The sequence below is a fragment of the Larus michahellis genome, chromosome 5, assembly GCF_964199755.1.
Source record: "Larus michahellis chromosome 5, bLarMic1.1, whole genome shotgun sequence".
NCBI lineage: Eukaryota > Metazoa > Chordata > Aves > Charadriiformes > Laridae > Larus > Larus michahellis.
Window position 1 is genome coordinate 32,492,290 of NC_133900.1, and position 279,110 is coordinate 32,771,399.

The window sequence follows — 279,110 nt, forward strand, 5'->3', positions numbered from 1 at the left end:
AAACATGTTAACTACCTGCTCGTTCATTCCTGTCAGTAGCAGCCCCTGCCTGCTAGGGACCAGTCTGACCAACACAGCATAACATACTCTTTCCATAGATCATGAGTAATTATGCTGAGGGAGCTTTTGTCTTAGACTTAAACAGTACATCAGTTAATGCCTTCCCTTACTGCTAAGATCAGTACAAAGTCACTATCATGACTCCAGAAGCCATTTCTCTGACTGACACACGCCAAAATCTACAAGGGGTACAAATGCACGGCAGCCTCTCGTAAGAAGCCCATAAGCAGTGGGCAGCCCAGATGTGCTGGCCCAGTGGGCATGACGTGGCCAGCCAAGAAGGTACACCAGCATGGGAAAACATCTTTTGGTTCATAGCTTTATCTCATGTTTTTTTTTCCAGCTGCTGCGGTGCTGGCTGAAGCTGCTGTTCTTCACACCTCAAGACTGCCACCTACCACCTGCCAGAGCAGGGGATCAGGTAGGTCTTCTTGAACCCCCTTCCATCCAAAGAAGCCAAAGTAGCAACAGCTGCTTGGCAGTGGTCAGCTGGTTGTAACTGAGGTACGGTGAGAGGCTGCTGCTCTGGGAGGGCCATAATCTCTGGCAGGGGTCAGTGAGGAGCACAGCTGCTTGTAGGAGATCCCAAGCTATGTGGATGCACCAGATAAAACTCTGGTGTGTGTGTGACTGTGATTTTCGGCTGATAAATGAGCCAGGCCCAAGGTAGCTCTTTATACTCTGCTTCAGTGTTGGTAAAAGACTCTTGGGTCAAGTAGGGCTTGGGTGTAAAGAAACCCGGTTTTGGCAAACCGTAGCTACTTTTTAATGTTCTCCTCATCATGACTTTCTAGAGATTTTTGTCTTTTATTTTATGGTAGGGTGACAACATTACCGTGCAGGTGGTGCACCTACCTCTGAATTTAATTTGTTCTCATCTCATAATTGCATCCCAGAGGAAACGCTGAGCGTACTGCAGACAAACACAAGAGTACAGTTACTCTTCCAGGTCTGCTGTATGCTCTGGTGGAAAGAGGCCTCTGAGGGTGCTCAGTCACTCCCAGAGCCCAGATTGTCCCTCTGATCTGATTACAGTTCCAAGCCCTTCTGCTTGAAGACACCTGATGGTATTCTTGGCACATGGAACAAGCCCAAGGGGAGGCAGGTGCTTTAGATTGAGACTAGGTAGTTACACTACGCAGAGATACGAGCTTCTCAAATGCTGCTAGAGGTTTCCTGTGGACTTTTTGTTGAATTCTGCCCCACTGCCTGGATTCAGCCAGGAGGAAGTGTTTGCAGATGTGGGTGGTGGTTGCCGATTCAGGCCTCCTTGGATTTAGATGATGAATGAAGATGTTCAGCTCTTCTAGCGGTTCTATGCCCAGATATCCTTCTGAAGTAGAGAACCATTAATTGCTCAACTAGGGAGGTGTTAATTGCTGTGTTGTTACAGCTGCAGCTGACTATTTCAGGCTGTAGGCAAACCGTCCCACAGTACTTTCTGCTCCCAAGATAGTTTCCAGGCCCTATGCAGATTGCAACCTTTGCCGTGGCAAAAAAATCTATTGAAGGTACCAGTGGGATAGAGGGGAGGGCATGTCCCTTCAAGTTTGCTGGACTTGCTTTGTCAAGAGGTGGTTAGCCAGCCAGAAGGTATGTGAGCTGCGTGGGAGCGAGCTGCACAGGTACCTGCCGAGGCTGCGTGCTGCAGCCTGAAGGATGCATCTCTCATCTTTCTCAGTTATTTTTTAGCCTTGTTGTTTAAAGACGTGATGCTTCTACTAATGAGCTTTGTGGGCCTCTGTGCTGCTAGGAGGCTGTGTTTTCTTCTGGAGGTATCAGTTTTGCTCGGGGGGACGGGACTACAGCAGCATAGGTGCACAGGGCTTGCTGCTGCCGCAGCCCCAGCCATCCTCTGGCTGCAAAGTGACCTGCAAGTGCCGTTTTCTGCGTGTTTTCCTTTCCCCTCTGCTGCAACCGCAAAGCTGTAACAAGCGCTGCATATCTGAAGCGTTCATTTTGGCCTAATGGTTTCTTAATCCTCAGCAGACGGGGCTGGGGGAGCAGGGGGTGGGGGCGACACACTGACATTATATGAGCAGCAGACAGCTCTGTCCTCAATACCTCAAGGTACTCTAAATTAATGCTGATAAAGCTGGCAGCCTATGCTAATCCTCAACTAAATGCATGAAAAATGATTAATAAAACAAAGCTTCAAGCTCCAGCAGCTCCTGCATTCAGGTCACTGACCGTATTTTAAGGAACAGCTTTTGTGCTTGTACATGGGTCTTGCTCCTGGGGTGGGGAGGCAGAAGTGACAACCAGGGCCACACACTGGTGTCTTGTATGGCATGGCTTTTCCCAAGTTCTTCTCCGTCGGACAGAAAAAAAATTGCTGTTACATATTCTTCTTACTAAATCCTCCACTTACGCCCTATTAAATGTTTCCTGATGTTTTGTACTAATGTTCTCATTATTTAGTAGTGACAAAAGAATATATTTTGTTTCCAGGAGAGCAAAAGCCTTATTTTCTGACTGTGTTTATCTCACTTGGGAGTTTATTCTAAATGCAGTGCTATTAAGACCGCATAAATTTAAGCGAGGAGTGGTTTATGACATGCTTAAAGTGTATCTCTAATTTGTTTATACTGGTGAATGGGGCAGGAGGTAAAATGCATATTATTTCTTCTGGACACAATCTGAGGGCTTAGCTATACCTAATTCAGTTGCAGTTAATGAAATATTTCAGTCCAAGAGAGAGACCTCTGCCCTAAGGATCTGCCCTCAATGGGAGGGCAATGAGAGTCTTTCCACTAATGCTTTCAACGTGACTTCTTGCCACCACCATGGTCTTGCACCCACCTAAAAGCCAGGAAACAATAAATAGCTGTAGGTTTGCTGTATTGCAAGCCCAGCACGTTTGTCACACATCCTTTAAGAGCTACCCTCATGGTTGACTGCTTTGCTGTGATTAAGCCGCAAAGAATTCAGAGATCCTACCAGCCTCGGCGCTGGGATTTGCCTTTATCCTTTTAAAAGGGCAGTTATTATTATCATGCTTCTTGCCAGGACAATTTTGGTCAAAAGATTGCGGGCTGCTTTCCCATCCCAAACAATTCAAGTTTGTAACCCATCAATGTGGGCTCCCTCTGTTCCCCCCCTTGTCTCTCACCCATGCCTGTCTCCCTCAGGGTCAACTGAAGCTTACAAGCAGACGTGGCACGGGGGACTCTAAGGGTTAAATGCAGAAATTTGCTGGCCAGAGCTTATCCCAGCTGAAGGCCGAGCCTGCCTTCATGAGCTGTTGTGTCACCAGAGATGCCCTAACCTCTCAAAACATTTGAAGGCGTGCATTATTCCTGATCCGCTCAAGCATGAGGGAGAAGTGTCCCTGAGGGGTTTGTATTGGGACTAGTACTGTTTAACATCTTCATCAATGACATAGACAGTGGGATCGAGTGCATCCCCAGCAAGTTTGTGGATGACACCAAGCTTAGTGGTGTGGTTGACAGGCCTGAGGGACGGGATGCCATCCAGAGGCACCTGGACAAGCTCAAGAAGTGGGCCTGTGTGAACCTCATGAGGTTCAACAAAGCCAAATGCAGGGTCCTGCATCTGGGTTGAGGCAACCCCTGGTATCAATACAGGCTGGGGGATGACGGGATTCACAGCAGGAGAAGGACTTGGGGCTACTGGTGGATGAAAAGCTGGACATGAGCCAATAATGTGTGCTCGCAGCCCAGAAAGCCAACTGTATCCTGAACTGTATCAGAAGAAGCATGGCCAGTAGATCGAGGGAGGTGATTCTGCCCCTCCACTCCACACTGGTAATACCCCACCTGGGGTACTGTGTCCAGCTCTGGAGCCCTCAGCACAGGAAAGGCATAGATCTGTTGGAGTGGGTCCAGAGGAGGGCCACACAAACGATCAGACGGCTGGAGCACCTCTCCTATGGAGACAGGGTTGTGGTTGTTCAGCCTGGAGAAGAGAAGGCTCCAGGGAAACCTTATAGCAGCCTTTCAGTACTTAAAGGGGGCCTACAGGAAAGATGGGGACAAACTTTTTACGAGAGCCTGTTGCGATAGGACGAGGGTAATGGTTTTAAACTAAAAGAGGGTAGATTTAGACTAGATACAAGGAAGAAATTTTTTACGATGAGGGTGATGAAACACTGGCACAGGCTGCCCGGAGAGGTGGTAGATGCCCCATCCCCAGAAACATTCCAGGTCAGGTTGGACAGGGCTCTGAGTAACCTGATCCAGTCGAAGATGTCCCTGCTTATTGCAGGGGGCTGGACTTAGGTGACCTTTAAAGGCCTCTTCCAACCCAAACTTTTCCACGAGTCTATGATTCTGTGAATTCACAGCCATTTTCTTCAGCCTTCGAAGGGAACTCTAAGCTGCAATTTGGATTCTATGCAAAGCCCTCTGAGCACAAAGCCTTGCACCAATGGCTGATGCTTGCTCCTGCTACAGACCATAGGGTACGTTTGCAAGCAGCAAAGGCGCAGAAAGCATTCATCTCCTATGCAGCTCAGAGATGCCGCTTAGCATCCTGGGCTCTGACTTCCAAGCGCATTCTTTCTTCAGAGCGAAACCTGTGACAGAAAATTGGATTTCACTGAAGTATGAGGTGTTCAAAACACTCATTGCTTCTGTCTCATTTGAAAAACAGCTCCCCCTCAGCCCCAAGATATATTAATATCCTTCCCCTGTCACTTCCCCCAAGTTCAGCTACAATAGCAATGAAATTCAGCGGAAGTTGCAAGTACCAGATCATCTTTGTCAAGAGATGGCAACAAATCATTATGGAGGAAGTTATATTTAATCAGCGTTTTTCAAAGACTCACAGGCTGTTCCCCCCCCCCACTTCCCCCCCCCCCTTTTCTCTCTCTAAAGTAAAATTAAGTTCGTTTCAAAACTGGATGAGCCTTCTGTGTTTGCTTAGTCTAGTTTTGACAGGACAGCCTGAGCTAAAATAAGCCTGTGCTGGTCCTGATCTCAAGCAAAAAAAATTGAGAGACCTAAGGGGTCTGTATGAGGGAGGGAGCGCATCTCTCTCCGATGCTGTGTAGAGCTCGTCCCGCGCTCTCGAGATTTCACTCTGTGCTGCTGTTCGTGGAGAACAGCATGCAGCCCCTTGAGGAAGCCTTGGTGCATCTCGTGTTGCTCTGTCAGAAGTAAAATCTAAATTAAGATGGAGGAGGTGGTGGGTTTCTAGCCGAAGAGAGGAACGGAAAGACTTGCCTCCAAGAGAAATATAACCAGCAGGGCTCTGTAGAAGGATTGTAGGACTTGCTAGACATTTCTTTTTTAAACCTACAAAATCTGAAAAGCAAATTAATAGCCTCTTTGAGTCATTCTGTGAAACCCATAGCAAGCTGTGAAATTTTACTCAGCGGCTAAACTTCTGTGTAAGTTGTTTGGGCTATTTTTCCCCCACAGAGAGGGGAAAAAGAGAGAGCGGGAAGCTACAAACTGGGAAAGGACTAATGCTGAAAGGCAGAGTCTCTCTGCCAGAGTTGAATTTCATTCCTCCCCAGTGTTTCAGTGGAAAACCCACGAATAGCTTCAGTCGCAGAAGGTTTAAATGGGGGGCTGTAGGTGATGCAGCAGTTTTGCACCGAGCAGCTATGCTGGGTGGTGAAGGTCAACTCACAAAGCTGACATCTGGCACAAGGGGTACAGTGACAAGGACATACATGTGTGCACGCGTGCTGCATCCGCTGAGACAAACCAGGGTAGTGAAAAAAGGACAGCCCCTTTTTTCTGCGCAAAGAAAAATTAAGTGATTCAGGAGTGGGTCGTCTCTGTTTTATGCTACTTTAGATCACGTCGACACTGTACTATTTGGTCTATTTTATCAGATCAAAATTTTGAGTGTCATATACCACGAATCATTTTTCTGACATGATAAAACTTTTGCTAGAATGAGAAACAATGAGGCATGATACTGAGTCCCAGTGTAAGATCTCCTTGTGTTTTCGTGGGATACCGAAACAGGGACAGGGATCAGCCCCTGTTCCTCTGTCAGTTCCTTACATCCTCTCTGTCTTCATGCCTTTCTTCGACTTCAGGAAATCAGGCTTATCTAAGGGTCCCTCAAGCATCCTCAGGTAGAGGTCTCACAACTGACAAGCTGCCCCCATTTTGTCATTTCTTTCCTCTCCCCAGGCCCTTCTTCCACTTCAAATTCACTGCAGGACCAAAGAAACCTCATGTTTTTCAGCAACGCTTTGTGTGGTTGTTTTTGGGCTAGCCCTGACAGCAAGCCTGTGGTTTTCAAAACCTCCCAAGGGGCCTGGAAGCTATTGCAGGGGGAACCTGTGTCACTCAGGCTTGGAAATACCCTAGCCCAAGCCCTCCACATAATTTTTTTTTTCTCGGAAATGGAACTATTTTCAGGAAGAAAAAAAAAAGTAATAATTTATCTTCTACTGAAGAGATAAAGTAACATTTTCTGTGCTTGGGGCAAATTTCTGCTCCCAGATCAGCATGACAGATTGCATGTCAGGCTGGGAGCAGCTCAGACATACGGGGAGCAGAGTGGGGACCTGTTTTCCATGCAAGACGCGTGTAACCCTCCAACACTGGTGTTAGGGTGGCAAACCAGTACTCACCCCCCCACTTTAAGTTTAAACTGATTAAGAATTTGTAACTCTAGTGATTATTTGACATGCTTGAACTGCCAAGATTAACCTGATATTGCAACCTCCAGAACACCAAGTTCTGTGCGTGGGATTTCTAGTACTTGTTATGTCCAGTGCTGACTGAATGCAGCAAATAGGCAAAGCCCAGCCATTCTGCTGTGGCAAGGTCACAGAAATCCAAGACAAAACAAGATCTGTTCCACACTTTTATGTAAGTAAAATTCAAATTCAGTTTAAAAAAAGAGAGCAAGTTGGAGTTGGAGAATGCCTCTGTTCTTTTTCTCTCTCTTGTTTGTCCCATTATACTCATTATTCTGCTTTCCTACATGACATTCGTAGGAGTCCAGCTCCTATCCCAGGGGCACAGCAAATCTTTCCTGGCATGATACAGAAACGTAGTATTGAAGAACTCTTTAAGCCAGATGGAACTGGTTCAGTTTTAAATAAGTCTGAAGAATAATATTGTTCATTTAACACAAAAAAACCTTTGTCCTTTGCTATCAGTAGCTTTGTTCCTTTCTTATATATCATTATAGCATTTCTGTGCTGTATGTAAGGCTCACCCTTACACGTGAAAAAAAAAGAATTCTTCTAGTAAAAAATGTATTTTATTCCACTTGTACCCTTCAACTTACTCTAATGAGAAGTATTAATGTCATGAATATTCTATACCGTGGAGTTCAGGCAGTCAGTATGAAATGCCACTGGTGGCTTCTGAGAGCCTGAAGGTTAAAGGATGCTTTGTCTCCAATGCTCTCTTCTTCTGGAGGTCCCCTTGTGTCGCAGAGGGGCTAGAAATGAGAAGGGTCTCCCTGTTCAGTTTAACGAGAACATGCAGTTCAGGGCTAGTGCTTTCCAACAAAGGTTTTACTGGAATCTATGGCAGATTTGTCTTCAGCACCTCCTGGCTGCCTGCCCCTCTCACAGGGGTGGAGGAAGAAAATGTACCTACGTTTCAGGCACCGCCAACGTAGTATAAAACCACTGGATGGCATTAGGATTGTGCACCAGGGCGGCTAAGGCATGATCACACAGCTTGGTCTGCTGCCTTTTCTGCAAGAAAAATAATGTTTGCTAGGATGGCAGCTGGGGGAGGGAATACCTTTAAGCCTTGCATCTAAATTGCTCAGACTTCGGCTTTAATCACTCCTCCAAGGGGATGAGTAGGAAGTTAAAACAGCTGGAGCCACAATTTCAGCGGTATTCCTGAAGGTGATTAGTATCTCATTTCCAGGATTTTTTTTTAAAGTGCATAACTATATCCTGTGATAATTCAAAAATTTAGCCATGATGTCCTTTATAGATGAGGGAAAACGCATATTTTTTTCCAAAACTCCAGCTGAGCCTTAAATCAGAACAACCAACACAACATGTTAACATTTGGGGGGGGGGAAGCATAATTATTGCAAGAAATTACTGTCTTGGCACCATTCTCTTCTGCTGGGAAACTCAGCACCTGAAGGGCCCTGGAGCTACTCTTGTGCAGGGGAGATGCTGCCGTGCTGATGCGCTACGGCTTGTAGAGGAACAAGTCCAAGACACAAGTCTTCAAATTGCCCTGGGTCTCGTGTTAAGAAAAACAAAAGCAGGCTCAGGTATTTCTGCAACAAGAGGATGGAAATATAGTTGTAGGGAAGGTGGGAGTTGGGGAGATCACGGCTATGAAATGCATTTATTTCAATCTTGTGAAGTACCATAGCGTATTGAAGCACTTCAGTGAAAATCAGGAGAGATGGATTTTGACACAAATGTGTCTTCTGAATCAGCTAGATGCGCATCTCCCTGCCGACATTATTCATAGGTGAACTTTGAGAAGTGCTAGCCTCATCAAAATGAAAAACCAGATCACTTTTTCCCATCTCCAGACAAGCTAAGGTCTGAAGGAAATATATCGTTAGGTGCAGGAATATGAACTTTGATGAGCATAAAGGACTACATGGACCTCCAGAGATCAGCTACTGATTATTTTTTTCTGAGAGTTTGTGTAGCTCTACAAGGAAAATGTAATTTTCTGTTACTGAAATATAATAAATTTCTAATTTCTTCCTATTTCCTACAGGCCCTAATTTTACCAGCTACTATTGCAAAGACAACTAGAGCGTTCATAACTGAGAATTTAAATGGAATACGAGGTGTACCCATCAGCACACTCACCTTTTCTTGCATGCAGTGCAGGAGGCTTATCTGGAGGAGAGCCAGAACCTCTCTTCTAACACCACCGGGATCCACCCTGGTGTTGTAAAGCAAAGTTATCTCAAACATACAAACTATGTGGTTCCTAGCCGTGTCAGGCAAAACTTTCAGCTCGTTATTTTTTCTCCTCCGGTTTTCCAAATGGGTGTTTTCTGAGGAGTTACTACCAAGCGGAACCTACAGCCATGCTGGTTGAAATGCTGTTGTGCTGCTCGAGCGGCACGGAGAGCTGTGTTAGCAGTGTGAAAGAAGATGAGGGGGGAAATGATGGAGATCAAATCATCAGGAGCTTGAACACCATCTAGAGTGACTCTGGCCTGAGGACATTGCCACCTAGATGAAAGGAAAGTATGCTCTATCTTCACCTTTCTGTATTAAGTTGTGATGTTGGCAAGATTTGTGTCTGTCTGTTTGTCTGCACTGACAATGCTCTCTTTTATTTTTTGAAACTTCCTGTGGAAGGATTGTAATAGAAAGAAAAATGAGGAAATATAGGATTATCTTTTGAACTCAGTCCTCAGACCAACAAAGGAATATATTTGAAAATGGTTTAGGTAGATTTTCAGTCTGCAAAATAACCTATTTTGCCACAAAAATGCCATGTAGCATTCCCTGAATACTTAAATTTGAGTCAAACCACACCAAATCGTGCCCTGATGTGGAGCAGAGGAAGGATTTTAAGATTCTCTTCCCTGATGCTCACATCCAGAGTGGACCTGTAAGTAGCTAACATTTAGACAAACAACCCGGCTTCTTGGCTAGCTGTTGCCCAGCAGGCACGCTCTTACCTCCGGCGAGGCTCTCCTGGCCCTGCAGCCCACACCCTCCCAGTCAAGCTTGGACCCTAAGTCTGAAATTTAGGAAACTTCAGGCTCTTTCACCAAACCTAAAGAAAAGCCATGTTAGTTGTCAGTATTGGCGAACCTCTGCTCCTTCAAAGCTCCATCGCCTCTGCCTCTGCTGACGCTCGTGGTAAAAAAGAAAAACATTTTTCTGTTGACATCAGTGAGGCAAGGAGTGGGCCCAGCTTCATTCACACCCACACGGTATGTTTAATTAGAAACTATTTTCCTCTAAGAGCAGGCATTTGAATTTCTTGAGATGTTGCAAAGAGCTTCAAGAGGGAGTTGCCGAGGGGTTGGGGGTGTTTCAGGTAGGAGGAGGCAAATAACGGTTGGAGGAAAAAAAAAAAAAGAGGCTCGGATCAGGGTAGTTTTGTAATGATGCATAATCAAAGGCTGTTTGCATGTTCTTCAGATTTTTCAGAAGTGTTTTCCACCCCTTTCAGGATAAATTTGACCGTAATCTAGATAAAACTATTTTCTAACCAGTTAACACAGTCCATGATTGCCCTGCGAATGAGAAGATACTGCAGCCACAAGGAACAGCTGCCTTGCGCCAAAACTTGCTTTTCTTTAGATGTCGTCTTCCAGCCTGCCATGAACTTTTTCCATCATGTGCTTTCAGTCCTGTGCCCAGGGAAATAGTTATTTATTAGTGTCGTAAAGAGAAGGTTTGTGCTCGATTTAATCAGAAGAGTCTCTGTCCGTAGCCTTCTTACTGCTTGAGCGTTGGGATTTACGAAGGAGCCATTGGCTGTTTGCCTTGTATGTACAGTTAGATGACATGATTGCAGATTACAGCTCATGTGTGACAGTTTAACAGCAGTGGTAAAACGCAGTCAAAGTCAGAGATTTGACGAGAGCTGTCCCAATTCATGCCCTAATGACATGCTTGGAAGTTTGCATCTGTAAGTACCCTCATGGCTTACACGATGTGCAAAACGCAGAATTTGGGTCTGAAAGTTGATCTCTGACCGGAGGGAGGTCCTAAATATTAATAAAAAGCCCCTCCTTATTGCAACCAACAATATCCAATCCCTCCATATGTGAAGGCTGCAACTAAGGTGACCTCTGAGACCAAAGTCCTTTGAAAGCAGCTACTAATTTTTTGAGAAGTGCAGGCACAGAGTTAAGTGTTCCTGAAGCTGCTCCTTTCCTCTGGGACATATAAAGAAGAAATCGCCTTTGGCCTTCCAAAGAAACCGTACATCCCACCGTGTCTGTCATAGCTGATGTAGCATGGGAGGGATCAGGAGCACAGACCAAGTGCAAGCTCCACTTTCAGTTGAAGGTGTGAGAGGGACTTGCTGGGAGTTATTAATGATTTCAAGCCTTCTTATTAGGCTCTTCAAAGCAGATAAAGACAGGCAGGCATGCATGCATAACTGTCCAGTGGAGACAAGCTGGACTGACAGTTGTTTCTGAAACCTGGTGATAGGTGTGGCTGGAGAAGCTGATTTCCTGGTGGACGGGAGCTGCCTGATGGCAGCGGTGGGGAACCCACGGTGGTAATGTGAAGAGGGAGATGTGCAGTGACTCCCTGAAGTGCCCCAGTGCCTACTACTTTATTGGATCCGGGTGCAGTCCTTCCTTCTGCTGCTTAATTCATTCCAAGTACTCGGTAGCTGACTAAAATTGAGTAAAGCTGTCACTACCGGTGGCTAAGATTAAGATGTGCTCTGCTACTCTTGTTTATTTTCCCTTCAATTTGGGGGATAATGCAGTGCCGAGGTGCTATGCTGACACTGCAGCACCCCATTTCACCGTGGCTGTTGCTTGGTTCTACTCAGCCAAGAGGGGAGGAGGAGGAGGAGGAAGGGGTGGGGTGGCACAAGGAGCTACCCTGTGAGCATCTCCAACCCAGGGGACGGAATGTTCAAATGAGCTGCTGTAGGCAATGTGCTGCGTGCAGCTCATCAAGTGGAAAAATACTGCTTCAGACTCCAGGGTGGAGGCTTCCTTTTGTCGGTTAGAAAAGATGAAGGTCTTATTTAGCATCAGCACGCTGACTGCAAGGTCTTCTGTAAGAGTGATGCAGCGCTGGGGGAGAGGGATGTCACTGGGGATGTCTGGGAGAGCCAAGGAGGGTCTTAAGGTGTGAATATTGCCAGAAGGCAAAAAAAATCTTTATTTTTGCAAAGAGGAGCTGTGTAAGGGACTGTGATTTGGTACCACCTTGTTCTGCTGTCTGCCATCAGTTTGGCCCCCTTGTACTTGATATTATGGTTCCAATTATGAAAAATTGCTAACCTGTTACTGGATAGTTTAACAGCTGAGTAGCAGCTGTTGGGCTCACGAAGACCCATCATTTGCTTGTAAACACTGTTTGTTAGCATTGTGGTTTAACCCCAGCCAGCAACTAAGCACCACACAGCTGCTTGCTCCTGACGGTGGGATGGGGGAGAGAATCGGAAGGGTAAAAGTGAGAAAACTTGTGGATTGAGATAAGATAAATAGGTAAAGCAAAAGCTGCATGCAGAAGCAAAGCAAAACAAGGAATTCATTCACTACTTCCCATCAGCAGGCAGGTATTCAGCCATCTCCAGGAAAGCAGGGCTCCATCACGCCTAACAATTACTTGGGAAGACAAAACACCGTAACTGCGAAGGTTCTTCTTCTTCCTTCTTCTTCCCCCAGCTTTATATGCTGAGGATGATGTCACATGGTATGGAATATCCCTTTGGTCAGTTGGGGTCAGCTGTTCTGGCTGTGTCCCCTCCCAGCTTCTTGTGCACCCCCAGCATCCTCGTTGGTGGGGCGGTGTGAGGAGCAGAAGAGGCATTGACAGTGTGCAAGCCCTGCTCAGCAACAGCTAACACACCCCTGTGTTATCAACATTGTTTCCAGCGCAAATCCAAAACATAGCCCCATAATAGCTACGATGAAGAAAATTAACTCTAGCCCAGCCAAAACCAGCACAGTTAGGAATTTCATGTTGAAATGTAGTTCTTCCACAATCAGACTTTTACAAAGGAAAATGCAAAGGAAATCTTTCATTGGCTGTGGGGTTAGTACAGACTGAAATCTTCGTGTTTGTAGCACAGCAACAAAATACTGTATTTTCAGTGAGTTCAGCACTGATCTTTACCACCCCCAAAATGCTCTTTGGGCGATGCATGTTGTGTGCCCAGTTTCTCCCTACTGCAGATACTGGGCTGTATCTGTCCATCTTGGAAGAAGATGGTGCACGTAGCACACTGGCTTAGCTGTGTCCTGCAGTCCCACGAGTGCCCTCAATTTTGGGGGGACTGGGCAGCCTCTTGGTGAGAACTAACCTACCATAAATTTCTTTATCTGAGACCTAAACTGCAACAAAGGAAATACATTTTGCATGGGAAGGTCAACTGTGGGATAGGATGCAGGGAACATGGAAACCACAACTCATGGAGGCACTGTTAGGCCATGCAGAAATACTGTTTCACTTTGAAGAGAGCCAAAGTAACATATTTTGATTTGCCTCAACATACACAACTGAAACATTTTGTTTCAGTCAAAATTAACATGTTGAAAAAATGTCAACTTTGCTTTAGAATTTGTATTTTAAAGTCATTTTAATCAAACATACTGAAATTCCTTTCTGTGTAGGAATTCAGATTTTTGCTCAGGTGTGACTAATAATTGATGATTAGTTTGAGGTACAGAAAAATAGTGATTGTCGTAATGTAGTATCAGTGGCTAATTACAGCTCTATTTTTTTCAGGGAATGCTATTTTACCATTAGAAATTTGATGTTCTTATAGTATAATTTTTTCCCCCAATGGGTCTAAAATTTTTTTCAATAGAAAAAAAAATACATTCAGAACCATAACACTTTCTAATTCTACTGAGCCCTTAGTTGTTATACCTCAGCATATTGAAGGATACAGTATCTTTGAAATAATTTGTTACTATTGGTGGAAGGAAGCCTGAAGTAATGCCCATAACATTTTTAGCTATTCAGCTTCATAAATATCAATTCTTTGGATATATACTAAGCGCAGTGTGTAGCTACAGACTCCTCTAGTTGCTCACAAACAACAGGAATTTATTGTTTGGAGTACGGAGAATGTATGCCTGTCTTGTAAGGCAAGTTACGGTATGTTTTACAAACTCACTTTCAGGGAGATAACTTTTAAATAAGGAGAGATTGTTTTGTGTTATCTTCTGGCTGAAAACAGTGACCAGCATACAAGCTAACTGCGGATTTCTGGCCTGCTTTAATGTTTTCTTCTGGCTTGACCCAGAATTGTTCCTTTCCTCCTGGTGACTTACTAGACTGTACTTTTTTATTATGTTTTTGTATAACTACTACTTGAGAAAGGGCACTATCCCTCTATTATAGGGCTTCTGGCACAAAGGGAAGCTGAGCATGATTGCAGCTTTCATATGTGCTCATATTATAATAAGGGTTTTGTAATCAGGAGCCCATTATAGATTGATTTTTTTCTTTCAAGATACAGTTCAAAATGTCCTGGTTTCAAAGAAGCTTAAAAAGCAGTGTTAAGGTGATCTGCTAGAATTGTATTTTGGATAATATTCATTTCCTAATAGCATATTTTGGCTTTTGCCTCTCTGAAAACTATCAAACCATCAGACCTATTGCAAGAGTCTGGAAAACCGGGCTGCCTTCTCTTCAGGGACACGCATCCCCTTCCAGGCCATCCCACAGCCAAGATCTACAGACTCTTTTAATTTTGGGGAACCATATAATAAAAGCTGTAGTAGCTCATGTGCCATAGGAGTGAGTTATGGGTCCTCCGCTGTGGGAGCCTGTGATTAGGGGGAGCTGGGTTTCCTCCTTGTGCAACTGAGAGACCAGAAACAAGCAGTGCTCCTCACACGGACCGATCGGGTTACTTGCTGCATAGCACGTTCGTGACTAAGTAACCACTCCTGCTGATGCTGCAGTCCCAAGGGCAACCCAAAAATGAAACCCCAGGCAGCAATCAATGTGTGAATCAATGTAGCTAATTTTCTTTTACTCTTTTTTTTTTTTCCTTTTCTTTTGTGCAATGAAAACAAATAATTGGATGCCACAGGCAGCTGCTTGATCCGAGAGCTATACTTTCTCCCTCCTGATAAAGATAACAATGAATCCCCCTCTTTTTTTTTTTTTTTTTTTTTTTTTTTTTTTTAAACAGTTATTGAGCAGCTCAGTGGGAAGCTCTGAATCCTTCATGCAGTAGTAGGGAATTTATTCTACTGGAAAATTTACCATTCCTAAGGAGTCGAAGTGTAGCATTAAAAATCACTAAAGCAGCACTGTTTACCCAAGACAATGAGAATAGTCAAATTTTACCCTCTTGCTGAGGAGGTTTACTTGACTTTGTTACTGATACTTATAATAAAAACCTCAATTCAAAGGTTTACTGGTATTCTAGACAAGAGAAAAAATAATGAATGCTTCTAAACTGACTCAATGTTTGGTTAAGGCCAACCTGTCAGTTTGATAGGTCGTTATCAACTGGTTCTTAAACTGATTTATAGTCTTGGGTCCTCTGGGGCGTCAAGAACTGGAAAATTTAGAAGTTGAAGCTTACTGCTAAAGTTGGCCTGCTGAGGTACTGAACTTTGAGGAAAATGGCAATGGGAGAGCATACTGTTTATCTTCTTACTTGAGTAGTTGTGAAGGGGGTTTTATAACAGAAGACAAAATTGCAAGTAGGAGTTTTAAATTAGGCATGAAAATGCAGTCATCCTCAAATAGATGATAAAAATGCAAAATCTAGAGATGATAACCTAAATGTAGGTTGGACAAATTCTTGCCTTTAAAAAAATATGAACATTTTCAGACTGATAAGGGTCCTTCAAAGTAAAATGTCTGAAAAAAAAAAAAGAAGTGGAAAGACAAGGATTAAAGAAGACAAGGGTTAAAAAAGGACAAAGTTTAAAATATGAGGATGGGCAGTAAAGCTCAGAGAAAGGGGGCATTTAAGTAGCATTTATGTTTGTATATCAGATGAGGTATAGAAGATTCGTGAGACCAAAATCATTCCTTTTATATAATTTTCCCAAATTCAGAAAACACAGATGAACATAATAATTGTTCCATGCGAGCAGCAGAGAACAGATGTCAGCCAACTGTCCCAGCCGAGGAACCCAACAGTGCTGCTTCCAGACAAGAAGGAAATGAGAACGTAAGTCTGAGGCATTACGGGAAAGTTATATCTGATCGTTAATTCTTTCAAATAGTGCTCAAACGTTGAGTTTTCCATAGGACAATATCCCAGATATGAGAATTTCCGATCTCTTTTGATTTAAGTGGCAGTGAGTTAGTCTGTTGTGGGGGTTTTGAAAATCTTCTGTCTGTCAGAAGGTAGGTCTCATGATCATTGTATTCATATAGGATGTGGATAATTGTAAGTGCAAATGGGAGTATTTGGTGTCGTGGGTGAGTGTCCTTCCAACTGGCAATTGCCAGCTCTGTGGTGTGTCTCTCCACTTCTTGAATTTCATGTAATTTCTGTTCTAGACCTCAGCAATGCTGCCAGTGAGAATTTTACCAAAACCAGTATGTTACTGCAAAAAAGAGTCAGTTTTGACTCATCATACTTTTTGATGAAAAAGGTGGTTAGAAAATTCCCAATACAGCTCTTATTTCAAATGTCATTCTTTCTGTAGAGGAAGAGCTTTTTAGAAGAAGGATTAAATTTTTGTTTTATAATGTCCCCTGAATGTGCATTTCCAGAGTCAGGTCCCTTCAAATGAGAAGGCTTATTCTGAGCCACTGCGAGCTTTATCTTAGGTTTTTTGGGCTGCCTTGTTTCAGAAACATGTGGCAATTGCTGGTAGTGATACACTGAAATTCAGACTTTGGCGTAACTGGACTTTGAGTTTAAAGCCTTAAGATAACACACGTGAAACTGAGAAGTAGGAGGGCTTGAGGTCAAGTCTCAAATACCCCTCTAGACACAGAGAAGGCAAGGAAGTGAGCAACCCCATACCATATCCTAACTCATACCCTAACGTACTCTTTGTCTACAGCATCAGGTAAAGGGGATGCTTGCAGATGAGCCACAAATATTGGGGTCCCTGTGGGTAAACAGGAGAGATGTGAGCAGGGTTTCAAGACACAAACAATGCTGCCTGGTCATCCAGGCTTAGCAGGGTCCAACAGACAGTGTGCATTGTAAGACTTGGGCATGTGGAGGAGATAGGGAGGACAGCAGGGTGTCTTCACTGGCTCTCCAGCTTTCTCCTGTTCCCTGCTAGCTTGTTGTCAAACTTACTTGAGCCAAATGATCTTCGTTTAAAAGCTGATTTCTTGCAATCATTTTGACTTGTTAGGAATGGGGTTGGGTTTAAACCTACAGACCTCTAAAAATTAGTTGCTGTTATGAAATATCTTTTATTCTGGCAGAAAGCCCTTGAACTGATGATGAAAACCTGAGAGTGTTTGCTGTATGAACAAACACCCTACTTTAGAGAAAGCCTTGGTATGCAAGCACTCACTGTCGCTCAGATCTGTAATGATTGTGAACGACTGAGGAGAAAGGTGGGCAAAAAAAGACTGTATTAGAGACAGCAGTAAGGATTGTTCTATTCAGCTATCACAGGTAGAAACCCAAGTTACCTTCCTACGGGGTACTATAGCATCAGGTGGCTGACAGAGCAAAGGAAGTGGATGTCCACATGGTACTGACATGGAAAACCCACCATGACTTTTGGCAGATCTTGATGTTTTATTAAAACAAAATCCAAACCAAACCAAAACAAACAACACATGGACTTAGTATGTTGTAATTTAGCACATGTCTAGAACAGCGCTAACACTTTCCCAAATTCAAAGTACCAAGCTGTTCATTACAAGGAGTGTTGGCTGCATGGACACTGCCACAGGTGCAGTCTCAGATATGAAGGTGCTAGTTATATTTTAGGAATAGCCTGGGGAGAAATGGAAACCTCTGTTGTTGCAATCAGCACAGGTCTGTCAGTGGATGTTGAAATTCTGAATGAAAAAAACACAACGTTTTAGCCACATTTCCTCTTTCTGCTCCACCCTCAGCCTGAGTCTTTCTTTAAGAGTGGTGTCTCAGTTTAGCAGCCAGTGAATAGGGGTTGCTGAGGTGGGTTTTTTTTAGCATTGTAATGTGGAGAACAGAAATATAAACCTTGGTAAAAGGACATAGTGAATAATTTTTAATTGCTTTGAATTATGAACTGTATCTGTCACCAGGGGACACAACCAGTTGTTTAAACTTAATTTTTACAAGGAGGCAAAAGTACAGACTGGAAGGGGAGGGGAATAGATTAAAGAATATTTAGATAAGATGGATATACTCCAGTCAGCAGGACCTGATGGAATTCACCCCGGAGTACTTAAGGTGCTGTCTGAAGCAGTTGCTGAGCCATTAGTGATTATCTTTAAGAACTCACAGAGGAGAGAGGAGGTCCTTGAAGACAAGAGAGGGACAAACACAGTGTATTATATTGTAAGGACGGGGAAAAGGAGGACCCAGGGAATTACAGACCTGTCAGTCTAACTTAGGTCCTTAAAAGATTCAGGAACAAATCATTAAACAGTCAATTTGCAAATAGCCAGCTGATACAGTGATGAAAAAAAAAAAAAGGAAAAAAAAAAAGGAAAACACAGGCTTGTCAAGAACAGTTGATGTCAAATCAATCTAATTTCCTTCTTTGTCACAGTAGCATGTCTAGCGAATAAAGAGATAGAAGCAAATGCAATAGTGCTTGATTTTTAGTAACACTTTTTGACATATATGACAGGCTAAGGAATATGGTATAGATATAATTACAATGGGGTAGGTGCGTAGCCTGTTGAAAAATAACTCTGCAGCAACAGCTAGCGCTGGATCACTGTCAGGGAGGATATTTCAAGTAGGTCATTCAGCAGCTTGTCTTATACCCGGTCCTATTAAGTATTTTTATTAACAACTGAACAACAAGTAAACAAACACAACCTGCGGATGATGCAATTAGGAGATGTTGCAAGTCCTGCGAGGCCAGGATCTGAATTTGAAACGATCTTCACAACTTGGAGAAACAACGCCCAAATATTCAAAAGAAATTCCACCAGGAACAGTCCAAAGTGCTGTGCCTGGGAAGGAGAGTAGCACAGACTTTATATTGGGGGAAAAAATAATCAGGCAGCAGCATGTTTGTAAAAGACTTGAGGATCTGCATCCAGTTGTGGGTGCCACCTTTTCCTGCAGATGAAGAGAATGTGAAGAAAATCCAGGGAAAGCAGTCAGAACATAGGGTGGCAGGAAGCACAAACTGCGAGGGGATGCCGGCGGAATTGGGGTTTTTCCCCTCGGGAAAGAGAAGGCTGAGAGAATAACACAGCACCAGACGTCTAGTATAGAGGTGGTGGCTGTGAATGAGACAGTGAGCAATTGTTCTTTTTGGCCATGGAGAGGATAACGAGCAGAAATTATCTTGATTTACCACTTAATGTCAGGGTGAGAATAGCTGGCGCAGTCATGCAAAGATGCTCCTTGCTGGGTTTTTTTTCTTTTTCTTGAAGACAAGTCAGATGGTGCCTGTTGGGAACCCCTGGCTCCGTGTCAGCATAGGGAACTCATGCCATGAGGTTTCCTACAGCCGCACATTTCTACTCAGGAAAAAAAAATAAATGCAAAAATATTCTTATCGCTCGAGTTTCCATTTTAACATTGCTTTGACTATGTGCCAGAAATTGGTTGAAGTGATGGTCTTGCGTTGCTTACCACGAAAACGTCAACATTTCTTCTCCGTTACCATCCTCTATATTGAAGATACTGCAGTATTTTAGTTCATAGTAAGCCAGCTGGCCCATTACACGTACTCTCTTTGTGAACATCAATTACTGCCTGCTTTAGGCTATCCTTCTTTCTCCATGGCAGCATCACCCCAAACCTTATTTTGTGGAAGATAAGAGACAAAACAGGCTTATATAAATATTAATTGAGAATGTTGTGAAAAGAGATTATCTGAGAATCAGTCCCTTGGAGAGAGCAGCAGAGCAAACTGTTGCATTAAAAACATCTTAATGCAGCTCTCCAGCAGAACACAGACACCCCTAAATACCCTGAATAAATCAGATCCAGACACAGGCAAAAACCCGAGGCTTTTCTGTTGTGTTGCTGGCAAGGGAGCAGCTCCTCATTTCAGTAGCTGGGGTCCTGCTGACCCCCATATGAGTCTGAGGGGTCTGCGGGACTCTGAGCCGAAACCGCTCCAGCAGAGGCAGCTGGGGGAGCGCAGGGACAGCCCCGTCTCTGCCGCAGCCGTCCCACGCAGGATTTCATGGCGCCTGTGCAGTCTGTCCCATGTGTGAGCACTCTCCTCACTGCGAGGAAAGTACAGGCTGTGCAAATGTCACCTGTAGCGCCTGACATGTGGTCCCGCACACCGTCCCTCCCAGGTGGCATCAGGCTGCCGCCAAAGCTGCGCCGCTCTTAGAGAAGGTTGCACGAGCATCTCCCCAAAATCAATGGGGGCTTCTGGCCCCAGACCCTACAGCCGAGCCATGTTTGAACCAGCACTGTTCCCCGCCGCCTGCTTAGGGGCACCTGGCTCAACACACAAGTCGGTGACTATTTTTCCTAATGCCGCCACCTATTGCAACCCAGTTGGTCCCTTCTTTAAATGATACATGGGCTACCCTGCCGCTGCGAGAAGTCATTGATTACAGGGTATGCCAGCAATAACCCCACAGTTAACGTCTGCTGGTTTGTTAGAGCAGCGAACACCCTCAGCTTTGCTTTCAGCTATTAATTAACCAACCAGTCATTAACTGCTGCTAACAATTGATTTACAGGGAATTATTGCTTAAATAGCAGGAGGTATTTAAGAGGAAAATAAATTAAAACAAAGAACTGCTGGATCCTTGGGCACAAAAAGGACTCCTTGTAATATAGAGCAAGGCTGCTACAGCACTGTAATTATGGAGTGATAAACAGTCATTGGGAAGTACGTTCCTTTCTAGAGACAATGACATTATGTCTCCTGGAAAGAGCCCCTTTGTCTGCACTAATTGAATGATCTGAAATGAATGATGTTATCAGAAACCTAAGCGAGGCAACTAATGTTATATTTATGGGTTATCAAAAATGTTTAATCACAGCTGCGGTCTCTCCAAGATGTGTCATGGACACTGCAGCATCCAAAAATATGATTGAGGGCCGGTGCGTCACATTATCTTAATTATAAAGGAGAATTACAAGTTATTCCATTGGTTCTGCCTCCCTCCACACTGGCAGAACAAATGAGACCTATTAACCTAAGTGCAAGCGAACACCGCCTCCTAATGACATTTTTTCATCTCCATGGACAGAGAGCAAGCTAGCGGTTGCATAATTTTTTCCCTAGGAAATAGTGACAGAAATCAATTTATGGCACTTGCAACATGTGAAACCCCACTCACAACTCCTCCTGTTGGATCTGCCTGGGTTTGTGCCACCAAGGTCAACGCTTGGGTTGTCTAAGTGCGTGTTGCTGAGCAGGTCAAGGTGCATTTGCCCTTTCCTGGCAAAGTTGAGCCGCATTTCACTGCCCTCTTCTGGAGCGAGAGGCTGCCTGCTTGGCTGCCTTTTAGGCGCTTTTGGTACTCCAGCACTAGCAAAAATGTATTTAATATGGTGGCACAAGGAGAGGAGCGCTACTTTTTCAGACCTGAGGCTGTGACTTCTCTTACTGTGAGGATCTGCATGAGACTGACGGAGAAGAGATGGGACAGCATCACTGAAAAAGTAGATCTTGTGCTTCAACTTTTGAGATTGTTTGCTTTCACGGATATATGCTGATTTCCCCCCTCACCTGCATTTTCAGGAGCTGGTTTCTGTAAATAGGCTGGCAAAAATGTGACTGAGCCCAGGAGGCAAGCAGTGCCCCTGGAGGGACTCAGGAATAACTGTCCTGAGGGGTTTTGCTTGAGGGTGATAAGGATACTGAAGTAGACAGTACCTGAGGACAACACCTCACTTGCTACGGGAAGAAACAGCACATCTTTGGTCACTTTGAGAAAGCAAATTGGCAGAGCCTTGAGCAGAGTCCTGTTCTTCTGCCTCCTGCCAGCAGCTGCGTCTTAAACTATAGCCTTGCCTCTCTCCCTTCCATTTGCCTGGATAAATAGGTGTAAATTGTATACCCGAGCTGTGGTATACAATGGAAAACCACTAGCTTCAAATCTTCAATCAAAATCTCAAGTTTTGTGTCCAAGGTTCATAAATGCCTCAATCATTTCCTGTCTTGAATGAATGCAGATATTTCTGAGTAAAACTTTAAACTCCCAAGATTTCTCTTGTTCAGCTTCAGCTGGTTTGATGAGCATATATCTGGTTTGGGTTTAGCTTTGTTATGGATATTCTGGAAAGGAAACCTCTTGCCTTTGACATCTCCCCTGTCCTCTCATTCATTTATAGATACAAGAATATTTAACTTTTTCGATTATCTGTAAAATAAATAGCTGTTTTTAAAAGTCTGTAGAGAACAACAAAAATTGAGCAAGAAGTGAGGGTTGGGATATTTTGTGTTTCTTCATGCTACCATTCCTGCAGGGCTGGATCTCAGTACGTTTCGGGTACCAGGAGGTGGCACTGGTAGTCACAGGGATCTGCAGCAGACCTGGAAAACCGGTTGGTAAAACCTCTTAGTTGATATGAAGTATGGCCACAGCTGTGTGAGTCTTTGCAAAGGTCCGCATGTCTGGTTTGGCTTTATTTAGCAGCCTGCATAAGAATGGGAGACTGTCTCTCTTTAGCCAAAATTCTCAACTCAGTCCCAACAAGGCAGTGCAGGAGTTTTATGGGTTATTATAGGGTGTGAAAAGGTGAGCTGATGCTGGCAAGGAGGGCATCAGTAGCGTGGTTCCCTAATGCGTTAATAGTATTTCAGAATATCGTCAACCTGTTACCAGGAAAGATGTACTTAATCCTTCCAAAATATGCCTGAGAAAGTTCTGGCACTCCTGGGGGAGGCAGAAGTAAGCAATATTGGAATAGGTTTTGGACTGAAAATTCTTTTGTGGTGGCCACAGAGCTAGAGCAAAGAAATGGCCTAAATGTCTACAGGCTTTGCAGTGCTTGATTCCTAGGTCCCAGGGAAAGAAATCCAGATGCCTGGGACAGGGTAGGGGCTTTGCATCTTGGGGTGAATTAATAGCCATCAGAGTAGGAAATCGACTGTTTCTCAGACTTTGGTCCATGCATTGGTGGTAGTCCGTAAGATATCAGGAGATATCCTGTCTGAGAACTGTGAAATTATTTTTAAATACTCGTGCATACAAGCAAGGGAAGAAGCCAAATTGGAGAATAACAGTAAGTAGTGAACAATCAGGTGTCAGCCTGCCTGAGTTTTGGTTTGGATGCAAAATATTACAGTAACACTGCGCAGTGTAGTCCCTGGGGAAAAACAATTGTTTGGTTGTTGGTTTTTTGGGGTTTTTTTTGAAGATCTGGAATCACTCTTGTTTCCAGGGTGTCCTCTCAGCGCTGTGAGGAAGGACAGCAGCTGCACAGCTCTCCTGACGACAGGGCTTTTTTCCCCTTGGTCTTTTGCAGAGCAGACAGGGCTACAGACTTGTCTTGGAAAATGTGAAGGGTGCTTGTGGTAATTCTTGCTTGAAGGCATTTTGGAGATACTGGGAATATGTCGTTCAAATCTCCCGTGAGCCTAGGAAATTTTAAAGCCACATTTTTGATCTCCAAAGACAGTTTTGTAATTGCCAAGCCATAAGAGCTTGAAAAAGGGATGTCTTCCTCAAAGTTCACTCCAGAGCTTTGTGATTTTGTTTCCTAAGCCTGGTGGAAGCATAAGCACAAGATGCCAAAATACAGCAGCTGTGCACATGCCCAGATGTGGACCTTTCCTGCACAAAGCTGCTTCCAGTGCTTGGCTTAGCTCAGGCAGAGTTAGCTGGGAATCTCAAGCACAGCCCTATTTAGGCTTACCCTGGCATGCCTGAGGAGTAGACGTAGCAAGAAAACTAAATAAATTGTGGTCTGTTGGAGGACTCAGTATTTTTAGACAGCTGATGTGACCGGTTTTGGTGGAATATAAAGCTCAGTCCCTCTCATTACGCAAAGCCTATCTAACTCGAGGTGCAAACTGCTTCAGGCTGGGGAGCAAGCAGACTCTCGGTTTTCCTATTTTAGGTCTGTGTGTGAGTATGAAGGAGACAATAAAACTAATAAAACAATGATTGATTTAGTTTGTCTAGTGGCGGATGTCTCTGATTGTATCACTAGCTCCTCTCAAAACAGTTACCATAGTAATGAAAAATATCTGCAAGGATTTAGAGATTTTTAAGGACAACAAATGCACAATTTAGTCCAAGGAATATCCAAGAAAGAAGTGATTAGGAGGAGGTCATACTGGATTGCTTCTCTGGATGGTATCTCTCCATGCACATCAGGACTTAACAACAGGCCCTAATCATTTGCACACTTGATATATCCATTATACCCACATCTCCCAAGATAACAGGGATTACCTATTGAACAAATTTGCTTTCTTTTTTAACTCGGCTTTGACAAACTCAAAAGAAAATGAGTTGCCTAAACATTCATCACAGTCCACTTTTTATGCAGTAGGATGTCATTTATTTAATGCCATCTTTTTCTCACATTTAATCAATATAAATTGATTTGTGTTGTTCTTAATTCAACTTAATGAAGTATTGCATGTTTGAAACAATCATATAGCTGAATAGGTAGATATGACAATAACTTTGTTGTTTTTCTTTGTTGTTATCTAATTAATGCAGGTTTTTTTCTAATTTCAGCTTTACTTTGGACTTACAAATTCAAGGGACTTGATACAGGGAGAATGACTACATTGCTATGATGTTGAAGAAAAGCTGCTAAAATACATGCCAGAGCATGAGTGGCAGCATTTGAAGTAAGCTTATTTTATGTTCCCTCTGGTCAAATGAGGTTTTTTGGTAACTATTGGAGAATTTATGTCAAGCTATAATAAAAAGAGACTGAATAGAGCCTATCAGCAATTTTAAGACCCTGATTAGTTTGTGGGTTCCAGGTACCTGAATGAGCTTTGTGCGAGGTGTTGCCTGAAGTAATGGATAATTCACAGACTGGTCATTATATTATCCCTTCTCCTTTTTAATTATTCAAAATGCAAAAAGCACTTATATTCATGCTCTCAATTTCTCTTAGAGGCTGCATGTGTCATTAAATGCCTGTTTAAAAGTCCAAATAAATGTTTCAAGGGTTGAGTGCCCACAGTCAAGACCTGGAGCGGGAAAGGTCTGCGACGAGGGCTGTGAGCAGCTCCGAAAACGCCAGCAAAGATTTTCCTCTCTCCAAGCTATGTGAAATATTTGAGTGGAGGAGAGAGGAGAAAGCTGACATTTGGATTAAGAGTTGTTGAGCACTAAGTGTTTTTGAGACTGAAGATCTGGCAGCAAATAAGGTGAACCGAAGTGTAGCTTATCTGTTTGGCTGGATTTCCAGGGCTAACAAGTCCCTCGTCCAGGAAGCAGACTGATTGCTGAGGGAGGAGTGGGGCTGGAAAAATATTTTTTTACTGAGGATGCTTTCACAGGTGCTCTTCCCTTTCACTGATTATTCCCAAACAGCTTTTTTCCTTCATCTGCGTGCAAGGCTGGCTTACATCTGGGTGCCAGCAATTTGCTCTGGAAAGGTGACTTTTTGATGAAATATCAGGGCAGGGAGCTTCACAATAGCCTAGAGATTAGTCCATAGCTGTCTAGACTTCTTATCCAGCACCTCTCACCAAAAGTTAATTCTGTTTCACCTAGAGGATTTTGTTCAAGCTGATTTTATCCAATGGGACAGTTAAGGTATTCACAAATGGTAAAGAATAACAACAAAACCAATTGAAAGAGCAAATCTTTCCCTCAGCTGGTTCTATTTGAAACATCTGAAATTACTTCTGCGTAAATGGAACTCCTTGATGAAGAAAACATTTCTCAAAGAATAAGAAGCATCATGGGGTGTGAGAAAGAGCTTGCCTCTTGAATCTATGCTGGAAGAAGGGCATAGATGCAAAATACTGGTCTTTGTAAATTCTCTACATGAAAGTGTTCTGTAATTTCCTGGGGATGGAATGAAAGACAGAGAGAAATTCAGCTAATGAAGGTTTAATAGACTCCAAAATATTTTTTTCAACCACCTTATGGTGTTCAGTTACGATGCTATGATGTTTAACTTCTGTATGCAGAAGATACCACTCTTGGGAATGATGATTTGATTTCTATGGCTTATTTCCACAAGGGCTGGGCAGGTTCATTGTACGACCAATCCTGCCACACCAGGTGGATATTTCACCTTAAATGGCTCCAGGACCAGTGAAGGAATGTGGAGAAACAGCCCCCACACCTTGCTCTTTATCCAAAACCTGTTTGCCTAGAGAGGAATGATTCCCTGGAGAATTAACACTTGCTGTTAAATACATACAGGCGAGGGAAACCTTTTGAATACAATGTTCACATTTTTGCGTGCATTCTTTTCCCAAGATTAAGATCTTTTGGCCTTGAGTGCAGGAAGCTTCTCCTGTCACCTAATGAGCAAGCTTGAAGTACATATAAACGCAAACGTGCTCCTGGAATTAAAAAAAAAATAAAAATTGCAAGCTATGGCATCCTGCTTCAGGACAGGACCCAGCTACCTGCACTGGTGCTTGCCTGAAATTGCTTTTCTCTGCTATGAGACGCTACCCTGAGTATTTGGATGGCCCCAGAGAAACTTGCAAGGCATTGTTTTGAAGTGCTGCTGGCTTTTCTTACAGTTCATCGCAGATCTTGTTAGGAAATGAAGGAGAGGAAACTGTGCAACCGCATTGCTCAGGCACGAGGAAACGCACAATGAGCGTGATGAAGCCAGCAGCTGCAGGACAATGGGAACAGGCTGGGGCTATTTTTGTTAGATGTGAACAATCAATTGAACGTGTGAGACCTTATCATGTTCCCTCCCTGCCTTCCCCCCTCCTTTCTTCAGCACTGGAAATTTTCCCAAAGAGAAACAGCTTTCCTTTTCTCTTAGCAAAGTTGATTACCATAATAATTTTCTCTTTCATCTCAGAGCAGGTTTCTTTTGGAAGTCTTTGATGGCATCCTCTGAGCGCAGTTATTGTCTTGCTGTGGCTGAGTGACTTGCAGCTGGGTCATACTCGGCATCGTGAAACCTGGAGCAGCGTTTGCCGGTATTTACGAGTGGGCAGGTGTCCCCTCACCTCTCACTTGCTGGATATGGAGGCTGGAAGCATTTCTCCCAGAGTTATCCTCAGGGCAGGAATCAGAATTTGAACAGGGCATAGCTTTCACAGACAGAAAATAAACAGCAAGGATTCGCGTGCTATCAGATGTAATGAGAAGAAATATATAATTAAGATGGTAATCAGCGCTCCAATAGCTGAATTCCCCCTTATCTTTATGAGTCTCTTCTCAGAACAGTCTTTTTAAATGTCACAGCAATATTAGCTCCAACTTATGGAAAAATGGAGAGACATAAGCACATGAATTATGACGTTAAATAAGAAGGAAAGAAAAAACATATTTTGCTCTCTCTAAACGGAACTACATTCTTCCTTTGTATTCAGATACAAATGTATAACTCCCTGATATAGTTATGTCTAATTTATATTGTTTCAGTGTTCTGTGTACCAATAGCAGCTATACTACACTAGGTTCTCATACTTCCTAAATATGAAAGGAATATTAATTTGTAAATGAGCTTTTCTAACATCTTGTGATATTTCAAGCATGCACTGAAGCAGCACTTCAGGTTTGCTATTAATATTTTCTGTCTTCAGTTCTTCGTTGTGTAAGTCTTTCTCCCTTTATTAAGCAGCCTATTAGTCACATAAGATCGATACTTTCTGCACTTCTACCTATTATCTTAATGTCACTGAGATCTGGCTAGAACTTCATACCACAATTCTTGCTACTACTTTAATTTCATTATAATGATATGTTTACATTGGTAACAGTTCAATCAAAATTGGATGTGTTTATAACACTTACTGCAGTTTAGATTAACAGCTTACTTCTACTTCACTACAAGGAAACCACTAAATTGACTGTAATTCCTAATCAATATAGCTATAATTCTTAGAATTTAAATAGGTTTTTAAGTGGTCTTGCCTTGTGCTGCTAAAGGTGACATGGCTATCCTGTAATTTATCATCCAGCTACTGCAGAATCCATTTCCAAACAGTCGATTGTTTCATTCTACTTCCAGATACCAAAACCAGCAAGACTTAATTACAGGCTCTTTTTCCCATTTCCCACTGCCTTTCCCTCACCTGGACTTGGTTTAATGACCAGTGACATTGTATCATGAAAGCAAATCTCGAAACGTCTAATGACTGAGTCCATCATCACAACACGTCCATGCCTACTGCAGAGGAGGAGATGCTGGTGAGTACGCCTGGCTGACTCCTCCCTTAACTCCTGGCCTCTGAGGGTCACTAACTCTCTTATCATCCCATCTTATCATCCCATTTGGGTGAGTACAACTACTCATTCCATTCCACTGCCCAAATATGCTTCTCTGTTGCAGATTTGTCTTTACCAGTTCACCATCGTTTTTCCCAAAATCAAGCACAATTTCACTGGGAACAGCTGTGGTTCAAACTCAGATCAGCACTGAAAACAAAGATCACAGTTTTCTCAGAGTGGCAAAGTCGATGCTCTGACCTCACGGGTCGTATCTGAGAAGACTTAAACAGTGCTTGTAATCAGAGCTCACAGTTTAGGAATTTTTTCTCCATTTCAGGCTGGCGGTCAGTCTCTTCTCCCAAGGGACAGGCAATAGGACGAGAGGAAATGGCCTCAAGTTGTGCCAGGGGAGGTTTAGACTGGATATTAGGAAAAATTTTTACACGGAAAGGATTATTAAACATTGGAACAGGCTGCCCAGGGAAGTGGTTGAGGCACCATCCCCAGAGGGATTTAAAAGACGGGTGGACATAGGGCTTAGAGATATGGTTTAGTGGTGGTTTTTGTCAGAGTTAGGTTGATGGTTGGACTAGATGACCTGAGAGGTCCCTTCCAACTTAGGCAATTCTATGATTCTGTAAGGGCAATGAAGCTGGTGAGGGTCTGGAGAACTCACAAGCACTGCAGTGAGATGGTCTGCACCTTGAATAACTATTTTTGTCAGTGTTTTGTCTGTGTTTCAGCTGAGGACCCAAGTGCATTTCTAAGCCTGCCTCAGGCACACCCTGCTCCCGTCTCAGAGGGCACCGGTCCCCACACCATCCCTCCCTCTTGTGGGAAGGAAACTCAGCAGCAGGGGACCAGGACATTCTTTTGGACAGGTCACTCATATAAACAACCAGGTACTTTCTGGGCATACCTTTGGACTCAGGCACTGCTCAGCTCAAATGTACCCAAAAGAGTCTTGATCAACTTCTCTCCCTCTCACTAGCCCACCCGAGAGGGAATTTGGTCTTGCATGCTCAAGCAAAACTTTGGACAGACAAATACCGATCCCTTGATCAGATGTACTATGGCATTCTGATGCGGACTGGCACTTCGTAGGCTAGGCAAAAGCTCTCACTGAAAACAGATGCCTGAGTTCCCATTGACTTATTTCCGTGGCCGCTCGGCTCTGTATCAATGGAAGCTTTAAAGAAGGTGATGGGTCAGACCCCGCCAGAGATACTTTCTTTTTGGATGTAGCTCCAGTGGACCAAACTGCTAAAGACTGGGGAAAAAGAGTTTCCAGACAGGTAACCCACGTCTAAGTGTTACAGCACTACGCGTATTATTTGCTTGCTTTTTGTAATCCCATAATTGACTCTTTCTGAACCGAATAAAATGAGATTCAGGAAAGCCTTTTAACAGCCTACGTACTTCCATAACTTGGTTTCCCAGGTTTCCTAACAAAAAAGGAGCTTCAAAACCTCTTCCCTGAAACAGCTGGAACTAAGCTTATTTCTTGGCCCTGTGACCCTTCCCTGGAAAGACTGCTGCCCTCTGACTTTGGCTCTGAATCGCACAGTGAAATGCCTAGAAACTGGAGCCCTGTTTTGTTGGTGCTTCTGGGTATTTAGGAGCTCTTTCATCAAGGAGAGATGACAGCTTTCTTTTCAAATCAACTCACTTAGGAAAAAAAAAAGAACCCAAGAGGAAGGGGAAGGAAAAGCTCTCAGCTCACACAACAAAAAGCTCATTTTTCATGTCATTGGAGACAGATAATATTTTTAATCCGTTTCTCACAAGGGGTCTGAGTTCAGTAAACCTGGGATCCCTTTCCACTGTCTCAGCAGTAGCGAATTGAAAGCAGGTTGCCAGCAAATCCTGAATATACTGGGCTCCCTATCATACTGGCATAGGCAAGGCTGGTGGGACCCCAGCTACCCGACTTTAATTCACACTGAACCTCCTTTGGGAGCTCCAGCACGAGCAGACAGGTCCCTTAAGGCACCCATCTCTCCCCGCTGCTCACTGCTCTCTTAGGCACCCACTGTGTGGGTATAAATGGTGCCCAAGCTGGGCTGACCAGATCCTGTCCCGTCTTCTAAGCAGCTTTTCTGTCTGTAATGATGGAAATTCTTTTTTTTCCCATTTCCAGTGCCTGAGACTGTAAATGTGAGTCCTTTTCCCAGTGAAGAAGCTTGACAGGTTAGCAATGGCAGGTTGTTAATACTTGTGATGACTTCAAGTATAATATCAGATTTGTTGCCTGGCTTGGGGTTTGTCTAGACGGGTTGTTTTATTAGATAGCAGATGGTTTGGAAATTGTTTGCTGTGACAGGGCTGAGTGGAATTTGAATTCTCTGTTCCCAGACCAAAAAGGGGTGGGGTAGGGAAAGAGGAGAGCAAAACTCCCACGTTTCCCATTCAGATTGAAAAATGCATATATGTGTGTATATATATTATTGAGGGAAATGAGCTTCACTGCACTGATAACAGATCCTGAAGCGACTATGATCAATCGCAGGATGAATTTCCTTAGTACACCCTCAGTGCCAATATTGGGAAAGTGAATTTATGATCTTTGAGTGTTTAATTGTTGCGATTTTGAATGAGATAAATGAGCAACAGCTGGGCGTAATGGCTGGACCTAAAAAATTGCATTGATTCAGATCCTGGTATTGGGTAATTGGATCTACTCTGTTTATTTGGACCCGTGTGGGCAGAAGTTGAGGCTGCCTCCTTTGCAGAGAGGTCTGAGAGTCTTGCTGGCAATGATTTTGGATTTCTCTTTCATTCTAGGCCAATCTTCATGCACTCAAATGAATTCATTTGCAGGGGAGGCAGCAGCTCTCTCCCCTCGGAGATAGCACAAGGCTCTGCAGATGGGCTTTGTATGTCAATATGGACTTAAGTGTGAAGTTTTAAACAATTTCCCCTCTGTCTTTCCTGACATAAAGGTCCCCCAGGGAGGAACTGGTTACTGAGTTGAAAAACTGTAAATGTCGTGAAGCAATGCCTGTTCTCCAAAGAGATGCGAAGCTTTTGTTTCTGGCTGCACAGGAATGAAAAACCATGTTTCTGAGCAGAAGCTGGGCCATCTGCGCTTTGAAGTATTTCAGATTTTATCCCCGGAGCCAGAATATGTGCTGATTGAAAAAAATCAATGATGGGTTAAAATTGACAGCCCACAGCCTCGTTTAGTATAACTGGGGTAGTGTACAACTACATTTCGGGCTTATTACCCAGGGCTGAACGCTGCTTCTGGCTTCCTAAGTCCTCTGATAGTGTGTCTGTGGGGAAAAATAGCTGTTTCTGGGGCAGGGAACCGAGGGGGTGAAGGCTGGGTGCCTTAGTCTAGGGCAGCCAGCAAAACTCCCAGCCTTGCTTGGCAGGGCTTGGGGTAGGAAATCCCTCATACCGCTTCCCTCGCCACCTAGAGCAAGGGGAGAAGGAGCAGCTCTTTCTCGGGGCTCCCTCTTTCTCGGGGCATGGCATAATTGCACACCAGCCGGTATTTATATCTGTGTGGGCAATCACATTTTTAAAGAGGATTATGCACTGCTTTGGCTATTTCGAACCTTGTTTAACGGCAGCATCTGCTGAAATGTAACTGTAAAATGTCAGGGAACACTCAAAGGTCACATTTGGCTCAGGTAGGTAAAAACTATCAGAGTTTTTTGTGTCATCTTTTTATACTAGACCTCAACCAAAAAACCTCTGACACTTTTGTGGGTTGCACCCATCAGGAGGAAGAGGCACCTAACTGCAGGCCTGTACTTCTGTATTTGTGCATTTTGGATTACACTGTCATCACAGGATGATCCTGGAGTGAAAGATTTTGGACTGGATTTTGTGGCAATGAGCTATCTACTGTATTATCTTCATTCTGCAACCAGGTATTAGCAAACATTTTAATATAAAAGAATGTATATCATTAATCTAATTAGTGGTAATAATTCTTGTGCTTATTTTTCATGCAGAATTGTGCCAGTGGCAAGCTGCTTATTCAGGGAATAAGAGATGCCAAATTTTGCAGTGATGTGCCAAGCAAAGCATTTGCTGACACTGACTGATGTCTGCCCTGGTGCTGAGAGCATGCAAACAGTGTGTTACTTCAATCTCCAAACAGTTTAAAGGAGAATATAGGCCTTATGCTATTTTTTTTCTATAAAGGCATGTGTTCGTTTTGTCTGATGTTGTTTTACCACTCTATGGCTGCTACTCATCAAACAATTGACAAAAAGGTAACACCCAAATTTTGCGAATTCTCAAACATTGCATTTTTTGCATTTGCTGCATTTTTGACTGGTGTTAGTTCTGGCATGAATGTATGTACGTGATGAAGGGATTTAAGGTTTATCAGCCAATAATACAGTGGCATCAGGATGTCTGGAGTTACCACTGATAATTTATTTAGTGCAACTCCCCAGGATGAGTAAATGCATTTTTTTCTCCACGCTAGAAGCTAATGCTTGTTGATAGCTGCACATTGCCATAGAAACCAGAACAGGTTCAGCTGTAAGTCAAAGGTTAATTTATAATTATTTTTTAAATCATCTCGCTCAGATGCATTGGTTTAGACAGAACTTGTCCAAAACCTGATTCCTTACCAAAAAAAATCTATCATTCAATTCTAGCTTTTACAAAAATACATTAACATGGCTCCTGTTTTCTTAAGGCAGATTCTCCATAAGGTGTTATACAAGATAACTGTCTGGTTTTGAGTGTTTATAGCTATGTTTGCAAATGACAGAGTGACTGACAGCACAAGCTCTCTGTGGGATGGCTGTGGACCAGAGCACAGATGATTCATTGTGTATGATGTTGTTTCACACCAAAGTGTTTGCTCTATATACTGAACATGTGTGCGAGTCAATAGCAAAAAGTTCAAGAGCAAACACAGCTTAGGTGGAAATAAATTCACAGTGACTGAAATCATTATGCCCAAGTCAGAAAGCTAATTTCACTGAAGGGTAGATGACAAGCGAAACACCCTTTTAAATGCCTTTTTAAAGCAGGCAGGGTTTACTTGGAATGGTTCCCATGTCCTCCGCAAATGCCTGAGGGTTAGGCAGTGAGAAGAGAGGGTCTTGGCATTTCCTTGCAGCAAAAGCCTTTTCGTTCCAGGGATGGTCAGAAGTGAGTTCAGGTCCCTGCTGAGATCTCCCCCATACAACAGCAATACCCAATAATTGTGTACTATTTTTCTCTTGAAAGCACAGACTTTGGCCGAAGACTGGCTTTCTCCCCCACCCATCTCCCCAGCTGCCTTTTCAGAGTTCAACAGAGATCTGAATAATTGTTTTTGTATCGGGAGCTATTTATTTGCTTTGTTGCCAATTAACCCTTCCCTACAGCCCTTGCACGTCTATAAGGCATAATTGAAAAACAAATTCTTTTTGATTTGATGGTGCTGTTAACGTCCCCCCGGGAATAGCCCCAGTCTCAGGCTGGCTCAGTGGTGCGGCGGTGCCCCCCCTCAGCTGGCTCCCTCTCTCCGCAGCTGAAATAATAAGGATCTATGGGAACAACATGGCACTACCTCAGTCCCTCAGCGGCGCTCGACTGTACCTCTGGGACACCTCTTCTTTCATTAAGAAACTCCTCCACAACGTATGTTGGAAGATGCTCAATCCTGAGGGAAATTTTACTGAACATATAAAGGCAGTTTCACCTATTGTTGTGCCCCTTCTGTGAACATGCAGTAGAGGGACACAGAAATATTCGTCTTATCTGGCAAATAAAAAATCGCTTTTACACTAATGTGGGAGATTAAACTGTACAATTTATTTTTAAATCAGGTTTCTCATGGGGTGTGGGTATGAGCCCACACAGACTTCAGGACTCTTTACTGGGCTTTTAATTGTGTCCATAAGAACCTGTTGCAGGCGAGGGACTGGTTTAGACAGTGCTGTCCGACAGGGAGCACTAGGGTGAATCACTACCAGTGCTTGCATGGAGGCTCTTGTGCGTGGTAATGTGCACAAGGAGCTGGGGAGGCAAAGATCTTGTGCCTGGAGGACACCTTTGTTCAGAAAGCCTCAAACTCATTCCCCAAAGTCTCTGGCAACATCTCTTTGGCAAAGCCTATTTCCACAAAAGCCAGACCTTTTCTTGCAGCCCGTGTGTTTCTGGAAGCATGCAGCTGATGAAGCCGAGGCGTTCGTACCCTTGTGGAGTGACCCGAGACAGCACCAAGTTTTATCAGTTGCAAGGCTCCAAATGTGGTCAGGACTGGACAGACAGGGAATTCTCATTTCCTCATGCCACAGACAGGCCACAAGGCTGCAGTACCGTCCCTCCCTTTTCTGCGCTTGCAGAGGCTGAGCTGCAGCAGTGGCAGCTTCACCCCAGGCAGGTCACCTCCTGGGAAGCTGAGACCAGCCTGAGGGACAAATTCAACCTTGAAAAACAGCCAGCAGAATGGCATGCAGATCAAAGGGCTCAACTAAAAGACATCCCTTAGAGACTTTTTAAAGCATTTTAGCTCACCCTTAACTTCCTTAAAATGGAGCACAGGTTCTCTCTGGGAAGAGAGAAAAATAAAATAAAAGCAGAGGTTGCGACATGTCTTGAAAAACACGGGCACCTGAGGAGCATTGCCATCTTCTGCACCCCTGTCTGCTTAGTGACTCTGTGTTGCTTACAAGGGGTTTATTGTTGCTGTCGTACCTTTTGAAATACGACACTGCAAATCTCTGAGGCTGGAAAAACTGTTTTGTGATGACATTTAAACATTGCAAATGTGGTATGTATGTATCCAGTTTCCCACGAGATTTGGGCAATGTGTATGGGTGTGAAAGAGCCTTCTCAAGAGCAAGAGGCAGAGCAGTTATTTCAGCATTTCGTGTGCCTTGGTCAATTTGTTTTTAATGAGAGGGGGAGTGGGTTTGTGTTTGTTTTTTTTTTCCATCCTCTAGTTTGAATTATCAGTCTGCCAGTGGACACAGACACCATAAGTGTATGAAAATATTTGCATGTCAGTGAAGATTTCCAGAAGCGCACAAGCTACAGTGAGCTATCCTATTTTGCAGTTAAATTCCATGTCTCTGATGGATTTCCCCACACTGTTGCTAGGAGATGAAGGTACTGCCTAACAAAGGATATATTGACAAAAAAATTTCCAGAACAAATCTATCTTGTTATGGTAAATAGAACCTCACATAAAATGGATGTTGCAGGATTTATTTCCCTAGTGGTGGCACTGGCAAAATGACACACATCCAGTTAAGGTGAAATTTCCCCGTCACAAATGCGGTTTTGTTTTGTTGACATGAGGACTTTCAGTATGTTTAATGCCGAAAGCGCTGTTGCCTTCCAGTGTGTTTTGTTGCTAGGCTAATAGGATGAGCACATCCTACATTAGTATTTTTCCCTCTTCCCTTCTCTGCTACTTCTCCCTTTCAGGAAGAAATGTGGCTTACTATAGCGGTTTCCTTTTTTTCATGACTCTTCTGGGAAACATGGATTCTTTTGCTTATTTTAAAGGAGGGAAGAAGTGTGCATGACTCTGGACATGTTGGAACTTGGCACAGAAGCAGCCGAATGCAATGGAAAAGCAGATCAGCCTCTTGCGTTACAGCTCTAGGCACATCTACACTAAAAAGACCCAAAACACAAAGTTGAATGGAAATCTAATAAAGAGAACAACTTCAGGAATTCTCATGGAAAGATTAAATTTCTAGAGAATTAAAAGTTTTCTCCCTTTCTTGTGGTGCTGTAATGAACACACAACAAACGGATTTCAACAGCAAAAGCAACTGTGGCTTAAGTCGCATAGAATAAAACTCTTCCCTGCAGAATAAGTTTAGCTCTGGTGTGGTGGTTATATTCACTCATCTGCTGCTGTCCCAGCAGTGCCTGTGCCACCAAAGAAGTCTCTGGCTCTAAACACATGTGAGTAAACAGCTCACTGTCCAGAAAGACGTGAAGGCTGAAAATGAGATTGCCTTTTACCTTGCAGGGGAGAAAAGGAGGCAGGGAGAAACAGAGACCCCTTCATTTTCCTACACGCATCATTGCACAGAGGCAACAGATGATTCTAACTCTTTTGTGTTAAAGCTACCATGTCCCTTCCTCCACAGCTGTGCAAATGTTGGGCTGGTTTCATCTCAGGTGTGAATCAGCTCACCCAGGTGAGGTAGTCTGTGCAGGCCAGTGGCAGACATGGTCCTCTCCTTCTCTGAGGAAAAAGTGTCGTGGAAGGGAATTAGGGCAGAAATCGTCAGTTCTCTCCATCTCCCTCCCTTGACCTGTCCTCTCCTGGGACCCACCGTTACCTTCTGCCTCGCAGGGCACAGTGAAGGTGAGCCCACCAGCTCGGCAGAAAAATGCGGGTGGGGAAGGAGGTGTCACATCAAGCCTGGAGTCTCTTGGTTGCCATCCATGGCCATTCCTCATTTCATGGGAAGAGGGGGAAACGCTGTTTTTGTTGTGTTGATGTGAATGCCTTCAAGAAGCACTCTTTCCACTGCAGTCCTGGATGTCTGTGTCAACTTTTGCAGCACTGGTAATCACAAACAAAACTTGCCAGAAGCCAGAAATCTGCACTTTATTTGTATATAAACTTGCACAGGGTTTTAACTAGACACGCATGCATTCAGATGTTATCTCTACTTGTTTTGACGGGTGGGGGAGAGGGGACAACTGGGAAGGGCCTTGCAACTCCCACTGTTACTGCACTTATCCGGTTTTCTGCTGTAATATCCTGTTTTTAGATGCTTACAGTTTAGCCAAACATTAACCATTTAGGATGAGACTGACCATGCTGGGAAGGTGCAGACTAGCACCTGCGAAATATAAGCAAAAATAAAGTGATGTATTTTTTCCCAGATCAAAGCCAAGCAGGGGGAATATTTTAGTCTATATTAAAGGATGACTGCAATCTTTTTGCTTTGAATTTTGGCGTGGTGGTAGCAGTTAGGTCACAGTGCTGTTTGCTGAACATATGGCAAACCAAGCACATTTAGCCAAAATAAAAAAAATAGTAACAATAAGCCCTTAAAGTACAAGTGGGAGCATGCTTGCATTCAGCAGAGACCTTGGTTCTTATGACTGCCTTGCTTAAGGATTTGCTTTTGCCAGATGTGCCCTGAGGGTCTCCCCCTACTTGCAGCTCTGTAGGGTATAGATCCCATGGACCCATCCACCGAGCCTTCAGCGTGATGTAGGAGGCACCACTCAATGATACACAGACGTACAGCTAGAGGGTGGACAACAGAGCAGAGCTGGAAGCTCAGGCAACCTCCACTTGTGCTAAAATAAAATGCTGGTCTCTGCTAAGGAGCAATGGGGCTGGGCTCTGGGCTCTGGGCTGGGGGCCGCCTCCGGTGGGATGACATAATGCAAATAAAGTGACACAGCCAGTACATTACACCGGGCAACCTGGAGCGGAAGGTTTGGGAAACAATCTGTTTGATGGGAAGAGAAGGAGAGCCAAAGAAGGAGAAAAGATAGCCAAGGTGACAGAGGAGATTTTAGGAGGAGGGGAAATTTACTGGGTAAAATCTGAAGGCAGATTGTGAAAACCAGGACCTCTGAGGAGGGGTAAGGAGTTGCGTATTAAAAGACCGTGGCACAGAAGCAGTGACTGCCAGGGGACAGTGAAGTAACAACATCAAGAAATTAATAGAATGGGAAAGTAAAAACAGAGAAGTGAGAGTTTTTCCTTCTTCTTTTACGTTTATGCCAAGTGCTTATTTCCTTTATCCTGCACAGTGTAGTTTCTGTCCAAGGGTGATTCATGCGGGTGGTTGAAAATCAGTGTGAAGTTTTCTTCAGCTCTTTCCAGCTTTAGGCTGGGCACAAGAGTAACTCTCTTTCCCAGACTCACTGGTGTCTGCTGTCTTCGTGGCACTGGTGACTTCTTTTTTGGAAGCGTCAACAGGGAGATGGTTGTAAAGCTCCCTTTTTCTACTGCCTGTCGTAGACCAGCATCTTGCAGCTGCTCACTAGAGCCATACCCACACCATTGATCAGCTTCAGAGAGTTCACAGTGTTGTGAAGGGCAGCACTCCAGGCCCCTGTTCTCCACGGCTCTTGGGTGTCAGCCAAAGCTGAACGAAGACTTTCAAACCACTCAAGTCTCTATTAGTTTAAATGGAGCTTAGAGCACCAGGTGTGATGGCTACAAAGTATTGCAGAAATGTTGGTGGCTAGGGTGCATTCACAATGGAAAATTTTTGCTTACCAAAGAGTTCATCTGAAAGAGCCTCGCATATAGCAGTGACTCTGCGTTGCTGCCATTTGTCAGGTATTTACTGAACTTCAACAAATTTTCTTCGACAGGCTTGAATCAGCATGCAGTAAGTTGGTCAAATGGGGCTGAACTCTGTGGCCCCTTAACTGTGAGTTAAATATATTTTTTATTCCACTGAGTGTTTTTTGAACAAACGTATTTTCCAGCATGCTTCCTGTAGGATAGGGACTGCCATTGCCCACATATTTATTTAGCTCATGCATTGGCAACTTAAAATGGAAAAAGCCTTTTCACAGAAGCTGCAAATAGAATAAAATCCTAGCTATATGCAAAATCCTATTTCTTTTGTGATCCTGGCCTTACAAGGAGTAACCACAATCCTTTTCCTACCCATACCAAATTATATATTTTTCGGTACTGGAATATAGTATTCATCTGCCTTGAGTGGCTCCTAACTTTGTGAAGAACGGATGATCCATGGTAGCAGTGGGCTGCTCCACTGAGCGTCTCAAAGCTCACTACAGAGTGACTTCAGTCTGCTTTAGGTTCTCCTATGTTCCTAACACTGCTTTTCCGACATCTTAGATTATCAAGCATGCCCTGGGCTACAGTCTTTTCTCCTTCTCTTCTATTTCCCTCCCTCCTCGGCTCACCTGTAAGTGTTATTAATTCAAATATGTTTCAGATACATCTGTTCACTGAAACCAGTTTATAGTGTTCCTGACAGAAATGGTTGGAGGTGGCTTCAGTTTTCCACTCTGCTCTCAAAGGATCAGTATTTAGAAGATTTCTGTGATCTGTTCAGGTATGTTGACACAAACATTCCTTAAATTGTATATGATGGCAAAACTCCAGAAGCAGAAACTATGGTTTATAGTTGTCTGTAAACTATGGAATATCAGACCATTTCCTGATTCAAGTATGAGCACATACACACTGTATGATAGTTTTCACACAAACTATACTTAACTCTTAAAAAGCATTACAATGTCCTAAAAAGATTTTTTTAAAAAAAATCTCTATTAAAGTAACTTTTTTCCCCCTAACCAGACAGTAAGAGTTAATTGCATTGAAAGAAAAATCTTTTCTAGTTTTCCTGCTTCACTATGATTTTGGTTTTTTTCAGACTTTATTTAGAAGTAATTAGTCATTAATTCTTCATTGCAATCACCTCAGTCAATCTATTAGCATGAACTTCAGCATGTATGAAACCAGACTGTTCTGTTTTTCAAAGCCACACTGTAAAACTCTTAAAGCACATTTTGAAAGAAATACTAGATATGTTCAGTCACTAAAAAAGTTTTTTTATTGTTCCCTCTTCTGCATTCTGAATTACTTAGAAACTGCAATTGCACAATCTATATTTAATGTAAAAAGTAATTTCTAATAGCACGACCATTACGTAGATCTTCCAAGAGAAGTATGCAAAGTTAACCAGGGTGTGGGAACATGTATTCCAAGTAGACAGAATGGGATGTCAAGTGTAGTTCCAAAATTTCTTTGAGAAGTAAGGAAAAATATTCAAAAGATTTTGTTACATATTTCCATGATCAAAAGATGACTTATCTGTGACCAACTAAACATATCAACAGGTATGAACTGAGAATGAGCTGGCAGCAAACATTCATTCCTGTTTATCATTCATTTGGAGACATACTGGTGGTTACTAAAGTTGGCATTAACATTATCAGCTGCAAGTGACTGTACTTTTGTTGCATTGCACTTCAAAAATTTCCAGCATTCTAAATGTGATTTCACTTGCTCTTCATCAAAGTAACCAAGCTGCCAACGGATTTTTCCCCTTTCAGTTATATACTAACAAACTTAATATATGTAATACACTAAGAAAAAAAAATAATCCCGTGAATTCAGGCATTAATGGCATGGCATACTTTGCTGTTGCAAGCAAATCTTTACTGTAAGGGGGATCAAAGATATTACTGAGCTATACATTTCTTCTTCTACTAAGAGTATCTCTTTAGCTATAGATGAGCCCTTGGAAACTACCATTTAACTTGTTACAAATGTGACATAGGAGTAGGACTGGGAACATTTTATTAGTTCTGCAGCAGTTGCCTTGGTGTTTTCTGGGTTTTTTTCCACATTACGTAGAAAGAAAAATATTTCCAACAATATTTTGTTCTGAAACACTATATTTAAATCACTTCCTTGGTCCTCTCCATTTGCATTCTGTCTTATACCTGACAATCTGTTATCATGAGCAATAGAGAAATTTCTACGTTGACTACAGTAAACCTTTGGCAGTTGTTCCTGTTCTGACCGGGTCTGTGCAAAATCACCTCTCACTCCTTTCAGCAAAGACAAAATGTGATCTTCCTTAGCAGACTATCTTGAATTCTTAATGGCACATGACTGTGATAGCACTGTTGTGGTCTCGATTGAAAAGGGACATTACAATTAATTACAAATTCACAAAAACTGTAATATTTATTATTATTGGACTGTATTTCTCCTTGCATTTGTGTCCTGGTGATGCTGTTATCCACCCGTACAGCCGCTGTTTAACTCATAAAAATATACAGTATAAAATCATCTTTGGACACAAGTGTGGCATGCAGAGCAATCTAGCTGCAGTGCTTTTAATTAGACTACAGCTATTTTGCATATCAAATATATCTGTTTGAATTTCAGCAGGAGGTGATGTAATTTAGATACAAAGACTGTAAAGACATGTGGAGCCCTTTGTGTTTAAAGATACCACTTAAATGTAAACCACTGCTCTTTGTTGATCAAACCTTGTGTACTTGGTATCAAAGTGGCCTGGGGAACACCAGCAGATTTCAGCTGAGATGAAGCCACTTGGGTCCTCACTGAGGGGGAAGCATCTTCCTCTCCTTCCCTCCCCAGGTCCCTGCTCAGGGACCCTGGTTCAAGTTCCTCAGCTCCAGGAGCAGCCTGGCAGAAAGACCTAAGGGAGGGTCAAGTAATATTTTTTTAGATGAATTTTCTGCCTTTGTTCCTCTCTTTACTTCCCACATAGTCTTTGCTCTAATACAAAATGGCTTTCTAGCACACTTCCAAGTCCAGTGCTGGACGTAGCACTTACTGAGCCCTTGCACGAAAACCATCTGTGTGGTGAACACTTGCTGTTTATGTAAACATTAACAATGAGAAGTTTTTCTTTCTTGTTTGCCATTTCCTTGCCAGGTTTGCAAGTGCAAAGACAAAAGATCTGGGGAAATACTGTGTTTAAACCAGCAAAAGCTCAGCGGAGGAAGACCAACCTATGATTTCAGGTGCGCACTTCAGTAGAGCAAGACAAAGGGAGAAGTTTTCTCTCTCTCACTTGCTTTCAATTTCTTTAATTTTTCCAAATAGTTTAATTAGTTCAGGTGATTTAATTAACAATTACACTGTTTGGGTTTGTTCTGAAAAGAATTGAGTGAATCACATCTTCCCCTTCCTTTTGCAGCAAATTAATAACGTAATGACCACTCGTTAAGCAAGAGAGAGCTAATCAATTTAAGCAATAGATTAAGATCAGAGTCTGGTAGCTGCAGCTTGTTGCTGGTTTTGGCTCCCTGCACACTGCAAGGGAGAAGGCAGCATGCAGCATAAGAAACAGAGGGTTTTTTTCAAGTATTGACAAGGAAAGTACTTTTTATTTTTTAGGATACATTCACTTCAGCAAAAAGGCCTCACCGTTCAGCTTAGCATCCAGTACCTCCTGCCCACCACAAACAGAAAGAGCTACAGAAAGGCTGTAATCTTGACTAAATGTTGGTGCCATCTGCTGTGGGCTGGGGAGGTAGCAGGGATCTTCCCTCTGGCAGCACTTTTTCCTCTGCGATACTGTGAGGAACCAACAGTTGTTGGGTTTTTCTTATTTTTTTTCTGAGAAGTAACACCCTATAAATTGATAGTCATCATGTTTTATCCCCCGAGATGAGTAGCATCCTGACCTTTCCTCCTGTTCCCTTCCCCGGCAGCACGGGGCTGGGAGGAGCAGGCCCCAGCCAGGCCCAGGTTGACGAGGCCTAGGCCCATCTGGTTGGTCACAGTTTCCACCGCTGTTAAAGTGTGCTTCAACATTGTTGGTATTTATTAACAAGAGATGTATTCAATAATAATTTCATGGTGTTGTTCCGTGAGGAGAGCCCGAAGGCGATGGTGCCAGAGGTGGATGACTGCTTGCTCAGGGAGGGCCCCCAGCGGGGCCCATTGGTAAACCCTGCGCACAGTTTCCACTCGGGCATACGTAACCTTCACCTCTCCTCAGGAGAGAAAACCTCATGTGTGTATTTTTTTCCCCTCCAGCAGCCCCTGGGTTCATGGATTAACTTCACCTGGCAGCGAGGGCAAAGGCCTCAAAGAGATGAAGTCCTGAAGAATCGCATGAAAACTGGCAGATGGAACGAGGATGAAGACCCGTGAGTCGTGTGCCTCGTGAGGGAAATGGGCACTGCTGACCCCACGCTTTTCCTCCTCTGGTGCCCGGCCAGCACATGTGTTCTGCAGCCACAGCGAGGAGAGGTGCCCAGACAGGAGGTAGTACCAGTAAGAGGGGTCAGACATGGTGGGGGCACATGGTGAGGGATTGGAGTAGGGGAAATGAAAGCATTGCAAGGGTGGGGGAAGAGCATGGGATGTGGAAAGGGAGAGAGGGGAGCGACCCAAACCCATGGAAGACCAGGCTTCTCTAATGATCTGCTCATAGCATGGAGTGTTGGGTCCTCAGAGATACAGCACCCTCCCCTCTTGCTTTCCTAAACGGAGCATGGCTAAATAACTGCAGTTGCAAAGACATGGTTATTACAGAAGATCCTTTTCCTCTTGACCTCTGTTTCTCTCCTGTCTGAAAGTTTACTGGCATATCCACGTATTACAGATTTTGGTTTGTTTGTTCTTAGAACTTATTTTTACCATCCCGACAATTTGGGATGTACCAGGAAGGCAGGCAGCAGCATTCCTTTTATTGCGCCGACAGTTGTCATGATGGGTGGTGACAGCAGAATTTCCATCCACTGTATAGATAGGTTAGTTATTTGAGTGTGACATGACCTTCAGATTAGATAATTGTGGGCTGTTTTTATCAGATCTGCCAAGAAAAAAGATTACTTCCTTCAAAAACAAATTAGAATTCATGATTTTTCCCAAGGAAACTGCATACTTTAGGGTATAATAGGGAGATGTTTTTATGACTTAAATCCTGCTTCTCTTATGCATATGAAGGGAGTAGAGTAAAATATGGCCTTGACATTTCTTAATGATGCTGTGCACATGTGATGCTGTACAAGACAGTGGTTCCTGGGATCCTGGAGCTTTAGATAATGTAGACACAGGCTTGTACTTAATTTGCTTTTTAATCCACTGGGCAATGTTATACAAGGAAAATATTTATTTCACAAAATAGCCAAAAGCCTGTCTTTATTCCAGGATTATTGCAATTCATTCATATGCGAAGAAAATATTCCAATAGCTGCTCTCAGTGTTTTTGGAACAACAGCTTGCAATCTGCTTGAGTTTAGTGCCTAAGCTGTCTCTCTTTTGTATTGCACATTTTGGTGTAAGATTTGTCAAAAAATAAAAGCTCAGCCAGTGCATCTGAACATCGTAGACCTTTGCACACTGTGTTCAAACTGTGCCATGGTTTTCTTTGGGGAGTATGCGTTAACTGCCAAATATTATATTGACATCAGGAAGTGAGCTTTCTGCTACTGGAAACATGTTCTGCCAAGTATAGCATTCCTAAGTAAATATGGAAGCAGAGATCATTGTTTATGGTCCACCTATTCACCCATCTGAACCTCTGTACCCTGGTGTCCGAAAGCAAAAGGGAGTTTCAAAAGTACACAAGACCACTTTTCTCCTCATTTGACTTTGGGCCTGATCAGACTCCTCGTGAAATCAATGGGCAGAGACTCTACCCCTCTGTGGCAGGAACTCGTTCCAGAGATTTCATTCCTCATTGGGAAGTGTGATGCAATTTAGCAACCATCTTGGGCTGATTGACCTGAATGAGAGACAATTTTCATCATTATCCTAACTCTGATTCCACCTATTTGATGTAGGCCAGGTCTGACCACCTGAAAATCCCCACTCTCATATTTTTTGCAATAAGTCATCTGAATTTTTATGAAAGGTGTTGATTTCATGGAAACAGGGACTGATGCCGCAGCCCGCGCATTGCTTCAAGCAGTAGTAATGGCTGTCTTTCTGGCTTTCCTCCCAATGAACTGTGATCACAGAATCACAGAAACTTCAGAGTTGGAAGGGACCTCTAGAGATCATCTAGTCCAACTCCCCTGCTAGAGCAGGATTGCCTGGAGCACATTACTCAGGACTGCATCCAGGCAGGTCTTGAAAGTCTCCAGGGAAGGGGACTCCACAGCCTCCCTGGGCAGCCTGTTCCAGTGCTCTGTCACCCTCACCGTAAAGAAGTTTTTTCATGTATTTGAACGGAACTTCCTATGTTCTAACTTGTGCCCGTTGCCCCTCGTCCTGTCACTGGGAACCATTGAAAAGAGTCTGGCTCCATCCTCCTTCAACCCCCCCTTTAGATACTTGTATGTCATAATAAGGTCTCCCCTCAGCCTTCTCTTCTCCAGGCTAAAGAGTCACAGCTCTCAGCCTTTCCTCATAAGGGAGATGCTCCAATCCCTCAATCATCTTGGTTGCCCTTCGCTGGACCTGCTCCAGTAGTTCCCTGTCCCTTTTGAACTGGGGAGCCCAGAGCTGAACACAGTACTCCAGTTGTGGCCTCACCAGTGCAGAGTAGAGGGGGAGAATGATCTCCTTCGACCTACCGGCCACACTCTTCCCTATGCAGCCCAGGATGCCATTGGCCTTTTTGGCAACAAGGGCACATTGTTGGCTCATGGATAATTTACTGTCTACAGTGATGAAATGGCTTGCAATTTTTACATACCTCTGTGTGTGTATGTGTATGCAGTGTAGTACATTATTAATATAAAATTAATATGCATTTGATATAACATCTCTTAAAAGGAACACTACCTGAAACAAAGAAACGTTTAACTTAGCACTCAGCTCAGTTCTTGCCCCGGGAGAAACTCCCACTAGCTTTGCCTGAGTAAAGAATGAGAACGAAAAGAAGAAAAAGGTTGTGGAAGGTAATACAAATCTGTAGTTATACAAATAACAGCTTTGGTGTACATATGTCTAATCTGCGACTATGTATTCTAGATTTATTCAGGCCTTGGTCAACCTGCCTCAATTGCCATAAACACTTCCCTTTAAGTACGGAAGGAGGTTAGTATAGAAAAGCATACTGATTATATGCAGAGTAATGATTACACCCACGTGGATGCTGTGGGATGCATTTGGTTCATTGCTCCAAATGGACCCAATCCTGGCTGTAACAGCCAGGGAGTCCCGTGTTCGCATCTGGTGAAGAGAAAGAGGCTTTCTTATGTCCACATGGTTTCTCACTGCCGTTCTGGCCCAGGAGGGCAGTGAGCGTTCAGCATGGTACAGAGTAATGTCAGAAACACTCCAGCTACTACCAGCCAGCTCTGAGAGAAGGAAACTGGGTTACTGCCAGATTTGCTTGCTTTTCCTACTGTTATATGCACCCAGCACAGCTCAACTGGTCTAAACGATCTGGGACATTATTTCAGTTTCTATCAGTCTCTTACAATTGTTACCTAACATCGTTTGTTTATTTGAGGAAATAGAGCATTTCATTGTGGCTACTATGTTGTTTTTATCCTATTTGGTGATGTTGCAGAATGTTCTTTAAACAAAAAGCTTTGACCTTTTATTTTTTAAAGTCTTTGTGCAAAATTATCTGCTGTACATTTACATCTTGCATTCACCTGTGTTGCCCTTGCTTTCACATACTCATTTATGTTTCTGTAAAAAGTGTTTTTCGTTCTATGCTTATTTAATATGTTTATACAGCAATGTTTCTATTATATATTTAATAGATATATACACTTATATACATAAATACATAAAGCTATTAAAGCCCTTCTCCTTAGGGGGCTATTATGGCCTGCATTTCAATAGACATTTAGTATATTTTAAAGGTCCAATTAACCGGCTTTAAAAGTCCTGAAACTCCACAACTCAGTTATGCCACTTTCCACTTTCTCTACAGAGCTTTGTGAGGGTAGCTATTACTGCATTGTGTGACTTGTTAAGTGTAGTTGAGTGCAGTGGGAGCCAGGGCGGCTGCATTATGATCATTACATTTTAATAGTGTCTGCTATTTTTTTTATGGAACTCACGTATATGCAGTCCCTTCTGCTCTGCATCATGTACCACTGTAGTCTGAGCTTTGGCCTAACGTGTTTGAATCTCCAATCTGTGCTCAATGGGAGGATGAAGAATGATGTTTTTCTGTCTGTCCTAGGAAGAAAGCACATCAAAGGTATTACTTGTGGTGGCAGCATGCTTACTATAGACACTTATTATCTTAGAAATGACTTGAGAGAATCATTAATTATGATTTATACTTGTATGACTGGAAAGAAAGAAAATCAATTAGAGCTGGCCATTACATAGCCCTGAGCTAATAATATATAGGCAACAGATCCTATCAGTTCTTTTGGGATTGCCAATTATCCAGCTTGGACGATACTAATACTATTAGTATTTGCGACACAATTCTGCTAGGAGAAATCCTTCAGGACAAAGCTTGGCATCTCTGATTTTGGAATGGAAGGGTTGCAACAAGAAAAGAAAAAAGGAAAAAATGAAGCTTAACCACCATTTTAACTAAAAAAAAAGGCCTTTGAAACTGAAAAATGACGGTATTTTGTACTGAAACAATAGTTTACTTAAAAAGATATTACCATACACATTAACATAATAATAATGCACATCCTTTATACATGCGATATCATCTCCTCAGCCACTTGCAGTGAGAGGAGTCAGTGGGATTTGGAAATGAGTAAGAACTGAAGCGTGACTCAGGGCTTTCACCTGTAGGGATAGACAGTGTTGTTACTGGTACCTTTAACAAGTTTTTGGGAGGGTGATATCAAGCAGCCATCTTAAATAAGTGAGGAGCTCCTCTGTTTAGAAGAACAAGTAGCCAATTTTCTCCTCTCTACAAAATATTGAAGTGATGGAATTGGAGCAGACACAAATTTTACTAATTTAATTCAAGTTGTGTCAGTCTGAAATAAGAATAGAGCGAGGCATTCCTTCCCAGGAGTGAGGAGCTGCAAAATACGAAGATACACACAGTTACAGGGTGCAGTTGGGTCTATATGTCCCATTCAACAACTCCAGTGCTATTGTCTTAATCCCTGCTGCTCCACTGGACCTATGATGGACAAGTAGTCAGTTGTGAATCTTAGCAGTGGCTCCAATATCCTGTGACAGCTGTGTAAAACCCATGGGTATATGATTCTTCCTCGTGTCCTGCTCTCCTGTTCAGACCAGGGCTATAGCTACCCTTCACTTTCACAATCATAAAGAAAAAAATCTTGGGCATAGCTAATTCCAGTATCTCAGCTAGTGATTTGGAGGAAAATATGTGGAAATAATGACTGACAACTATGTGTGATCTGTAATCCACAGAATTACAGAGAACCAGAGGCACCGCTTGCCTATCCTGGCTTAGCAGTTCCTGTTATTCACAACATCAATCCTGAAACCTCTGTTTACAGAACATTATGCCAAATGTTTTTTTTCATTCACGGTTTGGTTGCTCTGTCTAAAGAACCTTGAAGAGCTGCAGAGAGAAAAATCATTTTATCAGTTTTGTTTTGAAAGCTCTGGAAGAAAAAGCAGAGAGAATTCCTGAGAAGCTGTGGGAATTCAAGGCTAAAGAGCAGAGGAACCACGGAGGAAGGCTCAGTTATGGATCTGTGTCGGGTCACATTGCTGGGATCTCAGTGTTTTACTGATTTTGCCGAGAGCTGAGCCATGTCCTTTTACTAGACAGGGTAGCATAATGCCACTGCAAACTGGGCGATAAGACTCTGAAATTGAATATACAGAACTTTGGATATGGGGAAAAGTCTGGACAAGAACAGGTGATGGGATCCTGTTTGAGTGAGGGAAAATGTAACAGGACAGTTGGATCATTCTTGCAATGCAAATAAAGGATGTAGGAACCTAAGGGCAGCTCTAGCTTCCATTAAACTCAGTAGCCGTTTTGCTATGGCTCTTAGCAAGTGCTACAGCCATCAGAGGCCGGGTTTTGCCCCTTTCCATATTATTGAGAAAATTCCAATTGACTTTAGACAGTGAGGAATTGTGCCACTCTTTTTGTAACGCAGAAATAATGTTTAGTCTGTTTGTTTTGTGTAAAAACTGCTACAAGAGAAGAGCCAAGATAAAAAAGGAACGAGTTGAAAAGGCAATTCAGGGAAACGGTGGAGCTGCTTTTAGTATTTATATGTTAAAATTTTCTTTTGAAATAGTCTCACTGAGCTTACATGGGTTGTTTGAAGATAAAAAGATGACTAAAGGTGGCATTTTCAGCAGAGATGTATCCCTGTTCCTTCTCAAGTCAATTGGATTTCCACACTGGACTGTCAGGGAAGTGCTGCACAGAGAGAGAGTAATCTAAACCAAAGCCCACTCACAACCCCCAGTCCAGTGGGAGCCCTTCCCCAGTGTCAATTGCTTCAGACAAAAATTTTAAAGAAGGTCACCATTTCTATAATTTTTCTATGGCTGACTGCAGTGATACATCTAATTAGTGATATTATTCTGACCAGTAATAAAAACACAGTGGTAGTTAGAGCTTAGTGTGCAAGGAGCTTGAAAAGGTTATTCCAGCCACCTTGAATGTTTCTTGATCTTGTTTGTTAAAATTATTGCATAAATAATCCAGGGCTTCCAAAGACATAGGTCAAAACACAATTAAATTCCAGACACACGGCTGGACTATCAGGCAACCCTTCATCTGGGACATGAAGATCCTCGTGTGTTTCATGGTCATGAAATACGTTGTGAACATCCCTTGCCTGAATTTTTTTTAAGCAGGCAGTTTTAAGGTACAGTTGGAGAATTCAGCTTATTGTAGGATCTTTCCAGGACAGTTCGGAATGCTGTTTCATTTATAGCCTTGCAGACATCATAAGATCATTTAAGCCACGTACACATTTGAGTTCCCCTAGACTGATTTATTTGAATATTTATTGGTGTTTTTAAAAAAGGAGAAATAAGGACTCAAGAGCTACTTGGAAGATGAGCTTTCACATAGTAACACCCTAACTGGAATAGGGGAAAACTCTTTGGAAGCCAGCGTTCGGTGGGAGGGTTTTACTGAGTTTATCTGAACTAGTGCAGCTAAGAGACACCTTGGAGAAATGCTGTATGACATCTCAGAGAAGAGAACAGGTCCAGGTGTATTGAAAACTTACCTTTTCTTTACAAGTTGCTTTTGTAGTAGGTATTCTGAGCTGGTAATCCATCACCTTGTTTTTCAGACACACAGAATAGAGAGGTCTGTCAGGCCATCAAAGCAAGACAAGGCTGGTGACGACACGGTTGTGGCATGCTTGTCTGCTGCAAGGTTCATTGGAGGGGAAAGCAGAGTACCACTTAAAATGAGAGGTATTCCTGAGAGCACCCTATGGTTTGCCAGGAGGCACTGGGAGTGTTTGTGGAGGACAGTGCTGTTGTTGCCACTGCTCTCCCATGGAAGATGAGTAATGGGCTGGTGGGTCTATCTTAAGCTGGGCATTACTTGACTGCAGTGCTACACGCAGTACTCGATGAGTGCAGACTCGTCCAGTAAAGCTCTAGCTAGGGATGGAAGGAAGGAAATCAATGAATCACCAAGAATCAGTGCACAGCCCTTCCTGCTTTCTTTTGACTAACGAAAGAACTGAAAATACACATAAGGCTCTGGTAATTACTGTGGGGCTCTGCTTTAAGCAAGAAGTGGTGTGTTTTCACAATTGTAATAACATTTGCTCATATAGCTTCCTTTGCTGCAATATTAAACTGCTCTTTAGTCTCCACCAAATCAGCCACATTAGTTCTTTTCAGTTTACTAACTTCATTTTACCAACAAGGATGGTGAAACTAAAGTGAGGATGTGGCCACCCCTGAATTGACGATCTGAGTGTTGCATACATGGCAGTGCTCCAAGGGGAAGCCCTTGAAAATTGATTTGCAAGGTTTCTTAACTTTGTACTTGGTCACAAGTGTCCACTAAAATCTGTGCATCAACTGTGTATGGGTGAGCTCTTGAAAATACTGCTTCAACGGCCCGCTGCATTTGTTCACATAATCTATGTTTTCTCACATTGACGTGGATTGCAGTGGATTTCAGAGGGTCAGCAGTTCTAGGAGATGAACTCAAAGCCATTCTAAAATGTAGGAGCACCACTATCCTGTGAAAACGTTTTCTCCTTTTATCTAAGGGATATTTAAGGGTTTAAACTCACATCAGTTGCCTTTTAATTTTTGTTTTGTAATCTTTCTAAGACCTTCCAGCCAAAGTGTTTGCCACCTTGCTCTACTCACTGAATAGGGTGGCTACAGCCCCAAAAAGCTTCTTCCTCATGCTATTTTTAGTGTCCCTTTGGATTAATTCCCTACCTCTCTATGACCAGTCACCACTATTATCCCACAGTCCACACTGCAATCCTGCAGAGGGTGACTTAGATGAATTTCTTTAAAAATACAAGTCTTACACTAAATTCAATTAAGGAATTCAGAAAGACTCTTACTCTTCATAAAATTATTCAAATGTAGTCACTAAAAAAAATCCAGGTAGTAAAATATATAGTGTATTCATTCTGAGGACTCCAGAGACAAAAGCTGTCCTGGACTGTTAGGAATGAATTAAGACAAATCAGTGCAAGGTGTTCTGAGGATGACCTAAAAAGACATAAAAAGGCTGCCCTAATTAAAATAAAAATAATCTTCTAAAATGGGTTAGTAAAATGGTTACAGCTTTTGTGTATAGGCAAGGCTTGAGAAAATAAGAGCGTAATTACATTTTTATTTGAAAAGAGGACTTTCTAGGAATAGAGTTACACATTTGGTTTTGATTTGTGCTTCTGGTTTGGCTTTGGCTTCAGCTTCTGCTTAAGATTTAGCCTAGGTTTTGGTTTCAAGCGTAGCCGTACCCTGGAGTTATGCTTTCTGTGTTCCAGAGGGTCTTGACAAGGAAAACAGAGCCTTTTTAAAAGTAACCAATTAAAATAGCTTATTTTTATCTTCCAATTCCCTGTAGGAATCCTGTTACCAGTTACACAGCAAAGACAAACCCACTTCTTCAGCAGACAAAAGGCAGGTAGTTTTGGCTGCTGGAGTGTACGAGATCCCTGGGGCCTCAGGGGTCCCTTGTCTTGCGGGAGGTGGGAATGGTACCACTGCATGGGCTGAAAGCTACATGAGAGCTTCTGGAGCTGTACTGGAGGCTAAGCAGCCAGATAGGCCACGAGTGGCTTTTACGTAGATAACGAGATGGAAGGAAGGAGACAACTGAGGGAAATGCAGCAAGACCTGAGACAACTTCACAAGCAGCTGGAGGGAGGAAAGGAAGCAAAGCCGCGGTCCTCGGGTTGTTCTGGTGCTTGGGGCCCCGCTGTGGGCCCTGCCATCCTTCCTCTCCACCACCTACAGAATAACTACAGCAATGGGGAGATTTGAGGTTGCATCTAAAATAGAACTAGAAAATTAGAGCCCTTCTGATTTTGTGTTTGACCTGGAAGTAGAACTCTAATAGTAACTGAAAATCCTGGTGCTCTTATTTGTCCTTGGCTGAGAATGCACAGCTGAGATTTCAGACTTGAGAGACTAAATTTGGCTCCTAAACCCCACATTTAGGTGCCTAAATAAGCTACTTTTCCAGAACCTTCTGGGTGATTACCAGTAGCAAAGATCAAGCTACTAATCTTGGTGGCTAAAAAGGATTTAGGAGCCTAACATTAGACACCCACTTTTGAAGCATGCTGATGTTGAGTTTCAGCCCATTTTTGATTTACATATTTTTATTTTTGTGAAGTTTTTTCCAAATGCAAGACTTAGACTCCTAGGTTCTCTTGATGTCTTGTGTAAATAGATAGTGTTTGTGAAACATTTGCCCTCACCCATGCCACAGCTCATCATTGAACATTACAGGAGTTCAGACCTATTAGCTGAAGGCTGTCAGGAGCTCTCCCTGCTTTTACTGACCAAGGAAATGCATTAAACCGAAGGACTTTAGCAGTAAAATAGCCCCAGCTTTCCCACATCTGAAGTAATTTTCCATAGTAACTTGAGAAGGAATATCTGCCAGCTACAGAAGTGTGAAAACTATCTTCATTTTTCTCTCCTGCCCAATCATTTCTCTTGTTTTTATGATCTCCAAGAGAATAATTTGGCTAGTGAGACCTTAGTTGTGTAGGTTTGCCAGATAGTCATATGGTCAGAACCCACTCCAGCTGAGTATATACTGCATTGCCTGTTGTATAAACAAGGAAAAATGTTACTTGTTATCAGTGCAGGTACAAAGGGGAGAAGTGAAATCTGACTGTATGAAGATGCAACACAGGGAGGAAAAAACCAAACAAAAGCAATGCTCATTGCAGGGAAATGGAAGGCATGTCAAAACTGTTAAGGACTGGGAAACAAAATGTTAAGTCTCGCAATACTGAAAACAAGACAAGAAGTGTTCAGCCGAGTCTTTAGCTCCATGGTGTTATGGGAGGTGTTAATTACAGTGACAAATCTAGATGCAATGGGGTACTCTCTTGTTACTCTTAACAGTTGGGCACTCAGGTGTCTGCAGGTCACATTAGCAAGGTCATGTGTGGTTATTGGTGACAGCTGCTTCCTGTATAAGGAGCAGATGAGTTGCAGAAGGGCAACTATTGGGTGCTTTGGTTGACATGTAGATCACATATGGCTCACCCTTTAAAGGAAAAGTGACGTGTGCTTCTTGTTCCATGACCTGCTACTTAGTATTGCCTATACTCGCTCATTTTCATGCACAGCGAATGTCACAGGCCAATGGTTCAGTGAATTCACAGCTAACTCAATCCCAGATTTGATGTGATGGAAAATTCCTGTTGGTGGTGGTATTGCTTCTAACTGGCAGGTTCCCTTCTGTCCCATAAATTGGGCTAACGCCCAATAGAAATAAGGATAATCCCTATTCCATGTAGTTCCCACTCTGAGTGAGGCCAACGTACTAATACAACGGGAATATAATATGAGGCTGGAGTAGGATGCAGTAGATTTGCAGAAAATAGAAATGAAGAACTTCTATTCACATACCAGAGTTCCTTCTCCAGGGCCTGATTCTATGAACTCTTCCATGTGTTACTTTGTATGTTAAGATGTCCAGATGAATTTAATAGGAATAATCATTACACAATCAAAGTACAGATTTGTTAACCTATCACTAAAATAAGTGCAGAATAGATGTGAGCAGAATTCTCCAAAATGATCAGCCCTAACGCTGCTCACTGAAATTGGTGAAAGGTTGGTTTTGGGCTTTTTAATTAACTTCACTGGGAGCACAGTTAGGCCAGTCTGGGAGGGTTTGAAGAATCTGCCCTGTAACTTTGGCTAGAGAGCAGATCTGGCCTGGCTTGAGTGCAGATCTGGTCTGGCTGAACACCAGAAAACTTTATTTTCAGTTAAATTCCTCAGCAAATATTGCTATTTAGTCTCCAAAATGTGTACTGAAAGGATATATATCTCGCCGGCTCTGAGAATGACCAAATGTTTAAAAAATTCTTTATCAAATAAATCTTTCAACAAAAAGTAGAAAAACTTACTAAATAGTCAGCTTGATAAATAGTATTCCATCAACTCTACTGTTTGCAAGATTTTGTGGAAAAAAAATCATTTTAGAAGAAGGAATAAAATAAAAATATGGCCTGAAAGAAGCATCTTTCCAATGCAATTGGAAATGTTGTCAGTAAACAGCAATCTAGCCTGGATGAAGACACCTCCCAGTCATTGTTATTCTTGAAGGATTTTGTGACTCTTCCTGTTGTTTTTCGGTGGGTGGCTCAGTGACTCGCCCCAGGGCCTCCCCACCAAGCAGGATCCTGGGGAAATGAAAGTCTTTCTAACACCAATTGCTACCAAAGGACTGAAGTGCAGGGCCCCTCCTTCACCCCCTCCAAAAGCAAGGAGTCATTGCTATAAACTGCTCGATCAAAGTAAGGAGACCACAGAGGAGGGGCTGGCTGTAGGTTGTCAGTCAGGTATTGCTCCTCTCGCCCCTTGCTCGTTGGTATTCTGCTGGAGCGGTACTAATGTCTAGATATTACCTCTTTAAACACGTGTACTTTCCAATGCTTTTTTTCTTTCAAGTAGTGAGCTGATGCAGTCTTAGTTGTACAACAGATCCAAGCATCAGGTTATATAGTGATCTCCAGCAGCTGTAAGTTATGTTGAAACAGTCTCCTCTTGTAAAGCTCTGTTATGCAATGAAGGTGACAGAAAAGGGTTACGCCAATTAAATTAAATAAAAATTTTAGGTTTCCTCAATGAGTACTTGAACAATTGCCAACACTACATTTCTCCTAATGCAGTTGAAGCTATTCTACAAAATTGAACTTTCTGTCATACAGCAATACCCCTGCAAAGGAGGAGTTTTGTGCTATCATTACACCTACTTCAGTAAATGTGATGATACAACATGTCACTTCACAGGTTTTGGCTATTTCTACCCATCTTTTATTAACACATGGATTTGATAGTGTGTGTATGAGGAACTGACACCTCAGCTAGCCCTTGAAAGACTTTGCATTTCATCTTGTTTCTCTAATAGATTAAACCCTATGCTCCCCAGCTGTGGTTCACACATGCAGGCTGAAAATAGGCCTGCATATCTGTGGTGATGGCAAAAGTTAGATAACCAGTGGATTAATAAATTGAGAAATGACACATTTTCCAGGCTGAAATTCCACCTCATAGACTCTCAGGATAGCAAGGGCCCTACAGAAATGGGAGTCAGATCTCTGCCCCAAACCATGGTGCATTATCTCTGACAGATATTTTACCTGTTTTTACATGCTCGTGTTGATGGCAATACTCCCTGTCTTCAGCCAAACTATTCAGACAGTAGAAAGTCAGGTGAGAACAATATGCTGTAGTTTTATTGAGAGCTTACTTCCTTCATGAACGTGATTAGGGTACTCAGTCTGAAACTATAGTTGTGTGGACTGCATTGTTCCAGCCTTGTCATTGTTCCTCCTTTCTTTTCCCATCCCTCAAGAAACAAAAATAACTAGTCTGTAGAAGTAATTGATGTCCACCTGCTATTCCCAGCACTGAACAAAAATGAAAGTAAAGTACTAACTTCAGTGTCTGAAGTGCTGAACTTCAGAGTGTAACTCCAGTTGATTCACCAGAGCTAACCAGGGTTTTGCTTTTCAGTTGAGCTGTGGGGATTAAGTGTCTCCTAACCTAGTCCAGCTGTAAAGGAAAATATGTTGTCTTAACTTGTTAGAGCATAATATGTATATTGTCCGTGGTCCTGTTCTTCATGGAGAGATGTAGGAGGCGAGCAATTTTTTAAAACTATTCTTTGCCTAGACATCTTCTCATGGTATGCCAAACTTATTTGTGTAGACTTTGACTCCAAATCAGCGTTTTTTAATGTTAAAATGAGATACAGTGTTGTTGCTGCAAACACCCATGGTTTTAAAATCCCTGAGCATAGTTTTATAACTCCAAAGATATAACAGCATATAAGCATATACTATAAAGTTAATTAAAAAAGGTGATTGGCATAATAAGTAATAGTTTATTAACAGCTTTTTGTTACTACAAGCATTTTCCATTGCTACTGAACAGTCCTAAGTACAGCACGTGGCAGCACAGAATGCTAGTAGTCCATTTTTGTCTCTTGTTTGGTGGAGTTTTTTTTCCCTCAAAAAAGTTTTATTATCCCAGCTGTCTGGAACAAAGATTTAAATGAGTGTAAGCAGAGATGAATGTGAATAGGTGCATTCCTGATGACAAACTCTCCAGCAATATAACAAATTACCAAAAGCAGGTATGTGTGAAAATTTTTGTGCATTTTCCAACTATCTGGATGATCTGAAATACCTGCTTTTAGTAGATGCCCAAGATGCTGTTATTTTCAGTTGGCTACTTACTGCTTAGCTATTACATGCTGTGGAAAGCATTTAGCCCATTCTGTATTGCTGAATAAATTGGAGAGCATAAATGCAGAGAACAGGAAAATCTTTACGATATCTTTAAAGGGACAGATACACAGTCTGCTAGGAAGCTGAAATGCTGGGGGTATATTTTGGCACAGAGATTTTACCCACTTTTCTTGGCGACGTTGTTTCCTTATCAGACCGGACATGCATTGTATTTTGCATGTGTCAAAAAGTGCTTGCCAGCAGGACTCATTCTGATAGCGACAACAGGAAGTCTGAAATACACCAAAGGAATGAAGGCTTGGGAAGCCAAATGCTGAGGAGCAGCAGTAATAGCAGCTCTGGATAAGGAGGTTAAGCCACAAAGAGTTCAGGCCTATCAATGCTGGAAGTTGGATTGGAGGAGACGATAGATAGCTGCAAAAAAAAAAATTTAAAAAAATCACAAGGACAAATGCCAAGCAGAGAGGAGCTGTCTTAAGTTCAAGAGCAGCTCTGTGCAACAAAATGTCACCTAAACATTGTCTTGGAGCATAACTTAGTCTCAAATTCATAATATGTGAATTCTGGCTTGTCGTAATGAGTTCCAGAAAAAGTTGTTCATTATGAATTGTCTCTTTACCTCACTTCTGTGACGGAGTAAGAGATGCAGGAAATGAGTGTGCTGGCCCGGCAGTTCCTGCATACTCTCTATCTGCCCAACATTAAATTCTGCGCAGCTGCCAAATCTTCTGTAACTCTCCCTTTTTCCAGCCCCACGTCCTGCAGCTCAGAAGCTCCCAGGGTCCTCTAAGAAGTAGCCCGAGCCCCTCAAATCTCACAACATCAACAAACAGAAATAAAACTGGGCAATGAGAAATCCGGACACGTTTTTTCAGTGACTCCTTTTATGAGTGGATGAAAACATACGTTTATAATAGATGCTGGGATGCTAGCATAAGCATAGTGTTGGTTGCTGAGAAAGCTATAATATTGTGTTGTACTTAGGTACAATAGCCTCTTTATAATCAGATATTTTATAGTGTTCTAAGATGTTCTCTTCTGGCACTAGTGGTCTGAAAAGAAAGCTGACACTTAAAAACTATAGCTTAGACAGGCCAACGCACAGAGTATCTGTCCCCTCATGGGACTGACGAGAAACGTGATACATTTTTCCACTGCTTGTACAGAGGAAACCAAATGGAAAAGAGAAGCCACAGAAACTCAGCTCGGCAGAAGCTTAATGTCCAACAACAACTTGCCCAGGAAAACTGACAAGTACGGTTGGAACAGAAAGTACATCTCGCTTCTCAGTATTGAGGTCCACTGGAGTCTCATCCTGATGCCTGTTTTTTAACTAGGCACAAGAAGAATGAGCTCACTGCAGTTTACCACAACAAAGATGAGATATAAGTCTGGATAGATAGTGGCTGGATTTATTCAGCCTTTTGGAAAATTAAGGCATGGTTCAAACACATACTTCTGTTTTGTTTCCTCTGAGACAGCCAACCGTATAATCATTCCATGCGTTTCAAATAACATGAGAAACTGAGACTGACTCACTGTTTCCCATTTCATTAGCTCAGGACAGGATGCAAAGCCTATAAACACATTCTGTGTGAGTCTTTACATGACATGAAGTTCCTTGCTCTAAGTTTGCAAGTCCATGTTTTTTTTTAAATCCCTAGAATGACCGTTTATGGTCTCTCTCTTACAGCTCTCCTGACTCCCCATATGTAAGCATGAAATATGACTTGGGGCAGCAGTACCTTTCCCTCCATAGCTTGCTTCTCTCTGCCACTGTAGTTATGCTTAAGCTTCTCTCTGGCCAGCAAGATCAAAATATCTATACATCAGTAACTCACCAAGAGAGAAAGAATGGACCTAGAATAGTGTCCTTAGAAGGACCTTGGCTGCTAAGTGGCACATTGCAACTCCAAGAGAGAAGCTCACAAAGTCAAGGGACATCCACAGGGTGACTACTCAACAAAAACAAGCAAGTACACAGCTTTTCAAGTACATAATCTAGATCTGAGTAACTCCTGAAGCCAGTGAACCAGGTCATCATCTATAGGGTAAATTGGTGTCCTTCTATTAAAGGATATTATCTACTGGATTAGGAAATAAGGACTGAGTACAAAAATGAGACAGACTGTCTTTATTGATACCCAAGACTCATGAGACAGTGGAATAAACTATGGCTTAGGATGGAAATAGAGTTTTGGAAACAGGAACATGAAATGTGTAAGTGCAGAGCTCTCTTTCTTTCTATCTATCTATCTATCTATCTATCTATCTCATGTTTTGCTAGCAGTAGTAATAGGAGCGTACAGTAGGAGAGAGGTGGACAGAGGTAGTTTGGGAGTGTAAATGTGCTGCACTCTTTTGACAGTGACATGGATCTACTGAATACCTCAAACATACAATATCCTTTGAAATCTGGCACTCTAGCAGAGTGGCAACTACACTTCTACAAACGTGGTCCTGACTTGTATCAATTGCAAGTGAATAAACATTGAGCCAGTTCCTTCAAACATATTCTCACTCCCTGTAGTGCATCAATAGAGTTCCAGGTATGAAAGAGGAGGAAAAACATGCTTTGCAGTAACAAGTATCCTTACAGAGTCTGTTGGTATTGCAAATAAACAATACTCAAGCCTGATAGCTAGAGTTGCAGTAATTCTATTAGGTCTGGCCTTGAAAGTATCTTTTATAAAAAGAGTACTGAATACAGACTAAATGCATTTTGGTCTTTAGTGCCTACATAAAGGCGTCTAGGCACTTAGAGATTTAGTGGAATTTTTTACATTAGCAGCTGGCTCTGAATCAAATCAATGACATTTAAGGATTTCTGTGCTACAAAGAAAAGGTGTCTATCTTGTTTTTTTAAGCATTTAAATACATTTGCGAGCCTGATCTTTCATATTTTCACTATTATTGTGTGCAGAGGAATTTGGGCACTGACATTTCTATTCCCTGAGATGTTCCAATGCTTCCATAAAAAATTCAGAACAAAATATCTACATTTTAAAATGTCCCTTAGCATGGATTTTCAGAATAACTTTAATACATGATTATCAAAATATCTTGGTTTCATACTGCTATATGCAAGTTCCTTGAAGTTCTACTTTACAGTAAAATTTTAATATATGTAATAGACTAAAACAAATACTTAAAAAAATTTTTAAAAAGAACAGAAAGTGTAACTAAACAATGTATTTCTACATTGTTACAATTGCATTTTTCAATGTAAATTTACCATGCTTATGGGAGTATAACCAAATATACAGGTAAGTTATAGGTAATTTCTGATAAAATATCACTTTAGATATATTTTCTGAAATACAGATGTAGCAAAACAGGAGTTGGAGATTAACTTGCTCTTTTTCTATCATTCTGCTATGAGAGTTAAAATAACCATCAGTGGAAGGGATAGCAAGCATCGATGGGAAAGGCCGGCAAATGTAGTCAGTGTGTTTGTTTCTTCACTTTAGTAAATCATCAAAGACTGTATTTTTGTATCTTTTTTTTTTCCTTTTGCAAAGTCTTTGACGAATTTACTCTTCGCACCCACAATGGAAATTGCCAGTAGCTCGCAGCAAGGCAGCATGGCTGTCCATATTATTTCCTGTTTTAAGCAGTGGTGCTTCAAGAATATTGAATGATATGTAAAATTTTTACATTCTCTAAATCTGAAGGGGATTATTTCAACCTCATAGGAGAACTGTGCATAAAAAGGCAATGTTTTGCTCCAAGCAATGTGAACTAAGAAAGAATATATAAATACAGCCTGAGACCAATAAATCTGTAACTGCAAATCTACTGTGGCAGTAAATGGTTTCCCTTTAATAATGAAATACCACACTGGCAAAAATAAATACATAACTCAGGCTACCCCAACCATTATTGGACAACAAAATAATGGTATTTTAAAACAGAGAGTCCTTTCATTCTCTAGAGTGCTCTTTGGTCATGTTTCAAGTTTTCTTCTGCAACCAGGAGGGCAAAAAGCTTACTTGAAAAAACGTGGAAAGTGAGACTGTCACACAGTCACTTGTTCTGTGGCTCAAAAGTGAAACTCCAGATATTCCAGCACTGGCAATAATACCACAGTTGGCAGCAGTACCAATGACCAAACTTCTCTTTATAAAACAAGCACAAGTTGGCACTGAAGCTAAGTTTCTTGGTTTGAGGAAAGAAAGAAAAACATTTATTCAATGAAGGAAAACTTAACTTGCTGGTAGGGAGAAAAACAGAAGATTTCTGTTCAGTGAACACATAGAGGAATAATTTTTTGCTAGAAAGATTGCTGGAAGTTTTTAAAATCTTAAATGATTTCTTTTTAAAGGAAAAAAAATGTTTCCATTGACAAGAGTTGTGAATCTCTCTTCTACAGCTCCGACACTGCACGCCAGAAGCTGCAATGCAGTTTTTCTTTCAGTGACTTATTTGAGCTGCTCCCCTTCTATTCCTATTATTCCTTACTGTGCATGCTGCTGCTAGCCATACCAAGTTTGATCTAGCAAAAGTTAACTGCCTTGGATGTTGACGTTAGCGAGTATCTTAGAGGGGCACAGTTCTCTTGATGCTTCAGGGAGGCAGTAAGTTGCCTTAGGACTCTCTGAGGTACAACTTGAGTTGCATGACACGGTGTAAGGCAAAGACATTTGGCCCTTTCTCTTTCTTTCCCTCCGAACCCCTTGCATGAGGTGAAGAGCCTTTTCCACACTTGTACCTGCGATATGGGTAGCTATGGCAGGGCTGCAACACTTTGTGCCCTTTCTGCCTTCAGTGAGTTGCTGGTATAACCACCACCGTCATCATCTTAAGCAGCAGCAGCACACTGAGGGCTCCTTGAGAAGCTACTACTCAGATGAACAGAACTGAACCGAATCAATATTCTCTTAGGCATTCAAATAGTTTCTCTGGGTCTCAAAACCCAAGGAAAGGATCCTGTCCTCAGGCCTCTTAGATTTTGCAGAGGTTTCATTTCAGTCAATAAAAGAATGTTCCTTTCTGTATCCTTCTTCAGAATTAACATTTCAGGTGGTGGTTTGGCAATGCAGTAGATAAAAGGTCTCTCTTATCACATCAGAAACAGCACTAACCTGGGATGAATTTGCTCTCCATGATCAGATTTATCTTTTTGCTTGAGGGCTTTCTGCTGCAGTAGTTACTGCTTTTTTAGCCCATTCTAACTTTAGGTCCTATGTCAGCACAAAACTAGCATAAAAACAGCACTGGCACTAACTCCCTGCCATATGCTCTGATCAATTTGACAAAAGTGTCATTGTTTGGCCAACCTCTACTTTGAGTCAAGTTTGTATTACTGTGTGATCCTTTCCAATGATAGTGAAAACACAGTCTCGCTAAGGAGAACTCACATGTTTGCATCTCACATGGATGCAAATACCTAAGTTTGCCAAAGTGCCAGAAATCCTTGTCTACCATCAGATTTCTATTGAGCACCAGCTTCTGTCACCTGCAATAGGCAGAGGATGAGTCATAGCCTTAAGATGTAAAAATGTAATTTCTTTAACTAAACAAAAGTTATTCCACACACGATGCTGAGCTGCTACCGTTTTCCTCATCCCATGAATAAAACAGTATTGTTGTTGGAAGCACTGTGGCTTAGCTCCTAGGAGTTCCTGCATGCAAAGCTGTTCCAACACTTCCCCTTATAGCGAGAAACAGTCATGAGGGAAAACAGTATCTTAATTACTGCAATAAGTAGGCTGTTTGTGAGGTCAATTTTTCCACCAAATTTTCCTGAGATTTGACAGAGAGGGAGATGAGCAAACATACTGCACCACATTCTTGTACTGGCTGAAGTTTTGTGATTAATTGCCATCAGCTGCTTTGAATCCTTAAGGCACAGAGCACAAAAGTGTTAATGAGATCATGTTTTGGTAGCCTTTAACTCTAAAGGTCTGCTCGGGTTTCTTCCACAGAAGTCAGAGAAATGGCTGTGAGAAGGAGGGATACCAAAGTTTCCCAGACCAGCAGGTCCTGAGGAGAAGAGAGCAATTCTGTACTAGCTTATTAGACAGCCCAGGTAAGAGACTCAGTCTGGGGACTGTATTCTCATCCCATGGCACAGCAAGTACCTACACACAAGAATAAAAATACCTTTCCATTACTAATTGAGCAAGCACAGTCAAGGCTAATTTCAACTTTTAAATTAAAAAACAAAACAAAACAAACAAGCCCAGTTTTCATTTAAAGAAAAAACCCACATCCTCCAGCTCTAACTCTGCAGAGCCCAGAGCTTCTCCGTGCTGGGACACCTTATGGGAGTCACTTCCTCACCCCGTGCTTGTGGCCCCTCACATCCTCTTGGTTGCAGGATGGTAGCTCTCTCAGGGAGGCACTCTCTCTGCCTTTAATGTAAAGCAGCTGTGATTTTCACCAAAGCCACTTTACACAACACAAAGCAGAGCCAGGTGAAGGCTCCTGTTGCTTGTTTTGCTCCTCTGTTCTTGGCTGCGTTATCCCCCACTACCTGGGCTCCCTCGCTGCTCATAAATGTTCCCTTTAAAAGTATCCCCAGCTACAGCATGTAAATTGGTGATATATAGCATATTCTAAAGAAAGATCTGCCTCTGTTCAAAAACCTTCCTGACCTCGCGGCCGAAGAAGAACAAAATAATGTATTAACAAAAACACAGTTCACTGCCAAAGAAAAGGAGTTCCTGTAAGGACTGAAACAATAAATCTCCTCCGTACTGAACTCCCAGAGGGAGTATGTTGTGTTTCCTCCTGTTCTTTATCAAAGTCCCCAAAATAAGCAGGAATGGGCAGTGACTAGGCACAGTCTCTACACACCTTTTTCCATGGAGTAATTAAGGCCTGCCTCAGAGTGAGAGAACACTCCCTGCCCAGCTGTGCAAGGGAGAGCTGGCAGCACCACCACCACCACCAAGCATGAAGTTCCTGGGGATTGCCTTCTTTTTCCTAACTGCGCTCTGTGTTTGCGTTGTGGGAGGTAAGTTCTTTGGCTTTTTTGGATAGACTTGTCACATTTGTGGGGTGTTTTGTGAGCAAAAGCTTAGCTGTCAGTAGCTGGATGTTTTTTTTTTTTAGTGCAGTGATTGAAAGACTGTGTGTTGGAGGAGAAGAAGGTACTAACTGGTAGTTGAGTTATATGTGTTCTGTGAAAAACTTTCCTGCCATTGTATTTTTGTGACAGCTCTCTTTCTAGGTGTCATGAAGCTCCTCAATCTGAGAGGAGGTAAAAGCAGAGGTATATTTACAAAGTTTTTCCGTTCTGTTTTTCTTCTTTGAAATAAAGCATCTTTTGTACAGATGGCTTTAAGGGGGAATTGAAATGTCTGTCAGTTTTTGCAAATAATGCTCTTACAAATCAAATCTATCCTGATGGATTTCCTTGGTGCTATGCCAGCAACAAGTTTGGCCAAGGGTACCTCTCGGAAATTATCTTAGTTTTGCCCTCAAAGATATAGGTGCTTACAGCATTTATCAAGTGTCAAATAATGAGGGATGCAATCCTAGGGGGGCAATATGAGTTACTGAGTGCAATATCTTTTAAAAGTGATTCTCAAATCAAACTTTGATTTTAATAAAACTTTGTGGTGTTCATATGGTCACTGAACTGCTGTTTTCATTATTCTTTAGTTTGAAAGATCATGCTTTTACAGTGAAATTAATTAGTAAAACCTGAAAGGGTGAGAGGGCTGTAACAAGGGCCAGAGCCTATCATCACCTTTGTAAAAAGATACATTTGAAGTCAAATCTGCTTTTTATCTGTACTTCCATTTGCTGGCCCGCTGCTGTGAACACTTATAACCAAAGCTTCCACAAATCCCCACAGATTGCCTGTAAGGGATTTTGTCAATCAGAAGTTAAAAAATTGATAATACTAGATTAACTGATCCAAAAAAAGTTAATCAACTTTTGCTCAGATCGTGTTAAAATCTAGAAATGTCTTTTGTGGTGTAGTTTATGCTATTGCTTGGGCTCGCTGCTGTTAGAAAAAAAAAATCAATAAAGGAGATTAAAAATAAGACTGTGCCACAGAAAGAACTGCTTTTAAAACTATGTTAAGTAAGTACAAGCCCCGAAAATCTGTGTTGAGGTACTATTTATTCTCTGTCTGCTACTTCTTGTAAAAATAGCCTTCCTGTCATTGTTAAACCTTTAATTTCACAACTTCTGAAAAGCAAAGTGGAGTTGGATCAAAAGGAGCCTATTTAACACAACAGTCCATAAAGCTTATCAGAAAGCAACATGCAAAGGTGGGAGGAATTCTGTCAATTTCATACAATCCTTTCTTTAAAAAGGATTTTCCCTCCTCTGCGTGATATGAAGAGGGCAGAACTGATGACAATGAATAAGCAAATTTCACATAGGATACATTTGCTCTGAACAATTTTGGTTCTGTAAAAGTATTTTTTTTTAAATGCTTTATTGCAAGGTAGACATAGTAATGAAATTCTGTTTGTAAATTCACATTAGAAAAGTAAGAATACGTGTGGGGAAATTGGAGCATGTCTCTACCTTGTGAAAGTAAAAGAACATAATCTGGTCAAGCTTCCGTCAGGGTAACCCGTGCATCACCTGTTAAGACAGAAGCAGTTTTATTGTCCGTTATATAAGGTTGAACCAAAGTCTTTGGATTTCCACTGTTTGCGATCACTAGAGTGTCCTGGACATCTGGGCTGTAACAGCAGGACCTTATAATCTGAAGAGAGGCATGGATGGTAAGGAGGCTGACGCCAGTCTCCCTCGTGCTCTGTCTCCCTTTTTTGAGCATTGGAGACAGCAGCAAGACATTTCTCCAGTTGCTTAGAAACACTTTTTGTATTTTAAAATTATGCTCAGTAAAATTTAGAGAAGGTCAAATCACACCCCGGCATTTTAATACTCCCTCCCACAGGTTTTGGGGTAGTTTATCTTCAAAACTTACCAAGACAAGTAATGTGTGGGCTTGCAGCCTCTTCACATAATACACACAAGCTGCTTGTCTTTGTATCTTTTGTAAATCAAGCAGAAGTGGACAAGGATGTTTCCATTGTGGTTAGTAAAGAACGTACCAATTCTCCTGTGGGGCTTCCAAATTTCATGCCTCGCCTTCAGCCTGTGTGCTGGCCGTGCTTTCTCATTAAATTTCTAATTCATCTTGGGATCTTGCATCCTCAGAAGTGCCTGATGTTTTGATGGCATCTACCTTCTGTCAGCAAATTACTAGAGGCTCAGTTATGTACGGATGTGGAGGCCGATAGCCTCCTGACAACTTGTCCATCCTCTCAAGGCTTTTCTCAAATCTTTGAGAGCTGAATAACATGCTTAAAGCAGGAGTTCCTTCATGCTCATCTCAAGGTGTTCAGTCCTTCTGGCACATTGCCCTTTATTCTTACCTGGTCCAAAACATATGTCGATGTTTTCTGGGTTGTTTCATAGCATTTCCAGCTTTAAACAACAGACAGTACTGGAAGTGGTCAAAGAATATATTACCAAAGGATAGTAATAAAATATAAATGCTCTTGAGTCTGTATTAAGATGTAATTACTTTTAAAATGTGTAAAGGTGAAGTTTAGTCCTCTAAATTATGAGATGAGAGGAACTGGTGTGTACTTATAATGTAAGTATTTAAAGGTTATGTCTTCCCATGCCTTGGCCTTGTAATACAACATGGCTATGGCTACACAGCATAGCAGATGTCCTCCACAAAGTGCTCGTGGCACACCACACCTTCCTTGTCACTCAGGCACCCAGGTCTCTTTCTTGCAGGAATGACAGCAGAGAAGAGTGGGGCTGTGCTCCTCTTAGCATCAGTCTGGATGCATTCAGGTTATCCACTCAAGTGAGGGAGCTGGAACTTACTGTCTTGTGTTGTAGTGGTACAGCGGGTGGGTTTATTAACATCTGATTAGTGACCCCTGTTGACAACTAGCAGTACCTTTCTCCAAGAGTGCTCTTGTCAAAATTAACAGTACTACAAAAAAACCAAGGGTGCTTTTTCATTTCAGAAAGGTCGGAGCAAATCTTGGCATTGAGAGCCTGGCCCAAAGGCCACTAAAGCAATTTGGAGCGGTTCCATTACACTGTGGATCAACCCTAAGTGACGTGCTTCCCAAACCCCTTCCCCATTAAAGGGATGCTGTGGAGTCTGGGACATCACCCCAACCCTACAACACAGTAGATTAATCCCGGCTCCCAGGCTGATAGCTTGAGAAAAGTTCCACTAAAACAGGGCTCCTGTAGCGATTACATACATCTGAATTCTGCTCTTGTCACTGTTAACTACGGGAGATAGTCTTTTCCTTTTCCATCTTCTCTGCTCTCAGCTCACAAGCCTTCAAGTCTTTTAAAAAATTCATTTTTCAAATTAAATACTAACTAAACTGTTTGAAGCAGTTAAAGCTTTTGAGGATGGTCTCCCCTCACGCTGGGTTATTATTCATGGCTGTGCTCTGGGAGAGAGCAGCAAGGCACAGACTGTCAGCTCTGAAAATTTGAGAAATGTGAATAGGCTTTAGATAACCAGCTGCTTTTTCACACCTTTAGCTTGCTTGAACACAAACTTTGAATGTCTTGAGAGTTTGCCTGTTGGGGAAAAAAAAAAAAATGTGTTTTGGGTGTTTCCACTGTTCCTAGCAGTTTGCAAGACTAGCTTACTCAAAAATCAAATTGTACTGCTGGAGCTTACTAGAGCCTTTAATTGAGTTTTTGTTTCTGTACAGATTTTTTCGTTCACTCTATCGTTTTTTTTTTTTTCCTTTTTTTTTTTCCCCTTGATGCTACATTCCTTTCATTCATTGGATCTTTCTCATCTAGGGCCAGTTTTGCCTAGTGGATTTTAAAGGTGTATTTATCACTGGACAGAAGAAGATTGCTTGTTCTAGCCCTAAACCTAAATGCAAGTTTACTGCATTTACTGAGGATAGAAGCAGATGGCTTGATACCTGCTTGATAAGGAGATTATGATTTGCAGCCAAAATAAATAGAAACTGAATTTGAAGGGCAAGTTGCCTGCAGCATTCATCTCCAAACCTGAGAATACATAATGCCATACAACGTGCCCAACAAATGGTTGTCTTTTCAGAAAATTTACCAGAATGTTTTCTCTTTTATTTAGCTGTCTCTTTTATCTGGATTAAAACGTAGAGTTCATATTAATCTTTAGTCCTTTATAAATTAGGAAAACATCTGCTGAGGCATATGTTTTGGTGTGGTTTTGTGGGTTTTTTTTTCTAAATAGGAAAGGACCTCTAATTTGGTCTCCAATTGTTTACGCATCTGAGTCCTGTGTGGAAAACCTGCAAAAATAGGAATTAAAAATAATCTTTAAGAAACTCTTAACCTAGGGAAAGGAGTGTTTTTAACTGGTGCCATTTGGTAGCCAGGTTAATGTAACAGTCTAAAGATGAGCAAGGCCCCACAGTAAAATTATATGGGAAAGACATCCTTATTACTTGCGCTCTTCACGAAGGGACAGGGGGTGGGGTGTCTGTTTGTATTGTTTGCTGAGACAACTCAAGGAAGACCCTTTGATGGTTTTCTTTTGCAATTCTGTAAACAGACAATGTTGGATTTGTGTGTGTAGCAGCTGTTATTTCCAAATACAAGTCAACAATTAAAGACCTGCCTCCCCTAGAAGACAAACATTTACTTTTGGTTTCAGCTAGCACTCTAAAAATAGGTGTCTCGGATTTAAACAGAAGAATCGAGACCCTGAGTCGCACCGTGTCCTGCCATGCAAGCCACTGTTATTGTCCCAGCACCTGAGCTATCAGGTAGTGATACAGGTTGATAGGCATTCATCTTCTGAAAGTGGATCCTTGGGTACCCTAACAGCAGCACACTGTATCAGCCAGACCTACCTGAAGTAGGAAAAGTGTTTTGACACAATTTAATATGATGCTATCTCTATGCTGTGCCTTCTGAAACTACCTTCCCATGTGAGAAAGCTGTGCTCTGATGATTACTTGCTGATATAATGGCTCTAAGGGAAAAAAATTCAGTAGGTGTGATCTGCTGGGGTATTGTCCCCTGTCAGGAAAGGTAGAAAGGGGGTAGGAAGCCCTCTGATGCCATCCACGCATGTAATAGAGGCTGGTCTGGAGAGGTCCAAATTAATTTCAAATAATTTCACTCTGACGGTGGTGAGACACTGGAACAGGTTGCCCAGGGAAGCTGTGGCTGCCCCATCCCTGGAAGTGTTCAAGGCCAGGTTGGATGAGGCTTTGAGCAGCCTGGTCTAGTGGGAGGTGTCCCTGCCCATGGCAGGGGGTTGGAACTAGATGATCTTTAAGGTCCCTTCCAACCCGAACCATTCTATGATTCTATGATTTTTCTTCTCAGCAGCCAGCCTAGACAGTGGCCCCTTTCAGACCAGACTAACTAGCTAATACTCCAAAAATTATGTTTCAAACTAGTAACAGGGCAAGGATTTTCTGACTGTTTTTATGTGGAAAGTGGATCCTTGCTTGACTTTGGTACAGGTGAAAATCCTAGCTGATTTACCAATAGAATATTTTTACAACAATTTTTAATCTCTCTTTTCCAATGGCACTAACATGCCCCTGGGTGTTAGCTGCATGTTGTAGATAGCAACGTATCTCAGGTTGCTGAAACCACAGAGCAAGTGGCACATAGTTTTGCATCACATTTATCTGCTGTAACCTTTCTGCCTTGTCTTATCACTCTAATGAAATTACGCGTTTTGCCAGGATGGGAGCACTACACCAGCCTTGCTGTCTGAAGAATTCTACAAGATATGTAATCGTTCTAAAAAGTGCATTCAGTTTGTCTTAATGTCATGATTTCTCAATGTGGTACTTGGTTTGAGGAGTGTCAGTGTAATCAAAACTTTAGGGTTAAATCAGTTAAATCCCTGATTATATTAATGAGATGCTTATGCTTCCTGAAGATTTCTTCTTTCATAATCTTTAGCAGGAGATTAGTATTATATTTGGGCTTGACAGGTTTGGCTATTGATGCAACAACTGATCAGAATGGCAAAAGCTTTGGATTTTAGTTAGTCTGAGGAAAACAGTGCCAGGAGATTAATTTACCATGCCTGGCCAAGGATTCACGTTATTTTCCTCTGTAAAATACCTTATTTGTTGGGGCATTATTCCATTGCCTGATAATTATTTGAAGTGATCGGAGTCCCATATATTCCTTCATTTTTACTAGTTTCCCACTTTGCATGTTCAACCTTGAGTCTAGGCTTTTATTTGAAATACAATAGAAGGTTGATAACCTTCTAAATGTTAATACCTGTGGTGCTATCTATCCCAGTGTATGGACAGTCTGAAATCATCTTTCTTTGACAGATGAATTATCCCTCCTTGTCTCAGCATGGGTTATATATCATGACGATATAGATAATGTAAATATCAGTGTTTGCAAACTCATTCAATGGCTATGGAAGCAAAAATATCACCAAATGCTGTTAGCTGAAATGGTGAAAAGCTTGAGTTTTGGTCTGGCAAGAAATGATCAATTCAAATGTTTTCACCTCCAAATTCCCTGTGTCACATCCAGGGTGTGGATGGTGATGCGTGACTAATGCTTCCACCACCATTTAAAGTCCCCAAAAGCCAAACTTTGGGCTTTTTTTTTTTTTCCCCACAGGAATTACAACTCTCTGAAACTCCTACTAAGTTCTCCTAACCTCATTTCCCGTTGACTCCTATGAATGGTCGTAAAGGCCAAAGTCTGTGGAACAGTGAAAGAAATGTTTGGGGCCAGCATGGAATTCAATTGTAGTTACTCATTTCTTCACAGGACTGTTAAAATCTCTTTCTGAAAACTAATGAATTCTTTGAATTATGGAGCTTTCTGGACATCCTATGGAATTTAAAGTCTGCTTTGCCACAAAACATACATATCCTGGAAATTATAGCCAGCACCAGAAGTTGGCTGCCCAGAAGGGCTATTACAGTCGAGCAGCTTTAGGTTATCTTTAGGAAGGCTCTTTCTTACAAGAGTAGTTTATTAATATATTTGCTGTGGTTCAGAAGGCAGCAAATGTATTTACCAAACTGTTGGGCTTCACTTGCAACAACTCGCTAGAGTAGTTTCTAATGTGTAACAAGAGGAAGAACTCACTAAAGATGTATGCCAAATAACCCAGACCCCGAGATGTGCTGATGATGGCAAGGGAAGGACACAGCGCAGGTGTGAGAGGCAAAATATCTCCCAGTGCAGGACTGATTTTTGGTTCTTTGCGCATTTTATCCCGTCCAGTTCAAATGGCTTCTGAGGAATCCATTATTTCCCTTTTCAAGCGATTCCCTGTGGTAATGGCGTCATGTGGCTAGCGCGTCTCAATGCTGTCGAATTTAGGTGAACTAGTGCACAACTTATCTTACTATGCTTTCTTGTAGTGCACTCACTGCTTCCTCCCTAATTACATTCACCTTGCATTTCCAAGAACTGGCAAAAATTGGAAAATGAGGATTGGTCATTTATGGACGAAATGTTCAAGGGAGAAGAAGAGCAGAAGGGTTTGAGTAGGAATGGAACAATTCATTCACAATAGTTGTAATTGTCACAGGGAATAAAATTCCACTAATTGCCAATAAAAATACAAGTGAAGTCTATAGCTGTTCACCAACATGAGATGATCAGCTCCTGGCTCACCATGCACTGACTGAGACCCAGGGTTTGGACAAGCCTGAGCATTTTGAGTATGGTCCACATTTTGCTCCACTAGGAAGCTGGTTATTGGCATGGATGTTCTTTGATAGTGTAGGTCCTCAGTGCTAACCCACTGCTTCAACTGCTCTCCTCTCTTCAACTGTTTTTTTAATTCCTACTTCGGAATATAAAGCGTGTGAGAAAAGCATTTCAGTCTCGCATCTGAGCTTAGCAGTTGCATCAGATTGGCAGAAATGCGAAGTAACATGAGTATTCAATCAACTTTGCAAGATACTCACAGACAAGGAGGTCTTCATCAGCTATACGTGCCAATTACAGAAATCAGATATTTTCAAAGTATATCCTTCATTCTTGCATATAACCTAACTCCAGTGAGACTGTACTCCAGTTTGGGCTTGCAAAGCTCATTTTGGGCTTTCCCTTTGGGATATTCTGTACCATTTAACCTTTGTTCTAGGCAATGTGGAAAAGATGAAGAAGGACTCAATTGAGCATGGAATTGCATTAATTATAGAAGCAGTTCACAGTGTTTCCACAGAAATTTTCTGATGGGGACAGGTTTTTGATGCTCCAGAGGCTTTCAGAGCTTTGTCAGGAACAGAGTGGCATGGGCGGGTGTGGCTGAAATGGGTGTCTAGGCTGATCCAGGATGTGCTAAAAATAAATAGATCATAGCAGACACTGAAGTGACCCTTTCCTGAATTATACAATTAGTCATGTTGCTGCAGATGCATTTGGATCACAAACATAGAGCAGAACTATGATTTTACTAACTGGTGCAGCACGTTGCAAAGAAGAACTACTGATTGACCTGGGCTCAGCTTCCCCTCTGGCTGTTTCATATCTGCCCTACCCAAACACACTCTTTCCTGGGAAATCAAAAATAGGCTTGCAAATAGCATGGTAAGGAAAAAGCATTGTAAGCACTACCCGGAGAAGGACATAGTTTTCTCTCTGCTTTCTGGGTGGGGGTGACTTACACCAACGCTCCTGTTCTTTCCTGTTGCAGGGGAAGGGGTTCTCCTTTCTTGTTATACTCAGCAATGCACAATATGTAAAAAGCTCTTTCTATACAAAATTGCACCCATTAAAGACATTTTCAAATTGATTTAGCATGACTAACGCAATGGGGGGGTGGCAGTTTAGTTTTCATACTATAAAATAACCCTTAGTAACTCCTACCTTTTATCTTACACATGGACAGACAAATATATCACCATCAAAGAGTGACAATCTGGTGGTTTAAATAGCTTTAAAGGGTTTAATTAAAACCTATTAAATAGATTTAACAGGTTTAAATAAAGAGAAGCACAGAGCTTGTATCCTTTGACCGAGGCAGGCTGCAGTGCTGATGAGCATGCTGAGCACATTTATTATTTTATGGAGTGAAAACAACGTGGTCATCCTGCTATAGTACACGGTAATAAAGATATCCACCAAGCTTCACATAAGAGCAGAAAGTACACTGAGAAAATTTGTGATTAAAAGCCCATGATAGGGAGTTTACATTTCTTCCGAGTCAATAAAAGAAACCATGAAACTTGCTGGTAAGTGCTCAGATTTCTTAAGTCCACGTGTGCAGAGAGGCAAAGCATGCCGTGCTTGGTTTGTTTCTAATGCTCAATAAAACATGGGGGCGCTCGTCCAACCCCTTCTCAATACTGTTTCCATTGAGGGGGAGCCCTTAACAACCTACAGCCATGTTAGCTGAGGCTGATCCTCGGCAGCTGCTTTTTCAGTATGTCTCTGCGTGGCGGCTCCCAGTGCAGAAGCTGTTTGCTGGGTGCTCTGAGCAGGCTTTGTGGAAACAGCGGTGTTTGCTTGGGGAATTAGTAGTTCGCAGCAGCTGTCTGCTAGTGCTTGGTGTTGGGTCATGCTACCCACACGCCTGGGCAAGCAGGAGGAGCACTGGGGCAGTGCTGGCACCAAAGCTCCGTTTCCTGCCTTCTCCCTGTTCCCTGATGGAGAAATTGCAGCAGCTCCCTCCCTTTCCTTCCTCTCCTCAGCTCTTGCTGATGGGTGCCTCCAGCTCAAGTTCCCTCTGCAGAGCCCAAGTCCCACATTGCCCCAGTTGCTGCTGTCTCTTCCCAGGCTATGCAGGAGCAGCCCTGTCCTGTCTCGCTTTCCAGCTATGGGGCTTTGCATTTATGCTCTCCCTCCCCTAACATCTTCCTCTCTCTCCTGTTTTCAGGTGCTTTTGCTTTCTGCAGGTAGGGTGCTGTGCCGTTCTGGCCCAGGAGCTTCTCCTTCCTGCCTCGGTGTCTTTCCCTGTGCTCCTGCCCATGTTTTTTCCCACTCTTTTGTAGCAAGTAATCTCTGTCCTGTGAGACCAGCCTGCTAACCAGGACCAGGAGCTACAGTGGAGAAGTAGGAAGTTGAACTTAAATGTAACATCTCAACATGTAGGATTTGTATAGTACATTTTCAGTTTGCCGATGAAGAGAGGCGTGACTGAAAGGAAGGTAACAGCTTGGCAAAGGGGAGCTGGTTTCCCCCCTCCCCAGGCAGCGGGAGTTACAGGCTTCCAGCTGGTTGGCATCAGTGGCAAAGAACACAGTCTCTCTCCCTGCCTTAGGGTTTTTAGCATTGCCTGTAGTATCTGACTACATCTCACAGGGGTTCACCTTAAACATGACTGGTGTGACTTTGTTCAGGGTCCATGTAGTCCTTCCAGTTGCTGTTGTAAGATATTCACGCAGAGAAAATCCTAAGGAGAAAAAATGGCTTATGTTGCAGAAGGCTGTGCTAGGAAGTGCAAAAGCATTGTGAGACCAGGCTGTAAAAACAGTTTTTAATTCTGATTTGTGATGATATTGCAGTGGCGGTGATCCTGCATGTGACTCTTGTTAGGGACGCAGCTTTCCTTATACCAAGTGCTATCACAGTGCGAATAGTTGTGTGCAGGTATTATTACAAACACATCTGAGTGTATATGTGAGGCATGACGTGCTTTGTGTACTGCTTTAGCATACTGAAGAAATATGAAGACATGAAGGTTGTGTATTTTTCTTTGAGTTTGCTTCAAATTCACAAAGTTTGCAAATGGCTTTGTTTAATTTAACATCCTCTACCACACGCTGTTATCAGCTCCAGCCATTCACTGGATTACATCAGAACCTTCGTTTCCCCTTAAAATCTAGCTGATATGACTATAGAGGAAAGATTTAAAGTTTGAGTCCTTAAGGATTAAATGTACTAGAAAGACTATTACTTCTATCAAATTAATTCTTTTAGAATACAATATCTGCAGGTTTTTAATATTTTGTTGTTTTGTTGTTTTTTTTTTTTAATTCTTGAATGTTAAACTCATAGGTTTTGTATTTGTGATCTTAGAGGTTTTGAATAGGAAGAAAGGATGGTTTTGAGCAACGCTGTTAAAATTGCACTTCAGGCTCTTCTAACAATACATCCCAAATGGAAGTTTTTGCAATCTGGAAGCATGTATGCTTCCTCTAAGAATTTTTGCAGCACTTGCTGGTTTTCTAAATAATTTGCGTAGTATGGGTTAGTCATTTTTAGCCAACCAGCGACTAACCTATGACCACAATTCAACACTGTTGTTTGATTTTGGGGAAGTTTGATGTCACGATTTCAGTCTGAACGTAATACTCCAGATGAAAGTACTACGGGGACAACTGTTCTTAAGATTTCTCAGAACACTGTAGAAACACCCCTCTGCTCTTAGGAACATGCCTGCCTTGAGCCTGGCAGATTTCCTGGCAATGCATTTCTCTTGGTATTAGGTAGCTCTTACTTGTGCAATTAGTATGTGAAGAAAAAAAGCTGTATCTAGTGGACATAAAATGAACTGCAGAAATGCAGAGGGAGGACTGAAATAACAACAGTTATCTAAAATTATTCCCATTCCTTGTTTTTCCTACATTACAGCTTTCTGCAGTATTTTCAGAGGGTTGATTCTGCACTGAACACATGCTCCAGACAAAGCAAAATATTGAGAAAGCTGAGATCGGTTGCAAATGCAAACGGTGCAGCTTGTATCCATATTATTATTATGGAAGACACAAATAAAAAAACCTGAAGATGCAGTTGAGATCTTTACCTGCAAATCTCTCTGTTTCTTGCATAACTCCATTAATGCTAGAGTGTGGTGCCATTCTGCATTGCAGTTTGTAGTCCCTAGAGAATAAGAACATACTGTTATTCCTCTTTTATCAATTGGAAAATGGGACACGGGGAGTGTCTATGTGGCAAAATACATAGAAATACCTAGGATGATCTGAATGAAGGAGATTAAGTTCCAGGAGCTCCATCTAAACTAATTAAACTGCATTGTCCTACATAGACATACCGGTGAGGATGGAGTAATCTCTACTCCACAGTCGTAGCCATTTATCTTCTTTGTGATGATATATCCAGGAGAGCTGTAAACTGGCAAGCTCACGAACTATTTATGGTAGCCCAGCGCTGCAGCACAGATGCCACAGGCATGGATGTGCAGGAAGTTGGATAGGAGAACTTGCCAGCGCTGTATTGTTACAAACCAGCCATAAGCACTGGTGGCATTTACTTTAAAGCTACTTTATATGTGTCTTGGCAAAATATTATCCTGAAGCTGTGCAGGAAACTGGACCTGGGTTTCCCAACCACTGCTTACAGCACTCTGCCTTCCTCCCTCTCAGCTGGAAATGCAGCCTGGGCCTCGGCAAAACATTAGTGAGGAGGAAAGCTAAAACGCACCTAAACGCTAAACCTCATCGGGTAGAAGGCCCATGTAGAAGGCTTATCTCTACATCAGGAATTAAACCTTAGGTTTGATCCCTAAATTAATGAATTCAGGTGCACTTGAGTTCTGTTTGGAGGGCTTGAGTAGGGTTTGAGCAGTGTCCAAAACTTGTTTTTGCTCTCCGCACATGGGAGCGGTGTTTGTGCAATGACTGGTTGACGGGAGATGAACTACTCATCTAGGCAAATTTTTTTTCTTTGGAGGATGCCAGACCCTTTACACAAAAATGCATTATAAGAGAATAAAGAAATTTATCTCAAGGTTTAGGGTAGAACATCATGAGCCAGGAAAGAAAGATAGGTGAGGAGTAAAAACAGAAATAAGAGAATGGCGAGAACTACACTGGGCCTGGGGAAAGGTCAGATAAGAGAATGAAGAGATGAAGCAGCAATAAATGAAAATGAAAGAGAAAACATAATAGACAACAGAGCTCCAAGGTAAGAGTAAACAGGTTGTGTACGTTGTCAGGCAGCAGCTATTTTTTGGGAACTCTGAGAATATCACTACCAGCTTTTCTCACAAGGACAGCTATAACTTTCTCCAGAAAGCACAAAATGTCACATGAAGCATACAGTCTTCCCACGGATACTGCTGGAGCAGCTGTTACAGGAGGCTTTATTATGGTCATGGGGGTTGGCAGAATTATCATTTGCTTCCTGGAAAAAGATCACTATTTATTTCTGATGGTGTGGAAAGACAGAAAGCAAGAAAGCAACTTTGACTTCTCCATGACTTGTATATAATTCCAAAGGCCCAGGGTCACACAAACAAACATAATATACAATAAAAAACCTTAACAATGCCATCTGTAGATTCTGCTTTATAGCTTTGAAGCAGGATATTAACACGTACAGGTTTCCTCAAGACACCTCTTTGGTAATTGCTCCCAGCTACAACCTTTTGGGTATTGGTCTGGTTTTTGAGTGGGAATATCTGACATCTTCATCAAGAAAATTGTTAAAACACTAGCTTCTGGCTATTGCGCCATCAGCTTGACGCAGGCATTGAAAAACCTGCAAAGTTTCTAGTCCAGATTTCCCTCGTCCATTACCTCTAGTTTCACCTTCAGCAGATGTAATGAGAAGTTTATTCCTTTGTCTTTGTTGCAGCTCCTCACCTACTTGAGTGCTGTTACCATGCCTTCTATTAATCTTTCCCTCTCTGGGCTAAACAAACGCAACTTTTGCAATCCTTCTTGAGAGGTCATTTTTTTCTAGACTCCTGATGATTTTTATGGTTCTCCATTGAGCCCCACTCCAGGCATCCACAACCTTCTCAACACCCTTCTGAAGCTGGACCAATTACTTCAGCTGTGGCCTCATTTGAATGGAGGGATTTTAATATGAACATATGCTCCTGTCTACCTAGTGCAAGGTCAAGTGAAAAAATGCCAAACAGGCCATTTCACTCAGTGTTTCTGTAGTGATAGTGACTTTTCCATAAAAATGATTGATTTTCAAAGCCAGATATTGATGACAAGACAGCATTTAAATTCAGTAATTCATGTAATGAATACAATCAATCTATATTTTGAACAATCTATTAATCTTCAAGAATGTTTTTGTTTTGACTTTTTGGCATTCACTTTTGTATGAGCCGTTTCATGTGGTGTTTTAAAACTTACTGGTTTGTGCCCTGTAGTATCCTGTAGTGTATACACAGAACTACTGATGTAGTGTCATGCAGTCATTTCTGCTTTTTTTCTGTCTTGATTATAGCAGTGACAGGCACCTAATTAACACAAGGTCAAAACCCGCTTATCTTAGTCTTTCCAGTGTAAAGGTAAAAATAATGAGTGAGACAGAGGGAAGAAATGATGAGAGCTCCAAGCTCAGACCTCGGAGACTGAAGCCTACATCAAAAGCTGCCGTTTGAGGACAACTGTGGCTGTTGGTCAGCCCTGGTTAAATTCAGGGACTCCTTCTGAATTTTAAAAAAGAAAGTTCAGTGTTTCAGTTCGTTCATTTCAGGATCATGTCTGAAGACCAGTTACAAATGATTTGACTGTTGCTTTAATTTTAGAACAAATGTATAATTTAAATCCAAGCCAGAAAGGACAACAAAGGGAAATTCTGTGAACCTGAAAGGAAAAAAAAAAACAACCAAAACCCACCAGTTTTCTGTTTTTTCATTTTGGCCTTGTGGCCATCGGTCAAATGTTTTTCGAGTTCTTAATTCCTTCTTATTTTTCCCTGCCGCCCTTATTGTCTTAACTGTCTCTGGGCCTTCCTGCCCTTCCCTTCTCATCTTCTTCCTGTCCTGTTATCTTTCTCCCAGTTGTGATTTTTTCTCGCCTTGTCTACTTTTAGACACTTGGTTTTTTTTCTTTTTGGATCTTACCACAACCACCATCATCCCTTGCTTCAGCTCTGTGTCACATCTGAGCACGTTTTAGCTCTGCGAGTGTTCTCCAGGCACAAGAGTGCTACATCACAGGTCACCTATGCTCTTTTGGCTGAGTTTATTGCCAGGGAGCACAGCAAATGGGAGAGGTTTGTGTGTGGGAGCAGTTGCCAAGTAGGTTTTGGCTACTTCCACGTCAGAGTACATCAAGGTGCTCTCATATCAAAGGGGTCATTTCATCTGAATTTGCTGAAAACCATGCAATTATAACTTAATTCATTGTCGGTCATCTGAGGCTGCCACCAACCTGACATGACCAGAAAAATTAATCTTTCTGTGTCTCTCTTTGTCTAGCAACAGTTTCTAATGTGCCAAAGTTCCTTTTTCAATCATTTTTGATCTCTTGCTTTTATCCCCCATAGGATTCTCCTTAGTCACAACTTAACATTGCAAATAAGAGCATAATAAGCCACAAGTTCTATCGCTTCTTTTAATCAACTAACTCCCCCTGAAATCCTGGCTAGTTTTAAGCATTTTTGCATGTTGCTTTCAACTTGTTTTTCAAGTATACTTAATTATCCACCATTTTAAGAAAACAATTAATTCATAAAACTCCACTTTATTCTACTCTGCTAATCAAATTTACCTTAGTTTATCTCTGGCCTGTGATAAAATCAGCAAATTGTGAATCATAACAAAACTGTGACTTAAATCCTCAATTTTTTAGTTTTGAGGAAATCTTGGCCTATCAACATGGTTATTAAATGGAATGTCTTTAAAGGATGAATGATCTAAGTATTGCAGTGGGCTTTAAACAAAGTCATGTTAAGTTAAAGGAAGAGTTAGGGAATGAGATAATTGGCCAGCTAGTGCATTTAGCTGGTATTACAGACACCGTAGTTACTGAGAGATGTTCTAACAAACCATACGAAATGTAGGCACTGTTGGAAAAACATTCTGTTTTAGTGCTGTGGCCTTGTGGCGTGAGGATTTACAGGAGCTTTGTCAGCAGCTCGTAATGAGAATGAAAAGATGGAAAAATGCTCGTTGTTTAGGGAAACAAGATTGCTTTTTGGTCTATTTGGATGGAATTTATTTTCAAAGTTTTTCAAGTGTGGGTTATGAAGCATTATTCTAACTGGGTAACTAAACGCCAGGAAAAACAGTATTCTAAATGCACTGGGCAAAGGGCTGCGCATAGCCTGGCTGTGTTCATGTGTCCTGGGGAGTAGGGCTGGGGCAGCAGCAGGCCCATAGGGAACTGATTTAACTGGATATGGGATATACCTGTATGAAGCTGGGCCAGCACGTGCTGTGAGGAGGCATTGCAAAGGCAGTAGTGTACCTAGAAGAGATGCCCAAGAGAGTGGCGCTCACCGGGAAGGGGCAACAACCCAGCTGAGGCCCATTAGAAGTGCGCAGGTGCCAAGAGGGCCAATAACACCTTACACTGCTTGAAGAGTAGTTGTAAGGGCTCATGATTAGGCCTTAATATGTGCCTGCAGATCTCCTGCAATTGTATTATGTTTGGTTTTTTTTTTTCCAGGTTAGATCTGTGACTCTGGCAGGCCTTGGGTAGTGCTCGTGAAATGTTAATCGGCACATAGCATGCTGAGCAAAGGGAACAAAGATGACTGTTCTGCCCTGTAGCCAAAAAAAGAGAGAATGCCAGCAGATATTACCATGAACGGAGTCACACAGGAATAGTGACATGCTGTCCTGACTCAGTTTTGTAATGTCTATATTACAGCATGCTAATGCAGCGTGACAGGATGTCATGCTCCAAACCTGAAAGCACTGGGGGATTAGTCCGTGCCATTTTGCTCTCCCATCCGGTCACAGAGCTGATCTCTTCCTCCCCAAATGTACCCATCCTTGCCTCACAGTGGAGTAAAATGGTTGTGAAATGCCACTGTTTCTGACTCAGTGTAGTTTTCCATCCTCTTCATCACCCCCTTAACTTTTTTTAGTAGAAAAATATGGACGCTCAAGAAATAAGACTGAAAATTTTATTTGAAGCCAAAACTCTAGTTGAGTTATACTGTTACTAATTTTCAGCACAGCCAAGAAGATACAGAAATTATTTTGCTTTTGGTTTTGTGGGGTTGGTTGGGGTTTTTTTTGGCTGGTTTGTTTGTTTTGTAATGTTGGAGACTTTCACCTAATAACTTGATCTAGGATTTTTAATACTGGCATCATTTACTGCAGTAAACTCCCAACAGCTGGAGCACTGCCTCGAGGGCAGTGAGGAAACTCAGTCATTACTCTATTTAGTGCTTCCCAAGCCATGGTCTGTGAATTCTCCTTTTCCCCTCAGATACAGGGATCAGGGTGATGCCAAAAACCCCTCCTGAAGTGCTTGCACACACTAGGGAGCTAGTACAATTTTATTCCTCCAGGGCAAGAGAATGGGTGCTTACTCCTGCAGCCAAGTACTTTAGTTAATCCTCCACCCTGAAGACCCAGCACAACTGTGGTTGTACTCAAGGAGAGAAGCAGCTAGCAAAAAAACCTTTAATTGCTCCAGGTTTTTTTCCAAACTAGTCTTAGAGACTTAGAGACTGTTTTCGTGTTGGAAAACAACCCACAGACCAAGGGGGGAGGCCATAGCAGATGGTCCCCATTACAGCAGTGAGGGCAAGGCTAAGAGATTTAGGATACAGCTTGAAAAGGTTCCTAGCAGAGTTGTATGATTTAGTTGCTTCTGCTAATAGGTTTCTGAACTTGATTTTTCCAGGAAGGTCGTTGCTGCTCTATAACTTATATGCCTATGTAGTGCTAAATAGATCTGGAAGGCAGCCGAAGTAATATGATTCTCTCTGTGTTTATTTCAGAAGATGGTATTACACACAGTACCGTCAGTACAACCGTTCCTGCATCAAAATCAAAATCTGGTAAGAGTTCATATTCACTGTTATCTGCTCTTCTGAAGCTCCCATTGCCTTTTTAGCTTTCAGCTTTTGCAAGTTCTGGGAGAAAATAGGTGAATTATTTCATGTCAGGTGATTGTAGAGCAATGTATTTCCCTGAGCCTCTTATAAAAGTCTGTTGAGAAGAAAGGATTGAGGGATCTTAGTAAGGAGAAGGTTAATTTGAGCAGGCTGGATTTTTTTTCATGTGAAAAAGGCTGAAATCCTTGTGAGTTCCTGTGCTCTCAAGGAGCAGTTCAAGTGGGATCAGATATTAAAATATTGGCTAAGACATAGTTCAAGAGGTCATCAGATTGAGAATAATTTGGGAAACAGCATCAGTTAAGGGATCGGGCAGCAGGGAGTATCTGATTTGATGGGTGTAGAGGGACAGAAGAGGACACGGACTTTCACAGTAACGTTGGGCCTCAGTTAATAGGAAAGAACACATGTGCATAAAGCTGTCATTTGCAAAAATGCTATTGGTAACTTCTTGAAATTATTGATGTCAAGATTCACTTTTGGGGGTAGGGGGATAGCACCAGGGCCTTCAGTTTCAAAAGCTGCATTCTCTTTCTCTTTTGTTTGTGATTGCTTTGACTAGATCAAACATAATGTCCTAAAACTATGAAGACTTAACACAGAAAGTATCTGCTTCACATGGTAAAAGTCTGTGTTTCTGGTTTACATCTCCAATTGACACATTCAGTTCTCTTTATTTTGTATCTTTGTAGTTATGAAAAATCAGTATTGACCATATTTCATTCATGTGAGTTGAATATCAACTCCTCTTTTAGTTTTAATATTGAAGACCGTTGCATTTAATAAGTGATGACAGAAGAAAACTTGGACACAGGATTATATTTTTTTTGATAACTAGAGATATTAATGAGTCTGTTTTGGAGCTGAAAGCACTGAAATGATAATGATGTATACACTTGAAATGCTAGTAATGGAGGTAAATAAGACACAGCTAGGTGAAGTATGCATGTATTATGTTTACTACAGCAGAAGGATTAGTCCCTTTTAAATTGTGTTGCAGTTCTTTTATGTTTCAAAACCCCTGATGTTCATGTTTGTTTCAAAGACATTTAATAAAGGCTCAACACCTCACAGTGAATGACCTCTTCAGATGTTTCACTGAATTTCTCTTGCAGCTTTTTGTTGCAGAAGGGAAAGCAGTATTGTTATTTACGCCTATGTGAAAAGCATCAGAAGCCCACTATGAGATTAAAGCATTTTGTGGGTGTGGAGCACACTCCTATCAGTGTCCATTCTTTGAGGCACTGCTATTCCAGGTGAAAAGCCAGCAACCTGAGAGCAGAGGAAGAAAGTATAAGCTATATTTTAAAAGTTCTGCTGTGAACATTGCATTTAGAAGTACTCAAGTCACATGAAGGAAAATGACATGTCATGTCATGATTTGTTCCTATTCTGTCATGTTTCCCATCCATGAAAAGTGCTAGAAGAGGTAGTAGGACACATGTTAGGTTGTTGTCAGGGATTGAAATGAGCCTCTGTAGTTGACAGTAGCACTTTCAGTTTGTATTGGATTACAGAATTGAAAACTGGGCTCTTAGAAAAAAACATAAGTAATCATTTTATCCCAGATCTGTTGGCAGCAATTTGGCCAGTCTGTTCCCTTGAGCATGTGCTGGGGGCACATAGGACCTGCAGTATGCTATCGCAGCACAGCAAGATACAATGATTTAAACCTTGCTATTGCCTTAGTGATGTTTGGGCAACTCTGCTCCTCTCTTTCTATATGAGCAGCAGCTGGAAGTGATCCCTGCTGACCAAGGGAGCTCCTTCCCCTCCCCTCAGTCTTCAAATCTCATCCCTCTGGAGCAGAGAACTACCAGGAGCCACCTTACAAAGGGCACCAAGTTGACCCTGGGGAATAGCACTTATTCGTCTCATCCAAGATGTCCTAAGCTTTGCTGCACACCTTGGAGGAAGGCCTGCCAGGTGCTGACCCAGAAATCTGGGTGCAGAGGAAGAGGGTCTGGGAAAGCTAGCCAGAGAAGATGACTCAACTGGGGCTCGAGGTGGTCAGCAGAGAGAAGAGAAAAAAATTGCACAAAGACTACTAGAGTCTCTTCCCCTTCAGTTCTTTACCTGTAATATATAAGCTGTGTTCCTGTGTGTCACTTGCGCTTCTTTCTGGGGAGTTTACATCCCTTCTCCTATGAAACAGGTATGCAGCAAAGTGCTAGTCAGCAGTCCAGTCTGACAGCAGAGTAAATCCATCCATCCACACCAGGCTCCTTTCCCCTCACCTATTCCATTGGCAGTCTTGCCAGGCACCTCTGGATAACTCCCAAAGAGCATACGCCTCTCCCTTGGGGGACAGCTTGAAGATACAGCTGCTAACTTTCAGTGGGCAACTTGTAGATTGTCCACAGGCCAACCCTTCCCTCTGATACCAAACATAAGCACTTGGAATCCTCTTTAAAAAAGTGTGGGTAATAAAGATCTGTAAGGGCCAGACTTTAAACAGAAATTCACTGTCTTTGAGAGAGAAGGCAGCTAAAGGTATGGGATGTTTATTTAGGCATGATAAAATAAACCAATACAGATATGAATGCCTTTCTTGCAGTAACGGAAGCTGTGAACGCACTAACTTCACAAGCAACAACATTGCAGGCATCAGTGCTGACAACAACTGCAACCAGAGCTCCAAATGAATCCATCACAAGCAGTAAGTGACAGTTTCTTTGAGCTAATCATTGATGCTGTTCCAGTGGTTGTTCAGGAAATTAAGCAGGAGTGCCTCTTGGCTTGGGAATTTGCTTTGGAATTTGCTTTACCGATAGAAAACACTTTGGAATCTTGAAGGTGTGTGCAGGAGCTTCCTCCTGGTCAGACTCAAGGCAGCTCCAAGCCAGGCCTTGTAACTGCATTCTCAGAGGCTCACTGTCAGTGGGGTGACCTGACCCACCTATGAGACAGGGAGTGGCTTTCTCTGCAGCAAAGGGAGCCCTCTCCCTGTTGGCCTTCAATTTAATTGAAGTATTCTTCTGATAATTTAAAACTAGGCTGCAAGCAAGGCAACAGGTGTGTTTTGTGTGTGTGCATATGTGTGTCTACAAAATTGAGGAAATAATTTGAATGTTGTTCCTTTATTAGACTCCATGTCTTCTTCACCTATAACTACGCAACAAATCACACAAGGTACAACAACACAACCACCAGTAAAAGTGACCACTACAGCAGCAGACAAAAGTGTCAGCACAACAAACGGTAAGCGATAATTTCATTGAGAGATTTCTGATTTATTGTATTTATTCTGTAAAACAGCGTGGAACAATAAAGAGAGGTCAAAAAGTGTACTTTGGGTTACGGACTTGGAGGTTTGGTGAAGCAGGGCTACTCATCCTACCATATTAAATACCTTTAATGAATCTTGCCCTAGAATCTTACACAAAGAATATTATTCTTTTAATTTGTAGCGGAGGTGATCTGAAGCCATTACACAGGATTTGAATCTCCCTGTAATTGGGAGAGATGTATTTGGAAGGGTTTTCATTTTTTATTTTCTTCTGTGTTTGGGTTTTTTTTAATAAGTATTTAATCAAAAATAAATGATTCTTGGTGATCAGAGTGGTGTCAGAACAGTCCCCCTTTGGTTTTTATTTTATATATGTTACAATGCTGTAGTTAATTATGTTCTATATTATTATGAGTCACAGTACCGAAAGCAGAGAGGTGGTACTAATTACCCTGCATCAATCTTAGGAGATACTTTTGTTCTCCATAAATCTTCAGAATAATGTGTGTTGGCCCAGTGCCTCAGATTGGAGTCTAGAAAAAGACAATTTTAAAAAAAATTCTATGTATCCACCAAGTAGTTGGATTAATTAAAAGTAGAATAACATCCAAAAGGAACTCAGTAAACTTAAGATGAAATTCAGTCTCCCTTTTTTGTCTATGAACTGCACTGTAAATGTTTGCTCAAGTCCTTTGCTGAACTGGAGCTTTGAAATACTCCATTTTTTATACTTAATTGATTCAAAAAATTAAAAATAAATACTCCAGATATTTAACTCAGCAGTCAGTGGTACACCAGTGTTCTCCGAGTTGATATTTAGAGCGTACTGAACTGTGACAAATGATTAGAACTTGACTTCTCTTCCCTTGGTTTCCTTGCCTAAAAAGGGACTCCTATGAAACGGTCTGCATGCTTTCTCTGTGCAAATTCTATTTTAAAGCTACCCTTCACGGACCTGAGCCTGCTAAGCTGCCTGGAGAGCAATTACCCTTTCACTTAGTGGTTACATCTTCTACTGATGCAGCTTTCCCGCTGTGCTTGGTGTAGGGAGTATTCTGATTGTCAGCCCAAAGTCTTTTGTGTTTTGGCTTGGCTTTTAAATGCCAGTATCGGTGAGTCACAGAATACAGTCTGGCCAATGCACAAGCTGCTGAAGTGATACTGAAGGCCACAAAGAATCTTTTAAAGCTTGCATTTCTGACCCTGTGGGCCTGTCCAAAGTGCACGGCATGGTGTGTCACATCATGGATATGATTCCTAGTCCTTTTGGTTTGGCGAAGGCTCCTGGCTTGCGGGTACCGGAGCAGCACAGGCACCTAAAACTAAACACTGGTGACAGGTAGAGCTCCCAGCAGGGACAGGAAAGCTAACAAGGAAAGGCATACCTGCCAGTGTAGCCTAGCTTCGGACACTGCTCCGCACTGATGCCCCAGAAAACTAAAACTAGTGCTGGACGTATGATCGTGCTGGAGGTACGATGGACCTGAGCGTGACGTTTTCACCAACGCGCCTTCATTCTGTTCCTCTTGTGTTCTCTTCCCACCAGCTAGAGTTCAGTCCCTAGTTGCTTGGGTTGTGATTTATTTTTAAAAATCCTCATTTAAGCTAAAAGAAATACCCAAAAACTTGTGATAAAAATGGTTGATAAATGAACCTTACAACCAGGACTTCCCTGCCTCTCACTCCGCTTTGTAAGCAGGAAAAGTAAAGAAGGCATTGGGAACTGCCCTGCATTAAAAGACTTTATATTTTCTTTCAATGCTTTTTGGAAAAACTGTGTATGTGAAAACCAATTTTAGTAGTTTTTATGACAAAATTCTGGTGTACCTTTCAAGAAAGTCACAGCCTGGGCTTCAGCGCAAAAGGGTGGGATGGGACACAAGGGTAGTGGCTTTGGGACAGGGCACAGGGGCTGTACAAATGCGTGGCCAGCCCTTGCAGGAAACCCACAGAGCCCTCAACCACCATCTGACTGCAGGCTACAGCCATGTCTCTGTTTCGACCCCACACATCGGCACGGTGAGGTGCCATTCTCTTCACTGCACCCTCCCAGCCCCTGTCAGCAGCCCCAGCAGGAGCACAGGGCTGGGGGAGTCGCGCTCCCTGAAGTGAGCACAGGCAAAGCAAGACTTCTACTCTCAACATAGACAGGAGGTGAAAGCTGTCTATTCTTTCTTTTTCTGTTCCACTAGCATTCACTTCTCCACCTTTTTGGGCTGTCTGTACGGGATGGAGGCAGTACCTTTATGACACTTCAAATTTTACCTTTACTACACCTGATTTTTAATAAAAAGCAGGCGCCTCTTTTGTTTTGTGGTGGAGGCCATTGCTTTCTCTGCTTCAATACCTGCTAAAAGCTTCAGTAGAATGATTGCATTCACACAGCAGAGATTTGACAGGGCTTCCTGTCTCCACTGCAATTTCTGTGGCTGCTGTCACCTTTTATTATAAATTCAGAAAAAGCGCCCAGTGCTCCACATGCTGTGAAATCATGCAAACAACTTTGTCTTTTTTTTTTTTTTTTTTTAACTATTCAGAATTCTTTTCCTCTGCAGGCCATAAGTACAATCTCTCCCTCTTTTCCCTCCTGCCCGGTTTATTGTACTGGAAGCCAGCAATTAGACTTGTCTCCTTGACCTTCATATTTATTAATATAAGGGGTCAAATCCAATAGCTCACATTTAGGCAAAAGAGTGACCTCACTTGTGCAGTGCTGGCCCCAAAGCCAGAATATATATGGTGCCACACTACAGCAAGTTGCATCTGCAATCCAGATTTCATATGCTGGGACACTTGCAGTCATCAAAGAGAATATGAAATAAAATGCAACAAAAGTCAGGAGGATGGCGCCAGGCTCTTTTCAGTGGTGCCCGGGGACAGGACAAGACGTAATGGGCACAAAATTGAGCATCGGAAGTTCCACCTAAACATGAGGAGGAACTTCTTTACTTTGAGGGTGGCAGAGCACTGGAACAGGCTGCCCAGAGAGGTGGTGGAGTCTCCGTCTCTGGGGACATTCAAAACCCACCTGGACGCGTTCCTGTGCAACCTGCTCTAGGTGACCCTGCTCTGGCAGGGGGGTTGCACTAGATGATCTCCAGAGGTCCCTTCCAACCCTATGGTTCTATGATTATGTTCTTCCTCCCTTGGATACAGAGCAAGCATTTTATGCAAGGTCAGTGGTCAAGGTATGAAATTACAAGTAAGAGGGGATTTTTGGCTGTTGTGTTTCTAATTTATCTCATGCCACTCTCCTGGATGATGATACATCATGATACAATAAAATATTAAGTATTAAAAAGTGAGAAAAGGAAAGAGTGGAGAAAATACTCTTTCTCTTTTTATCAAACTACTGGTAATTAAGAAGGAAGCTTTACTTCCCTAGAACTACCGGAAGAGAGTTGTGGCTACGTGGATTGCTCAATTGTCTTCAGGTCGTTACCACATGCTATAGGTAAACACTGAGTATAGTTGGCTGCTGAAACATATTAGGCAGAGAGATGTTTTAAAACATATATTTTGAAATACTTGGGGTTTTTTGCTTACCAGAAAATGTAAAGCTGGCAGACAGCAGATGCAATCAGCTATGAGTGTAAACATTAAAGCTGAGATCTGCTTGGTTACCTCCCCAGCCAATTTCCATTCCTCTGAACGGGCGTGAAGTTGCATTGGTTTTGCTACACTGGGATTTTTCAAAGCTTTCATGAATGCATTCATTAATGCGAACGGTTTCTCAGGCTATTGATTACAGGGGTGAGGCCTATATGTGTGTTTATGCTAAAGTATGAGCTCAAGGGTCGGGGTTTAGTCTTCCATCATAAAAAGCCCTTGTTCTGACATTTTAATATTGTTTGGGTGTAGTTCCTTCTGTCCTGTAAAGGTGTTCCCTTGATTCATTGATAGGCCAAGTAAGGTTTTAACACACGTAGGTAGAGATGCCTATATTTCTTGCATTGCACAGAGTATATGCAGAGTATTTGCCACTTACTTCAAGCATCTTATGATGTCTAAGCTAGTTAAGTAACTGCCTGCTGTAAAGAAAATTTAAAGTACTGTTAGGAAATGCCAAAATATGTGTGGATTATACGTAGGTTAAGTAGAAAATCATGCTAAGATCAAGTGAGGATATGTCTCTAATTTCAACTTGGTTAAAGAAAATGAAGGATTTTCAGAGCACAACGAGTAAGGAAATACCTGAGGCTCAGACAGCAGCTTTGCAGAGCAGCTTCAGGTTCCCTGTTGTTGATTATCCCTTTGACAAATACACGTTAACACACTGTCATTTATCTTATCAAAATATCAGCAGGCAGAGCTGCATCACCACCAGAGTTATGCTGCTGCAGCAATCAGCCCCATTCGGACAGCTATTTTACAATCTTTACTGCTTTACCATTTTTATTCATAATCAGCTGTTGACAATAAACCCACTAACCGATGATGTGAGTGCTATTGCAGCAATGGCAGCAGCCACCCTCCTCTGCTGTGCTGCTTTTCTGCGAGCCCGGGCCTCCCCCTGCCAGGCAGGCAGAAATCTTTGCTGCGGCTGGCTGAGCCGAAGCGTGATGAATTACTGCAGCGATGTGTCAGTGGGGACAGCAGAACTGAGTCACCGTGTGCCCGCGCAGAGTCCCCCGCCTGTTCCCGCACAGAGCATGGGCACCGCAGTAAGGACTTGCACTGTTTCCTCCTGTTGAGATCAAATTAAACCTTGCATAGATATGAGTTATGTGATTTACCAAAAAGGCAGATTTCTAGCAGGCGTACTGTGCTGTCAGTGCTGCCGTTGTGTTATGTGAGCAGTGGCTGGATAGGGATGCTTCTGTTCCCATAGGCTTTTGGCACAGAAGCTATTCGATCTGCTAAATGTGTTAATGGTACAGCCTATGCTGTGTATGAGGAGTAAGGCTTGGATGCTGCTTAAAAGCCACTTCAAATCCACAAGTCAGCAGAGAATTGGGTTGCTAGGATTTAATCTTACAGTCGAATTAAGGAAACCTTCCACACCAGGTTGCGTTTTTCGTCTTGGAAGTGGTAAAAAAGGGCACATGGACTTTTGCACCGTAGCATCTCTACTTCACCCCTTGACACCGGAGCGGGGAGCCTGTTTTGCAGTCTGATGAAATAAATGCAACAAGCTTCACACCAAGCTGTAGGTAAAGGCATGAGTCATACCTGGTGCTACCCCTGAGTCGCAGGAAGAATTTCATCCAGGCTGAATTAAAAAAAAATGAAATGGAAATGCTGTGATCCCCTGCCGAGGCATATCCAGCGCGCAGCCTGTGTTCCTGAGAACAATCTGTTCTCACAGCTCCCAAACACAAGAGGAGCACCCAGGGCTGGGCTGCTGCCAGGACTGATAGGATGCCTGGAACGTGTGATCCCCATGGGAAAACAGCTCTCCATGGGGTTACAAGGCAACTGGATGCCTCCCTCCTCGTCTCTCCCACACACCCAATTGTTTTGCAGCATTTGCAAAGCGTATTTATGTTCAAATGTCTCTGCACATGAAGGCCTACTGTTATTCTGCTGTACTTTTCATTCTTCCATGCAAGCTTTTACTAACTTATGATAAGGGAGACACAAGATGGTTGCTGTTACTGTCACAAGCCCGTGCGTCTTAAAGAGAGAAGCGGGTTCTTTGGGGTTTTTGCTTTTTCTTTTAAATTGCTCTCAGATTAAAATTCAACATTTAAAATTTGAGTCTGAAACAACCACAGTAAGAACCAAAAGTGGAAAAGATTAGCTTTTAAAACTTCATTCAAAGCTTCTATGATGAGAATGCAGGAATGATTAAAGTTCTGAGATCCTTGCATTATAACATAGTAAAAAATGATGTAGAGGGTCTTTTGCCATCATCTCTACTACAGATTGGGCTTGCATACTGAACGGGTACAATGCTGAGGTTTCTGGAGGGAGCTGACAGTGAAATTATGCTTCTCATTCACTAGAATTCCAGTGAAACTTTTAGGCATTTAAGCTTGTTTAGCATAATTTTCAGTTTGGTTTCCTTCCATGCCTTGATCTTCAAAGATACCATCCCTGGCTGCCCACCTCCTCTCAGTTCCCAAAGTCGTATGAATCCCTGGACTCCAGTGGCTTCTGCTCAGTCTTTCTTAGCTCACTGATTTTTGAAGGTTGTCTCTCCAAGGTATTGCACTTAAGAAACAAAAGGGGAAGGGAAGGTCCAAGTTAAGGGTGTGTGGTGGTACAATAGGGAGCACCCCCAAAGTGTTGGGGTTTTTTTCCTGAGAAAAGGGATCTTTGAGGGGTCAAACTGGTAATCGGAGTTTCTGAAAAAAGCATGTGATGAAGCATTCCTCAACATTCACATGTTGCATGCACATCATGTTGCTAAAGTTGTTTTAGTTCCGGTGTTTGAAATTCATATGAAGGGGCACTGAAAACAGTTTACAGCTCAGTCGCATCTCTGGTTTATATCAGAAAGGAAGTATAAGGTTACTCTTGGGCACCCCTATGTTTTATTCAGTAGGCACTGTCTCGCCTGTTGTTATGCTGAAGTTTGAGCGTAGGCGTAGGAATTATCAGCTGTGCTGGAACAGCTTAAATTCTTTCTTGTTGTCATTTGGTGACCTTCAGTTCCACAAGGTCAGGCGGTGCCCTGCACCACCACCTTGGACTCACCCTAAACTGCAAATCTTGTGACACAGGTGGCCTTGATCCTCTATTGACTCTGTGAGAGCAGAAATAAGACGCTTTAGTTTTTCATACATTAATTTGCAGGGATATATTATTTCCCAGGCCTTAACAGCACAGAATGAAAAAATTAATTCTGCTCTTAATTACAATCCCTAAAACTTTTTACAACATAGCATTATGTGACAGTTGTGGCTGAAGCTTGCTTTTTTTTTTTTCTCCATTTTTTGTTAAATGAAAGTTAAAGGTAGAGGGCAGTAAGCAAGTTTCTATCTTCTGCTTATGTTGTTCTTGGTGCAAGACTGTCTAGTTATTCTGGGCTCCCAAGTCAGAGCTCTAGGCTGTCTTCTGGCACAGATGTGAGGCTGTTTCTGATGCTAGGATGTGCTTTAAAGATGCCTTAACTATGCCAGTAGTAACAACTCTGTAGGGATGGTTCGTTGCTTGACAAGATGTTACCAGGAGCTCTAGTGCTTTCTGACCTTAAGTCTCTTCTCTGATGACAGGAATATTTGTCTGGGGGATGGTGCAGGATCTAAGACAATGCTTTTACAGGTGTATCTTACCTGAATGTCTGTCTCATTTCCAGCTACACAAGAAAGTGGAACACAATTGGCACAAAATGGGAGTTTGGATTCTTCGTCTACCACGGGATGGTCTTTTTCCTCTACAACCTCTCTACAAAAAACCACTTCTGCTCCTGGAACCTCAGGTAAGTCTTGAAAACATACACTCTATTTTCCTATACAAACAGTTAAAAAGATGCAAATAATTTCGAGTCTCTTCTTCACTTATGCGTTGTCCTGGAATGAGGGCCACCTCCTTATTCATGCAGGGTATGCTGTGTCCATGTCATCTAGCTATGAAGTTATGATGAGTGATAGGTGAACTTCAAAACATTCATTTGGGATACTCAATGTCATTACAGGAGGATATAAATTACAAAAGATAGCAATCTTTATATATGCTGTATGTGGTCATTGTGTAGCATTGACTGCCAGAGGAGGTTATTGAGATAAATTTTCTGGCTGCAAAGCAAAGGAGACAGAGGAGAAAACAGCTATAATTTTTCAATTGTTAATAAATCTGGAGGGCAAGTTAACACATATTACCAATTGAATGACATTGTTCAAAGCACAACATGGTCACATGCAGGGTCAAAAAGATATTAATCCTTCCCAATTCCAGTCTAGTTTTATTTGGTTTAGGGTGTGTTTGGATGTATTTATCCACTAAGCAATGCTGAGGTGAACATAGATGCCAGGTCATATGAGTGATCATTTATTATGCTTTGAGGTGGCTTAACTTTCCTAGATTTTTGAAGAACCACTTATTCAGGTTTTCTTAAGGTCTCTTGAGCCCTCACTTCACTCTGTACTTACTTTCATCTACATATGTGTAAATCCAATAAGGACATTGACTTTGTTTGCATATGCCAATTATTATTAATGTTTAACATCCCCCAGGGGATACAAGACTCATTTTAACAACCTCTGGATTGTGTTTGTGAGAGATAATCATGTGCATGTACTGTGATTTTTCTTCATAGAAGATAGGATTGGATATAAAAGTGGAGTACTATCATATGCTCAGTACACACTGAAATTCTTAGAAGCATGCAAAAAGATAACAATAAGCATTTTAAGGAAGTTAAGATTTTTTTCATTTTTAAGCCAAGGCCACTAATTTAGGGGGGATTCTTTGCAATTATTTCAACAAAGCTACGCCCCGTAATGCATATATTGTGAGCTGTAGTTACTTGATTATCCTGTTAGGTTTTGTGTCTTTTGGCAGATGTGTGCATGGTATGGAAACCTTACCATTGTTACACCGCAATAAAGCAGTAAATCACAATGTCTTTATTAAAGGTTCTCTCACACTAGTAAATTCTCCAGGTTAAAATATAATTGTAATACATACCTGGATGTGGATCACGTGTATTGAATTACCTACTGCATTATTTGTACAATTACGCTTTACGTTTAAAATTTGCCCAGAAAGTTTTACAACCTTCCTTGGGTCTGTTTGTGAAAGTCAACACCTTAGGTCACATTGCTGTAAAACCAATAAATCTTCTTGAGCTCTGGGATGACCCAAGACACCAGGACTATAATTGCCTGGCTGAGAAAGAAAGGGCCCAGGGGAGTCAGTGTAGGTGCTTGGCACAGCCAGTACTGTGAGTTCCCATAAAACTACCATTTCAAACTCGCTTCCTCCTGCAGCAGGATTTCCACACTTACACCTTTCCCGTCTCCTCGCAGCACCAGCTCCTCCCTTCTTTCTTGCAGCTTAGATATGCAAGAAATCCCATTACTCACCCTGATCAGTTAGGTAGCTTATCCCAAATGGGTGCACCTTTAAGCCACCTTTGCTCGCTTATTCTCTGTATACATTAAAGACTTTAAGAAAAAATGTTTTGGTTCCCTCTAAACAGATTTCTTCTCTTACGTGCAATCTTTCAGGGCCAAGGGAAGCCATGTGCTGCACCCTAATAGTCTTTAAAGCAATGCAAGTGTGAAGCCAGTTGTTTTATTCTGTGCTGAGACTAGAAGAAATGCTGACTCTCTCACTTCCATTAGATTATTTATTCCCGGCTCTTTGAAATGTCACATTCAGGGGCTTCTATAGGGGCTGGATATCTTTTGTTCACCAGAGTAGAGGCTGGTATGCGCAATGGGGCATCCCACGCTGCATCCCACAGGGAATAGCAGAGCTTGCGAGCTGAAGGCACCCAAGCCACAGCTTCTGCGTGGGAGCTCAGGGGAAGACAAATTCATGTGAAATTTATCCAAAACAGAACGTTTCTACTTGGTGTGCTCAACCAAAATAATTCAGCTGGCTAACCTCAATGCAAAAGAATATATTTAGGTTTGAGACCATTTTCCATTAGAAAAAAAATGCCATTTTGATGAAAATTTCCTTTCTTGCTGCAGAAAAAGAAAAAAGCACATCTTGAAGAGAAATTTCCAATCAGCCATATCAAAAGATCAGGTTGTGGGAGGAGTGCCACAGAGAGCTGGAGAGAGACTGAAATGAGTGGGGGAGCCTAGGAAAGAACTTGGAGAAACATCAGAGAACAGTATTGCTGTATTAAAGAAGATTGAAACCACCAGCCATGGAGGAAGGGCTGTGTAGTGCTCACCCAGGTTAGAGAAGGGACTGTTTGTAGCAAAGAGAGCAACCTGCATGTGTGCCATTGACACATACACTTCAAATTTAACTTTGGCTGTCAGGTGTAATATACCTCCTACTCATTCTCCACCTCCACAGATTGCTTGCTAATATTTAATTTTCTCCTTTTGTTTAATTAGTGAAAAAATGGGGATTTAATGGATCAGTCTAGAGTCCAAACACATTTGAGAATCTGCAAGCATTGTAGCTTTTTATTCTGTGACCTAAACAACAAAAAAAATCTATAAAGCAATATGAGCTTAAATTCACCCAGCAGGGTGGTAAGATCAAATGATCTATTATAATAAACTGTCAGATGAATCAACCTGCTGCATCTATTGATATCTTTATTGCACTCCTCCAATTATAAATCCTACTCACTTGATTCACAGGAGGCATCTCCCTAAGAAAAATTCTTGTGACTAAGACAAGGAGGGTTTGACTCTTTCTGTACGCAAACTGTGTAGGAATTCTGGATAGTGATATTAGGTAAAAATTACCCACCATGTCTTCAGCTTCTTCACAAAGAGAGAGAGAGTGAGAGACAAAAATCAAAGTGCCTGGGAGATAGAAAATATAGTAAAGCCTCAGTTAACGCATTTACAGATCTATAGCATGGTCAGGTCAAGGAAGGTGTTTTAAAGTTCTTAATGTTGCTTTGGTTTATATTGTGGTATCCCCTCTGAGTAATCAGCCAAATTTATTCATTTGTTTTGCCAGTGAACACAGTTTCTTGTGGCTGCCCTCCAAAAACAGAAGCAGCAAACTGCAGGGTATCCAGGCTGCTTAGGTAGCAGTTGTTGGAGAACAGAGTGGGGAGAGGTTAGTTATTGGTCTCTTTCTCCATCTGTCAAGCTTCTAACCAGCGCTGAACTGACTCAGACAGGTATTTTCAAGTCAAACCACTGTCATATGCCAAATTTTTTATCCTTGTCCTCCTTACTGCACAACGAGGACTCAGCACAGCCAGTGTTGCACAGCTCACTTTTCATGACGAATCTGGAAATCTTCCCAGATTATTTATGCAGAGCATCTGCCCCCTAACTCACCGCAGCAAAGGATGTGGTAAGCTCTGAATAGGCAGATAGAACAACTCTAGTAACTATGTTAGCAAGCAAAATGCTGCTTTTTCTTCTGTCCTTCTCTTTCTGTAGAACAGCAGTGTATGACCCCACCACCAAAAAGGTCACTAGATGGTTATTTAGAAAATGCAAACTGAAATCACCTGCTGAACTGCTCCACAAGCACAGCTTTGTTTGTGTGGCAGGGCTGAGCAATCTCTGAACAGAGGGTGAGCTGGCGCCTTGCTTGCAGACTGGTGACAGGGGTAGAGAGAGAAGGGCACAATATTTTTCCTATTTAATTTTTCATGCTCTAGCAGAATCTGGGTGAGATATCTTTGGGAAAGATGCTTGTAGTTTTATTGTGTGTAGATGAGTGCAGTTTTTAAAAAATAACAAAGGCTCAGGAGGCTCCTACAGTCCTTGAAGGAAGGGCAGGGGGCTGCTGTCATGTTTCCTACCTGGGATCATTTCTGCCGTCTGGGTTTACTGAAGTGATGAGGTCTGGCCAGGACAGCAGCATGGATTTTAGTTGTGTCTGTGAGTACTGAGCTGCAGGTTGCCTGACCCTTCTTGTTTGCAGAGCCTTATGTCACCTGCATACAGCTTTGACAAACCTTAAGTCTTTGGGCTGAACCTGGATATCAGTCTCGGGCTTGACATGCTTTTTTGATTTATTATTTGCTCTAATTTGAGCCAAGATGGTTCACATTTTTTGCATGAGTGAAGTTAAGGGAAAATGTGTAATTCTGTTGTAATCTTGGGGGATTTTCTTAGGAAAGCTCAACTCTCCTCAGGCGTGGGGGACAAGACTTGAAATTTCATAGAGAAGTGATCTGTTTGTAAGACTTTACAAGGTCTTCTGCCTTTCTACAAAAATATGCATGCACAGGGCTTTACTATTTGCCTGTTCAACCATTGCTGTGTGATCACATGGTATTTTTTCCATGGGATCCCACTGCTTATAGGCTGAAGAAAAGGCAGTATTTGGGTAGCAAGGAATCATATCATATTTGGATGTTTCCTTAATGCCAGGTATGTGTCCTGCTGCATTCTGTACTGTGTATCATTCCAAACCTCCTTTGACAGGCGAGTTATTAACTTCCCGAAAGCTTTTCCTTGGCTCTTGTCATTAATGTTGCCCAAACATGCTATAAACATCGCTTAATGAATCATCACAGAGATCCTCTCTGAGCAAGGTTGACACTGCTTTTTTCAGATGGATTGATGAGATGATAAAAAGGCTTAGGAAAAAAAGTCTCCTCTGGATCCTAGGAAGCCAGGGTGAGATACCTTCAGAGTACTTAGCATTACTAATATTTAGTATGCTCAAGAAGAGCTCTTATTGCTGACTTTTAAGTACTTGGTTTTTCAACCTGAATGTTCTTTTCATGTGTGTTTGTGCTTAAAACGTAGTTAAAGCTCTGTCACATATATCATTAGCAAAAGTGGTTATTTGCACCCCAGTGGCTCAAGTGATCCATGGTTTTAATTGGGTGCAGAGAGGAGGAAAAACATGAGCAGCCATTCTGGTTTTCAAAGTACATTCACAGCAGCAGAATAATGTGCTTCACTCCTGTTACAGCTCCAGTGGTAGGAGCTGTCTGTGCAAAGTATCTGTCCGCAGCACAGAAAGTACAGCGAGGGCATAAGAGTGGATTTGTACTCCCCGGGGACCCCGGTCAGAAGAGGAGTGCTGCAAGCCCAGGAACTCAATGGAGAGGCTCAATGCCTGCCTGGAATTATGGCTGCCTTCACGCTGCTCCTGGTGGATCGCATCCTCCCAGGGAGCTCTTGGGACAGGGTCAGATGCACCACATTCCCCACAGATGCTGTGGCAGCAGTGAACCCGGAGGAGACCCAACAAGGGGGCTTTAATGGTGCCCTCCAGCCTAGAGGAAGGTGACCAAATGCTGTGAGTTATACCTCAAAATAATAAGCGACTGCTAAGGATATATTGCCTGAGGGATTTTTTTTCCATGGTAGGTCCAGTAATGCAGTGTGAGAGGCCTCACCAGGCGGGCAAAGTGCCAGTCTACTAGCCCCTGGCAAGAGACAGTCTGTCTTGTACGAACAGACACATGTTTTGCTGCCAGTTCACACAGGTGGATATTCTCAAAAGATACAGACAAGTTAGGTGCCCAGCTCCCTTCGACTTTAAAGTGATTGCAAAAAGATTTAATGCGACATAGTAAAAATTACTGTGGGAGTGATGGTTGCCTGTGGCTAGCCTCCAAATGTGAAGCATTCACAGCCACCTTAATTTCCAAGCATGCTACAGTCTAGATACACAAAAGCAGCAGCATACTAACAAAAAGCTAACGAAAAATTACTGTTCTGCACCAAAAACTTGTGAAATGGCCGGGGGAAGCTGACAGTAGCAGGCCAGTAAGCACTGTTCACAGCGCTCTGCAAGGTCCATTTCTTCTTCATTACCAATGCCTCTTAACTCCTGCTGCTCGGCAGTCTGCTAGCCAAAAGCACCAAGATAATTAATGAAGATTCATTTTTAAAGGGGTTTGTGACACTTGAAGACGTGTCTCAATTAGGCATTTGAGGTTCTTTTATTAAAACGCTTATTTGTCAGTTAAATACCAGCTATTCACTCCCAGGCACTTATTTGGTTTTGGCAGGAGGAATTTTTTAGGAATGTATCAATTAATTCAGGATTTTCTCCTCTTAAGCAGAATAACAACCCAGCGTAGGCTGTGCTTTGGATTCTGCTCCCATCTATAAGGGATGTCTGTAGACTTTCACAGCTCAAACTTTCTGGGCTTGAGAAGAGTGTCATCATGTCAGTTCTGGGTCAGCATTTCTTGTGGGGTTGCTGAGCACGTTCCTAGAGTCTGCCAGTTTGTATGTGAAGACTCTGGACATCTAACCTTAAAACAGTTACTAATAAACCTGTTCCTTCTGTTTTATTGCAGGCCTTCACGTGAGCTCCCCAACAGACTCAACAAGTAAGAGCTCTGTGCACGCTGGTGAAAAGGGCTGGTGTGGGGTCGGAGGGGGCGCAGCCTGAGGAAAGGAAATATTCAGGGAACAAGGAGGCTCTGGGGGGAAGAATGAACCTGAAGCATAGTGCAGAGAAGCAGAGAACTGGTGCTCAAGTTGTAGCAGTGAGTAACTTTGCTGTGATTTCAGCGGAATGCCATGTTGGACTAGCAGACACTGAAAAGGCAACAGGGTGGGAGCACAAAAAAAAAATCAGGCCTGGCATGTTGCATGATGCAATAGGGAATTGATATAAATAGAGTGTTTACCAAGAAGCTTGTTCTTGTCAGTGGCTCCCATTCCTTGAACTGTGGTTAGAAGCAGCAGGTCCCAGAGTAAGGCAAGAGTTTCCTGTGCTAGTGAATTGTATTGTCCTATTTTCCTTTCTCTGGTCTTGTCAGGAAACAGTCTCTTCTGTACCGGTCCCTGCAGTCCTGCTTGTCCCTCCTGTTACCGTGATGGATTGTTATTCTGATCCCATATCATTCCATAGCTGGAAAATATCTTCCAGATTCGCTTTCCAGATACAGAGAAAGTAGACAGGATGGACTGACTTATGAGAAACTTCAATGAATGAAGTGGATAACTGAGTTAAAGTTTTCAATTGCTTAATCCATTTTATTCATTCAGTAGTGCTTCTTTTTAGCTATTGTACTTCTCATTTATGATCTCAGGTAGTTTGAATCATAGAATAGCTTGGGTTGGAAAGGACCTTTAAAGGTCATCTAGTCCAATCTCCCCTGCAATGAGCAGCGGCATCTTCAGCTAGATCAGGTTATTCAGAGCCCCGTCCAACCTGACCTAAAATGTTTCCAGGGATGGGGCGTCTACCGCCTCTCTGGGCAACCTGTTCCAGTGTTTCACCACACTCATTGTAAAAAATTTCCTCCTTGTATCTAGTCTAAATCTACCCTCTTCCAGTTTAAAACCATTAACCCTTGTGCTATTGTAACAGGCCCTGATAAAAAGTTTGTCCCCATCTTTCCTGTAGGCCCCTTTAAGTACTGATACAAGTACTTAAGCTACAATAATGTCTCCCCCGAGCCTTCTCTTCTCCAGGCTGAACAACCCCAACTCTCTCAATCTGTCCTCGCAGGAGAGGTGTCCCATCCCTCTGATCATTTGTGTGGCCTTCCTCTGGACCCACTCCAACAGGTCCATGTCCTTATGTTGGGGGCTCCAGAGCTGGACGCAGTACTCCAGGTGGGGTCTCACCAGTGTGGAGAAGAATGACCTCCCTCGACCTGCTGCCACGCTTCTTTTGATGCAGCCCAGGATACGGTTGGCTTTCTGGGCTGCGAGTGCACATTGCCAGGTCATGTCCAGCTTTTCATCCACCTGTACCCCCAAGTCCTTCTCGGCAGGGCTGCTCTCAATCCCTTCATCCCCCAGCCTGTATTGATAGCGGGGGTTGACCTGACCTATGGATTTGTCTTTCCGCATTACTCACATCTTGGTCATTTCATAGAGGACTAGAAAAATAACCAGAGAATTTGAATCTTCAGTTTTTCTCCCGAGGAGATGCTGCACAAATGCAGGCACACATGTTCCTGTTTTTCAGTGTAATTTGTTTCTGTTGACATTTTCAGTCAGTATCCAGGATAACTCATTGCTGTGATAATTGCCTGCTTGCCCTGTATATCATGCAGTATATCAGGTAAAGTAGGGAAAAGGGCAGTAGTATTTCCCTGGGAAATCTAAACCAATCACATGGAATTACGAAGTCATAAGAACTATTTCAGTCACTTGATGATGGCTCACAGTTTCCAGCCTTGCATTATCACTGCTCAGCAGAGAGGCACCACAGAGAGAGAACTTCTGCTTTAAAGAAACAGTGATTTTTCAGAGATAAGCGTCTCAGACAATGATTGTTTCCTACACTGTAGCATCAGAATGTCTCAGCTGTGGCTGTATTGTTTAGGCACCACACAAGCACATAGTAAATGATCACTTTTCCCCAGGAGGTTTCAGTCTCTGGCCAGACAAATGAAAGGGGGAAGGAGGGGGAGAAAGGAAACAGGGAAGCTAAACAATCTGCCCAAAATTCACACAGCTACACAACAGCAGAATAAAAATGAAAACACAGCTCTCTCAAATATTTCCCTTTGCACTACCAGTCAATCCACATAAATTTTTAAGTAGAACCATGTGGCTCCTAGTTACCTGGAAAATCCAGTATACTGGCATACCCAGCAAAGCTGTGGGGAAACTGCCCCCTGGCTGTTCTCTGCCTTCCTCCTCTTGCATCAGGCAGGAGAAAATGTATTCTTATATATCCAAACAGACCAATAAGTTGTGAGATTGGGAATATTGGCAAAAGGAGAATGGTGGGGAAAAAACACTCACCAAAAAATTTATCAATAGCGGGCCCCAGTTTTTGAAATCATTACAGCAAGGAACCCCTACAGGGTTCGGACAAACAAACCTTGTTTGTTACTCTAATTCAGCAAACTAGAATTACATGTACTGCCTATACAAAAAAGTAAAAAATCCATCTGTAAAAAAGGTGGACCTGTCATACAGAGACCAAGCAGAAAAAAATTGTATTCTAGCCCTCAAAATGGCCTTGGGAAATTGGTTTTAATGACCCGGCTAGTTTTGTAGTTTCTGCCCATGAAGTTGAGCCCTCTTCTGTGCATCCCTACAGGTGTATGGGGCATGAATGGGTACCTGAGCAATGCATGAGAGTCTCAGTGTCTGCTACCATGTTCTCACTACTTATATACAGAGCCACACTCTCTACTAGCCCCACTGCTTAACAGACCACCTTCCCCAGGCGCGTTTCAGAGCCATTTCTGATATTTAAATGAGCAATGGAAATGCACAACTTTGCATTACAACTGCAATGCTAGGCATCTAGCTGTCCATTTGTCCTGCTGATCAGCTTCTTCAGTGTTAGCAAGCACACGTCCACCCAAGCCTCCATCCAATATGGAATATACAATCATGTGTGCTGTATAATGTAACTAGGGAAGCACCGATGTTTGCTTTTTCTTTTTTCTCTTTTCAAATTCAGTGATTCTTTTTCCACAGACTGTATGCAACAAGGTAATTAATATCTTGGGTTGTTGATACCTGACTGAAATTCAGATTAGCACCTGAAGGTAGAAATGCATTCCTTTAAACCCTGCCATGAAAAAATGCCCAGAGGCTCCCAACAGTCATTGCTGTCCCCAAATGTGGCAGGGAGAGTGCACACATCCCTTTATAACACACTCAAGAAAATTGCTAGCTACTAATGTTGCATGTCCTTAGACTTCTTCATCTGCTATTAGCACTTTTTTATAATTAGCAGTGAAAAATTTTGGTCTGTCTTCTTTTGGAAGCAAGTCTAATTTTCACTCTCTTGCTTACTTATTTGCTTGTCAAGATATCTCTTCTAATGTTGAACAGTACCTTAACCTCTTAAAAGTGAAAAAGTTTGTAGCTCATAACCTGTAAGTGGACAAGCAGACGATCCTATGCACTGCACCCATGTGAAGTGTGTGTTTCTTCTAGTCCATACTAGATAAACTTTTCCACCCCTCTTGCCAAGTTATCCAGGTATTACTGAGAAGAACTATAGCTGTGGAGCACCAAATGGCTTCAGAACTAGGGACACAGAAGTTGTTTTGGGAGGGTAATTTTTCAGGGAGAGTTGTCTGGGGAGCACCAGCAATTACATGTTAACCTGAAAGGCAATATTTCTTTTGCAATTCTAGCTTTTGTTGGTCCTGGAAGCAGTTCTGGAAACAAGAAAGTGCCAGAGAGTGCTATCCACTATTCTAGTGAGTGTTCCTGCTTTATTGTCCAGCTTTTGAGTTTTCAGTTGATCAGTTTGACTTTTGATGAGCGATTGGAGTAGCACAGAAACGACACTGGCAGTTTTATTTCTAGCCTTACCAGATGTAGACCCTATTATAAACCCAATTTAACTGCCTGTTGTAAAACTCCTCTCAAGAGAATAAGAGCTTAATAAGTCGACACCACTCTCACTGGAGAGCCGCACAATTATTCCCAAGGACTAAAGTCAAAGTGATAAAACTGGAAAAAAATATGAACAGAGTCATCCCCTGTGGGAGAAGACACAAGAAAACGTATGAAAATGTTGTTCATATACCATTATGAGCACATATTATATGAATATGTTGTTATGAATGTATTACATGAATATATTGTTCATATTGTCATGGGAGAGGAGGACTAGGAGGGAGTCTTCTGGATATTCTTCAAGCCCTTGATATTTGCATGGTGCACGTTACTTAATCTTTTATTTTAATATTATGCATCTCTAGGGCAACAGTGTTGCTGCAGATCTGCTATTTCCTACCCAAAGTACTGGCTTAGCAAAATATGTTTGATGTTTTTGCACTGTAAACTTGTCTCTGGGTTCTCCCTCTAGTTCCACAGATACACACACACACACACGCATCTATATGAATATTAAATATTAATTGCATCAAGAGCCATCAAAGATGCTGTTTCTAAATATTGGGCAGGCATGACGGCTGATGCTGAGGAAAGCTGTGGGAATGCAGCGGCAGCTTCCCCTGATTTGAATGTGGCCAATCGCTGCCAAAAAAAAGATAAATGGGGAGAAACTGGGCTTATATATTTTCCCGGGAAAGCTTCTCTTCATTACATAATTCTTTCCTTTTCGCTTCTTGGCTGGGAAACACCTGTCAGGAAATGGCAGATGGTGGGAAATAATAAAAGGAAAGAAATGTCCTCATTTAAAAAGGAGATCTTGCATTTTCTATCCCTGGTTGTAAGTACTGTGGGGAATGTTACTGAATTATGTAACTCCTTGGTGTCTTTCTGGGCATACAATGTTAAAAGAGAAATAATCACTTCAGTTGCTGATTTTCAGATGAGTCTTGTTTTCAAAAAAGAGGAAAAAAAAAATTGCGTGTGTCAAAAATGTATTCCTGAAGCACGATTGTTTTGCAAAACCTTTGGGGACCATCCACACTGGGGGTCAATCATGAGTGTTTTGATCAAGATTACGGTGGTCTCAGTGGGGCGCTCTCCTACAGAAAAATGGGTGAAACTGGCTCCACAGGGCAGCACGCATGCCAGGGAAGGACTAAGGCTGGGGAAGGAAGGTGCCTAAATCCTACCTCCACAAAGGCTGCGAGCTTGAGGCTCATGGATGCGGGAGGAATAGGAGGAGTATCAGGTTACCCTGCTCCAGAGAAATTGGTGGTGTTTAGTGAAGTGGAGCTGGAGGTGCCTTTTGCTTTTGTGCACACGACTGCCTGTAGACGGAGCCAACGCAAGCCCGGGGCAGCAGGCAAAATGATGTTCTCCCTCTTTTGCAGGCGTTATCTTGCCAATTGTGATCACCTTGATAGTCATTACCCTTTCTGCCTTCTCACTGGTGGCTTTGTACAGAATGTGCCAGAAGAAAACTCCAGGTATTTGGTTTAATTTCTCGGGGGGGAAGGGGGGAGGGGCAGGAATCAATGTGCTTTTTTTAGTATTAAAAGATCTCCGGAGTCTTATTAGATTACCTTAACCATAGATGTTGCAGTAGTCTGATAGGGAACCTTCTTGTATTTTAAAGTATTTTGCTTAAAGTAGGAAAGTAACACTTCATTTTCAAAATCAGTAGGAAGAACAGAGGGAGCAAAAATGACTGCGATTTTTGGAGAATACATAATACCATAAAGCTTCTTGTTCGCGTTTTTGCAGCTACAAAGAGCTAAGAAGCAGCTGTGCTAACACAATCAATCAATAAGGTAGAAAAAAGCAGTGAAAACTAAGTTTGGGTATATTGTTTAACAAAATCACTATATTTATTTTATCTCTGTTCTAAATAGAGGCAAAGAAATATCAGTGTTTTCTTGTAGGAAATACCTGATATTTACATACATACACACAGTTACATACATTATATATAAGTAAAATTTTCCAGTTGCGGTATAATGTATATGGGAACAAAATACCTGAGCAAACAGTATTTTCAGAAACAGTCATTTTGACAGGTCAGCTAAAGCCAGTATCTGTTTTGATGCTGTCCATGAAATACTTCAGATAATGGGGTATAATTCCACTGAATTCCATTTGCCAAATGTTTCAAAGAGTTTTCTGAGTGGGCCACAAGCAAATGCAATTCTCCATTGAGTGAAAACACAGATTCGAATCCAGACTGTGGTTTTTCTCTCCCTGCGAGCTGGCATGAGTTAGGAGACCTGTGCAGAGCTTCAACTGTGAAATCACCAGGCCTTGGAAATATAAGCTCACAACAGGGCGTTGAAGCTGTAGACCAAGGCAAATAGTGTGTCGTAACCAATTTAGCCAATGACATGGAAAACCAGACCCAGATAAACAGAGGAAGTGTGATCCTTGCTTAGGAAATTACTGAGTATTTGGAGTCGAGTGGTAAAGACACAAGGTGAAGAACATTTCCTTGCCAGCCTCCCCCATGCACAAATGCCAGCAGGCACAGTACTAACAAATTCACTTGGAAGCTAGAGAGAGTAGATCAATAATTGTGGTGCTTCCCGCAGGATTTATTCAGTTCTATCCAGTGTGCTTCCCTTGTGGATGGAGAGCCCTGTGCCCAGTGCTATGGGGCTAGAATTGGCCCCGTGTCTCCGATGTAACCCCTTGGCCCCATCCATCTGCCCGCACTTGCACATAAGAGTAAAATATGATTCATTTGGGGGAGAAACACATTCCTCATCAGTGGGGATGACAGACTCTGTTCTCGGATGTCATGCCAGGTTAAACCCCCAAAGCATACAGTCTGGCAGCTTATTCTCTCACTCCGCTCACCCTGTATCTTCTAGCTCAGTTGTTCTTTACTCGAGAACCGTTGCATGCTCGCCTCCTCTGTGCCAGCTACCCGGGGATTTGGGAACTGCAGAGAAAAATGTGCTTCTGTTGTGCTCTTGCACAGGTCACGTTATTCTCCCTAGTTTTCAGAAGTATCGATTCAAGCAATATCAGTTCACTTTCACAGATGACATGGTTATCTTTTGGGAAGACAAATGAGAAAAATACCAATTGCCATTCAAGCTCGTTGACTGTGTTAATGTACTTAATGCCATACTGCAAAATCACAACTAAGCCTTGTGACAGCAACTGCAATAGCTATGTCTAAATGTTTACTTATCAGAGTTCCAGCAGTCAAAGTGATACTAACTTTGTTCCTTCTTCCAGAGAGACCAGAAAACGGCACTGAACAGTACGTTGAATCCTGTCTTTTCATTGCTTTGAGATCTATCATGGGGTACTTGTGAATGCAGCAGATTCTGCATGAGATTTTCTTTGATCTTTCTCTGTTTAAACATAATAAGTTGTTGCCGCCCCAAAGAGAAGTATCCTGATGAAAGTGATGCACTTGCAGTTATTGTACACCTGTATGCATGATAAGCAGCTGTTCCAGCATGGACAGAAATGTGATAGCTCTCAACTGTTTTGCAGTGGATCCTTTTGAAAGGGATAAATGGCTTATGCTGTGTCACAGGGCCAAATGGCCCAGTCTTTTTTCTCTTTTTTTCAATTTTTGCCCCGTTGATTGTGGCTTCCCCCCCGTCCCGCCCTGATCCTTTCCTATCTCCATTCTTTTGTTCATGTTTTCTGTTTTTAATGTTTTTTATTCTGGATTATTTTTCTCTTTCTTTTTCGTTGTCCCCCATTATTTAATTTCTCTCTGTCCCATCTTCTCTACTCTACTCCATTTGCAGAGGCTCAGTTAAAATAGTATCAGCATAAGGAGTTTCAGGAGCGCGAAACTGAGAAAGATCTATTAGAAGGTGTATACTAAAAGCCATTGGGTCTGGCTGTGGCCTGTTTTGCATGACCAAAAGCAATATTTGGGCTACTGATTTACTTGCTAGCCCTGACTCCCTGGATAGCTGAAGTGGTCTTTCTTGCAATTCAGCATGGCTAGACACCTTGTATTGACAGAGAAAAAAGATGACTCCCTCTTTTCTCCCAGATGTACTTCTGCGGAGCACTAGAATGAACCTGGAATCATGCAAATTGATTTATTACATATTTTAAGAGAAAGGCATTTTTTTCAGAGATATTGGTATATGGTGTTTTCCACCACCAAGACTTATGCATGATCCCATCCAAGCCCATTTCAAGCCCTCAAGTGTAGACTGGCATAGGTGCTGCCTTCTTCGGATCATAATCTTGGAGTTTTGTTTGGCTGACCGACATTCATGCTGAGCTGTATGCTGACTGTCTGCTTAAATGTTTTCTGGTTTCAACAGGGCCCAATCAGATAAAGAAGGAGTTAAACTTCTTTCTGTGAAGACAACTTCTCCTGAGACTGGTGAGTGTTTCCTCTGTGTGTATGTCTGTCTCTCTGAGCACAGAGAGGAACAGTTGTGGGATGTCATTTCCATTAGTAAAACCGTCTTCAGTTCCTGTCAGGCCAAAGTCACTGCAAACAGTTCCTCTGTGGTGCAAATCCCCACATCGGGAGCCTGTAGAGCTGCGGTGCAGCTGCACTGTGTGGGGTATCAGTATTTGGAAGTCAGAAGTATGATTGGTTTAGGGAAAATAATTTTTTAACATCATTGATGGTAAGTGATCTACAGCTGGGCATGTTCAGGAGTAACCATGATCGTGATATTTATCAGCTAGGTATCACTATACAAGGAAGTTTGAGGACTGGTAGTATCCCTGGGTCCAAAAGGTTTGGGAGTCAGTGCTGCATGTAAACAGGGCTCTGCTGGAGTTGGTGGCAGCAGCGTTCAGTCAGCCCTGTATCCAGCCAGCCTTTGCATACAAAATCCTACTCTCATTGCAAATTCCTCTGTCCTGTGCTTCACTGATCCAGTTTCTTGCAAAATATGTGTGTAATAAAACCCAAAGGAACAGAGGTTGTAGATAACATGCACAAAAGAAAGCAAAATCTCATCAATATAAGTGAAGAGATGGATGCAGTTATAGGTTCTGCAAGAAACAAAGTAGCAAAAATAAGATTTGAGGCAGAACAAAATTCTGACTAATCTTATTCCCAGCTATTCAACATTTAAAAAAAAAACAAACAAACAAAAAAAAAACAAACAAAGAAGAAACCTCCCATGGTAGTCTTAGTCGTGGTGAAACCTTCTCACTTCACCCATTGCAGTTCGCTTCCTCAGCCATGTAGGTTCCATCTTTGCTCCTGCGTCATCTGCACAAGTCGTCCAGGAAAAAGAGACTCTTACTTTATGCTTTTATAGGCTATTTTTTTAAGGTTTCTGGCCGTCTGTTTCCCCTAATGACATTCAGAGGTTGCCTGATAGCTGCCCTCCCTTTTCCTCTAAATTCTTGAGAAGTTCTCTGGAACACAGCGTTTGATCTGAACTGTCCTCTACTTCCTGGCGAAGCACAGTTTGCACTTTCCAGCCTTCTCTGCAATTCCCAGAAGATCTTGCACAATCCGAAAGACCCACAGGGCCACTCTGGCAGCCCTTGCAACAAACAGGAGATGTGTAAGGTCCCAGCAGCCGTGCAGGCACAGGGCAGCACACTAACAGGCTGGAGGAGGAGGAGGAGAAACATGCTCCATTGCAGGCTGCATCATTCTGTCCCACTGCTGCTGAGTAAATGCAAAGTATGCTTTGGCACTTCAATGACTGCACTTCAGAGCTTTGTGATCTGGGAACTTTAAATTTTTTTGTTTTGTTTTGTATATGTCTTTGGGAATAGACTTTTTGCTTTTCTTTAAGGGGTATTGAGTTCTGTGTATGTTTACATTTAAAACCCTAGTATTTTTTTTGAAAACTGAATGAAGTCAGAATCTGGACTCCATAGACATTTTTTTTGATTGATTCTGCCCTCATACTGCTCTCAACAATACAATAACTTCATTGGCAGCAGGAGAATTATTTGTGGTTTACAGCAGGGTAAATGAGAAAAGACACAGGCTCGCTGGTTTTTGGGGTTTTTTTCACAAGGTGAGGTCTGGTGCCTGTTAATCAGCTACTGGCTCACCAAGTATCTGAATTTCTTCCATCCAGAGGATGCTTGATATTCTTTTTTACTGAAGTATGATGTATGCATGCTATAATTGGAAGGTATGAGTCATAACCACTTAGAAGACAAGATTCTTGCCCTCTTCTCATTAATACAATTCATATTTGAACTAGCTACTGTTTTCACTTGAATTCTTACATCTTTATAAGTTTCAAAATTAAACATGCCTTCACAGAAATGGAAGTCCTGTTTTTTCCCCCAGTCTTTAGAGACACTTTACTTCTTCAATTAAAAGCACTCTGAAAGAAGGGCCTGTTTTCTTACAGAAATATTTGTCACTCATGCAGGTATTTTCGAATATGTTAGGATGCCTGCCCATTCGAATACGATTTACTTGCTTCATTAAAAGCTCAGGCATAAAGGAAAGTGTTTCTTGTAGTACAGATAGAAACTTGAGAAACGTCTGACTTGTGGTCCCTCTTAGAACTACCGAAAAACAATTGCACTGTGTAAAACTTCTTTACATGTGTTCTTGTTTTTCCTTTTTAGACACATAAAATCCAGCTCAATTAAAAAATGAATTCATTGTCCAACCATTTAGAAAGTGTGTATTATAGCTGCCTCTGATTGTATATACCAATAAAACTACAAAAAGTTTAGACTAAAACTAGGAAGTTCTTAAGAGCAGCCTTAACTTTACAGATAGACCTACATCATCTTCTCATTATCACCAGCCTGCTCAGCTGCCTAAGATCAAGCATACGTATAACAACATACAAGGATACATACAACATGCTTTGACATTTATTCAATTGAAGCTTAATTATAAGTATACCTTTTTAAAATTTTTACTTTTATTATTCCAAACAGAAGACCTTGAGATTGTATAATTGTTTCAAAAATGTGTAAAAACCATATATAAAAACCAAATAAGGATACGACCTACGAACTGCTCAAGCAGGCAACCTAGAAAAACCCGGTGGCAGTGTTGTGCGTGGTGTATCTTGATCAAATGTTAGGGTGAGTTTAATCTTGCCTTAATTTATCTATCTAAAAACTAAGCCAGCTGCACATAGTCAGTTGAAAGAGATATACGTGTCCAGAGGGCTATTTATCCCATCTGCCTTGGACATGTATCTTGAACTGGAATGAGCTGACCTATGGAGGTCCATTGACTACTGAAGGATCCTATTTTAGGACTTCTAAAATTAGGTTCTGATTATAAATTAAAAGAAAAAACTCCTTTTTCAGAAGCATAGCTGAATTAGATTTAATCGAGGATATTATTTCAAACACCTACAATTTATGTGAAAGAATACAGGAAAAGAACAGTTTTCAATTAAGCCTGGCCTAAAGTAACGTTTTTTAATCGAGCAATATCATCAGCAACACTAGGTAAAATTGAGATTTGATATTCTCATTTTTTAAAACTATTTTTAGGGAAGATGGAGTTGCAGATGGCTTATGAGCTCTAAGGCACCACTGGTTGAGAACTGATGTAGTAAAACAACAAACAGACAAAACTAAACACTTTTGAATTTTTCATGCATGTTTGCCAGTGAACTGGAACACCTGATGCAAGACAAGTGCCTGTACATGCTTCTTATGTGAACGTTCAACTTGGATAAAAATGCTCACGATACCGGAACAGCCACAAGATTGATAGTCTCAAAAATTTTACACTAATGCGCAAATACAGGATTTGCTACAGCCGTTCCATGTTGACTATACCGGCAAATTTAGGGTGGCTCTTCTGCAAGACAGAGCTCTAGAAAATCTACCTGCAAAATATTTCTTATTTGGGATTCAATATAGCCCACAGAACTGCATGTCTGGCTTGTCAGTGGCAGGTATGTTTCCCAAGAATATAAGATGGAGGGTTTTACTTGATGACTAAGAGATCAATACCATCATCCATGATGTTAATGATAAAGTATTGCCTATCTTGAAAACATATCTAACTTTTGCTGTCAGGGTTTGTGCATGTTTCACTGAAAACCAGTGAAGGTATTGATCACCTTTTAGGACTCCTGAAAAATGTTGAGGGATGAAAATTCTCAGTAACAGAAAGATTGAGGAATAGAAATTGGGGTAAGGTTAGTGCTTGCAGATGAATGACGCAGGATAGAAATTTTGATACCTGAGTAATGACTTGACAATTTTCTTTTATGGCCCTTGCCTGGAGTACCCATTCTAAGGCAGGTAAAATATATGAAGGGCCTTTATAGTAGCAGCACGCTAGTTCAATATTCGATATAAAGTCTCATCGGAATGTGGCAGGTGACATAATATTTCGGAGTTGTTAGGTATAATCCTGGCACCTAAGCATAAGCTGATTCATTAGGGCATGTTTTCGAACCAGTGTGTTCTCTTTTGCGATGATAGGGTGGGATATGACTTACTCAGCTTTTAGGGGTATTGTCTGTTCTGCATTGAATTTGCTGGAAGGACATTAAATGTGTCAAAGCTGATGTGGCTCAGATTTTGGTGAGGCACCTAGAATGGGAGGTGGCTGGAAAACAGTCCATGGTACATGTCTGCATCAGGGCTCCCCAAGACACTCACTGTAGACACAAATGAAAATTGAAGTGTTGCTACCAAAAAAAGCTGGGAAAATATACCAGGCAAACATCAATATTTGAGGAGACACCTGACCTGCCACACCTGAAACACCCTTAACTTGTTGTAATCACATGGAGGAAGGGATCAGTCAATTTCTAGAAGCGCTCTCAGATGGCAGCGCACTACAAAGTAATATGAACCAAGGATGCAGAACAGCCCCATATACTCCACATCTCTTCCAAAAATTGCTGTCGGTTAATGGTAATAACAACCTTAGAGCTGTTATCTGCTTCTTCAACTGGATGTACCTCCTGCCTGTAGATTTTCATAACATTTCTTGGGTGCGTCCCTTGCACAAGATGAGCTACCTACCTTGAAGATACGTGGGATTTCATGGCATAGGTTAATCAGACCCCATAACTTCAGTCACTTTTGAGATCACCCTAGTTTGTGCCTGCAGCATTCTTCTGGACTTCCTGAATTTCCAAAGCTGCCTCTGCAAAGGCTTTGAGGATTCCTAGCCTTCAATGTCAGAGGCTGACGACTGTACTATATGTAGTGACCAAGCACCAAAATCATCACAGAACAAAGAAAAAACCCTTGTTCTCATTCAGCACAAAAACTTGCTTTGGTCATTGGAATACACATGAAGTTCAGCACCTGATGAGACAGCCCACTGTGGTGCTAGGGTCTGGACCTGGAAAATCCTGTGGTCTTCTGAAATGATATGGTTGAACGACAATATCTTCATCACTGCTTTCCATGAATCTCCAAGTGCTGAGACTGTTTAATTAATCTACCTGTGGCTGTGGTAGAATGGGACAAATCTGGAGCTGCGGTAGAGGACTATTCCTCCTTGGTTTCTATCATGCTGAGCACACCTGAGCATGGACTGTGGCATTCAAGGAGGTAAGAAATCTTTGGTTTTTACCTCATTAGGGGTCCAACCCAGGGAAACTTACCCCTGACAGGGGGCATGGTTCCATAGCAGACCGTGGGGTTTCTCAACACGCGTTGGTAGTTTCATCTCTCTCTCATTTTGTCTTGGATCCAGGTGGATGCCTCTAGGAGTAGGTGAAGAAGCCAGGTCCCTAGGTGAGGCACTCTGTCACTGAAAATTCCCTTCCCTCCTCCTCTCACTTGCAAGATAAGCAATGCAGGTCAGCGGAGAGCAGCCTGCTGGCATGCTGCGTGCTTAGAAGCAGTAAGTGCGGGTGTTCCTACTAATGCGAGGATATGATATTCTTTTTCCTATTATGAGGTGTACTTTCAGTATCTTATTTTTCTCCCTGCAGGTAGAAAACCTAGAAGCTGCTTCATAGAAAAGGGTCCCCTCACAACAAAGAGATAGATCGAGTACCTGCTTCCCTTTCCTTCTCTTTCTAATTTTCTGATACTCTATTTTTTTTAACCTTGTATTGTATAATGGCCTGAAGTTGTGTTTTCTTTCTTCATAGAAACTGAAGAATAAACTTTCTCAGCTTTTTGCAGCTCATGGCTGGATTCTGTTTGTGTTTACTCACACCACAGATATCTGACTGCACACACACTTCCAGCTGAGACTTTTGGGCAAAATTGTAGTCAAAAAAAGTTAAATAGCATATACTTCTTTCTATATTTCAAATTCAGTTTGTGAGCTGTGCATATTTGCGAGAGTCTTTAAAGCAGTCTCTTAAAATCAGAGGCCACTGAGAATCGGATGATGTTTTCATCCGTGGAGCGTTTGGTAACTTTCCAACCTGAAAGTTTCTGAGATGTTCCTCTGTTGGGGGAGCCACCTCCCCTCCCTTTGCTGACTGTTCAGCAGCAATTGCCTTCCTATCCTTCACCTGAATGTTTCCATGGGCGCTCTTGCTGCTGTGGTGAATTGTACGGAACCTTTTGGCTTGCTGATGGTGGCGAGGAGCCGTTTGCAGGGACATGGGTGAAGTGCGTGGTGGGGGAGTGCTGCAGCACGTCACAGGTGCTGGACCCACTGGCCCACACCAAACCCAGCCAGCGCTTCCAGGCGCTGGGTCTTGCATAGTGTTGCTCTCCAGCATCTGTAATGCACCCCTGGTTTTTTTTAGTTCAGCATGGTAAAGATAGACTTTTACATTCCAATGTCTGCAGAGGTAGTTTTATACTTTTATAAAAAAATAGGTTTCTGCAATCGTATTTTATGAAAAACGTGCTTTAATTTTTTGCTCCAAACTGGTTTGCCACTTTCAAGCAATTTCTGAGCAGCAGATATTACAGTGAAATAACAGCACAACTCATTTTTTCTTACAGACAATGTAATCTGAGGTGCAGTACAACCAATTTCTTATGTCAAAGAATATTTTTTATATCCTTTATCTTCCAACTTTCCCAATAATGTCAAAGAGGGCTTTGCCCAGGTCAAAGACTTTCTGTACTCATATAGAGATATGACCTGTTAGCTCACTTTATATCATCATGTTCTGCTGTATATGTGTATTATGAATAATATATTCAGATTCTGAATCAAATGGGATGAGGGGGAGGAAGTTGCAGTGAGATCAATACAATAGTCTTCCACAAAGGTGAGACAGAGAAATGTTTGCTCCAGGGTTTAAAATTTGATTTTATACAGTCTGTAATTTCATCTGAGTGCGTGTCCATTGCTTATTCACATATATTGGCATCAAGATGCAACATTAATAGCCAGAAATTAGTATATTTGTGAGAGTGAAAAACCAAATCAAATACTGCACAAGTGAAATTTTAGTTAGGGAGAAAACCTTGCATTTTCGTTGAAGTATTATTACTTTCCTGGTTAAACATTTAACTTTGCAGAGTCCTCAGTATCTGTGTACTTAGTCTACTTCTCATGCTCTGAAAATAAGGAGAACCAGAAGTTATGAGTACAAATTTTTTCCTGTTACATCTTCTTTATCCTCATCCTTTTTAAGCATGACTCTTTTAGAGAAGGATGTGTGCAGTGTGTATTGGATCAGGCCCAGTGCCCACACTGCCAATTTACTTGGGTGAATCAGCGATCGGGGCTCCAAAAGAAGCGTTTGAGGGGTGACACATGGGAGGTTGTGTGTCTGAAAGACCAGTGCTGTGTTACAGTAGTTGCTAGAGTACCTTCTTTTTTAATATTGAAGCTGAGAAGCTATGATGTACCTGCTCAGATCCTGGACCTATGTAGCCCCAATGGCTAGCATGAGATGTGAAGGGAAGGATAACAAATAGGGAAGTTCAGCAATGCGTCCTCCGCTAGAGCCTTCCAGCAGTCTGTGGCTTGGAGGTGTCCGGAATCAGAGGTTGTATCTTTAATGCTTCATAGTTCTTGGTGGCTTTTACTTCCATGAATTTGTCTTACCCCCTGTGGCATCCATAGCTGCCAGCAGCAATAAGTTAGAAGGTTTAACTACAGATCTGTCTGTATTACGTGACCATAATGTCTAGAGACTTCAAGGTGCCTATGTCTTTGTGTTTACAATCCAATTTCAGACAAAAATCAACAAACAGGTGCAACTTTGGAGGATGAGAGGGAGAATAACAGGTTTAATGGAAGGGTTTGCTTGTAACTAAAACTTCCATGTCAGTATCTATCTGATTTCATTTTCCAAATATTCTGCCTGAGGCCTCTTTCTCAAACTGTGCATCATTTCTTTCAGTTTTTGTAGAAGTGCGTGATATATATGAGGTTGGCTTCTCGCTGCCCTCTGCCAACCTATATGAGCCCACAACTCCTCCTCCCTCAGGAGAGGTGTCACAAGGCAGGACCGCAGGTAAAGGGGGTCGCGTTGCACTTGCAGTAGCGCAGTTGACAGCGCTCTGTTAACCATACGAAATACTTTCTTCCAGTTCCTTTCATCTCCACTTTTTGCAGTTCACTCATTTACTTATCAAAGTAGACAAATGTGCAATTAACTTTCAACCCATTATCAAAAAATTATTGCCATAGTACCTATCAAATGGGATCAACTGATACTGAGAAGCTGATGGTTCAGGTCTCTCTTGATACCTTCCATCTCCTGGTGTGCGACACTGGAGTTTAAGTGTGTCACCCTCCTCTAAATGGATAACCCAGAATCAACAAAAGTCAATTTTTCACTGATGTAGTTGTCCAGCAATTTTGCTCTTGTTGGTATTAACTATACCCTTTCCCTCTCAACAACAGCCTTCAAACCGTGGAGGTAATCCATCTAGACTGGTTGAGCACTGCCACTGCACTGTGTATTTTCTCCATTGGCAAACAGTTTGGTGTGAAAGAATTTCTTCAATCAATTAAAATATCATCTGTTCTAACAAAATAATCAACACAAATATTTGTTTTTCATTTCCCTTATGGGAAGCAAGGTCTCATTTTTAGTGGGTGATGGTTTGGGGGCAAGTTTGGGTTTTTTTGCAGTATTGGAATTTATTTCTGTCAGTTAAGGCTATTTTGAGATCAATAAAACTGTCTTCCCACTTACAACTAACCTGAATGTTCTTAATTTGCTCTTTGTGTTGCAGCTGGATATTTAGCACAACATCAAACTGCTGGGCCCTGACACTCCAAAATTGTTCTAGACATCTCTCTCTGCAGTTTTAAGGTGTACTGCAGCCCCGTATCTAAAAGCCTGTGTTGCCCTTGTTCCTCTTGTCAGAGACCATCGGTGTGACCATTCCTTCTCCAGTATATAATCATTCTCTCATCATCACTGAACTGCTAGTTGGCACTAACGAGTATACAACCTGTGATGCAAACATCTTCAGACACATTTGCAATCACGGACTAGCGATAACTTGGTTTTGTCTCAGAATTCTTGCAGGCTCCTGCCCTCTTGGGAGTGCAGTGGCAAAGCAACGCAGAGCCACTTCCCTGCCTGCATCTAACACTCCATCGGACAGTCACTGGTATTATAGGAGGACGTTGACCCCAGCAATTGTTTGTGGCAGTTCACTATTTCCAGGGATTGTGTGTACAGCACCAGAAAATTTATGTAGGGCATGTGAAAATTTACACAGGGCACAAGACCATCTTCTGCGATCTCAGGGTCTTCAGTATGGCAAATTCACTGACCCTATCCTGACCGCCGCTGTCGGCAGGTACTGCTGGAGCAGTCTGCTCCTGCAGCCAGCGCTGTCTCACCCCTTTCACACTCTGATCCACAATGGGACGTTATCCAGGGAGCTACGCTGGATCTGGAGCCTCTCCTTACATGTTATTTTCCTGTGGGGCAAAGTATCAGTCTTCCATTAAGCGGTAAATCTGCTTAATTTCTAGCGTAGGCAGAGCAGCTAGCTGAGAGTGGAACTGATAATAAAGTATTGATATTTATTACTGTACTATTACTATTTAATATTATCTTCTCCACGGTAATATATTTTTCAATGAATTGCTCCTACACCTTCTTTTTTTAAACAATCTCTGCCAATTTCTCCTTTTCACGCCCTATTAAATCTTCTATTTCTGTATATTGAACAAGGAAAGTAAAAACATGCAGAAGGAAGAAATAAGTAAAAGCAAATTAAAAGAGAAATGGGTGTTCCTGAAAATCTCATTCTGTTATTAGTACAAAACTATACAATATTTGAACTGGTTCACTTTATTTTAGCTTTTCAAAACAAGATTTTTATCCAATAAAATCTTTTTACCTACCAAAGCTCTTGTGGAAATGCTTCAGGTTTTTTTCTACCAGAAACTTGTGATTTCCTTTTCTCTAAAAAATTATATTATGAGTTATTGAAGTAGTTGCTGAAGGCCTTTTTAGCTGAAATTTAACATCATCGGAACTTCTGAAGCTCTAACTTACCAACACTTTATAATGCTTTTAAGATAATTTTATCTAAAACTGAACACTCGGGAAGCGAACACCATTCCAGCGCATTATTGTTGAACAATTTTCAGTGTTTCTCATTGAACTCCATTAGATTCCAAGTTTTCTACTTGTCTCTGAAAAGCCCCTTTTTGCTGCCAAGAAAAGCTGCCTGGAAACCACTGAGGAATCTTTTCTATTTTCTTCAGGAGTGCAACTATTTAATTTGACTGCTAATTATTTAAATGTCTAATCAGTGAATTTGTTATAATCCTAATTTGTACTACAATTTTCAACCCCAGGCTATAGGTCATATGCAAGTTTTTTAATACTTATTCACTTTTGCTAGAATGTGGTACATCTCTTCGCATTCTTGCCTTTTGTGTATGCGTCAGGCATTAAATTGTCTCCCGCAGGCGAGCAGGGAGGCAGAAGGCAGTTTCCTAGAGGCATTTGGGTTTTCCCACTCTTGTGCCTGTTTCCACAGGGCTCTGCCCAGTCCGGGGATGCCACTCCCTGTTCATGTACGAATCTCTGACGCAAAGAAATCCCACTGCTGTTCCTGGGACACGCGTTTGGAAATAGGACAACTGTAAATGCATCCTCATCTGGATGCTTATTTGCCTGCCTATAATTGCTGGCAGCAGCTCCGCTTCTCCAGGGAAGGAGGAGTGAGAACTGTCTGTAATCCCTGACTGAAATTGTTAAACGCTCATTTTTCTGCTCTGGAGAAACTGAGCTGCTGTCAGCGATATCAGCAAAAAGTAATTTTATAGTTGTATCTTCTTTTTATAATTTAATGTTCTAATCATAGTTAAAAATTAATTAAAGTCTTACGCCTTTTCTAACCCCTTGAGAACTGCTTTGGAAATACTTTGTGGTAGTAACCCACCATTTGAGAGCAGATCATAGGGGAAATTGGCTATAAAACACAGAGAGAGTGGTAAAAACCTATAGCGTGGACAGTTTTTGCTGGTTAAGTAAGTCTGACAAGGAGACTGGCTGGTTTGTACAGTGGTTGGCGATGTGTTCCCACTAGACTCATTTGTTCTTTTGTCTTTGCATGTTTAACTGATGCAAATATATTTTCTGTTTCTTAGGAGAGCACTCATCTCAGGGGAAGAATAAAACCCGGCAACTCTTCACACCTCAGCAATAAATACGTAAGTTTATTGCTTTTATCTTACGTCCTGTAACATTAATGTTTTCTAGTGTTGGTAATACTTGTTAGTCTCAGTATTGTGCCATGTAACTAAACAAAAGGGTTAAAAATGCAAAACAGAAAGAGCAATAACTTAAACTGGCGGCAGCCTCGGTGGTTCAAACAAAGCTCAGATTGGACACGCTGTCACAGAGCCCCAGGCAAACCAAGGGACTGAAGAAGCTGCCACCTTGTAGAAGTAGACCTTCACAGGCATAGCATTTGGCTTTAACCGTTCAGCATTTCCTGGCTGTAATTCCCCAGGTGAGTTTTCTTTTTGTTTGTGTGAGAAGTAAGAGATTTTTGAAGGCGGCTACCTGTAAAAAAGGGAACTTGGTACCCAGAAGAGTTCAGCTCCTTTCGTTTCATGAAAAATCTGCATCCATTCCACATCATGCAAAAGCAAGCGCTTTCGTTGAGGTGGTTTAATATGGCTCGGTTGCTAACATGCAAAACTGGCAGGTGTTGGACAGTATTTTTATGTGTGCGAGGGCAGAGGCCGTCAGAGCACCTCTGAAACCCGCTGTTTGTGATGTGGGCGCCGCATTTTCCTTCATGTACGAAGCTTTCTCAGGCACCACAATCTTCTCTTCCCATGGAGCTGCTTCTCTCATTGGTGGGGAAATGGGGTCCTTTTAAATGGTGGGAGAAGGAAGCGGCTGCAGGAAAGGGGCAGGCTGTGGGAAGGGCCATCTGTGACCAGGGTAGTGCAGGGAGATTGAGGAGAAGGATGGCCTGAGGAACTGTCACAGCACACGTGGGATGGACTGGACGGAGGCAGCTATGTTGGGCCCAGACGAAGCCCAGTTTTCCACCATCACTGGGATGAAGCCCCTCTAGATTACGTCCTATCACCCTCTACTGAGTGAGGTTGACCAGAAATGTGGAGAGACCCTTTTGCAAAATATCTTTGATGTTTTTGGCCTATTCTCATTTCCACCAGGATGTACAAATTGAGCTTTCCTAATGACAACAGTAAGGACAAAATAACCTTCTTTGTCCCTTGAATTAGAGCAGCAGAATGCAATTTTGCCTACATTACTGAAATGCCGGAGGTGGTTCTGTTTGTGTAAGTGCAGGACAATGTTCTGGACAATGGATTTACTCCTAATTGTCTACCCCATATTGAATTTACTCTATGGCGTCCATTTCAGCTTACTCTTATGTTCCTGAACAACCTTACCTGGAATAATAATCTTGAGATACTGTTGTCATTTCAGATGTGAAGCACCCTGTTTTATCACAACACACAAGAACATCCCACCAAAGTTGCAGTTCCACAGGAAATGTGGAGCAGCTGAAGCTTTTTACCAGGCAGGACACTTGCGTTAATGACCAGCTCTTGACTTCTAAAGCTCAAGTGTCTCCTGTCCCTTCTGGAAAGACACTTAATTTTTTGATGGCTTAATAACTGGTATATCGTATGTATTTATTATTTTCATATATAGTAAAAGCAGGAAAATTTTCAAGAAGGTTGAAGAGAATGTAAAAATCAGGTGATGTTTGCATAGTAGTTATTAGAAATGTTTTCTGCGCATACAGGAAGGAATATGTTAGCATACTTTGTTGAAATTATGGTAGGTAGGGTTCTTTTAATTGTATGTAGCAAAATACAAACAGGGCCTGACCCTTGAAACAGTACTGGGCAAATTGCCACTATGAAAATTAATTCAGTGATTTCCATGAGACTCCTCACTGTAGCACACGTTTGGCTTGCCATAAACGTTTACAGGATGGGATGTCTGGGTGAAATGTTGAAGTGTGTGCTTTTTTCTGTGAAGGGGGGAATATACCTTGCACTGAGGCTCTTTGAAGTTCTGTAAATTACTGAATATGATCCTTGTAATGTAGCAGGCAACATAGTTTATTTTCACCTGTTCCTTGGCTAATTGCATTACGTGTGCTATAAATACGTCTCCTATATAGCCTGGGGCGCACAGAGGGAATCAGCAAGATAAGCAATTTTACAGATGAACCTTCTTCCCTCTGTTCTGAGTCATGCATGGGATTCCTGAGGGCTATTGAATAACTTTGGAAGTTTAAAGAGTGTTTCAAGTGCTAATTACAGACTTTCTTAATTTGTACAGAGCTGGCAATTCAAAAATATCAAGTAGTGCTTCTACCTGCATGTATCCTACTTTTCTAGAACTATAAATGTTTGAAAATTGTATTACGGTCAGCATCTGCTCAGTCTCAATCCACTGACTCTGATAGCGTGCCAAGAACCTCCATTGTTTTATCGGCAAATGGAAAGAAGACAACTGGTGGTGTAAGTGCAAGGACCAAGAGCCAGGACGATGATCTAAGTTTTGATACCTGTTGATATGATGCTTTTGAGGAACTTCTCTCTCTGATTTCCCTCTCTGAAATAATAAAACTTTCCTAGCAGTATGGTAAGAGATTGAGCACATTTGTTAGTTCATGTTTATACACAAAGCTGAAAAGCGTTCATTGCCCTGTGCTTGACTGTTGCTCTTATTTCCACTTTGATGGGTCTAATAATTCTCTGTCTTAGTGGCACCAAGAGAAGCTTTTGATGAAGCTCTGTAAAAGATGAGGAACCAACAAGGGTCCTTCATGCTGCAGCTGAACTTATGTGGTTTGTTCAGGTATTTCTGGATCACTTGGGTTGCTCAGGAGCAGGGGAGTCTTGGATGCCTACTTTGGAAAGGTCAGGCCATCTAAAATACGCTAATTGGCCTCTGGAACTATTGAGATTCCTGATTGCTGAAGTTTCCTATGAAAAAAGCAATCATTGTGGATTTTCATGTTGATTTAAAAAAAAAAAAGGGTATTTTGTAGCATGTTGCATCGTACTGGAAGGACAATAGAAAAAAAAAGCAGAGAAAGATCGTGAAATATATATATGTTTCTGCAAAATTTGTTCAGGAACTACCATGGTGTGTCAAAAAAAATTAACTGCCTATTAAAAGTTATTCTCTTTATTAAGTGGCTCTTATTTTTCTCTTTGCAGAAATGCAATTCATTACCCATATGAAATGCAACTATTGTTCATTACTCTGCATTCCCATCGCACAGAGTGAGCTCAACTCTTTACAGTGAGCCTAGAGAGCAGACACTAGAAATTTGTGGTGGCAGGGGGAGCATGAGACCTTGCAGAAGGCATGCTGGGGGTGGCAGGCGGAGTACAGAACACTCCTCCTCGTTACAAGAGTTGATGGGGAGAGAGCGGGGCTCACTGCAGATCTTGGTACGGGAAAAGTGAAAAACACCACAACAGGGGAAGATGTTTGGGCTTTTCATGATAAAGGGCATGGCAGACAGCAAAGCTCTCATCGGAGGGCTGGAAAACGAACCTCAAAATGACTGGCTTGTGTGAGTGTATGAAGCAAAAGAGGTGGGTTTAGTGGAGAGCAGAAAAGAAGAACCTGTGATCCTCTTAACCCCTGAGGCAACAGAGCTTGTGGTAAAGGGAAATGTGTGACCTTTGTCCTTCCTTGTGAAGGATCAGGAGGGAACTGACGTTTGTACAAAGAAAAGAAGACAGATTTGCTTGAAGGGTATCTGTAAAGAACAGAAAGGATTTGGAATAATGTTTGGGGCTCTTTTTTCTTCAAAGCTGGAGATGCTGGAGTTGGCTTTAATGGGAGGTGACAAAGTGACTGCAAAGAGAACTCAGTTATTAAAGAAGTTACACGCAATGGCTCAGGCAGATGAAAAAGAAATGAAAAATCAATTCCAGTTGTCTGGCTCAACAGCTCTAGTGTAATACACGTCTGAAAGATCCACTCGAGTTTTTCTAGTCACTAGCATGGTCAAAAAAAACCAAACAACCAAAAGCAAAAGTTGTTCCTCCACACGTGAGGTTTGTCTGTGTGAGGATACCTAGGAAAGTGGATCTACATTTGTAAAATACTTTCCACTAAAGTTTCGCTAAATCTAGTGCAGACAGTCCCACCTAAACTGAGTGTCCTTCAGTTTCTGTGTCATCATCTGCTACAGGAGTGAATGACGTCCACTTCAGTGTGGAATGAGCATGCCCACGCGAATGTGATTGAACTGGATCCACTTTCAAATTAGTTCAGCTCACGAGTTACTAGTTAAACAAGTTTTTGGGTCAAGCATATGATTCTGATCTACGTGTGACAATCCAAGACTAAAGAACAAAACTGGCTGGCAAAGACTTTGTTTGGGGTACTGCTAGTCACCGTCAGTAAAGCCTGCGAAGCTCAGGTTTGCCAGGAAAAAGGTATTTTCAGCACTGTCCACCTCAGGCACAACTTGGGAAGACGAGTCACGGTCTTCAAGGATAGAATCATAGACTTGCCTAGGTTGGAAGGGACTTTTCAGATCATCTAGTCCAACCATCAACCGAACTCTGACAAAAAACATCACTAAACGATAGAAAATTTTTCCTGACCCCTTCCTAAAATCCTAACCCTGTTCCTTTAAAAGTCTCGCAATATTTTGGGAGCGGCCAGCTGCATTCAGCACACTGGGATTTTGGATCCGCTCCCAAACAAGACAGGTGGGCACTAAAAAAAAAAAAAAACCAAAAAAAAGGTGTTGTACAGTGTATTGACTATTGGCTTTCTATTCTAAGATGCTGTATCGAGCAACTTATTTGACTCACATAAGAGAAAAAATACCACAAAGAAAAAGACTTTGATCATTATTTACAGGAAAAAGGTCCAGAAATGAGAAAACAGCATAGAAAAATGAAAATAATAATTTCTTAAAAGTAGGGGCTGAAGAGGTAGGTATTAGGTGCTTTAAAAAATCCCCCAAGCAGCTGATTAGCCTCCTAAGTATTTAAATATTTATTTTTGCATGTTTGGCTGAGGGTCTTGTGTGAGCTGCTCATGAACGGGTCAGCCTTTTGTTCATTTTTTTGCTTATTGGATCACAGGAATCGTTCCGGCCCTTGACACCCTGGGGTCTGTGGACGGGACTATTTACAGGCTGCTTCTGGCACTGCTCAGAAAGGTGCTTAAATCAAAACTATTCCTCGGGGGCCGTCTGTTGGGTGTGGGAAAGCCGCACTGCCCGCCGGCGAGGCCGCTGTGAGGGGAGGCAGCGGCACCATCTGGATGCTTCGCCCTCCAAAGCCCCCAAAGGCTTGTGTGGTTTTGAAGCGACTCCACCCCACTGAAGAGGGGTGAACCATTTAACTGCACACCGGTGCGCAGTTGGCTGAGAGAAGGGGGTAAAGCACACGCTTCTCGCTGGCTCGGGATGGGGAGAGGGTTTGCAGCATCTCTGGGATGCCTCGGTTGCCAGCACCCCTCTGCTGACCCCAGGATCTGGATTTTCTGCTGTGCCCCGCGGTGGCAACGCTGCTGTTTGCAGCCTGCCCTTCAATTTTTGGGAGAGGGAGCAGCCCAGTGTGCTGGCTATTGACTTGCTGTTGGATTTCTGCAGCGCCGGAGCATCCCCGGGGCTCCCTGGCCGGAGCATCCCCTGACCCAGCTGCTGCCCTCCGGCACCCCGGGCACCTGCAGCACACTGCGCCCTGCGGGCAAAGGGCTCTCCTCGGGAAGCTTTAAACATATGTCCTGGGACCTCTCCGGCACCATTAATTATGGCTCCTCAATTTCTTCAAATGAGGACTCTATATGTAATAAAATAAATGAGCTTAAAGATTACTCTATTGATTCCCAATTGAGGCAGCTTTTCAGTTTATGGCTGAGGGCAACCTATAAAACAGAGGCTTTAATTAACCCTGGCAAATGCAGCCCATGTGAAATGCCAATACCATCAAAATACTCATCACAGACAGATGAAGGATCTTCTCAGCTCACTTTTTTCCACCCTGCACGCTATCCTGGGTGAAGAGCCGTGGCAGAGGCACTTCACCAGGCTGTGCCGGGGCCAGGGCCAGAAATCTCTCTGCTCCCACCAGCATCTTCGTTGCTGGAAGTGCCAGCTATACCTGTTGACATGCCTGTCTGTTTGACGACTTCTTAAGGGCTGGACTAGATGACCTTTAAAGGTCTCTTCCAACCCAAACCGTTCTATGATGCTATGATTTTATCCACCCATGGCTTTGCTGGCAGCCAGGAGAAAGACCCACAAGCAGCCTGCCGGTTGCCTGCAAAGGACACCAAGAAGGTCCTGCTGGGGCATGGGGACTCCACTCCATGGTGGGCAGTTTTGGGGCTGTCCTACCGGCAGCTATAGATAAGCCTTTGTCTTGTGGCTGCCGCATTGTGCTGTACCAGTTCCCTGGAAGGATCTCCTGTAACTTAAGGGTATGGAGCAGCTTCAGGTGCTGCGCAGAGTTTAGTCCATTATTTGAGATTAAAGCTACTGTGGTGCCTCAGCAGGGCAGCCCCAGCATGAGCTCTGATGTGCTTCAGGACACTCACAGGTGGCAAAATTCATTTCTTTTATCAACAGCGCATGATCCAGCCTTTTCATCCACCTCTTTTGGTCCTCATGGGCAGCCCTTTACAGAGGAAAAAAAAAAAGATGCACTTTCTGCCCAACTTGTTGCAAGCACGGGATGGGGTCCGTGTCGCACCCGTCCCACTCCCTCGGTTTCTGCCCCTGCCCCGTGGCTGCCATTGCTCCCTGTGCTGTGTCACAGCCTGACAACAGCCCTTTCCTTCCAACCTGCCCTAGGGATTTGGGCCTGCAGCATCTTCTGGGGAAGCGAAAGGAGCAGCACTCAGGACCTCTGGCCAAGGGCAAGCCACAAGCCTGCCTTAGGGAAACCGCGCCGCGCAGCCTCGCACGGAGGGGTTTCTGGAGCAGAGTTGCCAGCTTTTGGGGCCACATCGTAGCACTCGAGGGAACAGCACTAAACAGTGCAACTACAGAAAACCCCACCAAAAACATCACCGTTAAATAAAACTGGGAGGGAAGACAGGACTATGAGGGCAAGGAGCATTTCCCTGGTTTTCCTCTCTGCTTTCCACAGTGCATTAATTTTTTCCAGATGTGGTGCTTTCTGATAGAAAAACAACTGTGTTATTGTGCTCTTTATTATTATTAACAACTTTCAGCTTTCTTATTACATCAGTAGGACACTTCCCCGGTCAGGGTTGCTGTTCTTCTAATGAACGTGGCTCATTTGTCTCCTTCCTTCCCTCCCTCCCTGCTCTGCTTTTTGTCTGCCTGCTCTTTGGGTAGTAATTTGATGTGTTGAGCTCTCACCACCTCCGCTGCCCCCGGGGCTGAAGTTCTGACGATGCTAAACAATTAAAATGCAATGCAATTACCGGCAGTACAGAACAGCAGAGAAAAAGCCGGCAAAAATTCAGCCGTGCAGAACACTGTAGAGACTGTGTGGCTGTCAGTCTCCGACTCCAGGAGATAATTTGGTTTTTCTAAGAAGCAATAATTGAGCCTTTCACGTGTGCCACGGTTATGAACTAGTCAAAAGCCTGTTTGCTGTGCACCCAGGAGCACCAGATGGATTGGATAATCCCCGCAGCTTTTCGGGGGCTGCCAGCTTTACACTTCAAGCCTTTTCTAGCTCCTGTATTTGTAAGTTATTCTTTTGACAGCTTTTACGCATACAAGCGCCTTGTCTGGATTTAACTGGCGAAGCGAGGGAGGAAGGATGAGGAAGACAATGCGAAACAAAACCTGTGTAGCTGGGGGGAGTCCAGAGCCAGCGCTGAACTCTGCTGCTCACATCCACCCCAAGAAAAACCCAGGGGAGAGACAAAACTGTCTCCAACCTTCAGCCCTCAGGTTACGGTAAGCGTCAGGACGCGGCCGCAGGTGCCCCGCGCCAGCTGGTTTGATCACACTCAGATACTTCCAGTCCTACATTCATGAACCCCAGGCATACATTTCCAAAGAAGAGTTAGTGCAAGGGAGCTCAGCAAAGAGCTGCTACTATCAAAAAAGTAACTGGAAGGAGCCTTTGCAGCTGGGGTTCGATGGCTCAGCTCGGCGAAGCACACAGCCCGTGCAAAGGGCAGCGAGGAGGTGATTGCGCGTACCTGCAGCCGCTCTGCACAGAGAGCGCGGAGCATCAGGGCTGCCCGGACTTGCAGGTCAAATCCCAAAGGTGAGTGACAGAAACCCCTAAGTGCTCCCTCTGCTTAGCCAGAGCCCCTGCTCACGGCAGGGAGTCAAAGAGGCTCCCACCTCTTTGGGAAAGCACCTCCTGGGTACAAACTCCCCATGGCTGCCCAGGGCAGCTCCTCTGCCCCACGCTTGCCGGGCTGGCTTCCCGCTCCCTTCCTCACATCCCAAAGTCTGTGGTCATTCATTAAAGACGTGGCCAGCAATGGCTTAATCCTCTTGCACTGCAGTGATTTAACCTCGTGCCCAACGCACTGCAGGAGGGTCCTAGCCTAGACGTCCGGGAGATGGGGATAACCTGGGACCGGGGTGTGAACCAGGCCACGCTTTCATGCTGGTTAAGCCGGGTACTGCTTTACAAGCCAGGGCAAGTTTTCATCCTCTTGTGCCATACTATGCCTGGCCAAGAAGCTGGGAGAGACCCTGAGGCACTCACCGCACTGGGGAGCTGACCTGGAGGCACATATGTCCCCCATCACCCTGCTCAGTTCCTTCAGGTGCTGCTACTCTGTGATCACCAGGGAAATTTGGCCCTGTGCACTGCCCTCCCTCCCTCACAGGTAGGTTACTTATTGCTGGGGCTGCTTTGTACCCTCCTCCATGGAAATAAGTGCTGCTGTTTGCAAAGGATGGAGACTCTGAGGTGTCTTCCAACCTCCAAAAACACGGATGCACTTGGGCCCCCCATGGCTGCCCAGGCTTGGTTGTTAACTTAGGAGCAGGAAGGCTGAGCTCAGGCAGGAGGGGTTTGCTGGTCCCTGATGGATGGCAATGGCGTCTCACTGAGTAACTACAGCAGGTGAGGGGGGAAATTGTTATTATCCTGTACCTGTGTTTCCTCTCTTTCTGAGAGCTGCCGCTTTCAGCTGTTCCCTCAGGCAGTCTGCTTCTGCCCTTCTCCAAAACCTCATGGTGCTACAACGGGGAAGGCACCTGCATCTCTCTGGGCTGGGTCTGATGCCCTTGCAGAGCCACGAAAACATCTGTGTACCAAGAAGAGCTATTTGTGATGGGCACAACCTGGCCCTCTCCGCACAGCCACTGTTGACCTCTGTACCTGAAAAAGAAAATACAGCTCTTAAAAGCTTAAACTTAAAAAAAAAAAAAACCCAAAACTTAAAAGCTCTGTTTTAAACTCAATGTTGAAGTTTGTAACCCAACTCTCTGCTTGCTGTGCCCAGCCTCGAAACCGGTAAAAGATGCGATCTGGAATGATGTGTTCTCCCTTCAAATAGTTTCTCAAAGCTAATTGTTGGTTTTCAAGCTTCTTTTAAAAAGCATTTTAGCAGTTCTTTGCAACTTCGCTGGCCTGAAGCAGAGGCATGTGCAGGAGCACGACACAGCAGAGGTGATGGATTTGTCTCGCCGGGGTGGAGCGACGTGGAGGGAGCAGCAGAAGCGGGAGGCGGGCAGGTGGGAGGGCTTCAGTCTGACGCTTCAAGCAGCGTCCTGGGAGCGAAGGTAAGGGGTGGCCTTTGAGGAGTGAATAATGCCAATGCGCTGTCTTTCTGGTCTGGGCTTTCAAAGCTTCAAAGAAACAATTTTCCTGTGCCTACGGATCACTGACAGCGTGAGCTGCCCGGGGACTGTCCCTTGGTGGGGTGGGCATTATGCCCTGTTTGGAGGATGAAGGAATTTGCACGGAAGCCATCTCCGCGCCATTTGTAGGCTGGAAAGCACAGCCCTGCCTTTCTCCATGTGGCTGAGCTCACCACTGGCCATCTGGACGCAGCAGGACGGGGTCAGGTATGGTGACGCTTTGCCCACACGCTCAGTTTTCTGTCCCTACACAGGTTGTAAATTAAACCCAAAGTATAAGGAAGGACTTCCGCCCCTGCCCCCCCCCATTAAATGAGGGGACCTGACCAGCTGGTTTACTGTGCCAGTTTTAGGAACACAATCATTAGGATTCAACTGCGATGCAAAGGCAATGCACTAACTTTAGCTGAGCCTCAGTCATTAGGCACATATGGGTTTTTTTTAATTTCCATAGCTGGGTCTGACATATAGAATTGGTTATTTTACCCATGTGTGTTGGAAGCAGCAGGAATTAGTGTAGAGTACAAACAGCGTATCTGACGGAGCAAAGTAAGGAAAAGTTAATGGACCTAATTATTGGAGCAAGCGTTCCAGGTACTCAAGATGGCATTCAGGGAAGAAGAAGAAACCCAAACTATTACGGATAAAATAATTTCTAGGCTTTCAGAGATCCTTTTCAAATGAAGCACTTTAATACTTAGAGTCTGTGTTTTCTAATTGAAAATGAGTGACATCATTATCCCCATGCTACCGAGGGGAAAAATGAGAGCAGAAGCTCATCGCGTTTACAAAGCCTAGCACGCCTCTGCGCTGGGGACGGGGACAACAGCTCATCAAGGCTCACATAGGCCCTGCTTTGCTCTGCAGGCTTAATGCCCAGAAAAGCACACTTAAGGCCTGCAGTCCTGCAAATGAAACAGAAATCAAGGTGTACTGAGTTTGTGTGGCAAGGTTTTGGTAGCGGGGGAGCTGCAGGGGTGGCATCTGTGAGAAGCCGCTAGAAGCTTCCCCCATGTCCAATAGAGCCAATGCCAGTGAGCTCCAGGACGGACCCACCACTGGCCAAGGCCGAGCCCATCAGTGATGGTGGTAGTGCCTCTGCAAAAACTTATTTAGGAAGGGGAAAAAAAAAAAACAAACCACCTGGGCAACTGCAGCCGGAGAGAGAAGAGCGAGACTATGTGAGAGAAACACCTCCACAGACACCAAGGTCAGTGAAGGTGGAAGGGGAGGAGGTGATCCAGGCGCTGGAGCAGAGATTCCCCTGCAGTCTGTGGTGAAGACTGTGGTGAGGCAGGCTGTGCCCCTGCAGCCTGTGGAGGCTAGTGGTGGAGCAGATATCCACCTGCAGCCTGTGCAGGACCCCACACCAGAGCCAGTATGAGAGGAGACCAACACCATGAAGCTCCTGTGCCATTTGCATTCATCTCTCATATTAATTAAAATCAGTCTATTTTTAGTTAAGCTGACTTGCAGTTTCCAGCACGCCATAACAAAGTGCCAGAGAAGCAGTGAAACCTTCTGGTGCAAATCCTCCCTCTCCTTCAAGAGAGCTGATACAAAGCGGTCTCTGACAGCATCTGTGCGCTCGCATGGAGAAAACACGTCCCCATCAGCATCAGATAACAGCGGCCCAAAACCCCCGTCAGGTGAGCCTACAGCACGTCAGGTCTGGACTCTTGGGCATGTTAATTTTCTTAATTATGTATGTTGTGTTAAGCAATATTGTGAATCGGCACAAAATACCGGATACAAAACTAAGAGAATTAACCTCGGTCGTTTCGTACAACTAAAAAGGTTACTGGGACACGAGGTGGCCCTGGATTGGTTTAGCTGGAAAATCTGGAATTGCCTTCCCTGCTAAAACCAGCCCACAGCCAAAGAGGCGAGGAGAGTATGGGTCCCATGGGGCAGGAGTTTGCCACGCAAGGACCCTGGTATGTATTTATTTGCAGTACGTACATTGGTTGAGCTGCTGGCATTTTTGGTGTCATGCAGGTTCTGGTGCAATGCTTTGGGGGGTGTGCATTGCTTTTGCCTCTGCAAATGTGCAGGAGGGTTGTTAGAAACAGGAGAACTTTTAAGCAAAGCCACCGAAGACCGGAATATATTCCCGGTGTTTATTCTAACCTGATGTCCTTTAATGTTGAGCCATGTCAGAGAAACTAGGATGGGCGGTGATGGTCTCGGTTAAATGGATACTGTGCCTACCTGTCCTTTGCCGCCTCCTTTTCTCCTCAAAAGGAAGTTATCTTACCACTGTCTTGATACTGCCATGTTAGCAGTTCCTCTGCCCAGCCTCCAAATCACGCTGCAACTGCACAGGACTTGGGGTCGGCAACCTCTGCTTTTATACGAGCAAGTCACAAAACCAGCCCCCCTCTGCTTTGCAGCAGAAGGCAGGGAGGGAAGACATGGCACCAAACCGGTTTCATCATGGACCAAACTGGCTGCCAGCAATGCTTCCTGTGGCGTGCTGGTGGCAAGGCACAAGCCTGGGTACTGGCCCTGAATCCAGCTGAGATCATTAGGAAACCGGAGGGGGCTTAGCTTTGTGCTGTGGAAAACAAACATGAAGGTCTCTCGCAGAGGGAGCGGTGCACCAGAGCAGCTCAGTGTCCAGGACGTATCTGCACCTGGGTGGGGAGAGCTGGGCTCACGTGGAGCCCCGTGGCACGTTAGGAAGCAAAAGCTGTTTTGGGAAGCCGATGCTTTTAATACATTTTAATACCTGGATAGGAAGGTAATGTTCCTTGTAAGAACATCACCTCTGGTTATGTTGGGGTTTCTTTCCTGTACCGTACTCCCCAAGCAGATTTCTAGACCCTCAACAAGCCAACAGTTTCTTGCCTTTGTGTCACTGCGCTGCAGGGGATGGCAGCTGGCGTGAGGACTCTAACCAGCATTGCCTTGTGCTGCTACCTGCTGCACCGCCTCCCCGAAACGCCTTCGAAGCATGGATGGGGGCTGAGCTGCTTCAACAATCTCGCAACCTTCTTGTTTTATTACTTTAGAAGACCTTAAAAAAAAAATGAAAAAAGAACGATAACCTTTGCCTTATCGTATGCGCAGCCTGTGCTGCCAGGTGGTATTTCATCCCTGCAGGCAGAGACCAGCGGGAGGTTGACAGCCATCACTGTATCAATGTGCTGTTGGGTTGTGCGGGGCTGTAAAAACAGTGTGGTTGGTTTTGGACGTGTTGCATGGACCCAGGTGTTGCAGCAGGTGGATTCAGGTTTTCCCAGCCCGTGAGGTGCTCCGGCAGGGCAGGAGAAATGGCTCTGCAATATGAATGATGGGGATGCCCAGCACACACTCTCTTGTTGTGAGAAACATCAGCAAGGAACTTCATCAGCCTTTGCAAAAGCAGCACAACCCTCCCTGGTTCACCACCCCGACACTGGTATGATGCCGGGGTGCAAAGATCGAGTGTGGGTTCCAACAGGCTGCACCTCCACCTTCCCCCCCCAAAAACCCTCATACCCACCTGAAAAATACTACTGAAGCAGGATGGAGACATTACCTTTTCAGGTCATTTATTCAGCAGAGGTGGTGGAGGGGAGGGAGCCCTCAGAGTTAGTTCTGGATATGAACATGACTTGTCAAGAGGTCTCGTTTTTTCCAGAGGGATTTGATGTCTTAAAGTGGAAGAAGGGAAACAGCCCAAAGCGTTAACGAAGTTCAGCCCTGGGGCAGAGACAGAGGGAGCAGACGTGTGATTAGAAGAGCTGAACTCCCTTAACTGAGAATTGCAACCAGGCACACTGCGCTTTTTTCTACGCCAAGAAACCACTTCTGTTCCCTAACAGCCATTTATAAACCTACTGCCGCGCAGATAATCTTCCTAAAGACAACTAGGCTTGACTAAAATGTTACATCCATCCATTTTACCGTAGTTAACCTCATAACACAGATGCGAAACGAGCCAGGTAACACCTATTTGTATTCACAGTAACATGCCAACCTAAACCATAACGCTTGTTGCTTTTGCTGTTCTTCCCTGAGGCAGTTTGGTGTCTCGTTCCCACTGCACTGTTTGTTGGTGGGGGTTTGAGGTTTTTTGGTTTTTATTTTCCTTATGTCCTTTCACCTGGGAGATGCTCTGGGCAGCAGCTTTCAACCCGCATTTCAGGGCGCAGCAGGGGTTTGCCTGGTAAAACATCTCTGAAGAGGCAGCAGCTTCCTCCCCACTCTGGGACACGTGGGCTGCCCCAAAGTGATGGGGGTCATCGGGGTGGGACCGGCAACTCGTCCCCCACCTCCTTTGCTGCCAGCCCCCCAACTGTCCAGGTGACTTCTGTTCATATCAGCTTTATGTTTGGTTTAACTGGTTTGGCAAAGGCCTGTTTGCACGGCAGGCTGTTGATGGAGCAGGTGTAAAAGAAGCAAACAAAATCAAACCAGCAGTTTGGATTGAACTTTTGTGAAATTTCTTGGAAGAAGTAAATGTATAACTTACCAAATATACAAACTGTGAAATCCATAAGCTGCAATAGAGGACTTAATGATTCCTATCCTAAAAACACCTATTAAAGTATTGCTTTATAGAAGAAAGCAATGTGTTTTGTATGGGACAACTTGCAGCAAACTTCTATCTTTTAATCCAAATAGACCAGAAATGCCAGAGTAATGATGCAACCATCTTTCAGTTTTGTTTCTCCCCAAGCAGAGAGAAATTTGGCATTCTGATTGCAAATGCCCTTTATGGCAACGCTGGGCGCACTGCATCCAGCAGCAGTGGGTAGGTAACGGCACCTGAAGTCCATGCCAGTTAATTTTTTCCCTGAGAACAGACAGGTTTCCATCCCCAGAAACTGAAAACCCTTCCGACAAAATAGAAGGATTTTTCAAGGAGAAATGCGAGTTGCAAAGCCCCTGTGCAGGGCTCCCACGCGGCGAAGGATATTTCAGCAGCGACAGCCCCTGAGCTGCAAAGCACCGTGGCCAGCTGGCAGATGGAGATGTTCGCAAGCAGTGAAACCAGAGCTTGGGAAATGTGTAGGTCTCGCCTGGCCCTGCAGGCAATTAGAGAAAAGACCTCTATTTTCATCATGATGTTTTCTTCCAAAAATATGGACGGGTGGATGCTGTTGGTGCTGTGACTGACGGGGACGCTTGCCACCAGCCCACACCAGGTCCTTGGGTCCAGAAGTTGCTGCTGGCTCCTCATTCCCTCTGGGGACAATTTGCTTTTTCAGTGGGAAAGGTAGACAGTGATGAAGAAGATAGTGATGATAATGGTCACGGTGATGGTGTGTTTCCCAACAGGTTAAGGTCCTCACTAATTAAAGTTTCCTCTGTTTTGCAGCCTCAATGATGAACACACCAGTTTACACCACTATATATTTGCGATTGCCCTTAAGCTTATAGGGTTTTTAGAAGAGGAAGAGCTTCACAGGAGCTGGCAGTGCTGGTCTCAAGGTAAGGATTTGGCTTATGGAAGGGCTCATGCCTGGAAACTGTTGGGTATGAGGTACTTAATTATTCATATATTAAATGCATAGTTGGAATTACTCTAGCACTTTAGCATTTTTATGTCACAAATTAAATCTCTTCTAGGCTTTTTCTTATCTAAACCTCTGCCCTTTCCACCCAAGATTTTTCGAAAGCAAAAGCGTTCAAGCTGAGATGAAGCACAAAAGGATTTACTAGAGTTTGAAAAGTCCCACTTGTTAAAAGCCTGGTGGGGACCCTGTCCATGCACACTCTGGGGACAGCTGAGGTTGGCCAAGCGGACTCAGCTCCCTTTGTATTTTGGGGCAGGACTGGACGGCTTTTAGCAGGACCATGTTATCAGGGGAGAGGGAGGAGAGAGTACTGAGGAAAAGGAGGGGCAGCTTTTAGCAATTTGGGCATCTCAAGGCGATCAGGCTTGATCTTCCTCATAGCTGCTAGACAACCGCAGCAGGGGACTGGGAGACATTTATTGTAAGACTCAACACTTTTTAATTAAAGCCGCTATTGAAAATACTCATCACTTGGTGGTGGGAGGGAGAGAAACCTCCTGCACCTTCCCTGCACATCGCAGGGAAGCTGAAAAGGCCACATACCTGTTTTATCTCCTCCCATGTGGGCCAGCTTTGAAGCAAGGTGGTGGCAGTGCTTCTGAAACCCCACTACCTCCCCCTTGCCATTTCAGGAAGGAAGAATTTTGCATCTATTAACTTCCAAAAATAAAAGGTTAATTAAAGCCAAGAGCCTAAACTAAGCCCCGGTTGAGCTGGCTTGGTATATTAATCAAATGGAGCTACAGCATTGGGACTTTCACGCGATGGCTAAGGTTCAGCAGGAGAAGACACATCAGAAAGTGAGAAACCCACGGTTCGCCGGCCAGAGGTTGCCACTTCTGTACTTTCCCAATTCAGGGGTACCTTGGGGATCAGAGCAAGTTTCATAAAGTAATTTAAGCAGGGTAAATTTAATATAGGATGTTGTATACCAAAGTAGCGTGCTGCAGGGCTATCACTGACGACAAGACACTCTGCAGCGGCATGAGAAAAGCCCCTTGCCACCCCAGTTGGGTCGGTGCTGCCTCTCTCTCTTCGACTCACTATCTTTAATAACTAAAATGATTTTGAGCTGTGTGTAGGCAAATGACTTCACTCCATGAGGCAGTAGAGGTCCAACAACTTGCCCAGTCCTTCAGCCCCATGATGCTGGCTGTGGTAGTCCCCAGGGAGCCTGGCCACAGGTAAGTTGGTTTCACAACCAGGGTGACCCAAACGAAAGAGGGCTGAATGGCCCTCGCTGCTGCCAGGGATGGGCAGCAGGTTATCGATGGGAGGGAGCACGGCACCCAGGTGCCCGCACGGCTTGGGACAGGGAGCATCCCCAACGCAACCCTGCAAACCAGTCCCTCTAAATCCACACAAGAGGGATGCGGGGAGATAGGTAAGGATTACAAAAGAAGCCCCAAAAAGATTATATTACTGACTAATAGTACTTTGTACTAGTCTGACTGAGGATTGCATTTCACTTCATGCATCAAGATGTGCCTTTGCTCGACTATAGCAAAGGTTATGAGTTCAAAATATGTTTCCTGAAATCTTGACAGGGAAGTGGTGGTAGATGGTCTGTTAGAGAAATATATATTAAGACTGTTCAAAGGAAGTAAAACCATTTTTTTAACCCCCCCCCGATGGTAGGCAATAGTGGGTGTTTTTTTTCTGAGGGACAAACATGTCTCTGATTTCTTCTCTCCGTTTTTTCTGATTCTCCACAGGATTTGAAATTCTTCTGCAGAGTCTACATGGGCTGGAAAACTGATCAAGATTTGTAGCTTGCACCAAATCTGAGACAACGTCTATGAGTGTGCCTGCAGGGAAAAGTGCATATAAGGCTCTTCAGGCGGAAAGCAAAAGGGTATTATTTTTCCGTATACCCTACGTTGCTTTTTCATACTCAAGGCCTAACATTTGGAAAACCCATCTTCCTGAATTGCTTTCTGTGAAGGCAGGTATCATATAGAGTTTTATACAGCGTCAGGCAAAACTTATCTTTAAGGCTTGGGTCACTATGGTAACCACTTCTTATCTCAGAATCAAAAAGCACTTATGATCGTAATTAAAAAAGGTACGCTTTCTACCAAGAATTACTCTGAATTATAATAATTCATTTTCTGTCGCACACTGGAGTTATTTTTATTGCCCCCAAAGGCATCAGCATTTGCTATAATTCAGCAATGCAACACTTCATAGAGAGAGACTGTAACCTGCTTTGAATGTACTGTCAGAAATTGTGGTCGATGACTTCAACCTCTTAAATACTTCAACAGACTCCAGCGGAACACCAGGAATGCTTTTTTGTTCTTACAGAAGGGAAAGCATAAGATAAATGAGACCTCTTGAAAGCTCGTGTTTCATCACAACTCGTGATGCCCAGAGAAGGGTCTGGGTTTGCTGCTGTAAACAGGTGGGCTGGCCACAAATTCAGATTTTCCTTTGGCTTAAGCAGAAAAGTGGTTTGTTTGTGTTTTGGTTTGTTTTTTTTTTTTTTTAAAAAAAAAAAAAAGGGAAAAACAAACCTCTCAGCTTTTCTTCCTTGGGCCCATCACTTCTGTTCCAAGGACCAAGGTCACATGTGGAAACCTTGGCAGACTGCTGGGACACGGTGGGCATTCACAGGTAAATCAGCGTGGCTGCCTTTAAAAACTATAACACCAGTAAGATGAGCATAATGCTCCAACTGGCCCCAGTCAAGTTGGTGGCAAAGCTGGTTTTTAGTTCAAGGGGAGCAAACCTAGATGAGCTGCCGCTGCCTCTCACAGGAATTGTCCACAGGTGGCTTCAGGGAGGAGAGAAGTCCCTGTTGCTAATGTGAACCATTTCCAAGGGGACAGCAGCAGGGTGGCTCCATCCTCTCTTCCTTTGTCTGGGTCTGTGCCAGCCCAGGAGACTTAGCAGGATTTTTGGCACTTGCCCCTGGTATTTCATTTTTTTAGGGGCTGCAGCTTATTCATTCTTCAGCTCACACATTATGGAGCAAATATCCGCCTATGTTTTATGTAAATAGCAATAGAATTGTTTGCCTAAATGTTTCTTCTTTTCCACTCTTTGCAAGCAGGAGGCAGAACAAATGTTTATTTTCCTAAAAGCCTGTAGCTTTCAACGTATTTTTTTTTTTTTAGCTCATTTCTCCATAATACAGTTGTGAATCCCTGTGGACTCCTGGGCGTTTTCTTCTGGAAGTGGATTTACTGCTTGGTGGCCGCAGGTATTCCAGCAGGACACTGTGGAAAGCCTTTGTGGTGCCTAAAATGAGGCACCTAAAATGAGAAGTTGCCTCTTCCTGGCCTGGGGGAGCAGACTCCTGTGCTCCAGATGAGCAGTAATCAGCGAGGTTAATGAGCCACGGACTGATAATTTTTATCCTTTCAGAGGCATTCCAGCCACCCATCCACCCGAGTGGCTCTCGGTGACGGAGGAGTTGTAATTCATCAAGCTGCCTGAAGGCTTTTGGGAAAGGACCCTGTAAAAGCCCTGGCCCCCAGCCACCCAGAAGCGCCCAGAGATGCCTGTGGAGCTGAAGCACTGCACCCAGGATGGTGGCAGTGCTGCCCACGGTGGCACAGCCCCTGCCTGCATTTCGGGGCTGGCACAGGGATGCTCTCAGCAGCTGAGGGCCACGTGCCTGGCTACAGCCTTCCCTTCACACACGCTAAGGCTACAGGCTCTCCAGGTGAACCTCTTGCCACCTAGAGAAGGTAAATACTTAATAATGGCTATAATAAAGTCGAGTGGTGAATGACTTCGTTAAGCCTGGAGCAATAATTAGTTTAATCAGCTGAAGCGCAGCTCAATAAAGTGCACTTCAGAGGTGAGTTAGCACCAGTGTGCCGTGCGGGGGGGCGAGGGAGGATGCTGGCAGTGTCAGAGGGATGCCCTCAGGGCAGGTTTCCTGACCCTGCAGCTTGCTCCGGCGCAGCTCCAGGACAGGACAAAGTGCAAGGCAGCACCTGAAGCTGGGGAATTGAACCCTCTGGCCGTGAGGCGTGCCTGCAGCTTCGCCTTTGGCATCCTTCCCTCAGCTGGGGAGCAGCAGTAATTCGGCCTTTTCCCTGCAGGCTTTTCACAGAGACACCCTGGGGGTTTCTCTGTTCTTCTTTGGCAGCTCAAGCTAATGGTTTGGTCCCCAAAACTCAGGCTGGTGGCTGCTTTTTTTTTTTTCTCTCTTCAGTTTTTTGAAGTATCCGGCAATTGCCCTTTTTTTTGAGTTGCTGGGAAAGTGTCACAGCTGACAAGCTATGGTTCAGGCTATGAGAAAATGTCCTATTCCCTCCCAACCATGAGTGCAAGTGGGTTTTGCATTCATGATGGTTTTAATATTGAGCAGTGTCTTCAGGTGTGGTGTCCCTGGCAGAGGCTGGATCTCCTGCACTGCCATGTGTTGTTAGCCCCCTCCGCCACCCTCATCTTTCTAGTTCCACAATGGCAGATCCAAGTAATGATGTGCAATGTCCTTGCCTCCTATGCTGGCATACCTCTACCCTCAGATACAATAAAAGAGCTTGTCTGTTTTGACACTAAAGACTACACTTTTTGTTTTCAACATAGGATGTCTACAGCGTGAAATCCTACTTACCACCAAGGATGTGCATCGTTGTCCCAGCCAGTGAGGACTCCCTTAACAAGCTGCTCCGAGAACAGTGGAGCTGAGATGTGCTGCAATGAGCAGGACAAACCGTTGCCTTAGTGCCTCAGCCTCGAAATGGAGGAAAGGATGCTGAAGCTCTTTACCCTGCCCCGGTATTGGGAACCGACCTTCTCCTGCCTCCTCTCCCAGCAGTGCTCAGGGTCAGAAATGCAAAAGCCCATCAGAAAGGGTTTGGGGGGGAGGAGAACTGCAGCTTTGGTGGTCCTCACGCTGAGCTCTGAGGAGCTCTTGGCAATAATAGTTACTTGAGATTACGGAGGCTACGGCAATCAGCGATTCTAAGCTTGGAGGAGCCTACTTCAGTTTGAAGTAGAACAGCATGCCCAGCACTGGAGAGCAGAAACCAGCGTGATGCACCCTCACGTTGCGAAGTGTTAAAGAAATCCTGCTGTTTAAGCTGGCTAACCAGGAGGAGGTGGCCCTCTGTCTACTTACTCAGCCTGTATTCATTTCCTTGTCCTCTGGAGAGAGTAGGACGTGATGGTCCTTGCCCATGGGGTATCAGAAAGGGGGAAACAAAAGGGATTTGCTTGCAAGACAGAAACAGCACGTTGCCAAGTTAAGACCAACCCATCATCTCTCTTCCAGCAAATGAACATCAAGCAGAGAAAAATCCTCCTGGAGCTCCAACATCCCCTGTACCCATCCTCTAGCCATCACTCTGAAACTGAGTCAATGTTTTTAAAGAGCTTCCCTGTGCAGGAGCACCTACCCTGCAACCTGCTGGTGGAGCAGCTCAAGGGGCCGGGGCTTCACGCCGTCTTTGCTTCTCGAAGCGACCCCCTGCTGTGATGTGACTTTTTGGAGACTTCCCCTAGATGTGCAAGCAGGCTGCTTAATGTGGTTGGCAGAGAGGAAAATCAGGCCAGAGGAGGTGGCCAGGAGCGCAACATCTGCAAGGTCCTTGCTGTAATGAAGCGCAACATCTGCAAGGTCCTTGCATCCTAGCAGAGGTCCTTCAACCAGATGTACTCGTGGGTGAGACAGGAGGTGTGGATGTGTCAGTTGCTGATGCCTTCGACAGATGTTGCGTGTGAACAGATCACTTGTGCTGAAAGGTAACCACCTGAACAATCAGAACAACCATTTACAGTTCCCTGGGCAGGTTTAATCTTCCATCCCTGTAAAGCCACCCCATGAACAAAACGAGGCAGAGATGCCAGGAGGAAAAAACAGTGTCGGGTACCATACATGCTGGAGCAGGGCTGCACTGCGCTCAGCACCAGCTGCAAGGCTGCATCCTCCATTCCAACTCCAACCCAGACAGTATTCTTCCCGTGCATGAAAAAAAAAAATCCCATTAGTTTTTCAAAAAGAAAAGCCAAATTTATTAAACTGCAAGTTCCTTCACCCAGGCTTCCCAAGGTGAGTTTGAATCCAGATGCCCCGGGATGCGCTTGCAGTCCCACAGGCCAGCACATGGGGCCACCAGGTCTCACTGCAGGTGCCCGTCTCCCATTACCCATTTTCTGCACGAGCCTCAGGGTGGAGGTGGCCAAGGCAAGGGGACGCTCGTGCAGAGCGGGGACATCCCAGTTGCTCCTCCCTGCTGCTCCCGCCATTTGAGCTACTGTGCCAGTCTGTGGGACCCCAGGCTGGTAGGCTCCTTTTTTTTTTTTTTTTTTTTTTTTTTCTTATTTCTCCCCCCCCAGCTCTTTCTCCAGAGGATCATGCTGTGAAAAAAGGTTTTCTGGAGCTCAGTCCAACGTGCACAAAAAGTAATTGTGTCACTGATGGCAAGGGTTTTCTGTGCTGCAACCTTGTGGCTCGCTGGGACGCCAGGAAGGCTGCTGCATCTCCAAGAAATGACTCGGACACCTGAGAGAGTGGCTACTGCACTCCTCCATCCTACAGGTAGGGGTAGTTCTTTAAACATTTCAAGTGCAAACCGGGCACTGATTATCTGGGCTTGAAAGTGGGACAAGGAGGAAAAGAAACTCCTCAAAAACTATTTTTGAGGAAGTCAGAGGAGTGTAAGGAGGGATTTGTATACGCCGCTCAACATCCTGACTTGTCAGGGGGTGAGCAAGAGAGATGAGTGGGAAAGAGGTTTCTCCCCACACGGCAAGCAAGGCAAGCTCTCTGTCCCTCCGACGTCGGCTCAGCTCCCTGCGTTTCTGCTGAGCTTCGGGCAGCACTGAAGGCTTTTCTCTTTCCCTAATCCATAAATACTGCTCTGAGGGGTATTTCAGTGCCATTGCACGCTCGCATTCCCAAAGCAGGTCTCAGCCCCACCTCTGGGTCAGCAACCTAATATGAGACAACAGAAAGCTTGACATTACTTCAGGGGGTTTTAGGTACTGTCTAAATAGCATGACTTCAACGGGATGTGTGGGCGCAAGAAAACCACAGTGTGCACTTCTCTTCCCCTTCCACCTCATCACTTCTTCTTTAGACTTACACCCTTAACGAAACTTTTCCCTTGATGCCTACTGTAGGTTAAATGTTTCCTTGCCTGTGTATGTCCAAAACAAACAAAAAAAAACCCCACCCCCAAAGCAGGGCAGCTGTATGAGCAGGGCCGAGCCCCAGCTCGCGCTTCCCCAGGCAGCCAGGCAGGAGGGCAGAGCAGAGGGCTGGCTTTCAGCAGATGGTGGAGGGGGGCAGGGGGGATGCCAAAGTTTGCAAGCAACTTCTGCAACGCCGAGATGTTGCATGGCAAAACCCATTGATGTCACCTAAGGACGCGATTTATCAGCAGGGGTTGATGGGGTTTGGGTTGGCAGCAGCGGTGGGTGGGACGTGTTTCGGTACCCGCTCCTCTGCCTGCGCCCAAAGCCCGTTTGCAGTTTCCGCAGTTGCTGTATCAGCTTCACAGCCACAGCCTGGATTTCTGCTGCCAGGAAGCCTGGTCTGTAGGCATCTCGGCACTATCTTTATGGCCATGGGCATTAATGTGCCTGTAACTCGCTCATCCTTTTTCAAAGAAAGGGTTTGCACCAGAGTTCCTGGATAAGAATATTGGTGGCCGCGTTGCATTTCTTTAGCTGATAAAACTATCTCATCTGGGAAAGCCAGTACCCCGCGACGCTGCAATTTAAATTACACATTCAGGCTGGGTTTTTTATGGAGCAGTCACAAGCAAAGTCCTCTTGCAGCACCTTTTATGCAAAGGTAGATAGTCAAAGCCCCTTCCCACTGTGCAGATGTGCTGTTGCATTTAGTGATGGGAAGCACCATTGTAGTCGCCTTAGTGACCTTTCTGCTGAGGCTTAGAAAATTTGTGGTCTCCTGCTGTCTTCTCCTCTGCCCGAATCTGCTTCCCCCTGGTCTCACCAACACAAGTATCCTCTGCCTCTTTGCTGAACAAATGCAACGGGGAAGGGAAGAGAAACCCTTCAGTGTGTTTTCCTGCACCAAGCAGAAAAAGAAAATGGATGCATCTTGCCATGGGGCTGCAAACACTGGTCAGAGTAAACTGCACCTCCCATCGGATGGGCTGAGGCACCGGAGGCTGCTGTTCAGCCCACCTGGCCTCCCGGAGCAGGGAGGGGAGCCACAGGGATGCAGGGGGCGTACGCAGCTGGGCATTCGGAAATATAATAATAGTTCATGTAATACGATACAGCAAGTCTATCTCATTCATGGATGCTGCTGCCACCCTGGCTGCGTGGTGGGCTCCTGTTAAGTTGAAAATTGCCCTTTTTGTTATCTAGGAGGAGGTAACAGGATGCTGATGGATGTATCTCTGATGTTTATATGTCTGTGCTGTTTTTAAGATGTTTAAAGCTCTCTGGTGTTATGTTATTTCATCTGGTTGAATGATGCAAAATGATGGTTGAATGATGCAGCTCCCAGGTCATCTGAAGTCCTCAGGTCTTCACAGAGTGAGTCACTGCTGAGACCTGCTGCTTGCAAGGATTGTCCCCCTTCAGCGTTAGCACTGGGGGGAAAAAAGAGGAGGTAATGGTTTGCCATGGTTGTTTTGACTCAGCAAGTTAGATGGCGAAAGCTTTGAGAGGGGTTTCCAGCAGGCGTTACGCCAAATGCTGCAGTGGATGGATTCAGCTCCGCTCTTCTGCTGCAGTGTGCTCCTGATATTTGGCCAGGTGACCTGAGCAATAGAGCTGGGATGGTGAGGCAGAGAGAGAGGGAGAGATACGAAATTTCCATGCTCAGGAGCCAAGATGAACAAGGAAGAAATATCTGAAAAGAAATTTTGCACAATCTGAGCTACCCATTTATAAGGTAGAGATGGGCTGATATTGCTGGGTGGCTGAGTACTTGCCAACTTCCAGGCGAGCCGTTTCTATAAGTGAATATGAGGATAGCAAAGGCGGCACTATAGTTATATATGGGCAAGAAAATCAGGGATCTGCAGGATGTTTGTACTCAGGTCTGAACAACAACTTGTCACCACTGCAGCAAAGTTTGCATGGAAACACATCACAGCGGCTCTGCGTTTACTTAACCAACAGGTGCCTGCTCTTTGGTTTGAATTTTATAAGCTATTAAATGCTAATACGGAGCACCAGACTGCACACCTGGCAGGTTGGGAACATGGGGTTTGTTCACAAAACTTGCTCCCCTCGTACAGCCAGGTGTAAAGGTGGTTGGGAAAGGACTAACTGGGCTGGCTCTGCTGACACTGGCAATACTGCGCCGGTCCTCAGTGGCTATGGAGCCTGTCCTCCACCCCTCTGCACTTTCCCTAAGCCGAGCACTCATCTTTTGGGTGATGGGAATACATTTTTATCTGGCTTTTTCTAAATGCTGGAGCACTCGCAAAAGGCTTTTTGTTCTACAGTTTTTTAGCCATTATACATAGAAAAAAAAAATAATCCTAAATCAGATCTTGCAAATGGCTTCAGGAAACTACTTACTGGTCTGGTTCTCACCTCGTATAAGAAGGCAAATGTGTGTACCTGGGTTTTTCCCCCCCGCCTCTGAAAAAGAGAGTTATGTTACAGTTGTTACTGCTGTTTTGTGAATGAGCTTTGGGCAAACAGCCTGGGAACTGCTGAATGTGCCAGAGACCCAAGGCCCCGACTCAGTCGTTCATCCCACTTTATGAAACAATTTAATATAAAATAATTTAATATGAAATAACTTAAGTGTGGTCTTAAATGTGTTGCTGAATTGGGACTTTGGGGCAAAACTTGCTGGATTCAGTTCAGATATATATTAGAGCCTGGGCAAAGCCACTGACGTTTGGCTTAAAGTATTTCATAAAAATCCTGTTGGTGATAACTTGGACACCAGCACGCAGGCATTTTGGGAAACAAATGAGGATCAACCAGCATTGTGATGGATGAGTCATATGGAAGAAAGGAAAAATTGGCTGATTTTTCTATTTTAAGGCAGTCGGCCATACCGATGTGAGTGGCAAACAGAGCAGAGCCAGGCAAGAGGCAGCCACAGCAGAGACCGTGATGGCTGGCTATTCATTTTGGAGGAAAATTGGCAGTAAAGGGGATATCTGGTTAGTGTTAAGCTCCGGCAGCATTTATTCTAATTTTGTTGAGCTGACTCCTTAATTAAAAGGTCACTTTGCAGGGAGTAGGAGAAGTATCAGCTGTGCGGTAGCAAAAGGTGGAGGCTGCCATCCCAATTCACCTATTTTTTTTTTGAGTGCAGAGAAAACATTTTTCACCTCTGAGAGGCCCTTCTTCCAAAATCTAGCTGTCCTTCCCTGGGTCCTCCCTTTTCCCGCCGTGGCCGCCCGCTGCCATACCCCAGCCATGGAGGACAATTTTACCTCTAGTTTTCAAACAGCACCCAGGCATTTGTCTTTTCCTAAGGGACAACTTAATTCCTTTCCTGGACTTATTTTGGGCTATTATGTGGCTATGTTTCGATGCCTCTTATTAACCTCATATCGAAGGCAAACATAGTGAAGATGTGGAAAAAGAGCTACAGTTTACTTTTTTCCTTGCTGAAAGTCTTGTTTCCTTCTCCCCACGCCGGAGGTTCCTCTGAGTCTCAACCCAGCAGCCCCTTCATCTCACAGTGCTCTTCCAAAAGGATTGATATAAACCTCAGACATATGAGAAATATGGTTGTTTGTATCTTTGCACTGCTAAGATGAGACGTTGGGTCTACATAACTTAAAAGCAAGGTTTTGGAAAGTCGTCTCTATGTTTGGTGGTGAAAAAATGACTGACAGGGCAGGACTGGATTGCTTCTATGTATGGGGCCACCAGGGAAAATGTTCAAGTGAAAAACGACAAAGCTGACCTCCTTAATGGCATACAGTAAACTCAGAGTTGGCAGCGGAGAGGGCAGGGATGGTTTCTCGCACAGTTTGAATTTTGCAGGTCCCTGGTGCTCAGCTTCCATCAGCTCATGCAGGGCGGTGATGGGAACCTGAGGTTTCTCATGCAGGTCACTCCTCACCTGGGAAAAGCATCTGCATCCAGGTGAAACTGCAAGCAATAGGTGTGTGCATCCGCCTGCATGCCTGTGATGCATGCTCTGAATTCAGCAGTTTGCCCTGTCAATGTAGATGATGCGATCGCTGATGTGCATAACGGATGCCTCGTGCTGCCGTCTGGATGACGGAAAGCGATTTTGGGGAAGGAAAAACAGATTTGCAAGAAGGTCCGTGGCAGATCCAGCCGGTGCTGGAGCTGGAGGGGTACCAGCGAGGATGGTCGGCAGGCAGCAACGTGTGAGTACACAGACAGCACTTGGAGCTATTCTGGTTCTCACGTTTGGCTTCTGTCTTAAAATAAATTAAATATCTCTTCATCGCAACTGGCGCACAGCCAAGGACGACTCAGCTGCGATGTTCCCTGGGACAAGCTCTGTGCCTTGTACGTGGCTTGTTTTGTTCAACAACCCCTAGGCAAGGAAAGAAAAAAAGCCTGGAAGAACTGGACCTGTTATTTCTAAGGCCCCTGAGCTAAAGCATCATCTGCCCTCAGCAGAGTTATCCAGGCTGAGCAGAGGAGATTAATTTCTTTAAAACAGGATCTCCTCAGCCCTAGGCTCGATGTTGCCTCATTACTCTTGGCCAAAACACCTGATGTATCACGTGGTGGATACTGCATCCAGAAAGACAAATAAAGTATCATCTCTTTGTTTGCTATTGACCCCTGTGCAACCGGCTCCTTTTTCTTGGTGAATTTGGAGGGCCTTCTGTCCAGCCAGTGCCTATGGCTGATCTGCAACAGGGCGACTGGCTTCAAGCACCCCAAATGCCATCAGGTCCTGCCCTACAAGCCACCTCCTCGCTGTTTAAGACTAGTGCCGCCGGCCCCTCACCCCCATGCATGGCGCTGTCTGGCTTAATACGATTATAACACCATTCCCTGAGGATGGATTTCTATTCTGTGTTGGGGGTTCATAAAGTGCCGTGGGCTCTGGTCTCGAGCTGTTGGGGCAGCTCGAGGCAAATAAAAGCTCCTGGCAGCGAGAAGCCCTGTGCTGCCAGTGGGGAAAGCCGCCTCCTCAGGGCCAGCCGTGGTGCCAGTGCTTTAGCGTGCCATATTTTGTGTTGCTTTTGGGCGGCGTGGTCGGTAATGGCTGCTGCAGCGACTTTGTGTCAGAGGATGACTTTATTGAGATGCTTAATCCTCAGCAGGTGCCGTGCAATATGACACGCGGCTATGTCTTGGAGGTAATAATGCCGCATTGATGTTTTACTATGCTGTTAACCCTCGGTGCGATGAAGTATTACAAACATCATGTATCTTCTGCTCCGTTACTGATAACGCGCGCTCTTGCTTGGAGCTGTCTTGCCAAAGCAATGATTGATACGACGCAGGAAGCAGCTCACTTCTCGTGGCCGTCATGTGTTATATCGCTCTTATTTTCCACACTCATGGTTCCTCCTCTGTTCCAGCTCCACGGAGTCTTGCACCATAAAATGGAGGTTCTGGCTGCAGGACAAGGCATGGCCTTGCTTTTTATGGTCATGCCTTGCTGCTGCACGGATCTCTTAGGGTGTCTTATTTTTCGTAGCTGCTCCTGCCTCTTTTCTTTCTTAAGCTTGAGGCAGAAAAAACAGTAAGAAGGATCATGGCTTCCTGTAAGGATTTACATTTATATTCCATGAAATATTGACGTAATTCCCCAAAAAGCAGGACAGAAACAGGGTTGGATCAATCTATGTGATATTTCCAACGTTTCATGTGCCCAAAGCGAGTCCCAGCAATCTCCCAGAGAGGGTCTGGACCCAGGCCTTCCTGAAATCAACAGGGACTTCCTAAAAACCTCCTGAATAATCCCACTTTGGAAATTTTTCCTGTGCTGCAGCCTATTTATTCCCAAGGTCATCACCCCCTCCCAGCCCCAGCCTCGGGGCCGCTTGGGGGAGCCGAGAGGGCTGAATCAGGGGGTTCATGGCTACAAAGCTGCTGCCTTCGTCCCTTCCTGGTAAGGAGGGAGTACATCACAGCTGATTAGTATTAGTGACCTGTCACAGGTAGGTGTTTTCCAGCCGGTTTATGCAGCACGCGGTGGATTTTTATCCAATCCCACTGCCTAATCATGACCAAATGAAAAGAGATGGCAATTACCCGCAGCACTAAGGGAGGCTTGGGTGGGAAGCCACCGTGCCTTTCCTTCCCAACACTTCAAGCATGGAAAAAATAATGAATCCTCATTTATTGGGACGAGGCAAAGGTCACAGCTAGCCCTGTGCCCTGATCCCTGGCTTGTAGCTGAGGGAAGCAGCTGCTCAGAAATGGGTTTGAAAAGGTGGTGCCAGGTTCAAAACTTCAGGATTGATGATGTCATATTTTCAGGTTTTCAGTAAGTCCTACTTAAGATATGTAGCACTGGAAGACGTTTATTCTGCCTGCGCTTAAGCCATTTCCCAAACAGGTTTTGGCTTTGAATGCTCGGGAGTGTGTATTGATATACCCAATACTGATAAAGTTCACAGAGTCGGGGAATCACAGATGCTTTACTGCCTTTGGGAATAGCCCAAGGATAATTGCATTTGGCGTTAATATCCATGATTTATTTTACTGTTCGGTGACAAATTCTGCCCTCCGGCTGTGAATCCACATCTTTCTTCTGACGAGGCAGATCTGCAGCCCAATTCAATATAAAGACAATTTGGCTCTCGGAGCCGGTGGACTCCGCACTGCACATGAGGCTGTATGGGAAGGCATTGACCACCCTGAGGAACAGCTGGTAACCTGCTGGTACAAGGTGGGCAGGAGACAACTTCCCTCAGAGTTACCTTGTTAGCATCGGGGAAACTGACACAACCTGAAAAGATTTAGATTTTATTTTATGATGGAGATCTCTGTGCAGCCTTGTTTTTGCACCGCACTGGTTTTCTTCCCTGTACATCCAGTGTGTGAGGCCAGACAGACCTTGGTGTCTCCCTGTAAGGCTGGGCTTGTGTGGCACGGATGCCATGCTGTGCCGTGGCTAACACCGGGCTGACAACCCTCGTGAGCCACCGTGTCCCCGGCACCACTCAGCCTTGTGCCGAAGGGTTATTCCCAGTGAGGGCTGGTACCTACCTTTAATTAATACCACCCCATACAACCTTCAGATACCCATCAGTAGTTTCAGGGCTTTTTCTCTTTCACTGTTAAAAACGGGTTTGTGAATGGAAAGGGGGAGGGTTACTAAGCCCTATTCCCACAGTATCCACTGCACGGCAGAGACGGTGCTTGCAAAAGGTCCTAAATCCTGCTGGGAGCAGCTGTCAGAAAGCGCCCCATGCAGAACACTGACCAAGCAGAAGTGCAACGCTGGTCTTGAATTAGGAAATTCTTAACACACTAAGGATGCAATATTATGGTGTTTCTCCCTTTTAAGCTATGGGGGGAAGCGATGCAGGTTATCACATGCAATAATGTCTGAGAGCTGATTTACAGAGCTGTCAGCTGTGGGATGCTGAAATGACCGCCCTTTAACGTGCTATCAGGCTCTTGTTGGACATTTGTATCCAAACACTCATTTTAGCCTCAGGAAGACAAATCCACAGTGTCTTCCCTTTCTGGGGAGCTCCTTAATTTAACGTACTGCTGTTAAGTAGTGGGATATGTAACAAAATGGCTTTCTTGAAGTTTTCTGTGCTGCAGGTAAGATCTCCTCCTCTCCTGGTGACCAGAGTCCCACCAGCACCATACCCAGGGGCTTTAAGGAGGGCTCCCAAGACGCGGAGGCCTTTTGCAGGCCCCATGCACCCCGCAAAATGCCAATTTTGGGGGATGCATTGCTGTGCGGTTGCCCAGCACTTGCATGAGATCTGCTTGGGTCTGCATCTCCCTCCGGTCAGCCAAAGCCCACTCCAGTGCCGAATGGCCTCCAGCAGTGGTCACATCTTCTGGGGCTTGGCAATATGCTGGCCTGGCACGCTCACTAATTACTCACTGGAGTGATAAGGAAAGAGGGGGCACCGTCCCCAGTGCCACCAGTGTTGAGCTGGGCTGGGAAGAGCCTTGCTAGCTCTTCGTCCAGACGTGGAGGCCGAGGCTTGGCCTCTCCTTGTGGCCACCACTGGGAGGTCGAGCCCTGCTCCCACCGTGGCACCGGTGAAGGACCCGCAGCATTTCATGGGGTGGGAGAGAGGGACAGAGGGGACGGCCAGAGCGTCCCATGCACTTGAGACATCTGATGGATGCCACAAGTGCAAACCAGCCACCTAATCTCATTGCCAGCTCCTCGCCGGACAGAGGAGGTTTGGCACAGGGTGACAGTGCCATGGCAGAGCTTCCCCCGGGCCTGCCCACGGCCATCCAGTCTCCATTACAGGAACACTGAATTCACTCTGCGAATGAAAGATAATGTCTCCTGTGGAGAACGAATTAAAAGGCAGGGGAGGGGGGAGAAGAAAAACAGCAAAACAAAAAGAACCCTTTGCGCTGCAATAGCACTTGCAATTAGGAACAAAACGGGGCAGAAAGCTCTGCAGCTTGGCTTTGGGCAGGAAGAAAAGGCCCTCCCCGCGAGCCCCGGGTTTCTGTAGGCACAGCGCGGCGGCTGCTGCCTTCGCTTTACGTCAGAGCCTTAATGCTGTTGTTTCGCCCCTGGTATCAACAGAGCTCGCCTGGTAGGTGGGTGGGGTATTGGGATTTATATTGTAGAGAAATTCAGGAAGGCTTCAGTCTTTTTTTTTTCCTTTCCTCCCCCTCCTTCCCCCCCCACCCCCTTCGCTCCCTACAAAGCTTTTGAAAGTCCACTGGGGACCCCTAATGTTCAGCTGCTGCTGAAGCACACACGCTTCAAAGCCAAAGCTGCACAGCTTCTTTAGCCATCTATGGGTTTGATCATTCCGATGGGCATTTATTCCGGGCACTAACTTCACCCTGCCAAAAGTCATCTTTCTGGGAAGCTCTGAGAGCTCCTCAAAATGTTTGGTAAAACAGCATTTCTACGGTCAGAAAACGTGCCAGCTGCATCAAACGGGGACGCCCCTGGAGATGCTTTGGGAGGCAGAAACTTCCATGCCACCTGCATAGCGTGTAGGACCCCTTCCTGCCCTGAGCCGTGGTAGCAGGCGCCTCTGACATGTCCAACAGAAATGTTTGAGGAAGAAAAGTGGTTAGAAGTCATGGCCATTGTAAAAGGCGTTAGGAGGAATAATCCTGTGGGGATTTTTAAGGATGTTGGAGAGAGATTGGCAGGCTCTCAGGCCTCCATAAACTCCCACTGCCTAGTCCCTGTTCCCACACACCTCCCCATGGCTGTCTCGTTTCCCCCCACAAAAAAAATCTCCACTGCCCATCTTCTAAGGCCCACAGCCAGCTGGGCAGCCTCCATGACCAAAACTTACAGTTCCCCCATTGTGCTCAGCCAGGGCAAACCAGAATTGCTGCTTTCATGGGATTTTGCCCCATTTTTCCAGTGCCTCTGCTGGCAGGGCCAAGCAGGACACACAAATACCTCCACCACAGCCTGGTTTAAGGGGGGGGGGTTATCCCAGATCCCTGGGGTCAGCTTTCCTCCCTCTTATTGCAGAAATGTGTCCTCTTTTCCAGACCACTACTATTGTCATTATAATTTTTCCCCCCGAGCCAAAGGCAACAGCGTGGCTGGTTGCTGGGAGCAGGTGGCCACACCAAACCCACCCAAAAGTTTGGGCAGAAAAAATGTTGGAAATGCAGTTGGAGTAAGTCGCCCTCCTCTCTTTCGCACCTCCATCCCCAAACCCAAATAAATCAGAAAAATCCGTGCTTTCTAAGTGGCTTCTCACATAATGAAAGTCAATTAGAGTGATGAAAACGGAGCTGATAACTGCAGGTTTTCATCACCGACTCCGTGCTAAATGTCTGTTCTGTGTGGTTTGCAAGGAAGTAAGGGTGCATGGAGAGGAAAGGATGGGGTTTTTTAAAGCAGTTAAATTGCCTCTAATTAGCAACACAACTGTAGTCAAAACATAATGTGAGGATAATAAATTGATATTTGCATAATGGAAATGCTACCAAAATGTACTTCAAATAAGCTGAATTAGATTATAATTAGAGCTGTGTTTTGGGAAAGAAAATCCTTCTAATTGCCTGCATACAGGCAGTGCCAAGGAGGAGAGGGCTGGCAGCTGCTGGGGAGGTCCAGCCGGCGCCACGTGGGACAAGTGTCCTGAGACCAGGGACTGTTCCCTGGGTGGGGGACAGGGTGCCTGCACCCACCAGGAGCTGGCGCAGCCCCAGCAAGGCAGATTGGTGGAGAGAAAGGGGAAAAGGTAAGAGGAATGTGAATGCGCATACCCTTGGCCATCAACTGCAAAACCATGTTTCGTGGGATTGAACTGAAAGAAAATCCGGGGGGGGATCGTACAGACAACAATTGGGGTGGGAGCCACATGTATCTCAGGGAAGGTGGTGCAAAGGTAAACATGCAAGCGCTAATTCTGCAAATTGCATGAAACTGGTGAACATCTTTTCTTGGTGAAGTCTTGGCACCGCATTGAGTTGCAATAGCCTCCTCCTGCTGCTGTTTGATTAACGCCTTTATTAAATCAACAGTTATTTTTTTCCTGTTGAAATGTATGCAAGGTTGCTCATGCTTTATTGTCCAACTCTTGTTACTCCCTATTAAAAAAGAGGCCACCTGGAAAGCATTGGATGAGAAGTCATTCTCCCCTCGTAGGAGACCTTGTATACCGGTAAGGAAACTACAGCTGAGATAAAGAGAAAATATCATGTTCCAAAACAGCTTTTTTGAGAAAGCGAATGAAAGAACCAGCACATGAGCAGCATGCTGATATTACACCTTGTAGCTGCGGAGTCTCGTGGTCTATGTTAATGCCCATTTTGGTGCTGGGCATTGACATGGTTCAGGTGGGAAAATTGATAAGCGCACAAAAACCTGCTCACTCGCTTTGATTGGGGGACAGAAAAAGGTGATTTCTTAAGTCCTGTGAAATGCAACGACCCTGCCCACCAGGTCCTTGACATAGTCGCTATTCAAATAGCCAGGTTAGTACCCCTGGTGCTCACCAACGTAGTGCCATAACCGAACCTGGGCAGCTAACAACGTCATCCTGGACCCAGTGGCAATAGGAAAGGGATGTGAATTTGGCCATCAGCAGTTGGAGAAGGTGTACAGCAGGGCGTGGCTCTCCCCAGCCATGCTTGAATGCCCCTCTGACACTGGCTGCTGTGGTTACAGAGGATGGAGAAAACACAGAGGATGACTTTGGGGCTAGAGCCAAGGCAGCAGATACCACAGGTCCGGGTTTCAGTGGGGCTTTTGCCAGGGCTCCTCATGCCATTGGCCTGGTGGGTGCTGTTTTATGGATACAAATACAAGGTCTTCCTGCTCACAGACACAAAAAGGAGGGTACCACAGGCCTAAAAAGGAGGGTACCACAGGCCTGAAAAGGATGTCTGGTGCACTTAATTGGTGTGTCTCCCTTCATGGAATCATGGAATCACGGAATCACAGACTTTTCAGAGTTGGAAGGGACCTCTAGAGATCATCTAGTCCAACTCCCCTGGTAAAGCAGGATTGCCTAGAGCACATTACTCAGGACTGCATCCAGGCAGGTCTTGAAAGTCTCCAGAGAAGGGGACTCCACAACCTCCCTGGGCAGCCTGTTCCAGTGCTCTGTCACCCTCACCGTAAAGAAGTTTTTTCTCATATTTGATCAGAACTTCCTATGTTCCAGCTTGTGCCCGTTACCCCTCGTCCTGTTACTGGGAACCACGGAAAAGAGTCTGGCTCCATCCTCCTTCAACCCACCCTTTAGATACTTGTAAACATGAAAAAGGTCTCCCCTCAGCTTTCTCTTCTCCAGGCTGAAGAGTCACAGCTCTCTCAGCCTTTCCTCATAAGGGAGATGCTCCAGTCCCTCAGTCATCTTAGCTGCCCTACGCTGGACCCTCTCCGGTAGTTCCCTGTCCCTTTTGAACTGGGGAGCCCAGAGCTGAACACAGTATTCCAGTTGTGGCCTCACCAGTGCAGAGTAGAGGGGGAGAATGACCTCCCTTGACCTGCTGGCCACACTCTTCCCTATGCAGCCTAGAATTCCATTGGCCTTTTTGGCAACAAGGGCACATTGCTTTCTCATGGATAATTTACTGTCCACCAAGACCCCCAGATCCTTTTCTTCAGAGTTGCTTTCCAGCAGGTCCACCCCTAACCTATATTGGTGCCTGACATTCTTCCTCCCCAGGTGCAGGACCCTACACTTGTCCTTGTTGAACCTCATTAGGTTCTTCTCTGCCCAGCTGTCCAGCCTGTCTAGGTCATGCTGGATGGCAGCACGGCCCTCTGGGGTGCCAGCCACCCCACCCAGTTTGGTATCATCAGCGAACTTGCTGAAGATACACTCTGTCCCCTCGTCCAGGTCATTGATGAATATGTTAAACAATACTGGTCCAAGTATTGACCCCTGGAGGACACCACTGGTTACAGGCCTCCAACTCAACCCTGCTCCATTAATCACAACCCTCTGAGTCCTGTCACACAGCCAGCTCTCAATCCACCTCACTGTCCCCTTGTATAATCCACACTTCCTCAGTTTCCTAAGGAGGATGTTATGAGAGACAGTGTCAAAAGCCTTGTTGAAGTTAAGGTAGATGACATCTGCTGCTCTGCCCTCATCCAGATAACCAGTTATAACATCATAGAAGGCTATGAGGTTGGTCAAGCATGATTTACCCTTGGTAAATCCATGTTGACCACTTCCAGTAACTTCATGCTCCTGAACGAGCTTGAATGTGACATCCAGAACGAGTCACTCCATTACCTTCCCAGGGACGGAGGTGAGACTAACCAGTCTGTAGGTCACTGGGTCCTCCTTCTTGCCCTTTTTGAAGACTGGAGTGATATTGACCTTCTCCAGTCCTCAGGCACCTCTCCAGTTCTCCATGACCTTTCAAAGATGATGAAGAGTGGCCAAGCAATAACATCTGCCAGCTCTCTCAGCACTCGCAGGTGCATCTCGTCAGGGCCCATGGACTTATGGAGGTACAGTTTGGCAAAGTGTTCTCTAACCTGATCTTCCTCTACTGGGGAAAACTCTTCCTCTTTCCAGACCATCCCCCTTGCCTCGAGGGCCTGGGATTCATGAAGGACAGCTTTAGCAGTGAAGACTGAAGTAAAGGCGGCATTCAGTAGCTCTGCCTTCTCTGTGTCCTCCACTACTAGGGTGCCCATCTCATTCGTCAGTGGGCCTACGTTTTCCCTAGTCTTCCTTTTTCTATTGATATACTGAAAGAACCTCTTCTTGTTATCTTTAACCGTCATGGCCAAGACGAGTTCTGCTTGAGCTTTAGCCCTTCTAATTTTCGCCCTGCATAGCTTCACTACATCTTGGTATTTTTCGTAAGTAGCCAACTCCCTTTTCCAAAGATCATAAACTTTCCTTTGTTTCCTGAGGTTCAGCCAAAGCTCTCTATTTAGACAGGCTGGTCTACTTCCCTGTTTGCTCGTTTTTTGAGACTTGGGGATGTCCTTCTCCTGAGCTTTTAAGAGTTCATTCTTGAAGTAAGACCAGCCTTCCTGGGCACCTTTGCCCTTCAGGACTGTCCCTCAAAGGACACTCTCAACCATGCTCCTAAGCAGGTCAAAGTTCACCCTTCGGAAATCTAAGATGGCAGTTCTGCTGACTCCCCGCCTTGCTTCACCAAGAATTGAAAATTCTGTCATCTCATGATCACTCTGCCCAAGATGACCTCCAATCTTTACAACCCCTACAAGACCTTCGCTGTTAACAAGCAGCAGGTCCAGTAGGGCACTTTCCCTAGTTGACTCCTTCACCAGCTGTGTTAGGAAGTTGTCTTCTACACATTCCAGGAACCTCTGGGACTGTTCCCTCTCTGCTGTGTTATATTTCCAGCAGACATCTGGGAACTTGAAGTCCCCCACGAGAACAAGGGCGAGCGATCGCGAGACCTCTGCCAGCTGCTTATAGAATATTTCATCGGCCTCTACATCCTGGTTGGGGGGTCTATAACAAACTCCCACCCTGATGTCTGGCCTATTGGCCTTCCCCTTGATTCTTATCCATAAACACTCAACAATGTCGTCATGCACATTGTTAAGTTCTTGGCATTAAAAACTGACCCTGACATAGAGGGCCATCCCACCTTCATATGAGACATATAGCATAGGTCTAATTTCCAGTTCAGGAGCTTACGCGTGTTTACTGTATGAGGAAAAAAAGCGGGTATGAGACATGATGCAGCACTAGCCTCATGTCAAGGGGAATATTTCCCTGCCTTCAAAGGGTCCTGGCTTGGGGCCACAGTCCGCAGCCACTGCAGAGGCCATGGAAATAAGCTCCTTTCGAGTTGGCAAATGCTGTCTTGCTTTTCTGCTTGAGGGGAAGGGAAGAAAGAAACTCGCCTGGTGCTCTGCTCTGCTGCGGGTTTTGTGGTACCAGATTTAATAAAAGGATGCGTGGGAGGGAGCGCAGAAGGGAAAGAGAAAGGAGGAAAGCGGGCGGGGGGAGCAGGCGGCTGCACAGCAAACAGAGACCAGCATTGGTCTGCAGCGAGTGCTGCCAGGGACCAGCTGGGGGAGGCAGAAGGACGGCCAGGCCCCAGGTGTCCTCCACTCTGTCCTCTCCTCTTGGGAGCAAGACGCAGAGCTGGCCCAAAGGAGCCCAGCCTGGGGACAAAGAGGTGGACCAGAGGCAAAACTTGGCCATCCCTTGCTTAACATGTGGCCACCAGCCACCACCAGCCCCCACCACACTGGGTACAGCATGTTGTGCCCGTGGGATGCCCCCCTGTGTGTTGCTGGCATCACCCTAGAAAGATAGTGATGCTCACACCCGAGAGGGGATGGGGAAACAGGAGCTGGGGCAAAATCCTTCACACCTTTGCCTACAAATCACAGCACAAAAGCCATTCTCGGAAATCAAAGCCTGACCTTCGCCAGGGGCTTGCTGTCCCATTTGCTCCCTCAGTGGTCTCAGACTCACCAGCATGGCCTCAGGCACCTGGGGGGAGCACAGGACCTCGTGTAATGCAACAAGTGAGCTGGATAACCACAGTCGGAAAAGAGGAAAGATTGCACACCAACAAAGGCAGCCCTGGGAAACAATTTTATTGCTAGCAAAATGCTGTGGATCTTTGTTTAGTGAGTGCACTTCCCGTGAAATGCAATTGCTCCCACTGTGGTTTTAAACCGAGACCACCCTGAAAATGAAGGCAGTTTCCATTAAATTGAATTATTTTTCCCAGAAACTGGCATGGCAATGGTAATGCTGATAAGGAACGATAGCTATTAAGTGAGGAGATTATTTATATTTTCCATTAAATCACTGTCATTTCTATTACAAATGACACCATGCATGTATGTCATGCTGATTTACAGCGATAAAGCCTCAGTCGTGATCATTTATTGCAGTGCATAAGCAGAGCAAGAAATACACACAGCACAAATGCACAAGCCACACCACATCAGGCCCCGATCAATATTTGTATCTAACTTAGTATTAGTAGATCAGCTGGTGCAACACTAGAGGTCCTTTTTCAGTAATGTTCATGTGCCCATCGTCAGTGTAACCCGGAAGGCTATTTGTCTCCTCCACCCCACCTTTCCAGCGCTGTTCAGAAGTGCTGAGACGGGAAGCAAAAGGAGAAGGAGCACCAACACATCACTGCCGTAGATCTGACTGTGGAGATCCAGTGCAAAGCAAACGTAATGTCTGATGAATGACTCAAATGCCTGAAGACTAGACAATCAGCAAGGAGAAGGTTGAGTTGCTAGGTGCAAAAGAAGGCATGGTTGGATGAGCATCGGTCTTGCAGTGGTCATTCAGGGAAGGTTTCTGCTCTTGAGGATGTTTTCCAAAAGCTGCTGAGCTTCTTGGAGCCCATGGGCTGCTGCCACACTGAGGAGTTTCTCCATTTCCCTGAAGGACATGAAACCTTCATCAGGAAAATCTAGGAGCAGCTTTGATTCATTCCTAGCTAAATTTTATTTACTCAGGCTTTTATAAGAGGACCACAGCTACTGGATCTGAAAGCATCTGTAAAGTTAACTCTCCACTATTCAGAAAATTATCTGATTTTCTTTCTGCTTTTCCCTGTGATCTGAGCATGTATGTTTTGTGTTTGGTGATTTTCTCATCTTAGTTGAATTGAAGTAGAGATGGATTTGGTGTTCTTGAAATACATACTCCTTTTACCACTCAATACATGAGTCTGCCTGATCAAGCGACATGCAGCAGAGATTGAAATGAAGTGTGCTGGCTTCAACTCACAGAATTTGCCCAAACGTTGCTTTTTTAGTTTCAGTTAACCTAAGACTGCTCTCCCGAACCCCAATTTTAACTTTCAGATTTGGAGCAAATGTAAAAAACTCAATACAAAAAAAAAACAAAAACAAGGACTGTGTTTCGCTGTGATGGGAACTCATTGGTTGTTTCAGCTTCACTTAGCCCCAGGATGAGTCATCACAGCAAATGTACAAAGCACAAGGCAAGTTTTCTTTGGCTTTGGGCCTTACTGGGAATGCTGGTGTGCAGTGTGCGCAGGCACGTCAGGGAGAGAAACGTGTCCCGGACAGTTTCAACCCAACCTCTGGGCAGTCAACAGGAAACTTCTCATTGACCTTGCAGGACAGGAAGGGGAGCAAAAAGGGGGCTCCCCAAAATGACAGACAGGTCTTTGTAGCAGAAGATTCACATGCGTCTTTAATAGCTCTTTCTATACCAGTATGGGTCTTGCCTCTTACCTTGATCGGGAAATCAACAATGGAAATACATATGTAATCAGACCACAGGCATTTTAGGTACTGTGTCACCTACTTTTTAAAATCTCATTGGGCTAACTGAGTTTTTCAGATTTCTTGCCGCAGGTAGGGCTGCATTACTGACAATACAAGGAGAGGCTATTAGAAATGCTGGGGTAGCTTCACGTGTGGAGTATCTACAGCACTGCATTCCCCCCCTCCCCAGGAGGAGATGGGGATGCAGCTGTAATGGAAAGGAAGAAGAATAGCTCAAGTTACCCTTCTTCAAGCGCCACGGTCATGTTTCTGAGCGCCCCCACCGCCAGGTTGAAGGAGGAGTGGGGATGGCCCTGCTCCGCAGCCTGCCTGTAGCGGGAAGGGAGAAGCAAAGGAAGGGGTAAGAGAAAGTGCAGAAGAAGAAAACCTGAGTTTGAATGTTTTAAAGCGAGTTAAGAGCAAAGAATGAAAAAGGTATATATAAATCAGTGTCCTGAAATGTGACACCTTTAAAATTTTCAGGTCCTGATTTGGGAAACATCCTTATTCAGGAAGGCACCAAGGCTTCAGCATTTCTCTAAGTACAGATATCCTTAAAGATGCCTTCTTGGTTCACAACCCTTGCTGTCACAGGCACAGTTATTTCAGCCCTAAAAATCCTGCAGCTTGATGCTGTTCTATGCCTTGAGCAGACACAGAGGAAGCATCCAACGTGCCTTCCCTCTCCCCTGGCTTTTTGGGTAGCACAGTGACTTTCCCCGTCCCTCATCCTTCCCCTTTCTCAGCAGGAGCAAGAGGGTTTCAGGGGATGCAGCCCAGGCTCCCACCATGGGTGTAATCACTGTGGGTACCACAGCAAATGCACACAGCAGGCGCGGCTGCCTCGCTTACATGACAGAAACCTCTTGGGACCACATGCTGAGAGCAGGAAATTAATACATGGCCGTAACTTGATTTTCCGTTGCCTCAGCATCTCCCGGCCTTCCACCCTCCTGTGCCTGTATATTTTTCCTACTGCCCACCTGCAGCTCGAGCCTCCCCAAAAGGCTGTGCAGCAGCGCCAGCATCCCTCTGCAGTCTTGCTGTCGAGATACTTACTTGCCTCCCGCTGATTTAACAAAAAAAAAAAGCAATAGCAGGTGGGGAAAGCAGAGGGAAGCATCCGACCCACAGCAAGAAGATGGGGAGCTCCTGGTCTCCCCGATGCTGCCCTGTGCACCTCCCTCCTGCCAACACAGGAGAGCTCAGCACGGCTCTCCCCCCAGAGCACTGCCGGCTCTTTTTCCTCCTCCCATGCCACTGTAGCCTTTCCCCAGGAGAGGGCAATTTCCCATGGCAGGAGTTGGGGGGTTTTTTTGCACCTCACCTGAACCAGTGCATGGCCATGTCCTCATTTTTTTCCACTCCAGCTCCTAGGTGTGAGACAAGGTAGCAAAGTCATAGTGAGAATATAAAACACAGTGTACAAAATCCAGCAGTGTGGTGGCGTACCACATAGCACAGAGACGTGTTTGTGCTTCTGGCTTATACCCATACATACTCTGTCAGCAAGTCAGACACAGCTTGGAGAAATGTTACCTTGCAAATACCTCTGCCCCAGGATGTGCTGGGCGTTGGGGTACCCCAGGCGAGCGTACACGTGAGCCACGTGGAAATGGAAGTCCTCATAGCACAGTGGGATGTAGAGCAGGAGGAGGCCAGCGGTGATTACAGCTGCCAACTGTAAAAGAGAGGAGCAGTCATGACGCAAGGAGAAAAAGAAGCTGAGAAACAGCTACCGCAAATATTTCATCTAAGCTCTGAAGCCTCCCGAAGCTATTCCTCACAGAGAAATGGGAGGAAAGGCTCACACAACCACAGAAAATCAAAGTCATCTTTGATAGACGGTTCGAGCACCTACTGAAGCAGGCAGAAAAGGCACCACTGACTTCAGCGAGTTAATATCCCCTTTAAGCTCTGCTACAGCAAAGGAAACTACAAACATTTCTTTCTCTAGTGGTTCTCTTGAAGAAAAGAAAAAAAAAAGAAAATCATAAGGCGGCATCAGGCTTTTACGAGCAATTCGTCAAGGAGGCTTGCCAGAAGGAGCCTCATTCCCCGGGCAGCCGGGTCCTGGGCCCACCACTGCCCACCGCCAACTGCAACAGCGTTGTATGGAGGTGAACGCTCCCTTTGTGAATGTCCCCAGTTCATAAACCCTTTCATCCCTTGTTGCAGTGAGGACACGTCACCGACATCAACACCTGACAGGAGAATAACCGTGGGTCTGAAACTCTTCTTGCATCCAAGGTATAAATCAGCGAAAAGCCTGATGTACTGCACCAGCAGGGAAAAAAGATGAGAGACCAGAATTGGGCTGTTTGCTTTTTGATGCCAAATTGAATTCTCTTTGTTCAGTGAGCTAGCTATTAGCATCCAGTGAGAGGAGCTGGCAACTTGAGCAACCACATCTTGGCATGGTCAGAGATCCCTGGCTGGGGAGAGAAGAGTGGGGTTAGGAAAAGGCTGTAGGAGCCCCAGGTGAGCCTCCTGCCCACACAATTTACCAGCAGTCCTTTGCCTCCACGTAGGGAAAAGCAGTGCATCCTGCCAATGGCACCAGCACTGCAGAAGGTAAAACCCTTCCCTGCTACGTGGGGAGACAGAGGCCAGTTACAATCCCAGGTGGAAATGTGGGTCTTTGAAAACAACACTGGAGGCAAGTGCTGATCAGGTTTCTCAGTGCGACCCTATCCTGAGAGGAGCCAAGCCAACAGTGGGTGATCAGGAGGAGACCGCTAGTCCCTCACCCTCCAGCTCTGCAGCTTTGGTGCAAGCAATGTCGGACTCTGGGGTCTGCTGTTCATGGGGATGTGCCAAAGTGCCAGCAGGCACCCTGCACGCCACTGTTCCTCTCTTGTGGACACAGGAGCAGAGCAGATACAAGCAGACCCATTTCAATGGCCAAGTCAGAAACAAGTCCTGAGGCCCGCCTGGGTGACCGTGGCTGTCACAGAACAAGTGGACTTTTTCATCTGGGCATAATATTGCTACGGGTACTCATGAACAGTGGATACAGCGTGTATGTGGGTTTGTCACCATGCCATGGTCAGAATCAGCCAAGGGGACAAGAAGCAGCTGGAAGGGTGACAAGACGCAAGGACTTTATAACTGGAGGCTCCTCTGGCCACTAAGGATGGTTTGATGCAACTGATACAGATGGGTGCAAAAACTGACTCCCCCTTATTTTTTGGGGTGGAGAATAGCACATGAAGTATATGCAGACCATTGCAAAGCAAATGGCACATTTAGGTCCCGATCTGCTTCTCAGCTCTCTGGAGAGCTTGAGGGCAGAAATGGTGTGGGTCTGGCACTTCGTCTCTGCTTTCTGGGAGCTCCTGCACTCCCACGCACCACAATCGGCTGTGGCGACCTCTGGAGGCAGCAGGTTGCCAAGAGCTCGTTATCTCCTAATTGGAGCCAGGTCCTGGTTCAGGCCCATCTCTAATTGGGATTAGTGAATGCTGAGGATTAAATGAGCCTAGTTAGCTAATTAGGCTAAGTAGATAAAATAGGTAAGCAATAATGACATGCAAATGACCCAGCATATGATTTTCTGGCTGATGAGCTGAATGTAGGAAATTTTGCTGTTCTTTTTGAGACCCCCTGTTCAGCCCATGCAATGCTGTTGCTCAGACAGGGATGATACCCAGATGTTTCAAGACAAAACCAGCTCTCCTGTAACACAATGGGGACCTGCGGGGCCTGGAAGCACTGATGGGTATGTAAATCACTGTAGGCCAATGGCAAGTCCAAGAGGAAATGCAAGTCATAGGTCGATTTGCTTACTGCTGAATGTGTTTGTTCTTATTTAAGGGGAGGAAATGATATTCCTGAAAAAAATCATGATGGAAAGAAATATGGTAAGAAGTGCTCCTTGCTGGAGACATGGCTGATGTTAAGGGTCCACCTCAGGCAAAGCTGAGTGCAGGTCTCTGGGGAAGGGAAGGGCAGCATTTCTGAAGAAGAGAAAAGGCTGCTGAGTAAGAGGATGGTTTCACACGGTGACCATGCACTGCCTAATACTGTCACTGCTATTTTGTCACTGTTGCAGTGGCTCAGGCTGGAATATGTCACGGAAAGTTTCAGGCGCAGGATATAGAGCGCACAGTGCTGTGAGAGCCAGTGGTGGCGCTTTTATGGGTGCGGATTTGGGGGCTGCAAGGTGCTCACAGCTGTGGATCTCCTTTGTGCTCCATGCGAAGCTGCCTGAAGTCTTGGGAGATGGGTGGGAAATGTGGTGTTTGGGAAGAGCTGTTTCTATTGCATGTCTGGTACATCACAGAACAGTAGGGGCTGGAAGGGACCTCTGGAGATCATCTAGTCCAAACCCCTGCTGGAGCAGGTTCACCAAGGGCAGGTTGGACAGGAGCGCATCCAGGTGAGTTTTGAATATCTCCAGAGAAGGAGACTCAACCATCTCTCTGGGCAGCCTCTTCCAGTGCTCTGCCACCCTCAAAGTAAAGTTTTTCCTCATATTCAGTTGGAATTTCCTGTGTTCTATTTGTGCCCGTTGCCTCTTGTTCTGTCATGGGGCACCACTGAAAAGAGTCTGGCCCCATCCTCCGGACACCTGCCCTTTAGGTATTTATTAGCATTTATGAGATCCCCTCTCAGTCTTCTCTAGGCTAAACAGACCCAGGTCTCAGCCTTTCCTCATAAGAGTGATGCTCCAGTCCCTTGATCATCTTTGCAGCCCTCAGCTGGAGTCTCTCCAGTAGTTCCTTGTCTTTCCTGAACTGGGGAGCCCAGAACACCACACATAACAGCAAACAAATGACTGACTATTTCTGAATGAAAGGGGAAAGGACGTTGTGGGAAAGGTGCTGCAGGTCACAGGGGAAACCTCTACAGCCAGGCTGTGACCATGCACCACTGCCACGGGGCTACATCCTAGTGTGAATGCTCCCTGCCAGACACTACCTCTCCATGGTGATGTCCGTGACCATCAGCCATCTGCTGCTGGCAGCTCTCATCTTCACTGCTGTGGTGACACCATGTCTGGCGCCTGTGAGGCTGGTGGCCTGGGAACCACTAGATGACCGCTTTTTGTCCCAGGCTGGTTTTTATGGGGAGGCTTTTGGCTTTTTGCAGTTGTGTAGGCAGCCAGATGTGACAGGTGCGACATTTCACAGGCAGTTCCTTTAGAAATGGCCCACTGACTGTCCCTGTCATGCTTTAACCCCAGCCAGCAACCAGGACCACACAGCCTCTCAGTCACTCCCCGCCTTTCTCCCAGCGGGGTAGGGAGAAAAGGAGGGGGGAAAAAAACCTCTTGGGTTGAGGTAAAGGCAGTGTAATAGAACAGTAAGGGAAGAGGAAAATAATAATAATATTATTAATGGTAAAAGAATATACAAAATAAAGTAATAAGACACAAGTCGCTCTCACCACTCGATGAGGGGTTGCCCAGCCCGTCCTGAGCAGCGATCACAGATCCCAGGCCCCTGGCCAACCCCCATTTATATGCTGAGCATGACATCTATGGTATGGAATATTCCTTTGGCCAGCTTGTCCTGTCTATGCTCCCTCTCAGCTTCTTTAGGAAGCTGAAAAAGTCCTTGAATAATTTAAACATCACTTAGCAACAACTAAAACCAATATGTGTTATCAAGTTACTCTCGCGCTAAATCCAAAACACAGCAGCTACTAGAAAAAATATTAACTCTATCCCAGCTGAAACCAGGACAATCCCTAATCTGATTTCTAGTTTTTGTGGTTGTTTTTCTATTTTCTTTTTCTAAGCCTTCCTAAAGGGTGAGGAAGACCAAGACCTATGCATGACAAAAGGCAGGTGCACAAAGTGCTGGAGTGCACTGGTCCCAGCTCTGGGAGATGGCACCACAAATGGTCCTCGCTTGGCTGCCCACCATCTGAACAGGCATCTAAAAGCATGCAGCCAGTCCCACAGCAAGCAGAGACGTTAGCACATGTTTTCATCATTAGTTAGCAAAAATATTCCTTTGCCCTCAGCTGTGGCTACATCTGTGTTCAGGTAAATGTTGTGCTGTTTTAAATGTCTCCAAGACCAAGATAGAGGGGAAACATAATGATGTTTCTCAAGAAGCAGCTGCTGATGGAGGAGGGGCACCCTGAAGTGAGTTCTCCCCGCAGGTGGGATGGAGAAGGGAGGCACGAGTCCTCTGGGCTTCCTCCAGGCTGGTTATCTGCAGCCCCTCACCCTCACAGCTGGCGCCAGGTACTGAAACCAGTAGTCCCCAAAACTGAGAGCTCCTTGGAGACCCCAGACAGGCAATGAGTGTTAGTCCTCCTCGAACACAGGAACATGTGGAGCTTGTTGCATTGCCCCACACAGCGGTGGGAAGCAGACCACTGGCCTGAAACCACCTTCATAGTCTTGGAGGGACCTCTCGGTTGCTCATCCCACCCTTTTGTTCTGTGGTGACTCATTCGGAAACTTCTTTGCATGTTTCAGCCCTGCATTCTTGGGGCTGCTCTAAAGCAAGAGGAAGTCCAGTGGTATTGGTGGGGCTACACCAGCAAACTGGGCAGTGGGGGAGCCATACCAGGCTGGGCATGCATATTTAAGCAATCTGGTTCCTACAGCAGCTTCAGCATCTCACCTGCACCATCACCCATGTGCCAAAGCCAGGTGATCCGGATCAAAAAGTTGATCAAGAGGAATGCTTAAAAACTCCCACTTGTAAAGACTGTGCTGGAAGATGCCATGTTACTGTGCACTAGCAAAAGCCCCCACTCCCTAAACTCTGCACTGCAACAACCATCGGTTGGTTCCGTGTTGTGTTCCCTGGGCTGGTGAGCAGAAAGCCCCAGGGACTTTCTGCAGAGGCTTCGGTGACATTGCATTCGGGTCTGGGCAAGGCTATGGTGCTGAGAAAGGCATTGCAAGACACATTTGAGAGGCTGTTGTGTGCGAGTGGTTCCCTGTGGCTTCGACCCACTCTGGCACCAGTGGCTTTCAGAGGCTGGCATCGCTTCCTGGCGTGCCTGGCCGGCTGTGGGGCCCAGGACATCATATAACACCCTGGTGCCAGCGCTCCCACCCCGAGCCCATCCCCACACTTACCTCCCACCTGCTCCACACTAGGCTGGGGGCATGGGGGTTCCCACATGCTGGAGAAGGGTTTACCCGACAGGTATCACCAGTGCCCTTTCCCTCCAGTCGCTGCCGCGCTGCAGGCTTCGTGTTCCCCATCTCTCCCTCCCGCAGGAGATCTGGGCGCCTCATTTTAACCCGGTCTGTACCGTTGCCACCCTGCCATAAGTCTTCCTTATCACCATCCCTCAGTTTTGCTCTTGATTTATGGTAGCAGTAGCCCAGCTGCTTCACTAAGATAAGAGGGATGGATACGCATCCCCTTGAAGAGTCACAAAAAAGGAGATGTTCCTGATGAAAACCTTTCGAACCACTGATGTTTAACTCCTCCTGTGCTGAATATTTCTCTCCCTTCAGACTGCTCCCAGGTGTTGCAAGCCTCCACCAGTAAATCATTGTATTTGACAAACTCGATGAAGTTTTTTTCTTTCTGCTTTTTGCATGAGAAGGAAAGTGCTTCACAAGCAATGATAATGCTACCCACCACTGCAAATGTATCTTGTTATTTCAATTGCATGACCTCCATGGGCACGTGGGGTCTGATGTGCTGGATTTTGGACAAATGCAAGAACATGCAGGCCCACCCCCAGGTAAGAAAGTTAGAAAAGATGTATGTCGTGGTTTAACCCCAGCAGGCAACTAGGACCATGCAGCTGCTTGCTGACTTCTCCCCTTCCTCCCCCCTGCCCCAGAAGGGTAGGGAGAAGAGAGAGAAAAGGAGGGGAAAGAGAAAAAAATCCAAAAACTTGTGAGTTGAGATAAAGACAGTTTATTAGAACAATAATGGAAAAGGAAAATAACAATCATAATAATAATAATGGTAAAAGACACAATTGGCTCTCACCACCTGATGATCGGTTGCCCAGCCTGTCCTGAGCAGGGACCGTGGATCCCTGATCCCTAGTTAACCTCCATTTATGTACTGAGCATGACGTCTATGGTATGGAATATTCCATTGGCCATTCCACTGTTCTGTCTATGCTCTCTCAGCTTTTATGGGAAGCTGAAAAAAGTCCTTGACTAGTATAAACATTACCTAGCAACAACTAATACAATATGCATTATTGACATTCCTTTCATACCAAATCTGAAACACAGCAGCCACTAGAAAGAAAATTAGCTCTATTCTGGGTGAAACCAGGACAGTATAATGATATCTAATCAAGACATTATCAGAACATACAAAACCCCCACAAAGTTTGACAGGATGGGATTTTACTATTTCTTTTCAAGCTAGAAAAGAGCTTACTTGTTAAAGGCAGTCATTTTATAGCTGTAAAATTATGCCTCTATTCATCTGCAGTAACTCCACCTAGAGACATTTCAGACATTAAATTCTATTTTGCCTTCACATCTAAGAAAACATCTCTTTTTAACCCAAGATCCCTAATGCATGTTACCTTCCCACTCTGAAGTGCTAGCAGAGGATCTTAACCAGGTGGCCATCAGACAAGGACCATCTCATGTGAAGTGCTGACCTTGCCTGGGTGGCCTGACAGCAAAAAACGAAATGTTTTTCTTTCCAATTTTATAGAAAGATAAGTGCCGTGCTTTGGTTTTAAAGGCAACCCCACCCCCAAAGAACAAGGATACCTCTTTGGCGGTGATGACTCAGCCTAAAAACCTTACTGAAAAGGAAATCCTTCATACTTTTGTATTTTATTTCTTATGTTATGCTGCCACCATTGGGCCGATTTCATTTGCTCAGTCGCACAGTTGAAGAGATCCATCTTCATGCCCCTGGCCAAAGGGTGAACTATTTTCACAGTATATCAAATTTAATTGGACATTAATAGTCATACTGCAAGATCAATTGCTTCCAAGTGCAAACCTCTACATTAAGAAAACCAAAATAACTCAGCAATTTCTAAAATGAGTCCAAAGCAGAAGGACCTTCACTGCAGCAAAGAGCAAGGAAGAGATGAAAGAAGGTGAGGAGTCTAATACCTACGTACCATTCCTCTTTTTTTTTAAGCTACAATTATTATAATTTAAAGATAAAGAAAAAATAATAAAAAACAACAACAACAACAAAAAACCAAACAAAAATACCCCAAAACGACAAAAAAAAACCCCCAGCCTCTCAGGGTCTCATTCTTCTTGGGAATGAGCCACCTTATAGCTGCAATCCCAGACTTTGGCAGAAGTGAGCTCCTGAGTTGTTCTTATTGTTTTTTGTAAAGGCGTATTGGTAACAGTTATATGCATAGTGACACCTTGCCTAACTCTGTGAAATGAGTACCTTTCTCAGTATAAAACAGACCCTAGGGCTGCTTGAAGTTCTTTGTTGCAGACGACTAAAAATGAGAACCTGTTGTTATTAATTATTAACAATTCAGTTAGGGCTATGCCATCTGTGTTACAAGCCAGGTGCGGTAGAGGGTCTCATTCCAGTTGTGAGCTTGAGTTACTTCTCCTCAAACACCAACTTACACCACAAGGAAGAAGTAAACCAGGTTGTCAACCTAGAAAAAATGATGGCTGTAGTAGCTGCCTCCTACCAATAAAGAAGAATTGGATCCCTTCTACCTGCAATGACTTTGGCAAGCAAAGGGCAAGACCCCTGGTTTATTTTCTCTCTGCTCCTCCAAGGGGCAGAAGGCATTTCTATTCCCTTTCGTCTTTCAACAGAACAAGCTGTGAAGAACCCTTTCCAGTTTCTGCAAAGGAGCATTTTGATTGAAAAACTGGAACCAGCCACATTCAGGAAAACACAATTTTCTTCACATTTCCTTTTCACATAAAGGATTTGTCTAATCACATGGGTTCTCTTTCCCTCCTTGCTGCATTGGTGTGGTCAGGGCTAGAAGTACTCCGATACTCCACTTCAACTGAAAGGTGGATGTCAAGTGCTGGAAGAAGAACTGTGGCTGTGAGTATAAAGAGGTAATAGGGCACAGTCACTGTTTCGGAGAGCTTGTGACTAGTCTGAAGTCCCACAGAGAAAAGAAAGGATTTTGTTTTCTTTTCAAAGGATTGCACTGAAAGATAGATGTAAAACACTGCATTCATCCTTTCTCATTTGGTTTTTAACATTTGCTACTCTCTGTTCCAAATTAACTTAAACCATTTAGTAAGCAGATTGATCGAAGAAACACACAATTCTTGAAAGAATTACATACTATTGAAAGAATGAACCAAAATAAGACATGTTTATAGCCCATTGCCAGTTCAAGACAAACACCGCAACTTCACCACCTCAGAGGCGGACTCTTTACAATCTATGCTTAATCTAGGAGTGACAGCGGATTAAACAATAAGGAGCGATTAGCCGAGAAAGATTTTTCCAGGTTGCTTTCTTAGGAAAAGAAATGGATATAACCAAATTGCTACAACTGGTACGAGCTTATGTAATTGCAGTGTCCTCTGGGCGTAGGTATCGCAGAGCAAAATAGATCCACCCTGAGAGTTTCCCAACTCAAACACAGTTGGAGCAGGTACTTGCATATGACTTTATAGCACAACACAAAACATCGCATAAATATTACTTCAGTTACTACAGTGAACAGAGCTCAAATATGGGTAATGGGGAGGACCGAGGCACGCAGCAACAAGGGAGAGGGGGAGGATAAGTTTCTGCGTAAAACGATGGGAAGGATGAGGGTAAGGACTTCTGGCTGGCACTGTCTCTGACAGACTCTCATTTCATTTTGCCTAACTAGCTATAGCATCCTTTCACAGCTGGCTAAACAACAAGATAAAAATCTATTCAGACTAGTCATTATGACACTATTAATAGCTGATACAAGAGCATACAATGAACACCAGCATAGATATAAGGGCAGTTCAAGTCTCTCTGAAATCAGTATGCGAGTGTTATCTGCAGATCTATTACGGAGACGTATGAAGCTGTTTCCAGATACCAGATTAATAAATGTATCTGTTAAGCCAAACAGTTGCATCCATTCATCACTACACACAACACAACAGCAACCAGAGAGGATGTGATTTTCCTGAACTCAAATACAGCAGCCGTCAGAGAAACCCAACCAAGCAGAACCCTGTTATTTGATAGAGGTCCTGCAAAAGGGCAGCAGGGAAGCAAGGGGGGAGGACCCCAGAGGCAAATACAAGCCATACTGTAATGGATCTCACCATAAAAATAGAGCTCAAATGAATGTAAGCGGTGGTTACAGACTAAAAAAACCCAACAAACTAAATTACCTGGGGGGGTTAGGTCAAAGTTAGGCATACTAAAACCTCTGACTAAAAACTGTATACTAAAAACTAAGCTGTCTCTACTTAGCTGTCACCTAAAAAACAAATTCCTCAAATGCCTTCTCCTGTGTGGCTTTGAAGTTTCCCGGATACTCAAATTTTTATCCTGGTAATAGGTGTGTATTTCACACATAAACTCATTCAGGATACAGAAACTGCAAAGTTCCCTAAGGGATGTGATACAAAGAGCTTTATGGGAGCGCTTCATCTGTTAGTCTACTGATGAAGGTGATCTCCACCACTTCTGCAGAAACTAAAACCCTGCAAGAAACAAATTCAAGAGAGAATCCAAATAATACTGTGTTCATAGCCTAGTAGGTAATGAGGGGTGCGAAGTGGTCCCTGCTTTAGAGAATGTGTCCAAGTTTTGGGGGAGAGTGAAAATGAATGTTACTCTCCAAGGAAATCATATTAAGTAGTAGACAGAGTAGAAAGGAAAGCGGTGCCACACCCCAGTTCTCCTAAAATGTGTTGAAAACCATGCTGTGGGAACGTAGTCAGGTGTTTGAATGTCCCTCAGCTACAACTCTCTGTTTCTAAATCTTTACCCAGCAGCTCACGCTGCAAGGCTGAGCACCTCTCAGTAGGACCCGCACGAAGCCTGCTGAGGCAGGGCACAGCTCTGGGTCGGAGCTGGCTGACGTGCCACCGGCAAAGCCGTCCGGCTTCACGGGGTAGGTGTGAAGCGCCTGCGGTCCAGGACACCATATCAGCAGCCTGTCTGTTGGATTGCATGTTACATACTATAACGAAAGGATCTCAGTCACAGGACACCTAATACAGGATAGCAGAATAGCAGGCTACCTACTGTTTGCCTAGTACAAATATATCTTGTAATGAGAAGCATTGGAAAAACTTAATACTAATAAAGCAGTGGCAGAAGGGCTGGGTGAATGACGCAAAGCCCTTCATCGCTGTGGCCTTCAGAGATAATAAAAAGACACCCCAGCACACCTCACCACTGAGACCACAGGGCATGAATACCATGACACAAGCCCAACTATCAGCAATTCCCTTCCTAGACCCACTGGATGGATGCATCTTTCCTCACCAGGTTCTCCATAACCTTTCCTTTTAGAGGGATTTTTCACCTTCTTAGAGGGACCTATTAATGTTAATTGGACCAATAAAATTGGACCAATTATTCTGCTCTGCTGTCCTTGAAGCATATCTTCCTTCTCCCCCATGAGGTGGTTACAGTATAAAAACTGAGGGGTAGACTTGGAGTACTGGTTTCGTTAGGAAGATGGAGGCGGCAAGTGCTCCCTTTGTGTATGTGAGATTGAGGTTGAGTTATCTGTGCTCACAGCTGGGTCTGAAGTTGGGGTTGTTCCTGGTGTACCAAAGTGAGTTCTAGTTTCTCTCTTTAAACACTGGGGAGGGGGGAGTTTGGGTTGTGCTTGTTAGAGAGGCTTGTTAGCTAGTGTAGGGTGTAGGCTGATCTGAGGCTAATTTCATGTACTGTACCTGACGTCTCCCTACCCTGATCCGTTTGGTAAAAATACATCCTTGGGCTAGCTTAAACTTTGGTGTTAGGCTGCCTTGCCTGCCTAATCCCAGCCATAAGGATCCCCAAGCAGCTGAAAGCGTGCAGCCCAAGCGAGCTGTTGGGGAAGCTCACGTGGGAAGTGGGGAACGTCTGTGGCAGGGATTACCTCCATCTGGTAGGAGGCCTTTTTGTTCCGCTTCCTAGCACTTCTGTGGACAGAAACCAGGGAGAAAAATCAATTTTTCTCCTCCTACATCTCGAACGTTATTCCCAGAGGGTCCTACGGCCTGCAAGTTGCCTTCTCTTCCCTGTAAGAAAAGGGCAATGGATCCTTGCTGTAGTCACTTTAAAAAGAAATAATTTTTAAAATAGTATGTTGAATGAAATCTTAACTTTTGCAGGCCTCTGTAAAATATTTAGGTTTGCTTTTAAACTTTGTAAAAAAAACAACCCCTCTTATCTTCTGGCTTGCTGAAGGAGAGCATAAACAACTAATGCTTCAAATAGACAGAGGCACCAGACAGTTACATAAAAACAAACTGCCAGATTCCTGCACGTAGGAGTGTCTGCTCTCCATTCGGTCCTGCCTCTCCATGCCGGTGCCTGGAAGTAAGTCTCCCTGCCCTGAAGCGGGAGCAGCTAGCACAAAATGCCCGAACTGCAACTCGGGTGCTGAAGGCTTTGAGGATGTGGCCTCGGGCTGAAGCAAAGGGCCCTTTGTAATCGGGGTACCAAGTACTTGGGGTCAGACGTAGGAGCAGGAGAGCTACAAAGTTTTAAATCTTTACTATTTCAGGGAACAGCTGGAAAGACCTTGAAGTGGAACTCTAGGGATCAGTGCATACGCTCTTATCTTAGAGTTACGAGTATTTCACTTCTTGTAGACCTGAAGAAAGTGGAAAAGTTATGATGAGGAAAGTATCCTCATGACAATTTTATGCCCTCAGCTCTATCTCCCATTAAATATCTGCCTGCAAGAGTACTCATCATGCTTGGGACCCTTTGATATCAAGGTAGAGGAAATACATATATTAACGCCTGCTAAAATGGTGGGTTTGTGATTAGATTGGTAACGTGCGGGACAGATGGAGCTGGCCTTCCCTCTAAAGATCTACTCAGCCGTTGAAGGGCCAGGGTTTCTCCCTGAGCTCATTGCATACTCCCAGATGAATGGGGTATGTCCCAGATAACAGGGATTTATGGTGTTCTGGAAGAGCACAATGAACTGTTGCTTTGGGGCAGTTGAAGGAGGTCGATTAACTGAGAACACCCCCAGCTGAGCTCTGAGGTTAAACGGCTAGCCTGCTTTTTTATGAAGTAGAAATGATGCTATACTGAAAATGGCACCTGAAAAAAAAAAAGGTGTGTGTGCAAGGTTTCATTTCAGGGAAATATAGGCAGGGATTTGAAGTGCCCAAGCCAAGGACATCTGCACTGCATTAATTAAATGTCACACTTGGAACCAAATCCACAACAAACAGTTTTTAACCAGAGTTGGTGAAATATCCAGTGAGACAAATGGGTCCAAGGCCGGATTGCCCTTGGTAATCTCGCGTCTCTTGCGTAAGACGGAGGTAAAAATAAAGACCCATGCGGAGACGCTGGCCATGCTGGCGCTTCCCCGCCCCCAGTATCACCAAGGGCAGATGCGATTCCATCCTCCATCAAATAGCATCGGGCGGCCTGGTCTCTTCGCTAATGCCGTGTAATAGCTCCTCATCCCAAACCCGGGTCGTAATCTCCTTCAGGCAGCTTCCGAGGCGCTTTGTATGCCAAGTCAATTAACTTTATTGGGGAAGGCTTTACCAGAGGATCGAAAGTGACTTCAGTGAAAGGCACGGCACGGCCAGGAATGGGACCCAGCAATAAATAATCCCTAGTAAATGAGCTGGGGCGCTCGGTGTCTCCAGCGACCCCCTCTCTCGCCCGTGGTCCCTCCGAGCCCGACACCCACCCCCTGCCGGCGCGGCGGCCGTCCCTGCCTTTCCCCGAGGGGACACCCGGGTCTCCCCCCTCCCGAGGCCCGGGAGCCCGGCCGGACCCGGCCCTCACCCGTCGGTTTAGGGGAGGCGGGCGGCGGCCGGGCGGCTCTGGGCGATGGAGGGCCGGCGGGACGTGCCGCCCACCGCCTAAGGCGACCAGCGGGCGGCTGTTTCGGCTCCCAGCCCGTTGCGGGTGCCCTTGCTTTTAATCAATTTAATTTTATTTTATGTTATTCCCGTCAGACTCAGCTCTCGGAGGGCGAGACCCGCTAGCGGGGAGCCGTGAAGCGACGCCCCCGCCCGGCAGCAGAGGGCACGCCCCGAGAGCCCGCCCCTCCGCGGGAGGCGCCCCCCGACACCCCAGGCAACGCCGGGCCAGGACGTGCGGGGACTGCGCCTCCGTCCCCCCGCAACACCGGCGGATAGCGGAAGGGGGCCGGGGGGGTCCGGGCAGCTCGAACAGGGGACGCCAGGCGGAGCCCTGGCCGCCGGCGCTGGGTCGGAACACTGCCACTACAGCCGGGGCAGACGGAGGCCCCCCGAGCTGGGGTTTGCCGCCCAGATTTTAGCCCCCCCACCGCTCCTCTGGGCCGTCACAATACAGCCCCCCCCGCAACCCTCCGGCGCCTGTCCCTTTAAATAGGGGCGGGCCTCTCCCGCACCCTGGATCGCGAGGCCCGCCCCTCCCTGCCTCGCCATTGGTTGTCGCTGGGGGAGAGCGGCCCGCCCCCGCCCGCAGCCATTGGCTAGGGGCGAGGCTGGGGTTCCCGGATGCAGGCACGCTCCGTGGTTATAAAGCGCCGGGGGAAGGCGGGAGCGGACGCAGTTTGAATCGCGGCGGGTCGGGGCAGGTCGGCGCTGTCGCCCGGGCTCCGTGCGTGCGGGACGCTTTTTTCTTCTCTGTTTTCCTCTGCCTGGACCTGCGCGGCACCGCGGCCCGGTTCGCCATGGTGAGGAGCGGCGGGAGCGGGCGGGCGGTGCCGCATCCGGTGTGTGTCGGGGGGTGGAGGTAGCGGCAAGGATGGAGGTGATGGCGGCCGTTGGGAGTGAGGGGAGAGCGCGCGCGGGGGAGGTGGCGCGCGCCGGGTGGCGCGTTACCTGCCGGTAGGCGGGGGGAGGGGGGAGAGAAGGGGGGGGGTGTCGCACGCGCACTAGTGCCGCCGGGGAGAGGGAGTGGCGGCCGCGCATGCGCGCGGGCAGCGGGCTGTGTAGCGGGCAGTGCGCAGGCGCGTGGCGGCGCGCGTGCCGTCCTGCCGGGGGGGGGGAGCGGCGCATGCGCGGGGGGGGCTGGCGCCGCCGGCCCTCGGCAGTATGGCCCCTGTGGTGGTGGTGGCGGCGGGCGTACCGCCAGCTTTGGCACACCTCTGCTCTCTGCTAGGCTGGTGGTAAAGCTGGGAAGGACTCCGGAAAGACCAAGACCAAAGCAGTGTCCCGTTCTCAGCGGGCTGGATTGCAGGTGAGCAGGGACTGGGGCATGAGTTGGCTGCCTATCTCTTGGTTGGTTGTACCTTGTGAAACCTGCACAGTCTGCTGTCTGTCTGTTGTCCAGAACGGTGTAAGGATCTGTTCAGTCCTTGAGTGTGTTAATGTCTGGGTTGACTATTTTTAGACCTTTTGCATGTCTGTGCGGGAGGGGAGAGAATTCCCTTGTGGCTGTTGCTGCTGCTTGTGGTTAGAATTGTGAAGTTGCTGATGTGAACTTGGCATACAGTGTCCTTACTTGGATTCTTCAGTATTGAAATGTAGTCTGGTACCGGTTGTGTGTGTGCCACTGGGATTCTGTTGCCTGGCATGTGGTTAAGAGTAGTGGCTTTCTTTTTCTGTCTCTGTCGTCACAGCCTGTTCTTACTTCTGTTATTTTCCAGTTCCCTGTTGGCCGCATCCACAGACATCTGAAGTCGAGGACTACCAGCCATGGGCGTGTAGGAGCCACAGCTGCTGTGTATAGTGCTGCAATCCTGGAGTACTTGACAGCTGAGGTAAAGCTCCTGCAAGGGTTGCTAGCAAATTGGTCAGCTCTGAAACAGCATAATGACCAGAGCTTACTGTATTTTGCCAGTTTGGACTGAGCTGTGAACTCTTCCCTTGCTTTGAGCCAGTTTTAAGTGCGTGCATCACCAGGAGACTGTGAAATATGCATGGGACCCCTTGCTCTGCATTTTGTGCAGATCTAATAGCTGTGACTTAAAGGAAAGATGGAATTATGAAGTATTTTATAAAATGTGCCATTACAGCATGTCATATCTGTTGTTAAACACTTACTCTGTTTTGGGGGAAAACTAAATGCAGAGCTCCAAAGGAGGAAGCCTTTCAAAGGAGACATTGTTTGCTTGTCTTGGTGTCTTTAACAGTGTATCTGGTGTAGAGAATAACATAGCTAAGACCATGCAATTGGTCTCACTTGACTTGTGTAACTGTTTAAAAATGATCTTGTCCTCAGGTTCTTGAGCTGGCGGGAAATGCATCCAAAGACTTGAAGGTGAAGCGTATCACTCCCCGTCACTTGCAGCTTGCAATTAGAGGAGATGAAGAATTGGACTCTCTCATTAAGGCAACAATTGCTGGTGGTGGTATGTAAATTGCTTGATAACTGTTTGTGATGGGTTGGGTGGCAAGAATCTGATAGACTAGAGGTTGCTTAACGCCATCATTTTATTTGAAGTGCAAAGTTTAGGAAAAATGTGGATGAGAAATAACATGGTCTTAATTGTTGCTCTTTCTTAGGTGTAATACCACATATCCACAAGTCTCTCATTGGAAAGAAAGGACAACAGAAAACTGTCTAAAGGATACCAGGATTCCTTGTTATCTCAGGACTCAAGTACTTAATTGTCCAGTGTTGGTGATTCCAGTGGACTGTATCTGTGAAACACGATTTTGCCTTTTTGTAACTTTGAGAAACTAAAGCTCCCTTGAGCTTTCTAACAAACCAAATTTCTGCATTGAAGTCTTAACCGTATTTAAGTGTTACCATGGCTTCAAAGAAGCTATTGTATTTGTAGTGGGTTTTGATTGAGCTGACTGTTTTTAGATTGGTTTAAGTAAAGGAAATGTTTGGGTTTGTACAGACTTTTCATCCACTAGAGTGGAAATATCCAATAAATGTTATATGAAGACTGATTGTCTCTTGTCCACTCACTGAAAAATACTTGGTTGATGCAAGAACATGCCACTGACAGTCCTGCTGCCGGCGGCGCTGGGGCTACCTGGAAACAGTCCTAGGATACTGTGCTTGGTGAACACCATCAAGTGAAGTGGCACGTAGGTCTTATCCTGTAAAGTTATGTTCATGCAGTGTGACAGGCACCTTTAGCAGGGCATGTGTGAGGCTGGTGCTATTTAAGGCTGCATTTCCTTGATGTCAGCCTTCACGGAGGGGAGGGATCTATTGTGGAGGAGGAAGAAGGTCACTTGAATGGATGTTGAAAATTGGCAACTTCACTTGACTTTCTGTGTGGTAGAGCCTAACCCCCTTGCTATTTTTTTTCTTGTAAAAGGCCATGGAGACATGCTGGTAAAGGCAGGGGCTGTACTGCAGCAGCCCCCATAGGGTGTGGGGTTTGAGGAAGAGTCTCAAACCTGTGTCAGACAGCAGCCAAATAGCACTGTCTTGGTTTGGCTGTGGGCTTTTCCTGTGCTGACTGCAGGGCTCTGACCTGGAAAGCACTTGCCCTATGGTGATGGGAGGCCGACCTACACAAGTGGAGCATAAGGATGGGAGTGTTGAAGTTACAGTTTCAACTTCTGCCATGTGGCTGCTGATTAATGGGGCTTATGGCCACAGTGCTTTAGCTGTGCTTCTGCTCTCCATAAGTTGATTCCCTCCAGCGAAGGGCTGCCCCTTGCTGGGGTTTGGAAAGCCTCAGCCTCTTGGTGTGCAGAGGGGGGGTCTCCAGCTTGGGCCCTGTGGTGGGGCAGCAAGTGCCAGGCCTTCCAGAGCTGCTCCCCTGGCAGTGGAATACATCAAATGAAGACACTCCTGCATTGAACAGGCCCCTGTGCTCCCACAGCCCCTGTCAGGTCTCTGCTACAGCCGGAAGGCGCTGACCCAGATGGTGAATGTTGGCCAGGCCTCCATTACCTGCGCTCCTCCTTGGGAGCTGCGGCAGCACCTGACTGCTCGCTTCCCAGTGCCGCAGCTCTTAGCAGAAGCTAATTGATGTCGCTAATTATAGCGAGTAGTTACAAGGTGCTAAAAAGTACCTCAAAGCACAATTAACGTACCATAAATGACACCGCCTGGGCTCCGCGGCAGTCCGGGCCAGCGCGGCGCTCGCCGGGCCGCAGTGCCGGCTCCCTTGGGCCGCTGACGGGCGAGCGGAGGCGCTCCCGGCCGGCAGGAGCCTGGCGCTGGCCGGGCCCTTACCGGGGCGGCCGCCGGAGCCCCGAGGCCGACGGTGGGGCGGGCGGGGCGCCCGTGGCCCAGGCGGCGGCGCATGCGCGGCGGCGCCCCGGAAGCAGGCGGCGGGCCGGGCTGGCTGCCGGGGCCGAGCGCCGCGCTGGGGCTGCGGGTACCGGCGGCACGGTGGGATGAGCCCTGCGGAGTGAGGGGAGCCCCCGTCCGCCCTCCTGCCCGCTCCGCTCCTCTCTCTGCCCCTCTCCCCCCTCCCCGGCTCCGCTCTGGCTTCAGGCCCCTTCTCTCTGCGCTGCGGCGGGCGGAGGCGGCGGAAGGAGAAGCCGATGGAGGGGAACCGGGACGAGGCCGAGAAGTGCATCGGGATCGCGCGGGAGGCGCTGGAGGCCGGCAACCGCGACCGCGCCCTCCGCTTCCTCGGCAAGGCCCAGAAGCTCTACCCGACCGAGACGGCCCGAGGTGAAGCCCGGCCCCCTCCCCGTCGGCCCCGCTGCTGCGGCCGCCCCTCCTCCCCTCTCCCCGAGACCCGGGGGACGGTGGGGCCTGCGGGCGGCGGGGTCTCCTCACGGCGGGGCGGCCGTTAGCCCCAGGCGCTGAGGCGAGGGGCGCCCAGTGCTGCCCCCGCAGCAGCGCGGGCCCCCGGCGGTGTGCGGGGCTGGGCTGGCAGGAGAGACCGGAGCGAGGGCTGAAGTGCCTCGGAGGAGCGCTTAGGGCCAGGTGGATCTCCCCCGAGGCGGCAGGCGGTGGGGGGTAGTGGGGCTGCCTCGCTCCTCGCCAACGGGCTTCGCTCTGGGCCAGCCCAGCTCCCCGCCTGCACTTCCCCCCGCCCTTTAGCCGCCTATATGTAAGCGTAGCCGCACAGACCAGGCTTAGACCCGATTAGCAGCAGGACACCTCGGGCCGAGGCAGGCTGGGTTGGCTTCTCCTCTGTCGCTGTGAATTAGCCCTGGCTAGCAGCCTGCAATGAGAGCTGCTGCTCCCGGCTGGGCCGTGTCCTCGTCCGCTGGCTTACTTGTGGTTTGGGGTTTTCTTGGTTTCCTCTCCCTTTTGGTTGTACAGCAGCTACGCAGGAATTGCAGATGGGTTTAACTTTCCTGGAGAAAACGCTGGGACAAGTGGCTACCCCTATGACTTGATTGGCTCTTTAGACACTTCTGTGCTAGAACTTGAAAAATAATTAGGGTCTTTCTAGCAAAAGGTGTTTAAAAATTTTTATTTTTTTTTTTAAAGCAACAATAGTAAGGCTTCAGTGTAGCAGAACTGTTACCTTTCTTGGAGTCTTTCTGTCACACTGTGTCAGAAGTCGGCTCGAAATACATTTGAACCCAACAGTGACTTGTCGCGTTCCTTTGGTTCTCGCTTGCATTGTCTATGCCATGGAAGGAATAGGAGGGCTCTGTACTGGCTTACAGGCCTCAATATTTACCATTTTTGGAACATGACTTTGGGGTGAAGTCCTGACTGGAAGTGTTCTGTGCTGTATTTTATACTGTAGTGAAGCCTTTAGTCAGGTGAGCAGATTCAGTGAATGTTTTCCATCCTCTCTTATCTCCTGTCTGTTTTTTATCTGCAAACAATAAATGAAGGTCCCATCAGTGCTATTCTTTTTTATAGTATGTAGTGCTTTTGGGTGTCTGGTTTGTTGTTTTTTTTCCCTGCAAGACAGAATGGAAGTTGCTGGTAAATCACTTGGAAGAAGGTAGCCATTGCTTTGGATCAAGAATGTGGCACTGTTTATATTCTTGCCACGTTAGATACCTCCCTGAAATAAAAACAAGAAGTTTGCCATATTCCCCTAGATTTCTGTGGCTTAAGAGGATGACACGCATGAAAATATTTTTAGCTTTTCGGGAGCTGTGTTGGTCAATAGGAAAGAAAGCCTGAGGGTTTCGATTCAGCTTCTTCCACCAAAGAGAGTGAATAGCTTTGCCTGCTTCACATAGCTTATTACCGTCTTATACCTCCAAGATAAGAGTTACAGTAGCTCTCAGGAGAAAGGAAAAAAAAAAAAGAAAAAGGAAAGATACCTCCATCAGATCTATGTTTTGAGTGTTTGGGTTTTTTTTTTAAGTAGGACTGCTACTACATAACCACCATTGTAAAGTACTCAGTGCAAGAAATAGACGGCTAATTAGGCTATTGTCTGTAGGACACTTGTTTTAGCCGCTGTGGAAATTAGCAAAGTGTGTCACAAATGAGGTGCAGATCTGGTGAAAAGAAGATGGTCTTGTGTTTATGGCAGTGGACTGTAATCTGGGGAACTGTGCAATGAAACTAACTACTTCACAGAATTTCTCTGTGATGTTAAATAAGTCACTTTACTCGGTTTCCATTAGTGATGGCTAATTGTTTGTACTTCGTTTTTCAGGTATTCAGCTTGAAACAAGGGCCTGATTTGTGGAACTGGTGGGCAGTTAAACCTCCATCTGAAGCTAATGAGAATTGCAGATGTCCTAATACCACTGAAAAAAATCAGGCCCTAGGCCCGATTTGAACTAGGTACTTAGAAATTAGGGGGCTCTGTAAACTTGTAATGTTTCTGTGCTTCAGTTTTCTAGCTGTGGAGGCTGGTAATTCTTTTCAACTCATCCCATTTCCTCCCAAAACAACACTCAATTAATTGAATTTAACTTTTTTTTTCTTTAAGTTTGTGGCACTTAAATAGCCCTGTTTAAAGTGCAGTAAGCTGCAAGGACACAGAATGTCCTGTTTTCAGGACAGGAACTGGAAGGTGTGCAATAAATTAGGACTGGAATTTTACGCTGATGAAGAACCAGTGAAATTACTGCTTCATTATCTCATTGTCATCTTTTACATATATTAAGTGAGGGGTCCACTTGGAAAAAAACCACCTTGGTAATTCATTAGATAATTAAAAATGCGTCATAGCACACACCCAAGAGAAAGAAACAGTTACGGTTTCGTGAGCTCTCTTAGTTCTAACACAAATTCTTATTTTACAGTCATAATGTGTTGGATTTGTGTGGTGATAGGACAACATGGTGCAGCCCCAGTTGTCGCTGTGCTCGCTGATTTTCTCTTCCGGGTATGTCTTAGAAGGTAGTTCATACCAACTTGTCGCTGGAGTCACATATGCTTCATAGATTGTATCTTTAGTATCATTTTGGGAACAATTGCCCACCATTTCACAAATGATGTTCTGTCAGTGATAAAAGCAATGCGAACGGTAGCGCTGAATCTTTTACTGATGGGAGCTTCCTCCTCCCCATGTTATAGCGGATTGTAAATGGACAGGGGGCAGGTTTTAACTATTGTCTCTAAAACAATACTATGTGTGGTTTGGTTTTGGCGACATTTACATTTAAAGTGCATTCAGCACTAGTTCAGTCATCAGTGAAGTTCAGTTTTGCTAAACGAAGCTTCTGCCTGAAATACGCTGACTGCAGCAGTGCTATTTTAAGGCTTTACTGGTGTGAAATATAAGGTCAGTGCTCATTTAATGATACTTAGCTAATGACTTCATAGTAGCCGTGTTCATGTTGATGTCACTCTCTGCTAGAAAATTGTTTTACTTCCAGCTGTTCAAAATATTGTTTGATTATGAGTTTTACTAATGATTCATCTTGCAACTGAATGGAAACTAATTGCTTCTCTGGGGAAGATTTGTAAGAGTGGATTTAAAGATAACAAAGGACAAGATCTTTTCAAATTTAGGTGTCATTCTTTTTGGAGTTGAAGGCAGAAAATGACATTAAGGACAGCTTAGTTTTTTCAGTGCTTCTTAGGAATTTCTTGCACTGTTTCTGATGCTGCCTGTAAAAACGAACTTTTCATGAGTATGTAAGATTAGGTTTTTAGGGTGTTATGTTAGTATGAGATCTGAATTCAACAGTTCTTCCATTAGTGGAAATGGGGGTCATGTTCAATGCATAATGGAATCAAATGCAGTGCAAGGATCTCTCATTCAGCAGCAGGTAACAGTACACACCTTTGGAGATAAGATTCGTTGTCTTACCTGATAAAAAATAAGTCTTTGGTTTGTTATATGTCCTGTTTAAAATACCTGTATGAACAGTAAAAGATTTCTTCGATACACTGTTAGTATTACAGTTCTGACAGCTGGTTTTACTACCAGCAGTTCATGGAAGAGTCAAAGTTGTTTCTGAATATCTGAACTGTATCTTTTATTTGAAGGAAACAATGGGCCCAGACTCTTTGCGTGGTTTTCTTTTTCAATGTAGAATAATAGCATGTTTATACTTGCTGTGTCCTGCCATCTTAAGAAGTTAACAGTTACGGATTTGAATTTTTAATTTTTTTTTCTTTGCAAGTGTCCTGCACTGTCTTCTCAGCAGTGCAGTTCCATTATGGGGATGGGAGGTCTGGGAAGGTGATTAGGCAGTAGAAATGTTGAAAGTATAGTGCAGCCAAACCGATTCATTAAAAGACTTATCAGCTAAGGTAGCTGTGAAAGAGACACTGGGTGTTAAAAATGCAAACTGTTGTCTACACCTGCATGTCTACCATTATTGCTACTACTGGTTTTGCACAAGCGTTCATGCAGGGATGAGGGAATTTCTAGAGCAGTACCAATATAAAGGCAGGATTTGCAAAACTGTCAAGTAAGCATTATTTCTAGAGGGTAAAGTCAGGGTCGTATGTTCAATTGGATCTCACAGGATACCATTATTAAATATCTAATGTCACAGAAGAGAAAAACAATAATCTTGTTTTCTGTTATCACTTGTCCAGAGCATGTTTGGACCAAAGATGCTTCGTTCTGAGGGCACTGTCTCTTCAAATCTCTGTTCTTGATTGGTTCTTAGCCTACAGGCACACTCACCTTGTTGGTGTTATTACTTCATTTACCTCATAACTTTGGATGATACTAGAATAAACTGTTGCAAATATTTGGATATATGCTTCAGCTATAATCCGTAGTGCAGCTATAGCTCTCCTGTTTTCAAGAACTTAATTTCATTTGTAGTGAAAGCATCCTCTCAGTATACAACTCGGTATGTAAATGTTAGCCTTTTCTTTATTTCTGCGGTAAAAAGCCAGATCTGATCAATTGATGAATCTTGCTGAGCCAGGCACAAGCACAGGACCGGCACTGGAGTCAGCTGACTTTCTCGTTCAGGCCAAGCATAGCTCTTCATCTGCAGTACTTCAGACTGCTTTGGCTAGTTGATGAATTAATGAATAAAAGCAAATACTGCAGAGTTTTAGGAAGCACATCTTATGGAAGTGGTTCTTCTCCTTTTAAACAAAGCTCCGCTTTGTTTTCTTTCCTGTGCTTCTCTGAGATACAAGCTATGGATGTGTAGGATCCCAGTTTTTTGCTTCTCTAAGAGAGACGCTAGTCAGAAGAGAAGTTTTTTTATTAGATTTAGGAGAAAATCCTTCAGGCTTCTTTTCACTAGCTTCTAGAAGAAAACGTTTGTAATAGCAAAGCTGTAATGTGCTTTCACAGTGAGTGGGACGTTTTGGGCGGGGGGGGCAATTTTTATTAGGGTATTTTTTTGTGCAGGTAGTAACTTGGTTGTTTATGAAACAAATTTGGCCTGTGTAGTTTGGCATCTTGCTTTGAAGGGATCTCTTTTCAGGAATGACAGACTATTTAATAATCTTTGATCCACATTATGCTTCATGTGCAGTCCCTTAAGTTAGAATGGTACTGTTTCTGATTTATTGGTAAGACAGATACCCCCAAAATACAGGCTTATATCCAGAAAGAAAAAGAAAACTTAGCGTCTGATGATTTATTGAAATTGCTGAATTTGAGATATGTTCGGACATGGAAGGAAAGAGGATTTCAAGATCTAGTAAAAGCGTGCTGGTTTTCAAGATCCAGGTCTCAAGAGTTGGATGTAGTTGTCTGGTCCTGACTTACCTGTGGCATTTAACAGTAGTTTGAATTTCGGCTGGTATTGCCTGGAAGAGGTATAGAGAGCATCAGTGTTTGGCCACTAATGGCTCAGGTTACAAATATCTATGTACTGTAGCAACTGAAATGTGCTGGAGATGGGCTTGGTCTCTGTATGGAATAATTTGCAGGTTCTTTAGAGTGTTAGGTTAGTTCCTCTTGTCTATTTACAGTTGCTTATTCTGATGTTTCGCCTGCAAAGAATGGGTTCGGTGCCTCTAAAAACCATTTAGAAATGAAGGACAAATTCTCTCCAGTATCAAATTACCTTGGCAGAGGTGGAGGGGCGTCCAGCCGCTAATTTTGAAACACTTTTCTATGGTTTTGCCATGAAAAGGAGTTGCAAGACTGTCTTCAGAAACATTTGTGCTACGAAGTGGTGATCAATAAGGAAGGAGGATGTAGCAGCTAGTCTCTTACAATGTGGTGCTCCCATTTAAGGTACTTGAGAGCCCCGACTTAATCACTAATGCCTATAATGATACTATGATATACTGTTGTTTTATAGTTTTGTTGGAAGCTATTATGAAGAATGGAAGTACAGCTGGGGGAGGCGCTTACTGCCGAAAACCAGCCAGTAGCAATGATCAAAGTAAGCCCAATAGCACGAAGGAGAGCAATGCATCTGCTGCAGGTGAAAGTGGAAAAGGCTACACTAAAGACCAAATGGAAGGAGTATTCAGGTATGGCCTTGTTTAAATACATAATTGCTTTTCATTCTGTTTATTATGTACTTATGCTTTCAGCTCTAGCATCTAAAGAAGCAACAGAAAATTCAAGGTTAGCTGAGAGGGGTTACTTGTACTGAACTGCGACTAAAAGGAAGTGGAGAGTTTTGTTGTGTTTAAACATGGTATGAGACATGCTCACTTTCCATGAGAAAGTTTATACTCATCTTTATATAAAGTAACCTTGATGGTTTAAAAAGAAAATACTCAAAGTAGTTATTAAACAGATCTCATGTTAAATGGAAGAAGTGATGAAAAGTCTATAGAACAACTTGCAGCACAGTGTTTCTATTCATAAATATTTTTATACTCATGATATCTTGAGTTACATGCTTGCTCCTAAAGTTTATCTTCAAGCTAATCTTGTTGTACAGGCTGGTTTTAGACCAGTGTTAAAACAATTTCATTCTGGAAGTACAGGTATCTGAGAAGAACTGAAGTACGTAGTCCAAGTTGCATTATAAACTCTGTCTGAACTTCATGTAGCACGATAGTATTAAGATGGGGTGACATCAGGAAAGGAGGATGTGCAAAAAGAAACAAAGATCAATAAAAATATCTTTTTGAGGCGAGTAATTCTTAAGTCACGTTATCGTAACACACTTTTTTGCTGTAGGAGTGAGAAAAATATTGTTGGATATGTGCCCTGATTTCTGCTGAAGAAATATGGATACAGCCACTCTAAAATTGCGCACCTCATAACCTACCTGTATTTTCATATAAGCTGAGCCCAGGTATTTTCAAGGGACCTCAAAGAAGGGAAATCAAGAGGTCCTTGTCTCCTAGTTTGTGTAAATTGTATGAACTGTTGTGCAAAACAGAAATTTGTGTGTGATTTTTTTTGTGTGTGTGTGAAATGTGTGTTGCTCTTGATATTATCTTGGGATCTTTTCCTGAAGTTCAATAATCTGTTCAGCTGTGCTAACGGTGAGGAAAAAGCAGCTTTTCTGTGTTGATACAGCAGCTCTGCATTCAGGCAGGTAGGCAGCAGCATCTCTGGCCTGGTTATCCTCTTGGTGTTGCTATTTAGTAGAGCTTTTCATTTACCATCATCTCTACTTAATTGATGTTGTTGCCCTTCATGATACATCTAAAGTAAAACCTGAATAAGCATGTACATTTTTGGCCAGCTTGAAATATTAGCTGTTAAAATGAATGCACGGTGCCTGTGTGTGCGCACGTGTGAGACAAAATATCCAGAAAGAAGTCCTCTGTAAAATGAGGCTTAGATCAAATTAAGACAGGTAACACATGTAGCAGCAGAAAGCTGCTACAAGGAAGGCTGTATTTCTGCCAGTATTCGCTCACCCGTGACGTGCCATTCTGAGCTGCAGTCTGCTATCACATCAGGCTCCCTGCAAGTTTGTTGGGCTTTTTTTGTTTGTTTTATGAGAAAGTAATGTCGCCTACTTTTTTCTGAGTAAAATGACGTCGTAGAGCCAACTTTTCTCCATGGTATGCTTTCCTGGTATGGGACATTCTTTTCTTGAAGGGATTCGCTAGATACCAGGTAAAATTAATCCAGTTTGTTGAGATCGGAGGCAGAATTAGGGGTATTCACAGAAGTTGCATACTGAGGATAATCTTGATGCAACATTGCTTCTTAGTACCTATCCTAACAATCTGCTTTGTGAATATAAAATCCAGGTTTTTTAAAAGTACCCAGATTTTTGCAAATAAGCAATTGTAATAGCTTGCAGAACAACCCGTGTTTGTTTGTATTTCACATATCACTTAGAAAAATCAGCTGTTAAAACAATATCTTGACCTTGGCTTGAGTGGTGTCACCATCCTTTAGTATAGCAGTTTATAAATCTATGGAGAGAGACTCAATTTTGGTTTAGGTGTGCGGTAATCAACAGAGCAAGTCCTCAGTTCTTGTTGGAAGTTTTGAAAAGTTTGTGATATTGTCAGTTAGAAAATTTGTGGCTAAGAATGAAAAAAACGTGTGTGCCTTGCCAAGGAGAACAGGATTAAATATAAACAGTGGGCTAAAACTTAATGGAAAAATATAACATGCTCAGTGATGATATCTGAGGGAAAGCTCATGTTTAAACTGCAGTGAGAATGAGCTTTCGAGTTGGAAACATGACAGGCTGCATATGTTATTGCTTCAATCAGGCCCCAGACTTTCCCAATTAAATGAAACACACGCCTCTGGGGAGGGTATTCTTCAGAGAGTAGAGCTTGTCACCACTGTATGCTTCTGTTGTACCACAGTGGGATGGCTTTTGGACCTTTGAGTTGGTTAAAGAAATGCTGCATGAAAAGAGGTGGTTTTAAATAGTGTTTCATGCCTGATTTTTAATTCTTTTTCCTGTAAGGAAAAAAGCTTTGCTACCTTCTAGATAGCAAGGTAGCAAAATCTTCAATTTTTAATAAATTCTGAATCTTACCATGAATTTGACTCCGTCAAACTCAATTTTTTCTGTGCTTATGATTTGAAAGGTGGTCATTATCCTCAGGTATTCTTCCCTCTAGGTTTTTTTGGTTCTGTATTAGTAATTGAAGATAGACTGCGGGAAAGCATTCCTGATTTAACTACACATGCCATTTCCAGCCCTTTTTTATAAGCTGTAGTGAGCAGTCAGACAGGGGGACTCACTCTGAGCTCTCTGACTTGGATTACTTATTAGTATTCCTGGAGTTGTCCTGCTATCTTGAATTTGCTTGTGACAATAGATTTAAGAATCATAGTGAAGGGACACTTGGAGCAGTATACTAATTTAACTGCATTAATTTTCATCAGGGTTACTCTAGTAATGTTGGCAGGCATGAGTACAAACAAGCAGCTCTGTGCTGTTTTTATTTTTCCCACATACACAGGGGACACTGTTCACTAGCAAGCTACAATAACACTTGTGTAGAGCATTACATGAGCTTGCAAACAAGTTGGTCGACAGGGAGAAGCATAAGATGCAATGCCTTTCCACTGAGTGCCTAAGTGCTGGCTGATGCTCTGTTCTTTGTGGGAGTGATGCTCACTGTTTCAGTGTGACAGTTTGAAGCTTGAGATATCCAAAAGCACTTTGCTACTTTCGAATTGAAATGCTTTGAAAGTACCATCTGTAGTACATGCATATTTTTCTTAATGATGCTTATCTTGTCACTGAGGGCTGGATCAAATTGCCTTAACGCTTTAGGTGGCCTGCATATCAGAGATATTGACAGGAGACTAGCAGAAATATGTTAGGACCCACAGTAGACTTAAGTCTTTTTAAAGCAAGTGCCCTAGAAGTCTCTAGGCAATTGAAAGCTGTCTAAGCAATGTCAACTTAAGACAAGTGCATGGGAATCATGTACTGGATTAAAAAAGGGAGAATTTTGCTATTGGATTCTGTGGTCTTTGCTTTAAAGCAATTCCTTCACTGCTTGATGTAGGGGATGGGCATTTTTTGCTGAGATAAACACAAAGTATTTGTGTGAGAAAGAAAATTTAAACAATTTTTTCTTCTAGTTCACTTAAAACAACTGAAGAAGAAGTGCTGATCAAAATTAAGTTACTAGAGTTCTTAATTACTTTCAAACAAATTCTGTTCAACGTATCTGCCTACTCATACCAACTTCCCTTTGGAAAGGTGTAGTGGACTACTGTGAAATTAAAAAAAAAGAAAAAAGATCATTTGCCTGTTGTGTATTAGTCTTTCTTATTTCTTTTTTATGCTGTGAAGTGTGCATTATCTGTTGTCTGCTACATGATTTAAAAAAACAGTTTTGGAGATACTGATAGGTCATATACTTTATACAGACTCCCTTTAAATGATCGTGAAATTCATATGGTGTCTGATGTCTCTTTCAGGAAATAAGCTGGAGCGTATATTCCATATTACCTTTTTGATATCTGAAAGATAACTGCCATGAACAGTAGTATGCTAAAGTTGGATTGCTGTCTTGTGAAAACTGTGGTGGAATACTGCTTTTCCTGCCCTGCCAATGCCTGCTCCTCAGAAGAGAGCACAAGAACAAAATTTTGTATTTTGATCTTTAAGGTAGAACCAAAATGAACTAATAGAGGCATGAGTTCTGTAGGAAGCTTGCAAGGCAGTTAAATGTCATCCAGAAGTGGTCGAGAATAATCAGCAACTTTGAATTCATGGACTAAACCAAAAAATTGCCTCTATGCATTTCATGGATCAAACTAGAAGGAATGCATGTTGCCTGACTGCCTGTTTCCAGGCCTTCTGCTGAGACTTCTGCAAATACAGCAAAAAGAGATATATCGTTACTTTTTTAACATGGGGCCAAGAAGATAATTAACTGAAATTGGAATAATAAGAGCAATCAACATGTGCTAAAATGGAGGGGGGGGGAAATGAAGCAAAGAAATCAGGGCATGGCTCTAATTAGGCTGCTAGAGCTACTGTGGTTGTTGAAATATCCAGTTGAATGGTTGAGAAAGTCAAGGTGGAAATCACAGTCATAAAGCCTGTCATGGAAAAGTGGCACAGAAGATTTGGTGGACTTTGTCAGAAAGCTCCTGCCTTTAATCTACACTTTTTACAGCTACAATAAAAGCTTAAACAAAATTTGGATAAAAGTAGGTTGATGCAAACACAGCTTTGAATAGACACAGGAGAAACAAACTGACCAACCAGGTACACCAAGAGCATGGTACTAAGACGAGCACCTTAATGTGTTGTTGAATCTGTCAGTATAACAGAGATCTGAAACTTCTGGTGCACTAATTTCAGAAACTAGGGATATGCTGGTACCAGCTTGAGTTCCTCGACAACTCTGTGACCTTCTCTTCCCAGTCCAGAGCACTTTTTGCAGACACTTATGTCATCCACACTGTGACCGGGACATTCTCGATTCAGATGCAAGATGCCATTTGCATCAGGACCCCTGCCATCATTGGAAACTTGAACCACGTAGAAATTGGTCTGCATTTTACTGTGTTTTTCTGCTCAACTCTGGAATCAGAAGTCAGTGTAGCTTCCTCTTGCTCAGTTCTTTGTAGCTCACATTCACTTTGCTGCTCACTGTGCTGCTCAGTTCAGATGACCATTGGGAGAAATAACTGCGTCTCCCATCGCAAGCTTTTGGAGATAGCGATCAAAGTATTTGTCTTTTGGGCCGTCCCTGTGCATGTAGACAGAGGCTTTGGAATGCCTTTTGAAATACCTAGTCGTACTCAAAACTTCATGATTATGGATCACTGCAGGTATTTGATAAAGAAATGCAAGCATCTCTGATAGGTTTTGTTAACTTGATAAAAGCTGTTGATGCTGACCTAATCTGAATTGTAGACTTGAAAAGTGAAACAAGCAGCACAGCAGTAGGATCACATCATTTCTTAGTCACAGGAGAACCAGTGGTGGTAGCCCCAGAATTTCTGCAAGTGTGAGCAGACGTTTGAGGACCTGAAGGGCTTCGTCTGCCTTCAGCCGTCAGAGCATGGAGGGGAGCTCAGCGTCAGGCAGAATTGGCTGTTATTGCAATTTGAAGCTGGCTGACCAGTTCTGCTGCAGGTGGCTTGTCAACTGCAAGCTGGGATAGTGGAGCTTTGCAAGTCATGACGAGATACCTCCGTCAACAGATTGTGGATTAATGTAGGCCATCGCTTGCCTTCATGCTGTTTGAGAAGTCTATGCTCTAAAAGTCAGATATTATTTCAGGAACATCCAGCAATGTGCCCTCCTATAACAGCCAGCAAATCTGTTAACCATAAGGACAGTGCCAAGGTGCTGGCAGGGGACTGACAATGCAGCAAGGACATAAATTAGCTAAACAACAGAAATAATTTGATAGTGATTCAGATACAGAAGTGATCCAACCAGGAATGAAAAACACAAGAAGAGCAATTCACAAAAAACAAAACCCTAAACAAATGAAGAGTGAACCGAACTTCAGATATGCCAGAAATAAACAATAAAAAAGCCCAATTCAATACAAAAGGGGCAGTCCATAAGCAAATGATATGTAAATTGCAATTTTAAAAAGAAACATCTGCTGGAATTTACATATGCAAGAAAACTAGCACCGGACAGTACAGTGCCCGAAGTGCAGCAAAACCAACCAAACAACAACTTGAAATGCAGCTTTCAGAAAGGGAGTTGTTCAGGCTGAGTGCTGCAGGACAGGGGTTTCAGCTGTGGTTAAAAGCTGTAAGTAAGATCAGTGATCAGTTCTTCCACAGCCTCCACTGGTTTTACTCTTAATTTTTCCCATCTTCTGCTGGCCGATGTTGTGTGGCCTGCACTAGGGGACAAGTGGGAAGGGGATGGTTCCTTCCTTCCATCTGTCCTGTGACAAATCTCCACAGGACAGTTCAACGCTCCAAGCAAGGGATTCTGGCAGAGTGAGGATTGTCAGACATCAGTCTACTAGAGACAAGGGGTGAGGAATTATGTCCAAAAAGGCCTGCTTCTTCTGAGGGACAAGGATCAGGTTGGCCTTGGCTTCCAACAGCTCCTGGCAGCTGGAGAGAAATTTCTCATCAGGACAGCAGTAGTTTGGAGGAAGAAGACTTAAGTCTTGGAGAATTTCTGTGCAGAGCCTGTGATCCCCATCTCTTTAAGGTGGAGGAGGGATGTGGTGTGTGCTCCAACAGTGTTTGAGAAGTCTGGTGACTGCACAGCACACGTATGACCTGAGGATCTAGTGGGTTGCCCTGGTGATCCCGTATAGTTTGTCCTGCTATAAACTGACTTACCAGGTTAAGTTTGTGATGTGTTCAAGTTCTGCCTCTCAGGAGTGCACCGCGAATGCTGATAATTTTGTTTAATTGGAAAGCACCTTCTAATTGTCATTGCTTGTCCCATCATCCTCAATACAAAGCTGCTGCAGTACAAGTTTTGGTGCAAAACTCGCATGGACTTTGCTGATGGGGGGGAAAAACCAAGCCATTACCCTGTAATGATTGCCCTGAATTGTGCTCAGCAAGGGACCTCCTGGCAGAAGTCAGTAACTCCCTCCTTGCAGGGAACTTTGCATTAACTAGATGCTACCTGCTCACAGTCCAGATGCTTTTTGCCTTGAAGTGGCAAAGCAGTCATATGAAACTGTTGTCTAATGGCAGGGTGTAGCAAGGGCTTTGTAGCACAAGGTCATTGCTGAGAATTCCAGGCTTAGGTATGGGGTTTGGTCCCTGTGCATTTGTATGGTCATTTAATGTATTTTATCTGTAAAGCTTGATCTGCATAATCCAAAGTCCTGCTAAACTCTGCAAAATTGGCATATGTGTATGCGTATTCCACATGACTCACCATGAAGTCACATGCAGTGCTCCCCAGGCTGCCCGGCAGAGAACTTGCAGCTTGTGTTTGCTGCTGAGGTTTGTAAGAGCCAGCGCTGACTTGGTTGAGGCCTGAAGATGACAGGGGGGCTAACCAGCGAGCAGGGGTTATGTATCTCGGCGTTAATCCTGTGCAGTAGTAGCGTAAATCATCTGGAGGATCGGTTACAGGTCTGTTGCAGGCAGTGTAGCTGTGAGTGTGCCCATCCTGACAGGAACACACAAGGGAGAATAAAAGTCAGGGGTGGCGGTCACAAATTCACAAAGGCTTCCTTGTTTGGGACTGGCCGTTTAGCCTAGTGTAGCAGGTCAGGGTATGAGGTTGATGTGATATAAGATGTGCTTGAAATATTACATCATTGCTTCATACGAAATCAGGAATGTTGGAACAGAGATGCTTGTGTATTTGTAGAATTTTTTGTTTAACAAAGCAATCACTAGCAAAGACTTGCTAAGAGAAAGGAGAAATGTGTTGTACCTCCTGTACAAGTGTACCAAAACACTTGTTTCTTGATATATAACAATAGCTCGTTTGTGGACCAGGTTCAGGATAGCTGTTGCATGGAGGGTGACTGCATTCATCCCTTTGGAAGACAAGTGCTGTATGACCCACAAGGCAGGTTTTGCCCTGCACTTTCTCATCAGGAAACAGCTCTGGTTTGATGCACTGGCTCTAAGCAGCAGATCACAGCGTCAGAAGCTGGTGGGTCGTGTGCTGACCTGAATGTCTTCTGGTTGCTACCCACCATTCCTGCTTTTCCCATGAAGGTTTCCCACTGGGCGACTTTCACTGGTTGTGAATGGGGAAAAAACTCTGCAGTGAGTTTTTGAGGGTTAGAAGAACAGGTTGGATTTTCTTGGGTTGTTCTTCCCCCCGCCCCCCCCCCCCATTTTTCTCTTCTCTGCATCCGAGAGTTGTGAAATAAGTGCATATCAGGTCTGCAAAGAAGTAAACTTTCATGGTTGTGTTTTTGTTTTTTTTTCATGTTTGTTACTTCCATGAGAAATAACCACATGCTGTTGAGGGGAAAAAGTTGTTGAGGATGCACAGTGCTTAAAAACACTTGAACAAACATTTAACAGTACAGTTTTAATGCTAATAAAATAACAACATTACTGAATGTTGATGACTCGCTACCTAATTTTATATCAACTGAAGTTCTGAAGAGTCTGGTAAAAACAGATAATTCAGATACTGAATTATTGAAGAGAAGAACTTAGATCGGATGCTGAGATACCCATTTCTTGAAATAAAAGCTTAATTTGACACTATTACACTTTTAAACAAAGCTATCTGTTATTGATACAGTTCATAAGTAATCCAGGTCTTGAGGATAAGGATGAAGGGATCTGTACACTGCCAGATTTTTTTCTTGTACAGATTAACCAACAAAAGTTTCCAGTATTCAGAGTATAATTTAATGTATTTTCTTTCCATTCTTTCTTGATGATGGATTGACTGTGTTTTTTTCAGTTAGTTTTATCAGCTTCCTAACTGGAGCTTATTAAATGTTACTTCAATATAATGACCTATATTTATTTCACAGGATGTTCGTGTTGGCAGCTGCCTGCATACATTCAATTCAGTGCTCTTGTGAGCGTTACACTGAGACTTCCATAAAAGCTCGTGTTATTTGAACACGTGAAATTTGATTTGATCAATCTGTGAACTATGAAGGACCACACACGATGGTGTGGTTGTACTTCTGATCCTAGCATGCCCTTAATTACAAGGTACCCATTTTTCTTTCATGAAAATGCCAAAGGCTTGCTTACCCCCTTTTTTTCCACTGGGCTGCCCTGTGTATAGTCTTTGTAACGCTAAACCCATATTTAAGTAGAGATCTGTGCATTTAAGAGAATGTGGACACAGTTACAGCCATGTGAAGAGACTCACACGAAGCTTTTAAAATATTTATGGATGTATTTCTTGCTCAGACCAGCCCTTTTCTTTTGGTATGCACCAAATGTCAGCGTGCCTCGTTTCTGCAGTGCAACTTTGTGGTTCGGCCTTATTTTTCTAAGTTTCTGAATTCTGACCTAAGTAACTTGGTTTGATTTTAAGGTATATTTACTGGTTTGGTCAGTTCTTCCTGACCACATAAAATTAATGTTCTCTCCTGTAACTGCTCTTTTTCTTTTCTGAGTATTGTAAAGCATACCAAATCATTACATCATTTCCAGATTTTGCTTTTCCTGTCTGGGTGAGACTGCCTACAGGAAGAACATTTCCGAGTTTTCAGAGTTTTAAAAAATGCTATGTTGAACACATGAGATGAGCTGAATCTGTACTTGCTGGAGCTGTTATTGTTTCTTTGAATTTATATAAACACTTACAGAAAGTTTGTTAAGATCCAGGTGCATTCCCAGCAGCAGAGGTATTTTCACATGTCTTATTTCCCTGAAAAGTGAATGCCTGAATGGTGTTATGACTTGACTTCTACTTGTAGAAAGAGAGGTATTGTTTGTTTTGTTTTATGCTGTGCATACCAAAGCACCTTTGCTGTTGACAGTCAAAACAGGCCGTCCTACCCGGTAGCTCTGCAAAGTAAATTTGGAATCTTCATTTTATGCATTAGTAACAGCAATATTCGTCTAATTGGGAATTGCAAACTGAAACCTTTTCTTACAACTGTAGTAGTTCTACAGTAGGAATAGTAAAATAAATACATGTAGTAAGTAATTTTGGGTACAATAGTTTATTGTGCTCAATAGTGAGTTTATTATGAAAAATGGAAATCTTTGTTTCTAGAGTGGAAATTTTGTTATATTTTATATTGAAAGTGAGAGATGTAATGTATGAGTGCGATGTATTACCTCATTTGCAGCTGTGTTCTAGCAGACTACTTCTACATTGGTTTGTTTACAACATTTTACTTCATTTTCTTTTGCAGTATAAAGAAATGTAAAAATTACTACGAAGTCCTTGGGGTGTCAAAGGATGCAGGTGAAGAAGACCTAAAGAAGGCTTATAGAAAACTTGCTTTGAAATTCCACCCAGACAAAAACCATGCACCTGGAGCAACAGAGGCTTTTAAAAGTAAAAAACCATTTTTACTTAAATTTCTTCTATGATTAAACTTTGTCAGATTAGAAGAGCTTCATCTGCATTGGTCACTTGTATTTTTACGAAATTGTCAGTGAGGTGTTTTGTAGCTAATATTAAACTGACATTTTTAGCCAAGAAAATAGTTGACCTTTATTATCTTAACATATACATAGAAGTATAGATAAATAATGTGGACTTCTGCAGTAGGGTTCAGTTTCAGAGGACTGACTGTAATTTTCAGGTACAGGGAGCGAATGCTTGATCTGTGAAACGCAATTGCACTTTTTTACTGGCTTTTGGCTTAATGTAATCAATTGAATTTTACTATCTTGAGTCTTTACTGTACTTGAGTTTGGAAAAAACGAAGTGATACTTGATAGCAAAATGCATTTTTTACTGAACCACGTGCCAGGCTAAGTTACCTTTTCCTTAGAATTCCTTCTGTGTGTGTAGTTTTAGTACTTTTTCCACACAGACCCACTTGGGTTCCAACCTGGCCTTATTAATAGTTGTCTTTGACCATTTCTTAGGTAAAACTTACAATCTGACATGACCTTATCTAAGGCTGCCAAGCTTAGCCCTGCACAAGGAAAATTGTTGAGGAAAAGCTTTTTAAAGAAAACTACCCCTTCATCTCAGACACTGGTGAAGAAAAATGTGAATCTGTAAGAAATAATCATACATAAATAAACAATCTGCTTGTGGTACATCTTTCTTGTTTTTTTTTTCCTGTGCGAGGTTTACATGCAGACATTTGAAAAAATCAATCAGATAAAACTCTTACATCAGGTGAGGGGAAAAAAAAAGAAAAAAAAACAAAGTCCTGAGCAAGACTTCTGATGCAGACTTTAAGGGATAATTATAATAAAAACATTAACAATTCCAGATGAAAAGTAGATAGAACATAGCAGGAAAGTTGATTGCCAGTGTTTATTTTAATACAGCTATGTGATGGCTTTATCTAAAAAAGATTATATTTTTCAAAAATAGTCTCCAGCCCTATAAATAAAATAATTCTTCCTTGTTAATAGCATTTTAAATAATCTTTACAATGTAAGGAATTATTAATCTTTTATTTAACATTAGCACTTTGTACAAGTTTGATGTCTTTGGCTTAATTTCACTTTCTGTTTTTTAACTAGATGAGTAAATTAACAAAATTTTGTAGGGGAATCTTGTTGACTAAGAATTATTTAGTGAAATATAGCATTTTTTCTTGCATCAAAATTATTGTAATCTTTTTGTATGGCTGAGTAAATTTATGATTTAGTTTGCCTACAGAGGTGTCTGATGAGCTTCTAACATCTAGCTGAGAAAAGGAGTTTTGTAATAATAGCTATTATTTCATAATCATGCTTTATTTTAAGGAAAGGTCACATTGGAAAACAGACCTTAAGTTTGATGTTAGGCAAGGTAGTTACTTAGATCTTGAGCTACCTAGTACTATGCTTCTGTTGTGTTAAGCAGTCTCCCTGAGGTTATATTTTACATTAAAAAGTTTATGCAAATATAATCACTTCTAATGTTGTGGAATCTCTTTTACCAGCTTCATCAAAAATCTTTCCTTTGAAACTTTTGACAGTTTTTTTTCATTTTTCATGTCCTTTATTTAAAGAAAATTATATTTGAATCAAATCTGTTGTGAATTACCATCAAATAATCAAAAGCAAATAACAGATAGTCAAAAAAGATTGCTGACCATACCGTGACAGTATGGTGTCTTCACTTTATGTGAGTTGCCCAATTTATGTTTTCCTATTTTCTTAATTGTTGGGAAAATCTAGATTTTCACTACCAGTTCTATCCTCATGCTGAGTAACAGGAGAACCTTGTAGTAATATTTGGTGTCCGTAGTGTGTCGTGCTCTCAGTGCACATTACCAGGCTTCATTTCTTTGGGTTTTCTCCTCCACTTAAAGGAATTGATAATGATTATTTCTATAAGGGCATCTTAAAAGGCATGTAGCTAAGATTCATTAACTTTTTTTTTTTAGGTTGGATAATGTTGAAGACATTAATTATGCAAAGCCATAGTCTTATTTGCCTGTGTTGAGGTTATAGTGTTGCACCTTTCACGAACTTTTGATGACTGATGGCTTTTCGACACTGAAAAACGTAATCCCTGTGCCTTGTGTTGGTTGGCTGCAAAAGCAACCTGTTGTTGGAGAGCCCTGGGGGAGAGAGAAGAAAGGAAAGCAGAAGGGGTTTAATGAAGATATGAGTGAGTGAAGACTGTTGATTGAGTGCCAACAGAAATTTTCCTTCCGCCTGTAAGAGGTGTATGTCTGTGGCACAGCTAGGGTCAAAGCTTGTGAAGTCAGCAGAGCTTGTGGTCTTTTCACACTAACTCAATTTTTCCCTTTCTACTGTCAAAATTGAAGTTGTTAATTCGTGATAATGTAGCACGAAAGGGGACAAGCATCCAGGCCAGGCGCTCCTGGCCAAACACTGAGGTCGTATTGACAACCTTGGGAACACACATGTTCCTGACATGCATGTGTGTTGTAGCCTTCATGTTACATCGTGCAAAACTTTGTGTTATTAATGTAATCCATAAAATATCTTAAGAAGCCTATAAAAAAAATACAGTCACGCTCTTGTAGACAATAAAGGTGATGCATGTGAAGAAATCACCACTTACTAAATGAAACCAAAGAAAACCTACCGAGTCTATGATGTTTTTAAGCTAGGCTGCGAGAGCAAACTGAACTTTGCAATTACCCCACTTCAAAGCTTTCATTGTAATGCCTGATGCTTTTTTTGTAATTACAGTGAGAGAGAACATTTCTATGGGTGTAGGTGTTCCCCTAGAAAAAGGATCAAAGCTCTCCTGCCTCCTGTCTAGTTCTACAGGATAAAAGCACCTTTGAATAGTGTTGGTGGGAAACTTTGTGGAAGCTATGTTAAGAAAAGTAGAGATGCTTCTGGACCTTGTTGTGCTATAGCTGGTTTGTAACGTACAGTAAAGGACATAATTCACTGCCTATTCCTGATTTTGAAATTGCAATTTTTCATGCTGGAATAGCTCTTATCTTTCATTTACGGGAGTTGTCTTGTATTCCTTGCTTCAGAAATTGGAAATGCGTATGCTGTGCTGAGTAATCCAGAAAAACGAAAGCAGTATGACCTTACAGGCAGTGAAGAGCAAACATGCAATCACCCTAGCAACGGTAGATTCAACTTCCATAGAGGTTGCGAGGCAGATATTACTCCAGAGGATCTATTCAACATGTTTTTTGGAGGGGCCTTTCCAACAGGTATTTGTATATATGAGTATAATCATCGGGATATGGTGGTACTGCCCAGAGTGGCATTAGAGTTTGTGACATTATGAAACAGTAAAATTACTCCAACCTGCCACAGACCCCAACTCTTTAATCTACATCAGTTTATTTTTCCCCTAAGTGTTGCAAAATCCCCAAAATCTAAGTTCAGTTCTTTGCGGTTACTATGGTGATTCTGCATTACATGAAATAACAAATCAGTTGTCTTAGAGCTTAAAATACTTATTTTAAACAACTTTGAAAGTGTAAGTGATCTTAAACTTGAGTTATTTTATGTGTCATTGGGCAGTACTGTTAAATAGTTTGTGGTTTTGCTTCTGTATTGACCTCTAAATAGTTTGGGTTTTTTTTTTAACATGATTTAAATGTGGATGTTCCTTTCCTCAGGTAGCGTACATTCATTTTCTAATGGTCGTGCTGGCTACAGTCATCCTAATCAGCACCGTCAGAGTGGACATGAAAGGGAGGAAGAGAGGGGTGATGTATGTTTAAGCACCATTGACTTTAAACTGTGTATTGTGAAATTTGCTGGTAGTCACTTTCAGTGATGTGGCTGTACAGGAGCTCTGTACTGTAGAGCAGGATTTGTACTTGTTGGTTGCATATTTTAAAACTTTGGCAGGTGGTGGTCTTACTGATTGGTATATAGGTGTGCAAATTTGAGAAAATAATAGCCTGGCTTTCTAAAACTGTTGTTCTGTGTCACTATCTTACTAGTGACTGGTAGTATTAGCCTAAATATGCCACTAATTGTGGTCACTAATCCTTGTCTGCATTTAAAAATTTATTTGGGCTGAGGTAAGGATTGGAGTTAAGGCTCAGTATTCATCTCTATGAGTAATATAGAGTCCTGTATAATTACATATCACTGTATGGATGAGATCAAATCATGATGTACAATGTAACTGAGTCCAGCTATTCATTTGATAATTGCTTGTGGCTACGTGCTAACCCATGAACTCTTGCAGCTTGAGCACTCTATGAATACTGTGTATGCATTGGAAAGTTAAGATAACACCACAGTGTTTGCAAGTTTGTATTTATAGATTTCCTAGCAGCTTTTGATGCTTAAAGCAGAAAGTCAGGCTTAGCATTAAATCTTGTCAAATTTACCTGTTTACTTGGTGCTGTTGTCTGAGATACCCGAATCTGTTTTGTTCCTTAGGGAGGTTTCTCTATGTTCATTCAGCTGATGCCTATTATTGTGTTGATCCTCGTCTCCTTGTTGAGCCAGTTGATGGTATCTAACCCTCCTTACGCCTTATACCCAAGATCGTAAGTAATACTCGATTACCTTAGCTTAAAACAGAGGGGGGGATGTTGTAATGACCCTCTCCCACTTGGAAGCATTTTAGAGAGCCTTCCATTAGTTGGTCCTTGACTTCCCATGGTGAGGAAAGGGAGGGAAGGTATAGATGAAGCAGAACAAAACTTGAAAGTTAGGTAGTAAGAACATACATGAAAATGTAATGGAGAGAAGAGGTCAGCAATACCTGGAGTTTAGGAGGCCTTCTGATAGAAGGCAGTGGGTCCGTGCAGCATAAGATGTTGTAAAGGTGCTTGCATATCCAGTGTGTTTAATCTCGAATCCTGAAACCTCCTAAGGCTCATTATTCTTTTAGGGGTCACCTGTGCCTGTAGCAAGTGAAGTACTTGAAAGCAGCTTTCTCATCCTTATCTAAGTTTTGAACTAGATGAGGGCTGGGGAAATTGTCTATTCTTTCTTCATTTTAGGTGATGGTAAAATCGTTTATCTTTGTTTTCTCGCAAAGGATTCTACTAGTGGAACTTAGCTGGTTTGTACAGTAGGATATATAAACCTTTCTTCCTTGAGAGAAATAAATAGCTTTAATCAAGCATGCAACTAGCTAGTAGACTTAGCCCACTTGCCAAAACTGTTTTAAAGGTCCTTAGTTCCTTGCAGAGCTCTCAGTCCCACAACAGAAAGGTTTCTTTTCTCTTCTCTTATTTTTCAGAGCTCTTTATTTCCAGAGTGGGATGTTTTTCGCTTCTGCAACTAAGCTTTTGTGATGCTTATAAACACTGCTCTGCCAAAATATTTGCGCACAATTTTGATTTTTAATCCACAGAATACCAGCAGGAAAATGGATTTGTCAGGGCTCGCAGAAAATGCTTTAGAATGGAGATGCCTGTACTGGGTTACTACAGAATAGTAACCTGTTTTTCTTTCTGTTGAGTTTGAATGTAATTTTCTATTACCAAAGCTTATATTTGACTAAAGAGATACGAAAAACGTGTCTTACTAAAATGGGGGGTTTTTTTCAAGATCAAGGGTTTAAGCAGCAGAAGTTTAACGTTCAGGTAAATGTAGTCATTTTATTCTCTGGCAAATTATACAGCCATTCATTTCATTACTTGTCTTGAAAGGGCAAATTCAGTGATGTGCTGTTCTTCTGGAATAGAAATATTTACTAAAGGCGTATTTGTGGTGTAAAAAAAAAATCAAATAAATATCTGGCCTCTCTCTCTCCCCCTCCCTCCTTTTTTGCAGAAGTACGGGGCAGACCATAAAAATGGAGACAGAAAACTTGCACGTTGTTTATTATGTCAACAAGGACTTTAGAAATGAATACAAAGGAGTGTCACTACAGAAAGTGGAAAAGAGTGTGGAAGAGGATTATGTGTCCAACATTCGTAATAACTGTTGGAAGGAGAGGCAACAAAGTAAGTTTGGTAATGTTCATAATTTCATGAAAGCATGCATTTAATATAAAAAAAAGAAAGCCTGAGACAAGAATCGAGTACTTGTACTACTAAAATATCTCAACGCGAATGCAAGTGTAAGGTTCCCTACTGTTTTCCACTTCTAAAGGCGTCCCCAGTGTCACTTAATTTCTGTGTTTTACTCAGTGACCTAACAACCATCTGCAAATCATCAGCAATTTTAACCTGCTACTCTATTGTCTGTGACCATTTCTCAGAAAATTAAAGACTAAAGCGAATTGATAATGAGAAAGAGATTGCTTTAAGTTCAGGACGAAAGCTAAGAATTCTAATCTTTTCCACATTATTTTATCATGGCAATATCTCATTTCCCTAGGTGCTTTTATATAAACAAATGAATGAAACAAAAGCTTACATAGTTGTTTCCAGAGAAGGAAAAAATAATCTGCCTTGGACCACAGTACAGACAAACACTGCTTTTCCAGGCGACCAAGGACACACAGCATGTTCTGTAGAACATCACAAGCTGTAAATCAGTGCTGAATCTTTTGCCAGTGCTGAATAATTTTTATCCCTGGACTTGGTACCTTGGCTATATCAGACCTTAAAAACAGGGTTGGTTGTTGTTTTTTTTTTTTACTTCACCCTCTATTTTTCCAATCAAATTTGATATTATACAAGGAGCTATTTTCTTGCAGGAGCCTAGAATTCAGTGGTAAAGGATAGGACTAACGAATAGCATCGGCCATCTCCAAATCATCAGCAATTTTAACTTGTTATTCTATTATCTGTGGCCATTTCAAGAGCCTATCATGCTCTGTGAGAACAGCGCTGCTAAAATGTCATCAGTGTTGAAACTGCATGGTTTCAACTCTTCAGCTGGTAAACTTCAGTAATACCTTACTGGTTAAATAATCTGCTCACGAACTGTCAGTAAACTGACCAGAGGCAAATAGCGTGCTCTTCTCTGAGTGAAATCCTGTGCTCCTGCACAACTTCACTCTCTGCAGCCCTGTTGTGCCAAGCCTTCCAGCTGAGATGGCCCTGTAGCATCTCCCGGTTGTAAAAGACAGCCCGGCATCATGGCTAGTCAAACGCCTGAACAGGCAAAGGACTGCACGCATTCATTACAGTTGGCCTGTACACGTACAAATACAAACTGCCTTGCCTGTGCATAGCAGGCCCAATGCTTCCTGGAGGCTTTATGCTCCTTACTCATGAGTACACGTTGCTTCCGCACAAGTAAATCTCAACAGTTTTATGAATTGCTCACAGGAAAGAACTGTGGTCAGAAAACTGTGCTGATGGGTCACATATATGCCAGAGAAACACCAGTACTTTGGGGGAAAACATTCAGATTATTGCCCAGAGTACTAGATTTGATCAGAACAATTTTTCCCAGATTTTTCAAATAGAGGAAAACATGAGAAAATTTTGGGGTATAATTCATAAGCAAATATAAAAACTCTTGTATATTTCCAGCTAGGTTGTCCTTTGATCATCTTGAAATGTTTGAATATGTTCACTCTTCGTGAAATGAGTACCTAATTTTTCATCTACAAGTGGTTGCTAGATGAATGACTGGTAGACCTAGAATAAAATAGGTCACAGAAATGATCATGCTTGTTAACAAAAAATTAAAGACAAGATATAATCCAGCACAATAAAAAAAGGACATATTATTTGTGTATTTTTCTCAGCGGAGTGTAGATCTGGAAGGATAGTTTTTATTGACCTAGTCATTACGCTTAGATTTACTGGCATGTTACATTTGTGTTCCCGGTAATATATTTACTGTCTAAATACCTTTGAAAAGGTTTGGTTGATATGCAGTTTCCACCTGGCAAGGGAAAGAGGAGGAAAAAATACCTTTCCCATTTTTCAGCATCTGTTCTTGACATGCTTACTTTTTTTAAGCATGAACAGAGTCCTGGACAATGCAGAGAGGCCCACGGTTCCATATATACATATTTACTGGGCAAATGCAATGATTAGACAAACATCTGACCCTAGTATAAAGAAGAGAGATAACCTGAAGGTGGTGACTGTCATGTTGTTTGCTATTTGCAATTTATCATGTTGTGAAAACTACCCAAGCCCCTAATAGATTTTCTCTATTTATAGAAACAGCTGATTTTGTGGGTTTACAGATTTAAAATGCCTGTTGTCTGTTGGATCTCCTTGACAGTTAAAATCTTGCCAGTGTTGATTGACATTTAAGAATGCCTTGCTAATGCATTTTGAGTTGAAGGGCTGAAAAAGATTTTATAGAATTAAAATGCTCAGCAATGTCAAGCTATTGAACACCAGTATAATTGAGAGAGCTCTTTTATTGACACCTCTGAACACTGGCAGTCTGAAGCAGCATCAGTTGAAGTAATGGGCTTAACATTCAGAATGGATTTTTTGGGTGCAGACAAGACGCTAGAGCTGTCAATAATACGCAGGATCACCGAGTGTGGCCTATAATTGTATTGTTTGATGAGGTCTGACAGAGGGAGTCGGGGAGGGTCGTGTGGTTTTTTTTTAATCAGGTACTGCTGTATGAAATATGAGGGTGTTGGAAGGCTGTTACCGCTCTTGCTGCTGAAAAAGATGAAATGCTTGTGAAGATCCAGCGAAGAGGAGCTGTAGCAGTGCTGTTTAGCTGGTGTCTGTGGGTAGTTAGAATAGAGAGAAGGAAAAAAGGGCGAGGATTAAACCTGAGGTGTTTTGGACAGCTCTGAGAAGGAATGTATCGTGTTCGCTTAACCTGAAAAATCTTTTCTCTTTTTTTCGTTAAAGAAACAGACTTACTTTATGCAGCAAAAGTATATCGAGATGACCGCCTCCGAAAGAAAGCAGACTCCATGCCCATGGACAACTGCAAAGAACTAGAACGGCTGACCAGCCTCTATCGGGGAGGATGAACTACAATTATACACGTACATCTTTACGTATGCCGTTATCTCTCTTGTAAATTAAGAAGAGATTTAGTTTCACCGTGAATGCTGGAAGAGAGGGGTGGATGTAAAACTCTACTGTGTAGCTGTTTCCAGAAACCTTATGCTGAAATATCATTTAATGGCTTCTTTACCTACTGTGAAATATAGGTAACTTTAATTGTCTAGATTTTACTTCAAAGCTTCTGTGAATTCTTTCAGCAGAGAGAATAGCTCAGAAAGGATGCTATACTTGTAGAGACTTAGTCATAGTGGTTCTCCTCTAACATATTTGCCATGTAAATATCTGTGGAAAGAACACTTTGTGTATATACGAGTTAAATGACTTTCTATTTAAAATCTCAGAAATTTAGTTCCATACAACATTTTGTCTCACTGATGGAATAAATAGTCTGATTACATCACTCCTATTCAGATGTCAAGTGTGTGGAGTTGAAACAAGAATTTTTAATATTTTATCTCTAACTCTATGTAAAATCTTCTAGGTTTACCGGCTTAGAGGAACTTGGTATTTTTAAATATAATGGCATATATTCCTAAATATCTGTTGGGGTATATTGATCTGGTGTAGAGTAGCAGTTAGCTGTTGTAGCTTTTTAGCGTTTCTAAGCAATGCTGAGAAAACTAAGAACTACACTAATTTCTTTTCAAAGTAAATTTTTGCAAATGCTGTACAGACCATTATAGGCATTGCTTTTAGTACTTGCAACAGTTTACAGCAGCTCTACCATTTGGTATTCCAGTAGTAGTAAGTCCATACGTATGGTTAACATGCATCCATAGCTTCCTTCATTTTCACTGGAAAGGTAGAGGAAAACATGCAATAGTAAAATCTTAAAGCTCAAAAAAAAAAAAAGCAACCTAATTTTTTTTTTTCCTGGGAGGCTTCCATTTTCTTACTATTTTTTTATTTCAGGCTAGGTCCCAACACTGATTCCTCAATGGGCACCACAAGTGGAACAGGGAAATATTGCTAAGGACAAGCTATGTGCCTTTCAACACTTTTGCCAACTATTTAAATGCTTTCCTAGTTTGCAGTGTGCTCCTATGGTCAGAGCCATATCACTTGTCCTGGGGCGGAAGAGCTAGGGTTTGCGTTTCTCTGGACCAGAATGTTTGCTGCACCTGACTTCCCAGAAATGAGCAAACGTACCCTTCGGCTCCTACGTACGAGATCATGTAACTCCGTGGCCTGTACGTGGAAACTAGATGTAGCCACACCTGCTGATGCAAAGAGGTGTTTTGAAGCAGCTAAGTACAATGTACTTGAAGTTTATTGAAACTGGGTTGAAAATGTTTTTTAGGTTCAGTAGCTGATGTTTTTACATTTTAACAGTGCTATGCAGCGGAATGTTTCTTGTATTTGCGAATGCCAGGTGGCTCGTGATACGGGCGGTATTTTTTGTTTGAGAAAGCTGCTATCTTTGAACAATGCTATCAGTTTATGTGGAGCCAAATTCTCCTCCTAAATTGAAAGTTTAAAGACTTGACTGACTTCATTGGAATTCCTTCTGATCTAGAGCAGGATTTGACTTTAGAAATACGCTAAATGCTATTGCTCTAAGTGACCCAGAAATCATGTTGCATATATACCTTTTCTAAACTGTCCCACTGGAAATGTCCTCTATTGAATTGGTGTAACATGAGAAGGAGTAGCTGCGGGCTTTTAACTAAGCAGCTAAACCAGCATTCAAGGTGGACATCAAAGCCTGAGGCATGAAGCAGAACTAAAAGTTGCTGACACACAAAAAAAAAAGGTGGGGGGGATGCTGTAGTGGATGTCTTTACTAAGTTTACAGGAAAAGTACTGGAAAGGCACCCAAATGTTTGAAGTTTGCAATAGAAATTTATGGAGAAAATGTGATTCCAAGGATTTTGTAACTGTCCAGAATGTATTGTAATTATACTAATGAAAACAAACTATCAAAGTACATACTGGTACTCCTGTGTCTTCTTAATAGAAGAAAATTGTTCCAAAGGCTTTAACGAGTACTCGGGCCTTCCCATTCACAAATGAGTCTGAGCTTGCAGGTGATCTTTTAGTTACGAGGAAAAAGGATATATAACGCATTTGTCAAATACCAGAGCAGTGAAGTCGGAGTGAAGAGATGGCATTAGCAAAGCTGCTTACAGTAATTGGGTGGGTTACGTCTGCCCTGCAGTTACTTCTGCTGCAGCCCAGAAGCAGGTGAGTGGAGGGATGCGGTGCTGTCTCGGGCTGGTTAGATTGCTAGCAGTATCTCAGTGAACTGGAATAATGCAGTGGCTGTGTCCTGTGGCAACGCAGACGTCCCAGCAGCTTAAAAATGAGACCTAGGCTGCTGCGTTTCATTGGATTATCTTTTGCAATTGCCATTTTCGAAGAAGGAAACAAATAATATGTTTATACTGGTGGAAAAATGCTACTTAGCCTTTAACGGATTAAATAGATGCACACTTCAAAATATGCAGTAGTATGCAGAAGGATGATGCTATTTCCTGTAGCATAAACATGAACCTGCTCTAAATATGGCCTGCAAACATTCTTTTAATATTCCAAGTGGGTGTTTCTCTCCTCATGCTTGTTCCTTTTTCCTCAAGCCTGAAGGTTTTTTCTTCAGAAATTACATTCCTTCAACAAAATCAAGGAAGATAATCTGCTGGAAAGTTCAGAACAAATCTTTTTAGGAGGAAGATGTTAATTGAAGAGTGTGATGTACTTCAATCTTTTCAGATGACCTTTCCTCAGAAGGTGAAGTTCTCATTAAAATAAGGTATCGGAAACAAAAGGGAAAAACAAAACTGGTTTTGAACAGCCTGACTAAAAATCCCTCAACTTTTCTGCCTACCTAAAATTAGCTTCTTACTCTTTTTATTTAATTCTAAATTAAATACAGGTCATAACCGAAGATAGCACAACCATGGGTTCTTAATTTCTCCTTTAAAAGAGCGAGCAGAACAGTCCTGCAAAAAGTGAAAAATCTTGGTGTGACGCTTTGACATAGCGTAATGAAAAAGGGAGATGATTTGCATCTGCTGAAATACAACATCAGTATGTGTTCTATTTACGGAGCATCCTGAGTTACAAGCGAGTTCAGTGTTCACATCTGATGAACATTTCCCTACAAGTTCTCTAACTGTTTAGCTAAAACAAGATTAAACTTGAATTTGTGACTTTTTTTAAAACAGTCTCTTTTTTTTCCCCGCAAGTTTCCAAGAAAAGGTGTAGAAGATTATAGTCACTAAAACGTAACAGATGCATTTAAATAGGCAGCAGAGATTACATACATTTTTAGTATAATTTTGTAACGAGTGCTGTAAAAGGATTAAAATGAGAGCACAAGAATGCGGAGTGGATTTTTTTGAGGTGGTTAGTTCCATAAATTTCATGCATCCCTTAAACAGTTGTTATTCTTTCTTCCTGTAGATCTGTCAAAGACAGCAGAATGAAAATGTGATAGTAAAAGCAAGCATTCTGTGTTTTGTTTTGTTTTGTTTTTTTAAAAAAAATTGGCTAATATACAAATTGCTGAAGCTGTAACTTTAAAAAGTACTAGCTTCCCAGTTGTCTCAATCTGGTTGATCAAGTGCAGTCAGTTTTACTTGGTCAGAACGATTCAGGGCGACTGTCAGTCAGAAGCCCCGGTGCTGTACCTGCCATCTGCTAAGGGTTCACTCGAGCCGTGCAAGCGCCACTGATCTCTGTGTGCTGCTTTCCCCCTGCCCCTTTGGAAACCACCGGGTAGAGCCTGGAGAAAAAGGTACCGTGTAACAAATGAAAAATTTTGTGCCGTATTTGGCATATTATCAAGATACTTTGGGGAGCAAACAGTACAAATGTAATAAATATAGGAAAGAAATTTCCATTATAAACCCTCCTCCCCATACTTCAGGATAATTGTGAGACTTCTCAGTCTGGCACGAACGAGGTCTGGGTGTCAGCTTTCTATGGATTTTTAGAAATAATCTTAAAATACAGTGTTTATTTACGATGCTATCCTTCACGGTGAATAAACTTTTCCCATCAGTACTGGTTTGCTCTGTGTATAGAAAGGCTGTCATTGGAACTGGAGACAAAATTCCTGTTGGGATGTGGGAGAGAATCGGAAGGGTAAAAGTGAGAAAACTCGTGGGTTGAGATAAAGACGGTTTAATAAGTAAAGCAAAAGCGACGCACACAAGGAATTAATATGAGGACAGGCTGAGAGCGTTGGGGTTGTTGAGCCTGGAGAAGAGAAGGCTCCGGGGAGACACTATTGTGGCCTTCCACTATCCGAAGGGGGCCTACAGGAAAGATGGGGAGGGATTTTTTTATCAAGGACATGTACTGATAGGACGAGGGGTAACGGCTTTAAACTGAAAGGGGGGAGATTTAGATATCAGGAAGAAATTCTTCACTGGGAGGGTGGTGAGGCGCTGGCACAGGTCGCCCAGGGAAGTTGTGGATGCCCCATCCCTGGAAGTGTTCAAGGCCAGGCTGGATGGGGCTTTGAACAACCTTCAGAGCGAGTATTTGGGAGAATTTTATAGGGATCTCGCTGGAGGAGGAAAACTAGGGCCACCCGGTCCCCGTCCCCCCGCACGCCGCCGGGGTCCGGCCGAGCCGGCGTCCGCCGGCTCGGCCGGACCCCGGCGGCGTGCGGGGGGACGGGGACCGGAGACGAACCGTCGGGACTAACCCGGTGGTGACAAGGAAGTGCTTCCAGGTCCGGGAGGGCGGAGCGCCATCATGTGACAGAGGCTTAAACGGGAAGCGGCGGCGAAGCCGTGCGGGTGGACGCCGAGGGCAGCGCAGGTAGGGTGGGGCGGGCAGCGCCAACCCACACCCACACCCCCCCCCGCCCCACGATGGTCTCGACCCCTTCCCGGGGTGGGTGGAGGCGGCCTCTACCATGGCGGCGGGGCGGGGGGGTGGCGGACGGGCCTGAGCGTGACCGGGCGCCCTCTCGTCTCGCAGGCCCGCGGAGGCGGCGGCGGCAGGGCCCCAGCCATGGCCGATGTAAGTTGGGCGGCGGTTGAGCGGCCGTTGGCGGCGGTTGGGCGGCGGTTGAGCGGCTGAGGGGAGGGTCGGGGAGGAGGGGGGACGACACCGAGCTCTGGGGCCGGGTGATGGAAGGAAGAGCTGGCCCAGAGCGGCCTGCGGGGCTGCAGCGGGGCCTGTGAGGGGAGCGGGGCGCGGGGAGCCCCCTCGGTGGCTGTGGGGATCAGTAACGTGCCGCCCCTCTCTGCCCCCAGGACCTGAAGAGGTTCCTGTACAAGAAGCTGCCGAGGTAACCGGGGGGCGCGGCGGTGAGGGCCCTGTCGAGGCAAAGGCCGTTCCCTGAAGCTTTCCCGACCGCTCGGGGAGGGGGGGTTGTTCGCTGCCGGCCCCTTTCGGTGTCCCGGAGGGAGGTGGCTGTCTCGGTGACGCTGGTTTGGTTGTTGAAGTGAGAGTTCCTCCGCATGAAGACAGCGTCAGGTTTTCGCTCGCCCGAGAAGGAGGGAAGTGCGCGCATCGTGTCGTAATGGGTGTAAAAGGCATTCCTCGTGACTCGGTCGCCTAAGCCTTGATAATTCCCTTTTTGGTAATTGCTGGTTGCCAGCATCGTTAAACAGGCTGAGGTTATGCGCAAATGTGGCGAAACTGGCACTCGTTAAGTGAGGACAATATGCGGAGGCTCTTGCCTGACTAAGGAAACTTGATCGGTAGTGTCAGCCAGTCCTCTTTCTGAAGCTGAAAGTTCCATGCGGTTTTCAGTAGTTTTATTTTGTATTTCTCTTTTTACCGCCCCAAGAGACCGCCTGTACTAAACAGAACAAGCCCCTTTCCGTGAGGTATTAAATTAGTGAAGGTGTCAGTTCTTTCCATATTTTCCTCTTCCCTGCACACTTGTTCAGGAAAAAAAGATCTTTGCTACTAACTATGCTGTTTTTAAAGTGGTGTGTCTCCTTCATTTTTTTGCAGCGTTGAAGGTCTTCATGCTATTGTAGTCTCAGATAGAGATGGCGTGCCTGTTATCAAAGGTAACTTCAGCTTCTCCCTGTGCCCTGCAACCGAAATCCTGATTGAACAGCAGGGGGTGGAAAAGGGCAGTAGAATCTTCTCTGGTTATGCCCAATACCTGAATATCCAAAATCGAAGAATGAAATTAGACTTTCACTTCGAGTTCAGTAGTTGATTATCTCTTAGATTTATCCTTTTGCTTGTGTCCTTAATAATCGTAGGCCACAGAAGGTTTCCTCAGTGTTGGAGAACTGTAGGGTCCTTGTATCTTCAAGTCACTTGTAGGCTGACTGATGCAAAGTAGAACAGAGAGCTTATCAGTATTTTGTTGACTTGGCTGGTCTGTGCTCAGAAGCAATTGCATCCAACTTTTACACACGTTACCTAATTTAGTTTGCTTTTTGGCACTGTAGTTTTTATCATATCTCTGTAGTCCTTGTTTAAGATGTTTTTACGTTTTAAGTACACTAGTTTAAGAATGCAAAGATTAAAGTGCTGCAGATTATTTATTTATTTTTAGTGTCCCAAAGTATTTAAACACCTGGCAGAACTTGCACATCTCCACCTGTTTTCATTTGAGCGACTGTGAGCCAGTAATCAGATCAAAGGCTGGAATCGGCACAAACAGAGAGGGACACACAAAAAACCAACATCAGCATGGGCTGTAAAGGAAAAGTCTGTTTCTTAGGTATGCCAGGGAGGACGCTGGTGTAACGAGCAGCGATCATGTACAAATTATTAATGATGTACTGCTCACGAAGATCGTCCTGTACTTGTTGCAGAAGCATGTGAGATGTGTTACGTGTTCCCCAGCAGCAGATCTGCTTTTGGCACAGCACTAAGCTGGGTAAGGACTTGTGATGCAGTCAGAAATACCATGTAAAGCTAAGAATTTTCTTGTTTTGTTCCAGTTGCCAATGATAATGCTCCAGAACATGCACTGCGACCTGGCTTTCTCTCCACCTTTGCCCTTGCCACAGATCAGGGCAGTAAACTAGGACTTTCCAAAAACAAAAGCATCATCTGCTATTACAATACATACCAGGTGAGTAACTGCAGCATGGTTTGTTCTCAGTGACCTGAGCTGTTCCTACATTACATTGAGGAAGGGAGAGAGGGTTGTTTAAGCTTTGCTGGATTCCTGCTTGGCTGCTGTGGAAGTATTTGTGTTTGTGTTTTGTTTTTTGTTTTTTTTTCTCATGATGCTTAAATGGCTAAGCTAAACTTCTGCACTATTTGTTAAGCTGCTCTTATATTTCTGAAAACTGACATTTACTGGTTGAAAATGGTCAAGTTTTCTGACGGGAATTTGCAGTAGGTGCTGCTTATACAGCCTTCGGAGTCCATTATGAAGGGTTTATGTTCTCTTTTACAAACAAGATTTGTTTACACCTAAAGTTAAATAAGCACACGCAGCCTACTTAGCCAGTCTTGCTGCCAGTATGGCTTCGAGGTAAGAAAGCTTTAAGATATTGCACACGTTTTTTACAAACTGGTTATTTGTGTCCTGAAATTCATCATCTACTACGTTTCTGCTCCTTCTAAAGTTCTAGTGGCCTTGAGAGCTTTTTATTGTGACTGCAGTAAACTGCCCAACTGTTTAGCCTACAGTGTCTGGATTTGTTTGGAAAATAAATGGGCGAATGAGTGAGTTTATACACTGAGTACCTTGCTTTGATTCTCTTGACGCTGCTAGCTTATTGTTATGCTCAAGGTTCCAGTCCCTATTAATGGGAGATACTGCTCTACACGGAGTAGTATTTTAAAACAATAAACCTGCCTGCCCTCTTGTTACCTGCAGAGAGTGTGGTCTCTGTTTGAACTGAGTTCTATTTCTGGTGGATAACACTGCAGAACATGAGAGGGAGGGAAATACCAGGCGTTCCACGTGCAGCTCCTGTACTGTGGTGTAATTTCTGTTGGTGTTTTTAACTGTGAATCTTATGAAACAGCTCTGTAGCTCTTGCTCCTGCTTGTCCTTTAAACTGAGGAGGCTGCTTGTTTCTGAAAGAATGTATGTGGCAGAGCTCTGACATCCAACGTGTGTTAGCTGCTGGCTGAACTCTGTTCTCTCTCCTTGCAGGTGGTGCAGTTCAATCGCTTACCTCTGGTAGTAAGTTTCATTGCTAGCAGCAATGCCAATACCGGTATGTCTTCACATGTATTTTAAATACTGCAGTATGTTAAGGCCTAGGTCTTTAAATAATTGACAAGAAATTACTAGAATTTACTTCAAGGTATATAAACTTTGCTCCTGCCATGAGTTTGTCAGCGTATTGTGAAGGGGAGACGGGAAAGGTGTGAGTAAAAATTTACAAGTTTTCAGTGACTTGCTGAAATTGTTACTCTGTTAGAAGCATATTTCTCCTGTGATTAACCTTACCCTTGTTGCATCAGTGTTCACTGCAGGGGCAATGATTGTACTGTACAAACCAGCTGTTTGGTTTCTTTCCATCAGTTCCAAGTTACATTCCACAGTAACATGTGGTTTCATCTTCTCAGTCCTGTAGGGTGGGGGAATCCTTCAGCAAGGCACCTGACCTTGCTCATGGGGGCGTTGGCTAATGAGCGTGAGCAAAAGAGGTTTCATTCTTGCGCAGCTGCTTGTACTTTGGTGGCTGTGGGAAGCAGCAGCGGGGGGAGAGCTGGGCTGCACGGCTGTGCCCCTGTTGGTGCCGGGGCTGCAGGCACCCTCCTTTGGGCTGCTGCCCGCTGTTCCCGGGGAGAGTGAGCTGGGAAGTGTTTTGCGTTTTGGAAAACACTGCCCATGACTTGGGAGGGGAGGGGGCTGCGGGGTTTGGAGAGAGGCTTCTCAGTTATGTTGTTTGATGGGATGTTCTGTCTCTCCTCTCTTTCCAGGGCTGATTGTCAGTCTAGAGAAGGAGCTGACGCCACTCTTTGAAGAACTGAGGCAGGTTGTTGAAGTGTCTTAACCTGATGGTATAGCCGGAGCGCAGCATCCCTCTGCAGCCCAGTGGACAGAAAGATTCAATAATCCTCAGTCAAATAACATGTCTCGGAAGAAATACCACAGCTCCTTAGTATACTAAGTAAGAGAAAATTGTACATAGTACTGAATCTGAAATGATCTACTAGTGTGTTGTAGGCGGATGTTACTTTAGGCCACGCTTCTTGTATTGTGCAGTACTGGAGAGACCACCAAAATAGCTCCCATGGAGTTTAGCTCAGCCAGCTGAGCCCCATCGGCGTGATGCTGTTGGCTCAGATGAGCAACCCACAGATCTCTTGCTTTACAGGGAACCGGGCACGCGGCGGGGCATATCCTCAGGCCAGCTACCACGATGTATTGGAAAGCAGATCGGTTGTATAGCGTTATCAAAGATGTGGTTGAAAGAGTGTTGTGATAGCAGGTTTGCTAGCAGTGATGTGTCGGTACAATCAATAAATATCCTGGCTTTCTTACGTGGGTGATACTTTGGCAAGGGAATGCTACTAATCTGGATGTTAGCTGCATCCTGCTTCCACTAAGAAGAAAGCTATTTCTATGAAAGCTGTTGCTTTAGGTGTTTTCCTGATGCCCAGATAAAAGCACCCAAACAGTGTCTCACTTCTTCATGGGTTTTTTGTGTCATATGGTTTGTGAAGATCTCATGTCGCATAGTCTTTGTGTGGGTTTATCACTGGTGACAGTCTCAGCTCATTTACCCTTAGGTTTTCCTAAGTAAACAAATATAAATAAAATACAGTATTTTTAAATGACAGAGCCTGATCCACTCTTCTGTTGCCCCATAATACTCTACATCACATCAGCTCTTCTGTGGAGAGAACAGGTCTCTTAATTGCTTGCAAATGTACAAAATCCAGGAGTTTCCAGGCTGAAAACTGGGGTGTCTCTCGATGGGGTGATACAGATACTGGGTTCCGTGCCGATGCAGAGGTTAGTGCCGACTGGCTTCCTATCGCTGGGCATCAATGCCGTGCTCTTTGCTCCCCACCTCGTCCCCTCCCACATGCCCCTTGTGATGACTCTGGTGTAGACTTCCAGCACTAAAACCGAGCACCACTGGTCTAAAGGAGAGCTCTTGGCAGGTCTCTGCCTCAGGCTGGGAAAGGGGCCACCACTGCCCCCTCCCTTATACCTCACCCACCTTCAGTGTCAGGGGAAAACGGTGGTGCTGGAAATAAGGGCTGGGAATACTTGTCTCAAAAGCTCTCACAGAGATTTAAAGATGTCAATCAACCCTTTTCCATTTAAACTGAACTCCTGGCTTGAGCTTTCTGTTGCCGGTCATTACAGAAGCAGCTGGGAACTGAGCCCCAAGGCATCTCCCTGTGTATTTCTGACAAAAAGTGTTGGTGTTCCACCTAGGGCCGACTGTTGCCGTGAGCTTCTGTTCAGCTCACCTGCCTGTGGCTCTGCTTCCTCGGCCAGCCAAGCGCCATTTCTTTTACTGGCTTCAGTTCATGGCACCGTGTGCTGAACTCGCTTCTCACGTTTTGTAACGCGGCTTCTTCATGTGAAACAGGGAAGGCTGCTTTTGTGGTTACGCTTCAAGCTTCATCTCCAAGCTGTTTTCAGAGAACAGTGATGCTGTTGGAGAACATCGGCGCTCTCTTCCCATTAACACTGCCTTTATCTCACACAAACTCATCAGAGCTTTTTAACTAAATGGGAGATGCCAGTTAAACTTCTTTAGGGGAAAAAGGAGGGCAAAGCTTTAATACAGTACAGGAATAAAGACCTTTATAATGACATTTTATTCAGAAAACAGTCTGTATAAAAATATTTACAAATATTTTGAATTTCTAAGTTGAAATAAAATGCTATTCCTATGTCCAAATCTAGATTTTCTTTCTCCTGGTATGTTTTTTCCCCTCCTCCTCTTGTGTTCTCACAGTAAAGGCACCTATTGAGCACTGACCTGCTGCCTGAGCAGTACCGAGCCCTGTGCCCAGCGATTGCATAGGGGGAGAGGTTTGTATACACTGTTTCAGCAGAAACTTGAGCATTTGCAAGGAGACTGGGGGGGCCTCCCTCTTCCCCCACCTCTCCCGGAGGAGCAGGATCGCTCAGGGGCTCTGCCAGGTGGGTCAGCCGCGAGGTCAGGCCAGGCTGGTCTTGGGACCCTCCAGTGTGTCAAATTTTGCTTCCACAATGTAACAATTTTGACTCAGCGCCAAAGTAGTGGGCTTCCACTTCTCAACTCTGTAGCGAGCCACAATGCTGTTACATCTGCATGAGTCTTCCGAAATACAGATGGAAATTCGCATCAGGTCACGTAGAAGATGTATTCTTTTAAACTCTTATTTTGAGTGTACACGGTGCTTTTCTGTTACTGATCATTTAATATAAAGTAAGCAGTGCGTAACTCTAGAATATAGTTCTGGATAAAACCTCATTTTGAGCTCTCTGCTTGAGGGAAAAGTACAAAATCCAGCCCATTTTCAAGGGGTCTTGTAATGCTGCCAACAAATGCTGGTGGCTGCCACGGGCAAAGGCTTCTGCAGAGCCCCATCACCATCCTCAGGGCCCCGTGGCAGCTCTGTCATATGAGCACTAGGAACCAGCTGCCCATTTCTCATAATCCTAGTCTGTAAACAAGCGCGCTTGTATGGTGCTGCTCACTGTTACCTATATATGCCGTGAGAAACAACCGTTCTCTTGTAGCCATCACTGCGGTACAAATCTAAACCACACAAAACCATATTTGACCAGAACTAAACATTACTCATCCATCACCTTGAAAAGGGACTTGAAATACTCTCTGGATTGTAACATAGATACTATTTACAAAAAGGTAATTTACCTCTGTCATTTTTCTTTTGGTTTAGAGCCTAAACACATGATACAAAAGAAATATTTAATACTTACAGAAAGGACTGGCTTTAAATAACAGGCTCAAGGTTAGAGAATATGCTGCTAACGGTTAGTTGTGATGGAGCTCACAATAAATTACCGAGAGTGCTCTGAATAACCACAAAAGTTTTAAACAGCCACTACTTCTGTGATTAGTTGACAGGTGTTGAATTCAGCGTGCACTACAGACACACGCCATGCACGTCAAACCCACACTCTGATTTTGCAAACGCCTCTGCACATGACTCAACAGCTGGAGAGCCCTCAGCTGTAGGAGCTGGTGTGCAGACCTGGACCCACACGCGTGCCCACTGCGGGAAATGGAGACATGTGAAACCGTCCTCTTGTAAGTGGCACCTTCCCCTTGGCAAAGCGGCAGCTCCTGCCAACAGAGGAGAAGTACTGGCGGTGCCGTTAGGAACTGAGGGTGGCGTTATGCTGCTCCAGCTGCTTCCGTATTTGTGACTAGAACAGAAAGAGACAATCCATTGCTGTTTGTCTGCATGCCTGTGGGTGTGGTTGAGCATGATCAACCCAAATACTGCTATTTTTAAGGAAGTAACACTCTTAAGCCTTTACATTGTCTTCTCATTGCTTCCTTCATGACTCGTCATGTGCGGTCTGTGCTGATGCTCCATAGTGTTTACCATCTACCCAATGACATCCTTAAAGATGGAAGTAATTTCTTCTTTGTAATGCGTATGTGTGTTAAAAGGGCATCCCAAAAATGCTAAAGCAGGTTTGCATGCAGCTACATTATGCAAAAACTGCGTATTCCAATCTAGTTGGCCTGGAAGCCAGAACAAGTACTCCCTTCTTGCAGATATGGAGAACGGTAGCACTTGGGTGCTACAGAATCAGTTTTATGAGGTTTTACGATGGCAGCACCAAGGGCACTGCTGCCTGAGGTGTACAGCCACGGAACACTGCACGTCAACTTACCAGTTTCCATCGCAGTATTTTAATCCACTCGTCAGCTTCTATTCCGGTTTTTGCGCACAGATAGTACGTCCTTAGTGGGAATACTAAACTGTAAGTAAACAATTAAAACTATTCCTTAATTTGCTACAACAACTCGTAGTTCTTCCTAAAAGTGAACCCAGCTGGCCTGAACCAAGTTGTTTAGACAGAGGAGGCCGTGCTCCCTCCCATTCAGTCAGCGGGAGGGAGGTTAGGCAAGAACGGCTTACAGTCATTCACAGCTCGGGGAGCCGCTGCCCCAGCCCCGTATGGACAACACACCCGCATCTGGGCACAGGAGCGGTTACTGCGTGCGCCGTAGCGATGTTTGAGCTGGGAACGGGACCGTACCTAAGTTCCATGGGTTCGGGTGATGATTATACATGCTTCCAGAATTAGGAAATGTCCACTACACATAGGCCTACACCCTTCGTCCTTGCCAAGAGAAAACCCTTTTGGCAGCAGTAATTTGGCAAAACATTCCAGGACAGAGGTTTGTCTGACAGAAACAGATTCGTGAGTTAGAGGACAATCAGAGTTGCAACCAGCAAGGGAGCTTTCAGAAGCACCCAGTGGTTACATTTCAAGCTTCCCTGGCTATTTTGACATTTCCAGCAAGGTGGAAAAAGCACAGCAACTTACCAGAAACAATTGACTCTTTCCTGGGAATAGTCAAATTGCACAGCTGAGCATTCAGTCAAGTCAAGTGCCCGGATCGGTTCTGTGGCCTTGAAAATAAAATCGTTTTAAAATAGGAACATATGAAAACAGTAGATAATGCTAGTTTGGTTTATCTTCAATGCACCTAGACCTTTATGGGCACACGAGGTTTTTCCAGGCATAGGTGCAATAGCTGTAAGACCGTAAACCCAAACTAGCAAACGTAACGTCAGGACTAATGTGAGATGAATTGAACTGAATATAAAAACACCAGAACAGTCAGTTCAGATCGAGAAAAAACACACAGGCGATGTGTACTGCGGGAAAGTTTGAGCTAGATGCAGACTGCTGAGGGCTTGGTTGATGCACTATAACCTAACTGGCACAGTATCAAATCTGGTATAATTTCCAGCTAAGGTTTACAGAGATATAGGGATGGTTAAAGGTCTTATCAGGCCTAGCCAGCTGTTGGAGATTTAATTAATTCCTAAGTGCTTTAAAAGGATGAAGCTGGGTAGGGAGAAATGTAGAAGCAGAGCTAGAGCAGTGCTTGCTGCAGGAGGGATGAGGCTTGCTGTGTGAGCAGTGTGTGTATAGCTGATGCTCTTGGGACAGGCCCAGGAGTGCGCAGGTGCAGGGATGCAGACTGACTGTGTATGGCTACAACACCTCTCCCTTAGGAGTTTTGTTCTGTGTAAACTGTGAGAGTCCTCCTTTGATTCGTTTCACTCGGCCTCGCCCTCTTGAGCTCCTTGCAAGAGGCAGCTGAAGTGGAAGAGCAGCTTGCCCTCTGCCCAGGTGGCCTTAGCTGTTCCTGTGGTCCCTCATCAGATGCATGGAGGTGCCTGTTGTTCTCTCACCTTTCCTTATGTTTTCCTATGGCTTAGTAGCTGTCAGTTACACACTGCGCTAGAAGAAAGTCACTTATACTGAAGCCTGCTAACAAATGCCATCCCAGGGCCACCAGCAAGTCACTCGCCTGTAGGTATCTGCTACCACACAGCAACAATAGCAGTGCCAGGAGCTGCTGCCCACAGTCCTGACAGAGACACCTTCTTCACCTGGTAAGTCACAAATGCTGCTCGAATGTTTGAAGAGCTGCCCTTTGAAATCTTATCCTGGAAACTTAACTCAAGTTGGCTTGAACTGAAATGAAAACTGTTGGAAGGTGCCATAAATATGTAACTGTTTATAAATGGTAATGTTTGGTAAGAGAGGGCAGTTGTGTATGCTGTTGTGTTAAAACCTGTTGATGCTTGAAATAGGGCTTGGCAGAAGTAAACAGTTTGTCTGTGTCTACAGAGGAACCCTAACTAGAGGTTTTGCAAGGGTGGAGAAACTCTAGAGGTATTTCTTATTTTTACTCAGTTTAAGATTGAATGGAACAGCAACTGTAAGGACAAATTGTTTTTCCTGGATGCAGCAGGTTAACCTATGGCAGAGTGCTAGGAAGGAAGGTATTTTTCAGTGAATGGTTTTCTATGTATAGTGTGCAACCACTTGAAATAAAAGAATGAAATTAAGGAATGCAAAATATACTAGTAGTATTTGCAGAAATATTTTAATAGCACTGCTATCTGTTAGGTTGCATGTCAAAGCTACCAATAAAAACTGATAGCTTAAAATTCATGGTAAACAACTCTGTCTAGTAGGTAAGACTGACAGAGCACAGTAAATGTTTTCTAGCTGTAAAACTTTCTAACCTCCTCTCGTTGAAGTCATCAGCAAAACTCTGACTTTATTAGAAAGGTGTCACCCCTCTGACAGCATGGGAAGCTTTAGCTCGGGAAGCTGTGATGCAGACGCGGGAAGCCAGAGAGATGAGGAGGCTGCAGCTGCCTCTGTAGAGGTTTAAAGAGTAGAACTGGTGTTTGCTACTTACTGTCTGATCTTTGAAATACTTAAGTTCATTCCTATGCAGTGTAAACCACCTTGTCTTCCAATTCTGAAAGATCAAGAAGAGATGGTAATTGTCTTGTGAGAATTTAGTGGAATGCTTCTTTGGAAAGAAAAACCTTTAAAGCTGTTGACTTGCTCTGGTTTACAGTCATGCTTTGTTGTTGTTGCTCAAAACACAAATGGTTCCTCTCTGCAGGGGAATGCAGGTGGAGCTATTTCAGCTCCACATTGCCTCTAGCTTCTGTGGGTGGCTGCAGAGTGAAAGCAAGGAGTAAGAGTTTTCCTTACCTTGACTATTTTGCCTTGTTTTATCAAATATCCTTCCTTTGTACCAAGCTGTGAAGTGAGAAGGAAAGGGATCGGGGTTAGTGACTGAGCTGTGCTTCTATTTCCCACATCTTTGCCTACACCTGTAAGATGAAAGAGCAGCCTGTTTTTGGGGAACCTTCCCGTGGCCGCACGCCTTGTCCTCACTCCCGTGCTCCCCCCACACTCTGGATCCACCACTAGGGTAAACACAGACCTGCACTAGCGATGAAGGCAATCTCTGAGACCATGTCTCCCTCAGGAAGCTTCTGGCTTGCATCTTCTCAACCAACCACAGCAAAATACTTGCGATTACAGTTTATTTAGTAAAGCTAGTTTGTTGTCTCAGTGCATGTTGTAAACAGAAGTGCCTGGGGTTTACCGCGTAGTGGAATTACCCACAGAAATCACTCTTGAAATGCAAGGCAGCGAGGTGAATGATGTTTTACTTAGGCATTCTCTTCTCTCAAACAGCCGTACGTTCAAGAGGAAAAACCTGTTACATTCAATATGCTTACTGAGAAATTGTTTGTTGAACCGTTTCTCTGCAATGATGAGTGACACTGGGACCTTCTGACTTCTCAGATACTCATTGAAACTCTGTGGTACCGCCCTAATTGTGAGACTGCTGATCTCAGAAAACCAAATTCTTGCCAAGTTAATTACTACTTCCTCTTCAAAAAATACTGCCTTTTTATTGGTTGTATGTGGAAGTCAAGTTCCTTTGGAGGTTACAGTAGAACTCAGCCACGAAGGGCTAGTTGTGAGAGACAGAAGTAATACGTATTAATGTAACTCTTTGTCTTTTTCTCCAAAAATATACTATGTCATTAAAAATTTCCTCTCTGTTCTGAGCAATACTGCTCTGGAACAACCACCTGTCTTGCTAGATATGAATTACTAGGGATTTAAAGTCTCTAATTACTGTCCAAGTGAGTCACAGATGTCACAGCAGGTGGTCCAAATGGATATGAAGATGTTCTCTTGTTTCTCACACCAGTAAGGTGTAGCTTTTAACATGACACAGCTTTTTACTGTGCTCAAAATTACTCAGGCTGAGAGGGTGGAGGCTCTTCTGTCGTATCGCTCTATTTTGGGTTTAAGACTGTGTTGGAACACTGCAAACTGTCTTCCTGCTTTAAGGCAAGGTGATTCTAAAATAATAAAATCCAACTATGGAAATGCCAAAAAACCCTTTTGAGTAATGTGCCTATCAGGATACAGATATTATTAACTTGGTTGTACCACACTTCTGTTTGGGGTTTCCTTTTCCAAATGTGTCCCTGCCTGTCTAGCACATCTTTGAAAATTTTTTTCAAAAGGTCACTTTTTAACTGACCTAGAAAGTCAGAGATGCTCTTTCCTTCCTCCCAGTTGTGAAGGATGCTGTATATTGCGAACTGGGCAAAATAATTCTAACAAGCAAAGACAACTGCAAAAAATAATAGTAAGTTATGAATTTATGTCTGTCAGGACTCTTGTTTCCTGTCGTCTAATCCTCATCATCACAGTGAGACAAAACATGGTAAATCCTGTAGCTTTTACTGTTTTGCTATTTAGTGTATTCCTTCCCTCACCTGTGGGTGGAGAGAGAGACACCACTGGATGTAAAGGATGTTTGGCAAAACAAGGGCTTGCTGTGCAACCCGACATACCTATTGTTGCACAGAGCCTGATGAGTGTTGTCAGAAAGATGTGAGAAGTGTTGTGCTTGTTTTTTGTGGTGTGTTTGGTTTTTTAAAATTCCTGATAATGTTACTGGTAAGATGGCATTCTGAAAGGAAGATAATAGGAGAATGAAAAACTTTTATATGTTCCTTGTTTGGATGGTGAGGCTTACCTAGGTTAGCTGCAGACAATGTTTTGCCAGTGACAGCACTGCAGGTCTCAGTGACAACACCTGTGAAAGGCTTTATTTGTCTTGGGACTGTACCTGGTGAGGTCTGTGTTTGTTTTGCCTTGCTCAGCAAAGACTTCCTGCATTTACGAACCCATAAAAGGATGAATTTATTGGTGTTATTGCATAGTTCACTCCAACAGTCATACTAAACTCGAACCAGGAGAAGCACCCCTTGCACCAGAACATAACTTACTGAAGGAGCATTTGGAACAAGATCACTTTCTGTCCTTCCCGTCTGCATCGCTGTGTGAACTCGGACAGACTCATAAATGGAAGGTTCTTCCACTTTCCGTGGGTAGGGATGCTTCAATACAATTAAGGTTCCTGGAGAGAAAAAGAGCAGGAGTAAGTCACCTGGCAAGACAGTCTTAGAAAATAATTGTCACTAGTTCCCAGTTTGTAGCATGATTAACTTTAGCTCTTATATCTTTTTAATTTTAGGAAAAGGTAATAACCTCCCCAGGATCTCTGTGACACTGCCTGTAAGGGGTTTTCCTTGAACAGGGGCAGGACTCAGGCCACATCCACATCAGGAAACAATCAGATGCTACAAATGACTCTCCCATACTGATAAAACTAGACAAATACTTCTAATGTGCATCATCTGAATAGTTTAGACTTTATGAAGGGTATTTTCCATGAAAATCCAGACATGCAAACTACAGAGGGGCACTTGCTGTTGTATTCGTTTGCCCAGTCTCACTTCCTTGGCTCTACTGTGTTGCTCAGAGCCCTCAATGCCTTGGGCGCTTGGATCTTGCCTAATTCCATCCCTGTACAATGCGAGTCAATTTGTTCTTACATCTCTGAAACAATAGCGAAAACCCTCTTTGTTTCTTCTAAGCAGTAGGTAATTAAACCCCTTCTGCAATGCATGGTAAGTGGCAACAAAACAAGACAGCAACAGGACAGGACCATCAGACAACCCTCAAAGGCAGGTGTTTCCTACCCTGCTTGAACCTGCTTTCCAGCCAGGGAGTAACTAGGTAATGTGGAACAAGTTGAAACACAGATTTCATAGTTACCAAACACTTACAGCTGAAATGCTGACGCATGTGTGATCAAGGTTTGATTCGTGACTTTCTGCCTGACGTGGTAGAAAGGGGGATCTTTTTCACTGCGTTTGTGAAGATGTGACTACAAACATTATCAGGCCTGTTCATATGCAACTGTGAAAACTGTAAATATATACTGTGCCTTTTTAAAACCTATGAAATTACTAGTGCTTGCAGGGAATCCCTTGACACATTAAATTCCTCTCCTGCGCAGGAGGCTGGCTGGGGGGGTAAGCAGGAAGCTAGACTAGATATGAGGCTATAACAGTCATCTTGGTTTTGCCAACAATCCACTGCTTGCTGCGTAAGTCACTTAATCTGTCAGAGCTTCGGATGCAGCCTTCCCAACAGTAAGCCCACATTACCATTGCCTATAACTGTTTTACCATAGGTCTTTCCAGTTAGTAACATTCTGATTATAGCCATTCTTTGTTTTCCAAATAAGGTCATGTTTATTGCACGTTCTCTGCAAAAAGCTGTGTTCTCGATAGTGAATCTATTACACTATTCACAATAGTGAAGAACCTCCTTAAAATAGTAACTGCTACACCACCTAATCTCATGCTTTAAAAATAATGTCACAGCATGCCAAATGCTGCTCCATTTGCATTTTATGCTGATATTGTCAGCCCTTAAAGAGGAGGGATGCTAGAATTGGTAAGAACTTGGACTTGAAACCTGCAGGTGACTGAATAATTTAAAAGTGAAATAAAGTTTAAAGTATATATTTTAATGGGAAGGGCTGCAAAGGGAAGTGGAAAAATTGTATTTGAAGTAACCAACTGAAATCTGTTTGCAGGCACAGGGGGTGTATGCAAATATGATATGTTCAACTTGCAATAGGTAAAAAGTCAAAATTAGTTTAATTTTCTCTGGCCTTACAGGAAAAAAAATGCTTTACCACTTAAAATGAAATTGAGAACACCCCCATTACCAGTCTACAGAAAGTAATCTTAAACCGTTGCACAGAATCAGAATACCATCATCTGTACAGAATGCATAAAGACACCTGTTGCCGAACTGAGAGGAATAGTTTAACATTTTATACAGTACTTGTTTTCTTGTAAGTCCTTCATGTTTCTTCTCCACAAAAGATACTTGTACAGAATCATCTGGTAACTGTATAAAAGAAGTAGTAAAAGCTGCACTGAAGCAAGAGTCTTCTTGCATGTTTGTGCGTGATATCTATTTCTAAGGAAGAATGAAAATTAGTCCCATTGTTGGAAATGGTAGCTTCAAGTGACTGACTTTTTTGTCTGGGTAATGACTTAAAGTTTTTATGTTTTCAAAATAGCTTAGGTAAAAAAAACTGATAAACAAAGCAAACAGGTAAGAATAATATATTGACCTTGTCACTTTGAATAAAGACAGAAATATAGAAATATGATAGTATATTGCTTTAACATTGTTACTGAATAGATTCAGCTTGCCTCTTCAATAAACCATCTCACAGAACACAGCAGCCCTAATTTCCTTTTAATTATCTGTAGTTCAGAAGGAAGAAGAGTACACATTATACTGCAGAAAAGTAGATGTGAGTCCATGTAGCAATCCGGAGTGGCAAAGCTGCAGTAAGACAAGATTTGTCGGTCTTGAAGCACAAACCCCTGCAGCTGTCCCAGTAGGAAAGAACCACTGTGCTCCATAGAACAGTTTGCAGAGGTGCAGGCCTGTGTGTTCAAGTACTGATCAAAGCGAGTCCGGTATGCCTCTTCAGACACAAAACTAGCTCCAGCGAGACAAAATTTACATGGAAGATAGTGGAAACCATTACATATTCTGTCTCGTGGGTCTCTGTCTTATAAAATCCTGCCCATGAGCAAGGAGGAGATGAAAAATGCTATCATGCCGTCTCATTCCCGATCTCACAGTGTTTCTATACAAAATTGTTTGTAAGTACAACAAGGAATAACTTGTTATTGGTCCAACTACTTTCTACTAATGCCTGAGCCAAAGGTCACTTGTTGCTTTTCACTGAAAGTAAGCGTGGCCTAAGAAATCAGGCTGTATTTTTGGCCCTTCTGCCAACCTGCTGTGTGACCCTGTGTTGGGCTGGTCATTCTGCTGTGCTGACACTTGTCTTAGAGTGGGCTCTGATGACCCTCTACTCCCTTTTTGGTATAAATTGGTTACCACCCAGGAGACCTTTGACACCTGTATCTGATGGAACATTGCCTGAGCCACTAACTGTCTCTTCCACTCTACTGCTATCCATGGTAAGGTAAGGTGGAAGGTTTCTTGATGTGATGTTCAAATGGCTTTTCTTACTCTGTAGCACATCCAACTTAAAGAGGTTTCACAGAGCCAGCAGAATCTGATTAGGGAGCTTTAAGGTGACAAGTGAGCCCATCATTCAGCAGTGGTGATCCTGTGCACAGGGCTCACATAACACCGATGCCTTGATTACTAATGTCTGTAACACGGGCAGTGAAAGAATGGGGAAATACAAGCTTTATATGTCAACTGAAACCTTTACAGCGTTAGACCTGTGGGTGCATATCTGATTTCACAGGAAAAACAGCTTACTGGGACAAAAAGATACATGTAGGAACTCTGTGTTCAAAGCACTCTTTAAAGCAACTTAGAAAAATAATGCTTTGAAAGATGAAAGTGCCATATTGAGTGTATCACTGCATTTTTCTTGGAGGGGGAGGAGGGAAGTTGCAAAGCCCCCTTTGAATTTAATGCTTGTGTTACAAGAGCACTGGTGTGTATTTAGTGTGTGACATATTACAGTTATTGCATGTGACAGCAATTATTTAACTGGTCACTTGCATATATAATTAGTACCAGTCTATGCGTTATTTGCATACACATTCTACACAGGAGACTGAAGTTTCTGGCACTAACTTGTACTGATGCATCTTCAACTGTTACATTTGAATCTAAACCTAAAACTGGCATTATCATGATAATATGTATCTGTTTCTCCATGGAGTCAGGTCTGGTGGTGTTCAACACTCTTGCAGGAATCAAGTTTAATCTTTTGACTCTTAATTCAGGTAGCATGTTGGCTGCTAAAGAAGCCTGTGATTTTCTTTCTTTTTCTTAAAAACAAGACAAATCAATGTGATGGCAGATGGCATCAGCAGGCTGATCCACTGTAGACAGAAAGGGAGAGGTAATACAGGACACACTCCCTCCGGGAAACATACCACTCCAGACTTCTTCTTTGGATGAATAGTGTAGCTGAACAATTTCAAGTCCTTCTTCTATTTATTCTTACTGGGGGATTTCAACCTTGTAGATGAACATGTATTTGCTCACTAAACACCCCGCTTTGGTTTTGCCCTTTTTGAGAAGGTTCTGCTCCTCCCAGTACATGCGTATTTTGAAATGCTTCCTTCTGTCTCTGAGAAATCAAAAGGAGGTCATGCCCCTGGTTAGCAAAAACCCAGTAAGCTTACATGTAGTTTGTCTCCAGAGTACTTGAAAGAGTTTTTGAAGAGGAACATCTTAGATACTTGAGGTTAATACAAATATGAATTTCTGAAGCGGAATGCTTCAGCAGTAGAACTACCTGATAACACATCCAAAGCTCCTTTTGCCCGGATCTCCGTGAAGCATGACTACAAACGTGTTCATACAAACATATGGTTCTCCTTACCTGTTTCACTTCCAATTAAAGGCTGATTTGCAAAATGCATGACTAGTTCTTTCAAGCTAGAAAATTCATTAAATCCAAATTTGAATGAAGTTCCTGTATGTTCAATGTGGAAGTGTTTCACAGAATCTTTTCCCCTAAAAAAAAAAAAGGAAATTTTAAATTTTGTCAAGGCATAAATGCCAAATACATTTGGCATGTATAACCCTTCCATAGCAGCTTCCATACAGGAAATCTGGTCCAGATCACAGGCTGACAGTCACTGTCCTAGCATTAATACTACTGCTATTACTGTCCCTCACTAATACTCAATACATCTCAGACTCAAATTTATTAAGAAAAATCTAATTGCTGCTTCACAGACAGGAGCTTATGAAAGTCTAGAAAGGCTAAGTAAATTAAATTAACTCTTATGGCAATCAATAAAAAGATTACAAACGAGGTTTCCAGCCTTCTGGCTAACCAGGATGATATCCCTTCACTTACCAGGCTTTAGTCTTGACGGTGTATACCTATATTACTCGTTATATGTCTTACTTCTCAGGCAGCACCCCAATCTCATTGAAAATATCTCCTGTTTCTCTTTCAAAAATAGACTGGCTCCTTTTTGCAGCCAAACAAGGTTATTAGGATTGAATAACCTAACTTTAGATACCTAAGGCTTTAGAAATTGTCTGCTTTTCCTCTGTACTCAGACAAATGGTTCCTCTATGGTGGGCAATGTCAAACATGAACCAGGGTCCTTAGTCAGGGAAGTAACAGCTTTTGTTTATGAAAGCTGATGGTATTCAGAGAAGCGTGCAAGGCCTCACTTCCTTGATGGGCAATTATTTTGACTTCAGAAGACACTGAAGCACTTACTGCAAGTGTATCTCCCATGAAAAAGTTACTTCTGTTAATGTTACTAGCATCCAAAATAGTCCAGAGAGGACTTTGTCTCAGGAAACATGTATGTAGCAAATATACTGAAAATATGATGAAGAAGGGTATTCATAGCATCTTTTCCATTGTTTATTGCCAATTCCACAGGAGATTATAATTTCAAACAGGAATTTAAACAAATATTTATCTTTGAACAGTACTTGTGATATTGTAGAATGTCTTTCGATTGACTTCCTACACATTTTGTGCTACAGTCAGCTGAGACACAATGTGTGCAAGCTAAGTGCAGATGCCCTACAACAGCCGCTGTGACTCTGCTGCAGTGACAGGGGTTTCATCTTTTCATTTAATTTCACAATAATACAATGTTGCAATGAGAGTAGCATCTACTCTATTTCCTAGCTCCTTTTTAAAGTTGGCTAATTTAGCTGGGGGAAGGGATTTCAGGCAATATGGGAACCCTCTTCTTACAGCTGTCAATAAAAACCTCAAGAGATGCCTAAGCATTGTTTCCTTTTAAAACAAACTATAATAATGACTGAAGTTCCTTGTGAGGCAGAAAGTAAAAGCTATAGAAGACATTTTAGGAGAGAAAGAATATGACAGCTAGAATTGCCAAAGTCATCCTTTCTACAAAAAGGTATCAGAATTACTTATTCTAAAATTAAGTTATAATATTAGTCAAAAAATGGAAAGGAAAACTTACAACAAAAACAAAGGTAAACAAACAGTAGAAAATTATTAAAACATTTTAAAATCAAAATCGGTATTTCAAAGGAGCTGTACCACCAAAAAACTAATGTAACAGAACAAAAGACCAAACTCCAGATGGGGATATTCAGTTCATATCATAACACAATAAATTAACTCTTGTTCCTACATGGAGAGCTGAACAGGAGATTAGAATTGACCTGATGCAGACTTTTCTAGGTCTTCTAAGGCTAGAATTTGTTAAAGCAGCAAATTTATTTTCACTAACTAATAATTAAACTAACACTTTAGCTTTTGTTTCCTATTAATAGAACAACTATTTAAATTCTATTTTATTACAGTAAGCTGTTTTCTGAGTGCCTTTTAAAACTATCTTCCATATATATATTTTTTTTTAAATTGTCTGAGGTAGATTACCTCAAATAATATTTAGTTACATTTTAAAGTCAAAAAATATTAACCAGCAAGACAATGATTCATTTTAAATTACTTTTTTTAAAGGAAAGCTATTACTTATAAATACTACTGTTCATTTTCCCCAAGACTTGCCTCAATTCAGTCATCGCTACTCTGAATACTCATTTTGTAACGTCACCTTCAGATCTGTTGGGCACCGCCCCAAGCTCGTGCATAAATGTCTGTCTATAGTGGTAATAACTTCAGCAGTGTATGTATAGGCACACTTGCTCATGGGTCTTCTGTCAGAGATGAGTGAAGCATGTTTCTGTCAGTGTTAGGTTGATGGTTGGACTCAATGATCTGAAAGGTCCCTTCCAACCCAGGCAATTCTATGATTCTATGCCTTTTATACCTTTGGGTATAATCTCCTTCTTGGGAGATTCTTTAAACGTGATTCAGCAGTGAAGTACCCAGGCCAGGCTACCTGTGCTCTGTATGAGCTGTGTCCTGAACTGATGTAAATTGCTGTCACTGACTTCAAGGGCCTGATGTCTGTCACTTGCAAAATGCTGTTCAAATCAGTCATGCATTACTGGCTAACACTGAGTTTTAGCCCAGAACGGAGGAGTAAAACGATCCGCTCAAACACCAGATCACCTCTCAGAGATGATGGTTCCTGTTCAGTGATCCAGAAACTGGTGAAGGTAGCGTGCCTATTAACTGTTATATTTACTACTACCCTCACCATAAAATTCTCCTACTCCCATCAGCTGTTTCTTAAAGTCTTGTAACTGCCATAAAGAATTTTATCATGCAGACTGAAAATCCACAGCCAATCCATGGAATGATGTTTTTCACCACTAAGATTAATTCATAGTTTGGAAAAATGAGAACAATTTTCAAATCCAATCAAAAATATTTTTTTTCTTCTAACAAAATGTCATGCAGCAGAATTACACACGGATTAATACCAATATATTAGGAATACTTATTAAAATAGTTTGAGCCCTAGGAAGCAATCTGCAGGTCATCTCAATGCATGAGACATGCAAACAAACATGGGAGTAAGTGAATATTGTAGAACTGCTAGCTGTGCAGCATTAGATAAATCCACTTGTGTCATACTCTACCTTACAGAGAGGGAGTATAAATCTTCCCTTTCATTACTCTTCCTCAAGAGATAGCTTCCATCCTGCCCATTGGAAAGCAGCAGCGCTTCTGCTGCATGTCGGGTGAGATTATCATGATACCACCTGGGAAGACACAAGGGATTCAAGCATCATTCGCTCAGCTCTTAACTGACAGTTTCTGCCACGTTGTGGAGCCGAGTTAGAGAAAGAGGAAGGACTGCAACTAACACTGCTACAGTTTTGAGTTACCATCCTTTTCGTAGGTGCACACAGGTTAAACAGAACTCTGCCCCCTTCAGCATCCTCCTTTTGATGCACTCAGGAAACCATTTATTTTTGCTAACTACAAAGTTGTGTACAAACAGCTGACAGTTTGCTGAATCTAAAAAACCCCTGCGAATTCTACTTGCATGAGCAACAAATTACCCAGGTCTATGCTGATAAGGTGAAAGCAATTTTGAGGGGTATACAGGATCCTCTGTCTATTTTCAGAATCTGTACTTCCTGACATATCTACATGCTTTGGTACGCTTCCTCTTTTGGGGCAAACAGGCAACACTTAAATTCCTCCCAAGCTCTATTTCCCGCAACTCGGTTCATCTGCACTGCTAAGATCTGCAATCAAACACATTTGCCTAAGCTTAAAATTTTCATTTGAAGAATAACCTTTTTAGAAGAAGGAACAGAGGAAGGGACCAAAATTAACTGACAGAATTTGAAGTGAAAATTTAAGAAATTTCAACATTGTTGCAGGAAAACATCTACACGGCTGCTTCATTTAACTTCAGTTAAAACTGACTTCATTCATCATTTTTTTTAATATGAAAAATTCCACAGAAAATCCACAGAAAAAAATCCTGCAAAAAAGACCATGAAATATTGTTTATGGCTTCGTTTCCATACAGAATAATTCACAACAGAAACACTTGATTTCTTTCAATAGAAAAGGGTCTCATTAGAAATGATCCTGAGACCGAACGCAAAAAAAGAGCCACAGCTATAAAAGGCTGGAGTGCCAATCCTGTAAGAGATGCCACATGCAGATATTAACAATAGTTATATACACACACCAGAACCTCTGGTGCAGAAGGAGGCGGCGATACTGTACCCAGGGCACAGCTCTGCAGGGAACATGCTTCTCCCCTTGTCTCTATGTGGAATGGTGCCGAGTGTCTTTCCCCTTCCTTTAAACTGTGTGCGCCTGCAGTATTGGGGTCAAAGTCTATTACTGTTTCAGACAGAGAAATACAGTTTGACTGAAAGCAGAAGTGTGACTGCAGCACTTTCTGGTATTTGTATCATGGCAGTCTTCAGACTGAAATGAGGTGTAATTGTATACTCTTTCTCCTTATCTGTTCATTGCAAGTTGCCACTTGGCATCTCACACAGTTTTATCTCTGAATTTAGACGGCTGCCTACTTGAAAGGCCAGCTGGCTGACAAATTGCTTTTTAAGAGACTCCAGACTGTTAACCCTGTGGAAGACAAGATCCATGTGAAATTCAATACAGGCAGGGTGTTGCTGCTTTGGCTCTAGAACGTGCTCTGTGGACCATCTACACAGTAGAACAAAATAATGAATATTTAAAGATCAAAGTGCCATCCTCTGAAACACCTGTTAGGCGAAATCCGCTTTGGGATTAACTGCCCAAGTGACAGTCAAAGGTTAGATCCTGATGTGATGAGGATCATACCAGCATGTACACTTGGCCAGACATGCAGCCGAGAAGACAATGTTGTGTTTTGGGTGGAATTTCCTAACACTATCTTTCTCACTTCTGTGCAAAAGAAACATACGTTGGGAAAATCTGTAAATGGTCATTTTCATAAAGGAGGCATATTCAGTTTGTGGTTGCTCGTAAGTGTGCTGTTACTTTATTTCCAAAAAGCCTTTTACTAAGATTTTAAAATAGAAGTCACAAGTATAAAAGATACCGTGTTTAAAGCTACTTTCTTTTTACACATAGAAGGCCAGTGACTAACGAAATGTTACCAATATGCAAAAAACCCCAAACCATCCAACCACAAATCAACAACAAAAACCCACCCACTGAATTGGGAAAATAACATTGTTTTAAATGCAGTTTTAAATCTTTGCTGATGAGGTTGCACCACTCCTCTTGCCTAAATAATGCTGTCTCAGACAAAAATCCCTCAAATATTACTGTGTTCCTCTTGCTCAGCTTAAAAAATAGATGTGAGACAATAGTACAGATCTTAATGCCAAAGTGACTGTGTTACACACGGCTATTCTTCTTCTCCTCCTGACTGTCACAGGTGGTTCAATCAGTGACAACTGTCAGGTTACCTGGATATTCCACTCTGAAAATGGTCACTCAAAATTTGTTCCAATTGCATGAACGCAGGTAAAAATTTAAAATGCTGTGAAAAATTTAGCATTTGCACACAGACACCAGGAAGGTAAATAAATACGCACCTATGCAAAAAGTCTACTCTCCCAATCAAGCCTGCCTGATGACACAAATACAAGTAAACAGGACTAAAAAGAAACCCAAACCCTAACAGTGGTTAGACAGTACTAGATACACTTCTGTTAAACAGAAGGACTCCCCCTCTGACACATACTTAAATTTATCTTATTTACACAAAATCTTGTAGGCAGTTCTTTTGAAATTTGCAGGAAAATCAAGGTGGGAGATATGGCTCATTCAGCATGATGCTGTAAAGGGCAGTCATCTTTCACTTAAGTTTTGGTTGTCTTCTGAGTGATACCTGTGGGAGGAGACTGTTGATAGAAAATATAATACTATATTTACCTTCTTGCCTCCTTGAAACAAAAAATTAATGAAATCAAAAGGTTTTCCAAACACTCATCTGTTTGAAGCCCTTAGCAAGTCCTTCAAAAAGCTGAACTGTCTTAACTCTTTCATTTTGAACCATGGTGCATATCTTGCATATTGGGCTATTTCCAAAGGTCTTCCCAATAGTCATCTTTATTTGACCCAACTTATAGAGTCTTGTATTCTCTACAAAAAAAAATCCAGAAATATGTCCTGTACTTTGACACTTGTCAGGCTGATAATCACTAGTAGTGTAGAAATTACCTGGGGTTTCTGATTCAGATTTCTCTGAAGAACACACAAAAAGAAAGATAGAACAAAGTCCTTCCCCTGCTTCAGAGCCACTTCTGCTGGCTGCCCCTGGCCTTGCATGCTTTCCTGTCTCAAATGCATACACACTTATGGAAGGCTTTTCTTTTCTACTTATTTCATTTCTCCTACAAAAAAAATCCTGCATGCTCCTCCTTTTTGCATTCCTTATCGACTATTTGACTAGCGATCTCAGTTTCAGCTTATAATTGCTGTCATTTATCCATTCTTGTTACTTTAACTTTGTCCTAAATTAGAGTAAATCTCTTTATCCCATATGTGTAAGCATGTTTGTGTTGTCAGTGTGTGTTGTTGAAGGACCGTGCTATTCTTCCTGCTCTTTGGAGTGGAAGAGTCTGCCAGGCCCATGAAAGCATGTCTCTAGATGGGCACACAGCCCTAGTGAGATTGCCTTTGTTTCTCTTTGGAAAATAAAGCATTTTCAGAAATCAGTCTACTCTCTAGATCAGGTTGCATCGGTGACAGTGTAGGAAGGGCTTTATGACACTGCTGTTAAGAGGAGGAGGAGAATGGAAGGAGACACACAGTGCCCCAGAGAACCAAAGCTCATCAGAGCGCACAGCCTTGCTCTAAGGATCTGCCCACCCAGTCACTAGTGGGGGTCCCCCGTGGGGTAAGCTGGTGACTGCCACAGTATGAGCCATGTCTATGCTGGCTGGCTGTACCACTGCAGCTATGCTAATCATCACAACTCCAGAATAGGGGACACTCACGTTAAAATCTTCTCTTTCATTACGATGTCTGTGTAGCTAATGCAGTGCCTAGACCTCCCTACACAGTGGTGATGAGGAGGAGTATGTTACAGCAATGTTTGGGGTGGGAAACTCCCTCTTCGGGTAAGAATATCATCCTCAAAATGTGCAATTTTCTTTAATAATTCAAGATGTTTCAATGAAAAAAGTTAATGAAACTTCATTTCTCTGTCCCCTGTAGATGAGACCGCCTTTAGGTATGGCATCTGTCATTTCTGATTATGCTGTTGACAAAGAAATCATATGGATATTTTGCAAAACATTTCTGCCCATGTAAATAGGGGCTGGTGAATAAAGCTGTCGCTGGCATCAGGTAGATTAACTTTTTAACAACACCGGAATACACAAGGAACACAAGGATGAATGTTTAATGACCTGGATGATTCTCTTGTCAGCCATTTCTATGTGCAAACTGCGTAACACCCAGTAGAAACGCTTGCTTTTCTTCCTCGTAGAACTGAAAGACAGCTAGCGCCAGAAGAGAGGACAGATAGAAGTTCTGATGGCTTTTGTTTTTATTGTCTGGAATGATGACTCTGAGGTACACCCAGCTAATCAGATAAAGCAGCAGGCAGAGGTCAGGCTTATTTTTTGTGTCCTTACCACATTATTTTCTCAGATAGTTATAGCCTGGATAGAGTTAGGAACTGCGTGCATGTTTGGCTTGCTTTTGTAAAGAGTCAGGCAATTCAAAGTTCCTTCTCTGAAGCAGGAAGGAGATTCTCAGTATTCAGCTGGGTGATCTTTCTGCTCCCTCCCCAGAAGCTCCATCGCAGAAGGTGCAATACTGATGGTGCTCCTGGGTGGGTGACCATCCCTGCGGAAAGCACCTCGGCTGCCTGAGCTGCAGGAGCCCTGCAGAAATGCAGTAAATCTAATTAATCTCTCTTCTGTTTCTGAAAGGGAACAGAGATCCACACGAGGGAGAGATGGTCCGGATGTGCTCTCAGTAGGACTTCAATATTATTCAGAGCAGTTATTTACCCTGAGGGTTGGTGGGTTTTTTGGTGGTGTAGATGTTGGCAAGTTTTGCACCTTTTTTCATATTTTAAAAAAAAATCTTTGACCACAATGAGTTGAATTTTCTTACACTTTAAAACTATATACTAGCCTCAAAGACGCATTACCATTCTTAGTTAAAAGCAGTAGTACACTGTAATGCTTGATGGAGTGAGTGGGAAAGCACTGATTTATCTACTTTGGCCAGACGCAATGATCTTCATGTGCCTGTCCGCCAAAAATCACAGTACAAAACAATGTCACTAGTTCTCTGTTATCTGCGTGCTGGATTTCAGATCAGATCTGCCAAGGCTTGTTTGGTTGTTTTTTCATTTTATTTTAACTTTTTTCCTAATATCAAACCCTAGAAGCATTACCTATCATCTTAAAGTCGCAAAGGGCTCTTTGTACCTCACATCAGTAGAAGTGAAGTTTTGGCAATGTTTTTAATAGCATATGAGTTGACAGAGCTCTAGAGAATCTACAAAAGGGTGAGAATGCTAAGATAGAAGTTATAGGTGGCATTCAACCAAAATTGCTATTTATTAGACATCCTTTCAACATGTCACACTGAAACACTTAATTATGCACCTATGTAAAGTACTTCATTGGAATAAAAGGGTGCCATATTCAGAAGTATAAGGAAGTAACATCAGTGTATCCAGCCTTAAAGTTCATGTCTTCTAACTGTAGGCTTTCACTAGTTCAGCTTCTGCTTTTCACTTCCATTTTCTCACCCCCTTCTCTCAACGGCCTTGGTTCTGATTTTCACCCAGTTCTTTTGCCCGCTCTCTAGCTGTTGTAATTTTACCCTTGTTTATATTAGAAATATAGATGAAGGAAAAAAATTCTTATGACCATTTGCCCTGTCCTGTCATATGAGTTCCTCAATTCTCCAACTCTGTCATCATCTGATCTAGGCCTGCGGTCTGATTTCTCTTCTCTTACTAAAACTAAGCATGAAGTGTATTGTTTAGTCTTACCAAATACCATCTGTCATTGTACTGTCAAACCTGGAGCTGGAGGAACGTAAAAGCTATGCTGCAAGGGATGATAAACAACATTTGGACTGCGTTACAAAAACTTGTTTCCTCTCGCCCCATTCTGTTCACCTCCAAAAGGCAAACAGTGTCACCAAAGCTATGCTATGCTGGGACGGAAGCTGTGTTACCAGACCAGTCTGTAAATACTCGGATGACGAGATATTCCACATTCTCACCTCTTGCGCAAATAAAGTGAACTGCAATGTGGAATTCCCCAAACTCGCATCGTATGTGATCAGCTACAGCAGTTTCACACTGCAGTGCGCAGGCTGTCCTTTTGGCAGTAACAGCAATAAATGCGATTGGAAAAAGACTTGACCTCAGCAATAGACAAAGGGACCTTCAAAGAAGAATCACAATGTCCATTTCCTTTTCCGTTAAGCCAAGATGCTTGTATCTCTTTTGTCAAACTTCAGTGCTCCCTTTTAAATATTTTCTTAGTTTTAGGGAAGAAGTTAATGCATGAGATAACAGGTTTTTAACAACTTGTTCTGATTTTCATCTACCTTTTCATTAGGCATTAGTTCCACCTATAAACACATTGACAATGAAGCTGACAGTAATCTGAATTTTCACTTTGAACTCTTGATTGTTTGACCACCCAAACTCTCCAAATAAATACAAGCCATCACAGACTGAATGAAATAGTTAAAAAAAAAAAAAGGCTAAACACACCCCTCTTCCTTTCTTTTGTTGTGAGGTCAGAAAGTTCATCTTTACTAATACTGAGGCCTGGAGAAAAACAATCCAATCTGATAAAACAGCTGTATATATGTCTAGATCTTTCAGTGACTGTGATTGTCCCTGATGATAACTGGGATTCTTAAATCTTATTTCTTGATCTTTTTTTGGTGACAGATGGGATACTTCTAGAGCAGGGGTAAAATAAAGGTGGGGTTTGAATATATGGATTTTTTGGTTTTTTCCTCTCCCTCCCTCCTGCCTTGCTCTCACCAGCTCTGATACTCTCAGTGTAATTACAGGGGCATTAATCTAGAACAGCCCAGCAAATACCAGGTCCTGCAAACCTAGCAGATAGTTAGACAGGTTTTACACTGTACACCCATCTCCATTGCTGTCAACTTTCCATTTTGATGAGCAGTGGAACTGGTAATTTACGAGGATACCCTGGTACCCCATCTCCTTTCTCTTAAAGAAAAAATGCTTCCCATTTCACACTTCTTCAAAGCTTTAACTTCTTTGATTTTTGCACAGTAAAGCAGAAGCTCTAAAACAACCTGCTTCAAATTCCCCCCAAAGATATGTGAATGTCAAAGCTGCTCCTCATTTGAATGACCCTTGTCTCTGTTGGTCTTTACTACTTCCTCAGCAGAATCAGATCTCAGTTGTGCTAGACACTATGTTGGGTGTAAGGGGACCTCAGCACTGTGATAGCACCGGGGACTGAGTTTAGGGTTTTGGTGGCTGAGAATTTAATGTTATGGTCTGGAAAGTGACATACCTACTTCTCACAGCTGAAACATCATTTACAGTAAGAGATCTTTTAGACTATGCTACCAGAATGTTTGGTGTGTGAGGACTTCTTGGTCCTGTTCAGAAAAAAAAGCATTAAAAAGTGGCTTTACTAGTAGATGAAAAAAGGGCTTTGTTTAATGATTTGAAGGAAATCTTTCCTTGGCGTTGCTTATTCACCTTTAGTGCATTTAACTCAACACACTGTCCTGAAGGAGATGCTCTGGTATTTTGTGGTAGGGTGAAAAGTTTAGGTTTTACATTGGAGTGGAAATAAAACAGAGAACCTACAGCTTTCAAAATGTGTATTTGTAGCCTTCTCATTTGTAGTCTTTCCTTCTCGCTGCTACCACGTCAGGTACCACATCAAGCTGCAGGCCTACAAGATCATCTATGAGGACGAAATCCTTGCCAAACAGCAAGGCTGTTTAGAAGTACAGGTTACTGGCATAAATCAACTCAGGCCATATATAGTCTAAATGAATAAAAGTCTGGCAATTAGAAATCATGCTTCCCACAGCAGCTGCAACACTTTTTTTTTTTTTAATTTTTTTTTTTCCCTGTAGATACTTTTGTAGGGTGAGTGTAATCTTACAGATGAAAAGGAAAAGTATATAATTGCCACTCTGGGTACCATTGCAAAGTGCTACTTCGTGTCATATGTGTTACATGCTTCAGTAACAGGCACTTAATTAACAGGTTCTTCTAAATTTGGGAAAATACCAGCAGTGTGGGGATACTAATTCCAAGTCTCTTTGTTACACTCCAATTTCTTCACTAAGTGAATTAATCACAAAAAAACCCCATGATTTGGTCCTTATCCATAAGTACCCAGGAAGCAAAAACCTTTACTTTTTTCATCTGTTGTTTTTGAATGCAGACATCAGAGCCTTTTTGCCTTTTCAGTATCTTCACTGGCCCTTCTTCTGCTTTGTCTCCCCTTGCTTTGGTGTCACTGATTGTTCCCACCCTGGCCTCCCAGCGCCCACCTGTGCCGCTCCTCCAGCCCGCGTTTCTCCCCACCGACGGCAACACCGCCTGTGGAAAAAGTAGCCTGAGCCTTCCTCCAGTAAAAAGCAAAACTAACTGGCAGACAAAATGGGACAGGGAGCGAGGTCTGTTGCAACCTTCGGCCTTCCTTTTCGCTCCTCGGGTTTCGCTTTTGAGCGAGGGAGACATCCTTGGAACGGCTGTGAACCGTCCACCATTCTTGCTGCCGAAGCCTGAGGTGCTCTGGGGAAGCCTGCTGCCTCCCAGGGCCCAGCAAGGAGCGGCCGGCATGGCGCCCGGGATGGCGGCCCTCTGGGCCAGGGCCCAGGCCAAGCTACGGGATGGCCGAGAGGACAGCACAGCTCTGCAGGCGGGGAGGACAGGCAGCTCTGAGGGCAAGCTCTGGGTCTGGTGCTCCCCTGAGACGCGGGCAAGCAGCGTGGCACAACCACAGGTGCTCTTGCTGATGGAGAAGGTTGCAATGTTGCAAAGATTCTGTGAGTGAAGCTGTAGCCCCCTTGCCTCTTATTCTCCACTACATTTGAAACACCTGCCAGCTCTGTAATCTTTCTATTACTTATTTCTCCCGCTCACCTGTGGCACGCCAGCATCCTCTGTACATGGGAGCCTGCCACCCTTTCAAACCTGCCTCAGGGACAAGGTGCCGTGCTTCTGAGCGGCTGCACACTATGCACGAAGCCCTTTGGTGCACTCGTTAAAACAACCCCCAGTTTATGTTATTCCTCACTTCATTACCGAATCCAGCAGCAAGACCCAGCGGATCTCACCCTGCCAGCTCTCCTCGGGTAGCCCGACACCACCCGAGGGCCGCCATTTCGGATGGGGACCCCCCCCGCGCCCCTCAGCCGCCCCCGGGCTTGGGCGGGGGCCGCCATTTCGTGACGCCCCTCCTGTCCGTCTACCCCCCGCGACGGCCGCTCACCCGAGCGCCTCCAGCTCCTCGTCCAGCGGCGCGGCGGGACGCGGCTCCCGGCGCTGGGTCATGGTCCCGCTGAGGGACGACGGCTGCCCGCCGCCGCCTCCGCGGGCCGCTGAGGAAGTGGGCGGACGGGGCGGCACCTCCCCGGGCGTTGCCGTCCCGCCTGGCCGCCGCGGAGCGCCCCGTCCCGGGGAGGTCCGCCCCGGCCCCGACGGCGGGGAAGTGACCCCCTTCTTCCCCGACGCTTTTCGCTCCCGCCCCGGCCCTGTCAGCGGGCCTGGCGCCTCAGCAGGGGCGGCCGGAGCCCCCCGGGTGGCCAGCGGTGCCCATTGTGCGCCATGTCCCTCCCATACAATAATTCATATTTCCAGTTACTTTAATCCGTACATTCCAGAAGTTCATGTTCTTAAGTGTTACGTGCATGTTCATTTTTCTCTTGCCATGGGTGCCCTGCTGTGTCCGCCAAGGAAGTCGGTGGAGGTTTCTGAGTGTTACGCGGCATCCATCCTTCCAAACACTGCATACTAGAGGGATTTTGTATTCCCCAGCACTTCATGGGCAGTAATTGGTACAGGTCTGGCAAATTCTTTAACAAACTTCTTTGGCAAAAAGGCAGGACTCCAATGTAAAAGAGGAATAAAGGGCTATTTTCCTGTCACACACACTGAAGTTTTCATCCGGTATCCAGTACTGGAAATAAGTAGTTTCCAGAAGAACTGATAATTAAGGAGGCCCGAACAGCCATTATTTTCTCATAAGCAATCATAATGGACAGCACGCTCAGTGTGGAGCTAAGGCTTATTTGGCACAGGCTCATTAAAAGCCTGCTGCTCCTGATGGTCTTGGGGAATCAATTTTGGAAGAGCTTTTCTAGCCTCCCGAACGGGAAAAGCTTCGCAGAGTTTCCATATGTCAGATCAGACTGTCCTGCTGTTTGAGCCTGTAATTGCGCTTTCCCTGGCTGCAAAGTGCTCTGCTCCTGTACTTGACTGTTTGTCTTGGCAGCCAAACGTTCAGATACAGATTTCACAAATAAGCTATTTCTTTTTCCTTATTAGGAAAAAATATTTGTTTTATTTTATTTTTTATTAGGAAAAAAAATATTATTCTTTCTGAGTTTGTCTCTTCCTCTACTGCTTATTGAAAGCTTGTGATCTGACACTGTCTTTGGTAAACCGATCCTGAAATCTACAACCTTTGGTGTATTTCTGTTGACATCTCCACATTTTGCTTGTATTTGCTGTATAGATTTATTTGTTATTGTTCTCCTCTTCTGAAAGCTGCGGTGTTTGTTTTCAGCAGTGCTGAACCCAGGTTATCTTGTTTATCTGTGTTATTGAAAGACGCAGAAAAGCGGTTATCGAAATTTCTGGGTTACAGAGGGAAAAGCAGAGAAAGAAAAATTAAGTAAATTCCAGGCAACAAAGAGCCACAACTAAATTTTAGTGGATTCTAGTTACATCACAAGTTGTCTTAAAAGTTCAACATTGCAGGCTGAAAGGTGGTTTCCAGCCCTTTCATACCACCAGTGCATTGTGGTGGGAGAGGGTTCCCATCTGGGAGCAGATGCTTCCCCTTACTCTGCACCTGAGAGTGCAATGTTTCCTCTTCGTTTGCAGAAAAAAAAAAAAAAAGCAGAAATTGTACTCTCGTGCAGCACGGATCAACCTTCCCTGTAATGAAGTCTGCTTGATTTTGTTTTTTTAACATGCATTAGCCACAGGACAGGAAGGCTACAGATTGCCAGCTTGCGTTTCCCAAAAGCCAACATACTTTAATGTCAGGGTTTTGGTCCCTTCCCCAAACATAAGCATCTCTGTTGCAGGACTTGGTTTCATGTCTGGTTTTAGCACTGCACAGAGCAGACCTGTAGATAGCAGCAGTGCTCTAGGGCTCGCTGCTCAGACCAGAGCACTGCTGAGTTAAAAAGAATAATCTTGAAGTCTTACTTGAGTAATTGCCCCATCTCATGAAAAAAAGCCCAAACCAAACCCCATTGTTTTAATTTCAGATCATGATTAAACAGAAGGAAAACTATGGTCAGCAAAACGGGAAGGGGAAGGCCAATAATGATTGATACGTATGTAATTATCCATTGTCTTCCGTGTCACACCTAGGCTATTACGGAATGCCATAATTACCAGCAGACTTTAAACTCCAATGGATGCTTCACCTTGCGACTGCCAGGTCTCTCAGACTAGCAGGTGTCTTCTTTTAGAACAGTGGATTTGAAGATGATGTGCCTGTGTCTGGGCAGAAACTGTGGAATCGCTAGGTGAGGTTATATCGTGTGTGTCCTGCAAGTGGTCAGTTCCCAGGATCACCGTAGTTCTTCCAGGTTTTCAAGTTTTTTACATAGCAATTGCTTAAAACTATTTGAAATAGTTTTAATTTTTTTCAGATAGGTGTAATTTTGTACTTGGATTTCACAATATATTAATGTAATAACGGAGAATTTGGCTTGGATAGCCGCGCAGCTAATAAAGCTCATAAAGAGACACTATTGCTGCAAAAGTGTAATTAAGTAACTCCAGTTACTTGACAGAACTTGGCAGGAAATAATTGAAACTTCATTTTCTTTCCTTTTACCATTTCACCTCACTTTCTAATAATCTGAATAGATTACCGATAGCTGTGAACCACCCAAAAAAACCATAAAGGGAGTGGCTTCATGCAAACGAACTTGAAAGGAATGGAAATATCACAAAGCCATCGTTAATGCTATTGGGATGGGAGCTGTAGCTCATTGCAGGTTTGGAGCTGCGGGACAGGGTTTGTCACAGCACCAAGCAGCAGTGTGTGACTGTAGGCACGCTGCGATGGAGAGCCCTCGGCAGCTTCACAGCTTCACTCAGCAGCAAGCAGGAAAAGTCAGTCTCCCCTGGAGCAAAGTGGTCACCTGTAGAGTGCAGGTTTCCTATGCAACGCAGAGCTGCCAATTAATTTTTTCCTTTTAAGGTAATTGCATCTGGCAATTTTGCAGGGTCCAAGACATCTAATCCCTATTACACTTGGATGTCATCCCAGGGGATACCATGAAACCCACAAAAGCAACTAAAGAAATCCTTCCGCTGTGTTCACACACGGTATACGCACTAATGTAATCTTCTGCAATTAACCTGATTCTTCCCTTCTGAACATGTCACAGATTGTCTTGGACTGTTTATTGAAAACTTTTTTTTGGAAAACACCTGACATAGTGGATATCAGCATAGTGATAAGCATTCTTTCCAGATTTTGAGGCACCTGAGGCACGTATATTTAATGTGTTCCAAATTTCCATAGTCAACACGTTTTCAAAACTTGCCAGCTAACCCTACGTTGTCTGCAATCCATTCAGAAAGACTGACCAGACTTGGATTAGGACCACATCTCCACCTAGCTACGGCAAGAGATGCAACAGCCATGTCCTCCCAAGCCTTTGTAGAGTTTCCTGCCATGTCACGCACGGATATGATCACTTATGGGATCCCAGAGATATTCATTTAATAATTCAGCTTTTTAAATCTCTTAACTCTGCCCTTAGTAAAAAAACTTACATTCCCCATACTCTTAAAGATGTGACTTTTGGGATCGAACGTAGTTAGCAATTCTAACCACATAACACTTTCTCCTCTTGTTTATTCAGTTGTAGGAAATTCGCTGCCCCTTTAGGGGTAAGTAAAAGGGGATTTTTTCCTGATTTGTGAACTTAATCAGGGACATGGAAATCAGTACAGGAAGTTTCCCTTGATACTTGTTAATTTTTTCTAGTCCTTGCTTGCCATGTACCTAATCAAGAGCTGGAGCATGTATATTTCGAGATGATAGTGAGAGATTAAATGCTTCTAGTTAGAACAGCTGTGTTATTGCACAGCTGTTCTGTTTTCACAGATTTAACAATGTGGATAATGACATGAAGATTACACGTTCCCAGTTTCAATTCTACAAGGAAAACTTTCTAGGAACTTTCTCAATCCACTCTTTAATATGTGCATGTACTCAAGGCCTTCAACATGTTTTTCAGGTCTCCTCAGACACAGCCAAAGTCTATTTAAAACTTCCCACCTTAGAGCAATGTTGTTCTCTCTAAATAGACGGGGTGTGTTAGAAAAGCTTTTTCTATCTAGCCAAATCGCAAGATAATCTCAAGAAATAAACCCAAACATCTAGGAATTATCTTTAGATAAGAAAATATGAGTTTCATGGGCTGTTAGTGGCGGTGTGCATGGGGAGGTGGAGGACAGCGGGTCTTGTTGCCAAAGGCCTGGGTGAGGGGTGTGGATAGAGCCAGGCAGCTCTTCTTGTGGGCCATGTGGTGCCTTGAGCCAAGTGACCTGCTGGCCGTCAGGTCTCTGTCCAAGAGGCATCATGCCTGGCTGGCAAGTCTGTGCACTGTGACTACCCGGTAATTGAAGATGTAGAGAGGAGGAGGCTCTCTGGACTCCCCCGAATCTGGGTCTGTGCTATAGCTATCTGGGGTAGGGAGCAACATCAGAGTTGGAGACTTGAACGTCCTCATACCTGGAGTTCCACCAGGGATTCCTGCTCCCCTATGGTTTGCTTGTGAAGGCAACCCATAGCTCTGTCCTGCAGCACAGCCCAGGGTCCCAGCTCCACATCTGTAATGAGTTACGGCTCCCACCTGACCACAGGCTTGAGTTCAGATCACACCTGGGGTTACAATACCTATCTGATGGGCTTAAGCTAGGGACTGTTAGTGCATCCAGTGCGTAACTGAACACAGACACTGGTGTCCAATTATACACGACAGAGTTGATGGAGATACAGCATATCCTTTTAGGCTTAGGTAAATGTGTCTTAAAATACAGAATGGAACTTTTTAAACTAGAAAGGAGGTTAGGAAAAAAAGCTGAGAATAGTTTTACTTGCTGTTTTCTGAAACTCGGTTTCTTGTGTGATCTTATTAATGCTCATTTACATAAATCTTTTCTTTTCCTCTTTTTTTTTTTCCCATTTGGAAATTTGCCACTTAGGCATTTTGCAGCTTCAAAGTCTAGGTTCAAATAACGAAATATATGCGTACACTATCAAATTTGATAGCCCTGTTATTTTATGCAACTATTTATGGATACAGGGAAAAACTTTATAAGTAACACTGAGATCTGAGTAGAAAGGAGCTAGGGAGAAAAATTACCTTACCCAAATAAAATTATGTTACATCAGTAGCTCTGAAAACATTTGAATGTATCATTTTGTGGTTTATGGCACCATTTCTGCATAAGCAGGATACTGAGAATCTGGGTCAAAAAGGGGATGTCAATTACTTTCTGAGGACAATGATTGCAATTGTAGTTTCTTTTCCTTGCTGGGGAAACGTGGGTTAATATGCTGCTCACATCTGTGTAATAGAAACCCAGAAGGCATCTTGCTGGAATTACGGATGCCAGACATTTTCCAGGGCCTTGTCACAAGTTCAGTTCATTGCCAGTTGCTAATTTAAAGCCACAAATGCCCTGTGGCAGGACAATTTTTTCTAAAAAGGATAAGAACCTAGCCTTAGAAACAGCTCAGGTGCTTTATAGTTAGTATTTCATGGACCTAATCGGTTTAATTGGTGTTCAGTGCGCTGTGAATGCCTGGTATTGATGGCTTCTTCTCTTACCGGCACATGGCATGAATGACCATTTGCAAGCCAGCAGCGGTTTCATCTTTCATTCCGTGTTGAGGCATTTCAGCGACTCTAAAAACCAATACTTTGTCACATTAACACCCAAGAGCAGCCATCTAGCAGGGTCTGCGTTATAAATAGAGATCCTCTCCAGAAGCCTAGTCTTACCTGGGACATTCATCTGCGAGTGCTACCAGGAGTGATCCTTGCGTGCCCATTACAGGGCGGTTGCAGTGGATCTCTCCTGCAAAGAGGAGGGAGGAGAGGTTGCACGTGTTTCTGTGCATGCTGCGCTCTCCCAGCCCGAAGAGGTGAGAGCACGTGCTCTGTTGGTTTTGCTGAGTGGAAAGTCATGCTTAGGGTAGCTTTGGAGAGGACTGCGTGAAAAGAGGACAGGGCAGGGGAGGCAGGCAACCATGCTATGTTCTCCTCCAGAGCCTTCAAAATGCACCAGCCTTGTTCTGCCAGGACCATCACTTTTCTGTGTTTAAACTGCAGATATTGTCCGTTTTTTTTGCAAGGCGAGTGCATTCAGCCAAGTAGCACAGTAGGTGGTATTAAAAAATCCTGCATGACCCTGCCGCTTCCCCATAGCTATTTATTGTACCATGGACTACAACAGCTGCACTGGGCTTCCACGTGACATACATGTCTGGTCTGTGCCAACATATCAGTCAGCCCGTCAAGTCCTCTTATTTATATGCCAACTCTCATAGCTGCAATCTCACTCTGCTTCACATGTTATAATTAGACCTTGAAAACCAGTTCAAATAAACATAACTCAAATGTTAAAAATCTCCAAACTGACTGACATAAACAAGTAAGGTAGTGAGGGGCTGGGGATTTTGGTTTTGATCTGTCCTTGCCGGCATGACTTTGGCGTAGTGGTCCAGCTCTCTTTGGAACAAAATACAGCTTTCGTGTAGTGGTTTCACTTTGCAGCAAAAGAATGTTTTTCCCCTTGGCTAAACTGAAGACAATTAGCTGTGCAAGAAAGGAATATCGCATGGCTTGTTTGCAGAATAGTGGTTATTGTCTTTGATTACATTACCTTACGGCAGAACAGGGCTCACTCGTGTTTATCTGTTGCAAAGTTGGTAGACCTCAGACCTTGTCAGCACTGTGGATGTGCTCCAAGTATAGTCACTGATCTAATTTCATTGCAGATAGGCAAAATTAATTAATAGACAGTTGTATCCTGCAATACAGATGACTGAAATATAGGTCATAATTGAAGAAAGAGAGGTTTTGCCTATGACCCGAGAATAAACCAGTGAGGATTTTTCTGGTTGAAGTGGAAGAATTAAGGAAATCGAGATTTGAGACAAAGACCTGATACTGTAAAGAAAATGGAGGAGACTCTTAGAAACACGGGGGTTGTATTGTTATTATGGCCTGATTTGGTTTCAGGAAGTTAAGAATCTCCTCTCTGAGCTGAGAAATTCTATTTGTGCATGTATTCAGTCAATGAATCTGCTTTCTTTCCCAGTCCTCACAGACTCTAAGATGTAATACCTGGAATCAGAATTTGGAACTTCTTGTTGGCCACCTTCATTTCTTAGCATTTCTACAATTTTTACATTTAGTGCATGACATGGGTTGGAGGGGGGACTGGATTATGTGTGGGCTCCCAGGAAATGCTAAGTTTGAGAGAAGTTGTTCATGAGGTGCTAGGTCTCAACATCGTTATTTTTATGAACATTATATGAACATTAAAATTTAATTAACTTCTTCCTTGCTTTGAAAGCATTTGACAGTCCAGGAGTCTGTTTGCCAGAGGTGGAATAAAACAAACCCCCATGGTCTGTAATCTGTTGAGAAGTGTAATCATGCATGAAAGCAAAAAAAACCCCACTTACATCCAGGAAATGTTAGTTATTTAAACTACATTTCTTGTCTGTAGTAACGCAGACCTTTGCAGCCTTAAAAAAACCAGATTGTCACTTCAGCCAGTGCTGGCCAAAGTAAATACACTATACCCACAGAAAGCATTTACTAACTGGTGTAAAAATTATATATCGCACATGTCTAAGTTACTACAAAAAAGCACAGGAGCTTCATATACTAAGCAGAAGACTTCCCTGCCATATTTCTGTAGGGACCATATGATCCTGCCCATGGGAATCATCCTCGCAGTCCTGAGAGCCAGATACAAGTCACTCTCTAATATAAGCAACAAACATACACAGAAGCAAAGAGGCTCCCTCCAGAGCTGTAGGGGCCCGTGGTACTTGGCCACATAAATGGTGCTGTTTTATTTGATAGACCCAGAAACGTGCCATCTGAGGGTTTCACAGGGTGTGCCAGTGCCAGACAGAGATCTGTGAGCTTTCATGCTTGTGGTGTGGTTCAAAACTGTGCACAAAATCACACCAAATATTGGAGATACATAGAAGTCCGGATGAGCTGCGTGGTTTGGTAAGGCCAAGCAACCCGTACTGCAGCTGGGAGCAGAACCCAGGTGCTTCTACAAGCAAATCCCTTTCTGAATCACTAATGAAAGTTCACTGGCTTCTGGGAAGGAAATGGTATGGCAATGAAAAGTATTAATGAGATTGAAACTATTTTTAAGCTGCCAAAATGAAGCTCAGTTGTTTAGGAAATGCTGCTGAAACGTATAGTTATTTTAGTGTAGGTTTAATAGCAGTCCTGAGGCTGAGAGAAATAAATTGAAGCTCCGTAAAAGGCAAGTCCGTTGAACAAAACCATTCTGAATAAAAAATGCACAAATGATGTAGAGATCTCAGAATAGAGCAAAATGTTTATCTGTTTCAGGTAGTGAGAATTATTTTGACTTCTGTATTGGTTGCAAGTTGTGTCAAAGTTTCTGGCAAAGCTGGAGGCAAAGAATTTATAGCAATTTATTCAATCTGTCACAAAAAATATAACTCTGAGAAGCTGAACAGCATTTAATCTGTGGTATATTTTGCAAGTGGTAAAAATCCATTTTAATAACAGATGCATGTTCATAATCACATTTGTCAAAGGAGAGCTGCACATCCAGCATACCTTGGAGATGTCTCACCAGTGCACAAATAGTGATCACACTCAGCATCTCCAGAAAAAAACCTGTGGAGTCAGATGCGGGGGCGGAGGTGGGGGCAGTTTAATTGATGCCAAGAAGGCAAATGTCACTTTGATTCTTTGTCTGCTATCATGGTTCCAAGAAATAGCCTAGGCAACAACAGCCCCTGTTAGCACTTTGAAAAACAAGCCTTTGCTTGTTTGGGATTCAAGGTGAAAACTGATTTGGGGGGTTATAAGCAATAGGTTCTGCTCACATTTTTGTGCTGCTTCGCATTGTGGGGAGCAGGCTCGACTGTCTGCTCTGTGCTACCAGCATGTAGTTAAGTACTGAAAGCTTCCTTTAGGATCTGAAGTACAGGGAGTGTAAAAAATTAAACAGCCTGACACCAGAAGACACCTTATTTTTCTGTCCTGCTCTTAAATTTCATTTTTTTTAATATTAGAAAAGTATAGAAATACAATACATTGAAGCAGAGCTGTGTCAGGCATGTCCAAGCACAAACATATGCCACTGGTGAGTAACAGCAGCAGGGGAGGAAAGAGGAAATCTTAACCAGGAGGAGCTGGCACATTCCTGTTACAGTGGGTACTGTCAGGTCCTTCAGACCAATACAGAGCAGATCCTTATCTACAGGAGTGTGCACAAGGAAAACTGCAAGGAAAATAAAGGCTGCATCAGATCTTTCAAGATCAAAACCCCTGGCTTCAGGAAGCCCTTCTATTGCCAGGCTGATACATAGATTTTTCTTACTACAGTTTTTTATCCTTACAAAGAAGTAGCATCCAACAGCAAAGTTGCTGTGAAAATTGCCTTTGGAGCCTGATGCAAAAATCGGGAGAAGATGACTAGGGCTGAGATATTTTGGAAAGATATCCTGTATTTGCAGAATAGTATTGAGTACGCATAGTGATGAAACCAAAACAAAGCAAGTTGGCACTGTGGCAGCTTAATCAGAGAAGCAATCTAAGAAGGTATCTGTCAGAGAGCTCTTCCCAAAAGCTTTCCCACTGTTTGTATGCTGAGAAGCAAGGGTCTCACATAAAGCAGGGCTTGATTTTGCCTGCCTTGGTGATCCTCTACTAAAGAGTTTGGAGTGACAAATTAGCAGGGAGAGAGGGTCCTCAGCCAGGCTGTTAAGTGAATCAAGCCAGGAGGCACAGCTTGAAAAATGCTGTTCATGAGAAGTAGTGTCCATATGCCCGTCTGAGCGAGTCGCTGTGTAAAGAGATGAGTAGTCATTATAGTGCTTTCCAGCAATACCAGAGTTGAATGTTTCTTCTGTAAAAGCAGAAAGTCCTGAGGGAACTGGCGGATGAAGTTGCTAAGCCACTTTCCATTATATTTGAAAAGTCGTGGCAGTCTGGTAAAGTTTCCACTGACTGGAAAAGGGGAAATGTAACGCCCATTTTCAAAAAGGGAAAAAGAGGAAGACAAGGGCAACTACAGGCCAGTCAGTCTCCCTTCTGTGCCTGGAAAAATCATGGTCAGATCCTCCTGGAAACCCTGCTAAGGTGCCTAGAAAATGAGGAGGTGATCGGTAACAGCACACATGGCTTCACGAAGGGCAAGTTGTGCCTGACATTTGGTGGCCTTCTATGATGGTGCTACAGCATTGGTGGATAAGGGGAGAGCAACAGACATCATCTACCTGGACTTATGCAAAGGTTTGACACCGTCCCACATGACATCCTGGTCTCTAAATTGAGGAGAAGAGGATTTGATGGATGGACCACTCAGTAGATAAGGAACTGGCTGAATGGCTGCCCTCAAAGAGCTGCAGTCAATGGCTCAATATTCAAGTAGAAAACAGTGGCATTCCTCAGGGGCTGGTACTGGGACCAGTGCTGTTTAACATCTTTGTCAGCGACATGGACACTGGGATTGAGTGCACCCTCAGCAAGTTTGCCAACAACACAAAATTGTGTGGCATGGTCAACACGCTGGAGGGGAGAGATGCCATCCAGAGGGACCTTGACAGACTTGAGAGGTGGGCCTATGCCGACTTCATGAATTTCAACCAGGCCAAGCGCAAGGTCTTGCACCTGCATCCCAAACACAAATACAGCCTGGGTGGAGAACGGATTGAGAGCAGCCCTGAGGGGAAGGACTTGGGCATGTTGGTGAATGAGAAGCTCAACATGAGCCAGCAATGCACACTTGCAGCCCAGAAAGCCAACTGTATCCTGGGCTGCATCAAAAGAAGCGTGGCTAGCAGGTGGAGGGAGGTGATTCTGCCCCTCTACTCTGCTCTGGTGAGACCCCACCTGGAGTACTGTCTCCAGCTTTTGAGTCCTCAGCACAAGAAGGACATTGACCTGTTGGAGCAGGTCCAGAGGAGGGCCACGATGATGATAAGAGGGCTGGAGCACCTCTCCTATGAAGACAGGCTGAGAGAGTTGGGGCTGTTCAGCCTGGAGAAGAGAAAGCTTCAGGGAGACCTTATAGCGGCCTTCCAATATCTGAAGGTGGCCTAGAAGAAAGTTGAAGAGGGACTTTTTACAAGGGCAAGTAGTGATAGGACGAGGGGTGATGGCTTCAAATTGGAAGACGGGAGATTTAGATTAGATATCAAGCAGGAATTTTTCACTATGAGGATGGTGAGACACTGGAACAGGTTGCCCATCCCGTGCTTTATAGGCACAGGTGGTATTTTTGTGAGATCAATCCATGTAAATGGGAGAAATATAATGCATGTATTATGTACGTATGCCCCATCCCTGGAAGTGTTCAAGGCCAGGCTGGATGGGGCTTTGAGCAGCCCGCTCTATTGGAAGGTGTCCCTGCCCATGGCAGGGGGAGTGGAACTAGATGGTCTTTAAGGTCCCTTCCAACCTAAACCATTCTGCGATTACGTGAAATAGCCCAAATTAGTAGCCAAATGGTAACAATTCCATAAACAGTAGATAAGTTTTGCACTGTAATTGCAGTCCCATGTACTCCTCGATTTCCACTGCTGCAGGTGAAAAGGGACTCCCAAATCTGATCTCACCCTCCCAAATACAGTCTTACCCTTGAGAACAGTTCACTCTAGCCTTTCTGGATATGCGAGGGGCTCTGAAGGCGTGATGAAAAGTAGTTGCAGAGTATTTAATCTGTGTGCTGGGGTGCTGCTGAGAAGTCCAGCTCCCTGCAGAGTGGTGGAGTCAGAAAAGAAACTGTTCTGGTAGGAATCATAGCAAGTAGGTAGGCTGCTGCATCCCTCACATTTCTTCAGAAAAATATACAGTATCCTGGGTGGAAAAAATAGAACAAAGTGCCCTTCCTTCTCTGGCAAGGAGGGCTACTCAAGCATTGCTAGACCAAATGGTCCAGCTCCCCTAAGCCAGCTATGTGCTTGCAAAACCCCGTGGCGAATCCCATTTCTATGAGGGATTCTTCCCCGCTTATATTTTATTTCAAAGGTTTCATTTGGGAATAGAGAACTGTAATTTATTTATAGAGAAGAAAGAAGTCAACATGCAAAGCTCGTATTTCAAATTCTCACCGATTTCACTGCCAAAAGACCCTATTCAGAGTCAGCTGAAAATACTTGCCTTTAATGTGTGCTGGGAAGAAACTAAGCATATGACTGAGAGATGCACATCCAGAAAAGCAACCATTTCCATTTCCCTCATGTTTAAAGAGGAATATGTTTCAAGTTGCCATTTTAAAACCCCTGTGGCTGGATTTTGGGGTGAGAATATGAACCTCTCCTCTATTTCTGGCACAGCCACTGGCCTGCTGGGACAATGCAGTTTCCCTTTGTATGTATTTCCCCATCTGTAAGACAGGGATGACAACTCCAACCTCATCTGCTGAGTGCTGCAGGCTGGAGGGCATGAGCCAAATCATCACTTTAGGAGAAATAGTAATGTGTTTATTATACTTTATATAATAACACAAAGTGCTGTCATCAGATACTCAAATAAAGAACCTTGTGGGCTCAAGCAAAGAGTGAGAAACAGGCTGTTAAAGCAGGGAAAAAAGAAAAATTATTTCTTTTAACCTTTCCGACCTCCACTCTGTGGCAACCCGCTGCTGAGGACAGCTGAAGGAGATGCACTGAATCAGCACGTCTCTCAGCTGCTTTGGCCACTTGCCCTCCTCGCCCACTCTTTGGGCTTCCCTGGCTATCACTCGGTCTGTATTTATACCGCACTCCCCAGATACTGCAGTGGTCGCTGTGGTATAAATACTGCTAGACAGCTATAAATCATTCTTGTCACTGAGAGGTCTGAGTATGGAACAAATATGATTTAGCAATGGGTCTCCATGGTGGAAAGGAGGATTTGGGGCTGCTTTCTGACACCATGACTTCTTCCATTGCTGAACTCTCACCTTGGGACTTTGTGCCTGCATATAGGTTGAGGGAAGTTGGTATAAACTTGGGGCAAACCTCTTTTCCTTAATGACAGTGTGATTTTGAGCGATGCCATGATAGACGTGAACTGTTAGGCTTGTTGCTCCTATAGCATCTTTGCATTGCAGGAGAGCCTAAGGCTTCACAGGCCTGATAATGTAGCTATTTAGTTTTTGGGCGCAAGCCAGCTCCCCTCCAGGTTTCATAGACTGCAGGTTGAGGCAGTCCTGCTTCACCCGCTTCCACTTCTGAAGTGCACACTGGGGGCTGAGTAGGAAAACCAGTGGCAGTCAGCCTCAGAGGGAGGTCATGGGCTGCTGGAGGGGGAGATGGTGGTGGTCGTGGCCAGGGTAGGGGGGCTTAAGCAGAGAGTACTCTGCTTTTGGCCACGTGGATGCTGTTTTTCACACTTGGCAGGTTCAGGGTATGAAAAGATTGGTAGCATAGGAAAGTTTAAACAAATAAGGTGCACGGTGCACGTGTGCCGAGCTTCTCATCTTATTTTGTTTAATTTTTCCAGAAAAAAAAAACGGCATCTTTTTCCATTATGATATACATGAGGGACTTGGAATAGCTTTTTTAAAATTCTAGGACTACTTTAGGAGTCTCTACATAGGAAAACATGTGTAAAACTTATAACAGAGTTAGAGGAGAAGAAATAATGCAGTGTTCGGCTTTAAATCTCCAGAAGCGTCCCTGAGGGTGGTGAATATAAAGCACTATGGTTTTATTTTGGAGAAAAGTTTCAACATCAGAACTGTCAAACACAAGAATTCAGGAGGCTGGTTCTTTTTTTATCAACTAGAAGTCTAACACTCTCCCCTCCAACATCACTAAATTTGTTTGGTTGTTTCTGTTAATTTAGTTGAGCAACTACACAGTGCAAGAAAAGAAGAGAGGCTATTTTTGGTGAAGGTAATTATTTTTTGAAAAAGCTAAAACTTCTTCTGGTCCTTCAATTATGAAGCTGAATCCAAAATTTCAGGAGTCAGTCATCCCTTTGTTTTTGCACTGACTTCTGCGCACGCAAGTTGGAGAATGGTATTTTAATTTCTGCTCTCTGAGCTCCTTTTGGGGGTGAAGTTAACGAGAAGGAAAAATAGCGTATGCACAAATGAAGGCACTTATGGTTTTGTGAGTAATCCTGAATATAATTTAAATATAGTTATATGGAATAAAATAATAAAATAGTTATATGGAGTGGACAGAGAGTAGAGGTAGCAGTTACAGTTTGTAATTTCTGTGGAGGGTATGAAAAAGCCCTGAAACTCTTCCAGGCGATACCTAAACGCTCATCTACTAAACAGTTTGATCTGAACCCCTCCCTTCCACTTGGGGTAACCTTGCAGCTGTCCAGATGAGCCATGAAGGTGGTCTGTCACCTAAATTTAAAGACCAGATTTAAATTTTTACAACTGGAGTTAGCACAGGATATGTGAAGGAGTGGAAAAATGGAACTGTCCTTCTTGGCAGGGCTTTGTCCAATAGCCACAGAGTTGCCCAGTTTTTCTCATCACCTAGTCTGGATTTTTTTTGTTTTATTTTTTAACGAGGAGAGAAAGACAGATGGGATTTCAGCTAGCAGTTGTGCTCTTTGTGCAGTTATCATATTGCAACATCCCTGCCTCATCCCGGTATCTTGTGAGCAGGAGGAGAAAATAAAGAATGCATACTGCAGCCCCAGCATACATGATGTGGCTGATGCTGTTCTTGACTTTGCATCCAGACCTCTGAGCTGCCTTGCTTCAGGCTGTGGGAGGTGGGCGGAAAGAGTGAGAAGTTCAGAGGGTCGCATCCATGTCTTGGGGATTAGCCAGAGACTTCTGGTTTGCCTTTTTAATGAAGGGTGAGCAACCCTGTTTGCACCAGGCTATGCCTCTACCTTCTCCCTGAAGGCAGGATAAATCGTACCTTTCGAGTCAAGACACTATAAGTCATTCATCAAAAACGGCACAAGCACCATCTTTGCCGAGGAGGGGGAAATGCATTACTTTCTTGCTCTCGTGCATAAATTTTCTTAGAAGAAACAACCTGACAGGCATTTCAAGAGGGCGTCCAGGAAAGAGCAGCGAGCGGGTGCCAGCAAGGGATTCTCCACATTGCGTCCCGCTGGTCAGCAGGGCTTGCAGGAGCCTCTCTCTTTCCCTTGCTCCCCGGGAAAGGTTGGCCGGGTTGGCACCTACAGAGGGAGCCCAGGAGTTTTTCCTCCGGCAGCCCTGTGGAGTTGAGTTGGCTGAAGGGTCACATGTTTGAAGAGAAAGAGCAGGAGGAACTGGAATCAAAAGGACTTTTCATCTCAGTCACAGTTTTACAGTAAAATACTTCTTTTGCTTTTAAAAAAAGATGCTAACATTTTTACCTCTTCTAGTTTCTAATTTTAGCTTTAAAAATCAGTCTTTTCCCCTAGCTGAAAAACATGGAGACATTTTTTTTGCATTGAAATACTTTCTTCCAAGTGTCTTCCCACTGGTTCTGTTGCTTGAGGCCAGGCCTTTTGAAACCAAGAGTGAGGTGTTCTCCTTGGCTTGTGTGGATACACAGCACAAAACAACAAAACCAAAGCCTTTGGGCATTTCCGTGGTGCTAAGAAAATAAGAGTAGCATGAGAGGAAGTGAGGACAGAAACTGCTTTTCCAAACACGCTCCTTTTTCTTACTTTTTTAACTTTTTGACCAACTCCTTCACGGTGTTTTAAATGCTTTTACCACTTCCACTTGAAACAGTAGTGAAGGAGAAAAATTGTTACTGAAAGAAAAATGCAGGCAATGGCATACTTTTTTTTTAACTAAGAATCAGAAAAATATTTTGTTCCTTGGTACTTTAGGTTAGATAAAATATATCTAATTCTGAAACTGTTGGTAGAAAAACTATGTAAAATTGATTTGTGCTTTGAGATTTAACAAAAAGCCTTTGAGATACCACATGGGGAAAGAGCCTTTAAGTCACTGAAGCTTTCTGAGGAAACAGGCAGAAACAATGCTCTGGAGATGTGTTTCCCTAATGTCAGCAGAGCGAAGATGGATGAGAGCAGCCCCAGGCACTGATGCAACGCTCCAGCTCGGTTCGGGGGGCTTGGGTGCTGGAAGCAGGTTGTGAGCTGGGGGGGCACGTGAGGGCAAGGGAAGGCTCAGTTGTTTTCTTCCAGCATAGGACATGCACCATCAAACTTGCAAGCAAATGGGCAGGAGCCAGACAAGCTAGCGAAAAGGTAATTACAGGGTAGATAGGAACTAAAAGTACTGAGGAAGGAATGACGGAAGAAAGAAAAAACCTGGTGTGGAGAGGTGAGGGGCAGACAACAAAAAAGAAAGCCCAGAGCCTAGTTGTAGTTCTAGCAAGTACTTCGTCTGGACTATATTTAAATAGCTTTCAGTATCTGTGGGTCATGGTATCAACAGCTGCGCCTCCTCAAGGCTAATGTCATTGAGGAGAAAAACAAAATGGGAATTTGTAAAGACGTGTCAATCTGGGGGTTCCTAATGCTACCTATATATTACGAATATCAGATGGATTTGCTTCTGGCGTTGAGCAGGGATTAGTATTACCATTTCCAGAATGCTCAGTAGGGAATATATATTTTCATTTAAATGAGAATAAAAATCTTAAACTTAACTAAAATGATATAGCTCTTTAATCTTAACACTAAGCATCTCTGGAGCAGCATACAATTTGTGGTAGAGAAACTGCATCTCCACTGCAAATTCATAGCTTACCAAATGATGTTGTATGCCAAAGAAGTCCCCACGTGGGTGCATACATGTACGCATACCCAAGAGGAGGAAAGCACCAGCAGGCGGGGGCTGTGGGAAGCTGTTTGAGATAGGTACAGGCATACCGGCCTGCCTGCAAGGTGCTGCCTGGGTGCTGACCAGGTAGTAAACTGGTGGATATTTGGAACATGAGAATTTGCTATTTTTAGCGTTTATGCCTCCAAAATGGACTGTGCCTTGGAAAACACAGGGACTATGCAAAGCTTTATTGCTTGCAGTGTTGGGAAGCAGGACAAGGATGGCGTTAGCTTAACGCACCGCGAAAACGGTGCCCATCATTCGCCGTGTCACGCTGCAGAAGGGCTAAACTGGGAGGAACAGTCACTTTTAACAGATGGAAGTAACTCTCTTGCTTTTCTCAATAGGTGGAGTGCTTTGTTGTTTTATGGGCTGGAGCAAAATGGTGAAGAATTTCAGAAACCTGAGGGAGTCAGAGATATCCAGGGTCTATCAGAAGCGTGGTCCAGAGGTCACCGACAGCCATGGTGTGTGGGAGGCACAGAGTGAGCACAAGAGGTGTATGATGGCAGGGGGCAGAGCAAGCTGGCGAGACCCTGCTCAGTGCTCATTACCCTGAGCATCTCCTCCCATGCTGGAGAATTTCGTCGCAAGTGGGTGTGATGATGCACAGTGGCACCTTGGCTGAGGTCCTTGCCGTGCAAGGAGAAAGCGAGGCTCGGCATTTGGAGGACCCATCTCTCTCTGCGGGTCATTTCAACCCAATAGCTGCCAGGTCTGTGCATCCATCCTCCCAGATGCCACCGCGGCTGAGCTCCCCGAGGACGGGGCTTGCGTGATATTTAGAGAGCAGCGTATCGCCTTTCCTTGGAGCTCAGTCTGGCGAGGCACAGGAGGTGATCTAGCAGAGGAATTTCAGCCTCCAAGGCCTGTCTGCCCCGTGGGGGTATTTCTGTTTGGATGAACTGGCATACAGAAGGGCAATATTAAGTGTTGGCATATAAGTGCACATGTTAAAACGTCGTAGGAAAATTAAGGTCGGAAGGGGCCTTTGTAAGGCTGTTGCCCACTGTCTGTCCAGATATCAAGGGGTCTTGTATGAGTTTTTCAAAGTAGTTTTTGTCAGTGCAGTAATTGCATGGTAATTTTCTTATTATTTAGACATAAAAAGCAAGGGTGATGATAGAAATTTGGAGGGACAAGAAAACAAAATGACATCAGGGCCCTTAATTCCCAGCAACATTTGAGTTAGACCAGAACTTTGAATCCCTAATGTTACTCACAGATGCATGCGGGTTTGCATCTACTCTTTTGGTTAAGTATTCAAAATATGTGATGTATTCAAAATTAGTTATGTAGTCAGAAAGTGCACTGCCTTAGTGAGTTAAATAGTACTTGTTGACACTGGATTTGCAGACCTTATTTTCCAGATAGTGAAGAGGATGTGGAAAAATGCTGGGTTTTTTGTGAGAATAGTGAAAGTGTAATTGCAGAACCTTGCACCGTGAATAATATGATTATTTTTGGAAAGGACTGAGAGTCAAACAGCCTTTCAAGACAGGAAATGTGAGACAACGGATAACCAGTACTGTCCATAGCATGAGACACAAGAAGAATAAGAAAATATTATTAAGGAAGTCTTGCAGAGACTTCTTTCTTTCAATATAACCCTTCTCTGTTTGTATACACATATATTTACACATCCTTTTCTAAGACTCATATGTTTGTTGTGTAATACAAGCTTTGTTGCTGATAACAGAAAATATTTGGGGTTTTTTTTATGATTTGTACTCCATTGTGCATCATGAATCCTATTAATCTGACTGGGATGCTGATACCTGAAGGAGCATGTTGCCTTTGTGTGTAGAGCAGCGGTGCTGTGTGGGATCAGGAGGTGAATAATGCCATACAGCTTAATGCAGACATTAGTGTGGTGAGGAGCTGGAGCCTGGTGGCTGGAGCAGAAGACAGCTCATCACAGCACGGTACTCAAACCAGATTGCAACAAAAAAAGCCTCAGAAAAAATAACCTGAGCAATGACCAGATGTAATTCAGATGAGCCCAGGGCAGTGCACCCTTTGCACCCCTCCAGTGGCTAACCCACTACACACATTAATGACAGCTGCCTGTTTGCCTGCTGCACAACTACCCAGAACTGCTGCAACAGGATTGAGCATCCATACACCTAAATCCCTCATACAGACCCTGCACTACATGCTTTGATAGCCCTGAGGCCAGCACATCAATTCCCTTCCCTTCTGCACAGTGCTATACACCCAGCAGGAGGAATGTTTGAAAAAAACCAGAAATAATTACACTCTAGCAGGGAGGACAAAGTATTCCCTGGGGAGCCGAAATTGTGGGGTAGAAATGTGCTGAGGAGGAGAGGGCTGCAGCCCCGCTCCCCCATATTCTCTTCCCTGCCCAACACCTCCGTCCCAGTGAGTATTTTGCTCCCTGAGAAAGCAGGGAATTTGAGATGTAAATTCAAGTTTGTGTACCTAATAGTGCATCATAGCTTGCCACGTGCCAAGGAAAAATGTAGCCTTGGATTTGGGTAGTTAGCCATTTAAAAAAGCACTGTAGTAAGCTCTGTGATGGTATCAGCAGGTAGCTCTGATTTATGTGTGACATAACCGGTTGTGGTTTCTTCCTGGAGGGATATCTGCATCTAAAAATAAACGTGGCACAGTTTGTGTTTTTGGCAAGATGGCACAAATACTTTTCAAATTACTCTGTTCACTAGAAAACAATTGCGCTTCATCCTCTGATGAGCGCCAGCACCTGCTGCCTTCTGAAGTTTATTTGCAGTGTGAATCATCAGCGGGGCCTTGAAGTGCCATCGGTCCATGTTAGGCTCTAGGGACCTGGAATGCACGAAGACCTGGCCTTTTAAGGACTCCACCTGGAAGCCCATCCTCTGCTGTAGCATCTGAATCTTTATTTTGCTCCTTGCCCTGTGTACCTCCCATGGGAAGGGAATATAACCTGCGTATCCAAATGATGGAGTGCGTGCTGCTGCGGCTGTGGTTTCTGTTCACTCAAGGGCAGTGGGTGCTTCATATGGCTCTTTATACCTCATCTGGGTGCTGAGGACCTAGCTTTGCAGTTTGTCCTCTCCCTGTACAGATGCCAAGCACCAAGCAATCTTTGCCACCCTGTGGTCTGTAAAGGAAATGAATGAAATGTGATCACATCCATGATCTGAAAGAGCAGTGAAAGGATATTTCGGTACAAAGACATATGTGTTTTCTCATCAAAACCATGGCAAAAGCTGGTCTGTCCTGTTACTTTCAGAGGACTTGTATGTGTTACGTTATTCCCCAAACTGCCAGTGGCTTTGCAGCCATAAGCTGGTCTTTAATTCTTTCTGCATGCGTTTCACCATATTCAAAAACTATTTGCAACATAGAGCTGTAAGGATCATAAATGTCTCTACCTCAGAGCTGCAGAAACTCAATACTTCTAAATGCTGTACAGTAGGCATTAAATGCTATTACACTAGCATTTACTCCACTAGGCTGGCCTGTTGAACAATGAAAGGCATGCTAAGAAATATATTGGTACTATGGGTTCCTCAGGAAAGAGAGTGGAAGGCAAGTCATGATGTGGCATGTTTTCCTAGGCTGTAGGGAGAAAAGCTGCATAAACTCCACGTGTTTGTGTGCCTGCCTGTGGTTGTTTGCATTGGCAGCAAATTCAGGGTTTCCTATGAGTGAAGAGCACACGTGCAAGGGAGCAGGGTGTCGAGATACTAAAGTTAACACCAGATAAGCTAGCTCTGGAGATAGAAGCAATGTAACCACCGTGCCAAAGCACTGTGCTGGAGGTAACCGCCTCCGCTGAAATGCATGCAGTTACAGTCTGATATGGTCTTTGTCTCTGGGGTCTGTGCTGCTGTACAGCAAGGTTGTGAGATGTAGGTATTGGGGGGGGGGGGGGTGTCTTATCCTGCAGTGCCTTGCCCAGAGTGGGTATGTTCTGAGTGTCCTTGCGTACCTCTCGTTATGCACGCTGATCCCGTGTCCAAAGCCAGAGCCTCTCAAATAGCTCCCTGAGAGCTGTACATGCGCCCTGCGCTCCTCTACGGAGACAAGACAGCTGCAGCTCGTCTCTCTTCCCTTTTGCCACCTACGGCAGCAAGACACGGCTGGCGAGGGTTTAGCTCTCCTTAAGATTCCCAAATGTCTTCTGCCTTGAATGAACGTGACCCATCTAGACCTCCATTAGATCGCCCACGATCCTCTTGTGCACAGCATTGCAATATGATTGACTTAAACCCCGAGGGCTTCAAACCTGCTCTTCCTGACATGGATTAGTGCTGCTAAAATATGGGCGCAACAGATGTCTCTTCTGTTCCACAGGTGCCAATCTGCCCCTTAGGTGCCCCTAAGTGCATCTCCCTTGTAGCCACTTAGCAAGGGACTCTGCAAGGTCCCTGCAGACACTGGCCCCATCTTGGAGAACTGCTAAAACTCTGTGGTTAAGCATTAGCTCATTTAAAATATGGTACAGCACACAGTATTGCAAGAACTTGCCTGTAAAAGGCGAACACCTAAACTGAACGTAAGCCATAAGTTATAGCTGGGAGACAAGAAGGTGTTGGGAGAAATCCGCAACAACCTGAATTTATCTGGTAGTTCCCATAGGCCTAGCAGACCAGTTTGGAAAAGTTCAAATAAAGCAAGCTGCCATCCTTACCTAGCAAAAGCAAAAGGAGCCTGGCTTTGCCTCATTGTAGGCAGAGGTCACTTCTAATCCCTCAGTGGGAAATGGTGCCTTCTGCCTCTTTGTACTCTATGGAAAGTTTCAAAGCAACCAAGCAAAGGATTCTAATTTAGGACCAGCACATCAGAAGGATTGTGTCTGGTTGATGAAGGCTACTGAAGCCTCCCTGGGACCTTCTAGCTAGAAATGTTTCATCTGCCCCTTCTCTGTGCCACTGCACAAGCAGACCACATGAAGGACCCAAGCACAGCCTGGCCACGTTCAGGTGAGAGAACAAGACCAGCCATGCTCACAGTCTTCATTGAAAGCCAGAACCAGGGGTAATGGTGCTAATGGCCCCACTGCCCAAGCAACTTCCCTGCTCCTGCGCCTGCCAGTGTTCTTATTGGAACAGGTCTTGCTACTGTTTATAGAGGCAGATGGGGTTTTCTGGATGAAATTCTTGATCATGGAAATGTGCGGGAAGCTTCAGAATCTGAGAATATTGTATTTTGCCTGAACATAACATATGCTATTGCGGTCTGCTGCTCAAACCAGCAGAAAAGGCTTATTTTCTTTAAGTGATTTAAACAAAACTGTGTTTCTTTTTTCTTATAGGCTTAATTGAAAATTACAAAGGGAGGAACTGGGTCAGATAGATTAAAGCCAAATTTAAAATGAAATGTCCTCAGAGCTGCCTGTTTGATGCCTGCAGTCTAGCAGGACGCGTGCCAGGTTCACTCCGATCACTTCACTTTCCTTGCTGCTTCCATTTCAGCCCTTCAAAGCTTTTGCTGGAGCTCTTCTGTGAGGTTTGGACTTTGCTTTTACAGCACCCAGCCCAGCTGGGACCCTGTCCTGAACGGAGCCTTTGGCAGGGACCATAGTATGGGGAAGGACACAGCAGGGCACCTGTTCTGCTTAGTACAGCTAAGATGCTTAATTTCAGAGGTCTGCTAACTTGCCAATTGCTCATCTGATGTGTAGAGATACTACATGAGTTTGATGCACTGCTGTTTAGATTAATAACCTGTAATAGGCATGGACAAAAAGGGACAGAAAATCCTGTGTGGTGTTTTGCAAAATGCCAAGTCTGCATTTCGGGCATCACAAAACTCGGACCTATTTGGAAATGGGATTTTAGTTGGGTGCCTTTAGTTTGGCAGTAAAACTCTTCTCAAATTCCACTCTTGACCTGGGTCCTAGGAGGTGTTTCAAATTAAATCTTGGAATTCTGAAATCAGGTAGCTTGTTCTAGGCTGCCTACAAGTGCAAGAGGTGACTTTTATCAGGATGCTGGTAAAGTTAGCTGCTTCTAGCTCAGGGCTCTGTGAATGTCTAATGAAGGTCAGAATATTCTCCCTGATGGTTATCCGTGCTTCTTGTCGGATGTAATGAGAGATTAGTGAAAGCACAGGCTCTGTTCTCCTCCATGTGCTAAACTGCGAGCAGGGAAGGTATTGCACCAGATATTTCCTCCCATCTGATGTCTCTGAGAGCGCGCTCTCTAAGGGAAGCTCGCTTCCCATATAGAAAGGCCACATGAACTTCACTCTTACTAGATTTTATTAGCCAATTTTTGAAATCCTTCCTGAGGGTTCTACCGCATGGCTAGCTTGAGCTCTTCATCCTTCATTAGTAGTGGTAATGATGTTCATTTTCACTCTTTGCTCCCAGTTGCTACGAAAAAACCTTGACCCTGTAGATGCCTGATGACTGCTCAGCCTCCACTCCTTAATGCTTTTGTGCAAACACAGTGCATATATTTATCCTGTAGATTAAAGCACTCTGGAATAATTTACTGCTTAGACAGTTCACCTTAAAAATCAGGCAAATGTCTTTAGCACCTGTAGACACCAAAGAGGACTGGGTAAAATAAACCCAACTTCAAACTTAAAACCAATAATTATGTTTTTATACTGACTTGGCTGAAACTTGCCTTGGGAGTATTTTGCAGACAGCCTCTCCCCAAAATGTTCATTATTTTGCAAGGGATACTTTGTATTTGTACTTTGTACTTACCCTGCCTTTTAGCAAAGCCCTCACAGCTGCATTGTAACTTTGCCATGAGGGTGGTAGAAGTGGTGGTGTGTTTTGATATGGGGGTTACTTTCCAGTGTCAGCTTTTATTAAAAAATTACCTGTGATTTAATAGTAAAATTTGAGAGTGACCAATGGAGGCTCCAAACTAGCACATCTATCTACACTGTTTCAAAAAATCTGATTAATTTTGCATTTTCAATGTTTGGTATTGGCAATATGATTAACTTTCAATCTAGTGCTGAGAATTTAACATGTACCTTGTCTGAGGTGTTGCTGTGAATTATTGAAAGCATCATGACCTTTGGCTTGCTTTTTCCAGACTTCCATGTTTTAAATCGATAATTGATCAAAGACGTAAGCAGCCTACAACAGATGGACTATAAGAACAATTAGCCTTACGACTGGTGGATCCTCCAGAAAACCTTAACAAGTCAGAGCTTTTATTTTTGAGTTTCTGCGTTACGGTTTTTTCTAATGCTCCATCTTCTCTAATGGAAATTTTTGTGAGTAACCATTGAAGTACATGGCTCTTCTGAAAACATCTGTTGATCTTTATAAAGTGCCTCTATAAATAGCCAGCACAGCTATTGCATCCTTGTCTTAACGTTTATGTCAGCATTAAAATGACAAAAAAAAAATGTCTGTGGAAGATACCAGGTTCTTAAGGCAAAAAATTTTGGATGTCTCTCTTCACCTTCCTATCTTCTACTGAGATGTATTTCACTCCTGTCCAGTTGATGAGGGATGATAGAGATTATTGCTGTGGTACACTTCACTTAAAGTTAGGCTGAGGAAAGCTGTTAAAATGCTGCTTGATGAATACAAATCCAGCCTGGTACATTGCCATGCTCTTTTGTTTAGAAACTTCAAATCCTCTTCTGCTTTTGGGATGTCAGATAATGTCCAGCTGGGAGAAATTCTCCATGTCATGCCTGGTGAAAATGCTGGAGCGGTGCTGCAGGTTGTTCAGCAGGTGGAGTGAGCCTTTGATTCTGCTTTCATGGTCATGTAAATCTGGAGACAGGCTGTAAAGTCAACAGGACAGACACTCCTCTGGTCGAAAAGGGAGAAGGCTCGCCTTGTCCTGATGTCAGGGGCACCTGATAGATGGGAAATGCCCAGATAGGAGCCCGATAGGAGCCTGGGACCTGGTTTTATTTCTCTGGTGAGAATGAAATGAAAATGAAAAAGCAGATCAACTTTTTCTTAAAAGGAAGACGCCTTCTCTCTCTCTCTGTTTTAAAGAAAAAGTTATACTTTGGAATTCTGCATACGCAACCTATTGCATGTCATTTTAAAGGTTGTTAATTTTAATTAACAAGTCTACTTTTTTGTTGTGCCTCGCTGACCAGCCGTTACAGCCATAAAGTACTGACAACCACTTTGCACTGAGGAAGATCAGATAATTTGTATTCTGGTAGGTCAGCTGATCAGTCAGGAAATTATAACCTTATTCTCTCAGGGATTCTAGATATTCATATCCAGGGAAACACTGCACAGGAACAGCAGCAAGGTTATACAATTGCAGAAAACTTTGTAAAGTACCATCAGGAATATTAATAGCTATGCTGACTTTTGTTATTGATAATGGGGGGGTTCCCCCTAAAACAAAGCCACAGTATTCGACTTAAATCACATGCTGTATCATCCACTGATAAGCACAAAAGAAAAAGCTATTTCTTGAATTTTCAGTGTTTTCCTTTTTGAGATGGTATTTTTTACCATAAGTGCATTTTTAATATGTTCTTACTAAGTATTTGTTCCCTACTTCTAGTACTTAAATTTATAAATATGATATCTGAAAATAAAACCTATGCAGAATGTAGTAGAGGACAAACATGTCTTCATCTCTTGAGCTTTGTACTGTGACAGTATTGAATTTTCAGCTACCCAATCACTTCCTGAGTAACAAAGCTTAGGAACCAGACTAATTTGTTAAAAAGGAGAATGTAATGAACTTCCTCCACACTTGTACCCAGAGACCTCTGTGAAAGTCCAGTGTGACTTGTCTTCAGAAGGAATTAATGCATGTGGGGGTGAGAAAGCTTTTGTACATGTATCTATGTCTTGTCTGTTTGGCTTTTGTGCCAACTTCAAAGCCATCTGCTCTGGGGTAGAAAAGCCTGCCTAACAGACGAAGGCAGCTGCCATGAAAGTTTTTGCATGCTGATCTCTCAGCTACTTCTCCCGTAACCTTGGATGACCATCTTTTCTAGGTAAAGAGAGAGAACATGAACCTCTGGGTTAGGATCTGATAAATCGTGCCTTTCCCCTAAACATATGTGATTAGTTATATTTCTCCTGGTAAGCAACGGACTAAATCATGTAACTTGAGAGCCTGGCGGTGTACATTAGAGATCGGCATTGGTCTGGTCAGCTCAATCTATGGGCTATACTCCCTCTGTCACCTCACAGCTCTTCTCGGGTTGCCATCATATCCCCATAACTGCTTTTTGCTATATCTGATCACTAAAAACAACTGTACAGCCCGAACAGGATATGTGTTAACTAGGGCTTTATTGACAAGTGGTGCTTGACTTCAGCTCAAATCACTTTAAGTGCCCACCCTCTTCAACATATCCACAGGAGGGGGTATGAAGGTTTCAGCCAAGAGCAGTGATTTTTCCAAAAAATCAGCGGTGTGCTTTCTTTTATCAGCCAGCAATAGAAAATCATTACTCTGTGTTCTCTGCCTGCTCTATATTCATCTCATATGACTTACTGCATGGAAAGTCAATTGGATTGGGCTGCTGGTGTACCAGAATAAGACCTTTGTGAACTCATCTTTTTCCAGCATGGAGATGAACATGCAGTAGTTGAACGCATTTGAACCAGGGCTCAGGAGTTCATTCAAGCTAAATATATCATTGCAGTGCTGTTTGACGTGTCAGGCACTAAACTTGTATATGACTACCTTTTTTCCATACAAACCCACTTGAACATTTGCATCAGGTTTGCCACCATTCACAAAACCAGCCCAAAGCCCAAACTAGTTTTCATTTGCTTTCCCTTTAACTATGTAGGCTCAGCGAGACCACTGATGCCAGTTCAGATGGAGGTACCCATCTGGCAAATCTTTTTACTGAAACCCAGCAGTGGGTTCCTAGTATATTACATACCTCTCTGAGTCCCTAAAAAAGACTCAGAGCAGCAGCCCCTCTGGAAACACCATTTACCTTGTAAATGGGAAGCAAGGCAGTTGTGTTACGGCCAGAAGGGGAATTTTGTGCTACAAGCCTTTATGCACCAAAGTAACTCATTTGGAGAAAGAAGCTAGTTACTGTAGGCTAATGACAGAGCACCTGGGACTTTAGGCGGGTTGAATTCCCCCTTTGCTGGATATACAAGGAGCCTGCGCTCCCAGTCTGAGCAGCTCGACTCAGTTCCTGGCATGAAGCAGGATGAATTACAGATCAGTGAACCTCAACATTTGGCCAGACAGTCATTAAAGTGGAGGAGTCTCCCTGGAGTCTTTTCATCCTTAAAAATTAGTCTGGGAGGTTTCTAAGGGCATGATACCTGTTTGGTTTGAATCATGTGATTTTGGATTTAGGGGGTTGGAGAGATTGTTCCTCGTGTTTTTGTCCTTGTTTTCTGTTCTTTAAGGTTTAGGGAAGAGTCTTATTCTAGAAGCATTTTCTCCCATCCGTGCCTAGTCCTGGTGGGGTCAGGGCACAGGAGTGAAAATACGTAAAGTAATTGCAAAGGGATGAAACTCAGGTAAAGTTTCAGTTTTCCAGCAGGTGAGAAACAGCTTTAGTGAAAAAAATCTAGGCCTTTTTTTTTTTTATGTCACAAATGCTTAAACAAACAAATAAAATCTCTCTGTCAAGGACCACATTCTTGGGTTTGGCCCTTGAGGGTCTTCGCTGTTGCAGAGGAGACTGCAATGTGGCAATGAGATGAAAAAGCTCACACAAGGGTACCTAAAGGTCTGATATCCCAGCCCAACTTAACCTCTCTGCTTTTGCAGATGTATGAATGGCCAGTATCCCAGCTAGCCAATTTAAAGCTAGCTCAAGCATCTTGACCCTATGTGCTACCCTGCAGTGACAAGCTAATATAGTCATTACTCGTGTCACCGTGTAGCAACCTTTTGTGTCATCTAGGCTTGTACTAATAGCACAGGAAAGAAAAGAATTACTAGAGTGTGGCCAAATAAAGTTTCCAGATAGCCGCTTGTTTATTGAACGCTTCAGACCTATTTATTAATTTGGATTAAATTCAGTGAATAGTTTACATTGGAAAAAGAGGAGGAGAAAAAGTGGTTAGAGTTTAAATTTTCTGAAACAGAGGGTGGTTTTGGTTTTGTTTTTTCAGTCTTGATTCATGGGGAGGCTTGGAAACCATTCACAGGCAGGAGGGGGAAGTCTTTCTCTCTGATTTGTCTCAACCCAGAGACTTATCCAAAGCAGAAGATGAGCCATGCTCAGTTGCATGATTCCCCAGACGTTCTGTGCTGGTGCGGGCAGAGGGGTAGGAAGCTGCAGGGGAACTGCAGGAGCCTCTGGGCAGAAAAGCCTTGTTTGGAGGAAGAGCATTGCCCTGTGGGGTCGGTTTGGGCCAGGGCTCCGGGTCTGAGGGAAGGGAAACACCCTGTGGTGTCCAGCTGGGCTGTACGGGGAGCGCATCGCCCCAGCAGGTTTGCACACCAGCCCTCTTCGCTGAGGACCTACCTGCAAATATGCTCTGGTCAGAAAGTGGACAAATACATCAGCATTTTGGCAGAGTGGTCTCCACAGCAGACGGTATTTACCTCAAATCCACCCTGCCTCATTACCAGGATGAGCAATCTGAGCGATTGAGAACCTCCAATGCTGGAGGAGGAGGTTGGCGCGTGCTGCGGAAGGGAGGATTCCCAGGAGGGTGTCGGGGGAGATGTGGTCAGTCTCTGCCTGGCCTGGGGATCCGAATCACAGGGATTTCAGAGAGCTCATCGCTTCCCTGGAAGTGCTCAACACCTCGCAGGATCAGGCCTGCATGCTCGGTGCGGAGAGCCCTTCTAAACCCCAACCCCTGGGTGCTGAAACACCACCCGCGTTTTCAAGACACTGCAGTAAAGGGAAATAGTAGACCTAGTCAGAGAACCTTGGATTGCTGGAGAAAAGAGAATAGAAAATTTTTATGTTTAAAATATTCCTATTTCTTCATAAATCACTGTTGATTAAAGGAACTGTGGGAAATGCGGGACTATATAAGCAAAAACCTAGCATTGCTGTAGATAGATATTGTATGTTTTACATAACGACAGATAGATATTATGCTACAGCGTTTCTATAGCTAGTTACAGATAGATATTGTATGTTTTGAGGCCGAAGCTTGAAATTGCAGTTTAATGAAAACTGGACTGTACTTCAGCATGACAAGAACTGCCCAGCTGATGAAGAATGTGTCCAGGGCTTCTTAGAGTCTTCTAGAGGCTGACACTGCTATTTGAAGAAACGGCATTAAGATGAGAGAGATTTTTAAGTTGCAAATGAAAAAGTACTTTTGCTCTGGTTAGATACACAAGTGCCTGTTCTTAGGGTGCACATCTGAGGCTGCACAGGTTATGCTTGTACGCGTCTCTGTTAAAAGTGTACATTTGACCCTTCTGGACAGCTTGTCCTCCTGTACCACAACAGAGAAATACAGTTTCTCTAAGTTAGAACTGTGTTAAAGTTTGTGTAACAACTCTTACTATTTCTGTTTCTGATGCTAGCTATTAAGAATTGATTGTTTATATATATTTTTACAAATTATAGACATTAAAATTTGTATAACTTTAAATTACATATACTGAAGAAAAACATGTAAACTTTTGGAAGATAAGATTACACAATAACGCTTCACTTACATAAATAACCTTTTCTTACCTCAGTTGTTCAGCTGAATGTGGGGGGGTACTTATACAAGTAAGGATTTCTCGTCTCAGTGAGATTTGGCAGGATCAAGGACAAAATTCAAAATAAAAAAGTAGTCCAATTTAAATAAATCCCTTGCTCTAGTATTACTCGGCTTAAGGCAAGCTATCATTTTCCAGCCTCATAAAACTGTCATGTCATTAGTGTTTTGGGATGGTCTCCTTATAAACCTGACCTTTACAATGGATTTTACACCTGGGTTTAAAAATCTCATTCTTTCTTTCCCCCGCAGCTGCCTCGGGTACAGACTTGAAGGGGTTTGTTGGATGGGAGCTGGTTGGATTTGTAACTCCTTCTTATGTAGCCAGCTTCTCACCTGTAATTCTTTAATGTGTAAGCTAAGCGAGCCAGTGGAGAAACATATACGAAAGTATGTATGTGACCTTAATTCTGGGCAGGCGATGCGCATGGGGTTCATAATGGTGTTTATTGAGGTCCCCTATATATAGAAACTCCAGCCCGAGAGAGGCTTCACTCTGAGGGCTGCTTGATCCTCCTTTTCATCGCCATGTGGTGGGAGGCACTTTAGATGGCTTTTACTGTAAGCCCAGGGAGAGATACCCCCAAGACGTTTGCTGCACGAACTTCAGCTCGGTGACCAAACATAGGCCCCGTGGCAGGGAGGTGTGCATAACCAACAGGGATCACTTTTCATGTGGCCCTCCGAACGTTATTTATTGAACGCTGCGAGCAAATTAATCCCAATCCGACGCTGGCTGCTCTCCAAAGCATGGCAATTTCATGTTACAGTCTCACGACACCAGATTCGCAATTTACTGCTTGGGCTAGCATTCGTCTGTAGGAGTTCTTCTATGTCAACAAATTGTTGCCAGAATTCAAAACCCCTCTGCGAAGCAGTCAATTGCATAAAGAGATTGTATTAGCCAATATAAAATCCAGCCCAGCTATGTGTGTTTCTAATTCTAAAGTAAGTGAAAAACAGTAGTACTCCTTTATGTTTTCATGTGATGGCCCCAGGCTAGTTAAAAAGAGATTTATATTTTTAAAAATAAATTAAAATTATAAAAATAGATGTCATAACATCTATTAATAAAAATAATAAAGTAATAAATGAATAAACTATGAGAAAATTAATAAAAGTTATTAAATAGACATAATAAAATATATTTTAAAATTTAATACAAAACATGATAAAAATATGACAAAATATAATCCAGTTATATTCACGTTGCTTAAAAAAATCATTCCTTGTTTTCCCATGTCCAAACACTATGAAGAAGACAGGTTTTGAGCCTGAACCTTTCAGCTCAAGTCTACCTCTATAAATAATCCGTTTTGTGTAATTTTAATGAATGGTCATAAATCATTGCTCTTGTCCCCCTACCAGCTTGGCTGATAACACCTCGAGGAAAGGTCACGGTTTCGGGTTTTGTGGCAATCGCCTCCACAGTTGCAATAATCAGATGTATCTGCAGTTCTCAGGTTACCCGATAATACTGTACAAAGAATAGGGTCAGTCCAGAAAGTTCATTTCCAAAGGCTGGCCCATGATGGGAGACTGAGTGGACCCAGCGACCTGGAAGAGGTGGGCTGTGGAACCAGGGACCTTGAGAGACTCGGGGGAAGGAGCAGCAAAGTTGAGATCAGTCAGTGTAACTTCAGTGCCTGGAAAAATACTGGTATAAATGTGCAATCTGTTGGCCCTTAAAAGACAGCAGATAGATGACAGCCAACATTAGCTTGATAGCGTTTGTTCTTGATGAGCGCCTCTAGCTTCCTTCTAAAATAGGGCAATGGGCTTTGCGGAGAGCTGAAATGGTGTTTGGCTTTGGTATGGCATGATACTCTTCTTTTAGCCAGCTGGGGAAGCACTGTGCAGGTGAAATTATGAGGTGAGAAATGACTGCTTGGATTGTGCTCAAAGGTCAGTTATAAGTACTGGATCATCTATATTAGTAGTGAATTTACAGGGGTCAGCATGGTTGTGTTTGTTCAGTATTTTCATTATTAACTGGAGGATGAATGGAAAACGTGCTGGCAGTAGGGCCTGAGCTGAAGGACACGGTCGTGCCAACATGAAAACAGCAGATGTTACTCAAGGGCGTATAAGCAGGACACAAAGTCATCCCTCCCCTCTTCTCACTAGAGGTGAGGCTCCACCTTGCATCTTGTGGCCACTTTGTTGCACTGCACATACAGATTCACTAAAGAAAGTCTGAAAAGCAGCCATGGGAGATCTGGCATGTATGTCCCACAAGTAAAGGCTGAGTGAATTAGGGCTGTTACGCCTAACGAAAAGATGGTGAGAGAGGGAAACACACTAGTCACCTTTAGATGTGCAAAAACTTGCAGCATGGAGAGTGGGAAAAATCTCTTTTTCCGCCTGTGGCAGAAATAATGGCTTTACAGCAAGGAAGACTCAGACAGACCTGAGGACCATTTTTCTAATCACAGAATCAGAGAATGGTAGGGGTTGGAAGAGACCTTCTGAGATCATCTAGTCCAAGCCCCCTGCCAAAGCAGGTTCACCTAGAGAGCAGGTTGCACAGAACGTGTCCAGGCAGGTTTTGAATATCTCCAGAGAAGGAGACCGCAATGTCTCTAGGCAGCCTCTTCCAGTGCTCTGTTACCCTCAAAATAAAGAAGATTTTCCTCATGTTGAGATGGAATAATAATGGTATATGGATAATCAGGTACCGGGGGAGATGGCCTGGGGAAGGTGTGGAGTCTCTGCATGGGGAAGCTGTGGAGTCTCTGCAAGCAGAAATTTGTCAGGACAGGCTGGGCAGGCACCTGTCAGGATGTTCGTGAAGGCAATAAAGTGTTTATAAATAGTCTTATTCAACATGCTCCTGCACATTGCATGTGCTATTGCTGTCTACATGTAATAGCTACCAGAATATTCTCTTGTATCAATGACATTGTAGACACTGTTTAACCTGACATATGCAAAATTCAGCAAGTATTTAATTTATTTCGTCTGAGTAGCAGACTCCCCACATAAATACATGAACTCATATTTAGACTGTATTTGCAGCACGACTGAAAAGTACCAAAGTAATCTAAGCTCGTTCTGGGATTATGTTCCTGCCTGTTTGTTTTGGCATGAGATTTTGGGGTCTGGAAGAGAAGGATGGGTAGCGAGGGGGAGGATCTGTTTTAAAAATATATGCATCTTCTGCAGACCTTGTAAGGCATCCAGCGGGAGCTGCTTATAGCAGAGAGAGCCACGGCTTGTTTTTTTTTGTTCACTGGTGGCACTTCAGCCACCGATTCTCACAGGGGCTCAGTTGCATGAGACCACACTGCAGAGCCTACAACAATGGCCAGAACATGATCCCATCCCATCCTGTAAGGAAAAGTGGCCTCCCATTCAGAGGGCCACGCCAAGGCCTTTGAATCCTGCAAGCTCAAGCACTCAGGTTAGGGTCTTGAAATCCACCCAGCTCCATAATTTCTTTCCTCAGCAGAGGGTCTGACTTTCACTAAAATGGAGAGGTCTGCCAGGATGGAGCTCACATATGGTTTAAATTTGCAGGTTGAGTGTTTAGGAGAGCCCCTCAATCTCTCCAGCAGGCTCGGGATGGAAAAGAAACGATCCCCTCGACTGGTGTAGTCTTCTGTGTGCGAGAAGGGATTGACCTGTCCAGGTGTTGGTTTTCACTTAGGACTCAGTACTTTGTCAGCCAGGCCCTAGCTATATCCCAGAAGAGGCACAGGTTTAGTGCAAGCTCTGAAAATCTCATTTTATTTCCATTCGGGTTTGTTAAAAAGTTTCCATACCCAAGTGCATGTGTGCGTATTGTATTTTCTTTCAATATATCTGGTAGCACTCAGAGATTTATAATGTGTGCTGGGCTTCACTGTTTATTGCTAAACCACAAGTCCCATCCTCCTTCCCAAAGTGGCTCTTTCTCCCTCTTTCTTGAGCACTATTCCGGAGGGCAAACCAGGGTGCCGGTTTCGATTTTCCTTTCTCCTTAACACACACATCTAAACTCTAGCCAATATTTATTTGCTTTGATTTCAAAGACGAGAAAGATGATGTCTACCACCAGGCTCATTTTGACAACGTACAACGTTACCAAAAAACCTACTGAGAGAGAAATCAAGTCCAGCAATATTCCAATATTATGCAAAAGAGACTAATCAGACAAAATTAAAGCTTCTTCCTATGACTGAGTCATTCTTTGTCTCTCTCTGAACCTATAACAAAACAAAGTCTTTTGCTGTGTGCACAGAATGCAGCAGAATCCTTCTGCTGTTTCCCCATTTTCTGCAAAAGCCATCATTTCTTTCCATGCAAGAAGCGTAACCTCTCCTGCAGGCCATCTTAGTTACTGGAATTGCATCTGTGCAAAAAATATTTTTATTTTCCTTCTGTATCGGCCTGATTTTATTAATGTCTTCATGATTTTTATTCCTACTTTGTTTTTTAAAAACTGTGACTCAATACTGTAAGAACTAAAATGTGTAACACGGTATTAACATTCCTTAATGTTAATTAACTTTCCCTTTCCCTAGTCAAAGAAAGCTCAACTAAATCCTTCCCCTCCTGTTGTTCCTCCACCAGTTATTCACTTTTCTGTCGATGTCTCAGTTAAAGGAAAAAACCTCTATGCTTTCTTCTGCATGGTCTCCCATGCAGAGTATAGTTACTGTCTCCCTAACCTCATCCTTAATGTCTTTATTCTGTTCTTAAATGCCGCCTCTTAAACCCCCTGTGAATCCCACTTCCCTGCTGCTTCCTTGAGTGTTGTATTTTAAGGTGCACAGATAATTCAGCCTATCTGAATTTTTCCCACCACTTTTACCTGTCTGATCTAACCTTGTATTACCAAAGGGTAGAATGTGGTTGAACACTGTGTGTTGTCGTTTTTAACAGTAAGAGCTTAAAAGAAGAGTAGCTATTACATTATGAAAGGCATTCTCATACAGATTTTGTGTGGTTGTCAGGACGGCTTCATTAACACTTCGTGACAGGTTTGGATGCAGAAATCTTGGACATCAGTAGCTGTAGTGAGTGAGAGAGATTTAAAGGCGGAAAACACAAAAAACTCAACTGAATATTAATAGGATCATCAGGGTGACATGCATTAGTTACTGATATCTAACATTTTTAAGTAAAATCACATTGACCTTATTATTAATCATCTGAGATGTCTTGCCGGAGTAGAGTGAGAAATTGCTATTTGCAAAAAGGTGTGATGGAGACACAGTTTTCTTGTGTACTTTTGGTTGGGAGCAAACAGTTCTATCACTTTACTTTTGCTTGGTGTAGGGCTCATTTGACAATGGTAACAGACATAGAAAAACTTTTAAAACAATAAAAATCTACACCTTTGCAAAGCTGTTGAAGAACTTTGATCCTTTGTAGGCAGCCCTAGAGGAGAGCGCTCCCGGGGGAGTCAATGCCTATGTTCAAGCAGTGCACCCAAGCTTCGAATACGATGTATGGGGGTTATTATGCACCTCTGAAACAGGCTCTACAAAAAAGCTGACACTAAGATAGCTAAGAGGAAAGGCTGAGGAGAAGGAATTAAGTTTAAACCCCCATGGAATTTTACACTTTGCTCAGGGCCAGACTCGCAGCAATGCATCTCTGAGGGGCTGGCACTGTGTCAGGGCAGAAATTTCTGATTAAAAAAAAAAAAAAAAAGAAAAAAAAAGAGGAGAAAATCCTTCTCATTTTTTCCCTCTCCTCCAGTATGCATACAGTGATTATTAGAGCACTTAAGCTGGATGTTACAGCTTCACTTTTTTTTCAATGGGCAGTAGGATTGGGGTGGCTCTGTACATCGTAACAACATCTCAGTGCCATGGGAAATACGCTGATCTGACTGCCTAAGGCACGCAGGCCTCCAGGGATAGCTGTCACTGCAAGTGGGGAAGAACAGGTGTGGATTTTATGTATGTATTTTTGTCATCGAGGGCATAAATTCCCTGTGGTGGAAACATAGATGTTATAAGTGTATGAGTGCTCCATTATGGTCTGATCTTCAGTTGTGAGAATCATTGCCTTGTTTTCTAAGATTGAGCAGATTCAGTTCAAGGTATCACCAAAGGAAAACAGCAGAAAAACCATCTCTGGACCATAGCTGGAAACTAGATCATGGAAATAGATAAATAAAGAGTCAAGTTTCAATGCTTGTTTTGGTGGGGAACTTGTCTGGGGATCTTGGCAGGAGCATACAAACAACTGTTACAACTTAAAAAAAAGAAACAAAACAAAACAAAACAAACCCCACTTTTAATTGTGTGGGTTTCACAAGCAAAGGTCTGATTTATTGTGCTTTCTTAATGCAGCAAAACCAAATACTAGAGAGAAGAGTTAGGTATGAGAGACTGACATGCAAGACCCTGGTTTGTGTGATCAGAGGGTGGGGGCAGTGAGAACGCGGGGTGGAGATCTCGTTTGAGAGGAGGCATCTTGATAGAAGAGAGGCAGAGCAGGAGGCAGGGATACGACTGCTGCCAGCGCTCTACCCAAGTACAATGAATGATCAGGGTTTAAAACCCAATATCCCTCTGCATCCCAAGGATTTGGAAAGGACTGTATTTGAGGATCTAGTCTTGTCCCAATGCCAGTTGAAACCAAGATCTCTCTTTAATAAGGTGCTAAAAATATGGTCTTTCTCTAGTAATGTCACGTTTTTGTTATGGATGTTTGGGACAGAAGGGCAAGTCTAAAATGGGAAGGGGGGTTTCACAAAACCTGATGAAGTTGTATTTAGGGAATGCTGATGCCATTTACCATAGCTTTCTAGAGGACTGCACAGTCATTGTGTGAACAACGGGAGCTGAAGCTATGCGAATCCAGGCTAAGGAAAGATTAAGGCTGGGTAGGCTTAGTACTCCTGAGAGATGGTGGCCAGCTTCTCATTAAAAGCACACTGGAGGTAGGAGAGCCTCAAGAGGGACAGGAACCACGCAGTTATCCCTCACCGTGCTTCACCTAACTTGCTCCAAACCCTCCAAGTTTTGGAGGATAGGTCTTTCTGTTAAAATACCACCCGGTTCTTCAGCAACAATTTTCACGCTGTCACTCTGCAGCCAAAGAGACTACTGCATATCTATTTAGGGTACTAAGAGCTGGAGCCACCTGGAGCTGGAGCTTGTTCTCCCCCAGGAAGAAAAGAAACTCTTAGCGGAAGAGGGAGATGAAACCTGCCATTGCTGCAGGGACCCTCACAAGCCACTGCTTGGGCTCAGTAAGGGAGGGAGGCCACTTTTCCCAGAGGCAGTGGGAACACTGCAAGCTTGTGGGGCAGATGGCAGCAGAGCTATGGGGTAGGGTGAGGAGTTGGGGCCATCTCAGGGCTGGGAGAACTGAGAAACCCTTGTTTTAACATAGACAGTGCTGGAGAGAGGTCTGGGATGGCCTCTCCTTCACCTCTTCATCCCTGCATCCCTGTGGCATCCCTGGGAGAGCCGCACACCATGTCCCCCATGCCAGTGCATGCAGTTGTAGGGTCATGGATCCTGGTACTTGCTTTAGGGTTTCCCGCAACTCTCCTCTACCTAATGTTTGATGTTACTCGCCCAACGCCGTCTTGCTTGCCCAAGCGTGTGGGAGCTTATTTGTTTTTTAATCTGTAAATTTAGGCTGTTATCTGCATTGTATACCTGAGGGGTGCTCCTCAAGGTTGCTTGCCTTCCTCCATTTCCCCTCTCCAGTGTTTTAACAGTTTGCCTTTTTCTTCCATGACTCTGGAGCGATTTTTGGTGTGTCATCTTGGGGACCGTTCAGTAAAGCCCTGTCACCAAAGGTCAGGCATACCATAGAAATGCCTGTTAATAGGTCTTAGGTGCTGGTTACGTCTAAAACGGCTTTTCCTGGAAAAGGGCAGCTCGCAGCCCCTGGCCAGTGGCTCTCTGGGCCGCTGTGAAAGCACAGTGCACCCCTCTGCAACGCTGGCATCCACAGTGCACCCCTCTGCAACGCACCTCCTGCGAGTGGGGATGTGGGGTGTAGGGGGGTAGTTTGAGGAAGAAAAAAGCTGTTTAGCCACTGCTGCGTGTGGGACGAGGGCGCGTTCAGAGTAGGCAAGCCTGCATGCTCGGCCGGTGCCCTGGGAGATGCTTTTTCCAGCCAATGCCGCCGGCTCAGCAGCAGCATCTTTGGAGGCAGGGGCGGCTCTCCCCTTCCACGGGGGGGCCGGGCGCCTTTATTCCGGCAAACACAGACGTTTAAAATAGGGTTTTGTTCAACCGGCATAAGTGATGCCGGCTCTATGTATAATCTGCGCCTGGGACCGGACAAGTGACGCCCACCTCGGAAAAACCTGGGCCCGTTCGGGACCCCCCCGCAGGGCGACCGGCCACCCTCTGCCCCCTCCCCTTTCCCCGGGCGACCGCTGTCCCGCGGCTGGCTACGACGCCGGGGGGGGAGCCGAGCCCGGCCCGGCCCGACCCCTCCGCCCCCCGGCGGTGATGCCCTCCTCCACATAGGAGAAGAGAGAAGGAGGGGGAAGGGAAGAAGGGGAGGGGAGGGCAGGGGGTGGGCGGCCCGCTGCCACCCCCCCAGGTCCTGCCCGTCCCCGTGGCGCTGCCCGTCCCTGCCGGCACGTGCCTGCCCGCCCCCTCGGGCCACTGCCGCGCCCCGACGGCCCCGGCATGGACGCGCCCGGCCAGTCGCCCGCCGGCCTCCCAGCCGGCCCCGAGGGCACGGCGGCGGGACGGGGCCCGAGCCCGGAGGCGGCCATCAAGGAGGAGGAGGCGGAGTACGTGGAGATCCGCGTCTCGCCGCGGGGGCCGGAGGAGAGCCGCCAGACTCCCGAGCTGGCCCCGGCCGGCGGCGAGGAGCGAGCGGCCGGTCCCGCACTGGAAAGCGGAGCCGGCGGGACTGGGGATGTTAGCGGCTCGGCGAGCGGCGGGCCGCCGGGCGGGGCCGCGGGGCCAGCATCCTCGGACGGCGGGCGAGATCGCCCGCCTTCCCCGGGCGCGGCGGTGGCGGCGGGATGCGGCGCTGAGTCCGGCTCCGGGGGGGCGGCGGGGAGCGGCGGGCCGCCGGAGGCGGGGGGCTGCCCGGAGTCCTCCTCCTCCTCCTGCCCTTCGCCGGTGAACAAGGCGGGCGGCTTTCCCGCAATGGGCGATCCGGTGTCGACGGAGGGTAAAACCTCCTCGTCCTCTTTCGGCTACGAAAGCGAGGAGGACGCGGACGCGGGGCGCAAGGCGGCCCCCCCCGGCGCCCCCCCGGGCATCCCCCCCGGCGGCGGCCGCGACGAGGCGCACTATATCAGCACGCAGGAGATCCAGCTGAGCGAGGTGGACCACGACATGGACTTCGACGCGGGGCTGGCCGCCCGCTGGGACTTCGAGGACAACAACGTGATCTACTCCTTCGTGGACTACGCCTCCTTCGGGAGCGACGAGACCCCGGGGGACACGCAGACGGAGGAGGAGGAGGAGGAGAATAGCTGCTACCTCAGCACGACCACCAGCGACCCCAACAACCAGACGGACAGCATCGACAACACCAGCAGCACCGAGATCATCAGCCTTACCTCCGAACACGACACCCCCGGCGGGGACAAGCGCGCCAGCTCGGGGGAAAGCCGGTCCAAGCAGCCCGGCCGCCCCGGCGGGAGCCCTGCCGCCCAGCTTCTCCTATCAATCAAAGCCGCTTCCCGGGCTATAAATGAGTCTAGCAACGTGCGCGGAAAGCAAAACACTACTTACGCTGCCAAGCATGAAGGCGACATGAGCCTCCGTGTCCCCGCGGCTGCTGAACGCAACGCGAGTTTAAAACCGGACGCGGTCCGCGACCACGCGAAAAAATTCATCGCGGTCCCCGCGCGGCTGCAGACGCGGTGCGGGGCCGGCAGGGCCGGGGAACACTCCAGCGGCGCCTCCAGCGCCGTCAGCGAGCTGGACGATGCCGACAAAGAAGTGCGAAACCTGACGGCCAGGGCTTTCCGCAGCCTGGCGTACCCCTACTTCGACACCCTGCGCCCCAGCTCCCGCGCCTCCTCCGCCTCTCTGCCCGACAATGCCCTGGGCATCAACCGCTGGTCCACCTACCTGGACCTCAAGTGCGGCAGCCTGGGGCCGAGAGCCGAGCCCAGCCTGCTGCGCTCCGGCCGCTCACAGACCAAAGCCCTCGAGTTCGTGGTCAGCAAGCTCGACGGGGAGATCGCCCACGTCGAGGCGCCGCGGCGGCTGCGGGCGGGCTCCCGGGTGGTGACCCTGCTGGACCTCGGCCATGCCCCCGAGGCCGGGCAGCCCCCCGAGGCGGGCGGTGGGGAGCCGCCGGCGGCGGAGGGCGGCGGGGGGGCGCCCAGCAAGAAGTCCAAGTTCGCTTCCAGCCTCCTCAAAAACGTCATCTCCAAGAAGATGCAGCTGGAGCACGAGTTCAAGATGGAGCGGGGCGAGATCACCGACACCTCCTACACCGGGCTGAGCGCCGGCCGGGAGACGGAGCCCGCCGGCAGCGGCGGCGGCCGGGAGCGGCAGCGGGAGGGCGGCGGCGTGCAGCGGCAGAGTTCCCGGCACTCGGAGGGCGGCTCGGACAGCACCGCGGCGACGGCGGAGGAGGCGGGCGAGGGCGGCGGCCGGTCACCGGCCTCCAAGGCGTCGACGCCCCGCGAGGGGAGCCGCAGCCTGGACCGAGCGCTGTCGGAGGAGCTGTGCGAGGTGAAGCGCAGCGCCTCAGAGGCCATCAAGGCCACCTTCCTCCGCAGCCAGAACAGCGCCTTCAGGTCGTGGAAGGAACGGGAGGCAGAGAGGAAGGAGGAGAGGGCGCCCGTCGGCAAGCTGAAGCTCTCCCCCAGGCACGACTGGCGGGCCGACCTGGGCGAGATCTCCGCCGGCAAGTCCACCAAGATGTCCCGCCTGTTCGTCCCCGCCATCCAGCACACCCCCCGCGAGAAGGAGCCCGGCAAGCGGGCCACCAAGTGCTCCGCCACCGCCTCCTCCTCGCCCCCCGCCGCCAAGCCCAAACCCCCCGAGATCAAGATCAGCCTGGGCAGCCTGCAGCAGCCCCGGGACGCCGCCTTCAGCATCGCCCAGCTGCTGACGCCGCGGATCGCCGTCCGGCCGCCGGAGGAGGGCAGGGGCCAGCAGCCCAAGTTGCCCAAGGCCGGCGACAGCCCCGACAAGGTGCCGCAGTTCCTGGTGCGCGACGTGAGGGACGGCAAGCACAGAGCCCAGGGACCCCTCCACCAGGTGCGGGACGTGCGGAAGCTCATCAAAAGCTCCTACAGCTGCGACTCCGGGGATAACAGCAGCGACAAGGGCAGCGTCGCCTCCGACCAGGGTGGCCAGGAGCAGAAGCCCCGGCAGCAGCTGGTCATCGCCGGCGTCCCCAGGTCCCTCTCCCCGGTGGTCATCACCTGCCAGGCGGTCGGCCACGCCAGCACCAAGCCCAGCGAGGCGGGGGCCAAGGCGGCGGGCAGGGCGCCGGCCTGCCCCCCGGAGGGCACCGTCCTGGTGCACCGCACCTCGGGAAGGCTGCCGGTGGCCACCATCGCCCCCAACAAGAGCGACCCGCGCCAGCCGTCCGTGCTGAAGATCGTCTCCAAATCCGCCGCGCCCTGGCGGAACCAGCCTCCGCCGCCTCCCGCCGAGAGGGGCCGGGGGCCGGAGGAGGACCCGCGGGAGGAGAGCAAGGCGGCGCCGGTACAAAACGCGCTGGAGAAGCTGACGGCGGCGGTGCGGAGCATGGAGGAGCTGTACAGCTTCAACAAGCGCGAGTGGAAGCGCAAGAGCGACCCGCTGCCCATCACCGACAGCCACGTCCTCTCCCTCATCGCCAGCCAGGAGCGGGGCGCCGGGGCCCGGCCGACTCCCCCAGCCGCCGCCGCCCCCGCCCCGCCGCCGGCGGATAAGGCGGAGGAGCCGTCGGGCAAAGGGCCGGGCAGCGAGCGGCTGCCCCGACGCCCCTCCAACAACGCCGCCGACAAGGTCTCGGCCAAGGCGGCCGCCTTCGAGAGCCTGGCCCGGCAGCGGCAGCGCGGCCCGCCGCCCCCCCGCGCCGAGCCCCCCGCCGCCCCCCGCGCCCTCCTCACCCTCCGCGGAGGAGCCGCAGCCCCTCCGCCGGGCAAACCCCCCTCCGAAGGCGGCCTGCGGGGCCAGGCGGCGCCGCGCTCCCCCCGGCTGCCCGCGGGGGGCGGCGATGCGGAGCGCGGCCCGGACTGCGGGAACTACCTGGCCCTGCCGCTGAAGGCGGCCCCCGAGCCCGGCTCCCCCCCTTCCCCGGTGCCGGTGTCGGGGGCGGGCGGCGGCGTCCGCCCCAGCCCGGTGTCGGCGACGGCGGCGGCGACAGCGCTGTGCAGCCTCCAGCCCTTCGGCACCGCCAAGCGCCCCGGCAGTCCTGCGAACCCCCCCGCACCCCCGCCCGCCGAGGAGCCCCCTGCCGCCCCGGCCCCGCCGCCCGCCGAGGGTCCCCCGGCCGCCCTCTACCGCCCGCCGCTGCCCTTCGCCGCCCTGCCTGGCGCCGCCCCGCCGCCGCTCCTCTGCTTCTCGCCCTCCGTGCCCGCCGCCGCGACGGCGGCCGAGCCCTTCCCGCAGACGCAGCGCAAGGTGCTGCTGGACGTGAGCACCGGGCAGTACTACCTGGTGGACACGCCGGTGCAGCAGCCCCTCAAGCGGCGCCTCTTCGACCCCGAGACCGGGCAGTACGTGGAGGTGCCGGTGCCCCAGCAGCCGGCCGTCGCCCCCGTCCCGCTGCCTCTCTCGCCCCTGGCCCTCAACGCTGGGGCCTACGGTGCCACATACATGCTCTACCCCGGCCTCCTGCCTGCCATGCTGCCCGCCAGTGCCCTGCCGCGTCCGCTATCCCACCCGGGCAGCGATGCCAGTGCCCCAGCCGAGCCCGGCAGCCCGGCAACAGCAGAGGCGACTTTTGCCGAGAGCCCCTACTACGTGGCCACCGGCAAGGGCCCACCACCACCCCGACGTGGGGCAACTGAGGCAAAGCCAGTCATCAGCATCACGGCGCCAGCCACCGGCCCACGGATCGTTGCACCACCATCCTTCGATGGCACCACCATGCGCTTTGTGGTGGAGCACCGGTGAAGAGCACAGGTGAGTCAGTGCAGGCTGTTGGGCATGGTGGTCACCAGCAACGCTTAAGGGCCAACCAGGTTACCAGCTGAACGGAAGCTGTGCCACAGCTTCTCCTCAAGGTGGGTAAGTAATGGTAATGGCCTGGGGGCTGCAGGTAGGCCTTCACTAGGACTTAAAATGTAGGCGTAACATAGAAATGCAAAGGTTACACACACCTGTAGATGCAGTTTAGTGTTCCTCAGAGCAGGTAAATAACCCTTCAGTAGAAGCACAGTAGTTGCTCGTCACACAGCTCTTATTTGCACAGCCCCATGGCTGGAGGGCCCTGTCTCAGTGGGGTCCCCTTGCTCCTGGTGAGGGGACTGCTGCTGGGCATCTCCTCTGGACCCACCTTGCAAGCCACGAAACGACCCCTCTGCCTCAGCAGCGCATCCCGAATTCCTCACCTCTCGGTGAGGAATTTCCTCTCTGCCCTGAACCCCTGCTTCTCCCCATCCTCGGGAAGAGCAGGAGGGGGATCTGATGGAGGCAAACCCTGACTTCGGGTCCTTCTTGTTAGCGGGAAGAGGGAACAGGATGCGTGGGGTAGATGCTGGCATCTTCCCCCAGTGCTGTGGGGCTGTGGACAGGGGTGCCTGCAGCTGCCTGCACTGCAGGAGGGCTCCAGCAGAGCCTACGCACAGTGCTGCAAATTACAATTTCGCACGGCTACTCCGAGCTTGGCCCGCCTCAGTCCCACCAGTGTCCGGTTACCTGGAGCTGTAACCCAGGGACAGCATCCAAATTCGGGGATGCGCGTGTGGGAGCGTTGAGTGTCCGGTCTGGAGCAAGAAGGAGGGCACAGGGCTGGGCATACAGCATGCATCGAAACCAGGGTGCAGGATGTCTTGCGCAAAATAACCAAGGAACGATGACATTTCATTTTAAAATAGCTGAAATATTAGCAAGGTGCCTTCAGGATGGGTGTTGCTGCTCCTCTTGCCTCTTGCTTTAAAACACAGGGCTCATCTTTGTCATGGGTGGTATTGGGCAGAGCTGCCAAAGTCCTTTGTGGCTTACTGAAGACTCGCAGA

General features: G+C 44.2%; 6 protein-coding genes and 2 long non-coding RNA genes across 13 annotated transcripts in view; 7 read left to right on the plus strand and 1 right to left on the minus strand.

Moving 5' to 3' along the window:
• Positions 1-8,968: 8,968 nt before the first annotated feature.
• On the plus strand, positions 8,969-62,831 carry LOC141744148 (uncharacterized). Of its 3 annotated transcripts, XR_012587346.1 has the most exons (8): positions 8,969-9,190; positions 15,685-15,800; positions 24,389-28,003; positions 31,756-31,905; positions 38,893-39,012; positions 41,376-41,464; positions 42,486-42,716; positions 62,152-62,831. It is a non-coding gene; the product is annotated as an uncharacterized LOC141744148 (long non-coding RNA). The 3 variants fall into 3 exon arrangements; XR_012587345.1 differs by lacking the exon at positions 8,969-9,190 and having other exon boundaries at positions 14,365-15,800; XR_012587347.1 differs by lacking the exon at positions 8,969-9,190 and having other exon boundaries at positions 14,365-15,800; positions 42,489-42,716; positions 62,152-62,519.
• A 107-nt stretch (positions 62,832-62,938) lies between these two features.
• EMCN (endomucin) lies at positions 62,939-120,346 on the plus strand. Of its 3 annotated transcripts, XM_074589481.1 has the most exons (13): positions 62,997-63,185; positions 80,753-80,812; positions 83,427-83,528; positions 83,957-84,070; positions 91,342-91,464; positions 97,912-97,944; positions 101,680-101,745; positions 103,279-103,374; positions 105,125-105,149; positions 106,186-106,247; positions 114,070-114,183; positions 117,297-117,359; positions 118,618-120,346. In XM_074589481.1, the coding sequence occupies exons 1-12, from the start codon at positions 63,125-63,127 to the stop codon at positions 117,353-117,355; spliced, it is 915 nt and encodes a 304-aa protein (XP_074445582.1). In that variant the 5' UTR covers positions 62,997-63,124; the 3' UTR covers positions 117,356-117,359; positions 118,618-120,346. The 3 variants fall into 3 exon arrangements, with proteins under 3 accessions (XP_074445584.1, XP_074445582.1, XP_074445583.1); XM_074589483.1 differs by lacking the exon at positions 114,070-114,183 and having other exon boundaries at positions 62,939-63,185; XM_074589482.1 differs by lacking the exons at positions 117,297-117,359; positions 118,618-120,346 and adding an exon at positions 114,911-115,085.
• LOC141744150 (uncharacterized) lies at positions 109,322-111,936 on the plus strand. The gene is made up of 3 exons (XR_012587348.1): positions 109,322-111,352; positions 111,498-111,647; positions 111,739-111,936. It is a non-coding gene; the product is annotated as an uncharacterized LOC141744150 (long non-coding RNA).
• A 50,925-nt stretch (positions 120,347-171,271) lies between the features above and the next one.
• On the plus strand, positions 171,272-174,047 carry H2AZ1 (H2A.Z variant histone 1). Its single transcript, XM_074589484.1, has 5 exons — positions 171,272-171,880; positions 172,309-172,386; positions 172,796-172,909; positions 173,371-173,500; positions 173,655-174,047. The coding sequence occupies exons 1-5, from the start codon at positions 171,878-171,880 to the stop codon at positions 173,714-173,716; spliced, it is 387 nt and encodes a 128-aa protein (XP_074445585.1). The 5' UTR covers positions 171,272-171,877; the 3' UTR covers positions 173,717-174,047.
• Positions 174,048-175,361: 1,314 nt separating this feature from the next.
• DNAJB14 (DnaJ heat shock protein family (Hsp40) member B14) lies at positions 175,362-203,030 on the plus strand. Of its 2 annotated transcripts, XR_012587349.1 has the most exons (9): positions 175,379-175,743; positions 181,680-181,854; positions 192,031-192,176; positions 195,256-195,441; positions 195,856-195,950; positions 196,634-196,743; positions 197,981-198,153; positions 200,938-201,245; positions 202,012-203,030. XR_012587349.1 is itself a non-coding variant. In XM_074589485.1 (8 exons), exons 1-8 carry the CDS (start codon positions 175,611-175,613, stop codon positions 201,060-201,062), a joined length of 1,143 nt encoding a protein of 380 aa, XP_074445586.1. In that variant the 5' UTR covers positions 175,362-175,610; the 3' UTR covers positions 201,063-203,030. The 2 variants fall into 2 exon arrangements, 1 of the variants encoding a protein (XP_074445586.1); XM_074589485.1 differs by having other exon boundaries at positions 175,362-175,743; positions 200,938-203,030.
• Positions 203,031-205,778: 2,748 nt separating this feature from the next.
• On the plus strand, positions 205,779-210,777 carry LAMTOR3 (late endosomal/lysosomal adaptor, MAPK and MTOR activator 3). Its single transcript, XM_074589489.1, has 7 exons — positions 205,779-205,869; positions 206,032-206,073; positions 206,310-206,344; positions 207,019-207,077; positions 207,969-208,102; positions 209,141-209,204; positions 209,917-210,777. Exons 2-7 carry the CDS (start codon positions 206,065-206,067, stop codon positions 209,988-209,990), a joined length of 375 nt encoding a protein of 124 aa, XP_074445590.1. The 5' UTR covers positions 205,779-205,869; positions 206,032-206,064; the 3' UTR covers positions 209,991-210,777.
• Positions 210,778-211,741: 964 nt separating this feature from the next.
• On the minus strand, positions 211,742-235,942 carry DAPP1 (dual adaptor of phosphotyrosine and 3-phosphoinositides 1). Its single transcript, XM_074589488.1, has 9 exons — positions 235,712-235,942; positions 226,382-226,504; positions 223,263-223,396; positions 218,794-218,924; positions 216,683-216,730; positions 216,378-216,440; positions 214,478-214,563; positions 213,818-213,905; positions 211,742-213,340 (listed from the first exon to the last, which is right to left on the minus strand). The coding sequence occupies exons 1-9, from the start codon at positions 235,771-235,773 to the stop codon at positions 213,290-213,292; spliced, it is 786 nt and encodes a 261-aa protein (XP_074445589.1). The 5' UTR covers positions 235,774-235,942; the 3' UTR covers positions 211,742-213,289.
• Positions 235,943-273,501: 37,559 nt separating this feature from the next.
• C5H4orf54 (chromosome 5 C4orf54 homolog) overlaps positions 273,502-279,110 on the plus strand; it is a 9,706-nt gene continuing 4,097 nt past the window's right edge. Inside the window, exon 1 of the mRNA XM_074589487.1 lies at positions 273,502-278,055. Within this exon, the coding sequence (XP_074445588.1) occupies positions 273,646-278,046 (4,401 nt within the window). The 5' untranslated portion in view covers positions 273,502-273,645 and the 3' untranslated portion in view covers positions 278,047-278,055. The remainder of the gene's footprint in view (positions 278,056-279,110) is intronic.

Coding starts and splice junctions, on each gene's coding strand:
- EMCN (XM_074589481.1), top strand. CDS start 63,125: ATGAAGTTCCTGGGGATTGCCTTCTTTTTCCTAACTGCGCTCTGTGTT. Junction 83,529..83,956: donor AAATGAATCCATCACAAGCA/GTAAGTGACAGT, acceptor TTCCTTTATTAG/ACTCCATGTCTTCTTCACCT. Junction 114,184..117,296: donor GTCACAAGGCAGGACCGCAG/GTAAAGGGGGTC, acceptor TCTGTTTCTTAG/GAGAGCACTCATCTCAGGGG.
- H2AZ1 (XM_074589484.1), top strand. Junction 172,910..173,370: donor TGGAGTACTTGACAGCTGAG/GTAAAGCTCCTG, acceptor TCTTGTCCTCAG/GTTCTTGAGCTGGCGGGAAA. Junction 173,501..173,654: donor GGCAACAATTGCTGGTGGTG/GTATGTAAATTG, acceptor GCTCTTTCTTAG/GTGTAATACCACATATCCAC.
- DNAJB14 (XM_074589485.1), top strand. CDS start 175,611: ATGGAGGGGAACCGGGACGAGGCCGAGAAGTGCATCGGGATCGCGCGG. Junction 196,744..197,980: donor TACGCCTTATACCCAAGATC/GTAAGTAATACT, acceptor CCTTTTTTGCAG/AAGTACGGGGCAGACCATAA. Junction 198,154..200,937: donor TTGGAAGGAGAGGCAACAAA/GTAAGTTTGGTA, acceptor TTTTCGTTAAAG/AAACAGACTTACTTTATGCA.
- LAMTOR3 (XM_074589489.1), top strand. Junction 208,103..209,140: donor GCTATTACAATACATACCAG/GTGAGTAACTGC, acceptor CTCTCCTTGCAG/GTGGTGCAGTTCAATCGCTT. Junction 209,205..209,916: donor TAGCAGCAATGCCAATACCG/GTATGTCTTCAC, acceptor CTCTCTTTCCAG/GGCTGATTGTCAGTCTAGAG.
- DAPP1 (XM_074589488.1), bottom strand. CDS start 235,773: ATGACCCAGCGCCGGGAGCCGCGTCCCGCCGCGCCGCTGGACGAGGAG. Junction 218,925..223,262: donor TTTAATTGGAAGTGAAACAG/GTAAGGAGAACC, acceptor TTTTCTCTCCAG/GAACCTTAATTGTATTGAAG. Junction 216,731..218,793: donor TTGTTCCAAATGCTCCTTCA/GTAAGTTATGTT, acceptor CTCACTTCACAG/CTTGGTACAAAGGAAGGATA.